Source organism: Pituophis catenifer, unplaced genomic scaffold (assembly GCF_029215685.1).
Source record: "Pituophis catenifer annectens isolate HBS135680 unplaced genomic scaffold, rPitCat1.0.hap2 SCAF_3, whole genome shotgun sequence".
In the NCBI taxonomy this organism is placed as follows: Eukaryota; Metazoa; Chordata; class Lepidosauria; order Squamata; family Colubridae; genus Pituophis; species Pituophis catenifer.
Window position 1 is genome coordinate 167575889 of NW_027256883.1, and position 245982 is coordinate 167821870.

General features: G+C 37.9%; 1 protein-coding gene across 4 annotated transcripts; it reads left to right on the forward strand.

Annotated features, from left to right (window-relative positions):
* The first annotated feature begins 40643 nt into the window (after window positions 1–40643).
* On the forward strand, window positions 40644–211423 carry FOXP4 (forkhead box P4). 4 transcript variants are annotated; one of them, XM_070941510.1, is made up of 17 exons: window positions 40644–40708; window positions 96960–97173; window positions 136289–136378; window positions 157062–157184; window positions 163212–163298; window positions 169165–169312; window positions 172737–172941; window positions 176091–176195; window positions 178547–178634; window positions 181599–181682; window positions 184815–185016; window positions 185121–185197; window positions 188396–188497; window positions 204777–204898; window positions 207350–207416; window positions 209237–209403; window positions 210899–211423. In XM_070941510.1, exons 2-17 carry the CDS (start codon window positions 96976–96978, stop codon window positions 211041–211043), a joined length of 2010 nt encoding a protein of 669 aa, XP_070797611.1. In that variant the 5' UTR covers window positions 40644–40708; window positions 96960–96975; the 3' UTR covers window positions 211044–211423. The 4 variants fall into 4 exon arrangements, with proteins under 4 accessions (XP_070797611.1, XP_070797610.1, XP_070797612.1 ...); XM_070941509.1 differs by lacking the exon at window positions 40644–40708 and adding an exon at window positions 40908–40977 and having other exon boundaries at window positions 169162–169312; XM_070941511.1 differs by lacking the exons at window positions 40644–40708; window positions 96960–97173; window positions 136289–136378 and adding an exon at window positions 150812–150872 and having other exon boundaries at window positions 169162–169312.
* Window positions 211424–245982: the final 34559 nt, after the last annotated feature.

Here is a 245982-nt window from a genome sequence, read left to right on the forward strand (position 1 = left end):
GCGTGCCATAGGTTCGCCATCACGATTCTATGGTGTGTGTCCTTCCTAGCCTGATGCACATAAAAGTGATGGAAAATCATTTGCTCATGCAAGTCCCATTAAAATGTATAGACTTCTGGACTTAACTTGGTACCTCTGTATTTTGTAATTAGTATTCTTATTTTCATCAACACAGGATAGGAAGTGGATATATCTTCAGGATTAGTATGAAAGAAAAGAATTGGTTAACTTAATGCCTATAATTAGAATTTATCTCACTACTTGGTTTGCCTGTGAATAGCATATTGGTTGAACTGCCCGAGGCAGCATGACTTTTGTGATCCTTCTTAAGTGATTAGAGGGGTTCTTGGATATATTGCAAGAGCACTAGGCTAGAGAAAAATGAACTAAGTATTCGTATAGTTAGGTTATGTTCCCAGGCAGCATGGTTTTTTATGTTATATAAGTTTTCTTATATGTTCTGGAAAGGCCAGCAAACTCCATCACAGGAGCAAGTGTGGGAAAACTCCAAGCAGCTATCTATTAAGATGTTCCATTCAGCAGTAGAATAGTGTTCGTAGATGCCAGCAGGTGGTGAGGATTTGCTCCCTGAGATGTAGAATCTTGAAAGGTTTTCTCTGAAGCAGAACTTTGCAGAGAGTGCAATCAAAACTCTTTACTAGTAGTTATTATCAGACATTCTCTTGTTTGACTCCAAATGTGGTGCCTTCTCTTGATCTATGACAAGGGTCCAGTGAGCTCCCCATATCTCAGTCCACTAAAACTTCTTTTTATTCTTTTTTTTAAAAATATGGATATAAAGTCTCAAAGACACCAGCAGACACATCACTGAGCTTTTTACTTCTAACATGTTTCACATATTTCAGCCAAAGGGCAAACTTCATCCTAATCTAATGTAATGATGGTGTCATTTCTCCCGAGTCCAGGAAGTTGGTCCTTAAAAAAGGTTTATGAGCATGTGTGATTAGGGGAGGGCTAGTTCAATGCTTTAATAATGGACTAGTGAAGCTTTGCATTTTCCAAATCACTGGTTCAGATCCAACAAGGTACCAATTGACATTCATCAATCCTTTAATTAAACATCAATCTTCATTGAGAACTACATATATCATTTCAGGAGCACAGAAGTATCATTTGGTATATGAATGAAAGTACTTTGAATAACGCTTCCCTGCAGAATGTAATGACAAAATTTAAAAAAAAATACAGCCCATTTTTCAAAACTATTTTGCATATTTCCTTTACACTTTTTAGCTAAATGGTGGAAAACAGATCAAACCACAGCTAACTGTAAAACCTAACCATTCCAACCTAAGCAAGTGTTCCAGTTCACATCTACTAGTAAATGGGATTATGCAGTCTATTAACTGAGACAAACCAAACAGAGCTTTCTTTTTGTATTAACAAACAAAATGTCCACTGAAATAGGTTGGTGAGTAGAATTCTCTCTTTCTTGTTCAGTTCTTTCTCCTTTCAATATCCTAGTGATTCTATTCCTTTCTCAATTAATTTCCTGGACCCAGTTTTCTGTTTAGTATGATAGCATTTCTCCTGTTGAGTCTACCATTGTAGAAAGAAAGGGTGCATGCCCAGATATTCAACCAGAGGAATCAAAGGAAAAAAAGATTCTTCTCAATCACATGTAGTATGAGTTCCAGTGCTATGCAATGTCTAGAAACATGCATTCTTATCATGAAATGATATTGGTGCAGTATGCAGCACAGAGTTTCCTGAAATTGGAACATGGAATGCTAGAGGCATGTCCCTTGGAAAGCTCAAAATTGTAAAAAGAGAAATGATGAGAGCTAGCATAGACATCCTTGGCATCAGTGAGTTACATTGGACAGATAGTGGTCAATTCAAATCAGATGATTTTATTTTTCTGGAAATCGTATCATCAGATGAAAAAGAATTGCATTCTGCATAAACAAACAAATGGCTATGTTGAGCATACAGCAATCTCAGAATATCTATCTATAATTCAAGGCAAGTCACTCAACATCACCATACTACAAACATACACCCCAACTGTAGACTCAAATGATGATGAAATTAAACTTTTTTACAGTGAGCGTCAATGTGCTCCCAAGCAAATATCAGAAAAGGATCTTGTATATATTATGGGTGATGTCACTGCAATGGTAGGCCAAGGAGAAGTTGCAAGAATAGTAGACTAGTTTGGCTAGGTAAATGGAATTAAGCTGGAAATCGCCTAGTGTAATTTTGCCAGGAAAATCAACTCAGCATAATGTATACGTGGTTTATACACACGAGCAATGTTTATACACATGAACTGTACCAAATGGACAACATCAAAATCAGATAGACTTTATTTTATGCCAACAACACTGGAAAGGTTCAGTTACATCTGTTAAGACACTTCCTGGTGCTGATTGTAGCTCAGACAATCAGCTGTTAGTGGCTAAACTAAAGCTCAAACTGTGCAAAGTAAAAAAAAAGATAATACCCTCCAAAATTGAATGTGAACAACATTTCACATTCTATGTATGCCATAGAAGTTAACAATATGTTTGAACCACTGAATTTAGAAGGGAAAAAACCAAATGAACAGATGCAAGAGATCCAAGGTAACATCATGGAAATTGCTGGAAAGTATGTGTCATGCCAAAAACCAAAGAGAACAAACAAGTGGCTATCTGATGATACCATCAAAATAGCTGATTAGCGAAGTGTGGCCAAAGCCAAAGGTAATAAGGATGAAGTTAAAAAGCTGAATGCAATTTTATAATGTGAAGCCAGAAAAGACAAGATAGATAATGGGAGAAGCAGTGTCAACATCTGGAAGAAGCTAATATGAAGGGACATACTAAGGTCATATTTGCCATAGGGAAAAAGATGCACTCCAGCTTTTCAGCATGGCAAGGAATTATTAAAGACCACAATGGGAATGTACTAAATGACCAGCAGAAGATCAAGAACAGATGCAAAGAATATATAGAAGTCTATAGCAGTTTGACTTAGCATCAAAATGACAATGATGACAATGCAATTAAAAAAGAACCAAACATCTTGAAAGAAAAAGTAGAATGGGCTATGGAAAAATTGACGAACTTGAAAGCCCCAGGTATTGATGGAATACCTGTGGAATTACTAAAACCAGTGCCAGTTAACATTTCTCATGCAAGCAAGATTCTGTTAAAAATTATTAAACAGAGACTACAAAATATTATCGATCAAGAGTTACCTGATGTACAAGCTGGCTTTAAAAAGAGGTGCAGCACTTGAGATCATATTATCAATATTAGATGGGTTATGGAAAAGGCATGTGAACAGCCAAAGAATTTTTATATGTGTTTTATTGATTACAGAAAAGCTTTTGACTGTGCAGAACACAATAAGCTATGAACAGTTTTGCATGATCTTGGTGTCCCAACCCACTGATTAGACTCTTTGAGTCACTCTACAGGAGGCAATGGTGAGAACTCTTTATGAAAACACAGACTGGTTTAGGATCAGTAAGGGAGTTAAACAGGGATGCATTTATCACCTTTTTTGTTCAGTATGTATGGTGAAGTAATTATGTGGAAATTAGATCTGGAACTGCCTGATGTTGAAGTGAAGATTGGGGGAAGAACCATAAATAATTTGCGGTATGCAGATGATATTGCACACTTGACTGTAAAGAAGGAAGACCTGGAAAACATGATTTGGAAAATCAAGGATGAAAATGAAAAAGTAGGATTGAGTCTTAACATCAGGAAAACAAAGATAATGACAACAGCTGTAGATGGACATGTGACATTTAAAGTCAACAAGAAGGAAATTGAATTAGTTCAAGAATTTATCTTCTTGGATGCAAAATTATTCATGATGGCAGTTCTATTCTTGAATTCAAACGCAGGATAACCTTAGACTGCACTGCAATGGTTAATACAAATAAGATCTGGAAAAGGAGAAATATTGATAAAAATACAAAAAGCAGGGTAATTAGAGCAAAAGTTTTCTCTATAGTGATGTATGGCTGTAAGAGCTGGACACTAAGAATGGCTGATCAAAGAATTGATGCCTTTGAACTGTGGTTCTGGCAGACATTATTGCATATACCACGGACAACAGAGAGGTACTAAATTGTATAAAATCAGATGCATCATTAGAACCTAAAATCATAAGACTACATTTGATTCACTTTGGCCATATCATTGGAGAAGGCAATGATACTAGGAATGGTTACTGGAACAAGAAGAACAAGAAGAAGAACAAGAAGAAGGGAAGCAAAGAACACGCTGGCTTGATAATATCAAATCTGATACAAAGTTGAACACCCAACAACTGAAATAAATTGTTTTTGACAGGGTAGCATGGAGAGCACTTGCCTATGAAGTCACCAAGAGTCGGGCCTGATTAAATAGTTAAAACAACAACAATTCTCTTATTTATTCAACCTATACATTGAACACATATTGAGGAAGGATGGGTTGAAAGAAGATGAGCATGCTTTTAAAATTGGAGGAAAAAATGTAAATATCATGTCTGACCAACAGTAAAGGAACCAGCAGTCAAGAAATATGCTACAAACAAACACTTGATAGAATAGCGATTAAGGCTTTGTAAAAGGTATTCAGATGCTTTGATGTGTCCATATCTATAAAGATAAGAATTCTGCTGATTTCCCTGTGATATTCTATGGAGGCAAAAGTTGGACTTTAGAGAAGATGAAAAGAGTATTGACCTCTGAGGTTTCTTCTAGCCCTCTGATTCTATGTTCTATGCTCTATGTTCTAGAGACCCAACTACAGTAGTGGAATATTCATTGTTGAAGCACCTGACAGGCCAGGTTGAGAATGGGTCATCATGGAGAAAGTTTCTATTGTTTCTAACTGACACCAACCTAATAGCACATAATCTATCTATCCATGATTAACAATATTGCTAAAACTCTGGGAGATGCCCTAAAATTCCTTGGCTATGCACAGTGCGTGCTAATGTGATAGAAAAAAACAAGATTAACAAATTAAATATGCTCCTTATTGTTCAAACTGTATTCAAAATCTAGTTTGACCTCATGTTTGAATTGTTTTAATTTTTGCTTTAATTTATTTGTTTTAGTCAGGCAATTCTCCCTTACCCTGCCAAAACTATAATTGTTGTTTGGGCCATTTGTTTCATTCTTAAATCTGTTTATAACATTTTAAGATTTGTTTGTTGTTTTTTTGGACCAAATATTGCTTTTAAAAATCTATTTGTGGGTATTTGAGCCAAAAATAGTTTTAAAAATATGTTTATGAATGTCTGGGCCAAGTCTAATGAAGAAAATTAGAGCACACGGATAAACAGTGTTCAACTGGAGACTTGGAATAGCTGTAAATGGAAGAAGCAGCTACACACCTTTTTCCCATCATAAAAAACAACTTTTGGTTCTCCTTTAAATTTTGCTTCAAGCAGCCATTGAATATGAGCCTTTCTGTAGCCCCACAGATGCGGCATACAATAGTATGCCAAAATCTAATTTCCTGAATGTTTTTTTTTTTCTCATGTGAGAAATTTCTATACCTCATTTCTGGGCTGCTGTTAAATTTCTTTTGAATTTTTTTAGTTTTAAGCACATTACCTTATTGCTGTGAATGACAGAGAATGACAAAAGTGCTGATACTCTCTTCACTCTCTTTTAGTTACGCATTCTTCCACTGCTGGGCAGTCTCCTTGGCTACCCATATTTTGTGTGTATAAGACTTTTGCAGAAGATCCCTGTGAATCTTTTCTTGAAATAAACTTGAAATATGGAAAGTCAGAACATTGATAGAGATACATGATGAAAGGCAAGATAAGCTTCTAGGTATCTCACAATTAAAATAAATGCAGGAACCTAGCACCAATTATGACACTTTCAGGGTTCCAAGTCATAGACCCATACTAAGCAAAACCAGGCAGATGAATTCTCAAAGAATAGCTTTATTGGATATATCATATTGGCACAAATCTAGTGAAAACTGACTCTGAAGGGTTTTCACCTAATTAAAAGCAACCCCAAAGAATCAGTCACATGGTCTAATCAAGGCACTGTCAGGTGACATCACTCCTCCTTCTTCCGGCCAGGTGTCCTTGGTTCCCAAAAGAAAGTATTTTTATTTTGACTAATAACCCCAGCTATTTCTAATCCCACCTCCCTATCCCTCAGCTCCAGTGTGGCACCACTGAAGCTCCAAGATGGCTTCGACCACGGTTGACAGACTTTCACCAAATGTTACTTTCCTTTGGGAAAAAAATCAAAAGCAATTTCTCTTGCATCAAATGTTTCATACAATGTTAGAATTTATCAGGGGTGAAATCTACTTACCTTCCTTACCAGTTCGGAAGTGCACATGCCGCGCGTGCACACTTGTGCATACACCATCACATGCCCGCGCAGACCCTCTGCACATGCACAAAACCTTCTACGCATGTGCAGAGGGTAAAAAACACATTACTTCCTGGTTAAAACCAGGAAGTAATGATACCTAGGTGGGTGGGCAGAGCATCGCGCCGCCATTGCTACCAGTTCTCTGAACCATCTGCCACAATCGCTACTAAATTGTCCGATCCGGTCCGAACAGGGAGAATTCACCCCTGGAATTTATGCAAATGAAGAATGTTTGAAACTTATATTTTGTTCTGGTCAGTAATAAGACCAGTTTCAGTTCTGGGGAGTCACTTCTGTAGTTGTAGAGCTCTCACAGTGCATTTTAATGTTTTTAAGCGTAGTTGTAAAGGGCTATATACCTGCTTTGAAAGAGTGCTATAGATTTACAAGGAAGACTGTTGATACGTTAGTGGATTGATAATTAGTTAGAGGCAAAAGGTGGCCTAGTCTTCTGTAGTTACTATATGTTTTCTATTGGTTAAAGGAAAAGGGGCAGTGAGGTATGATGATGTAGGGATGGGTAAAATCCAGCAGGTTCTGGAGAACTGGTAGCGACAATTTTGAGTAGTTTGGAGAATCAGCAAATACCACCTCTGGCTGGCCCCAGAGTGGGGTGGGAATGGAGATTTTGCAATATCCTTCCCCCAGGAGTGGGAAGGGAATGGGGATTTTGCAGTATCCTTCCCCTGGAGTGGAGTGGGAATGGAGATTTTGCAATATCCTTCCCCCAGGAGTGGGAAGGGAATGGGGATTTTGCAGTATCCTTCCCCTGGAGTGGAGTGGGAATGGAGATTTTGCAGTATCCTTCCCCTGGAATGGGGTGGGAATGGAGATTTTGCAGTATCCTTCCCCTGGAATGGGGTGGGAATGGAGATTTTGCAGTATCCTTCCCCTGGAATAGGGTGGGAATGGAAATTTAGCAGTATCCCTGCCATGCCCACCAAGCCACACCCACCAAGCCATACCACGGCCACCAAGCCACGCCCACAGAACCGGTAGTAAAAAATTTGGATTTCACCACTGGGTAGGGAATAAACAAAATTATTCCTTGACCACTTCAAGGACACCTTCAGCCCCACAATAAAAGGTATTATAGAAACCCAACAAAACAAATAGGGAAGAGAAACATATTCTGCTTTTCTGATAATACTGGAATTTAGAATGAAGCAGAATGCTAACGTTTGGATAAATTACTTCTTTGTATAGGACACTGTTGAGCTATGGAATTCTCTGTCATCAACAGGAGTAGTGACCATTCAACGGGAATTAGACAAATACATTAAAAAAAGCAATTGCAATATATCTGTGTTACTTCTGATTGATGAAACCATATGCCTAGAACAAGTAGTTGCTGGGAATAGGGAGTAGAAAAAGGTTCTTATATTTGTTATGGCTATCCAGTTCTATTCTGGAAACAGCCTTTGGTCTGATCTAGCAGGGCTGCTGTGTTGTTACAATTGTGTGCCAATATTATTGATGTAAACAACAGCAATGAAAATTCATGATCCACATCACTTTCCTGACTTTCAGTCCCATTTATTAGAGGTATCTACCCTAACTGTGAGTATCTGAGGAGTTGCAAAACCTTTATTTTTGGACTTTATGATGATAGAGACAGGATTTGGGACAATTTCATTCTGGGTTGAACAAACTAATTCTCACAAAGTCATACATTCCAAATATTGCTTTAATTGCAGTGGATTTATTATCCTTTACTCTACTTGATCAGAAATGAGTAAAGGGAATGAAGAAGGCTTATCAGGACAATCATATAAAACTTAACTCCATCTTGACCCTATTTGACTTTCATGTTGAATTTCTTTAGTACTGATCAAACATTGGATCTGCCCCTGGCTTTATGTGGTACTGATAATTTTATGCCTTTAAAATAAAGGGCATCTTTACCTTGAAATATGGGAAATTTATGAGCACAGCGAGTATTATAAATGTGAAACTATCAGAATCAGTGAAATACTAGATGTGGTTATATTTGCTTGTGCTAGTGACTTTGTGGATAATATGCTGTTCAGACATGCCTGCAGTAATATTCATAAAACTCTAGGGAGATTTTTTTTTCATACATTTTAAAATTTGATCAACTCTATGAGGAAGTGTGTTTGCTAAACTTAATGGATGTAATTCAAATACAGTGCAGGCTTCTGATTTGTACTTACACAAATTAGGTGTCATATTCAGCACCATACACAAAACATGATTGTATATTAAGCAATTGGAACTGCAGCTTTATATATATGGTAAACCTCACTTGGCTCCACAAATCTGATTAAAGGATTCATGGGCATAAAGACACAAAACTGTTTGAGAACACTTTAAACAGAAGGAGTGATTTTGCCAAGGAATCTGCCACCATGAAGTATGGTATCATCAGCATGATATACATCTGTATCCCAGGGCAAGCAGGTGATATTGTTCAGGTCCTCACTCAATACATAGAGTTATAAGGGCCAAGATGAGAAGAAACCAGGTAACTCAACCCTAGGAAGATGAAGTGGATGTGGATTTTCTGCCCCCAGGGAATTGATTCTGGAAGGTAAAACTCTCTCACACAGATCTGGTGCACAATTTGGGGGTGGGGGGTTCTTCTTAAACTCGTGGCTCCTTCTGGAAGAGCAGGTGACAGTGATGGCTGGGGGTGGGGGGCTTTGCATAAATTCATCTTATGCATCAGTTACACCCATTCCTGGACTGGGATGCCTTGCTCACAGTTAAACTTTGTTACTTTCTGTGTGGATTACTGCAATGTGCTCTACAAGGTACTGCCTTTGAAGACTATCCAGAAGCTGAAACTGGTCCAGAACATAGCATCATACACAATTTTGGGTGCCCTGTGATTCACCCTAGTAGTAGTAACACTGCTGCATGAGCTGTATTGGCTTCTAGTTGCTTTCCGGGTGCAATTCAAGATGCTGGTTATCACCTTTAAAGCTTTACATGATACAGGCCAGACTACTTGCAGGATCATCTTCCCTCGAGGTATCTGCCCTTCCTACCAGTTTATACAAAGGTGGGCATGCTTTAGGTCCTCTCCCTTAAGTGTGCTATCTGAGGGGACTTTGGAGGCACACCTTCTCAGTGGCAACCCCAATCCTTTGGAACAGCCTTCCACCTGAGATATGAGGGAATCTCTATTCTTGTAGCCTTCCAGAAGAAGACGTGGCTCTTCCACCAAGTATTGGCTAGGAAGGGGTTGGGCTATGAGAATGATTGATCTGGCACCAGGGGGAAAGATCACTTTGTTTTTAACTATGTTTTTTTATGGATTGCTGTGAGTGGCTTAGAGTCATCATGAGATAGATAGCCCTATAAGTGCTGTAAATAAATACCTTAAAGCTGTCTGTCGTGGGAAGATTGGGGGACAAACAGACACATACACTCCCAATTTTTAATGTATTATTCCGATAGCTTTTTTTTATGGCAGGTTACTCTGTTTTTAACAGCTGCCCAATGAGCAAGAAACAATTTATCTGCTAAATTTCTGGCTGTCAGGTAGCTGCTTAAAGCAAAGAAGCAAACCTATTTCCCACTGGTATTAATTTGAAATAGCTCTGTACTGTTATACTTTTGCTAGTGAAGTAATCGCCTTATCATATAATTAGAATTGTCACCACTTTTTTAGAGAAAAAATCTGTGCTTCTAATGGTTGCATGATTGAGGAAGTTCAACGGGCATAACCTTCCTTCCGTCGTTGCTGCCCCCTTCATAATGAAGAGAGCAGTTCCTGTTGAAGGCATAGCTCCATAAATTGGGAAAAGAGAAGTAGTGCTGCTTAAAGATGCCTGTCACATTAGGGTTATCGGATCTGAACTGAAAAAATCCATGTGATTGCTAGACAGGAGCAAGAAGTTAAGTGTTGCTTTTTTTAAAAAAATACCTCGTTCTGCCATCTTGCAGCCCAGATATGGTAGGCCCATATAAAAGTAAATAGTATTTAAGTATTTTTCAACTACATCACTATAACCAGATTAGGTCATACACTTCAGCCTCTGGCATTTGGGAGTACAAACTCTGCCATGCTACCCAGTCTTCCATCATCATCCCAAAGTACTTTCAATTGAATAGGTGTTCTTTCCCCACCTTGGTCCGCTGATAGAAAACACTTTTAGCATGCGGGTGTCTGCATGCTTGCAAATAAAGAGGTCACAGCTGGCACCTTCAACCTATCGTTGCTCAATCTAATGTGATCAGAGGAAATGCAACTCAATCAATGCTTCCTCTTTCATTTCAGATTTGTCAATAGTTGTGTTCATTGCCATTCACTTCTTGTATTACATGAAATAACAGGCAGCTACCCTTTCTTTTTCCATTATATATATAAAAAATAAGTTTATAATATGTGTCCATAAAACACATACATTTTCCCAAGGCTCTGCAAAAGCATTTCTCCTTATTGGTTGCTCTGAGATCACAGGAAGGAAACTGCAACCGCATGCAGAAGATTCTCAAAAGCCTTACTTTCAACACAATGCCAGTTGACAAAATGTATAAAATGTGCCCACAGACTCTGCCCACAGTCTGGAGTTAAATCCTGACGAGCTCTAGATTGGTTCAGCCTTCCATCCTTCAGAGGTCAGTAAAATGAGGAACCAGATACTAACACTGTAAACTACTCAAAGACTGCTGTAAAGCACTATGGAGCAGTATATAAGTCTAAGTGCTATTGCTATTATTTATCAAATGCAAAGAAGCCTCAAAAGCCTTCTTTTCAATATGGTACCAGATAAGCCAATCCAGTGAAGTGTGAGACTTCAAATCCTGAATTATGCAGCAATCTATGCATATAAAAGCGAAAACCACTCACCTATTAATCACGAAATCTCCAGAACCGAAAAGCCTACAAACTTGAAATTTGCCACGTATGTTCCTCTTGGCTTCTAAGTGCTCATTAAGAAAGGATTTTTCGAAATGACTATCAGAGCATTAGTATTTCCTATAGTATTATTAATACACTCTGATGCTAAGGAGTTGTACTCCCCCTCCCTACCTGAAAAGAAATCTGTTCCAAATGCAAAACACAAGCAGAGGAGCTTCACTTTCAGTTTTACTTTCACAGCAGCAAGCAGCTTTACTACAGAACAGTTGAGCTAAGCCACGCCCAGCCTCCTTCCCATCTCCTTCTTGCTCACACAGCAAATACTGTTTGAGTTTTCAAACAGCCCTCAACTCTCTCACACATTGACAGGATGCTAGCCAGATGAATACTGATGGATACTGCGGGCTGGGACATTCTACTTCCCCTCCCCCTCTGTTCCAACTGCCAGTTGCATTATATTAACACACTCTGATGCTATGGAGTTACATATTCTACATTAAATTTCAGGCTGCAAGTGTCAACTTATCAAACCCGAGCACATGGTTTCATAGCGAAGCACGGGCATCCAGCTAGTATTGCAAATAACTAGAAGTTCATTTTAGTATTTATCCCTGGCCTAGGGTAAATGAGTTATTTATTTATTTATTTATTTATTTATTTATTTATTTATTTATTTATTTATTTATTAGATTTTTATACCGCCCCCTCTCCCGAAGGACTCGGGGCGGTGAACAGCCAAAATTAAAAACACACAATATAAACAATTAAATACGTTTAAAACAGAATTAAATCTAAAATGGCTCCCCAATTTAAAACGCCTTACCCATACCCCTATAAATAAGACGAATTTAAAATTTAAAAATTTAAAATTTCCACATTTAAAAAGGGGGAAGATTTAGGCCAGGCCAGCTTGATAAAATAGAAAAGTCTTAAGCGCGCGGTGGAAGGTGCGCAGATCCGGGATCCTACGTATCTCCGGGGGGAGCTCGTTCCAAATCGTAGGTGCCCCCACAGAGAAGGCTCTCCCCCTAGGGGCCGACAGCCGACATTGTTTGGCCGACGGCACCCGGAGGAGCCCCTCTCTATGGGAGCGTACTGGCCGGTGGGAGGCTATTGGTGGTAGCAGGCGGTCCCGTAAATAACCAGGTCCTAAGCCATGGAGCGCTTTAAAGGTGATAACCAGAACCTTGAAGCGCACTCGGAAGACCACCGGGAGCCAGTGCAGCTCGCGCAGGAGAGGTGTCACATGGGAACTCCATGTCGCTCCCATCACCACCCGCGCGGCCGCACTCTGTGCCAGTTGGAGCCTCCGAGTGCACCTCAAGGGGAGCCCCATGTAGAGAGCGTTGCAGTAGTCCAGACGAGAAGTAACGAGGGCATGAGTGACTGTGTGTAGGGAGTCCCGATCTAGATAGGGACGCAACTGGTGGATCAGGCGAACCTGATAAAAAATCCTCCCGGACACAGCCGTCACATGCTCTTCTAATGACAGCCGTGAATCCAGGAGGACACCCAGGTTGCGGGCCCTATCCGTGGGGGCCAATGATTCGCCCCCGATAGTCAGCGATGGCACTAGCTGACTATATCGGGACGTTGGAAACCACAGCCACTCGGTCTTGGATGGGTTGAGCCTGAGCCTGTTCCTCCCCATCCAGATCCGTACGGCCTCCAGGCACTGGGACATCACTTCAAGGGCATCGTTGGGGTGGTCCGGGGTGGAGATGTACAGCTGGGTGTCATCCGCGTACTAATGGTACTTCACCCCAAAACCACGGATGATCTCGCCCAGCGGCTTTACATAAATGTTGAACAAAAGGGGCGAGAGGACCGATCCCTGCGGCACCCCACATATGAGGGGCCTCAGGGTCGACCTCTGCCCCCCTGTCAACACAGACTGCGACCGGTCGGAGAGAAAGGAGGAGAACCACCTTAGTACGGTGCCTCCCACCCCCAACTCTTCCAACCGGTGCAGCATGATACCATGGTCAATGGTATCAAAAGCCGCTGAGAGGTCTAACAGGACCAGGACAGAGGAACAGCCCCTGTCCCGAGCCCTCCAGAGATCATCAACCAACGCGACCAATGCCGTTTCCGTGCTGTATCCAGGCCTGAAACCCGACTGGAACGGATCCAGATACGACGCTTCATCCAGGTACTGGGGAAGCTGTCCCGCAACCACACTCTCAACAACCTTCGCCACAAAACGAAGGTTGGAGACTGGACGATAATTAGCCAATATTGCCGGGTCCAGGGAAGGCTTCTTGAGGAGGGGCCTCACCACCGCCTCCTTAAGGGCGGCGGGGAAGACACCCTCACCCAATGAAGCATTTATAATCCCCTGGAGCCAGCCTCGCGTCACCTCCCGGGAAGCCAGCACTAACCAGGAGGGACACGGGTCCAACAAACATGTGGTCGCGTTCAATCTACCCAGAGTCCTGTCCACGTCATCTGGGGTCACAGGATCAAACTCATCCCAGATAACAGTCTCAAGACCTGCCTCCGTCACTCTCGCTGGATCTACCCAGTCAGAGTCCAGACCTTCCCGAATCTGAGTGATTTTGTCATACAGATACTGAACAAAGTCCTCGGCTCTTCCCTCCAAGGGGTCCTCCCACGCTTCCTGGTGGAGCAGGGAGTGGGTCACCCTAAACAGGGCGGCCGGGCGATTATCTGATGACGCAATAAGAGCAGCAAAATGCATACATTTTGCTGCTTTTATCGCCACTAGGTAAGTCCTAATATGGGATCTAACCAGTGTCCGGTCTGATTCAGAAAGACTAGCTCTCCAACTACTCTCTAGGCGTCTTTTCTGGCGCTTCATCTCCCTCAGTTCCTCGGTAAACCAAGGAGCCAGGCGAGATCCGCGCCGGGTCAGAGGCCGCAAAGGCACGACTCGATCCAGGGCCCCAGTGGCCGCCCTATCCCAGGCGGCCACTAGGTCTCCAGTCGAGGCGTGAGCCAGAACCTCAGGAATTGGCCCAAGCTCCGTCTGGAACCTATCGGGTTCCATCAGGCGCCTGGGGCGGTACCATCTTATCGGTTCCGCCTCCCTGCAGCGGGGTGCCGCGGTACGAAGGTCAAGGCGAAGGAGAGAGTGATCCGACCATGACAAGGGCTCGATGACTACATCCCCTATCTCAAGATCACTCAACCACTGTCCAGAGACAAAAAGCAAGTCCAGTGTGTTTCCCCCAGTGTGCGTAGGGCCATGAATTAGTTGGGTCAGATCCATGGCCGTCATGGAAGCCATGAACTCCCGAGCCACCTCAGACGTCTCACCCACGGACGGCAGGTTGAAATCCCCCATGACCATAAGTCTGGGGGTATCAACCGCCACCGCAGCGATAACGTTGAGTAGCTCAGGCAGGGTTGCTGCCACGCGGCAGGGAGCCAGGTACGTGATCAGCAAGCCCATCTGAACCCCATGGCCCCACTTCACAAGGAGGGACTCACAACCAGCTGTCTGAGGTACAGTGGTCTCCCTGGGCCTAAGGCCTTCTCTAATAATAACCGCTACTCCCCCGCCCCTCCCTTGTGACCTCGGCTGATGGAATGCGTGGAAGCCTGGTGGGCACATTTCTACCAGAGGGACCCCTCCCTCCGGGCCCAACCAGGTCTCCGTAATACCCGCCAGGTCCGCTCCCCCCTCCTGAACAAGATCACAGATGAGGGGGGCTTTATTTACTACGGACCTGGCGTTGCACAACATCAGACGAAGGCCCGGGCCGTGAGGATCTGTGCAACCTGGCAAACGGGTGAAGCCTTGGGGGCCGGAGCACCCTACTGCTTGGAGACAGCGGATGCGTGCTCCCTTAACATGATATGGCCCCCTGCTCCCGCCATATCTACCCCTCCCACTCACAGTACTGATGGTAACAGTTGAAACATGAACTGGAGTGCAGAATACATGGGAATGGAAGGAAAACACAACTACAGAAAACCTTAATCAACCTTAATCAGAATAGAGCTGGAAGGGACCTTGGAGGTCTTCTAGTCCAACCCCCTGCTCAAACAGGAGATTCTCTACAATTCAGACAAGTGACTGTCCAGCCTTTTCTTAAAAACCTGCGGTGATGAAGCACCTACAACTTTTGAAGACAAACTTTTTCCACTGGTTAATTGTCCTGTTAGGAAGTTTCTCCTCAATTCCAGGTTGCTTCTCTCCTTGATTAGTTTCCATCCATTGTTTCTTGTCTTGCCTTCTGGCGCTTTGGAAAATAAGTTAACGCCCCTCTACTTGGTGGCAGTGCCTCAAATACTGGAATACCGCTATCACGTCAGCCCCTAGTCTTTCTTTTCTCTAGACTGGCCATACCAATTCTTGTAACAGTTCTTCATGTTTTTGTCTCCAAGCCATTAATCATCTTAGTTGCTCTTCTTTGCACTTTTTACAAAGTCTCAACATTATTATTTTTTTTTGTAACATGGTGACCAAAACTGGATGCAGTATTCCAGGTGTGGTCTTGCTAAGGATTTATAAAGCAGTACAATACTTCACATGATTTTAATCCTATGCCTCTGTTTATATAACCAAGGATTGTATTTGCTTTTTTGGCTGCTGCCACACATTGCTGGCTCATGTTTAAGTGATCATCTACTAGGACTCCAAGGACCCTCTCACAATTACTGGTTTTTGAGCCAGGTTTTGCCTAATAATCTGTACTTGAAGGGGAAGTGGGTTTTCCAAAGGTGACCAGGAGGTACAGATTTTAGCTGTATAAAATTGCGGGTTAGCTGGTATGCTGTTGACATTCTGTAATGGGCAGAGGTCTGTAAAAGTAGCAAAGGCAGAAGCTCAGATCATTAGGTGTAGACTTGTATAGAATCAGAGATGTGGGGTAACTTGTTCAGATACTTTTCAGTTCTTCTCTTTGCAGAAGGTTCTGAATATTGTAGTCCATATATACTGTGGTATTTTGTCCTTTGGATTGGAAGTAATGAGCATTCTCCTACAATTCAGTATTTTTAGCTAAGTGATGAAGTCCCTGCTATGATTGACATTAGAGAAGTACTGCCAGCAACTGAGATAATAAGCATATAAAGAAATATCCCATAGTTTCCTAATTAATTTTGGATTTTTTTTCTCTTCTCATGTGGAAAACTGAATGGTGGTCTGAGAAAAATCTAAATTTTAGTTTGATGAAGCTAATAGGTAGAATATTCATTCCTCAACAGTGACTTCAATCTTATCTCATGAACACCCATTCATTTGTTTTTAAACATTAAAAATTATTTGCTATTCCAAATAAAATATCCTATTGTACTACCGAATGAAAGCATAACATCAATGCAGCAAAATAGCTACATATATACATACATACACACACATATATCAATCATGCTACTCTTTTGTGGCATAGTTGTTGTTATGCTGAGCACAGAAAAGATGTGCTAAGCCAAAGAAAGCAAATGCATGAGAGAAGAAAAAAGAAGAAATAAAGCTAAAAATATGTTGCAAAAATATGTTACAACTTTCACATTCTCCATATTTTCTTTTAAAAAACATGGACCAAATACTATCTCTGTTATCATAACTGGATTCCTCTTTGATAAATAATGTTCAATTTTGAGTCTATTGCATTATTCAATCTATCTAACTTTCATTGCAAAACATGAAGCTTCTCAATCAACACAACATCATCTAAATACAGAAGCACCATATCCTAACCAATGCACATCTGATGTCATCACAAGCATTCATTATACTTTTGCATGGCAAGATAGGTGGCAAATACATTTAATAAACAAATAAAATATATTAAACAACCACAGGGATATCATCATCCTATCTTATTACATGCTCAATATTAAATGATTCATTAAGCACTCCATTCTTTCTATGTTCTAGTTCCATTGTACACTCATAGCATTCAACAACCAACCTTCAACTCTATGTTCATGAACAACCTTCCATAATTTTTGCTTCTTAATTTTATCACACATTTTTCTATAAGTTAACAGACATGCAATAACCTTTTCTCTTTCATACATCTTCCAGTGACCTGCTAAAGAGCAAAAATCTGGTCCATGTACCTTTGCCTGGCATAAAGCCACACAATACATGTTGAATGTTATTCATTGTCACATCTTACATCTTGCAATCAGAATGTTGCCAAACATCTTCTCAGGTATGCTTAACAAATCAGTTCTTTACAGTTTTTGCATTCATTCTTGATATCTCTCCCTTTTTACAGGAGAAGAATGTAACATTATTCTAACTATAAGGCCCAAATACAATCTTCATAAACATACTAAACAAACTGCACAGCCACTCTCTAAGCAAGCTATGTCCACATTTTCATGTTTCTCCAGTTACATCAACTACACCCACAGCAAAGGTGGGTTTCAGCAGGTTCTGACCAGTTCTGGAGAACCAGTAGCGGAAATTTTAAGTAGTTTGGAGAACTGGTAAAAACCACCTCTGACTGGCCCCACCCCCATCTATTCTCTGCCACCCGAGGCCCAGCTGATTGAGAGGAAATGGGGATTTTGCAGTAACTTTCCCCTGGAGTGGGGAGGGAATGGAGATTTTACAGTATCCTTCCCCTGCCATGCCCACCAAGACATGCCATGCCCACCATGCTACGCCCACAGAACCGGTAGTTAAAATATTTGAATCCCACCACTGGCCCGCAGCCTTTCTATTTTGCTAATATTCTCATAACATTTAGGACTTCCATTTCACCAATTCTTTTTGTGGACACTGACATTTATAGAATTTGTTTTAATACCATTCTTCAATATAACACCCCATTTAAAGCTCTAAAGTATTCCTCTCAGAATATTTTCTCTTCAATTTTAAATCTGCATGTACTTTCTGATTGTGAATTGTGAGTATGTTGATTTTCAATGTAGTTTCTTAAATGAGCAATCCAAGCTTTATGGAATACTGCAAGGCTTTTTATGGTAAAATTGTAGCTAGGTTATATCTGTAGAGTATTGGCCAAACTTTGCCAAAGATGATTGGTAATCTACATAGCATTAACAGGGAATGCTGAATGGTAGCACAGGTGCAACTGATACTGGTAAATTAGTCTACATTTTCTTCATCTTGCTAAAATTATGGCTTTAAGGGAATGCTTTAATTGGTCAAAGCCAGGATGGGCATGGCAGGTCAATTTCAGGTCAATCTATGGATCATCAGTGACAACCATGAGATATGAAAGATTACAACTTGGAATTTAGGTGGAATAAATGATAAATAGCATGACATAATGGATGAAATGAAAGAAAAATAAATATGCAGAATGATTCTGAGTGGAATAAGAATTGTTTTGGAAGTAGATGAAAAGAACTAAAGTGCATATATTTATGTTCACACTATTCACAGAAATACATTGCATAATCTAGAGAGAGAAATAAAATTTTATTGGACCAAACGAGATGAGCATCTACTCAATCTGTTGTAGACGTGCTCACTTCCAAAAGACATCTTCAAGGCTCCTGCTTTCTGATCTTTTGGACCTTTTCCTTCAAACTGGATTTTGACTGGACAAAAACAAAATCTGGTTTTTGACAGCTCTTCAAAAAGAGGACTGTCTTCTATACTACAGGACCCTCAGAATAAGTTCAGGATCAGGATCACTTGCAGAATCAAAGCTGAGAGTCCATCGTGCTGATGCTGAGCTCCATAGAGTATATCCCTAAAATGAACTCTGAAAATGACACTTAAAAGAAAGGAGTGTACTTATTGAGGATTGTTGTCATTGTGACAAATAAACTCCTGAAGCAGACAGAAGCCTGAGCTTAAGGAAATCCAAACCTTAAAACGCTTGCCACTGAACCAAAAAATGAAAGGGGGTGGGGGGGAAGCCACTGTATGGGAAAAATAAACTGTTTCCTGAAAAAAGAATGCGCAAAAATGCCGACGTATTGAGCTGTGACATATGGTTACACAAGTAGAAACCACAGAGGGGAAAATCATGTTTTCTCTTTCATTATTTATCACTCTCTAACCATCTCCAGCTGGGTGAGTAAACAGCCTCATTGGTCTGTAATGAGAACAGTCTGCTGCCACTGTGCACCCAGCTGCTGGATTCCAAGGGTGTGAGGGCAGTTTGGTATGTATGTGTCTGCCTCACTGTGTGTGCACACAGCTAACCTCACCCAGCCTCCCTCTTGGAAAGTAAACATGGTCCAAATAAGCAATTCTGAATCCATTTTGCTCCCAGTCCATGGCAATTCAGGATCTATTGTTTCCCTTCTTTGCTCTCTCAAAGAGAAGCCCACCGTCATGGTGTGTTCCCTCTTTTCTACTATCTTGTACTCTTAATGTATATGAGAGATGCCAGCTAGAGAATTCTGGGAGGTGTAGTTTCGGGGTATCTGGAACCCATGGGGAAGGCTGAATTAATATATATATATATTTCACAGCCTTTCCATGCCACATCAGGATGAGAAGCTCTCATTCCTGCTGGAATTTCATGTATTGCTGATAAATCACAGGCAAAATATCTAATATACTCTTTTTCCTCTCATTGCAACTCAGATAGACGGGATGTTTCCTGGTCCCAAGTCTGGATACAAACATAAGGGTTGCCTCTCAATTAGGGAACCTGCTTTCTTGTAGTTCAGAGGAATATGCTTGCTGCCTTGTTCTCTGATGGAGTGCAAACTGGCTACAGGCTTTGAGTTAAATTAACCACGCAGCTCCCTGTTATTGTTCAGGGGGAATTAGGTGCCCAATTTTCCCCCACTGCTGCATTGCAAATTGAGTCCTAAGTGTCCCATGAAATAGCTGCATAATTTGTGCATTTAGGAACTGGTGGCATAAATGTGTTCAGAGCTGGAAGGCAACTGAGATCCAGATGGTTTTCCCTTTCCCCTACCTTCTTTTCTTGTCTTGTTAATTTAAATATGCCGCTCTCTTCCATAAATTCATCATTATTATGGTCAATTTAGATGAAGAAAATTGAATGCAAATATCTCTAATATTCATCATATCTGACCTGCAGATCTTTAAACTCTGCACCGTCCCCTCTGCATGTATATGTGAGATTTAAACCCCCTTTACAAAGGCTACATGGGAAAAAATCATTCACAGTCACTTTTCAGTTCACCTTTTTTCATATATTGCAAACATGGCTTTCATCTCAATCTTTCTTTATTACAAAGGGACCCAACTTGAATATTGCCTTGAATAGGCTGGGTGTAGGGTGGATGAATATACTAAAATGCATCCTGAAATGCATCAATTCCCCCTCAGCCATTCCGTGTTAATTTTGTTTGCTTCTCATGGTGATACAATAGTCCCAGGAAGTAAAACTGATGTTGAACTCCCCAGGAGAAATGAACCCAGTTGGCAGCTTATTTATATCTAGCCAGAAATAAGCTCCACTATGTTAAATGGACCTTACTCCAAGAAATGTCTTTATGGAGATGCAGACTCAATGTTATTGCCAAGTCAACAGGAAAAAAAATGGTCTGACTTTCTGATGATTCTTCTAATCTACAATGTGACATTTTTCATGGTTTTGAGATAAAGATGGCTAGTAGTGTAGACAAGTGTTTCTCAACCTTGGCAACTTTAAGACATGTTGCTATGTTGGCTGGGGAATTCTGGGAGTTAAAGTCCACATGGTGTAGACCAATCTAGTACTATACTCAGAGGAGCAAAAGCTGATAAAGATAATGTCCATTGAGAATTCAATTCTAGCATGGAAAGATTATTTTCTGAGACATCATAGTATTCCTTCCAGGGGTGGGTTCTAAAATTTTTTTACTACCAGTTCTGTGGATGTGGCTTATTTTGTGGGCATGGCTTGATGGCCATGTGACAACTCTTTAGGATTTAGCGGAGGTACTAGTCTACCAGGCTTTTAACTGCTTGCAGAGTTGTACTGGTCTACTCATTTGTTTTTGGAGGCACTGGTCTACCCACTTATTTTTGCAGGCACCGATCTATTCATTTGTTTTTGGAGGCACCGGTCTACCACCACACTGCCTTTTAACACTGATCAGCTGTAGGGCGGCCCTTTGAAGCCCCGCTGCAAGAACTTAAACAGTTTTTTTCATTCTAGCCGATCAGCTGGGACTCAGGAGGCAGCAATAGATTGGGTAAGAATAATGCAGGGAGGTGGGGAGGTGGGGGGGGGGCAGAACCGGTTCGGTGATGTCATATCGTCACCGCTACCGGCTCGGCGGAACCAGGTGGAACCAGAAGGAACCCACCACTGATTCCTTCCTATTATTAATTGCAATATTGCTTACTATTGCAAGATTTATTTGCACAGTTATTTTCTATCTTTTGTTTAACGTGCCCAGGAATAGTTAATAATTCACCTTAACAGACTGTAGTTTTTCAGGCAAACATCAATAGGTTAAGCATGCTTTGTTGCAAAACTTCAAGGATAAACACTTAGGGCAAGGAAACGAGAAGTGAGAGAGAGAGAAAGAAAAAGAACAATGCACAAGAACCCACATAAGTCTCTTTGAATATAATTTTGCACTTTTTCCAAATCACTATTTTTGTTTGAACTCTGAGAGGAGTTAGTTTATGAATGATATTAGATCTATATGTAAATAAATTGCAAAATGAAATCAATAGACAAATACAATTCGCAGGAATGTTGCAAACAAAATTTACTTTCTGAATTCATTTGTGGAACTATGTCTTGAAATCTTCAGGTGAAAAAGAAAAAACAGAACTCTTACAGAATCTGAAAGAACTCTCTTGCATTTGCCTAACTGTCTCCATAAAACAGTTGATCTAGGTGCATCTGACAGTTCTTAAGATGCTACATTTTTTTAGACAGCAGCCTTTTGATTCTTAACAGTGGCACATCTGGGAGAAATGAGCCAGAAAAATTTCTTCCTTGTTAATGCCTTTTGATGCCAGGGTAATCTTTACCTGTTGGCTGTCATACAAGCTCTGCCCATTAAAAAAAATATTTGCAAAACCCATGGCTTTTTGGCAAGGTTGACCCAATTATAGGAGGCAAAATCATGGAACAGGCAGTAAATTTAAAGATACAATACAGGCTGGATTTTTATTTCTTGTTTTTAAGAAATATGAGATCATTATATGCCTGAGAGAATAACACCATCAGGTAGAGCAATCACATAGAATGTCTGTGATTATGTGGCAGAAAATCTGCCTTATTCCAGCCCTTTTGGTTTGCTGATGCAAGGCTAGAAGGCACAGTGGGCATTTTTTTGCTGATTTTAAACCCAGTGACCTTTTATTTTTTGCTTTTACTTTTCCTTCCCATTGAATCCAATTGGAAGAGAGATCAACTATGTCTCTTAAAACATTTTACCATTTAGGCAAATTGATTTAGGATGCAGCAATCACTTAATTCATTGGAGCTTACACTAGTTATAAAATTAGAATCATTTTTGGTCTAAACTACCCTTCATACAGACATGACTTTCCATTTTCTTGAAACTTAATACTTTATTAAAAGCTGATAGTAAAAATGGCAATTATTCCAGTGGTAGTAATACACCCACGCTGCTTTCAGGTGAGGAATAAACAGCTTAGTCAATTGCTGTTTATAGGAGTGAACTTGCTGAAATACTTGGAGAACATCCTATCTTCCACTAGGTTAAAACTCACCAGGCTCAAGGTTGACTCAGCCTTCCATCCTTTCAAGGTAGGTAAAATGAGGACCCGGTTTGTGGGTGTAATAAGCTGACTTTGTATAAAAAAGAACACCACTTGGGGGGGGCAAAAAAGCCCTAATAAGCAGGTATATACAATAGTATGAAGGCTATTGCTTAATGCATTGTAAGCCGCCCTGAGTCTCTGGAGAAGGGGGGCATATAAATCAAACTAATAAAATAAATAAAATAAAATAAAACAGATGTTTGTTTAGCAACAACTAGGCCCATGGAAGAAGTTTTTGACTGGCGTAAACATCTGACACAAGCTGCAATTGTGAAAAAATGACAACCGCTCTCCCTTGTCCTGTTTGCAAGCATCTACATTGGCAGTGGTACACATCTTGAACAACTTGGCAAACTTCATGGAATTGCTTTCTTTCTGTCACTTTTAATGTCAATATGTCTGAGCATATTCCTCCCAAACAATAGCATTATAATCCATATACTGTGGGATTACATAAATGGAAATTAACCTCCACATTTTCAAGCATCCTTAATTATACTATATTAGAGATAGGAAAACAATTAGGAACATGGAAACTCCCTTATCTAGCCCAGGAGTATGAATGATGGTGGTGGTGTTAAAAAGGGTAAGATGGTGTATAAAGGTACGTCAAATGAATGTTGGAAGTGTAAAAGAAAAGAAGGGACTTTTTATCATCTATGGTGGACATGTGATAAAGCAAAAAATTTTTGGAGTATAATTCATATTTTAATACAGAAAATTTTAAAAATGGAGATAAAGATGAAATCAGATTTTTTTTCCTTTTGGGCCTAATGGGAAAAAATTGGAACTTTCTTACTATATATATATTGATAGTAGCAAGACTATCATATGCACAAAAATGGAAGGACATTTTGATTCCTACCATGGACGAGTGGTTGTAGAAGTTAATGGAATTGGCTGAAATGGTAAAATTGACTATTTTGATTAAAGAAAAGAATATAAGTACTTTTGTTTCGACATGGAGACCACTTTTGAACTTTGTACTTAAAGTGGAAAAGAATGAAACTTTGATTTTGGGTTTTTCCGATTACATTTGATAGATCTTTATAGAAATGGCTTGTTTATATTATTATGAAAAAACAAAAAGTTCTGATTTGATGTTAATGTCTTATTTTACTGCAACAGAGAGAGTCAGAAATCAATGTTTCGTTTTCTTTTTTTTCCTACCCTTTCTCACTTCTCTTCCCCTTCTTCCTCCCCACTGTTTTTCTATTTACTTTTGTATTTTGTATTTTATTTTATCTTATAACTCAATAAAAATTTTACATGAGAAAAAAGAGTAAGATGGTGTCCATGTCCTCATAATTAAAGACTGGCCCCCTTTTTTATGGATGTTGCATGTAAAAAGGGGCAAGTTTTAATTGCATGGTAATGGATGCTGTTTTGACCATTTTTATTCCCCAGCCACAAATTCCCCAATCTGACCCCAAGTAACACCACTGGCCAATCTAGACATGTTCTTAAGTATATAAGACCTTTATACCATCATCACCTGGTGATCATAGAAGCACTATAAAGCCTGTGCTCATTACTGTTGCACTAGGACAAGAATGATTGAATGATGCTTAAAAAGCACTATAAATCACTACTGAAGAAATATCATACTAAATTGTCATTTTTTAAGCTCAAATATAATTTCCCATATGCCCTTAAATTATTTAGCTTTCCCTCCCAAACCTACTATTTGGTGGGCATCTTGATACCATTAGATATTAGGATTCCTTTGGTTTTCATGGATGCTACATTTTCAGATCAGTGGGAGTTAATGCCATGCTAGCTAGCCTTCCTGCAGCCACCTTTTAATGATCTGTTAACAGTTTTCATCTTGGGCATTTTAATTAATTGTGATCACAGAAAAGTAATCACCAATCATCACCTTTAATTTTATCTTTAAAAAAAACCAAAGGAGGTTTAATTTTAACTGATGGAAAATGGGTTATTTCTTGACAAGTTAAAGTTCATTTCCTGGTCTGTAATGACTCGTGCTTCCTACCAATCAGAGCACAAATCGGAGGTCATATAAAATACTTGTAGGCTTCCCTTGCCATGGAACTGCATGCTACATAACCTCCTCTAAAGTCTCTTTCTCAGTTCATTGTGAACCCTTAGAGTATCTACTATGAATCCTGAGACTAGCAGGAAACATTTATCTAAAATATCCTTCTTGACTTTGCAGCTCATATTGCAAAATGTGCACGTGCAAACAAGTAATAAAAAGAAAACTCATGTCTAGGAAACTTTTAAAATCTTTCCTTTGCCCTCCAAATGCTGTTAATTCTTGCCATGTCTGCAAAGACATATGAAGCTTCCATGCAAAACTCTGCTTGGGTGAATAAAAGCTATAGACCAGTATGTTTAGTGGACTATATCCACAATAATAAGAGCAATTTCTAATCAGAGAGAAAAAGGAAAAGGGGGGTAAATTTTGCCTTTCTTAAAAATACAATGGTATTTTGAAATATATGGTACTTCATGTTCATGTTCTTATTTAGAGAGTGAAATAAACATACCCGTCTTTCTGTACTGAGACTTTTGGAAAAACAACACTGAATCCACAACTGTCTCACATGTTCTTCATTACTGTTTTATGTATTTTGAAATACATACAGGATAAAACTTAAAGGATTCAGTTCCATTCAGAATTTAGCTGTGCTAAATCCGAGGTAGGCAATTGCTGGTTTTTTGTAACTCCACCAATTTTTGGTTTGGTTCCACCTATTGCTTGATTAAAATTCACCCGCATTGACATGCAGCCCTCAGCAGATTATTTTTAAATGGAGTGAGGCTCTTGGCTGATAAAAAGTTGCTTACCTTTAACCTATGTAAATATGTGTCCATTTAGACATCTTATAGAATCATACAGGAGAATTCTCTAAAAGGAAAAAAGTACGTAAGTATTATTTTTCCATGTCATTCCCAGTTTCCATTACAAGCTGTTCTCAAAAAGTGCATATTCTACACAGGCTATTACGGTAATTTGATAAGCTAGTTCTTCGTGATATGAATCTTTGCCTTTGTTAAGGGGAGGGGGTGGTGGAGAACCATTGCATTTGATGGCTCACAGGGACAGTTCATTAAGCAATCAACCCTTTTAATGAAATAGTTCTTTGTTAAAATATTCATTGATCTGCTGCAGTTTTGCATGGAAAAAGGAATGGGCTGTATCCCAAATGCTTTTCTGTCGAGTCTTCCCAAGCATGCATTTAAAAAAGATTGTGCCCCAGCATTCCAAACATGATAATTCATGCATTAGACCTTGTCAGACAACTTCACAGAGTCAGACTAAGACCTCTGAGTGACACAAAGATTTCCCCCCCTCCTTCATTGCATCAGTATGCTTAATGATTACCGAGGTTTCACCTCCTAGAGTAGATCTTCTGAGAGAAGTAAATGTCAGCTTCTCTTCAAGTGGGGAAGAAACACATATGAGCAACAGAAAGGAAATGGAGTAGAAAGCTGGCATATTTTGTATGAGAATTATGTTGGAGCTATAGATGGATAGAACTCACTCAACTCAACTCAGCTCAATATCCTATTTTGTAGTGTTGAGTAAAAACCAATTAGCATCATTCCAGGATTTAATGGAATAATAGAGCTGAAAGAGATCTTGAAGACTTCTAGTCCAACCCCCTGCTCAAGCAGGAAACCCTATACCATTTCAGACAAATGGCTGTCCAATCTATTCTTAAAAACCTCCAGTGTTAGAGCACCCACAACTTCTGGAGGCAACTCATTCCACTGATTAATTGTTCCAACCGTCAGAAAATTCCTCCTTAGTTCTAGGTTGCTTCTCTCCTTGATTAGTTTCCATCCATTGCTTCTTGTCTTGCTTTGGAGAATTGACCCCCCTCTTCTCTAAAGCAATTTAAAGAAAAGGTATGTATCAATGCTTTGGCTACCATTATACAAAAGATGTGAATACATCAGAGAGTTGCCTGGAATAAATGAAGATTTTTCAGTTGGTATTCCAAAGTAGATTAAATGATGGGTGGTAAGAGGAAAAATAAAAGTGACAAGAGAAACTTTCAAAGTTTCAAGTAAGAAATATTCTAATGCTAAATGTTCTACTTAGTCTCAGTGTTGTCCTGTCCATTTGAAAAGGATTACTCACAGCTGACTCTAAAGAAGTAAGTGGAGAAGAATTTAAATCTAAGGAAACAATGCAGACAAGCTCCGTGAGTGGTGTGTACAGACAGCCTGATCAGTATGAGTAACATTATTTAAAAAACAGATAAATGAAAAATGAACCCCTGATCTGCTTTGTGTAAAGTAGTGAGTGATAAAATGTCCATGGGTGGAAGTGGTTGGTTCTACTCATTGGTCTTTTTCTACCTGGCATGAAGCAAAGAATAAGCACAGGTCAGCTCCTCAGTGATCTGGAATTATGTTATTCTCTTGTGCTCAAACACAACCTCCAAGCTCATCATTTTTCTTCTATAGGGCTGAAGTTCAGGAAAAGTGAGGCAGATTAATTGATTGATGGATGGATGCCATTTATATGGCTGCCCAACTCACTCATGGTGACTCAGGGTGGCTTACAGATATAAAACCCAATATACTCCCACTTCCCTGGCAACATTTAAACCAGGGTCTCCAAACTTGGGAACTTTAAGACTTGTGGACTTCAACTCCCAGAATTCTGGGAGTTGAAGTCCACAAGTCTTAAAGTTCCCAAGTTTGGAGTACACTGGTTTAAACAAACCAGATCCCTCTTGAGTAAACCCTAACTATAATGAAGCTTCCCAGTTGAAGGAGAGAGGGTTGTCAGCAGAGGTGGGTTTCAACAGGTTCTGACCAGTTCTGGAGAACTGGTAGTGGAAATTTTGAGTAGTTCGGAGAACCGATAATAAAAATTCTGACTGGTTCTGCCCCCATCTATTTTCTGCCTCCTGAGTCCCAGCTGATCAGGAGGAAATGGGGATTTTGCAGTATCCTTCCCCTGGAGTGGGGTGGGAATGGAGATTTTACAGTTTCCTTACCCTGCCACGCCCACCAAGCCACACCCACCAAGCAATGCCACGCCCACCAAGCCACACCCACAGAACTGGTAGTAAAATTTTTTGAAACCCACCACTGGTTATCAGGAGATGGCACGGGGCATCTGAGGGAAGTGGTGTTGATATTTTAACATCCTTCCAAAATTAGTTTCCTCATGGGAATATCATACAACAGACCAGAAATCCTTTGAAAAATAATGGGCAGCAGAGAACAGAAACCTGTTTTTTGTAAATCGTAAACATGACAAAACAAAGCAAAACCAGATGTTACTCTTATCTAAAATAAACCCAGCTTATTCTCTTGGTTGTTGTTGAAGCTCACACCCACAACAACCAAGAAAATAAGTTTCAGGAGAGGATGTAGAATATTTTTGTGACATATTCATTAGCTGTATTGCTTTCCCAGTCCTCATTGTTTTTAATTATTGTGGTTTTCCAGAAAAAGTCAGGAAACGATTTAGGATACTCCCAAGTAAAATTTTCATTGTATAATAGTGGTGTTTTACTTCCAGAATTCTATGAGAAATTCAATTTATCATACTCCATTTATAAATCTCTCCCTTATTTTATACCATTATTTCTGCTCTTTGTTTTCTAAAGGGGAAAGAAAAAAAGAAAGAAGAGATGGAATAGCTCAGAGGTGTCAAACTCATCTCGTCACAGCGGCGTCACATGACGTATGGGGACTTTTCCCCCTTAGCTAAACTGGGTGTGGGCATGGCCAGCACTTGACACATCTGGCCTGCTGGCTGGGGGTTTGACAGCCCTGAAATAGTTGCTTATAGCTCTTAGAAGCTTCTTCTATGAGACTGCTTTTACATTTAAAAGTTAGGAGAGCTTCAGTTATTAATTGAAATGCAAAGGAAGGGTAAACGTTATTGCTTGTAAAAAAATTGTTAGCAAGTAAAGATTTTATTTTAGATGAGGTGGGAAAACCTTGCTTTTGAAAATAGGAAGAAAATATTTTTTATAGTATTCGCTTTTTTTTTAAAATTTTTTTTGTTTTTGTTTTTTAATTTGATTTATATGCCGCCCTTCTCCGGAGACTCAGGGCAGCTTACAATGCGTTAAGCAATAGCCTTCATTCTTTTGTATATTTTTTATACAAAGTCAGCTTATTGCCCCCACAAACTGGGTCCTCATTTCACCTACCTTAGAAAGGATGGAAGGCTGAGTCAACCTTGAGCCTTGGAGAGATTCGAACCAGCAGAAATTGCAGGCAGCTGTGTTAATAACAGGGTGCACTAAACCCCTGTACTATCAAGGCTCTGAACCTCTATCAAGGTTTTGGACAGAGACAATTAATAGCACAAGAAGTTGGCTGTTCTTGCTAATTTTGAAGTCATTTACAGCTTCTGTTTGTACCAAGGTTCTGTCTGCATCTGATTTTTTTGAAAATCAGAATGAAAGTTCCCCAAGTGAATCTACACACTCGCTTTTCTTTGGCACTAGAGCCAGTAAGGAGGGCCACATTCCCTTGCGGATATTTGTTTGGGAAAACATATGCAGTCTCTTGTTGACTAAGTCTAGTGGGTTGGCTTTTCACCCAGTGCTGAGAGGAGTATGTTGTTTTTAAATGTAGAGCCAGGAGATTTCTCATCATTTACAGTAAATGAATCACATCATTTCATTGCCTTATGCAACTGGAATGTGGTAGCCAAATGAGAAATCTATGGCCACCCACCTAACTGTTCTGTCTTAAGCAGGAGGCAAGATTTCACAGCCATTTAGGGAAGGCAGGTGATGGTAATACCCATGCACTGGGGAAAGAGCCAACTGGAAAGATATGTATCACTTTCTCTGGTTAGAAGGCACACAAAAAAAATAATCTCCCTTTTTTAGTATTCTACAGAGCACATAATCAAGAAAATCACTACTTACAGCCCACAGTTAATATAAACCTGAGTTCTGCTTTTACTTTTTCACTGATGCTAAATTGCTTTAACTTTTCTTGCTCTCATGACTTCCCCAGACTCTTCAAGTCTGCTGATCATGCTATTCTGAATCCAAGATTAGATCCAAATGGGGTAGAAAGTTTAGTATTGGACCAAAGGGTAAAAAATAATAATAATAATAATAATAGTAACAAGATGACTGGATTTCACCAGACTGAAATGAATTTGTCAATGTGTTATGCTAACAAATCAGCTTATTTTCTCCATATATTACTGCAAACAAGAGAAATAATTTCGTGTGTGCGTGTGCGTGTGTGGATAGCTAGATAGATAGATGGATAGATAGATAGATAGATAGATAGATAGACAGACAGACAGACAGACAGACAGACAGACAGACAGACAGACAGACAGATAGATAGATAGATAGATAGATGTGCCGTCTGTTGATATTGAGGGGAAAATTCTAGAATCAAAATGCAGATTTGTATTTAAAGTTTGAACTTTTACATTTAAAAACACAACAAAAAGGATTTAATTCAAACCCTTTGCTAATTGAACTACACCCACATCCATTCTCCCAAGCAAAAGATTAATGTGACTCAGGACAAGACGGGCCTTGAATAATATGCAATGCTTTTAATAACAGAGAATAATACTTCCATGATGGAAGATTCAATCTTTTACTTGAATTTCTTGTTTCTGGGCAATTATTAAGTATTCTGAAAAAAAAAATACTGTCAGAGTTAACACCATAATTGAAAGTTATTAAAAAAACATGAAATATATTATGGGGACATTTTAGAAAATAACTGCTGAAATTTACAAACACATTCCTCATTGCTTAAAAAGTATTTATTTGGTATAACGCACACATGCACATAGCATACTGCAATTCCTTATTCCAACAGACAGTAGCCAATATTTCCATATCCTAGAAAATAATTCAAAAATGTCAACAGAATGAGTAGGAAATGGAGGTAAATAGGGGACATATTTAGATTTGTTACCATAGAATAGTGATACTTGTGAATTGTACGAAGGACAATGAACAACTTTAAAGAGGACTTTAAAGGAAACATTCTGGGAGGCAGAAATGACAGCCAAGGAGAAAAGGTGGAGCAATTTGTGGCTGGAGGAAAGCTTCACTGTGAATGGACTATGCAAACAAAGATCATAGTAGCCATATAAATAGTAAAAGTTTGGGCAAGGGTGGCAAAATTATGGGTAGTTTTGAAAACAATGAGAAGGTTCTGTAGGATTTAGAAACAGAAATAAATTATACTAAGTTCAATATGAAACTTAGGTAAATATTGAAAAAAAAATCAGGTGGAACCTCATGACAAGTCATAATGACTGAGACTTAGCTGTACTTAATTTCTGTTGGACTTTGCCTTAAAGATTTAGTTTTCAAAATGGCTCTGTTATCCAAGAACATAGTACTGAAGGAAAACCATTTGATAGAAACTTTAATTTATAAAACACCGGAGCAAAACAGAACATTAACAAATAGTTTGTGCAGACTGTTAGATGAGCCATTGTACTTCCCCTTTATTCTGGAGGAAGTGTCTTTGGGGGCCTCAAAACAGCTGTGCCTTTGGATTGCAGTGGATGTTCAGTATCCTCCTTCATTGGACAGATGCACAAGTCTATTAAAACAAGCATTATTTGAGACATGGTCAGTTGCTGATATGGTGATATAACATTTAAACCTTAACCTAAGCCTTGAGCTTTAAATTTCTCTCTGTGCATATGTCTATTCCATAATCATTCAGTTGCTTCTTCAAGAGAATAAGAGGAAGGCCTAAACGCAGGGAGCAAAACCAAGCTGAAGACAATTTTCCCTTGTCATGTGGGCTTGCTTTAGCTTACTGCCGTTTAACAGCTGGCTTGCCACCTCAGTCATTGTTTTTTCTTCAAGCAAAACAAAAATGGTAGAATACAGAATTTTCACCAGACCTGCTATGAGTTCATGAATGGCAACATTGCCCTCTGCCCTGCTCCCATCCTCTCCATTTCCAAATCTTTCCTAACACCCTGGAAGTCTAGTCCGCCTTCTCTCTCTTAAAACCTCACATTGAAGTGTTTCCAGTATGGTATTATCCATAAGCTCTGTTTCTTGAGCCCACATTCATTACTCAACCCAAATTAGCCAACAGCTAAGTCAGGGGTTGTGATCTCCTAGGGGAGTAGGGATACACGTTACTTAGAGAAGGATCACAATTTTTTTGGGGAAAAAAACCCTCCTGATCAGCTTTGTGCAAGCAGAATTGAAGTGCTGTCAGAACCTGCTCCAAGCTTTGCTCCTCACTTTGTCTCTGCAAGCCCTGGTGAACAGTTGCAGGACTGAAACATTTAAGAATCCTGGTGAACCTATAGCAATAAACTGAGTTATTGAAAGTAGGAAGAAGCCAGTGTAGTATAGAGGTTGAAATACTGGACTGTCATAAGAACCAACCAGGTTAAGTCTGCTGTCAGCTATAAAAACTCAACAGGTGACTTTGGGCCAGTCATTTTCCCTCAGTTCAGCTGACCTCACAAAGTTGCTGTGGTTAGAAAAAAAACGGGAGGAGGAGCAGTACAAATATCACTTTGAACTTCTCTCTATAGAAATCAGATGAACAAATAAATACAAGAGTTATATATATTTCCTGTCCAACCCTAATTGAAATGAAATAATTATATTCACAGAAGCAAGAGGGGTCAAATAATTCATTTATCATTTTGGCTGTTCTCTGAACAATTAAATCTGAAGAACCCTACACTAAGGACATAGAACACAAGACATGAGGGCTCACCATTCTCAATTTCCCAACTCTTTCATTTACAGCTTCACAGTTTATAATGCTCTATATAAAGCTTCCTAGTTGCTGAATTCACTGGTCTGTTCCCCTTTCCTCATACAAGCAAAAAAAAAAAAAGTTTCCAATATGCTTCCCCCCCCATAAGAAAGCAAGCATTTACTTGATCACCTATTTGTGTTCAATTGTCTGCTCATGTACAAAAGCATGCTTTCGAACCAGCCTGAGTCATTTGGTTCTAGAAAAATCTGTATACATATAATCCTAGACCTCAGACATTTTTTTTGTCCATTGTTTGCACAGCTTGTCCTAGCATGTCTGTTTGGGAAACTGACAATAATGATATTTTAATCACTGAAATGATTTCTACAGTCATGTTCCTTAAAGTACTGATGTACTGCTGGACTAGAGGTAGTAAGATTTACTTCCCAATTAATCAATATCCAAAGGATGGGGGTGGGAGGGGGATGAATGCAAACAAGTCATTTGTAAACCCTAAATTACACTTTATGTATCTTAGCAACTTTAAGATGTAAGGATTCAACTCTCCAGCTGAAGTCCATACATATTAAAGTTGCTGGAATTGAGGAATACTGTTCTAGCTTCTAGTCCACAGGTGTCAAACTCGCGGCAGCACATTTCTGTCATGTGACATTTCGCGATGTTTTTTCCCTTTGTGGAGATGGGATGGGGGTCGCCTGTGAATGACGCATCTGGCCCGTGGGCTGCCAGTTTGACACCTCTGTTCTAGTTTGTATCCTTACTCTATAGTTTTAGTGTTAATATCCAAAGGTCTTCATGGCTTCAAACTCAAAGAAAGCCTCCTCTTTTTTTTTTGCTAATAACTTGCCCAGCTATATGAATATCTTCCAAAACCTATTTCCAAACAGCCATGTTAAATGAATTGAGGAAAATGGCCACAAGGAAAAGGCCTTCTCAGCAAGGACAGTTACGGGGGAAGAGAGTCAATCGAATAAAAATGGTGGACGCAACTGGGTGTTTGAAGCTCAGTCGCCTTTTGTATGTGTGTAATTTGTATACTACTAAAACTCTTGTATCTATAACCTTTAACTTAGTGAAACAGTGCATCATAGGACAATTTTTGTACCTCCAATATACATCCAAAATCTGGGACCCATTACTTCATTACTTAAGGAGAAATTTCCTGACAGTGAGAACAATTAACCAGTGGAACAGTTTGCCTTCAGAAGATGTAGTTGATCCATCACTGGAGGTTTTTAAGAAGAGATTGGACAGCCATTTTCCTGAAATGGTATAGGGTTTCCTGCTTGAGCAGAGGGTTGGCTAGAAGACCTCTGGTCCCTTCCATCTCTGTTATTCTATTGTATTCTATTCTATCCTGTAGGATTGAAATTTGGCAAATTTGTGGTCACTTCAGTGTTACCCTGTTACCATGCCTGGAGGTTCAGTAGGCAATTCCAAGCTTAGCCCACTGGAGGTTAGATAGACCGGCCCCTCCTTTGGCCAATGGAAATTAAGTAGACTGGTTGGCCCTACAGAGGTCCAATAGACCAATTGTACCATGAGCTGCCAGAGGACAGTCAATTTCAGTCAAGCTGGCAGGAAGTTGTTCCTGCTTCTATTGCTTTTTGTTTTTGGTCATTCTGTTTCTCTATATAGATAAGGAAATATCTCTGAAATGACTAGTGCATATTAAAAAGGATCTTTCAGGGCTGCTTCCATTTTGATTGTGTTGATACTTCCCTGCCAACTTCTGCTTCTCAATATGGGGCTTCATTTTAAAAATGCCCACCCTAGAGATACTTGGTGTCTGCATTGCTATCCTTTTTTTTATCCTTTGTTTATTTTAGATTTTATTCCAGACTGAAAGCAATAGCAATAGCACTTAGATTTATATACCACTCCACAGTACTTTACAGTACTCTCTGAGTGGTTTATAGAGTCAGCATATTGCCCCCAATAATTTCAGTCCTTGTTTTACCAATCTCAGAAGGATGGAAACTGAGTCAACCTTGAGCCGGTCAGGATCAAACTCCTGATGTATGGGCAGAGTTGGCCTGCAATACCGCATTCTAACCACTGTACCACCATGGCTTTCAAAGAGTGTATTTTACATTATTTTTTTCCTATGATCTTTATTATTTGTACTTTTGTTGTAGTATTTTTAGTATTTGTTACTTTAATAATAATTTATTTATAGTATTAAAATAATTTAATAATATTATTAAAAATTAATAATAATTTTTAAAAATTGTAGGGATTTTGTAATACATCCAGGATTAGGCAGATTAGAAATATAATAAAGGAATCAATGAATGTTTACCTCATTATGCAATATTAAGAATTCTGTACACTGGTGTGAAGGGCAGTGATTATTCTTTCATATCTAGTTTACAATTCCTTGGTAGAGGGCAGGTGTTATATATCTCAAATTCTTCAGTTCGAGCTTAGTGTTACTACTATCATCACAACTATTGACTATCCAAGCTTTGAGTATAGGAACTTTTGATCAAATGTAAAAGGCAAGATTTTTGTTTACTTGTTTATAGTAACAAAAACCTTCATAAAGAGTAACTTGCTTGCTGACCTACTCCTTATCTGTCTATTCAATTTCATTTGCATAGCACACTTTTTACCAACAATTCCATGTTGGTGTACGATTTCATTTATTTTAAACCATAATTCAAAGCAGATCTATTTAAAAAATTGGACTAGAATCAATATTTACTGCTGAGTAAATATACTTGGGATAGCATTATTACAATTCAATAATTGTACTTGATGTATGTTTCTTTTATGTGTGCAGCGTAGCCAACAGGTACTGAAGGGTTTACAGTGCCATTGTGCAAAAACAGAAGATTTCTATAAAACGGTACATGATAGATTAGATTACAAATTATTTTCATGATTAGCCAAAATCAAAATCTTTGTTGCCCAGTGTTATCAAACAGCATTTCTGTGAACATTTAGACAGGCATTCATTAAATAATAGGCACCAGCATGGATTAATGGTAAATAAATCATGCCAGACTAACTTGATCTCCTTTTATGACAGTTACTAGCCTGGTCAATTGGGGAAATGCCCTGGATATAGTATATCTTGATTCAGCAAAGCTTCTGACAGCCTCTCATGGCATCCTTATTAACAAAATAGCCAAATATGGCATTGATAACTCAATCCTTAGAGGGGTCCACAGTTGGCTCAATGATTATACTCAGAGGGTGGTTGTACAAGATGTCAAACCTGCCTGGAGAGACATATTGAGTGGGGTGCTACAGAGCTCTATCCGGGGCCTGGTGCTGTTCAATGTTTTTATAAATGATAAAATGATGAGGGAGTCAAGAGAATGCTTGCCAAATTTTCAGATGATACGAAGTTAAGAGGGCTGGCTAACACCTGGAAAGAAAGGGGAGGGTGCAAAAAAGGGTAGAAGAGTAGGCAGAAACAAACAATGAAATTTAATAAGGAGAAATATAAACATGCATCTAGATAATAAAAATTCAAGAAACATACACAGGGTAGGAAAAATCTAGCTCAAGAGTAGCACATGTTAAAAGGACTTGCGTGTATTAGTAGATCACAAACTCAACATATCCCAATAGTGTAATGCAGCTGCAAGGAAGGCCAGCGGCATCCACAAGAGCATCAAATGGAGCACAGAGTCCAGTTTATAAGAAGTAATTATTTCTCCTCGGTTAGCCTGACTTGGAGTATTGTGCTCAATTCTGCCTGCTCCACTCCAATTTAAAAAAGGGGCCTAGAGAAAGTCTACCAAGATGGTGAAAGAACTGGAAATCAACTCCTGCATGGAACAGTTAAAAGACCTAGGTCTTTAGCTTATAGAACTAAAGGTAAAAAGGAGGCATGGTAGTTGTTTTCAAATATCTGAAGGGCTGGTATGCTGGATAGGGTGCAGATGTATTATCACTTACGTCAGACTAGAACTGGAAGATTAGAAATAACAGGATAACACTTCAAGGATATAGATTTAGATTACTCATTAGAAAGAACCTCTTGACAGTAGTCATCGAGCAAGTCACATCATGGAATAGTTTCTTCCATTTCACTAGAGGTTTAAAAAAAAAAAAGCCTGGATAATTGAGAATGGTAGTATGCAGAGGTTGGACAAGATGATCTCTTAAGTTCCTTCTAATTCTATAATTCTATGATCAAATCAGCTCCAAGGCAAGGTTTGCTTTGTATACAATGCCCAATCAAAGATACCCATCTACTTATCTACTTGAGTATCTGTAATGTGCTGGAGGAAAGCTTATTTGAACTTCTGGTAGTATTTAACTATGGATGTTTTTTTAGTACTGCTACTTTGTTGATTTTTGTTGCAGGTGCTTTTTCATTACTAACCACATATGGCATTAAAATGCATTTTCAAAAAGCATTCTTAGCATGGTAACCTTTCAGTTGGTTAGGAGCCAACTGGTTAGGCGAGACAAACAATAAACAATAAGAGCAATGTCTTGCCCAATTCTTCCTGTAAAGAGGGGAAAAAACTACTGAGTGAAGGTCTGGAGGCAGCAGTTGTTTCTCTTCATTTCCTCAAACTATTTTTGTTTTGGAGAATGCAAACTTTTAGATGTTGTCATCAAAGCAACAACTGCTCTAGCCTTTCCCTTCACTGAATTTCTTAACTAAGCAACCCAATAGTGAAAACGATGCTGTGAACCTCATAGTTTCTATTCTTTTATAGGGAGACAGCTAGGAATGGTAACACCAGATGTTCTGGACTGCAACCCCCTCTGATCATTGACTGTATGGTCCAGGGTTGACAGTTGAAGTCCAAAGTATCCAGAAGACACAGGATGCTTTCCTCTAAAAAGGGAGATGAACGAGAGGAGAATTTTATTGCTGGTGCTTCACATTGGATAAACATTTATCTGTTTCTTATTGCAGCCACTTGCATGTATATCCTATTTCTTTGGGCAATGCAGATGAAAGAATTGGGATTAGTTGGACTATTCACCAAAAGTAGGTAAAATTCTCTTCTTCATTGGGGTTATGATGGACAACTTGGCTGGATCTTCCACTGTTACCATGCTTCATAAAGGGAGAGTCCAGGAAGAGAACTCTTTCAGTAACTACCTTTTTTTCAAGCAAAGGCATTAGCTTGTGCTCCCAATTTTCCTGTTGTGGGGCCTTGAGGTGTTCTAAGAAGAGAGCAGGACTGGGGAATATCCTCTTTCTTCTTCTCCTAAAAGTGGTACAGTTCAGGAGGAAAGTGTTGAAGAAGATTAAATGCTATGTGGCAGGGGAATCTCTCCTTTTCTGATTGTTTCTAGGGTCTCCCAGATAGAATTTGCTATTTACAATTTGATAGTTTTTCCTTACCCTTTTACTGTAGCTGCTTTTCATTCAAAATACGAGTAGAGAAGAAGTAATCCTGTCATAGTGCTGTCATCTTGATCTGAATTAACTTCTGTCCTAAGGCTGTCTGATCTGTAAGCAAATATTGCATAAAACCCACAGAAGATCATGGACTTTCTGTATCCTGTCTAGCTTAGATTATTTTATTTCTGGATCTTTGTTTGGGCTTTACATCCTTAATAAAATCATGAAGTAGAAAGGAAAATACCAATTTTTTAAAGTGATAAAATAGCTATGCATAATATGTACCATATACTCTAAACATTTTAATTCACTAAAGGAGTGAATCTCGAAAATGAATGTATTTGTATGTATGTAGTATCTAGAAAAGAAACTGCTGTAATAAACATAATATATAATCTAAGACATGTCTACTCAGAAGTAAGTGCCTTCCTTTAGCATAAAATTACAACCAGGTTAAATCCAGTTGAATGTTAATGGATTTAATGTTGAATAAGCACTGAAAATAAAGGCAGGGTGATTTAAATCAAATTTTAGATAGAACTTCATATATTTCCTAAAGTATCAGCAAACCAAATTATATTATAACTTTAGTGTTTTACTTACAGTTTCATTCTTTCAACTACATCTATTTGTCACAAGTCGCACACTAGTTTTAACTTATAGAGCGATAATCAGTAATTCTTTTTTTAAAAAAAGTGTTGAATTAGGTGTGCTTTTTCTTAGGTTTTAAACTCTGTGTTTCAAAACAAAGTATTTGTGCAAGGATCAAACCAGGATAGTTTGTGATTCAGATATAGCAATCTTGCACGACAGGAGAAGCAAAATGCTTCAGGAGGATGAACTGCTATGTCTAAAATTCTCCAGGAGTTGCTTAGCAAGGTAGAAAGGATGTGAAGTTTTCTTTTCCCTCAAACTTCTCTTTCCCTTTATTTTTATATTTGTTTACAGTTTGCATATATATCCTGATGGAAGAAAAACTAAGCACTCAGAGCTGGTATAATCCTTCCCACTCTAGGTACATTTGGGTTTGATGTGCTTCCTTTTTGCCTTCTCTATCATCCAAGCACTGTGGCAGAGATTAAACATCTATAGACCAGCACGATAGAGAGGCTTTCCCCCTAACTGCAGTGAGCAACATTTTGTGACCCCAGCACCTCTCCCAGGTACCCTGTGAGGGCTCCCTTCATATGAAATTATGGTAACTTTCACTGTATTATTTTGTGCACTCCCATTCTTACCAGTGTTGCTTTTTTCAGATTCATAACGCCTTGATGCCAGCCCAGCCTCAGAAAAAGAAAATAGCGAGAAAAAGTGATGCTGTAATTTACAGATTACATTTTTTTCAGTCTGAAAAAAATAGCAAAATGCTGAAAACTGTTTTATATTCCTTTAATTCAATGTAATTGGAAGAAGGTACTTGTTAAATACAGAGCGAGCATGCTCATTCAGACTATTTAATACTGACAAATCATTTAAAAGGAATTTATTATCTGTACTTTTAAGTATCTGATTTTAAATTAAAATAATACCGATGAAAATACATTGTTTGCAATATATTCATGTTTAGTATTGTGAGTAAATAACCCTGATTTTTTTTTTTTTTACAAACTAATCCCCAGCATACCTATTGAACTGGATTCAATCAGACCAAAATTTTAGAAAAATTTGGAGACACCTAAATATCCTTTACAGTGTGAACTGTACTCCAAAGTAATTCATTTCATTTACTCCTGCGTACATTTAGATAATAACCATTTTTAGGAAGTTAAAAGGGGTGTATAAAATGAACAAATAAAAATGGCAAAGCTTTTCACACCTTTCTCATCTTACTACATTTTTCTTTCACGTAGTTTGATTTTAGGGTACAATCAATGCTCATCTATTTCAGTCTTGAGTTTTGAACATTTTCATGCATCAACATGAAACATAAAACTGAGCTTCCCACTGTGTCTATGCAGTCATCCGAATCTTTTTGTAGAAGGCGAAGTGCAGGAAAGTCGTAAAGTGTTGATATTGGCATTACGGATGTGAGATGTGCAATGACGGAGTTAAGCTTCACATGTGAAAATCCTTTATTCACTCTGTCGTCTTTGTATGAACTTTGCACTTCACACACCAGATCTCCAATGTGCATCACTGCCTGTACATCTGAAGAAAATCCTTCCACTTGCATCTGTATTATGCATGCAGATTTGTTGAATAGATTGTACACAGTTGAAGTGCTTAGTTAAAATTGATCGGCTAGGACACAATCACGCCGTAGGCCACTTTAAAAACTACAAACTCAATATCTGCATTCTTTTAGGGATTAATTTATCACACTGGCCATTCTTAAGTATAGAGGAGCAAAACAAGGAGAAAGGCAAAAGAGAGTTAAGTAGGGATCGCCTTCGCTTATATTCGGCAGCATGGAGAAATAGCAGCCCGCTCAGGTACTAAAAGGCCCCAAAGTGACTTGACAGATCGCGCAAGAGAGGCCTCGTTTCCTTTAACTCCTCTTGCTTCAATAGCGTCCCTTCCCCTCTCATTCCCCTCTTTTATCTCCCCCTCGCCGTGGCTTCCTCTTCCATTCTGGACCCGTGGGCTTGAAAACGAGCTGCACCTGCTTTAGATGAATTATGGTAAAACTGGAAGTAACTCGCTCTCCCACCCCTCCCTTCCAAGCTCTCAAGTCACATCTCCAGTACAGACACAACCCCTGTGATTAGACGCTGATCTCCCCGTCTGAATGGGACAGAGAGAGAGGAGGGACCCACGGCATAGAGATTGACTCCCCCCCCTGAGACTTCCATTCAGGAAAACGGAAGAGAAGAAGGAAGAAGCAGGCAACCCCCCCCTCCCCACTACGATACGAGAGAAGGCAACAGCAAAAGCTTGAGCAGGAGAAAAGTATGACCATGCCCGAACTGTGTTAGAGCTTTCTTTTCTCTCTCTCGGCCTCTCTCTCTCTCTTTCTCTCCTTCTCTCCCCTCTCTTCTCTCCCCCCCTCTCTTTGTCTCCGAGGTGTTTAACTTTGGGGGATCTCGGGCATTTCTGCACCGCAAGGGACGAAGCTGGCGGCGGCGGCGGCAAGACAGCAAGAAAGAGGCAGCCACATGCGCCGAGTGGGGGGTGTTAAAAGTTGAGTCTTGATTCCGGGCGCCGTAAGATCAAAACAGGTTGGTGGGATTTCTTAGCAACCCCAGCGGCCTCCCACCCCTCCCCTTCTCCCCAATTCTCTGAAACTTTCATTGTTGATTTACTTTTGAATCCAGGCAAAGGGACCTTTTGTAGTTCCTTCCTCTTTTCTTTTCTTTTCTTCCTCCCCTTTGCTGAAAAGGACTGTTCTGCTTGAAGTCTCAAGAAATTACCCAGAATATTTGCGCCCGGGAAACCCGTAAAGTTGCTCAACTGGCCGAGCTGGTGTTTCCCCCCCCCCCACTTCTCCCTCCCCAGGTGTTTTGGAAAACAGGTGTCAGGGGAGGCTGAGATTTCTGCTTTGTTGGTTCCTTCTCTCCCCCCCTCCCCTTCTTCCACCGACCCTCGTCCCTTCTTCGCAGTGTCCAAAGGAGAGCGAGGAAAACCCCTTAAGAATGTCGCGTGGAGGGGGGGGGGGAGAGAAGCGGCGTCGTGAACGTATGTAGAGAAGCCACTTGGAAGGCGGCAGCTGCCCGCCGCTCCGAGTGTTTGCTTTGGATTTCTCTCTGGCTGTTTTTTTCGCCAAGGAGGCGCGTGAAAGTTCGGGGCACCCGGGACCTGAAGCGGGCGCGAGACAAAGAGAAAGGTTTTGACGGAGGCAACTTTTCGGCCGGGATTTTGCTGAGCCGAGGGTAGAGGGGTGCGGAGCCAGCCCCCACCCCCCTCCCAGGATGGATGGGGCATCGGCCGGCGACGAAAGTGGCACGTTGGAAGGCTTCCTCTTTGTTCGGGGGCGGGGGCGGCGGCGACGGCGGCGAGGAGGGGAGAGGAGGCAGAGATAGGAGGATCTTGCCTGTGGGGGGGGGGGGAATGAAGGAAGAAGCGGTGAGCGTGTGTGTGTGTGAGAGAGAGAGAAAGAGAGAGAGAGAGAGTGAGTGAGTGAGTGAGTGTATTTGGCTGTTCTGTTTTTTGTGAATGCGACGAGGGGTGGGGAGAAGATGTTGCAAAACCGCTTTGGGGTTTCTCCAGATCAATCAGTTCGGTAAGTGTGTCTGTGAATTACAATTTATTGTGATTGACAGGACGGGTTGACTCCAAGGTTTTCGCGTTTATGGCCGTCTTGAGTACACACCAGGGTGGGGGAGGGGAGCGAGAGGGAAAGCTTCGGATCGGGACGGCTGATTCCTGCTCTCTTCCCCCCCCCCCACACCTCTTCTCTCACCCCCCCCCCTCAACTTCACTTCGTGAACTAACTTTTCTGGCAGTAACTTGGTTCAAATTCTTGCCTAGCAAAAACAAAAACAAAGCAAAACCAGCTTTTGAACCAGCGTTCTCTTCTTCGAGATTGTAAAACGTTGGGATGGTCGAAAAATATTAAATAGTTAGAAAATGCCTCAGTTGGACTAAATTTTAAATGATTTTATTATAAACAACTTTTTTTTAGTTAATAGGTCTGTTTTTTGAAAGGGTAGGTGGAATAAAAGTTACAAAAGAACATTTCCTTTTACTGTGACTTTAAAGGAGGCTTTGTTTTACATATATTTTTATTGCGCAGAATATAACACTGTCAAAGAAGCTCCATCAGTCAGCGTGGCATCATTTTCTTGTTGGCTTTGCTTCTTTTTAATGTCACCTATGACTAGAAATGTTAGTTTAGGCTAAAAGTATCAGGGAAACTACTGGATATGTTATTAGCCCTAATATAGTATGCTAGTTCTAATTCTTTCTTAAATGGAAAAAGTGACTTCTAAAAATGAATAGAAGCACAAAACGATACAAATATCTATAAAAGTATAATGTTGATTAAAATGTAAATAGTAGATGGAGTGGCACTTGAAATAACATTGCATCAGCTGAGATTTTTAATTTTTTAAAAAATTGAAAATCAAAATTTCATTTAGGTGAATCTTAAATGGACAATTTTACAATTGTTTCAGATTGGATGTTTAGTTCCCTGACTATAGCTTAGTGAACCTCAGCCAGACTATAGCCCTATTTTCACATTTCTTTGGGCAACTGAAGTTTCAAGCAAGCTATTGAAAGAATTACAGTTTGCATAGATTTGTGAAATGTATTAATCCATTTTTATAATATTCATTTTCCCACAATAGGGGCAAATAGTAGATCTATTTCCTGCCCATATTACTAAAGTTCTGAGTTTTTTCCCTAGTTCTTCTACACATATGTTTACGCCACCCCTATACAAAGTTTTGTAAGGCAGATCAGTTTAAATACAGTAAGTGCAAATTTTTTTTCTTTGATAAGAATTAGTTAATGTTGGCATCTTCCATTTTTTGTATGTACCTGGAACACACATTTTATTTTGAATTTCATATTTTGTTTAAAGCTGTTTAAGTACATTTTTCTCAAATTCATAATACATGTTGCATAAATAGGAATAGCCATTATATTCTTTTTAAGTGCAGTATTAAGGTAAATGTGTTGGACACCCTCATGGTAGCTGTAAGCCCTTTATTTATAGATCTCTTTCCAGAGTTCATTGACGACTTCAAATATATGCTCCAGCCAAAAACTGCATTTGTCTTTTGAAGGTAAAGTTTATAAGGCAGTCTTCTACTCTAGACAATTCCACTTTTTAGCTCTAGATTAGAACTTTAATATTTTTAGATATTGGGTGTGGGGACAAGAAATAGAAGTATTGCTTGATATAATAATGTAGAATATTATCCAGATGTACTATTACAAGAAAGGGACTTGTTCCGCTAATAGGCCATTTTGTATGAAATTTACATAGTATATGATATTAACCTTCAGCCAATAGAACTCATAAATTGTATATGTTATCTGGTAACAGTATTGAGCACTCTATTGAGAAAGTTCATACAAAATTAACTATTTAATCCTATATATATACAGAAGTAAAATCTTCTGAATACTTCTAAATGGTATAAAATATTCCAGTGCTGCAATGAAGCAGTAGTCTTAATTTTTATTGTGTTTTAAAGTAAAAGTAAGTGATGCTCAGATAATTTGATTTTAAAATATTTAATCTTTTCCATTCTAAATTAGTAAAAAAAAATCAGGCAGATTCTATGAAACTGGGCAGAAAACAATCTGGATCAGATATATTTATTGTGCAAACCAAATTAGAACAGAAAGGTGATTAAGAAGATTTTTTTTTCATTTGGGAATGAATGTATTAAAAGTCATTCATTCTATATTTTGGAGATTTCTTAGAAAGTTATTCAAAGTTCAACTGAGTCCTTGAATGAATATTTGGTGTGTATGTCTGTGTATAATTTATATGTAAATCTGAAATGTGCAGAGTATAGGTTTGTAAAAATAATTTCCTAAAAGTACAACAGTTTTAATGTATGTACTGTTTCATGTAATTAATTTGGGAACATCTTTGCAGTGCAAATTATAATCAAAATCCTGGGTAATCTATTCATTTATGCATTATATGTCAGACCAAAAAAAAGTTCATTGAGCATTGAGATAGGAAAGAACTTCAGAATATGAAACATATAGTAAGGATAAGGATGTCTTATCACAGCTCCATTGCACAATATTGTAAGAAAACTAGGAAATTGGCATTGAATTCCATTCTTCTCCGACTGATAACTTTTTAGACCATAAAGGTGCTGAGCACCCTGTTATCCTAATGCCACACAGTTTAAAATTATAATAAAAAAAGACTGCATTTAGGACTAAAGGATATCAACGAGAAAATAGTTTAGAAGAGTAGTTTAGGTCTAAACATATCCATTTAGATTTAATAATTAACATTTCCGTTTATTGTTCCTTTATTAGAGGAGATTAAAATCAAGAACAGAGAAGAATTTTGGTGTGTTCCTAACTCAGCTTTCCCGTATAAGAAAGAAGGATTTCTTAAGACGAAAAAAAAAATCTATAAAGCAAAGAGCAAATAAAATAAGCACTTGAGGCGCTTTCTCTTTTTCGTTTCTAATAACCAAGCCGGGAACTATGTGCAGTCAGTTGTGAAGTTTTTGCCCAAAGAAGCCTAGGAGCATTTCTTTTCTCATGGCACAGGGGATGCTTTTGAATCTGATAATGTTTGTGTGTGTCTTGCTGTGGGGTTGGAATAGGGGAAGGGGGGGGGAGGTAAGCTGAAAATATATTTCTGTTATATGTGGAGAAGAAGATTGGAAAAAGAAAAGATTCTGTTGCATTTTACTTTAAAGGGAAATTAAGGTCCAATCCTATGCATACATACTCAGAAATTAATCTCATTATGTTTAATGGAGCTTACTTCCAGGCAAGTCTGTATACGATAGTTTTAATCAAATCTTTGTTTATATTTCAGAAGTAGGGTAGTGGAAATTTTTTAACCTATATGTTACAGAAGATTGAATGTGGGAAAGGGGCACACATAGATTACCCATGTATGCTATTTATTTATTATCCTGCGAGTCTCTTTAGAAAGAATGGAATTGTGTACATTTTTACCTGACCTCTACCACAGCAGGCAAGTTTTTCTTTTTCTCAAAAAGTTGAAGAGGAGTAAGAAAGGGGGGGGGGAAGAGGAGGAATTTCCTTCTTCAAATCTTCCTTCCCTGCTAGCACGTGTGTTTCTTACTAAGGAAGGCATTTTCTCTCCCTAAGATTGCACATCTGTGCTTTAAAGGGGCAACTTAATGTTACAAAGATACTTGTTTTGAAGTTCTGCAAGACATTGGTTGCAGGCTCTTAATAATCAAACTTTCAGGTAGAAATAGGTTACTTTATTAATTCTTTATGGAGAAGGTCGCTTTTGACTACAAAAGTACATTGTTTCATCTGAGGTATCTTAAATTGGGTAGCAAACATTTTTAACATTATCAGTAACTTCAAATCCCAGTGTTGCCCATTTTGATTTAATTATTTTCCATTCGGCATTGTTGTACTCTTGGATAGAACAGGATGCCACCTTTCAAACTTGGCTACTTCACTTGCCTCCAGGGCTGAGTGATTTCCTCCTTATTCTGTGAGTAATTGCTGAACGGCAGGTTAAAGCACACCTCCCAAATGCTTGATAGGAAGGAGTGATGATTTAAAGTTAAGTGAGAACTAAAAATCTGCTGGGGAATATGAGTAATATGTAAGTGTATTCTAAAATAAACTTATTTTAAAGGTTTATTTTAAATTTTGTTGAAATTTGCTAATTTCACATTTCATGGCTATGCTTCAAACTTGCCAGCTACTCTTAGCCATACTTTCTGATTTGTGTTAGTTATATTTTCTGATTCTTGGTCCGTAGAAGTTATGTCCTTTGTTAGTTATAAACAGTCTTTTATAGTAATCAAAAGCTTTTGAAATGTTTGTTTTGTTTTTAAATTACAAATGTTATTTTCCTTATTTGACTTTGTTTTTCCCATGGAACAGTTTTAGTCCTGGGATATATAGTTTGCACATGAAATTTAAAATAGTGTATCTTTTTTTTTTTTGCTTTTAAAAAGATCTTATATACAAAAGATTTTCAAGAAATTTAATCAAGAATGTAGTAGAGACATACTGAGCTGATTTTTTCTTAACATGTATTATGTATGAATATAACTATTATTGAATTTCCATCTATTTAAAGTATCTTTTCTTAAAATTGGGATATCCATGGAACAATTTAACTACCCAAAATAAGGAAGAAGAAAACATTTAAAAGTGTAATTGTGCATGTGAAAATATATTTGTGTAGGGTGAACTAAAGTTCATAGAGCTGTGATTCATAGCACAAACCTGATTTCTCATTTTGTTTATTCTATATGGAAGAATGATTATTGAAGATAAAATGCAAGTACATCAGATCAGTGGGATTGTTGGATTGAGCTGTGAGCACTAATACCAGATTTTTTAAAAAATTGTATTCCATAACATGCTCTGCTGAATTGCCTTTACAGCATTATCAGTATTTATCACCAAATGGTCTGCACTTGTTTCATATCCTTTGTGTCTTTGGAAGGAGACAGGATCAAAACCTTTTATTCCCATTTTGTTTGAGCCTCCTTGTTATCCCTCAGTGAGAAAACTTGCAGTAAATAAATGGAAAAATATCAGAATTTCTGCTTTCCTTCTGGAATTGTTACAAATCTTCTAGCTGTATTTTAACTATGTTAAAACTTAGATTCATTTAAGAACCATAGGCATTTACAGAAACATAAACTTCTAAGGATTTGAGCAAAAGGAGAAAAGCCACTTTCTTTTGATGTATTTGGTAAGCTTTTTATTCTAACTTACTGACATGACTGTACATCTAACATCACACAGTTAAGATGGGGGCTGGCAGCAAACAGGAAGAATTCATTCCAAAGTGATTTAGTAAGAAATACATGAAATACATAAGTAGTAAGCAAGAATCATACAAATTATGAAGAATGGGAACTGTAATATGCACTGTTTACATATTGATTAGGTCTGCATATCCAAAGACTCAAATGTTATTTTTCAAGTGTGCAGATTGCAGTATCTTGGCTATAGCAGTTTGGTGAAATTTAAAAGAAACTGCTACTTACTTACCTGCATAAAAAGATGGAACTGAAGTGTAGCTGTATAGGGGAATGCATGCAGCATTATACATTAAAAAGATAAAATGACCTATGTGCATATGTGGTGTTAGACTCAGAGCATGTGTATAGTGTGTTCCTTGAGGGCAGGATAGGAGCTAACATGTTTCTGGATTTATCTGGCGGTATTTGATCCTTTCAAACGGAAACTGTTTGTGTAATGACTCACACATGCAGGAGTGAACAAAGCAGTTTTAGGGAATTTATCCATCTGTGCAGATGGAGGTAGGCACTGCCTATACTCTTTTAGAAGTCCAGAATGAGCACCCAGGAATTTAGGACTCTGCTTCAATCCCCCATGGCCCCATTCAAAAAAAGTTTTTAAAAAAGCAAAGGCAGAAAAATAAGAGTGTGGCTGAATTACTTCCATATTTCCAGGCAGCGCTGGAATAATAAAGAGTTGATTTTCACAAGCATTGTTGAAGGAGATTTGGCATGCACGATGACTCTGTTTTTAGCTTGGGTTGAAATTTGAATTTGGCTAAGTAGTAATATAAATACTCCATTACATGCCAAGCTGCAACTTTGTTGGATGGTACAAACTATTTTTGAGGCTGATAAGAAAGCTAATTTTGGTGAAAAATTAAGTCCAAATATGAATCTATAATCTGATCCCATGAGCACATCTTATGTTGTATTCCTTAAGGAATTATGGGATTTGTTTAAAATAAAATTGAAAATAGCAGACTATGTACCTTTTAACATTGTAAGTTTTTCTATGTACTTTTTAAAAATATCTGATTTAAAAGCTCAGTCCATCTTAAAAGTAGTGATTCCCTAATAGTGACTAAATTCCAGGTATATTTAATTCAAACATGTATTTAATTTGCTAACCGTAATCTGTGTTCCTAATCCTACATTAAAGGAATTGTCTAGTTTCAGTAAAAGAAAAGGGTAAGCCAGTTTATGGTCAGAATGGCAAGGAAATCCCTGAAGATGGAATAGATCTTTTAGAAGAATTGTTGTAAAATGTGCAATTCCCTGAATACACTAAAGGAAAAGCTTGAAGTTGTTGAGGTGTGTGAAGGGAAGGTATGTCTCTGATTCTAATATAGAAATAACTAAAAAGGGGAATGGAAAATAGTATTGTAGATTCTTTAGTTCTACAAAATGAAATTATAGAATTTCAGTTGTTGGCATGGGATAGGAATAACTAGGTTTTTTTTTAATGTAGGAAATACGTCTTTAGGGATGTGATGAAAGGAAAGCTTCTGTATCTTTACAAACAGTTGATATTTAGCATCCCTTCCAATATAGTACTTTATATCAAGGTAGGTAAATATCATATTTATTGCAAAACTGCTTGAAATGTCAAGACATATCCACTAGATTCTGGTATAATATATACTTAAAACTAAAAAAAATGTCTCTCAGTATATTCTGAATTTTGGATTTATTGCAGTACCAAAAGCAAACTGAACACTTAGTCATTTTATGGAAGTCCACTCTTGGTGACCTCAAACCATTTTAAATTTCACATGCTATTTGTAGATTTAAAAAAATGGCCTTAGGGGGCTAAATAGAGTTAGAAGCCTGATTTGTGGCAGATAAACTGGCATTCTAAGTCTTCTAATAGTCTAAACTTGTTTCAAGTATGTCTATTCCTAAGGTTGAATGCCTCTTATGTACTTGTTCCAATATTATTGCTGATTGCAAATTCTTAAAGTTGGCCTGAATATATCTGAGAGTGATGAATTGGTGAAGGCTGCTTTGTAACATCTACACAAATCTTTTCTTGCAGCTCAGTTGTATCAAACTGATTTAAGATATGAAACACTGTGTTTTACATGGGAAAAGGTTGACTGCATTTGCGAAGCAGTTTAAGTCCTTATTTGTAAGATATAGATTGGAAAATGGTGGTGCTAAATATCAAGTGAGTGAAACTGAACATTTAGCAGTTATTTGTAGCATTTATTCTGCATTCTGACCAGGACATCAATCCCTTACCAACTTTAATTGATTGGATTTAAGAAATAATCTTATTTCAACTCAGGCTGAAGTTGCTTGTTCTTTGACTAGTCAGGGCAATAGAAATAGTATCATTAAGAAATACCCAATGATTGGTTCTAATTCCAGCGTTGTCTCTAGGGTGGTACAATATTTGACATAAATTGCTTCTAATTAAAATAGGGAAACTTAATCTAACTAGCTACAAAATATAGTTTGTGGAACTAATTTCAGTACTCAGTACTGAGTAATAAAATTACTCAGAAGAGCACTAATATGGGTTTCCTGGCTTACCCTGATCTTAAAACTTTGGTTGTTCTTTGGTTTTTTCATTTTTAGTCTTTTCCTAATTCTGTATCATGTGCCGATAGAGGATACAGTTTATATAGAGATATGGTATTACTCCCCTGCCATCTTGTTACAATTACTGGAAGTGTCCAAATCTACCACCACATCACTGCTGTTTTAAAGAGTATTTTCCTTTGTATCTTGTAATTGCTTCATATTTGTTTGTCAAGGTTCCTTAAGTTTCTCAATAGTGGTCCTTGGCAGCCAGTGGAAGACAAATTGTTGCCAGTACCAAATATTTACAGCAATAATAAATATTTAATTGTGCAAGTCCCTTTCTCCTTCCCCAAAGTCAGCTCTATTGGCTCAAGACTCTGGCTACAGGATCTGGCAGGTTGGGTCTGCTCAGTAATGAACAGTGCCCTGGTTTTCCTCTCTGCCTTTGTTTATTACAAGGGTGGATATATTAATCAGAAGGGGTATGGCAGTTCATAATGCCAAGATATTTTTTTAGCGAGCCGAATTTAACAGACTCTTTCCTCTTCCCTCAAGAAAAAAAGAAAAAATCTGGCTGACTTCTTCAGTAAATAGAAGGGAAAGTTGGCACTGCATGATGGAGAACTATGAGGAAAAATAACAAAAATATGTAGTCACTTGAAAGCAAAGCAAAACACCTAGAAAAAAGTTTTCTGTAAAATGTATCTAAAGTGGTACATTTAGATCATATCTGTACTTTAGACCAAGTGACATAGTGACTGATAAGTCTGTTTGAACCTTATAATGTTCAGTTTTATAAAGGGATTTTTAAGAAGTCAGAAGAGCCAGGACTCTTCTTTTTAAAGTTATGTTTTTAAGATTCTTTAATAAATTACATCCATGACTTACTTTTCACCTATTTTTGTTTCCTATGTTACATAATATCATTTTTAATGGACAAAAGCTTCTTTTTTTTTGTGGTGAACTGAAACTGCAAGATTTTACTCAGCGAAATAGCATTCTTACCTACCTACCTTGTTTATTTTGATAAAATTATGATTTGGTAATAAAATATGTATTTGCTTTGAAAGCACCCCACATAACTTCATGTCATATAAATCCTCCCAGGTTATCCTTGGCAGAATGAATAATTTCTGTCCCTCCCGAACTCTCAATTAAAAATGAAAAAAAAAAACCCACAAATTTCTGTTTGCCTTCTTGATTTCAAATGGATCCATATCCCCTTCTATTTATTTTGCATATCTAGAACAACTTGATTGTTTTATGTTATAAATGAAGTACTTACATTTTTGAATTTGTATTTTCATTGATCTTACCACTTTTTAATATGGTATTTTTTGTTTCGTTTTACTGATATCCTCTTTATAGCAGATTATTTCCCCAATATATGAATGTAGAATTGAGATGGATGCTACGTTCATCCATTATGATAGGTGAAATATTTGTTTTCACTGCTGTTCTCTGGACAACTCACAGTCATCCAGAAGAGCAAAATAATCATAATTGGCTTTTTCATCATTCATAGGCTGTTTGTCCAATTCCCAGTCTGTTTTCCATCTATGTCTTTTCCCAATATCATTAGACTATGATATCCCAAACATCCTAATAATAATGGAGGAGTTTCCCTCTATGCTTGCTCGAAAGAAAGATTTGTTTGTGGGGCAAATATATTTTGCTTATGTATTTATTGTGCTACTTTATGAGTGCAGGTTTTTTTAATGTATATGAATCTGGGCTCTTGGATTTTTCTTTTTGCGAAGTATGTGTTTGTGCCATTTAAAAACAACATTGGATGATTCTTGTTACTTTTGTTTTTGTGCAGTATATCTTCCTATGTTTTCTTTGGGTGGAGCGTTGGTATGAATTTTTTTCCTTGGGAAATGTGAAGTTTACATCTTGTTTGTTTATATTGTTCCTTTTGTTATTTTTTGTTTGTGTGAGTTTGGTGGTACAGCTATGAATTTTTATATAATGTATGTCTTTTGCCCATGTGTATTTTTCTGAGCTTTGCAAGTTTTCCATCTGTGACATGGATATTTTTTGTAGTTTGGGGAAGCAGATACATGATTTGCATTTAGTGATCAGTTCTTCTCTTCTGCTTTCGACTCAGATAAAACAGATACAGACACAGTTGTTATCAGAGAGGAGTTGGAAAGAAAATGCAAGAAAGTAAAATTTAAACTGACAAATAGTACCTTTTAACTCTGCTCCTGGCTTGCACTTTTGGACTGATAGAGCGCTGACTCACTTAAAAATAAGCCAAGAGTAACATAGGATTCAGAGTTTCAGATGTGAAAAACTAAACTAAGGTTTTAGGATTTAATCTAGATTAGGATTTGTTCCCAAATCAAATTCTGATTTGTTACTTTAGATAGATTCAGATATTAAAATGAGTTATGAAGGAAACTATTTGTGGAATAACATCATGTATGAACATATTAAAGATATACTCAAAGTTACTCAGAGAATTTATCTCAGAGTGTCACTGGTAAATGCTATTCAATATCAGGTCCAGTTTCAATGATTGATGCAGAATTCTTTTGAAACAATTCCAATCTCTGTTTCTTTACTATGCAAAATATATACATCCCTTTGAAAGGAAAATTACTTTAGCATTCTATCCCCTCATTTCATATCTAGAAAAGAGGATGATTATTTTACTTGCTCTCAACTTTGACTTACTGTTGGATGTTCATAGCTACTGTAAAATCTTAAAAGTAACCATACTGTGGGAATTAGTATCCTTCTATCATTAGCCCAGAATATATCATCAAATAACATTTCCTGGGCTATATTCTCTAAATATTTGCAGAAAAAAGCTCATTCTGATGGACAAGAGGGCTCAATGTCTGGTAAGTTTTTTAAGTAGAAAACTTAGTAGCATAATGCCTTCAACAATGTTATAAATTGCTCAAAGTAAATAGTCTGATTTTATTTCTATGATTAGCAATATAAATTCAAAATTTGCAGTAATACTATCCTTTATGGCAAATGATTGTGCACCTTGGTGATATTGGAAGCATTATTAATAGCCAGCCACTATTTATATCTAGAGCAGAGCTAGTGCAAAGTCATCCTATATCATTTAATTTTGGCTTTTTAGTGATACGTTTATCTTGTAGTCTTTTCTCCTTTATCAAGTTTATAGAAAAAGTAAACCAAGATTTCCATCAGTTTCTCACTCCTTTTTTCAAGCTTGACTTACTTAGTATCCTTGGCAGTGTCATGATGTTAAAGCCTTGGTGGTACAATTTCTTTGGAAGCTGCAGAAGACCTTTATATAGGTAGTCCTTGGTTTATGACCACAATTTAGGTAAAAAAATCAATTGTAAAGCAAGGTGGTTAGGTGAGTCATGCCAATTTTATAAACTTTTTGCCATAGCTGTTAAGTGAATCTCTGTAAGTTGTTAATTGAATCAGCTTGGTTGTTAAGCGACTCTGGCTCCTCCCATTGACCTTATCAGAAGCTGGCTGGAAGGTTGCAAATGATCTTGAGACTGGCAACCATTTACATGCATGCCAGTTGGCAAGTGTCCAAATTTTGATCACATGACCTTTGGGATGCAGCAACTGTTGTAAGGACTGATTGTAAATCACTTTTTAGTGCCATCACTAAATGAGTGATTGTAAATCTGGTGTATTACACAATCCCTTTTGGAGCAACTTTCCAAATTAAGTACCTCTAGTATTGCTTTCTGAGGACAAGAGTTAGTCGAGATGTTCTAGATCAGGGGTGTCAAACTCAATTTCATTGAGGGCTGCATCAGGGTTGTGTTTGATCTTGGGGGATGGGGACAGGGTGTGCATGACCAGGATGGGCATGGCCAGCTCGATGTCACTTGTGTTGGGAGTACCTGTGGTGGCTTGAGCGTTCTGCCAGTGAAAACAGGCTCCCGAGCTCCGTTTTCATCTGTGACAGCTTCCTGCAATCCTCTGCCAGCGTAAATGGAGCTTGTGAGGGCCGCACACGGCCCTCACAAGCTCTGTTTTCATTGGCCAAGGCATCTAGGGCCAGTCCTTTGCTGCTTTCAGAGTGGTCCCGTGGACCAGATCTGGGCCCCGGGCCTTGAGTTTGACATCCCTGTTCTAGACTGTCTACTATTTTAATCTGCATCTAGCAGCGAATAGTTAGACTGCACATGCTCAGGGAGAGCTTTCCCAGTGGAAAACAGGAAGCTTATTTATATCAATTTTGAAAGATCATGAAGCAGGAATAAAATACAACTGATGAAAGTCTTTTCAACATGCTTACATTACACTTGGATATACCGGTAAATTCTAAGTCCCTTGTGCACACTTTCTTTCACTGAAAATTGCAAAATGTAATATTCAGAAAGAAAAGCTGTTTATTATCTATACATATGTAAGGATGTCTGAATACAGAGATGTGTATGTTTTGATAGTACGATATCAAGATTGCATCTAACCCCTATGTGGAAAGAAATGGGGGGGGAAGGATGCCATGGTTATTCTCCCTATTCTAATTATCATTTGTAGTGTGTGTATGTGTGTGATGTTCTGTGAACATTTTTCTTGACAATGGGTCATCAGAAATAAAGGCCTTTGCCTTTTTGATATCAGCAGAAGTTTTTAGGCTTTTCTGTCATGTTTTTAGAGGTCAGGTCTAATGAACTTTCCATTTTTACTACCACCCTGATTCTTGTTCTGATGGAGTAATTGTATCCATGGGGGTTGTAGAGCTATTCCTTGGTGGGGTGCTGGAAGGAAACATATCTATGAAAACTTTGAGAGATTTTGTCCACAAAAGAAATTGGAGAGGAGAATTGTGAAGGAACAAAACATTTATGGAAAATATATACCCAATATATGTTTGGTATTTACAACTAAAAGTTGGGGCTATGGTGATTGGTAAATTGGTGATGTCTTGGGGTTTTCTTGCAGTACTTTGTCAATACATTTAATCGATAATTATTCAATACTGGTTCTGGCTATTCTAATGCCATGGTAAGATGATGACTTTGTATTTATGATACTTTGAAAGCCTTAACAAACAATTATGTATATGCATATGTTTTGGGCAAAAGCCTGATTTTTAGTTAGAGCAACAGTAAAGATCTTGAGTTCCATAGTTCATAGAGTTATGTAGTAAACATTCTTCCTAGGACTGTAAATTTCAAACTGTAGATAGCTAAATTACATACATAAATATTCCTTTTTGGTACCTGTTTAGTCTAGATTAAACTATTTTCCCTGATGTGCTGGACTTTTGTCTCTATGCAGGCAGTATATTATTTATTACTTAAGTAATTACTTATCATAAGCCATTACTTATCATTCTATAACTCTTTGTTTTTACTGACAATAAATTGTTGTAATGTGATTTTTTCCCCCTGGCTCTGCTTCACAGTGCATTCAGTGCACCAGTTTCTAAAGAGGTTGACTTAGCATTATACTGCACATGAATCTGTGAGGTAACACAGTAAGGCGATCAGTTTGTCTCATAGAAATTTTTGTAACGTTAATTTTTGTGTGATTAGGGAAAGTGTCTTTCAATCCCCCCCCAAAAAATCTTGTAAACTCAGAGCGGCAAGTATCCCCTCTACAATTTGTCATATTTGATACTGGTTCTTTGGTCTTGTTGCCCAGGAACTGACATTTCTTAAGTACTTGCTTGATTTTGATGTTTGGATCTACATTGGAATAGTTCTCTCTTCTACTGCTTCTATATTAGTTTTATTGGTAGTTAATTTATATATTCTTAAACATTGATATTTTACAGCATTCTGCTGTTTTAATATTTGTATTGCATTTTACTCTGAAGAACAGCATATGAATACTCAAGAAGAGACCCTGGCTCTATGTCTGAACAGAACTCTCTGCATTCTTAATTTTTGGCTCTGATGGCTAGAGGTTCTAAAGTTGTACCTCAGAAAAATCTAGCAGGAAAGAGCTCCAATAATGGCTTTGCTATAAATTGTCTTGTCTAGATGTGTTTATATCACATTTTTTGAGTACTGATTAAAAGTAAAAAAAAAATTCCACATAGTTGAGAATGATCTTTATTAACCATGGGAGTATTAAGTAATGAGAATTATGCTTATGTTTTCTTCCTCCTTCTATTATATGATAGGAAAAAATCTGGACTGTTAAACCACATCTTCTTGTTATATTAAAGTAGGAACTGCAGCTTGATTTCTGATTATAAATAGAGTCAAAAACCAGAAAGATCTGGTTTCTCAGTACATATATAATGGGAAATTAAGGTTTAATAAAATCTTGCTGTTTCTAATCCTGGTACATAAGAGAAATGTACAATGATATTTTCCGCTATTAAATCCTAACTGTATTTTTGTCTAAGAATATGTTCAAAGTTTTAGTATATTTTTACTGTATTATCAATTTAATAGATAGGTATACTGTATGCAAGGTAAGCTTTAATGGGATTTTTTTTTAGTATAGATGGAATCCTGAACTGTTCTTGTCCCACTTAGGCACTCCCATGTTGTCAACTCTGGAGATGTATGTGCATTTTGTATGATTCATTGTTATATAAAACAATGTAAACTTAAAAAGTACCCACCTATTATTATTTCTCTTCTCTCAAATGTTGGATAATGCATAGATACGTATAGAGCTACTCATTACAAAATCCAGCTGTCCAGTAGTCTATGCTATTAAGTTTACAGTTCCATACTCCGATATCACCGTTGCTTTATTCCCCACATGAAATGGATTGTATCAGGGTGAAAATGAAGTTATACGCTTTTGAACTTCAGATTGATATAGTGTTCACTGAGGTAGGATCTGTTGCCATTATGTGCTTGGTATGGTTAAGTTGCAACATTTTTTTTAAAATTACTAATATGCTAATTTGAAAATGAAAGTCCACATTGATGCTTGTAGAACTTGCCAGAAGAGAAGAGATTCCTATATGATTCATAGGCATAGAGGGGAACAACAATCTCATTTTTCCAGTGTGTATTGTGCTGGATTGTGAATATCCTCTCAGTTCTCAATGGAACTGAAGGCCCCATCATAAAAGCTGCCAATGTAACTGATATTTAACTTGCTGCCATGTGGCATTCTTATTGCAGGTTAGAAATTAAATGGATAGGGAGATTCATTTTGTGTATGGAGACGGAGGTGTTCCCCAATATATGTGAGAAACTGTTTTTTTACACATTGATGCTTACTACCCTATGGTTATGTATGTTCTAAATCCTTCAGAATTATGAGTCTAATTTGTTTATTCTATAAAATTGTGGTAAAAATCTTCAGAAAAAGTAATAACTCTTAGAACTGGGCTGCGCTATGTGATATATATGTTGTGTTTTGGAGTTCTTGAGGACAACTTCGTACAGTGCCTGTATAAGAAGACAAGAATGCATAGGGATAGCTGGAAAGTGTCCATTTAATTATTGTTTTTAGATTGTCTCCATTTGTTGTCTTAATCCACTCAGAAAAAGTATTTTCAGATTTTCAAAGCAATATGGAAATGCTTTCAGCAGAAACTGTTGTAGTTATATTTGCGGCCTCTGAATTTTATAGTAGTTGAAACTCTGGCACAATTGGATTTGCAGAATTACAACTATTTTTAAATGAAAAAAAAATAGTTTTAGTTACTCCTAACATGTGTATACATGTAATATTTCATGATATAAACAGTTAGCTTTTGCTTAATAGCTTGTGGTGGAACTAATAAACTAATTTACCATGTTGTTTCTTGCATGACTGAAGTCGCTGATTCAGTTTCTTTTAAAGCTGAGGAGAAAATAGATAATGTGGCCAGAGTTCCACTAATAAAGTGTTAGTGTTTTGCATTGTATGGACCGCAGAAACTGTCATTAAAAACACTGTGGCTTATTAGAATGAGTGAACTGCCATCATCTATGGACCGCATCTTCTGCACCAGAATGCTTTATGTGAAAAATAGGATCAGACTGAAATTATAAAGCATATCCTGCAAAAAACAGTTTAAAAGATTGTCTTTGTGGACAAACAATAAATGATACAAACCCAGGGTAGTGGTTGCTTGACTTTATGCAATTTCAATTGGCTTGGCTAATACTTAGTCCCTTAACTACGTTTACTCATGGCAATGGAGAGTTTGATCCTATTAGAATAGACCTTTTACCCGTGAACTGGAGATCTGTAACTTAAAGTCAGGAAACAAACTATAAATTAACATTAAAGCAGAGTTCCGTGGTTCTGTTGTCTTACATATTTGTACCCATCTATTTATTTTAGTTTCCTATTATTATGTGACATTAATGTTGCTAATTAAGAAGAAAATCTTTTTTTCCAAGTAAGGAACAACTTTCCCTCTCTTTCTCCATTTATCACCTATCTCATATTAGAAGATGACCTTGGAATTTGGATAGGAGTGCAAAGGAGAAGACGCTTATCCAGATACCATGGCACCAGATAAAGCTGTACATTGCTTTAAAGCTATAATACCAGTTTGATTTTGAAATAGTTCATTGAAAACCAATGACAAAGTATTCATGACTGTTAATCAAGACCTGCAAAAATAATCATAAAATCCTTTGGGGGCCCAATTTAAATTTACAGTTCTGTTCTTAAATTAGCCCATGTAAAATGTATTGCAATAATCTAAAATTATGGAAATGTGGGCAAGAGCCAAATTATATTTATTCAGATATGACCACATGTGTGTTATCAGTTTCCAAAGAGAAAGCCAAACTAGGAATCTTTAGAGGCAAATTCTTTCGTACTAGATTGGATGTAACTCATTTGGTAGCCATTATTTGTACATCTTATCTGAAGTGATTATTTTGTTTATTGGTTTGTGTGCAACCAATTATTGTTAGATGGAAATTGTAGAATAATAGATTCGGATAGGTGTCTTTAGGTTATCAGATCCATGTTTAAATGGAGGACAACAGAGATAGGTAAATTAAGAGTTGAGTCTTGCCTATATCAGTGATATCTCAAGCCATATCTCAGATAATCTCTTCCTGTGATTTTATATAAAACTTAAACATTAAAGAAGATAAAAGATGCTTTCTAAAACTCATTGTTTAGCTATGTAGAGGCATAGCAAAACTCTTCATTTATCACTTTCTTAAGCCAATCATCCAAGTGTTACAGTGATTATGTTTCTGTGATACCATCAAGTTGTAACCTAGATGAACTGCCTAGAAACATACTAAGGTTGATGGTGTTGAAAGTCTTATCAGTAGTGCAGATCCTTGTTCTTTCCATTCAAATAATCTTGCCAGGTGATCAGTCCAGTTCAGTTTCGAAACCTGATTAAAATGAGGCTAGAAAAGTAATTTCATCCAAGGTTGTATGTAGTTCCCTGGTGACTTCTTTTTACAAGCACCTTGCCCATTCATTAGCCCATATATGAGCTCTTGAATGTAAGAGGATTATGCTGGATCAGACTAGAATCTTGTCAGATCCATTGTTGATATACATAACTTCTGATACTGGAAGGAATATTATATAACCAAGTGACTGGTAGGTATGAATTGTATTATTCTCCTTGAATTTATATAATCCAATCTGAAAACTCTTCTCATTTATATATGCTTGCTACACATCAGATAATCTTTTTGTAGAAATAATTCCTCTGATCAGTAGTAGGAATCTGTAGATACAGGAAATGTGAGAATAGAATTTAATTTACTTCTTGCAATAGACTTAAATTTTTCTAGTTGGAATAGCATTGGTTTATTTTGGAATTATATAAAGAGGGTTATAGATTGGGTAGATTTTTAACATTTGAAGATTTCAGCAATTTACTGCTCAGTTACAACTTTGTATATTTTGACAGTTTATCAGTAAAGGGTGAAAGTTTAATAATTTTGGGAGCAATTCTCTGAGGCTTATTTCATTCCCACAACACAAGGAAGAATTTGAATTGAGGAAACTCATTTGTAACTACAAGTAGTTGTACAGTAGATCTTCCTCTTCTTAAATTCTGTGATTCTTACGTTCATAATACTTATCATTAGATTTATACCCCATTTGCCTGTTTATGTAAGCATTATGTAAGGCATAGAATAATTAAAAATCTAATTAGAATTTAAGATATGATACCTGGATTTCTCACTTCAAAAAATTATAAATCTAAAAAATAACCATCAATAAAATACATCCTTAGGGTTAGAAACAAGAAGCCCAATTTAAGGGCTATTAAAACTTGAAGCAATATTAAAGACTGAATCTTATCCCCTGAAGAAATTATGGCTATAGTAGTAGGATTCTTAATCACTGGTTGCATCTGCAAGCTTGTTATTTCAACTGCCTGGTGTGGTTCATTGCTATGTCTTCTCTCATCTGATATTTGAGGGTGTTGGACAACAGCCACTCTGTAGGGATTGGGCCTTTATTCGGTTTAGAAAACGTTACAAAGAATACACTGTTCTATTAATATGCCTCCCCTTTCCTCATCTGAAAATAATTTCAGATTTTTGTAGTGGTTCAGTACTGGCAGTGTTTTGGTACTTGGGTATTTTTCCAGGCACTCATCTAATTGTAACCCTAAATATATGGTATAAAATTATATTTTATATACAAAATTGTATTATATATTAAATGTAGGGAACTTGGTTATGACTTGGATCTGTGCTAAACAAAGACAGCAGAAATCTCTTTGTCTGTGAGTGATTAAGCCATTAGCTGTAGCTAATATTTGAGATGATGACTTAAAAATAAATGAATATACTTGACTGTCTCTCTGAATGGTTGAGCAATATGTTTTAATTTGCCAATGAACTCTTTCACTCAATGTGACCATATGTGAAGACACTTAGGGAGGGAAACATAGTTGCTGGCTCTGAACTGAATATCCCATGGAGTAATTTATCCAAGTGCTGGCAGTATCTTGTAGAAGCTATGAGTAAAGGAAGTTAGATAAAATATGTACAAACTGACTGCCTTTGCCATCTTTCACTATTGAATTAAGGTTATTGTAAATGAACATTCCTGTTTGATTAGCTGAGAAGTTATTTAGAATGTTTGTCTCTCTCTGCAAATGTAAACATATATATTAAGATGGGAAGCAAAGCAATCTCCTGTACTTTGTTTCTGGGGGGTTTTCAATTCAGCTAGAATTTCCTGAGTGTTATTGGGTATTTCTCTAAGTTTACAAGGTTTCAGTGGTAGGTTTCAACAGCAGGAAGCACTAGAAACAATATCTGTAAGGGGTTTTATTTCATTGATTTTCTACCCCTCATAAATTAATTTTTACTGTGATATATTCTCTTTTCTGATTAATTAGGTTGTGAAGAGAAATTATCTCTATTCAATGGTAAAACTCTGGTCCAAGCTGAAAGCTTGTATAGTGCATGAGGACATAATGTCAGGAGAAATATTATTTTAAAAATAATTCTCTTTACAAAAGCTTCTTAAAAGAAACTGTTTTCCTTTTCTGATGCCACCGTCTCCCCACCCCCCCTAATTAAACGGTTTGAATTTGCACGTTAACCGCTTGGCGTTTCCTCCGTGTCTCAGATGATTAGAAAGGGATATTCATTTATGCCTTTTAAACGCCACCCCCGATTAAAATCAGAGAGATTTTTTTTTCCTTCATCAAAATCTAACATCCTTGAAAAATTAATTTGATGCCTCTTGTTATCAATTAATTGAATCTCGTTGGGAAGGAAGCTTGTTCAGCGGGTGGTTAGAGCTGGTCCTTCTGTTCTTAGCTGGTTTTTTTTTTAACATACTCTTTTTTTCTCTTTTCTACCACTTCTTCCAAACAGTGTGGCATTGTACAACTTCATTATTATTTTACTCTTCTTATACAATGAAGGAATAAAATTTGGGTCTCTGCCACTCCCTCCCTTTTCTGGAGTTTCTTCATATAAAAGGAAAATATTACCTCTATATCCAAAGGAAAAAAACATTAATTTTTAGCACTTTCTTGCTACTAAAGGTGGGTCTTCATTTGCTTTCAAAAGGTGAAATTAGATATTTCATCTGAATCTCTATTCATTTAAAAATGTACTGTACCTTGCCTTAAACTTATGCCTTTTCTTTACCAAAGTAGTTTTTAAAACATGGATTCTTCCCACAATATGAATAGACTTTCAGCTTGAAGCATAAATAACTCTTTGTCATTTTCATTTTCTTAGACAAAAAGCTTAAATACAAAACACAAGTTTGTATTTAAGCTTTTTATCTAAGTTTTAGACAATTTTAAAATATTTTTAAAGAAGTAATATATAATACATCTTAAAGTTTTGACCTCTCTTCCCATATTACAGCAAAAGCATGACTTAGTTATTTATCCAAATGTATGCACACTATGCTTAATAATATGTAATCCAGAGTAGGAAGTTTTATTTATTTATATTCCACCTTTATCATTATTTTAAATAACTCAAAGTGATGAGAAAATTTTGCCTCAAACAGAAAGGCAGGAGTAGTAAATGATCTATACTCCATCTATTTCCTCCTCCTCCACTTTCAAATTCCTGATCCTTAAATATATAGTATCTGTTATCCTGAAACATTAAAATCATGTATGTTCTATTTAAAATTAATATTTTTATTTTATGTTTTATTACCTGGTTCCTTGGGGTAACTTGATTAAAAGCATCTACAAATTACAACCTGTTTTTAACTGCATCTACACACATGTACGTACATATGTACGTACGTACGTGTGTGTGTGTGTGTGTGTGTGTGTGTGTGTGTGTGTGTATTCTCACACCTGGATGAAAATGAATGCTGATGGTAGAACATTACGTAAAGCAGTTGTGGAATGACAGCCTGAACTGTTGCAGGGATAAATTGACCAGCAATTCTACATAAGAAAAATATCACTGTTTACCTTGGTTAGTTTTTGCTGTTACTTAATTTATTTTTGAAAAGTGGATCTTTTTTCTAATTCTCAATAATGCTAATAAAAAGTAGAGCTTCAGGAGTTTTTCTAGCAAAACCATGTACAAAATGTAGAGAATAAGAGTATAAGAGAAACTTTACTATTTTCAATGGAGGAGGGAGTATCTAGATAGACTTCATGAACAACAGTATCCACATACTTAGGAAATTGGCGCTAGCTATTTTGAAATAGCTTTTCTTAAGGGCAAGTTGCATATTATTTCATCCAACCCCGTACTTTATAGATTAAATCCCATGCATGTGAATTTGAATGGGACTATTTTGTATTAAGTGCTCTCAAGTTAACATGAAGCTGGCATAATACTTACATACTGTAATTTGTGTAGTAGTAGATGCAAAGCCTCTTTCAGAATGGGGATGGGAGACTATTGTTGGTCAATGAATGTCTTTCATTATAGGCAGAAGTAATATTGTTAATATTTGCAAGGACAGAAGGGCGTGGAGAGCTACAGTGAATGGTGCTGATTTAAACTGGATAAAGCTATTTCTCTTTCTTAAAATCCATCCCCTTTTCTTTTCTTTTCTTTCTTTTCTTTCTTTTCTTTCTTTCTTTCTTTCTTTCTTTCTTTCTTTCTTTCTTTCTTTCTTTCTTTCTTTCTTTCCTTCTTTCTCTCTCTCTCTCTCTCTCTCTCTCTCTCTCTCTCTCTCTCTCTCTCTCTCTCTCCCCCCCCCCCCCGTAAAAAAGAATACCTAGATACATACTGCGTATGTGTGTTTATGTATGGATACACTGGAGGCGTATGAGTGGTTCAACATATATTGTACATAGTTTTCACCAATATCTCCAAATTTGTATGTGTGTGTGTATGTAGGTTAGGAACTTTTTTTTTTTTCATTAAATCAAACGATTTGTTTTGTACTACTTGCTGCAGTGGCTCTCCAAAATTCAGGCAAAATTTTGTTTCCTCATCCTATTTCGAGATATTGGTGGATGCTTTGCACGATATGTGTTGAGTTACTTATGTACCTCCAGTTTTGAAGCAATGGTGTATTGTGTTTTTTGTCATTGAGATTCATTATGTAAGTTCTGTGTTGCTCCATGCCTAGACAGAACCTTCAATAAATGGCTGTGGGGATATCAACATAGAATAGTTTTTGAGTTAAGGTCATGTTGCAGCAAACTATATATTGGAATATTGTTTTACAAAAAATGTGTTATCTTAGATGCTTCTGCATGTGTATATGGAGCAACTATATTGTTAATCTTGCCATGAAAATGTTGTACTATGACTGGAAAAGATTTTTGCAATAAAATTATATAATGGAAATATGGTATGCGTATGTGTGTGTATGTATGTATGTATGTATGTACACACACAGACACAAACTATTAGTATGAGGCTTTATCTCAGGAACATTAAGGGCAGTGATTGTAAAGGTTTCTATATTCTAATGCATTTTGTTGTAGAATGAATTAAGATATTGGTTAATAACATACATCCAAAAATATCTTTTGCTGGAGCTAGCTTAAATAGTTGTGCTGTATAATCATATAATGTATGGATTGGAAGGAATGTAATATTTCATCTACTCCAACCCTCTGTTCTGTGCAGCTATTCACTAAACCAACTTTGTCAAATGGGCCATCCAGCTATTCAGTTATATTATTGAGTGTTTACTATTTTAAAATCTATAAGTAGTGTTGTTAGAATGGACTAGATAACATTGATTCAAATATATTTAATAAAACAAGAGATCCTATTCAGATGATAGCTTTTGTATATAGATTTCAATAGTATCAGTGAGTTTCTTATATTGTATTGTGAAATAGTGAATAGTTGGTTGTCTAAGGATTGGCATTGATTGTCTGCATCAGAGATTTTTTGCTTACCATGAGGTAAAACCTTGCACTATTAAAATACTAGCTCACATGGAAGTTTTTGTATGTACAACAGGGAAACAAGAAAAGAGTTGCAACAAGAATAAGGGGGCTGGCTAGCTCCCTAAAAGCCCCCCCCCATCCCTTTTATTTTAATATTTTTAACTTTTATACATACTATTTTATATTTTTATATTTTACTGTACACTGCTTAGGGTCCCTCTTTGAGATGGGCAGTTCAGCCAGGTGAAAAACAAATAAAAATAATAAAAAATAACCACCTGCTTGAATTCCTGTGTTTTCCCTCTAGCAAATTAGCTAGAATGATGGAAAGAGAAAAATGGTCTTTTTCCATCACTACTATTGGCTTAACTATCTCTAGAAGTAGCCTATTTCATAGTATGGCTAGTATAGGTAGAAGATTTGCCTTCTAGCACATACCTCTGTGACTTCTTATGAGAAAGATCTTAATCAAACTCTCTTTAGAGGCTCCCTGTAGCTTCTAGATAGGCAGGACAATTTTGAACAATATGTTCCCTAAGGTAACACGATACCATGCTATATGAGGAACTGTTTATTTATTTATTAAAGAGTAATTGATTTGTATCTTTCCAAGTACATAATAAAGTATCAGTACTTTTAAGTTGCATACTTTTTATTTCACATAAAATTGCCTGACTATATTTTTCTTAAAACATATTTACTGATTCATGTCTGTACTTTCTAATATGAAATTTAAATTTAGCATTTGTTTATTTTATCCTGTTAATGATTTCATTTGTATTTGCCTCAATATTGAATGTGGGATAAGAAAGAAAAGATAGTTTAAATTTATATATTCTAGCTAGTATACATTTGGCATTTCCATTACGGAATGTGAAATATTAAGATTCGGGACGTATACATTATTATTAGTAAACAAATTGAAAACAATAGCCATGTGCACAGAATGAGTTGGCATAAAAGTAGTTTTATATGCTGTATTTAAAAGTGTTATGTGGGGAATATTACAGTCTTGCTACTGTACATACAATATTGTACAATTTATATATTCATACAGTGTATTAAGACTGAATTACAAAAGTAGTTTAACAAATTCAGTTAGAAAATCCAGCTAAAATCCATGTATTTTGTAGTGGATACTGACTTAAAATGAGCCATAAATATTTTAATTACTACTTTCTCAGCTAGTTTGCTCTTATTTTGATGGTCAAAAATACATATTTGAGGAAGTTGTTAGATAGATTAAGAGAAAGAACAAATTATATAAACACGTAAACTAAAATTCCATAAGATAAAATGTTTTTTTGTATAGAAAATAAATTTATTTCCCAAAGAACAGCAATAATATCCTCAAAACAAGCAGATAATCCAAACCTAAGCAGGCAGTTGAATGAAGCAAATTTAGCAACCTTTTTAGAGCTTTAACCGGGAAGTGTCTACTAGAAAGAAATGACATATCTTGGGCTCAACCTTTACACCTAAATATACCAGTCTAAATTGCAGAAATAAGGAGAAATTTCCTGACAGGCAGATCAATTAATCAATGGAATGGCTTCCCTTCAAAAGTTGTGGATGCTCTATTACTGAAGGTTTTTAAGAAGAGATTGGGCAACCATTTATCTGAAATGCTGTAGGATCTCCTGCTTGAGCAGGAGGGTTGAACCAGAAGACCTCCAAGGTTCCTTCCCACTCTGTTATTCTTTTTAATGTGCTGTGCAACAATATGTAAGTTATTGATTAAGTGGCAACTTTCAATCACATGAAGTGGCATTTTAAATAGGAAATGTTATAAAATCATAGAATTATGGAGTTGGATGAGACTACAGGTATCATCTAGTTCAACCCACTGCAAGGTACTTGAAAACCATTAAACCATGAATGGGTGATTGTCCAGCTTCTTCTTAAAACCTCTAGTTGAAGAATTCATGCTTTCTAGGAGTAGATTGTTCCACAATTGAACAGATCTTACTGTTGGGAAATGTTCTCTCATATTTAAGCAAAACATAAGTAGTTGCTGTTTGTCTCCATTATTTCTGATCATAGTTTCTGAATAATAGTTCCTGCTATCTTCCTTATGGCACCTTTTTATATAACTGAACATATTATATCACACACACACACACACACACACACACACACAATCTTCTTTTCTCCATACTTTGCTTATGTGCACCTCTGAACCACTCTGGTAGCTACAAGGACATCAGGGGTGGGTTTCACTTACCTCTACTGGTTTGCTTGTGCATGATGAGTGATGAGGTTGGTGTGGGTCAAGTGCCTGAACTGGTAGTGACAATGTCACCATGGACCAATGCAATATAATTGTAGTAATAATATAATGTAAAACAAACAAGACAAAACAATAATAAAATGTATGTGACGCTGCCATAGCAATGTCCTCAACTTTGTCCCTATTTGTAGGGCTTTATATGTGAGAGATGAAACACCAACCCTATTTTTTTAGAGGGTTTGAAACATGCTCTTTCTAATGAGAATGATTTAAAAGAGTTTCCAGAAGGTCTTTTTTTGTGAAAGCGGGCTGAAAATACCCTATTTTTGGCATTTTTACAAAAACCATCACCTTTACACTCAATTTGTGAACTATTGGAAAGCAGCAGGAGAATGAAATTTTATATTCAAAAATCTTGTGTTGCTAAGTTATTACGTACAAAGTTTCACGTTTTTCATACCTTTCCTTCCAGAGATATAAAAAGCCAAACTTTACCCCTTTTTTGTGCCGCAGTCATTTTTGGCCAACTTTGCTCCAAATTATCTAGATGGAGATCACTCATGAGAATGTTTCTATTATTTTGTTTAATAGAGCACAAGAAGTTGTATAAGATGGCCAAGTTTTGTTTCTCTCAACAAAATATTGCCGGAGATATTATGACTCAAAGTTGCTGAAATCGCAGAGTCATACTGTCGAAGGCTGTGGAATGAGGTCACACAAATGACTGTATCTCCGCAAGTATTGCATCGGCAAACGTAACACTTTACCAATGTTCACTGGGGATGTGTGTGCATGTTCACACCAAATTTCATCAAAATCCGTGAGGGTTGAGCTGGGAGCCCCAGACCACTTGACATAGAATGACCGCTTTGTATCATCCTTCTATTCTCATTTAATCTGTCCATATTCTTCTGGAAGTGTGGTGCCTAGAATTGTATATAAAATTGTAGAGTAGAAGGACAGAAGGACTTCACAATCTTTGATTCAGTGCAGTAGCCATTCTAGGAATTGTCTCACATGTCTCATCTTTAGCTTGTTTTCACTGAGCAGACACAAGTCTTTGTCCAATTTAGTGCTTCCAAGGCAGGAACCTTGCATCTTAAGTATACAATCTATATTTTTCTCCCTAAATGTGATACCTTACATTTCTGCCTACTGAAGGATTTCTTGTTCATCTCAGCCCAATCTTTCAGCTTGTCCATATTAGATTTCTATTTTATTTTATCATCCTGAGTGTTGACAAGACCTCTCACATTTGTCAAGCAGCAGGTCAACCCTTTTATTCAGATCATTAATAATGTTGCTTAATATTGAATACAAGTCAAATCCTTGTAGAACCCGATTGACAGACTGTCTTAAATGTGGTTAGTCAACCAGTTTTGGACTCACTTTGCTGTAGTACCATCCAAACCACATTTCTATTGGTGGTCAGTGGGAACAACCTATGGCCTTGCTTTGCTGATTTTTGGGTAGATTATATCCATAGCATTCCTCTCATGTGCTTCATGACATTGAGCTTATCTTGCTTGGAATCCATATTTTCTGCATGAGTGTAAAAACATTTAAGATAAGAGTTGGATTCCATGTAGTTATTCTTCCCTTTTTTATGCCCAAAATTCTTTCATTGTCCATTACATGTAAATTCATTAATCACCAATGGTTTTATGACTCCTGTTCCCAGTCTCTGCTCTCTGGTTGGTACCATTGTTGAAAATCCACAACCTCTTTTGCTTGCACCAATCTTGCAATAAGGAGTTTACTTGAAATATTTTTATTTTTCTTGTGAAATTTTGCCTTCAATAGGAAGTATTAATTAGAATAAGAAGTGGGTCCCATTTATTTATTTATTTATTTAAATTTATATACCGCCCTTCTCCCAAAGACCTCAGGGCAGTGAACAGCCAAAGGTAACACATAGAATACAAAAATTTAAGAACAGTTTAAAAAACATATTAAACAATTTTGGCCCAACAATTAAAATACCCCTTTTAAAATTAAAATTAAAATTAAGCAATTGGAGAAGTTAGGCCAGTCCAGCTTGTTGAAATAAAAAAATCTTGAGGGCCCAGCGGAAAGTACGTAAATCCGGGGGAGCTCATTCCAGAGGGCAGGTGCTCCCACAGAGAAAGCGCTCCCCCTGGGGGCTGCCAGTTGACATTGTTTGACTGACGGCAGCCTGAGGAGCCCCTCTCTGTGGGAGCATACTGGCCGGTGGGAGGCTCTCGGTGGCAGAAGGCGGTCTCATAGGTATCTAGGTCCTAAGCCATGGAGTGCTCTAAAGGTGGTCACCAACACTTTGAATCACACCCGGAGGACCACCAGGAGCCAGTGCAGCTCGCGCAGGAGAGGTGTTACATGGGAGCGCCATGATGCTCCCACAATCACCCACGCGGCCGCATTCTGGACCAGTTGGAGCCTCCAAGTGCTCTTCAAGGGGAGCCCCATGTAGAGAGCATTACAGTAGTCCAGGCAGGAAGTGACGAGGGCATGAGTGACCGTGCGCAAGGAGAAAGGGACGCAACTGGCTAATCAGGCGAACCTGATAGAACCTGATAGAAGGCCCCCCTGGCCATGACCATCACATGTTGTTCTAAGGACAGCCGTGCATCTAGGAGGACACCCAAGTTGCGAGCCCTCTCCGTGGGGGCCAACAACTCACCCCCAATAGTCAGAGATGGCGCCAGCTGACTATATCGGGACGCCAGGAGCCACAGCCACTCGGTCTTGGAAGGGTTGAGCTTGAGCCTGTTCCTCCCCATCCAGATCTGCACGGCCTCCAGACACCGGGACATCACGTCAAGGGCATCATTGGGGTGGTCCGGGGTGGAAATGTACAGCTGAGTGTCATCAGCGTACTGATGGAACTTCACCCTGAAACCACAGATGATCTCACCCAGCGGCTTCACATAAATGTTGAACAGAAGGGGTGAGAGGACCGACCCTTGTGGCACCCCACACACAAGGTGCCTCGAGGTCAACCTCTGGCCCCCTGTCAACACAAACTGCGACTGGTCAGAGAGAAAGGAGGAGAACCACCACAACATGGTGCCCCCCACCCCTAAACCCTCCAACCGGTGAAGCATGATACCGTGGTCGATGGTATCAAAAGCCGCTGAGAGATCTAATAGGACCAGGACCAAGGAACAACCCCTGTCCTGAGCCCTCCAGAGATCATCAACCAATGCTACCAATGTCATTTCTGTGCTGTACCTAGGTCTGAAACCCGACTGGAACGGATCAAGATAGACCGCTTCATCCAGGTACTGGGGGAACTGTCGCGCCACCACACTCTCAACAACCTTCGCCACAAAGCGGAGGTTGGAGACTGGATGGTAATTTGCTAAAACAGCCGGGTCCAGGGAGGGCTTCTTGAGGAGGGGCCTCACCACCATCTCTTTCAAGGTGGCGGGAAAGCAACCCTCTCTCAAAGAAGCGTTGATAATCCTCTGGAGCCAGCCTCATGTAACCTCCAGGGAAGCCAGCACCAGCCAGGAGGGACATGGATCCAATAAACATGTGGCCACTCTGAGTCTACCCAGAATTCTGTCCATGTCTTCGGGGGTCACCGGGTCAAACTCCTCCCAGAAAACACTCTCAAGACATGCCTCCATCACCCCACCTGCATTTACCCAGTCAGAGTCCAAGCCTTCCTGAATTTGAGCGATTTTGTCATGCAGATACTGCACAAAATCCTCAGCCCTACCCTCCAAGGGGTCTTCCCATGCTCCCAGATGGAGCAGGGAGCGGGTCACCCTAAACGGCGGCCGGGCAGTTATCTGCAGACGCGATAAGAGTGGAAAAATAATTAAATTTTGCCGTTTTTATCACCACTAGGTAGGTCTTAATATGAGACCTCACCAGTGTTTGGTCAGATTCGGAAAGGCTAGCCCTCTAACCTCTCTCCAGGTGTCTTTTCCAGCGCTTCATCTCCCTCAGCTCCTCGGAAAACCATGATCCTTCACCTCCTCGCAAAGCCATAAAATGTTATATGCTGCCTATCATATGTCCCCATATGAATGAGTAGAAAAGATCTGGAAACAATTCCAGTGAATTTTCTCATCTACAATGACAAGCTTCCTTTTCTTCCTATTGATTGGTCCAGGTGACCGAGTTTCAGCTATGGGTTTGGAGTAGCTTTCTCATGTTTGTAGAAGCTTTCTGGAGGATAGAGTTTGAAATTGGTTGTCGAGGTCTAGGGGAATGGCCTACTTTGTGCTAATTTTGCTTCTGATGATAATGTGTTCCTAATTACTGTCATTCTCATCCTTTGATGAAATTGTAATCTTCTGTAATGGTATATGAAAAAGACCTTGAGAAACTGGGCAAAAAGATGCTGCCAAGGGAATGGTTAAATAAGAGATAGCATAACTTGCAACTAGATACAGCATAGCCTGCAGTTAGAGAATAGGCAGATCAAGAGGCTCAGAAAAAACCCTCCCTAGTTTCTCAGGCTGTAAAAGAGAGGGAGGGGAAAATGATACTTTCAATGTAGTTTTGCAATAAAGTAGAAATAGCTCATCTGTTTAAGGTTCCTATCAGGTTATGAAAGTTCTTTTTAGTAGTTAAGGGTAACACATCCATTATCCAATGAAAGTAACTGAGGTCCATAAACTATTAAACACATAATTAGTATTTAAAGTCCTTCAAGTCTTTTATTTTTAAGAATGCTTTGGTATATTTAAGTAAAATGTGGATATTTGTTCATACTATGGTCTGTACATTATTGTAAGTTAGGTAGTTTAAATTGTTATTAAATACAATTTGGTGTACATTAAAAAAGTTTTCAAACCTGATGGAAATAAGATAAAGATTTGTCTAAACTTTATTAAAGATTCTCCAGCCTTTTCCATTCTATGCTTATATAGGAAATTTTCCTATTCATATAGGAACAAGTGGTCTGATTTACTATATCTCCTTGTTGAATACTTTTCATTGAAAACTGGGTTGTCTTTTCTTTTATAACTCTGTGCTGATGCACGATAGCAAGTATAACTGAAGTATCAGAAAATATGAGAATCTAGAAGCAGTTTACATACAAGTAAAACTCTTGGAATTTCTCCATTTACGGTACACGTTCAAAGGTGCTGTATCTGCACCATCCTAGCTAGGAGATTACATTAAGAATCAGTAGCTTTTCTTCTCTTTCTTATATCCTTGCAGATGGACACAGTGAGGAGACTTGACCATTTTTGTCTCGGGCTGCTTCCTAGCAGCAAATATGTATGGTTTCCTGTTTCTGCTAAACAGTGAGGCAAGAGCCCTATGTGTGCAACGTCACTATTTAATTAGTCATCCCTGATTAACAAAACTTGGCGTTCAGCTTCCTTCTGCCCTCATCTTTCCTGGCTTCGAATCAATGGCTTTGATATGCTAATTAGGGAGTAATTTAATTTCAAAAGGCCGCAATTAACAAGGGTGTTGTGGACATGCTGTAGTTAAGCGGCGTAATCTAATTTGCATTAGTAACAAGCAGGGACTAATTAGAAGCTTAATTAGACACTTAGATGGCTCTTGTGTTTACTTTCTTAATGAGATGGAGTGGGGCTCTTTTTTAATCTTTTCAAGAGCTCAGCAGAAAGCAAGCAGTGGGTGAAACCAGAATGCCAACCCCTGGCACCTTTTCAGTTGCTGTAGGCAGCAAAAACAGGCCAGTTGCCTTACCCAGCCACTTTGCTTTTCTGTAGGGAAAAAGATTTCCTAATCTAACCTGTAGGTTTTCATATACCAGATTTCTAAAAATATCATATCTTTACTTGATGCTGGATTTAGGAAAGGGTTTGTGGTTTGTTTGTTTTTTTATCTTGACATTATAGAATTCTCCTAGCTGCTCACTTCTGAATTGGCTGAATGAAGCTGCTGGGAGTTGTAGTTCAAGATCTGAAAGGCTATAGGTTCCCTATGTTTCTAGTTGTTTTGAACACTGAATGACTTTTTACTCTTACTAGAGAAAGCTACGTGGGAGCCATTTACCTATCCAGCTCAACATCATCTTCTGTTTTCTCTAACATACTTTTATTTAAAATAAAAATAAAATAATTTCAGCATATTTGGAAAATGCACGATTATGAAAGACTAGTTTATCAGAAAGGGATTTTTCCACTTTAGATATATCAGGCTGAGCATGAAATGGAGGGCCTTGACTACAAATAATTCCCAAGGAAAGCGTCCTTGAAAGACATATGTTTTAGAGGGACTAATTGTTGATAATTGCTAGCTGGACAGAGCTGCTACTGATGTGACATACTTTTAATTCAAATGGTTGGAGATGCAGGGAAAATACTTCTGAGTTAAATTAAAGAGAGTCTGTTTCTTCTCTCTCTTCAGATACAATAGCCAAATATTTTCTTTGTTTTTTATTTTCTGTTAATGTATATACTCTACTATGTAAATCTAATTTTAACTAGCCAATTCTTTTATCTCTGTGAACAGACTTTCAACTTATATAGATTGTACAATGCAGACCACTTCATAATTGTACAATGCAGACCACTTCATAATTCTTATTCTTTAATATAAAAGGAACAGGGGGTTGGACTAGAAGACCTTCAGCATCCCTTCCATCTCTGTTATTCTGCATTCTGTATTCTGTATGAAGTCTAAGTCCATGTAATTACTCTGTTACCTCTAGCTTCTATCATTAGCTGTACAATTTTACCATTGTGTAATCATACAGCTTATATTCAGATTTAAGGATTTTGACAGACAAGCAAATTTAGAAATGGATGAATTCTCCTACACAGTGGGAACGGCAGTCAGGTATGGGTTAACCCTGTCTGTCAACCATTAGGACCGAGTCTGCTGATTTCCTAAGTCCACCTCTTCCTGTAGCTCTCCAGTTTTTTGACTCGGTCTGGCCTGGACAGACGTGTCTCTCTTAGCTCCAGCATTTGTTTTAAAACTTGTTGAATTTGATTTGATTTTAAGTTCCCTAACATTGGAGGAGCCTTTTTTCTCTGCCAGCGAGAAGGGCGTTTGCCTGATTCCGCTGTGGGCCATGTGGCGGCAGCAGACTGCTGGCTGGCAGTTCCGCTGGGCAGCGCTTATGGGCTTGCCCCGATGCACTGGCCCAGAGGATCCCGCTTGCAGGACATTGACAGCAGGCGAGGTGTTGCTGCATTTTAGAGCATTTGCTCAGCAGCGAGTTGGTGCGAAGCCTCATTCCGCACCTGGATTAATCGTGCTTACGCCAGAGGGCTAGCAATCGGTGCTTTGGTTAGTGGCTCATATTTCTCCTCCCACGTTTCACCTGAAATTGGCTGAGGCTTTTGGAAGTCTGCGGTACAGAGCAGTGCAGTGAGTAGCGGGTTGGGGATCCACCTGCAGAGACCACACAGTTGGGAGTTTTCTTTTTCTGACCTAGCTGCTAGCGCACGTGGGCGCTCAAAATGGCGGATGCCATTCCTTCTAAATGATTCTGCGTGGGTGCTTTCAAAAGGAAGAAGCGCCATGACAGTAATCCAGGGGAGGGCACTTCAGGTTCTCAGCACCACAGTAAAAGAGCAAAGGTGCACAAAACCACTCCTCATACTAGAGCCTCTAAGGCGTCCAAGGACGAAGAGAGATGTCATAAGGCCATCGAACAGGCCATACAAAAGGCACAACTGGTGGCTGATAAGAAAGCTCGGTCTTCCCCTCCAGGGCTGCCTCCAGCCATTCAGGGTCAGTCTACACCTTCTTTGTCTCCTGATGTAACTGATCAGAGAGGAACTTCTCTGCCCACTGATGCGGCTTTGTTATTTGAGTCTAGGCCCAGTGTGAAACCCTCTGATTTGCCAGCCGGTCAATCCTACTTTTACGCCCACGGCCACTGGGCTCAGCCAGGCTGAGCAGCAGGATCAACAAATCCCTCCTGCCATGGCAAATTTGATATCAGAAGCCGTCCGACAGGGCATTGCCCAAGGCCTTTAGCAGAGGGCATCTTCGGAGGTGTCAGAGTATGTCAACCACCTCAGTCAGTCTCAGAGATCTCACCATCTAGAGGAGTCAACTGGGGAGCATGGGCTGGCTGATTCCCCAGGTTCTGCCAGTCAAGCTTCTCTATCTGACGAGGAGATTCCCCTTGATCTGGACCTTTCCGAGGATGAGGGCTTTGAGTCTGACCAATCTTCATTTGTCTGCCTTTTTAGACCTCAGTTGTTCCATTCCTTGTTATTCAAGGCTCAAACTACTACACGGTTGGGATGCTCTTCTTCAGTGTCAGATTCGGTCTCAACGGCTGTTGATCCCACTTTCTCCTTATTTGTGGAATCTATGGCACAGACAGAAACCGTTCCCGCTCCTAAATTATTTTCAGATGTAGTTCAGAGACAATGGGCCTTTCCCAGCTCCGGTTCCCTCCCTAACGGCCAAGACAAGCGCCTTTATAATATGGCTTTGGATTTCTCTAAACTTTTACAGGTTCCCACAGTGGACGCACCAGTTGTTGCACTTTCTTCTTACTCACATCTGACTGGGCCTCTGGCGAAATCCTTACATCCGGAGGACAAGAGAGCAGAGAGAGCTCTCATCAAAAGACACCAGGTGACCACCTGGTCAGTTTGGGCTGCCTCTGCGGCCTCATTTTTCAATAGAGCATCCATCCTCTGGCTGAAGCAATTACAAGAAAGAATTCCTTCCACTGATTTGAGATCCCATCAAGATATCAACAAAATACTGGCAGCAGTGGAATTCTCGGCGGACGCTACACTCAACGCTGCCAGGTTTGCTGCTAAATCCATCGGTCACCTCAAGAAGTCTTCTATGGCTCCGACATTGGCAGGCCGACGCCAGAAACAAATGGCAACTCACTTCATCTCCCTACTCAGGAGACAAATTGTTTGGGGCCCCACTGGAACCACTCCTGGTGGAAACCAAGGATCGCCGTAAGATCTTACCATCTCTTTCCAGACGGGCCAAATTTAGACAGCAGGGTTATTTTCGGCCTCAGTCCTTTTGGGGCTCAGACAGTGGGTATTACCAGCAATGCTCTCAACATTCCTTTCCATCCAGAGGTGGTCAGCATCAGGATACCCAGGTTAGATAAGGTTCCAGATTCCCTTCCAAGAGGCCCTTTCGGGGCGGGAGAAGCCGTCCCTTCTGGAGGTCTCGATGACCCGCCTCCCATCTCCCACATTGGGGGACGTTTGGCATTCTATGCCAGTCAATGGGACTTTACCATCTCAGATGCTTGGGTCAGGGAAACAATCAGATCCGGTCACTCTCTTGAATTTTGCTCCACTCCCCCGAGGTTGTTTGTTCGCTGCCCTATCTCCCAGTACAGGACCAAACATGTACAGTTGGAATCAGCCATACAATACCTTTTGAAAATCAAGGCCATACAGCTGGTTCCATGGGAACAACATGGGCAGGGGTTCTATTCCCACTTATTTCTAGTATAGAAGGCCTCAGGGGGCTGGAGGGCAATTCTTGATCTGAAATTCTTAAACCGGTACATCATTTATCGCCGGTTCAAAATGCAATCCCTTCAGTCTATCCTGTGGACTTACGCAGCCCTTGGCCTCCTGGTCTTTTGCTTTACGCCTTCCCTCCCCTGCCATTGATCTCCAGAGTCATCAGGAAGCTCCTAGAGGAGAGAGCGGAACTCATTCTCCTAGCTCCTCATTGGCCTCGGTGGCCTTGGTTTGTGGCCTTGGTGTCTCTTTCGGTGGCTCGGCCTTGGCAGATTCCCGACAACAGGATTTCCCTTTTTCAGGGGCCACTGGTCCACCTGGAACCACAGTGGTACCAGCTAACCACCTGGAGATTGAGCGGCATCTCTTGATCAGTGCCCAGGTCTCTCCCAGGGTCATTCCCACCATTCAGGCTTCCCGCCGGGCATCCACTATCCGCATTTATGAGGCAATGTGGAAGTCCTTCTCCTCCTAGTGCAAGAGACACAAGCTAAATCCTACATCAGTTTCCATAACACAAATTTTAGATTTTTTACAGGATGGCTTTGAGTGGGGCCTTGCCCCCAACACACTTAGACAGCAAGTAGCAGCCATTTCTTCTGTATTGACGTGTGGTTCATCGGATTCCATTTCCAAGGATCCACTAATTCGGAATTTTTTGAGGGGTACTACTAATCTTCGTCCACCGGTGGTCCACCGGTTTCCGACATGGGATCTTAACAAGGTATTGTCTGCCCTGACTAAGGCTCCCTTTGAGCCCTTGCATGATGTCAATCTCAGGTTTCTCTCTTTTAAAGTGGCCTTCCTTGTCGCCGTCACTTCCACCCGCTGTATCTCGGAGATGGCTGCATTATCTGTTCATTACAACCTCTGCATCTTCCACACCAACAGAGTCATATTATGGTTAGATCCTAGGTCAACTCCACCTTTCACAGGTCACGAGCTCATGCTACCCAATTTCTGCCCCTCTCATACTCATCGGCTAGAGAGAGTCTGGCATATACTGGACGTTTGCAGGGCTCTAAAAATATATATTTCCCGTACATCCTCCTTCCGACGGACGGAAGCCCTGTTCGTTTCATTTCAACCAGCGTCCATGGGTTCCAAACTAATGGCTACAGCCTTGGGGCAGTGGATCAGGGCCACCATCTCCACTGCCTATGAGGTTCAGGCCTTGCCTGTTCCTTGGAACAGCATGGCTCACTCTACCAGGAGTGCGGCCACTTCTGCGGCCTGATCCATGCAGGCCTCCTTGGAGGAAGTTTGCCGAGCGGTCACTTGGGCCTCCCTAACACTGTTTATCCAACATTATTGTTTGGACTCCTACGCTTTGGCGGATGCTGCCTTCAGCAGGAGAGTGCTGCAAGGAGTCCATTTGGAAGGAGATTCATGGATCTGGCCTTCTCCCTCCCTATAGGATAACAGGCTTTGGTATGTCCCATGCCTGACTGCCGTTCCCACCAAGTAGGAGAATAGGCTTTGTTCTTACCTGATATGCCCTTTCTCTGAACAGGGTGGTCAGCCCTACCCTGTTCTGGCTGGTCTGGGGAGCTATCGGGGCAGGAGGCTTCTAATTTTCTTTGCTTCTTATAGATACATCAGTCTGCATCACCGTCCTCGCTGAAAAACTGAAGAGCTACAGGAAGAGGTGGGACTTAGGAAATCAACAGACTTGGTCCTAATGGTTGACAGACAGGGTTAACCCATGCCTGACTGCCATTCCCCTCTATCAGAGAAAGGGCGTATCAGGTAAGAACAATGCCCATTCTAAATACTGCATCATATACCATACTGAGGACTTAAAATCAGTGCTCTAAATAAAAGTCCAGGGAGGGAAGAAGCATAGGAGCATTTGTCATGTACTGGAAGAGTGTGTGTATGTGCACGCGAACACGCACATCCATGGGCACGCTTCACTGCCATATTATTATATGGGGAAGCTCAAGGGTGACTGTTGTCCAAAATGTGAGAAATAAAAATTAGTACTAGATGAAAGCATACCTAGTGGTGATCCCATTAAAAGGGAGCCTTGACTAAGCCAATCCTTCTTCCTTAAATCTTTTCTAATTTACTGTAATGCTTTAAATTCATTTTAGCTCTTGCAGATTTTATTTTCTAATCCCCTTCTACATTTTCTGTGTTTGTGTGTTAATTAAAGGGTAAAAAGCCATATGGAACAATCTCAGGTTCTTCTTCTCCAAATCATTTTATGATTAAAGAACTGCTTTTTAAAGTCATTTTGGTGCTTATACCTGTGAACAAAATGGTTAATTTCTCTTCATTTAAAAGCTAGGACTGTAGAAATAAAGATACCTGAATGTCATTTCCAGGAGATTTTTATCATTTATATGTCTGGAAAATATATTCTTGAAAACTGTTGGTTATTTTAGACACCAAGTAGAAATAGTCTGAGGTGTTTCCATGAAGGTAATAAAGTCATAAGATCTTTTTTCTCCTGCATGAAGTATGAGTTTTTGTTAGCCTTGAAATCAGTATCAAGTGAGACATTATTTCAAAGGTGTCTGTAGAATAGGAATGAACATTATGCTACACATACATTGCATTTTGTGTTTGGGCATGGATGACTATGGCCTTGAATTTTACTATAGCAGCATACACATTTATCCTTGCCTATTGTACAGAGAGAAAGTATACAGTTCTATTTGCTTAAAATTTTTATTAACTTATCTTTAGTATTTTCAGTATCTTCATACCCAAAGGTATAAAGAAAATTTACAGTTGCTTTATCTAAATTTCTGTGACGAATTAGTATTACTCAGTGTAATATTAGATATTAGAAAAAATAAACTATTTAAAATAAATATGTGAAAAATGGGTTTCCTAAAGGTGTTATTTGTGAACATAGTATTTTGTGGTGTTCTTATACCCAACTAAAGACAACTGTGTCTGATATATAGTATTTCTTAATTTTGCTGTGGCTGTTTTAAGAATGTTAAGTGTTATTTTCTGTAAACGATTGAGTCTCTTGCTGAATATGCTGGGATATAAATGGAATGAATGAACAGATGCATAAATATATTTATTGTAAAAGTCTTTCTCTTAGCATACAAGTAGGCAATCAGGAATTTTTTGAATATCATGTGATGCAACTTCTATAAACCCTATCCAGTGCCATTGGGTTTGATTTGACAACATCTGGAAACATCTCTACCGTTTGACAACATCTGGAGATACCATCCATACCATTTGAGCACTGGAAGAACACTTTCTTGTACTTGGAGGAATAAACACAATTTTGTATCTAGCGTCAATTGCAAACACTGTTTTCTACCTGGAGCCTAAAAGTATTGGACAAATGAATTAAAATATACAGAACAGCCTGATGCTGCAGAGTTGGAGACTAAATGTTAATTTAAGATGATAGGTTAAAATAAGACAGCACTCTAAATTCACATAGACAAGATAATTTTTCTGCTTCTAACCAGGACCAAACACTTGCCCAGTTTATCGCCAGTAGTTAAAGAGTTTATTTACCCTCATCTTTCAGTTAAGATGGTACAAAAGTGTAGGAGATGCACCAGTGGTGAAATCTAAAATTTGTTACTACCAATTCTGTGGGCGTGGCTTGGTGGGGGGGATAATGTGACTGGGTTGGCATGGCCATTTTTTTTACTTTTAAAACCATTTTTTTACATGTAAAACCATGTAAAAAATGCTTTCAAAAAGCTCTGACAATTCCAGCTGAGTTGCCTGATTTTAAAAAACCCTCTGCCGATCAGCTGGGATGGTCAGAGCTTGGATCGTCAGAGCCATTTAAAAGAGAAAAAAAAGCCTCTGATGATCGCACGGCTCAGCTGGGCATGGGGGGCGGGGGCAGGGATTTTTGCTACCGGTTCTCTGAACTGCCCGCCGCCATCACTACCTATTTGCCCGAGCCAATCCGAACCGGGAGCATTTCACCCCTGAGATGCACATCTAGAAATTTGGATATGTATATCACTTACCCAGATAGATTCTTTCCCAGATTCTTCCCTATATTGTAGAAAAATAATATGTAAAGAATACTTGACATATCCTATGTCAAGAAAAACATATTTTAGGCAAAATATGTTTTTAAAGTTTTATTTTATTAAGATAAAGTGCTTACGTTAAATTTAATATTCAATTGCATAACATAGGATAGAGAGTAGTAGTAATTTTTATAATTATTAAATTTTCACAGTAGTGCTATGAGTACTTTTCCAGTAAAATGATACACACTGTTTGACGGAGCTTGCTTTCATGTAAGTGCATATAGGGTGGCAATTTTGCTATTATGAATAGTTTAGGTTGTGTCAAACTAATACAATCCTGTAATATATTGATTGCTTTATATTTCAATTTTCATGCAAAATATTTAGCATAAAACTATCTTATTTTATTCTTTCTAAAAGAAAATGTGTGGAGGAGAGGAAGGATCTCCTAAAGTACCCAATTTTTCTGCTACAAAAAACCCCTAAAATTATCTTTAGGGATTAAAATGGGACGGGAAAATTCATACCCTTGTTCAGTTCAATTCATAGCCTTAAAATTTGTTAGATCTAAATAGGATGCTATTGAGATAGCTTATCTACCCCACAATTAATTTCCAGAGTGATCTCCTTATTTTTACTATTTTGATATATCTATCTTTTCAGCTCAAATTGATTAAAACCTCTGAAATAGGTAGGAGGGGGGAATGTTCTGTATTTTGAATTCCATGTTAATGGAGACATGGGGCAGAAGGTTAGTGAGTGGATTGACTTGCCTTGAATATGAGTATTTTTTTTATTACTTGTCACTGACCAGAATTGCAAACAAAAACACATTAAAAATAAAAGCAAAACTAGATAAAATATTATAATTGGTGGTGGGTTTGTTAGGGTCAAAAGTCTGCCTTATTTTACAGGCAATAAAAAAAATGGCCATATGAAGGAAATGGGATTATATGTTCTGATAATTCTACATAAAAAACCCCATAAATTTCTAAGCATTTTACAGATAAAGAATTATAAGGCATGTCCCTGAGTCCTTATAGAAGGTACAGTATAATGGGACATGAAGTATAGTTTCAACAACTCCTTGTTCACAGGTGCAGAGTCTCAGCTCCTGTACGACTTAGTTGTATCTGTCCTCCAAAACTGCTGTGGGGGAAGTGTTTAAAGTTAGTGTTTTGGGATATTTAGAACAGTTATGTTGTCTAAGTATCTTGCTGATTTGTAAAATGCAACTTGACTGCTAAGAAAAACATTCATAGGTAAAGCAGACTGGTCCTGTTGTGCTTCTAGGCCTTTGCTATATTGTTTACCTTTGTTGAGTACATGCTTGTAACCAGTGGTGGGATTCAGCTGGTTTGGGAGAACTGGTAGTTACACTGCTGGCTGGCCCTGTCCCGCCCCACCTCGCCCCTTCCAGGAGTCCCCCCGAGCCCCGTTTTTGCTCTCAGGAGGCTGCAGGGAGGCCTCCTAGGCCCAAAACAGGGTGTGCGGGGGGGGGGTGCAGTGCGGCCCCCCCATGGCCCATTTTCACCCCCAGGAGGCTGCAGGGAGATTCATAATTGTCTTCAAAATTCGTAATTATCTTCAATAAAGAAAGAACTCAAACCTGTGAGAAAGAACAGTAACTTCATCTAAAGTGCTTTGATACAGGTCCGTGCACCTGTTTTGTCTTTAGATAGCCCGGACTCCCTCCTTCATATAATAATAGAAACACAAGTTGTTTCCTTGAGTATGGCCCTTAGGAATTTAGATTGGATCCTTTCAAGAGGAGTAAAGAAGTATAAAGTCCTACCTGGGACTAAAAAGTAGTTGTGTTTGAACTTTCAGCATTGCTAGGATAGGCTATTCATCTGATGAAGTAAAAAGATTAAATTGTGGCTACTCTTTTTTGAGCATTTGATATGACATAATTCTGGTGTTCACTGTGTTTGTTGAGCTATGGAAAATAATGCCCAAATATTTAAAAGATTTCTCTTGTTCAGATGACCATTTATCCCCCAGGTGTGTGTGTGGGTCTCTTTGCAAAGATCAGAATTTTAGTTTTACTTTTGTTGATTTTAGGTGCTTCCTCAGATCAGTAATTGGCCAGAGCATTCAGAACTCATTTAAGTCCAATTAACATTTGTGACAGAAATTGTGGGTCATCTGCATACAACAAAGTTGCAATATGTCTGTTTGTTAGTTTTTTTGTGGGGGAGGGAGGAGGTTCTAATTTATTTTGTTCATAAATATACAGATTAAACAAGGGAGATAAAATATATCCATCCCTGCCTCACTTCTCTATGGTTGTAATATCTTTATTGTGGTTGCCTCGCATACAGCATTAAACTTTGATTCTAGAAATTTTATTAAGATTTGCAACAGTAACTGCCTATCAGTGGTAGTATTTTGGGTTAGTCTGTAGCCTTGCTCTGGGAACTCTACTATAGATCGAATTTAAACCTAAAATCAATAAATGCAGTATACAATATTGAACCTGTTTTAGATGTGTATTTTTCGGCCAAGTGTTGAATATTGACTTATCTTTTGGACATTCTGGTTTAGATTTAGTGGATAATTGCTTCTAATTAACCCCTACTTCATTGTTTCTGATAGAGATAAGTGCCTTCCCCCCCTTAAAACCCTTGAAAGAAAAACCCATTCTGATGGATACCTCAATTAGATTTTCTCTTCTCCTGAAGCAGCATTCATTCTGTAGTCTCTTTGATATCTCTGTAAGAAAGATTATTCATTTTACATCTATTTTCCATGTAAATTAAGATTTCTGCAGATGTTTTGGAACATTTGAAACATTTGCTTAATATTTTATTATTTTGCTATTATATCAATAAATCCTCTTAGTACTACATCTGAAATTCCATGGTTGTGATAGATGGCACGAAGACAGATTATGTGTTTGGTTCTACCTCTTCTGTGATTACTTTAAGAGTCAAATGTGTAGACATGGTGAAGGCAGAACTTTTCATGACCGAAGGTTCTGTGGCAGTTGGAAGTGGACATTGGGAAAGACCAGAAGACATGGAGATTCTGGTTGCTCCTTGTAACAAGTATATACTTGGCAAGATAATTATTTACTTGACATTTAGAAGAGGAGAAGCCCAGGGATATGAGGTGATAAATTTTTGCTGGCATAAGAAAACTGGGACAAATATACGTAGAGCTGTATTGGCAGTTGTAGCCATCATTTAACTTAATTTGGGTAAGGTATCATTGCACATCTCAACCAAATCAGGAAAAGTACTGCAGCAAGACTGTAATAGAGAACTTGAGATATCACCCTGGTATAGGAAATAATGTTCAGAAAAGAGAACTAGTATTTCAAAAGGACATTTTTAGTTGACTATAACAGTTTTGATAAACAAAAGGAAGTCTTTACTCATAGATTAAGGGGACAAGAAACAAAAGGGAAATGTGGCACATGTATTTATTCTTGCTGCTTCAAGAGCTCCATGAGAAGAATATATGCAATGTATTTGAGTATATAATTATAATAGATTTTTCTATGAAAAACAGTAATTCATGACAACTTAAAGTTCTGTAAATTTAAATACACTGATGCTAGTAAAGAGATGGCATAATTATTGGTGACTACACTAATGTGTCTTCATATATTTCGGATGAAATGTGTGTGAAATAGATGAAAATTATGGAATAGGCATATATGCAGACCTGTAGTTGCTCCCATTTAAAACTCTAGAGGATAATTTGGGTCCTCAGCTATGTATGCTTGCTCTCAGTGGGAGATCTGTCCACATAGCAAAACCAACTGATCTCTGCTCTCCCTTCTGGGAAACTCCAGGCATCCATCAGTCTGTTAATTGCACTAATTAGAGAGTGCTGAGGTGTTAATTGGAAAACCCTGGTATTGTGCCTGTTTAGGGGAAGAAAATGTCAATAAAAATTAATTGATGACTTGGCATGGCATGTGCACTTCACAGGTTAGCAGAGAGTCAAAAGATGTCAAGGCAAATGTTACTGCTCAGATTAAGCAATTGTTAATTAAAAAGTAGCAGTAATTAATATGCCTATTTGCCATATGGTATTGGGTCTCTACTCTAGTAGCCTTTTTTTCTTTTTTTCTTCTCTCTCCTGGCTCCTTTTTCATAGCCAAATAAAAATGTGTTTGAAATAAACAAATAAGGATAGTAAAATGGAATGGCAGTTATTGAATAAATTTATTTTGATTCTACCTAAAAAGAACAGTAATTAGATATTCAGCTGCAGTACTTCAATTAATCATTGTAGGATGAGTGTTTGCTCCTTTCGTGCAAACACTTTTTATTCGCTTATGTAGTTACCTTTTCCAAAGAGCCTGCAAACTACTAGTGTTAATTTAACATTGTCATTTTACATTGTATTTTTTACATGCCTAGCACCAGTTAGACTTTTTTTACAACAAATAAATAATATTAGCATCTTTTAAATCTACCGTGTTTTCTCAAAAATAAGCCCTCCCTGAAAATAAGCTCTCCCCAAAAATAAGCCCTCCCCTGAAAATAAGCCCTTCCCAAAATATTTAAGTGCATGCGCAGCCGATCCCCACCATTTCCTATGGTTAGGGTTAGGGAGACACAGCTAGAAATCAGGTAAGACGGCAAGAGGAGCCCCGTCTTGCTCCACGCACCCCAAAATAATAAGACCTCCCTGAAAATGAGGCCAAGCGCTTATTTTGGGATGCAAAAAATATAAGACAGGGTCTTATTTTCGGGGAAACATGGTAGCAGTTCTCATTACTGGTCATATTGATACACCATTCAAACAGATCCAAAGTTACAAGAACAAGATATATTTTTGTGACCATGAATACTATACTTCGATCACAGATCTTGGCTTAATCATTGGTCATATAATTAAGACAAAAGGGGTCCTTGTAGCTATATTCTGTATCTTCATGGTGCTTCCTTGCAAATGAAACAAAATGGAGCTGCTGTGGATTAGTTGCTAAGGAGCATTTTGCAGAACATATAACTGAGGGGGTAAATTATTAAATAATTTGATTTATAATAATTTATATCCTATTGGGGTACTTAAACATTAAGGAATCTTTACTCCTTACAATCCAACCTACTGCTCAAGCAGGAGACCGTAAACCATTTCAGACAAATGGCTGTCCAATATCTTCTTAAAAACCTACAGTGATCAAGCACCCCAATTTCTGAAGGCAAGCTGTTCCACAGAGTAATTGTTCTGCCAGGAAATTTCTCCTTATTTCTGCATGGGTTCTTGTGATCTAGGCTTACTGAGTCATTACAATACACAGTTAGTCCCAAACAAACCTATTTTATTGTAACAGCTGAAAATTACATTCATTCCCAGCTGAGTCCCAATTAGTTGCAAAACAAATCCTTTGGAAGAAGTCCTTCGGGATAATCACCAACCTTTATCTTCTTTGATACCCTGCCAGAAGCCTTACTTGGCAAAGCCCCACGACGTTCAGAAACAAACGAGATGCCGACTGGAAACAGAGTTAACATTGCTTTCCTGCAAAAGGCCCAAGTGTCTTTGTTTCTCTTTTAAACCTTATGGGAGGGGCCAATCATCTCCTGGCCTTACTCCTGAGTCATCCCTTTTGCTTTAGCTGCTCTTGCCTTCTGGCAACTCTGCTCATGCGTGCACTAGGAACAGGTTCCTCCTGTTCCTCTGCCTCTCTGCTGTCTGACTCTGGGGGCTCCAGAGTCCGCGCGTCACTTCTAGATGGCCCTGGCCCCATCTCTGCCTCTGACGCAGAGCCCTCGTCGGGACCTTCCCCAGACTCCAGGACTGGCCCATGTTCTTCCCCAGCCTCCTGACTGTCAGACTCCACTGCCAGCTCCGCAGGCTGCTGGTGGACCACAACAATTCTGTCTGTGATTCATTTCCATCCATTGCTTCTTGTCCTGCCCTCAGATGCTTTGGAGAATAGTTTGACTCCCTCTTCTTTGTGGCAGTCCTTCAAATATTGGAACATTGCTACCATGTCACCCCTAGTCCTTCTTTTCATTAAACTAGACATATCCGGTTCTTTCAACCATTCTTCATATGTTTTAGCCTCCAGTCCCCTAATCATCGTGTTGCTCTTCTCTGCAGTCTTTCTAGAGTCTCAACATCTTTTTTATATTGTGGCAACCAAAACTAGATGCAATATTCCAAGTATGGTCTTATCAAGGCATTTTAAAGTGCTACTAACATCAGAAAGGAAAGTTCTCTTTTTCTTTTCTTAGTGAAATATTTGTATCCTTCTGCCCATATACTATGAATTAGTACAGTGCCCCCCCAAAAAAACCTTTTGGGCACCAGGTACTGGTTCCATGGAAGGAGGTTTTTCCTTGGACCAGAGGGGGCGTAGTTTCATGTACTGCCTGCACTCTTTTGCTAGTTTGTGCGACCAGGTTTCTGGCATGCGGTGGATCAGTGCCGATCCACAGACTGGGGATTGGGGACCCTTGAACTAGTATATAGTGCATAAATAAGGAATTGAAGCAAACAATTAAAGCCCGTGCTTATAAAACTTCATATCTTATATCTTCAGAAATACACCATGGTATGTAAAATGAACCTTTGATTTCTTAAGACATGGCATACATTATATATTATAATTATAAATATACTTACAAAAACTGTTATAAGCTGCTCAGAATTGCCTAGAACCATGAGATGAGTGGCAAACAAATTTGGCAAATAAAATCAAAACACATTATTGAAAAATAGCTTCTGGTAAACTGATTCCTCCCAGTCATTATATGTTACATAATAGTACTGGGAATGTGACTTTTTTAGTTATAATTTCCAGCCTTTTGCTAATATGGCCTCTTTAAAAAGCAACTTCGTTACAGTTGTTTTATGATTGTTCTGGGTCTAGATCTACTTCCATGGTTGTGTGATAAATGGTTCTTAACAAACTAGAAAAACAAGAATAAACCTGTTCTTTCCTCCTCTTTTTCCAGCTGTATTTTTTTCCCCTGGTGTTCCTGGTGTTTGTCAGTAGAGGGTTAACTATCTGACATATGTTTCTAAATCTGTAAACAGCTTTTTTTTTTCTTAAATGCTTTGTAGTATATGGTCTCACTTGCTTCAGTACTTTTTCTCTTTACTTGAAAATTGGTTTTCTCACAAAATACATATGCTTGACAAAAATGGTCAAATGCACAGATATTTGACAATTGAAAGTAATAAATGGAAAAAAGTCTAGAAAGGAAGAGAAAAAAAGCAAATGTGCATGAATAAAAAAAGATGAAATGTGTAGGGTTAGCTGTTAGCTTTGCAAACAAAGGGTAAAACCCGATTTCAATAAAACTCTACAACTTACATACCAATTCTGCAAGGTATAGGCAAATGGAGCAGGCTAAGCTGAGTCTGGAATGTTCTTGGCAAAACTAGTTGTTCTTCAGGCCAAGGAATGTTTAGCTACCATCTAAGTCCAAAATAATGGTTAATAGTGACTGCTGGTGCTCAAATTAATTTCCACATTGGCTGAAAACGCATTGTTTTCATGCAAGTACCTATGTCTTGGGATCATAGATATATCATGCAGTTTTCTTTTTAATACATAGTAATTTAAAGTAACTGAAAACCTATTTTTGGTGCATGAGGTGCTGTACTTTAGAGCACTTTTCTTTTAATGGACATCTTCTATATTATGGTTATTGTTTCATGCTAATTTCACACCAGAGAGAAGTGGTTACCATGTTGAAAGTATTCTCCTCCCCGATAGTGGAAAGTCTTTCTTTATATTTTAATCAAAATTGTACTGTTTATCGATTTCATTCTGTATTTCCCATTATTGGCTATACCAGCAGACATCTTTCAGTTGAATTGCTACTTATCCTCTTTTATCATTAAAAAAAAATGAGATGCCAGATATTGAATCAGGGATCTTCTACATGTTGACCATGTGCTGTTCCTTTCAGAGTTTATAGAAAAAATGCATGGCGCAATGACATTTGTCGTATGATTTTTCAACCTTATATTTTCCTTCTGGGTCTGCCATGATTGTAATCTTCAGCCAGGCATAAGCAGAATTAATAAGCAGCTAGAGAAGAAAATTTGATGCATTACCCATACCCATATACCCATAACCATGTCTGTGTATTTACATCCAGCTTGGTTCCCGTTAACTTCATGGAAATGTTGATATTGTTTTCTTGGCCAAAATATAGAAATGGGTTGCCTCTGCCTTATTTCAACTCTTTTCATCTTTACTTGCTTTCCTATCCATGTATTAACTAAGCCTAAGCCTGCTTAGCTTCAAAATCCAGGCACAGGCAGTTATGTGGTGCCATCTTTGTGGGCATAACAAGGCTCCAGCTCCCCCCTCCCATTTTGTTTTTAAAACATAAGTTTAGCTAATGCCTACATTGGATGTATTAAGAAAATGCCATCCCCATCTCATAACAATCTTTGTAATTCTCTCAATTATATCCATTTTTGTATGTAAAAGATGCTTAGAATGATCTATGCTCATACACAAGTCATGTCGATATTTTGCATAGAGAGTGAAAGACAATAATTTTTAATTGAATTTATTTTGTAGATTTCCTTGGATTTATTATTATATTGTAAATGAAAGAAATGCATTAAAAGAACAAGACTTGATATAATTGATGATTCTACGGCTTTCCTTTCCCTTCCTCGAATCCTAGGCTAAACCAATAATGAATGGCTAACAGAACTGATAACTTGATTGTCTTTCATGTGGATCTGTCCGTTACATATATCCTCATTCAAGTATAGCCTTAAATCTAGTCATGGGAAATGTAAACAACAGTGCATTTTGTTGTAAAATATATCTGAATTGCAACAAGTCATCCCTTGGAAGATATACTCTTCCTTGTATGAGAGATAATAGAATTCTATGAATATTCATGTAGTAATGAATGTTATAAAAAAAGAGAAGTATTTCAAATACTTGCCATCATGGGGGACTTTAACCTGCCATCCATCGGTGAAACATCTGAGGTGGCTCGAGAGTTCATGGCTTCCATGACGGCCATGGACCTTACTCAGTTAATTCATGACCCCACTCACACAGGGGGACACACTCTGGACTTAGTTTTTGTCTCTGGTCAGTGGTTGAGTGGCCTCGATATAGGGGATATAGTCATCGAACCCTTGTCATGGTCTGACCACTCGCTCCTTCGACTGGACTTTCTAACCGCTGCACCCTGCCGCAGGGAGGCGGGACCGACAAGGTGGTTCCGCCCCAGGCGCCTGATGGACCCAGACAGGTTCCAGATGGAGCTTGGGCCATTTCCTGAGATTCTGGCTCATGACTCGGCGGAAGACCTGGTGGCCGCCTGGGACAGTGCGGCTGCCGGGGCCTTGGACCGAGTCGTGCCTTTGCGGCCTCTGACCCGGCACCGAACTCACCTAGCTCCTTGGTTCTCCGAGGAGCTTAGAGAGATGAAGCGCCGGAAAAGACGCCTGGAGAGTAGCTGGAGGACCAGCCGCTCCGAATCTGACCGAACACGGGTGAGGTCCCATATTAAGACCTACCTAGTGGCGATAAAAGCGGCGAAAACTAGCTATTTTGCCGCTCTTATCGCGTCATCAGATAATCGCCCAGCCGCCCTGTTTAGGGTGACCCGCTCCCTCCTCCATCTGGAAGTGCGGGATGACCCCTTGCAGGGTCGAGCTGAGGATTTTGTGCAATATCTGTATGACAAAATCGCTCAGATTCGAGAAGGGCTGGCCTCTGACTGGGTATGTCCGGACGGGATGACTGAGGCAGGTCTTGAGAGTGTTATCTGGGGGGAGTTCGATCCTGTGACTCCCGAGGACATGGACAGGATCCTGGGACGGCTGAACGCGACCACATGTTTATTGGACCCGTGTCCCTCCTGGTTGGTACTGGCCTCCCGGGAGGTGACGCGAGGCTGGCTCCAGATGATTGTTAACGCTTCTTTGGGTGAGGGGGTCCTGCCGGCCGCTTTGAAAGAAGCGGTGGTGAGGCCCCTCCTCAAGAAGCCCTCTCTGGATCCGGCTGTTTTGGCTAACTATCGTCCAGTCTCCAACCTTCGCTTCGTTGCGAAGGTTGTTGAGAGTGTGGTGGCGCAACAGCTTCCCCGGTACCTGGATGAAGCTGTCTATCTAGACCCGCTCCAGTCCGGCTTCCGGCCTGGGCACAGCACGGAAACGGCATTGGTCGCATTGGTGGATGATCTCTGGAGGGCCCGGGATAGGGGTCATTCCTCTATCCTGGTCCTGTTAGACCTCTCAGCGGCTTTTGATACCATCGACCATGGTATCATGTTGCACCGGTTGGCGGGGTTGGGGGTGGGAGGCACCGTTTTGCGGTGGTTCTCCTCCTACCTCTCCGACCGGTCGCAATCTGTGTTGACAGGGGGGCAGCGGTCGACCCCGAGGCACCTTGCTTGTGGGGTGCCACAAGGGTCGGTACTCTCGCCCCTTCTGTTCAACATTTATGTAAAGCCGCTGGGTGAGATCATCCGTGGCTTCGGGGTGGAGTTCCATCAATACGCTGATGACACCCAGCTGTATATCTCCACCCCAGGCCACCCCAATGATGCCCTTGAAGTGTTGTCCCAGTGCCTGGAGGCCGTGCGGGCCTGGATGGGGAGAAACAGGCTCCAACTCAACCCCTCCAAGACCGAGTGGCTGTGGCTTCCGGCGTCCCGATATAGCCAGCTGACGCCATCGCTGACTATTGGGGGTGAATCACTCGCCCCCACGGAGAGGGCTCGCAACTTGGGCGTCCTCCTGGACGCACGGCTGTCCTTGGAAGATCATTTGACGGCCGTGGCCAGGGGGGCTTTTTATCAGGTTCGCCTGATACGCCAGTTGCGTCCCTTTCTAGATCGGGACTCCCTACGCACAGTCACTCAGGCACTCGTCACCTCCCGCCTGGACTACTGCAACGCTCTCTACATGGGGCTCCCCCTGGGGTGCACCCGGAGGCTCCAGCTGGTCCAGAACGCGGCCGCGCGGGGGATCATGGGGGCGACGAGGCGCTCCCACGTGACACCTCTCCTGCGCGAGCTGCACTGGCTCCCGGTGGTCTTCCGGGTGCGCTTCAAGGTGTTGGTGACCACCTTTAAAGCGCTCCATGGCTTAGGGCCGGGGTACTTACGAGACCGCCTTCTGCCACCAATAGCCTCCCACCGGCCAGTACGCTCACACAGAGTGGGCCTCCTCAGGGTGCCGTCCGCCAGGCAATGTCGGCTGGCGACCCCCAGGGGGAGAGCCTTCTCTGTGGTGGCGCCTACCCTCTGGAACACCCTCCCCCCAGAATTACGCATAATAACAGACCTCCGGATTTTTCGTCGGGCCCTAAAAACCTATTTATTCCAACAAGCTGGGCTGGCTTGACCAAATTTTTTAATTTTTAAATTGATTTTAAATTGGAAATGGTTTTAATTCGGCCAAAACATTTAATTATTTTAAATAGTTTTTTAGATTCACCATGTTTGTATATATGTCTTGTTTTTACCTTGGCTGTGCACCGCCCTGAGTCCTATTTTGGAGAAGGGCGGTATAAAAATTTAATTAAATAAATAAATAAATAAATAAATAAATAAAATGTCTATTTAAAAAAAACTGAGGGAAAGGAACAAAAAGGCTTAGTAGAAATATATAAATGTATATAAATCTTAAAACAATATTTGTCATGTTTACTGCTAGGTAAAGGGAAATGATAGAACAAGTTTTCTTTCTGACAGTTGGATTTACACCATGGAGGGTAGTTTCTTCTGAATTCAGTATATGATTATGCAACATGTTGAGTTAACATATGATGCTAAAATTCAAGTTTGGTTTGCATTTTGTTTTCAAAATGTTTGCTATCTTTTTTGATAACTTTGTAACTTCTGTGTTCCAAGATTTTTTTATTTGATTTCATCTTATTCTTTATCCAGCATAATATTGTTAACTAGAAATGTATATTTTCCCCTAAAACCAAGTCAGGGTAACGTTTTGTCCTTGAATTCCCTGGTACAAGTATGTCATTCTGTGTCACTTTGTGTGTACTTGATAGTGTGAGGGGCTACAGGAGGGAATCGACAACTCCACATGGGAATTAATGTCATTCTCACATCCTGTGGAAATGACTTTTGAAATGCATATAATCTCAAATATGCAAATGAGAAGCTTGCTTCACCCTGTTTAATATGAATGATCACTTCTGAATAGCTATTATTACATGCCACATTTCAGCAATTATGTTGTTCCCAGTTTGTCAGTCTATCGTGCCAAAAAAGCAAAAGCAAAATCCACACGCAGTAAAGAAAAAGGTAGTAAAAAAACAAAACACCCCTCTTCTGTCCCTTTTGCTTTCAAACTTGCTGACTACTTGTCTGATCAGTTCCAAGTGTGTGCTTTGTGCTTCATTTGATCTAGAAAGCAGCAGTCTTGAAGGAAGAATGAGTAGTGTTTTCTTTATAGAGGAAGAAAGTGAAAAATCCCAGTGTGTCTGTTTGTTTGTTTTTCATTACCATTAGTTTGATTCTAGACTTCGGGAATGTAATTACAATAGCAGAAATTACTCCTTGATTATCACTCAAAATTGGTGATAATCAATTTAAAGCAGTTGGCATTTCCTCCTCAGAAGATATTACCTAGCTGAGTAATGAAATGTTTGCAAGAAAACAAGGAAGCTCAGAGAGCACTGAGGACCCCACAGTTCAGCCCTGAGCTACAAATTTTCTCTTCTCTTTAAATTTCAATTTGCTAGATTACTGAAACACTTTGAATACATATTTGAATCTGCTTTTACTTTGTAGATGAACAATTCATTTTAGTAGTGGCAGAGGAAATACTGATCATGATTACAATACACCTTCAAGAGTTTCAACTTCGAAACATAAACAGCAGCCCAGCAGTACCTTGGAAGGACTTCTTTGAAGCTCTCTACTCTTCCAGCCTTCAGATATTAAAGGCATACTGATACCAGCTGCTGGGACTATCCAGAGACAGTTCTTATGATAGACAAGTGTTGCTGGCAATTTACTCAGCAAGTAACCATTTTAGATTCTTGTTCATCTCATGATACTGACTGTGGTTTGAGCTGAGGGAAAAACTCCATGCAAATTACTTTCAAAATTATTAGTCTGAATATCCGGGAGAAATAAAAGTAAAATTTCCAAAATCTTCTGCACTGTGTTTTGCATTTGAGGATCTGGGTATTTTTGCTTTGCTGAGAGGAGAGTGGAAAAAATGTTAAACTGTTATTATCCAGCCATCTAGGAAAGCTTTATCTTTATCTTTCCTAAGACCATGCATTCAAACTAAGCAGTGTGTATTGCCGCATCCCAAGCAGTGGAGAACAGGAAAACTTTATGCGTCTTTCAATAATGAAGATTGTTGTCTGTGTACAGAGCTAAGTGAGACAAGGAATGGATGATTGGGAATTGATATTATTCTAATTTTGCCATGGGGTGCTGGCAGCATGAGGGCAAGTATGTTTGCTTTTTGTTTCTCTTCATTCTAACTCCTAATGTATTGAGAGGAAGGACTGACAGATAGAAGTAGGAATGCCTCCATTCCTCCCACTCCTTCCTAGTTTTTAAAAGTTGTAATGGAGATTATCCTTTTACAGTTTAAAAAGTTTTTAATGGGAAAATACATAAAACCTTATTGGCATTATTTAATGTTGAAAATTAAAATTGGAGGCTATTCTGTACCTTTCTATAAACGGTGGGAGTAGAATTACTCTCTGTTACTATATTGGAGAATTCAAGTATGACTGTCTTTCCTAATAATGAACTCACATGGTGCTAATGGTTTTGAAGAAGTGAGCAATCTTTCCCACTGTTGACCTCTTTACCCTATTTATGTAGTCTTGCAATTTTTGAGAGCCATTGTGGTATAATGGTCAAATGTTGGACCGTGACTGGGAAGATCCAGACTCAAGTTTGCTTTCAGCCATGGAAACTCTTTGGTGAGTTTGGACATGTCACAATTCTCTCAGCCCAGTTCACTGAATAGAATTGATCCTTGAGGACAGAGGAATTGGAACAGAGAATGCTGAGTAAGCAGCTTTGAGTTCATTGAGGAAAAGTGAGATACATATTTAAGAAATAAATGAATAACTTTATGTCCTGTGTCTGGAAGATTCATGTATCTTTGCTCATAATTGTGTGTGTGTATGTTTTTTTTCTCTCTCTTGATTCTTTGTCTTCACAAAGATTTTGTCTAGAAATTGTAAACCCTCAGCTTTCCTAACTATTCTGTTCTTCAACTGTGTTGACATGCAGTTCTTGTCTTCACTAGCACAGTGATAGTTACATATAACTATTGGAACAGTTTCTCACAGCTTTTAACCTAACATTTTTAATATAGCATTGCTTGTCTCTAATGAAAACTTTGAATTAGATAGCTGTAGCAACATTTTTATGATAGATTATGTTCCAGCTTTATTCATTTACTTTCACTGTCTATGCCCAGCATCTTTCCTGCAGTGTCAGTAATATGAGAGAGTGAGTTTGGTTCTAGAGATCCTTTTATAATAGTTTCCTAACTACCTGATAGTGTCTATGAAGACATTATGTGTGCTTTCAGATATGTGTGTATATTCTTTCAAATCAGTGTTTTGCAGTGTTTCTGGATACTGTCCAGAAGTGTTCCTGTACAAAGAATGAAGGCAAATATTCCCAGGATAATGTTGCAGAATCAAATCTGGGTCAGTCACTGGGACTAGAGGTTTAGTTTTCTGAGGTTTCAGACTCACGCTGGAGCCCATCATCAAGGAACTTCTCTTTCACCAGAATGCATACTTTGGGATATTCTATGAGTAGTATTTAGGTGGTGCCTGGTTGTGTGTGACTTTTTAGTTGTTGATTGGGTTGTTGATGGCTGGTTATTAAGTTGTTGGCTCTTGTTTCCTTGTGCTGCCAAGGCTATTAAATACCTGATAACTGGTGGTTAATCAACACTCCTGTTGACTGACAAAGGGCATATTTCCCAGGCTTCAACCATTTTCCTGGTTATTTTTGTACCCGCTCAGCCAACAATCTTAGTCGCTGTGAAATTGAATGTATACCCTTGTTCATTGCAATGTTCCTGTACAATTTGCACATATCAAACAATAGTTGTGCATTAGTGCCTGTTCTTGTTAACAATCCTTGAACATAATACAAATGAACAACACTCTGTCTCTGTATTAATTTGCATTGAGAAGTTGGGTTTTATTCTGTAAATTTTCATGAGGTGGTGGTTGTCATTGTACTATACTACTGCTATATAAAATACCCAGTTTTTCTCTTTGTTTTAAATAATTCAAGAGCAGATTAGTACCCAATGTATATAATTTAGTATGCTGAAGTGGGGATATTGGTGTGTGTACTTGACTGAAATATTTTATGATCCCCTTGTTAATTATAATAAATGTTATATTGTCTATTTTCCCTTTGGTATGGAACAGGGTGGATTTGATTTAAATCGAGTTGATTTATATCACAATTTAAATCATGATTTAAATCACTAGTAAAAAGAATTTAAATCAACTCGATTTAAATCATAATTTTTAAAGAGCAACTGTCATCTCTGCTACTCCTTTGACCACTGTTGACTCACCGATAGTCCCAGTGTTGCAGAATATACAGCCTCATGCTACATAACTAAACTCCATTTCATGCTGAATAAACTAAATTATTTATGTATTTTAAATAGAAAACTATCTTATGATAGATTTTTACCTCAAAAGTTTTTTATTAAAATAAATCCGATTTAAATAAAAAAAATCCGATTTAAATCAAAAAAATCTGATTTTTTTTATTTTTTTTAAAAAAATCATTGATTTTTATCCACCCTGGTATGGAATGAAATTCTTCTGAAAAATTGTGCAGGATTTGCACTTAATATTGTATTTCCTTATAAATGGATATTGGCTTGTTTTATCATTTTTTTTGAGGGGAAAAACATAAAAATATGAAATTAAAAAATAAAATAAAATAATAAATTTATTAATCAAATTTATATAGCCACCTATTTCAGCAAAAGCGACTCTGGGTGGTGCATGACAATAATATAATAATAATAGCTTCTTGCTGACATAGGATTATACAAGTTAAAGAAAAGAAAAGATAGGAATAAAATTCATGTTTACCAATGCACATGATATTTGCTTGGGTATTTATTAACTAGCACTACATAAAAGGGACAGAATTTTTCCAAAGATAACGTTTTTGAAGCATCTTCTTGATTTCTGGTGAAATTGTCATTTCTTCAGAAAATTTTTGTGATGAATGGAGAGCTAGATAAAAGACTCCACAATATTATGATTAAACTGATAGCATCATCAATTCACACCTACATGTTTGTTGTACAATTTGCTGTACCTCTGTCAAAGAACTTTATACGAGAAGTTTCTTGACATCAGAATGGGACAACTTGCCATGGCCAACTTGCCACAGCCAACTCTCTGCAGCCAATTTACTGTGAGACGACTTGCCACAGTCATAGGACAACTTCCTGTGGGACAATTCCACAATTTAATTAAATTATTTAAAATTATTTAAAAAGTATTTTAATTTTTGTCCCATCTTTTGCATCCTTTAACAATCCTATTCCATTATTTCTTTGATATTACTGTAACTCTCATCCCATGGAGAGTTGTCCTGCTCAGGTGAGTTGGCCATGGTAAGTTGTCCCACAGCAAGTTGGCCATGGTGAATTGGCTGTGGCAGGTTGGATACAGTGAATTGGCCATGATGAATTGGTCATAGTGAGTTAGCCATGGTGAGTTGGCTATGATGAGTTGTCCTAGACCTCTTGACATCACTGTCTTCCATCTGTAACAGTCCTGATTTTTTCTTTCCCATAGGAACACTATTAAGAAAGGGAATAATAGCTAAGTGATGTATTTGATTGGTAATGGTTTTATTAGCAAATGGTTCAAAAAAAACTATATTTTAAACCCCAAAATAGTCAGTGTATAAATCTTATTCTCTGAAATACAACTGCAAATGTCCTTTGCAAAGAAGACAAAGGAATGAAACATCACTTATTATAATGTTATCCTCAAGCATAATTTAGATCCTGCAGCTCATATCATTGTTGAGATATCTTGTTATTCTTTCTTTATAAAGGTGCTGCTAGCAAGTCATGATGGTTGAATCAGCCTCAGAGACAATACGTTCTACTCCCTCCGGTCAAAATGGTGTCAGCAGCCTAAACAATCAAACTGATGGAGGAGGAGGAGGCGGTGGCGGTGGAGGAGGATGTGGAAGAGAGGGAGGAGCCAGTGGAGAAACCAATGGAGAAATGAGCCCAGTGGAACTCCTCCATTTTCAGCAGCAGCAGGTACTGTGGACGTGGTTCTTTCATTTTCTTTCTTATTTCCCTTCTTTTCAGTTAAGTAGGTCTTAACTTTAGGAATATTGCAGATAATGGAAATGAAAATAAAAAAGTTATAAATCAAGTGAATAACCTGAAGATGGTAGGTCCCACATTATATTTGTTTTCTTACATTCATAAACACGTTACTCCTAAATCCTGAGTGAGAAGAATCATTCTCATGGCACTTCTTTGTTGGTGTGTATGATGTTTTTAACAGAAACATTCATCCATGGGGGCTATTTGACTGCATCTGCTTACTAATAAACCTTGCTAAAATTTTAGGATTTAAGGTACAATCCTGGTGCATGATTGATCCTTAAGTTGTTCCCCTACATAGTTCAGAAGCAACATGTTGGCATCCTTAGAAATACTGCTTTGGTGACAAAATAAAAACATTCAAAATGGTCACAAACACTCTAGAAATACGCCAGTACGTCCCTCATTTTTTATTTATAAAAGCAGTTGTCAGTTTAGTTATACGTTTATGCTCTGTATCTCTCTGCTTGGTTTCATTAAAACTATTGTTCAACTGTTAACTGTTGTTCTTCTTCACTTTTGTTTTATAAATAGCATTTGAACAATGGCTTCAAACAAATTTTGCAAAATTTTTTGTAAATCCTAAAGTTCCTTTCATTTCAGCTACTATAGTCAAAAACTTAATAAGCATTCATTAGTACATATTTGAATAATTGTTTTATAGGTGAAGATATGAGCAAACCTTAATCTGAAATGATGCTTCATGTTTCAAAAGGCAGTGATAATAAATACATTAGTAATAGCCTATCCTAACAGATCTAATATAATGTTAACACATCAAAAAAACATGCATATAAAAATATTGTACATCTAAATCCTGTTCACTGTCATAATCTGATATTTGTGTTTCCTCCATCATCCAACTGTTATATTTCTTCACTTACCTTTAGATAACTCTATAAATGGAGAGGCAGTTATAAAGTTTATGAACATCTAATTGCCTTATTTTGAACACTTATTAACTATAGAGTTGATTGCACTTCACTTGTAAATGCTATATTGTCTATCCTTAAACTGCTTTTTAGAATGAAATGCCTGGATTAGCAAAGTTGTCATTTTATTTTAATTTTATATATTACACACACACACACACACACACACACACACACACACACTAACATAACATAACATAACATAACATAACATAACATAACATAACATAACATAACATAACATAACATAACATAACATAACATAACAACATAACATAACATAACATAACATAACATAACATAACATAACATAACATAACATAACATAACATAACATAACATAACATAACATAACATAACATAACATAACATAAATCTTGACCACCCATCTCCCTCCCATTTCCCCAATTACTTACTTGCTCAATTTACCATTTGTATAAAAATGAAAGCGAAGGCTGTCCCAAAAGAAGATTGTCAAATAAGTGAAGATTCCACCAATAGAAAATGCTACCTGTCATCCAGAGGTGGTATTCAGCAGGCTCTGACCAGTTCTGTAGAACCTGTAATGGAAATTTTGAGTAATTTGGAGAACTGGTAAATACTACCTCTGACAGGCCCCGCCTCCATCTATTCTCTGCCTCCTGAGTTGCAGCTGATCTGGAGGAAATGGGGATTTTGCAGTAACCTTCCCCTGGAGTGGGGTGGGAATGGACATTTTACAGTATCCTTCCCCTGCCATGCCCACCAAACCATGCCACACCCACCAAGCCACACCTACAGAACCAGTAGTAAAAATTTGAATCCTACCACTGCTTTCATCTCAACCATTCAGAGCAATACAGTAAGCAACTTCTGCTTGCAGCGAAAATGTTGTAATGCAACAGTTGTGCCATTTGGTGTAGTTGCAGCCAGACAAGGTCCAAGCCAAATCCTTCAAAAGTATTTAAAAATAATTTGAATAAATTGCAATTAGAAAACTTCTGTTCATTAGCAGTCACTAGTGACATCACAAACAATAAACATATTAAAAAATATTCATGTGTTTTCCTAGGATATCATGGTATAATAAAGAAGAAATTGCTGTTTCCAATGGCTAATTTTAGCAGTGTGGGATATTTTTAAGCACAGTTGGGGAGGTATTATTAAAGTTCTGTTATACTGCAGCTATATCAAGTACATAAAGATGGACCAAGTATCATTTGCATTCATTGTTTCTTATTGGAATTCTTAAGGACAGCTTGCTGTTTGTCCATACATCTATCCATCCATATTTACCCCCTTCTCTCCAAAGGACTCTAATAGCACTTGACACTGAATGCCTGCTAGAGTAGTTCTGCATTACACAACTGTATGTGGTTATATTGCTGTGTATCAGTTGTTTTGTATGCTGACTCTTCTGTTAATTTTGCTTTGCCTGCACATTTGAAAATGACAGTCCCAATGATTCTAGAATTGTTTGTGAAGTAGTATGTACTTGCTACATTGTTTATTAGGCATTCAATATGAGTAAGGTTCCCAAGCAAAGTGTTCTACCTACCAAGCACAACTTCATCTTATCTATCATAGTAAGAATATAATCAATCAGGAAAATAGTTGTCAAAAGTTTCAAAAATATAGATAACGTAGCTTAGTGAAATAATTTGTGTCAACATATAGAAATGCACTTAAACATGTCATCCAGTTGATTCTTCTATTAGCTGACTCTGCAGTTGGCTTGGAAACGGTACTTAAAGAATACTCATCATGATTTCTCAATAAATTGGACTGAGGTTATAGAGTTCAGTTCTTGGGACTGATTCACTTTAGCATTCTTATTAATAAATTGGATAAAGAAGGAGAGGGATTGGTTATCAAATTTGCAGGTAATACAGAACTGGATAAGTAGTTTAAAACAGCTGTCCCAACCCCTGGGCTGCAGCCCACTACTGGGCCTTGAACCTTTCAGAACTTGGCCGTGGAACTGGCTGATGCATGCGTGTGCAGATGCACGCGAGCATCCCCACTCTTGTGAGCAGCGGGTGAGTGCATGCATGCGTGTTCCATTTGCATGGAACCATCCATCCTCCCCTCCACACACAGGTCTGCAAAGCTGAAAAGATTGGGGAACTCTGGTTTAAAAGACAAATGACTCAAAATCTTGTTTTTTTCAATGTATTGAACCCCCTGTTGCCCAAGAGGAATAGAAAGTTTTTCACATTAAAAAATCTGCAGTTATAGGATGTAAAAGAACTGATTTGTTAGTAATGTATATGAAACGTATATTGGAATTATTTATTTTGAGAAAGGTGACAAAGGGAGGCTATGATAGCATTCTTTCATATACTTGAAGGGTTGTCACATACAAGAACATTTTTTTTTATTCTGTCTGTATTCAAGATGTAAAATAATGGTCATATGATTAAAGGAAGCAGCTTCTGACTGAATACTAGGAAAAACTTTCCAATAACAATAACAATTTTATAGTAGAACCAATTATTAAAGGTGATAAGATATATTTGCTGGAAAGGGCAATGATCAGGCAAGGATGTAATTTGGATTTTTCTTCCGTGCAGGGGTTGATTGTCTAAATGGTTCCAATTCTCTGCTGCTATTTTAGCAGTAATACCATTTCATCAAGGATTATTACCTGCATATGGTGTAGTACTTGTATATTAGCATCAGCTGCTTCTTTCATGGCATTCAAGACTTAGGCGGTCACTTAGCATTAGGAGAATATCTTGAACAGTGAATGATATGCCTGGAACTATGTCATAAACATAATTGTTAATACAGTCGGCCAATCAACAGCGACCTCTCAGGCTAGGGTCTAGGTTCAATCAGCCAAGTAGCCCGCTCTTCAATTTTCATAGAATGGGCAAATTGTCCATTGCTAATTGAAATATCCCATCTCTGGGAGCCAGTTAAAGATGGAAGACAAAGCACAAACTGTTTTGTACTCAAGGTAACTATAATACTACCAATTCTACAAGCTATTTTACAGAATATGAAGTATTCATATATAAAAAAGCAGTGCGTACCAAAGGTTTGTAAATGCTGTCCCAAAGGGTTGGCTTCTACACGTGTACTTGGATGAAAATGAATGCTTTGTTAGAGCTACAAGACTTAGATGGTGGAAGGTAGGTACTGTAGATGGCAGATACAATTGATTCACATGATATTCTATGCACCTCTTCTGTTTTTTTGGAACTCCTTGCCCTCGAGCTGCAGCCCACTCCTGGGCTATGGCCTGTTTGGAACAGGGCCATGCAAGTGGCTGGCCAGTTCACATGCGTGCACACAGTTCAGCTTGTGTGAGTGGCGGACTGGTGCGCATGCGTGTAGCTTGACTTGCATGAGCAGTGGGCCGGTGCGCATGTGCACAGCTTGACTTACACAAGTGGTGGGCCAGCGCGCACATGAGTCCACCAGGCCACCACTCACACAGGCTGGTTCCCCTCTGCCTCCCTATCAGGCCACCAAGCCATAAAGGTTGGGGACTGCTACCTTAAGGAGGCCTCACAAATGAGGCAAAATAATGTGGCCCCTTTGCCTTTAGAAGCAAAAGGCCATGTTGCTTTAAAAAGCAGCATTGAAGAAGTGCTTCACACAGATTTCTGTCAAAGCAGCTCAGCCATTTGAAACCTTTCACAGACATTGTATGTACTTTATCAAATAATCAAGTAATTATGCATTTGCTGTATCTACAATCTTGCTCTTCAATTACATAAGCATGTAATAAATCAGTTTACAGTTCCATCTTGTAGTTACTGGTTTTTTTAGATCAGCTTTATGGGCTATGTCATAAATCCCTACAATCCCTGTTTAAAAGATTGACTACAACATGCTTCTGTAGGTTCCATTTGCTCACAAGAGATCCAAATAATAGTCTTATAGGAATAAATCATTATGCTACTTTTGATTCCTTCCATGTTCTTTGCCCTACACAAACATGATATTTTTTTAAAAAAGCATGTGTTTTCTAATGGATTATACCTTTGACCCAAATTTTAGGCAGATCTTGTCAGGATATTTTTTGTGTGAATTCAAAAATCCACAAAGGGAGTTTATCTCTCACAAAATGTGCCTTTACCCATGTTTTTAAATGATGTGCATGTGCACGTATTTGTGTATATTTCTCTATAGCTGTATCTCTGTCTCTATTTCTATCTCTATCCCAGGAATGACATCAGAGCTCTCTTTCCAGAAGAGTGCAGTGTTAGGAGTAGCCTTAAGATACTGAACAGAACCTTCAAAATCCCAGGCCTCTGGTAGAAGACCTGAGATTGAGAAAGCACATACTCCCCATAGGGGTGAGAAGGAATTTTTTAAAAATGCAATATGCTTGGATTTCAGCCTATGTTATTTTTTCATATGTTCTTTTAAATAAAGAAGTGTGTACAGATGTGCTAAGTTTGTTGTGTATAAAAGAACAGTGTAGGAACTACAAGGATTTTTCTGCATGCATTTTTTTTGACATTTAAGTATTTGTTTAAGGATACATGTGGAAATAGTATTTACACAGTAACTGCATAGATGTCTCTGAATATGTATTCATATATAAATACATGCTGGTTAGCTCTAAAATAAGTAAAGGGTCCTTGGTGCTTTCTGAACTTGGCTGTTTTCTTGTAGACGTTTCATTACCCAAACTAGGTAACATCATCAGGGCTAGTCATTTCTAAAATGAGTTTTAGAAAACATAATATGTTCCTCCTCATTTACTAAATATGGCAATGAGTCCAACCATATTGGAGATTGCCTCCCTAAGCCATAAATGTTAGTGTCAGAGCTATAAAAAAATTTCTATGATGCTTTTAATAGCTAACACTGTAAATCCATTACCTTTACATTAGATTACAATGCAATGTACAATGTAATCTACGTTACATTACAACTGTTTCTTATTCAGTCAAGCCTCTGTTTTCCTGATCTGAAAGGAAATTGCGTCCTGCTTTTTGGAATCGTCCTGCAGAATGATAGAGATGAACCATCTCCTGTCACAGATGTGTTTGTGCTTGTGGCCTTAGTAAAGTCTGTCTTCATAATGCCTACAATCTCGGCAGTGTAATTCAATTAATTACTTTGTAGGCTCTATTTCACTAGGGGTCTAAATACTGCAGGGCTCAATGAGCAGAAAGTCCTTTACTGAGACGGGTGCTGATTGGTTGGGCCATTAAAATTCACAGAAAAAAAATTGTCATGTTTACTCAATGCCTCTCCCAATCAATGTGGAAATTGCTAGATATTTCTAAACAAGAGCTTATAATATGATATGGTTTTACTTGATGTTGTACACTAGGTATCACTCAGAGGCAACAAATATTATGTTTATATATTTATTACACTCACTTGTATAGGGTTACACAAACATCTGTGGGGCAATTATTTTGAAGAAGTGCTTATGAAACATTCAATTAGTTAGACATTGGATTCTTGAATTCCATATGAACTAGCCAAGTGGATGACAGTTTTCTCCAAATTTCTTTTCATTTATGAATTATGTATTTTTGCAAATATAAGCAATTGTATTAACTTTAAATGCCCGTTCTATTTATAAGATGACTTGTCTCCCTTTTCAAAGTCAGCACAGAAATATGTTTGCTTCCCTTCCTTTTCTCTGCAGCATACTTAGCATCATTCACTGTATCTTATTAGGCAGACATTTCTTTATTTAATTTATATACCACCCATCTCACTATCCAAAGCAACTCTAGGCGGCTTACAGTGCCATAAAATCATAAATATAAAAGTATTGAAATTAACCAATAAAGACTAAAAATTAAGAGCATGAACAGTACAGTAGTAGCCTCTTGTTTTATCACTCCACCAACCACCTCCAGCATAATGCTCCCCCATCGAGGCTCCAAATTAACCATCAGAGCCAAGGTTTTAAGGCTCTTCCAGATGGCCAAAATGGTTGTGATAGATCTCACCTCTGGTGGCAAGATGTTCCAGAAGGCAGGGCCATAGCAGAAAAGGCTCTTCTCCTAGACCCCACAGTCTGAAGTTCCTTGACTTGACGAGTTCTGTAGAAAGCCTATCTTATGTCCTTCAGAAAGTGCTCTAAAGGTGAGGAAGGTGAAAATTGGTTTAAAATGCAACTCCTGTAGATACACTATTATGATAGGAACAGACTGAACAAGATACATTTTACAGGATTGTTGCAATTTATGTAATGTTCCCTACCCCTTTCTAGTATTGGAAATATTGTATTTATTGTTGCTATCACTATGGGCAATATTAACTGCAGTTTAATTTTTTTCCCTTAGCCTGCAAAGATCATAATATTGTTTCCATTGTGTAGGGAAAAAAATGCTCAGCCTATATATTCCCTTTGGAGAAAGGATTAAGATATGAAATAGGTGTGCTAAACAATATGGAGGTTTGATACATTTTCAATGTGAAAAATTGGCCTGTTGAAAATTTGTATGTTTTTTTTTAAAATGTTATGTGATTTGTAGCATTCTGAGGGTTATAAAACTATACGGGGGTATAAATTATCCATGCCTCCAATATAGTTGATTGAAGTGATAGAAGAAAGAAGAAATAAACATTCTTTAATGTCCTTTACTTTTATCAGAAAAGGCAAATCTAGCAAAGATAGCCTCTTAAATCTATCCTTCCATTTATGTATCTTAACTGTAAAAGGAGGCTATAGGCATGTGTGTGTGTGCACCCACACATGCACACTTGGAATCATTATCCCAAATAATGTTTGCCTTCACTTAAATGCATTCCCTGATGCTGTATATAATTAACCTGTGGAACTCACCAGTGCGAGACAGTACTTAAAGGCAGAGGAAGTTTTGAACACAGATGGCATCTGCAGTGACAATAGCTCAGATGAGAATCATTGGTGCCATCAATCTTCATGCTTCAGGAAACAAGCTGAGCAGCAGCTGGGGTCAGTAATAAATGTCCCCATCTATAGAGTTTTGCACAATTAGGTACTTCATGAAGGATTTACACCTTCTCGAGAAGTATCCCATGTCTGCCCCTGCTTAAAAGGGTAACCTAGCCATCAGCTTGTTTCTGTCTGACAGCTTCTGTCTCTTCCTTGTGCTTTAGACCCCAATACATGTTAACCTCAATGCTTTTTCCTGTTGAGCCCTAATTCTCAAGAGGAGAAAGGAGAGAAAGAAAATATGGACTGTAAAGAAGACTGTAAGGGAAATATTAGTTTTCCTTCAGGTATCAGGCCAATGCAAAATGCAGTGTCTAATAACCTTCATGCCATAAGATGGTCCAGGGTGCTACAAGATGAAAGAAATTTTGTTCTGAATAATTTCTCTCTGAGGACAAATAACTAATACCGTGTTTTCCCAAAAATAAGACCCTGTCTTATATTTTTTTGAACCCTGAAATAAATGCTTGACCTTATTGCCGTGTGCTCAAAAGCCCGATTGGTCTTATTATCAGGGGATGTTTTATTTTGGGGGAAACAGGGTACCATCAAATGAGGAAAGTTTAAAGTGTTCTGGTGTAGGACTAAATGTAATTTAAATTGGCTTCATTTGGAAAGATACAATGTCAATGCATCATGAGTTGTGTATATGAAACTCATTATCACATTCACTAATGACAGTTTCTTTTAACTTGGTCTTTGCCAACCTGGTACATTTGATAAGTGGGAACTTCACTTCTAGAATAATCTAGCCAGCATGGCTAAGCATGGCTTAAGAATTCTGGGAGATGAATTCCGTTAAGGTGGATAAGGTACCCAAGTTGTGACTATGTTTTCTAATACTTGATGGGTATTCATTTAGAACCATAAGCTTAAATGTATCGATTTCTTGGAAGGTGGGCTGCACAAGTAATAGGTGTCCCCCCAAAAAAAATCATATACCCGATGAAAATGCAAAACAATAGAAATGGTGTTTCAGAAAAGTTTCATATTGCATGAAGGATGGCAGGAGACAACATCTGAATGAAACTTAAAGCTCACAACTATACTGTGTGTATTATGTTGGACTGATGCTCTTGAAGTGAAAGTGTTGCTATGACTCCTCAAGAGGGCAACAAATAGTAATACCTTGACAAGCTATATATCAATGTGATGATAGATGGTCACCAATGCTAGCTTCACTCATTTGCTTCCATCTGCCTTCTCAAATTAGAAAAAAGTATTTATTCCATCTTAATTTGCTGTTACAGCATGGATAGCTGCATGTGCAAGTTAAAATGCTGATGGCTATGAAAATATTCTAATCCTTTTTTCAATTGAAGAAGATAGTCTGAACAAAGATTTCACAGGCATCCCAAACTCTTGAAGTATCTGGAAGAGAAACATCCACCTGATTGCTCAGCGGAGTATGCTATAACAGTCTTAGCCATTTGAAATTACAGTGGACCCACTCATTCAGATGACATGATAATTTGCATACACAACATTCAGAGGTGGGTTTCAGCAGGTTCTGACCAGTTCTGGAGAACTGGTAGCGGAAATTTTGAGTAGTTCGGAGAACCAGTAAATATCACCTCTGACTGGCCCCGCCTCCATCTATTCTCTGCCTCCCAAGTCCCAGCTGATCGGGAGGAAATGGGGATTTTGAAGTAACCTTCCCCTGGAGTGAGGAGGGAATGGACATTTTACAGTATCCTTTCCCTGCCATGCCCACAAAGCCATGCCCACAAAGCCATGCCATGCCCACAAAGCCACACCCACAGAACCGGTAGTAAAAAATTTTGAAACCCACCACTGACAACATTGTGTGTTTCTGGCTTCATAATCTATCCAACTGTCTAATCAATGGGGAGACTCCTTCCTTAGTCACATATTTAGTTGAGCAATGTGTAGACAACCCCCTCCCCCCGGTACTAAAAGTACTGATATATGTTTGTACTTCGGTAACAATCAAAACCACAGTCCTTGGAGTTCAAATCAGTCCTGTGTCCACTCTCATATTTTCTTTCTTTTTCTAGTGACAGAAAGGTGGATTTTCCCTAAACTTAGGTGTACCACTCCAGTGCCTTCACCAGACTGATCACTGGATAATCCTTGTTTCCAATATCAAATACATACATATATGTATGTATGTATGTATGTATGTATGTATGTACGTTTGTATGTATGTATATATATTAGTCTGCAGTATCCAACATAAGGCAATCATAACTTTATCATATAGCATGTTAGTTGAAACAATGCTTCTTGTCCCAGTGTATAGCCTTATTTTATTGAACTAAATTGGTTTTGCAGATGAGCATTCAGTAATGCATTCTATCATTTTGTTAGAGAAATTCTCAAATTCCTTGCAAGTGGTAATATATTTTCACAAAACAATTGAACATCTGGGACAAAACAATTACACAACCTTTGAGAGATGTACACTAACTATCTTCCTGTAAAGAGACAAAGTGATTTGCTCAAGACACTGTAAGAGCATTTCTGCATGACAGCTTTAAGCCGCTTGTTTGTGCTAAAGCCAACTGGAAATTAAGCCAGTTTAAGAAATTGCTGTCTGGAATTCAGACTCTTCATCAGCTTTAGCAATGATGCTGGCTAGGTGTCTTGTCCAGATGGTGGTTGCCATGGCCCCTGATTGGTGGATTCCCCTGTTTCTTTACCCCTCTCACCTGGTCTGGAAAATCAAGCACCATTCACCATGTGGATAAGTCTTTAAATATGTGATTTCCACTGACAGGTGTTTTGTTTAAGACCCCCTTCATTAACTCCCTGCACATTTGTGGCATCTTCCTTTTTATACACTATTGAACTAGTCTTTTTTTAAAAAGGAAAGAAACAATCACAATTTTACTATTCTTCACTTGGGCTGAAAGGATTCAGCCATCCTCTGTTGAGATTGTGTGTTTAGAAAAGGGCATGCAGGCTGGCAGCCCAGGACAGATGCCAGGGCCTGAAGGCATTTGCTCCACAATGCATAGGAGCCAAACAGAGTGGAGACATTTTCTGCTAATAAAATGAAGGGCAGTGGGTGGATCACTCAGCACTACTTGTGAAAGCAGAAGTCAAAAAATACCACTTTTGATGCAGACAAGAAAAAGCAAGTGTAGGTTGCTTCAGCAGTGGGCTGTGGTGAGGAAGAGGGCAAGTTAAGGATGACAATATGCGTTACTGCTCTTATCCTCATGTTTGAGGAAGCAGTGTGGAGGAGCCCTGAATGCTGAGGCAATGAATAAAGTTAATTACTCTCTGGCTTTTAGATTGCTGCTTGGTCTGAAAGATGATTTCTTGATCTTTTGGTAATTTGTACTTTTTGTATCAATAAATAAATAATCTGCAGGCTGAAATCACTTGATAAAGATATTGTGAAGATGCCTATTCCAAACATGAAGTTTAAAAGAACCTTTTAGATAATATAGAAAAGAATTTTGTTGTGATTATTCCAGCTGTTGTACAGGTATAACATGTTCTCTCCACCTCTTCCCAGGCAGACAGAGTGCCCAACTCCTGAGCTTATGGTAAACAAGGTCTGGAAACGTGAGCTGGGCTGTGGAGTAATGAGGTGACAGAAAGAGAGAGAGATAAACAGAGAGAGTCAGAAGTCAGGCATCTGACAGGAGTTTAGACTGAAACAAACAGCATTGGCAAGAGAGCACACGTCACTTTTGAACAAGACAGAGTGTCTGTTTCCATGCAACGGGCAGAACTGAAGAGCTTGTTTAAACAGAGATGAAAGGAGCAAGGAGACAGAGTGACCTGTAGCCAGTGTATGGTCCTGATGTTAGAAAAAAGGAAGAGAGGTGTAAGGTAAAGAAGAAGGGAGTTGCTGAATCCTAATTCAGTGTTTCTTTAAAAAAATCTGGGATGGGTAAGTAAAGACCTTGAGAATTCCATGCAAAGATATCAGTAAATTTGGGGTGTTACATTTATGAATTAAACAAGAACTCAATTTAACAAACAGGAAAGCAGAACCAGTAGTATATGATTTAACCACCTCTGTTGCTAAATCTGTGGCCTCAGACTGACAAAGCACGGCTACTTGGTATTTAGGGGAAGAGTATTTGAACCCAAAATCAGAACTTTTTAAAAAAAAATTTTGCTAATGGTGGTTAGCAAAAGTGGTTCCCACTTCTGGACTTCTGCCTCATAAGTCTTGTTAGTTTTCTGTATCTTCTGAAAACTTTTCATTTTATCAGACTTTTCAACCTTATATTCCTGCTGCTTATGCCATGTCTCTCATCTTTTTTTCTACTGCCTTTCTCTATCCACTTTGCCCTTTCCCATTTAATGCAGGATGGTCTCTAAGAAAACATTAAATATTGTGTGCAGCTGTTAAAAAAAAACAGAAACAGTCATTTTATGTTCTGCATTTTACTAGGAGTCTATAGTCAGGACCTGTGTTTGTGCAACTCATAATTGAAAGTACTTTTATAAGTAATAGTACATTTGTATAATAACAGGTACAGTTGTATAATAATTTGTATAATAACAATGTTCTTATGTAGATATGCCTTGTTGCTAGAATAGATTAGGCTCTGAATACCTTTGAAAGAGATTGAAACACATGGGAGCATGAATACAGTTGTTATCTGTGACTCATTAAAACAGTTGTGTCTGTTTCCAGGGTTGTGTGGTTTCAGCAAATATCTCCCCTGCTTTCCCTTTGCAGACAGTTAAAAAAAGATGTGTTTGCTTTAATGACTCATATATAGATGCCAAAGCATCTTTCTAGATATTATCACTTGCCCAGATAAGCTACCAAGATATATGCAGTTGTGCTAAGGAATGTTTTAAAATGCTTCTTCCCACATCCAGGTACCTATAGATCATACAGACGGATATTTGAATCTGAAGTAGTAGTGCTGTATGAACAAGTTTCTTATGCAATAAAAAGTGTTATATATAAAGCTTCTACAAGTAATCCTGGTACACAGTAAAACTTTTCAACAATATGCACCAGCAAATAGATCTAAATTGATCCTTCACGAATTGCTTGTGGAAGCTAAAACTAAAGTACTGAATTCTCAAATCTCAGTAGAGATTTAGTTGGGCTCCTAAGCGCATTGTTAAAGAAATAAGTATATGTGTTTTGCAACTGCAACCTTTAATCAAGGGTTCTGCTTTTGTTGGAGAACTCTGGGCCCATTTGTGCTCCTTACACTGGCTCATTTAAGTGTTGTTTTTTTAAAAAATGGAAAATATGTTTTAGGACTTCTTCCTTGCATTCTGAAAGACCAGAGGTCAAGAGCCCTTGATTGTAAGCAACTCAGGTCTGGAAATATAGCTCCAACAATATGCTCTGGCGTGTCTTGTTCATCTGAATTGTGTTCACTTTCAAAGTAATTGTGGAATAATGTCTATTTATAGCCACACTTAGTTTGTAAGGGTCAGTATACCTGCAATCTAAAAGCCGGTTTAGCATACTGTACACATACAGTTCTGTTGTAATTCTGCTCTGAAATGTCTTCAGTAAATGGGGAGAACAACACTCATCTCTTTCCAAGGATGAAAGTATTAAATGCAATTTCCAGAAAGGCTTCTACAGATCTTGTCTGAGAATGGGAAGAACAGAGGAATCACTTCCCAGCTTTCTCTAGCAAATTTGATGCTGTTAGGAGAAAAAGCTTAAGTTTCAATGGTGGGGCCCAGTTGAAAAATGTCCTGAGATTCAATAGCATGCACTTACTTTGTGGCAAAGGTCATGGGAGGTTAAAGGTCGGTCAGGGTCATGGGAGGGTTGCCTAGCATCTGGGAACTCCCACAGTGGTTGCTGTGGGAACACCGAGAGACCTCCAGTGTGCTAACATCCTGTAACGAGATTCAGAAGAGCTCCAATCTTTATACAATAATGAGTTTTTAACTTGGGCTAAGTCCACCCCTCCAGAATCATGTCCTCAAATGCAGATCCCTTTAATCTGTAGGAAAGGGGTGGGGGGTGGAGGCGGATACTGCAGAGACTGCAAAGTGAAAAACAAGGCAACATGGTGAAAAATAACCCTCTCCGTTGCTCAATACAATGAGGGTAAGAATATAACCCTGAGTAGTAGGCTTAGGACAGAATTATGGTGCTCTTGACTTCCCTCGGAGCCTTTGATAAGAACATCTGGAGAAAGATTAACTCTTCAGAAACCTATTGTTTTTCTCCTGTATTTGCTTGACAGTATGATCAATCTGGTAACTAGAATTCTGACACAAATGTCCCTCTCTGCTGGAGTGGCCAGACTAACCATGCTGTAAAGCCAATGTTTATCATCTGGCTTTGAACTAAGTTTTGTTTCAGCGTGTCTGGGATATTTGTAACTGTTACTATGATCCTTTTTCTCTCAAAGAAAGGATCTTTGCCAGATGTCTGCAGGCACAAGTAAGCCTATATCTTGGGCAGTTAAGTAATGCTGTGAAGACTATTCTTTATAGTGAATTATATTTGACAATTGCTTTCTGTCTGTACTCTGCTCAAAAACACTTGACAAAATGCAGAATGAATTGTGAGAAAGAGGCTGCATCTTGTTTACATATCCTGACTTTGAAGGTGGGCTAATAATTTTCCTCTATGCAGTATTCCCCTCTCTCCACATATCTTTTAAAGCAGAAATCTGCCAGTGTGTTTGGCCTTCTGATGGGCTAACTACATTAGTAGGTATTCAGTTTTTAAATTCTGCAGAACCATCATTTGTTCCATTAATCTTTTTTAAAAAAAACTAAGTGCCAGCTCAGGTGTTGCTAATTTCAAAACAACCATTACAGTGATCTAATATATTGAAATGTCTCAATTGTATATTTAATATAGTTTCATAAAATTTCCGATGGTTTTGAAGGATTAGGGACATATATTGTCACACACATCTGATTTCTAATTTAATGAATCCATACTACACATTTGTTGGAAAAGTACTGTGGCTATTTAGCAGGACAGTTCCAAAGTGAGTATCTTTTACTTTTCTACCTTTAAACCTTTGATGTAGTAGTAGTAGCAGAATAGAGATGGAAAGTAGGACTCCAGGTGATCTTTTCTATATTCTGTACCATGGAAAAAAAAAGTTGATGGAATGGGAATGATATATTCAGCAACATTCAGAAGGTGTAGAATAAATCAGAGAATGGATAGTGAAATAGTCATTCAAAGACAGCTAGTAAGTGCATGCTATTGAATCTCAGGACATTTTTCAAAGGGTCAGAATGATGAGAACATTTCACCATTCCAACGCAAGATTGAAAATAGGAAATGTTATGAAAACCATGTTAAATATACAATTTATGTATATTTAGAGCCATCTACAATTATGGTATGTATAGTTCTTATGCTTAGGCTTGTTTATGGAATGCCACTGAAGCTGAATTCTTGTTTGGAAGGCTTCTTCCAGTATTATAGTTAGTTCAGAAACAATAAAATCTGAGGATGAGTAGAGGAATACACAGGAAGTTAGCTCTTGATTTTCCAAACAAATAATGTTGATTTTTTTTTTTTAAGAAGCCAATGTTTGAAAAAGTCATCATCAGTATGATTGGTAATCTAATACATTTATTTTTAGCTTTTAATCTGAAACATAAAATTGCAGTTAAAATAAAAACAGAAATGAGAAGATATTTTATTATGGACATAGACATTTCTTTCTCAAACTAGGCAACAATAAAGCATTCTAGGACATACTTTTTCATTAAATAGGAAACAAACTAGTTACTTTGATAGTGCACTTACCACCATGGCATAACGAAACATTTGAAAATGTTGAAATACATGGTTAGCTGACAATAATTGACAGTGATCTGCCAATCCTACAAAAATTATAGAAAGTACTCGTTCAAAGAAAAGTTTCTAAAAGAAATCAGTATTTTTAAAAGAAGTAAAAACAGAATAACGACAAAATAACAAGAGTTGGAAGGGGGCTTGGAGTCTTCAAGTCTAACCCCCTGCCTAAGCAGAAAACCCTATACTGTGTCTGACAAATGGTTGCCAATCAATGGTCACAAATGTACAGGCATCATGGGAGTACAGAAAGGTCTCTCATAATTGGTAATGTCATAGATATTACCCATTAAGTGCCCTGGCAACTGCACCACCTATTACACTTAGCAAGTGCACAGCAATGGCAGTGCTAACTGGTAGGGGAGAATGTCATTTATTCTGCAATCCTAAAACAAGAATATAGTATTTAAAATAGAGTCTTAATCTAGGTGTGATGTTTTAACATAAAGAAATGAAGCTCAAGAACCTAGAGAGTTAGGACAGACTTATCCTTAAGATTTTTTTTTTATTCTGGCTGGCAGGCAGGCAAGAGAAGTAGCAGTTCCTTGCTAAACCTTACTTTCGTGGCCACTTATCTAGAAAATTCAAGAAGAAGCAGGTAATCAACTAATTACTTCAGAGGAATTGGATGCTGGTTAACTGATTAGTGGAAAAGAATACTAAGAGCCATTGATTGATTGCTTAAAAAGAAGCATAATAGGAAACTTAAAAATACTTTCTTTTTGCAATTTTGAAAAAGAAGGAAACTTTCTAAAGTGTAATCTTTGCTCTTAATCTATATTTTTTAATGACATCTTATATTTGATGATGTAAGTTTTTCACTACAGCAAACTGGATAGAATAAGAGTGTGTGAACCTCTCTCCCTCCCTCCCTCCCTCCTTCCCTCCCTCCCTCTCTTTCTACAGTACAATACAGTATACTGTATGAGTTTTAAGTTTGAGTTTAATTTTACTTCCTAAAAATTTACTTACTTTTTACTTACAAAAAAATTGACAGTGCTATTGACAGTGATATTTAGTGCTACTGAAATACAGCTTAAAGACTAAAAAAACGTTTAAAGCCCCTAAGGGAAGGGTTTGATATATTCTTCCCCTACCTATCATCCACAACAGTGTTTCCACACATGTGATTCATGTGCTTTCAAATTTTTGAACTCGGGGGCTGGGAAAAGTGGATTTCATAAACCCTCTCCTTTTTATTGTAATAGCTGTAAATTTTCAAGTGACTTTTCTATTGCTCAAATCCCCATTGGATATAGGTTGGGCACCCTATTGCTTCAAGCACCAAAAGAAAATATCAGATTATTTCATCCCATTTAGAAACAAGCTATTCTCTCCTAAGATAATTCTGTTGATTCTGAGTAACTGCTTTTTAAAAATATAATGAAATAATACTGGCCCATCTGGAAAAACCATTTCATTGACAAGGTATAGTATTTATTTTGTCTCTTTGGAACCAGTTTTATGACAGACATATGTTATACTAATGTTAAGTGAAAATAAGCTTTTAAAACGGAGTCGTTCATATTAAACAGAGTGAAGGTGTATCTACATAGATTGGAGAATAACTTGACCACATAAAACTCTGTTCAATGGATCTGATCACATTTCAAATATACGTTTGTAAAACATTATTAGAGTATTTTAAGATAAAAATGAAAGGTTGGAGCACTTAAATGATCATCAGCTTTCTATTACTTCGCCTGATTTATAGTTCCTAAATGAATATAAAACTGATTTTTTTTTAAAAAAATGAGAGAACCTGTTTCTTCTCTCCTTTGTTAGTGATGTTTTTGACCAAGGAGGGTGATAGATAAAAATTTAAGTCCTACATGGACTTTGTAAGGAGTTGGTAACATGTGGCTATAAAAAAATAATGAGCTTGGAAGTTAGAGACATTTCTTTCAACAAATTGGAACAATCTGACCACATGTTGCTGCTTTTTTATACCATTTAGTTCTGATCATATAAAAATAAGCAGATGTAAGTATGTATTTCAGGGTGATAACATTTCTTGATAATAGCTATCCAAAATATGTGATCAAATGTTTTAAAACTGCTGAACTTGGAATATGTTACTTTTTATGAGGTTAGTATAACAAAACATGAAATATGTATGGCTTTTTCATACTTTTCTGATTAAGTATTTTTTTAGTAGTTGACACGTGTATACATAGATATTTAGCCATCACATTGTTACCTTTCTGGGTATGTAACAATATCCAGAGTGAATTAAAAGAAATATAGCAGTAGACCTTAGAAATTGAAGGTTTGATTATACTAAAAACAGAAATAATGTTAAAATAATTTACATCAATACAATTCACTGCATTTCTCTATATTTTTCTAATCTTGGAAACTGTTCTTACTTCCATCATGTCCACATATGGCTTCAAATTTTGCTGTTTATCCTTTAAGCTTCTCACTTCTCTTTTTTGAGGAATTCATCTACTCCATTCATCCATGACTTGCTCAGTCTTTCCCTTTCTCTCAATTCATTCACTCTTCCTTTATATATTTGTTTTGCTATTTGATCCTGCTCCATTTTCATTATATGACCAGATCACCTCAATGTACTTTCATACCAGCAGTCTTTTTTGCATTCAAGTCACAGTCATTCATGACCCATTCACCCTGACCCATTTTTCACCATAACATTTCTTAAATGCCCTATTCCCACTGCATTAAATTTTTGTGTTTCTTCTAACAAACCTAGCTCCCTCTTCTATATTAAAAGTGGTAAAACCACCATAGCCACTTTCATATCTTTCAATATTCATTCCTTAAAATAGGCCACAGACTATTCATTACTTTTTGATCAACATTTGCATACATTACATTTCCACCTCTATTATTTACCATTTTAATAATCCTATTATTCCAAACCACATACATTTATTTACTTGCTGTGGTTTACAGCAGTATCTTGTATTTATTCATTCCATTTTTCCCTGTCAAATACAGCTTTACTGATGTGCGATAAATTGATAGATCATTCTTGTTGCATTATATACTGTACCCGATCATTTAGGCAATATCTGTATGTATTTCTATCCCCAACTAACCTATCTCTGCTGTCACTAAGTTTTTCATAAATTATCCATTAATATATTAAGCCATCAAGAGGACATTAGACATCCTTATTCCATGCTCAGTTTAAAGCATTCATTAAGCCTTCTATTTATTCTCATGCATACAGTTTATTTCCGTAATATCTTGCTCTTATCTTTTCAGCAGTCCAAGCCTCCATTTTCAATTTAACCAAAATAGTCCATAATTCAGGAATAGTGACTTTAACAATTTTTCCTCTAAATTAACAGATTTTCTTTCAGAAAACATACAGAATTTGCATCATCCTTATATAGCTCACTAATTCTCGCAGTCTTTCATCATAGGCCATTAAGTCGACCATGCTTTCAGATTTATATTATTTCCTTTCTTATGTGAACATATGAATAAACTTATAGCTGCATGCAGAAGTTTAGGCACTTTTGGTCAAAGTTTAGGCACTTTTGGTCAAACTATATGTTTAAATAAACCCATAAGTAAATGTAAAGTGACAGAATGTCAATAGGGTATAAAGTTAAAAACATCTATTTGCAAATTTGAAAGCATGCTTATTATGTATTTGTTATTGTTTATATGTAATTTATAAATTAAAAATAAAACAGTGAATACGTGAAGTAGAGAAGTTTGGATGCTCTCATTGATTCAATTCTTTAATTTGAAGTTGTTAATGAGTGCATGTCTGCACACACACGTACACACAACAAGAGACACCATTGTCTTAGGTCTACAATTGACTATGTGATGATAATTTCACAGGTGAACAAATACTCTGACCTACCTCAGATTAGGTATTATTTTTCTGTCTGCTTTAAATGGGTTCTTCTAAGCAGTTTCTTCATTAGGTGAAAATACAGCTTACCAACTCTTACAAAGCAGGGGAAGAATTATTTTAAATGGTCCTTAAAATTTTGTGGTGGTTTTGAATTTTCTTTTTTTCTACATAAATATCACTTAAAACATGAACTTTTATTGCCACCATGGAGGAGACAGCAGCATACCAGTTATTGGAAGCAAAGCTTCACATGTTTCTGCCACACACAAATACTGTGTAATTTCCCATCATTTTCCTCAATAAATAAATAAACAAGTATAATGTTTTTGACTCATTTGTTTAATTGGGCACTGTTTATCTAGTTTTAGGATTTGTGTGGAGAAGAGATCATGGTTTTGGTCACATTTATGCAAAAGTATGAAAAACATAGAAGGTTCACAAACCTTTAAACACCACCATATATAAAAAAACATTTTTGGACATTTTTAATTGTGATAAATGGAAATTACATAGAACTTGTGGAAGTCAAAACAAGTTCTGGAAGAATAAGAAAAATCTCTGTTAGAATCAACTCAGAATTGTTTAGAGTGGCAAAACAGAAGCCATAGATCACCATAGATGACCTGATAAAAAGTTAAGCTGACACAAGAGTAGTTGTTAATAGGACTACAGTAGAATATTGCATATATAACAGTAATCGTGCCAGAAGACTTTCTCTGTTATCACAAAAGTCATTATCTACAGTATGTGAAAGAAAATTTTGATATACATTTTGGAACAAAAGTGCTTTTGACTGATGAAATAAAACGTGACATATTTGGCAACAATCACACAAGAAAGTTCTGGACAAAAGAACAAACGTCATATTTAATAGAAAATAACACCTTGCCAACCATTAAGCGTAATTGATGGCTGCACTTTATTTTGGGTTTTATTCTAGCCAGTGGCATAGGAAATAATGTACAAAAAGAAGAAAGGATTCAAATATCAGCATATACTAGAAGCCAATGTCTCATTGTTCTTAAATGAAGAAATTAAAGACATTGGACATTTCAGCAAGGCAAAAATCCGAAATATACGTATAGTATCTCTCAATCAATCATGAAATAAAGAAAAAATGGTTTGGAACAGACAGTGCTGAGAGTTGAATATTCTTAAAAATCTGTGGGAACGTTGCATGCATGCATAGAAACCTAATTTTTTTTTCTGAAATAGAGATGTTCTGTATGAAAAAGTTTTTTTTTAAAAAAACTCAAAAGCAAAAATAAAAAGATTCTTAGTTAATTACAGGAAGTGATTGTACGTTGTTAATTTCATTAAAGAAGGTATAATGATGTTCAAACTTTAGTACCTGCTGTATTCCTTCATTCATATATGTTTTTTAAAATGTTCAGTTTTAGTGTACATGAACATTTTATTTGTTACTTAATGCTTAGCATTCTGGCTGGTTTTATTCCAAGTAGTTCTTGAGTTACAACTACTGTAATGGAGCTGCCTATCACAGTCATAACTCATATAACTTGTATAACCAACTTGATATTGCAATCTTTTTTGTGGTGCTCATTAAGCAAATGCTGTGGTCATTAAATGAGCCAGTGGTTTGCTATGGCGTTCTTTTGCCAAAAATTGAAAGTTAATTTTGACAACACCATCATAAAATGTGTGATTGTGACTATGGGATGCTGCAAACGGATGTAAATGTGGTCCGTTTGCCAAGCATCTGAAGTGCAATTATGTGATTGTGGAAGGGTGTGTTTGACTGATGGAACTTCCAATCTGGATTGTAAATACTGTCCAGGTAGGTCCATCAGAACTTTAGTCACTAAGTGACTGGTTATAAGTCAAGGACTAGCTGTGCTCTGGATATTTGTAGTTACGCCATAAAACAGCAGTTGAAAGTCAGATTTACAAACTTGAGTGCATTTACTACACTGGTTTACAGACCAGAGTGTATTGAAAGTTAGTATCACTTTTGGGCTGGTGGGGGAGAGAGACGGCTTGGTTCAGTGGTGAAATCTAAAATTTGTTACTACCAGTTCTGTGGGCGTGGCTTGGTGGGGGGGTTGTAATGTGACTGGGTGGGTGTGGCCTTTTTTTTTTTTTTACTTTTAAAACCTTTTTTTCTACAACCTCTTCGGCGAAGAGGTTGTAAAAAAATGCTTTCAAAAGGCTCTGATGATCCCTGCTGAGTTGCCTGATTGGCAGAGGCTTTTTTTCTTTTAAATGCCTCTGAGGATCCCAGCTGAATTGCCTGATCAGCAGAGGCTTTTTTTCTTTTAAATGCCTCTGATCATCCACGCTGAGTTGCCTGATCGGCAGAGGCTTTTTTAAAAGAGCCTTTAAAAGCCTCTGAGGATCCCAGCTGAGCTGCGCGATCATCAGAGGCTTATATTTTTTTACTTTTAAAAGCATTTTTTCAGCCAAAGAGGTTGTAGAAAAAAATCTTTTAAAAGTAAAAAAAAAAAGCCTCTGATGATTGTGCGGCTCAGCTGGGTATGGGGAGGGGGGCAGGGATTTTTCTACCGGTTCTCCGAACCACCCGCCTCCATCGCTACTGGATCGGGCGATCCGGTCTGAACCGGGAGTATTTCACCCCTGGGTTGGTTCCGTGTGAGCAGTGCATGCTGTTCCATTTGTGCAAGCAGCTGGCATGCACATCTGCACAAATGGAGCAGAGCACATGCGCCTGCCTACTGCTCGTGCAAGTGGGGATGCACGCATGCTCACCCACCACGGTGAGTGGTTCTGGTTCTGAATTGCTCACGGCCTGGTAGTGGGCCGTGGCCCAGGGGTTGAGGATCCCTGATATAGAACATCAGATGTGCTTTTATTAGATGGAAAAGCATTTTAAATATGATATTTGAAGTATTTTTTAAATGTCAAAGTCTTTCAATATCTTACTGTCTTCGAAATGTCTACCTTGCTTTTACTTTAGATTAGGTTAGATAAGAACACAACTGGCATTAAGACCTGTAGTTGGGTCTCTTTTCCCTTTTAATTTTCGAATTCAGACTTTATATGTTTACATAAAGAATATCTGAAGAATGAAAGAACATCTAGCCAGAATTATGACAGCAATTGCTCATGTAGTGAAATGGAATTATTTAACTGTATTAGATTACTGTAGCGTGGTCTCTACTTTGCCCTCTGGTGATGAACAAGGTATGGTTAGATTAGAATATACAATGTTTACTTCCCATGATGGGTTGCACAGATAATCCATTCCTTTCCCATAACCTTCTACAGTAGGCTTTATTGCTGGTATCAAACTATAAATAATTACTAAAGGGATGCTAAGTCATGCATTCACTTAAAGTTGTTTTTTTTTCCTTATTTTGTTTTGTTTTGTTTTGTTCGTTTTAGGAGAAGGCAGAGAAAAGACAATGCCACATGTCTGCTTTGGCATCTCTCCCAGACTGCTCAGTCAGGGCATCAGTTTGTAACCAGTAGCTCAAGTGATTTGTGGCCAAGTTCATTGAAATTTTTTAAAAAATGTTTTTATTTTACTCTCTTGATTTTAATCTCTTTTGTTTATTATTTTTTAATTTACAAATAATATATTTTGGCATGTTGCTTAAAGGATAAGCATGTTTCAGTATTACCAATCAACGTAAGCACCAAAAGATGCAAAGTAAAATATATAAACCAATCCATTTTTTAAATAATGGACATTAACATTCTAAAAAGAAGGCTATCTAGGCCTGTCACAAAGAAATTAATGTGGGCATTAGGCAGGTGTCCTTTGGGCATCATAGATGGGCTGTCACTGCGGTGAATATCCAGTCTTGTTTGGTTGAAATGCTCATTATAAAACTAAACATGAAAAGTGAAATATCTGCATTCATTGTAAATATTAAGATGGCAAAGATAGTGTCATGTTTACTTCATGAACATTGTTGGTGGCAAACAAGTAAAATAAACAGATAATTATGTTTAGTTGGTCATAAAAGAAAAAAGAATAAGGACAGTGTGCTAAATAAAATAAAGAGGAGAAAGGCAAAGGTATTTCAGTAGAATTAAAGATCAGAAAACTGATTTTCAGGGGAATATATGATTGTGAAAGCTGCACATTGAGAAAGCACAAGAGAAGGAAACAGACCTTTTGAACTCTAGGCTGGAAGTTGATAACTAAGAGTATCATGGACTTCAAGAAGACCCAGTCCATCAGTTCTGGGCCAAAAAAAGGCTGATGATTTGAAAAAATGATCAGCAAGCAGAAATCCCATTGGGGATGGAATTTGGGGGTGAGATTAAACAAAAGATTGTCTAAAATAATGATTAAGCTTGTGAAGATTTAAAGTAATAGAAAAAAGGGAAAGCAATTGTTTTGGTGGATAGATATTCTGACCCAAGTTTGTTTTCTTTTTTTTAGAAAGCATTTTACTAAAATCCTGAATTTTACAGTTGAGTGAAAACTATTGATATTCAAAATGGACAGTATTGCTGTTACTTGAAAATATCAGCCAATTTCAAGTATTCTAGCAGCTGACTTTGAACAATGTGTGCTATTTGAAAAGTGCACAAATAGTTAACCAGACTTATTCAAAGGTCTTATTGGCATCTTCAGATCTCAATTGTAACTCATCTGAATTAACTAAATCAAATGGTATGAATATTTTGATTAATGAAATTAACTCCATTAATTGTGGAATCATATCAATTCTATCTTTTAAGTGTCATGTAAATTTGTCACAGCAAGACACTGATAGTGTGACCGGTTCCTTTTTAGAGGTAGTTCATCGTAATTCTTTCCCTGGGAATGTGCTGAATTATTCTATAAAGGCATAGCAAAAGTGAAAAAATAAGATGCTTTTTTTGCTACTTATACTACTATATCATAAGCTTACTAATGAATTGTGATAAGTTGTTCAGCTGGATTTAGCAAAGGTTCTTCTCTACCTGCACATTAGCTGCTCTCCCACTTGCTTCACTGTGTTGAGCTTTGAAGTTTCTTCCTCCTCCTCCTCGTCCTCCTCCCCCCCTCCTTCTTCCTCCTTAGTTTCCCACAGGTGCAGGGTCTGCTTTTTAGATCAGGAACACCATTTCATGCAATATCATGTCCACATTAATTGTATCCTACCTTTGTTTTGGTCTTCTGAATGGGCACTTGCCATCAATGATAAATGGTAACTGGTGTAAATAAGGGTATGTGGTGGTTCTTGTAGAACATGGCCATCGCACTGTAGATATTTTTCCTTCCTTTTCTCTGTTATTAGTGCAACACCCATTTGTTGCTTGACTGTATCATTGTTAAAAAGGGAAACACCTAAAGACAAATGGAGCAAGTGCATCTCCATGGCATGTAAAGGATTCTCAGCACTTTTGGTTGTTGGCCAGTACTCATATAATTTCCAATATATATTGAGGTGTTGCTAAATTGAGCAGTTCTATAGGGGGGGGGGCGGTTTGTAACCTTTTGTGAGATCTACATATTGAATAACTTTTCTGTGACAGTTCAGTTCCCATAGGACAATCAGTTTGAGAGTAGGCAGTATAACATCTTGATTTTATGTCACTTTCTTGATCCTATGCCTAGAAAAAAATGCATTTTTTCTAAGACTATCAAAACATAGCTTTGAGGCTAGGGGAAGATGATTTTAAGGATAGAAGGAGAGTTCTTTCCCACTCTCATCTGACATAGGTAGGATGAACAGAAAAGAATGATCAATTTTATGCTGGCAAGAGTTTGGAAGAGCATGTGTCTATAAAGATTTTAATTCACAGTGTGTGTATCAGGTTCTCAATTTGTCTATATTATGTCATCATTTTTGTTAGATATTGACAGGATAGATTTTCCTCTGGTCCACTGTTTGAGCGGGAAGAGGGCTTGAATATGATTGGCTGGGTTCCCTGACAGCCCTCTATAAAAGGTCTGGATGTCTGAGAGGCTAGCTGCTGGATTGTAAATAGTTGCTGAATAAAGAGCTGTTGTCTGAACCCTGTCTCCAGTCTCTTCAATCCACTTATCTAACTCTAAACGTGACGAAGGTGGGATTCTGAAGAAGCACTGAGACCAAAAAGAGCTGACAACGAGATAATCTAGCCCGCCGGCGAAGAGCAAACGGCGGCCATCTTGTGCGCCAAATTGAAACACTCAGAATTGCAGCAAGCATCTCTGCATTCCACCCACCTGCACTGTTCAACCCAGCAAAGGAGAAATGGGGCACTTATATGATGAGGATTGAATGCTTCATGGAAGCGAATGACCTTCTTGGGTTGTCGGACAACCGGAAAAGAGTGCTGTTCCTCAACCACTGTGGACACGACATATTCAACACCACTGAATCCTTGTCCGAACCAACTCCGGTACAATCCGTATCATGGTAAGTGCTGCAAATTGCACTAAAGACCCACTACGCTCCTGCACCATCCAAAACAGTGAGGCATTATGAATTTAGGCACCGGATGCAGCAGGACGGAGAATGTATCAATCAATATGTCACTGCACTATGAAAAGCCGCTGCCCAATGTGAGTTCAGAGACTTGGACGATATTTTAATTGACTAAATAATTTGGGGCATCCCAAGACCTCCGATTTCAGCAGAGGCTCTTGGCCAAGACCAATCTGACTTTACAGGCTGCATTGGGCAAAGCAAGGGCAACCAAGTCATCAAACAGAGCGGCTGAGTCCCTTCAGAAACTTGCTACCGCTCTGGCGGTCAAGAGTAATGGCTCTGTGAGCATCTGTGCTGATTATAAGTGCATGTTGAACAAGGCACTTCAGCAGAGCACATACCCAGTACCCATAGTTCAGCACCTTCTGCATTCCCTGGGCCCCGGAAGGACTTTCGCAAAATTGGATCTCACCCAGGCGTGTCAGCAGCTGCCTGTAGATGGTGCTACTGCCGAGGCCCAAACCATTGCAATGCACAGAAAGGTGTTCAAATGTCACCGTTTACAATTTGGCGTTAGCGTTGCCCCAGGACTTTTCCAGAGTATGATGGAAAGACTATTGCAGAAAATTCCCGGGGTAGTGCCATACTTTGACGATGTTCTAATTACTGCTGGTGATGAGCAGCAACTTAGCTCCCGTCTGAGGGAGGTGCTGTCAAAAGTTAGGGCTGCGGGGCTCCAAGTAAAGGGCAGCAAATGCCAGATCGGAGTCCCCGAAGTAGAGTTCATGGGGTACAGAATAAATGGGGAAGGCATACATCCTACCCAAAGCAAGATCAGGGCAATTCAGGAAGCCCCAGCTCCACGGAACGAGACTGAATTGCAGGCTTTCCTGGGCTTGCTCAATTTCTATAGCGTTTTCTTAAAAAATAAGGCCACCATTGCTGAACCGCTCCACAAACTACTAGCCAAGAAGAGCCTTTGGGTCTAGGGGCATAAAGAAGCTGCCACTTTTGCTGCGGTAAAATGCCTCCTTTCTGCTGACAGTTTTTTAATTTAGTACAATGACACTCTGCTGTTGGTACTAGTTTGTGATGCCTCTCCTTTCAGTGTGGGGGCTGTGCTTAGCTACCGTCTCTCTAATGGGACTAAGGCCCCAGTTGCCTATTTTTCCAGGACGCTCTCCAGCGCAGAGAAAACTATAGTCAGCTGGACAGGGAAGCGCTGGCTGTGGTGGCCAGGGTCAAGTGGGTTTCACGAATACTTGTTTGGGAGGGATTGTGGTTATGGACCACAAACCTCTTTTGGGGCTCTTGGCGGGTGACCACCCCACACCGGTGGCCTTGTCACCCTGTTTTACAAGGTGGGGCATCTTCTTGTCGGCGTACTGCTATAAACTGGTTCACCGGGTCGGAAAGACCTTGGAACATGCTGATGGTCTCAGCAGATTCCCCCTGCCTGACTTATTGGATGATCCGACCCTTGGCATTCCTATTTTCCTCATTGACTGCCTGGACTCTGGCCTCGTGACTTCTGCCGATGTGGCAAAGCACTTAGCTAAAAATGCAACGTTCAAAAAACTTTTGAACTGGGTTTGGAGGGGATGGCCAAAGGGGCTGTTTGGCACAGAGTTTAAGCCATTTAACACGAGATATCAGCGCAAGGGGGGTGTTTATTATAGGGAGACCGGGTTATTATACCACCAAGTCTAAGGTATTCTATACTAAATGCGTTGCATGAGGGACATCCAGGGATTGTCCGGATGAAAGCCCTGGCCCGAAGTTTTGTGTGATGGCCCAACATGGACCAGGAAATACAGGAATGGGTAGCAAGGTGCCAACCTTGTCAGGAATCATGGCCCGTTCCCTCTAAAGCAACCATCCAAGAATGAGATCACCCTAGAGCCCCCTGGTCTAGGATCCACTTCAATTTTGCTGGCCCCTTTCATGGCCAAACCTTTTTAGTGGTCATGGATGCCTACTTCAAGTGGATGGAGATCATCTTAATGGGCACCACTACAGCTGAAGCAGTAATCAGAGTGCTCCGCAAACTATTCGCCACTCACGGCCTGCCCCATGTCCTTGTATTGGACAATGGCCCGCAATTTACGGCCACCCAGTTTGAGGGTTTCCTGGCAGAATTCAGATGCCATGCCCTCATAGCACCCTTTCATCCAGCCAATAACGGATTGGTTGAAAGGTCAGTTAGGTCTGCCAAGGAGGCATTAGGCAGATTGGCATCAGGAGACTGGCAGGAGCAGGTAGACAAATTCATCCTGTACCAACACATAACACCCAGTGTGGTCACAGGAAGAAGCCTGGCGGAGCTCTTGACGGGTCGCTGGCGTCGATTAGTCTTAGACTGTCTACACCCAAATTATGCCCTCCAAACAACAACAAAAATGCAAACCCGCACCAGGTCCTTTAGCATCGGGGATCTGGTTCACTCACAAAACTTTGCCGAAGAACCCCTATGGCTACCTGGCAAGATAGAAAAAATCACAGGGTCCAAGTCGTATATAGTTAGGCTTAATGACGGGCACCAATGGAGGCGGCACATAGACCAACTATGTAGCCGCCTCAGTCACAACAACGAGAGTCTAGAAATTGAACAACAAGAATGTAATTCTAATCCCTTTCTAGCAGACTCAAGCCCGATGGAACTGGAGAACGCACCTGAAGAACCGGGAATCCAGCGACGCTCCTCCAGAGACCCAGTTCCCGTAGAGTCCAAGGCCCAAAACTTTCCATGGGCGGAGCAAGAGACAGCAGCAGGTTCAACCTCTCAGCCTGCCACCGCCACGCCGACTGAGCCATGCAGGTCAAGTAGGGCTGGCAAACACCCACCTTCCTGCGCGACTACATATGCAAAATGGATTGCTCCAACTAAGAGGGGAGGGGTGTTAGATATTGACAGGATAGTTTTCCCTCTGGTCTGCTGTTTGAGTGGGAAGAGGGCTTGAATGTGATTGGCTGGATTCCCTGACAACCCTCTATAAAAGGGCTCGCTGTCAGAGAGGCTAGCTGCTGGATTGTAAATAGCTGCTGAATAAAGAACTGTTGTCTGAAGCCTGTCTCCAGTCTCTTCAATCCACCTATCTAACAATTTTGAGAACTGCACAAGGTACTAGATGGTTTCTAGGTGCAAACCAGGGTGTGGTGTCCAGTTTAAAGCTTTTAAGGCTCAGGATTTCAGTAACTATGTCTAGTCTTATTCAAAAATCAGTTAGAAATGTTCATAATCATTAATCTCCCCCCTAGTTATCTTCTATTTCATCTTGTCGTCGTTTTTCCATCTTCTCATAATTAAATGTTTTACAGTATTCTTTCAGCTCTGAATTCTTTGTTCTCATTATCCTTCCTCCAATTTGCAATGGCCTTTTTTTATTTAACAGTCTCTCTTGTACTTAATATATGGAATGCCTGTGGTTAGGTTCAGACTGTACACTGTTGCATTAATTGTTTTAAAATGCTTAATTTTTTCCTTTGTAAACTTTGATATTTTAGAATTTATTTCTCCTTTCTCTTTTTACTTTAACTACTGTAGCTAACTCTTAATCCTTTTTTAGTCTTTTTCATAATGGATACAATTTTTTTCTTATATTAAACAACCTTTGACTCACTGTGTCAGCAGAAAACAATAAACATTAAGTTTTCCTGAATCATAGTGCTATTGCTTTGATTTCCCTCGCTCTTTCCACATGGCACGATTAGACTGACCATATTTTTTGGCCCTACACAGTACAGTCCCATCATCATCTCAGATGCAACTCAGAACAAAAAATTGTTGTGCTACGATATACTATTTGGACTAATTGGAAAGTACAAACAGACAGGACAATTTTAATAGCATATAGATTCTTAATATCTATCTGTCTTGGCTTTGTAACACTTGACTCTTGTCTTTTTTAATTTTGTTTTTAATCTCTGTTATCTGGATTTTTTCTGTTTTTCACTTGTATAGGCATAATTCGATTTGATTAATTCCATCAAGTAATTCATCTTTCACTTGTTAATATGCACCAATTTGACTCCCTAATCAGTAATCAATTAGTGTTTTCTTTCTGGACCAATCTAACAATTAGCAACAATGCTCATTTAATAACAGTAACGACAAAGAAAGAATTAAAAATGTCATTAAAGATACTTTGGGATCAGCAGAAATGATGGACTACATGGATCTACATCCCTTGTTATTTGATATTCCTACCCTGCATTCACCTTTATAAATAGCACTTTTACATTCTGTTTTTTTTTTTCATTTCAGGAACATCTCCATTGTTTGTAAACTTCATAAAATGTTCCCCTCCAAATATTCTTGGTAAGAGTAAAATAATTTCCAGAAATGAAATATGATTAAACATATTTTCCCCAAGTATATTCACGGAAGCTATGAAGGATGTGTTGTAGGAGAAGATCTAAGATTTCCCTTAGGCTACTAACAGTGGTCGGATTCAGCTGGTTTGGGCCGGTTCGGGAAAACCGGTAGTTAAATTGCTGGCTGGCCATGCCCCTCCCCTCCCCAGAGTCCCCATGCACCCCATTTTGGCTCCCAGGTAAGTGCAGGGAGGCCTACTAGGCCCAAAACAGGGCGCAGGGGGGCTGGCAGCCCCCCGTGGCCTGTTTTCTCTCCCAGGAGGCTTCAGTGAATCCTAGGCCCAAAATGGGGTGCGTGTGTGTGTGTCCATGTCCCCGTGGCCTGTTTTCGTTCCCAGGAGGCTGCAGGGAGGCCTCCTAGGCCCAAAACGGGGCACGGAGGTGTGGCGCAGCCCCCCCCCCCACAGCCCATATTTGCTCCAAGGAGGGTACAGAGAGGCCTTCTAGGCCCAAAATGGGACACGGGGGGGTGCGCCCCCCCCGCGGCCCAATTTTGTTCCCAGGGGGGTGCAGAAGGCCATGCCCACCATGGCCACGCCCACCCAGCCAGTCATTAGGGCAGAGAAGCAGTTGTTAAATTATTTGAATCCCACCACTGGGATTCAAAACCTATGAAACTCCTCTTTTATCACTCTCCCTCCCTCCCTTTTTCTTGTTTGCATGCAGATACATTTGATACCAGCATCAGGATTGCAGGATCATTGTTTTAAAATTTGATAATCCTCAAATGATGCCAACTCTTCTCCTAGTGTCAGTTTAACTTCACTATTCTGGCACAGATAGAGACTATAGCCCCTTTCTTACAATGCTCACTATTTGTAAATTCTATCCTCAGTTCAACAATTGCAGAACAAAAGCTCAAATGATCACTTTCATATTTAAAACTTCCACTTGCATTTCCTCTTACATATTAGCCTGACTTGTTCCAAGTGTCTGAAAATCTAAATATCTCTTCACCAATAATTTGTATGTTGTAACGCTTGATCTTTGTTTAATTGTGCACTGCTAAAGTAAGTATTTCAGAGCAAGGCATCTTGGGGGTCCTGCTATCAAGAAATCTAAATTTCTCTTTCTTTTGTTCTTTAATTATCCTAGCATTATTATTGTATTGCTCTTAATTTCTCTCCCATTAAACTCATTAAACCTATGTTCCTCTTAAAAATATATAAATTAGATACAGGTACTGTATGTTCTGCAAGGAAGGAGCAAATGGACACATAGATTTCAAAGTTTAAAATAGAAAAATCGAAGAATTGGCAAGTTTGTTTTTTGTAAATTAATTACTGATAATATAAATTTACCTCAATATAATTCATGCTAAATATAATTAATTTTTAAATAATATTGATTGGAAATTTATTTATTTTCATGTTTTCTGTATTGCTTGTTAATATGCTGTCACTGATTGCTCAAAAGGACCCTGCATTTTAATGCTCAACATTTTTTGCTGCTGTTTTAACATTATTAAATTATTGCTATATAACAATTTAAAACATCAGCTATAAAACAGCATAGACATTAATAATTTTATGTTTAAAAATTGGATCATGTGAATCTAGTCTGCTAATCACATGCTGGTTTAAAATTTATTTATTTATTTATTTATTTATTACATTTCTATGCTGCCAATCCTACAAGATAACACTGATTGGCTTACAAATTATCGAAACAGGTGAAAATAATTAAAAAATTAGAGAAAAGTACTAAACTTGAAACAAATTTTGACAGGTCTTGAAACCTCATATATTAGTTTGAAAGAAGACTGTGGCTAATCCTTAGTCACCAGCAGTTTCTCTAGCCATTAATTGAATAGGATGTCTAGTACCGTAGTTTACTGATATATTTCATTCTCCCTTGAGAGTGGAGACAATGTATATTTGTGGCATTTGAACCTACCACCATTTCTAGATTTGTTATGAAGCTGCTCGTAATAGTGAAATTGCATTTTTTTTATGACTATCAAAACATAACTTTGAGGCTAGGGGAAGATGATTTTAAGGATAGAAGGAGAGTTCTTTCCAGGGGTGAAATCCAGCAGGTTCTAAGAGGTTCTGGAGAACCGGTAGCGGAAATTTTGAGTAGTTCAGAGAACCAGCAAATACCACTGATATATTTCATTCTCCCTTGAGAGTGGAGACAATGTATATTTGTGGCATTTGAACCTACCACCATTTCTAGATTTGTTATGAAGCTGCTCGTAATAGTGAAATTGCATTTTTTTTATGACTATCAAAACATAACTTTGAGGCTAGGGGAAGATGATTTTAAGGATAGAAGGAGAGTTCTTTCCAGGGGTGAAATCCAGCAGGTTCTAAGAGGTTCTGGAGAACCGGTAGCGGAAATTTTGACTAGTTCAGAGAACCAGCAAATACCACCTCTGGCTGGCCCCAGAGTGAGGTGGGAATGGAGATTTTGCAATATCCTTCCCCCAGGAGGGGAGAGAATGGAGATTTTGCAGTATCCTTCCCCTGGAATGGGGAGGGAATAGAGATTTTGCAATATCCTTCCCCTGCCACGCCCACAGAACCGGTAGGGAAAAATTTTGGATTTCACCCTGGTTCTTTCCCACTCTCATCTGACATAGGCAGGATGAACAGAAAAGAATGATCAACTTTATGCTGGCAAGAGTTTGGAAGAGCATGTGTCTATAAAGATTTTAATTCACCATGTGTGTATCTGGTTCTCAATTTGTCTATATTATGTCATCATTTTGAGAATTGCACAAGGTACTAGATGGTTTCTAGGTGCAAAGCAGGGTGTGGTGTCCAGTTTAAAGCTTCTAAGGCTCAGGATTTCAGTAACTTTGGGACCATCCATTCCCAATTATATCTGCCCATCCAATAAGGGTATTATTGTCTCTCCCTGTATCCCTTTCTCTCGGAAGCAACAGTGATTACAAAAGTGAGCTTTTATCCGTTGGTGCTCCAGCATTCTCCTGGAAATCCAAATTGCTTCTCCCCCCTTGGATTTTAAGAAGATGATTAAAACATGACAGTCCAGCAGGCCTTGGGTGCTGGAATCTTTTAATAGTGTTCCAACTTTGGAGTACACATCTTATGTTCCCAATAGTCATATTTTGTTATTATGCTTCCTTTTTTACAATAATTATGATTATGCATTATGAATAGTGTATATATGTGCGTATATGCTGCTCAAAATTCTGTGATAGGAGCGAGATATAAGCCAATGTGTAAATAAAATCAATAATGCGCCCATTAATTATATATTTGTGTGTATTAGATGCATATGTGCTTTGTGACATAATTACAGATGTTTGTCAACTGTTGTGATGGAATTCATTCAAGATTAGCATATTTTGGAAAAACAATTCTAACCCCAACCTTTCTGGAACCTGGAGCTACCTATGCATCTGATTCTATCACTGAATGCTCTATTTTTTCTTCTTCTCCCTTTGTTGATTGTAGCTGAGGGAGGGGAGGAAGTATATCTGTGGGTGAGGTGCATAATTGTCACAAGGAGACCCTGATGTGAGACTGTAAAGCCATGTCATTTTTTTCCTGTAAATCTTGTAATTTCGTGCTTCAGAGCACAACAAAGTGAGAGAGTCAGCAGGGAGTGAATTAAATTCCCCCCTGAGAGCTCCTATGGGGTGGGCCTCTCCATTCTGTTCACAGTTCTCTTGGCTCTTGTGCACCATGCTGTGCATCCCCACAATCAAGCACCAGGCCTTATGCTGCCTCCTGTGTACCAGCCTGGCTTGGTGCCCTCTTGACATGTTCTGGCACTCATCACAAGTTGTATTCTTCTTGCACAAGCCACGACCAACTTAATAAACTCACACTGTCTTTACAGGGTTCCCAAAGCCCATAAAACAGGGGGCAGTCCTTGCTGTCCTCTTGGGAACAATGCTCCTATTGGGTGGCTAATGCAATTAAAATGGGGTCTTTTGGAGACTTTATACAGCTGATTGCAACATCACAATTTCTGCTGGCAAGCCATCTTTCGAATCAGTATGGCATTTGTGCTATGACATATCCCTTTTCTCCTAGACTTGCTCAGAATTTGTTTTAAACTTTGGTAAATTAATTCAGGAAGTGAAAAGCAGACATGGGAAGTATTGAAGATTGAGTTCTTTCTATGGAAGAGTTTGACAAATAAGAGTACAGTTTGTTTGGTCCATGATCATTACTCCTCTTAAGAAGTAAAGTTATATCCTTTTTGCAGAATTTTTTTTCTTTGGCAGAGTGTCTGATGTACTTTATAGTGACCCTTGAAGTTATTGCATTGAGCAATAATATTTTAAGAGGTTCTGGTTTAGTCAACAGTGTGACAGAGCTGTATGAATCCAAGGCAGGTCACTACAACCTATCATGAATGAAATCCGACTGTTTTGAATTGACTTGCCTTCCTTAAGCAAAGGAAAACAAGCATTTGGCAAAAGTTACTTCAACATGCTGTTAAAAGAAAAATAAGCTGTTTAGGATACAGTTATAGTGCACAAAAATACTCTATGAACAATTGCCACAGTTGTTTGAAAGCCAGGTGGTACAACTGAAACTTCAAACTGTTGAATTTTGAAGGGGGGATTTCTTTTTTAATGTTCTTATTTTGTCTTACGCCTATTTAAGAGTAGAATTTTTTTAAAAAAATAAATTTTATACCATAAAATGGCAATTTTAGTCTTCCTAATTTATTGAGGCATTTACACTTGTTCCCAGGAATTGACTGTTGAAATTTTCTTTTCTGTTTATCATTATTTTCTTTCTTCTAACATTTATAAATAACAGCAGCTAACAATATAGTGGAGATTTTAGTATTAAGCTCACAGATCAAAACCTTTCTCATATTGTAAAATAATTCATTGCATTTTGCAGCTGTTATACAGTTAATCGAACTTAAGTTCATTATATTTTAGAAATCGTGGTTAACTTTGTTGTAAAGTTTTCTTATTTTTAAAGGTTTTATCTAAATCATCACAATATTAATAATTTTTAATTGCTATTGTATAAATACCACCATATCCAGTTACTATCTATTCTATAAAGTATTACCTGCATTTTATAATATAATGAAACTATTATTATAAAACTAACTTGGCAGGAAAAGAAAAGAAAAACAGTGAATATAGATTTAGGAGCTTAAATGTATAGTCTATGATATTTTTCATACTTGTTGAAAGCCTCAAACTGGATATGATCTTTGGCTTTACTGGTTCTGTATATTTTATAAATATGATTTTAAAGTTACTTTAACTGACAGTTATATTCTAGATTTTTATACAGCATCTACAATTACTGTATGTAGTGAATTGGGTCAGAGATTGATTGCTATGGGCACCTTTTAGAGGCTTTTGTGCAAATAAGGGAAATATCCGTAAACTTACTGTAGTCATTCAACTGTTTTAAAGGTATAAAAGCAACATTAACCTATTTAGTACTTAGCATAGTTTTAATGAAACACCTGATTTTCCCAAGAAACCGTTCTAAGAATAATAAAATTCCATAACTTGTAATTTTAAGGGTATTTTGTGAAATATTTGCTTTTCAGTAAATTTGCATAAAATATGAATGTCCACTTAACATCAATAATAAATATTAATTTATGTGTGGTGTGCTTATATAGCATATTTAAATCAAAATCCATATATGCATTTTATATATGTGTAAATCCTGAATTTTAACACCCTTAATTGGTAAACTTTTTAAATTATATTCCTATAGAATCCTGAAATTAATTTTAAAAATGTTAAGCTGCTGTGTTCATAGATGGAATATATATATATTATTATTATTTTAAAAAACTCCAAAGCGTGCTCTGTATGAAACTTTATGTATGTAGATATATTTCTGCGGTATGTTTCTAAAATGATATATTTCCTATTTCTGTATCTTCATTGCAAATCAGACGGTTTTATTTTTCGATAATACAGTGCAATATCTCTCTTGTATGTATGCGCAGTTAAACTGTGTAAGTGATAATTGGTGTAGAAAATCAGCTGTTCCTGCAAACAGAGAAAGTACGGTACTGTATGAAGGATTTTAAATGCTTGGCGGAAAGTAACTTTGTTCTTTATGGCTGGAAATGTGGAAAATTAACAAGCGCCTCTTTCTCTGGGACACACCCTGCAAGTGCCTCTATTGAGCGGGGAGAGCACAGCCGGCCTTTGGAAGCCAGAGCCTTGATTTACGGCTGCAGTGTTGACAGCTCAGTGGAACCCACATGCTGTTTGCAGCACCGCCAAGCTGGGCTATGACCCGCCGACCTCTACCCTGTGCTCCCCCCTCTTGTCTCTGTGCTGTAATAAAAACCTGTCTTGCAGGCAGGGCTACAATGACTTTGTTGTTCAGAAATGTACCAAAAATTTTTTCATGAAATTCTTTTCAAAGCAAAAATAAGGAACGTATGAGGAAATGGGGCTTTGGGAGCAGGCTTGTTTGTGCTAGAATTTATTCTCTGCTTGCAGTCCTCCACTGCTGGCTCCTGAATGGAACTCCTCTTCTCGGTATGCTTTCCTCCACCACCACCCCCTTCTGGGGACAGCCCCTCTAGTCTGAAACACCAGGGCACACTTTTAAATGCTTGCATTCTTTCACAAGTTCCCTGCTTTATGCGCACCTTTTCCCACTCTTTTTTCCTTCTGAGTGGCTATCAGGATTACGCTAAAAACTGAGAACCAGCCATACTGCCTTTCTGAACATCTTGTGTCTCTGAGGCTCCAGAATATAGTTGTGTTCCATTTGGAAACCGAACATTTAATAGGGCACAAGTTGATTCATGTATATAAAATGAGAATTTAAGAGAATTAATGGCTCATTTCATTCACCCATTCTCACACTTTGGTCTAACAAAGGTGATCCTCTGTTAGGCCAAGGAGTATATAAGGTAAATTGAACTTTTTGCTGACTACATAGAAACATCCTGTTATTATTATTTTTTTTATAATGACAGAGGAGTGCTTTACCATTGTTTTCTTAATATAATAGATAATAATCTCCATTTTCCTTAACTAGCATGGTCTTTCATACTGTCTGGAGGATATTAACCTTATCCAGGCCCACCCTAAGAAAAGGCAACATTTCTTGTAATTATTTTATGAGTGTGTGTGTGTGTGTGTGTGTGTGTGAGAGAGAGAGAGAGAGAGAGAGAGAGAGAGAGAGAGGGAGGGAGAGAGAGAGAGAGAGAGAGAGAGAGAGAGAGAGAGAGAGAGAGTTTAGCTTCAATTTCCTTGAATTTTAGAACTGGACAGATTATTATTATTCTATTGGTTAATCTTTAGTGAGATTCACAGCCTTTGAGGCTGGTTAATAGCTCAGCAGCTCGAGTCATTATTATTATTATTATTATTATTATTATTATTATTATTATTATTATTATTATTAAAAAAGGTGCAGAATATCTTATTTGAGAGCTCAGTGGTTTGCCAAACCACATAAAAATTGAGATGGGATAAGAATTAGGATTTAAACTGAGTAACTTTTTTTGTGTGAGTCTGTTAATAGTTGTGAGTATCTGCCCAATAAATAACCACAAGAAATGGAGACTTTTCTTGAAAGTGCTCTCTCATCAGATAGAGGGCCACAGTTGGTTTTCTTTGCTTTAATGAGAACTTGCTAAGTTAAAAGCTGCTTTCATGTTGGTAATCAACATGTTTCTTCTAGTTGCGTGCTATCAATTTACAGTAGAAAATTATTTTCAGATAGCTTTAAGCCCTTTATACATATCAGGGATAAAGAGAAATGTATATAGATACTAAGTTACACTGAACTAAGCTACATTTGAGGTTCAATATGTGTCTAAAATATAATACAGCCCCTCCTAGCATGCTGTTGCACATTTCTGATTTTTTCTGCATTTTTAGCAATTCCCTTTTTACTGAAACAGTTTTAGAAGTAACAATGAGGAAACCTGTGGCCAAATTCACATGATCTTCAATCCTATGTTATATCCATATGCAGAATATATATTAACATGAAGCTTAAGTATTCTTCTGAGATATTAATGGTCTGAAGAAAGGATTTATTATATTTATTTTATTTTATTAAATTTCTATACCGCCCTTCTCCCGAAGGACTCAGGGCGGTGTACAGCCAGAAATAAAACCATGACAATATAAAAATTAAAAGCAATTTAAAACAATTAAATAAATTGGCCAATTGGATTGATGCATTGCATGCCATTCTATCCACAATTATGTATCATTTCAAGAAATAAATCCATAATTATAATTTTAACTTTTATCCTAATATAATACATATTTTGTAGATAAAATGAACTGTTCTAAGCAATGCATTGCATTGGGAAAGGTATGGAAGTAGTAGGTAAATGGTGTGAAAGAGAGTAGTGCATAAGTGAAAAGAAAGCCATTTTAGGATCTTTCCTTGAGAAGTATAAATTAATGGTTCATTTAAGAATGCCTATTCTTAATCTGATTGCATTGCCTTTTTACTTTGAGGCTAGCAGTAATCATAGACATTTATGCTGTATTTATCTTGAATGGGCTTTGAATAGAAAGAAAGAAAGCATCAATGGAGTTCAATCTGTCAGATAATCTATTGAGGTCCCCCCCTCAAATTTAACATCTTGTATGTACATTTGGTTTGTCGATTTGTTTGTTGGGTGTTCCAGAGTATTCCCACTGAATTTGCCAATCCAGTCTATTTCCATTCAGCTTTATTATGCAGCATTTGAAATTGCCAGATTATTCAGTGAGCTCTAGGATACTTCAGGGTTGAAGATGTATTCTTCTTACATAACAGAATACTTAACAAAATTACATCACTATGTAGGAATCATGCTGTTTGAATTAAGTCTATACTTTTATCGATCATACAGATTTGTAGGGACCCTTCCCTGCCCTGATAGCTTAAACATGTACATAGTTATTGTAGTTCAGAGTTTATTGCTTTTGAAGAAAACTGGAAAGAGAGTGTAACTTTTTCCCCTTTATTCTGTCCTATATTTGTTTCTATCAAGGCTCTTCAGGTGGCAAGGCAATTCCTTCTGCAGCAAGCAACAGGACTGACTTCTCCTACCAGCAATGAAAATAAGCAGCCGGCTGTTCAGGTAAGGGACAGCAAAAATGTGGGTACTTGCTATTAAACCTACCGTGTTTCCCCGAAAATAAAGACATGTCCGGATAATAAGTCCAATTGGGCTTTTCAGCACATGCGATAATATAAGACAACCACCCAAGATAAGTCCCCCCCCCAACTACTTACACGCATGTACAGCTGGTCCCATCATTTCCTCTGGTTGCTTGCTGCGCAACCAAAATGAGTTGAGGAGGCGAGGCCGGAGGTGGGAAATGGGGGGACATTGTTCTTCACGCCGACCAAGTGGCCCAACACGTCCCACCCCACACCCCAATGGCAACAGCAGCCTGGCTGCTTCCCTTCCCTGCCGTCTCTTTATCAAGAGGGGTGGCAGGTGGGGTGGGGGAGAAGCAAGATGCATGGAATGAGATGTGGCTCCCCTTGCCATCTCTTCTCCTCCCCCCCTTACCGGGCATGGCAGGGTTCCTGCCCCTTGCTTAGCTCTCTGCCCCCTTTAGGGATGCAATTTGGAGGTGGCAGATGGGGCGGGTGAGAAGCGGGACGCAGGTCTTACCTTTCAACTCTGTCACTTTCCTCGTCGTTGTGTCCAGGGAAACACGCTGTAAAAGAAAACCTTCTCGCGAGTTCAATTAAACTTCTTGAATTCGCGATAAGCTTTTTTTTTTTACAGCCTGTTTCCCTGGACACAACAGCGAGGAATGTGACGGAGCTGGAAAGCTAAGACGCGTGTCCTGCTTCTCGCCCACCCCACCTGCCACCCCCAAATTGCATCCCTAAAGGGGGCAGGTGGCTAAGCAAGGGGCAGGAGCCCTGCCATGCCCGGCGAGGGGGTGGGAAGAAGAGACGGCAAGGGGAGCCATGTCTTGCTTCATGTGTCTCACTTCTCCCCCGTCCCACCTGCCACCCCTCTCGATAAAGAGATGGCGGGGAAGGGAAGCAGCTGTTGCCATTGGGGTGGCGTGGGATGTGTTGGTCCACTCAGCCGGTGTGAAGAACAAGGAAGGGAGGTGATGGCAGCGACAGGACATCCAGTCCCATACTTGCTGCCTCCTGCACCCCCAAAATAATAAGACCCCCCGATAATAAGGCCAAGCCCTTATTTGGGGGGGTCAAAAGAAAATAAGACCCTGTCTTATTTTGGGGGAAACACAGTAATAGGATATGAGAATGTTTAAAATTCTACTTCAAATGTATATCTGAAAATCTGAGCTTTATTAGTATAGCTTTTAAAAAGCATTAATTCTGTAAATCTTTTAGTAATTGAAAGGTATTTTTGCCATGTTAATATTATAGGCATGCTTTTCATTGCCATGATTTCATGGTATACTATAGGGCAGTGATGGCCCAGTAGGCTCGTTTTTCTCTCTTACTTGGCTCCAGAGCTTTTCTAGCAGTCTGGGGAGGGCGAAAATGGCCTTCCCTACCCACCCGGAGGTCCTCCAGAGGCCAGAAACGGCCTGTTTGCCAACTTCCGGTGGGACCAGAAGGCCCGTTTTTTTGCTGTCCCCAGCCTCCAGAGGCTCTCTAGGAATCTGGGGAGGGTGAAAACGGCCTTCCCCACACACCCCTAGAGGTCCTCCAGAGGCCAAAAATGGCCTGTTTGCCAACCTCCGGGAGGGTGGGGAAGGCCGTTTTCACCCTCCCCAGACTCCTAGAGAGCCTCTGGTGGCTGGGGATAGCAAAGAATGGACCTTCCCCACCACCCTCTGAAGCCCTCCAGAGGCAGGAAATAGCCTGTTTCCCTACTTCTGGTGGGCCCAGAAGGCCTGAAAATAAGCTGGCGGAGCTGAGCTCGTGTGCCCACTGATATGGCTATGCGTGCCACCTGTGGCACATGTGCCATAGGTTCACCATCACAGCTATAGGGCGTTATTATTGTTTTCATTATACTCATTATAGAGGTGAGGAAAACGTGGAAGTTTTGTAGCTACTAAGAATTTGTCTTTCATGTTCTAAGCCAGCACTTATTCAGTATTGTCACTCGTTGATAATGTGTGCAGTTTTGACTGTCTGTCTTGGTGGCCTGTAAAAATAATTGTAATACCTGTTATTAGAATCTCTTTGTCTATAGAACAGTTTTTCAACCATTGGGGATAGAATGGCATTTTCTAGATTACTGTACTTTTTAAACATTTCTGCACCATTATACTGCAGTGGAAAAAAAGAATAAAAAGAAAAAAAAAACTGTTCCGATTTTTTCCAGGAGGTAATTCAAGCAACTTCTGGTTCTAGTATTTTGGGAATGAGAAAATAGCTTTTCTTTGTCTACTTTAACTATACAGTGCAAAAGTCTATACACTTCAATCATATCCTTTCTCATTTGTTTCCATTCTAGATTTAATAGTTCTGAATTTTACAACTTTTCCTCATGGAAAAGCAATCCCTTGATCATCTTAGTTCATCTTCTCTGAACCTTCTCCAGCTTCATTATATACTTTTAATGTGCAGCAAACAGAACTAAACATAATATTGCAGGAGTGGTTACACAATTGATTTACAAAAGGGCATAATAATATTGGATCTCTGTTTTCAATATATTATTCCTAAAATGTTGTTGACTTTTTTTTACAACAGATGTGTGCTGTGTTAATTTTTTTAAAAAATAACTTTATTGTCATTGTATGTATATACACAGTATACCCATACAACGAAATTCACTTAGCACCCAAAGACCAGGTCCAAGACACATAATAATCCCCAAACACACTCCCACCCACCATAATTCCCCACCCCTAAACCACCCAAACATCCACACAACAGACCAAGTAATATTGTCCAACAGCTCACTGATGATGGCCCTTTAGTTCATTGTTGAGTGCAATTATAGCTCTTAACATCTTCATTGAACTATTTACCATTGCTTCAAGATCTCTTTCTCATCACTGACTGCTAACTCTGATCCCCTTAGTCTATATAAGTAATTAGGATGTTTGGCACCAACGTACATCACTTTACATTTACTCATATTGAAATACATCTGCTATTTTGATGCCCACTGCCCTAATGTGCAGTCATCCCGTTGGAGCTCTTTTACAGTCCCTTATTATTTTTACTAGTCTGAACAATTTAATGTCACCAGGAAACTTGGCTATTTCACTAGTCACATCCCATTCCAGATTATTTATAAATATATTAAAAAGCACTGGTCCTAGGACAGAAACCTGTGGGATTCCATTAGTTACATTCTTCCATTGTAAGAAATTGATTTGGTTTTCTCCTACTCTTTTCCATTTTTAGCTACTTTCCTGTTCAAGCCTGCTGGGAAAACTTTGATGATGAATTTTATCAGAGACTTTGAAAATCTAAGTAGATGATATCTACTTGCTTACTCTTATCTGCATCTTTATTAATAAATTCTAATTTGTTAACAAATTCTAATAGTGAAGCCATATTGGATATCCTTGAGCAAGACAGGTGTCTCCAGATGCTTGGTAATTTTATCTTTAATAGTAGTGTCAAATATGTTCCCTGGAACAGATATTAAACCGACAGGCCTACAATTTCCTGGGTCTCTTATGAGCCATTCTTAACAATTTGAATTATGCTGGCCACCTTCCAGTCTTCAGTGACCCAGGCCCAGACTCAGGCTGTATATTTCACTTAGGAGGATCACAATCTCAACTTTTAAGTTCACCAGAATGTATTGTTCTGTTTTGAGTTTCACAATAGATTTAGACAAAAGGCAATAAAGACCTAGAAGACCCTAAATGTACAGGCAGTGAATCCTCACTGGGCTTGTAAAACTCAGCATCATTAGCTGTTAGTTAAGGTTTTCCAGTATTGAGATTTAATTTATCCTAGGTTTTATACATGAAATTGTTCCACATAAAATTCTGCCATGCCTATCTAGGATGTTGTATTAATTTGCCCATGACATTGTAGAAAATGTAAACTAAAAACTAAATTTTTACTAACCAACTGAAATGCTTTACATTGAAACAAAAGCTTCTGAAAGTATTTTTTTTTTCCTTTCAGAAAAGCTCATCCTTCTTCAAATAGTCCAAACTTTGGCTAAATAGCGTTGTTGGTTCTGTGTGATTCAGAAAGTATTGACGCTCCCTTCTCTACCCATTATGTGACTTTGGAACTAGAATATTATCACAGTCACAGAGCTGTTGCTGTTCTGGCATCTAAGATTGTGTGGAATATCATGTTGTCATGTTCTGCACTGCCCTTCCCCCAAAAGTGATATCTAGCGATTGCAGTGGGAATAGAGAAATATATAGCATGATGTCATCACATCACACTTTTGTAGACATTACAAGGAAGAGTGTGAAAGAGACAGAGAAAGAGGTAGCAGCTTTATGCCTTTTGTAACATCTAATTACACCCTGAATCAGTTACACCTCAAGCATCAAGCCTGCTCTTTAACTTTAAAATGGTAAAACTGTCCTCTTTTCAGCTTCAAATGTCCCCAGAGACATTGCCAAAGTGGAGGTCATTGTACATACCAGCCAGGGTAGTGGACTTGGGTTATGCAAAGGGTTGCCAAATGAGCATAAATTAAGGTCTAAAGGAGGAACAGAAAAAAGAAGGGGAAGCCCAAGTGAGTGGAAAGTGACAATTTTAAATAGCTGTGTGGAGGGACTCTCCCTTTAGGCTAATTAAATTTATTGGCAAACAGCAGGATACTTTATTAGAACCATGCAGGTTTAATTAACAAAAGAAAGTAATTAGTGTGTGCTATCCTGAAACTGAAGGTCCTATCTATATATCAGTCTGAATTCCTTCTCAAATTTGCTAGAAATCGCAGAAATCCCATAGAAGACGATATGGAGAAAGAGAGCCTGTTTTCTGATTATCTAGAATGCTCCAGGTGGCTAAGACCCTGTGATAATCTTGATATTTTTTTGATCTCATGTTTTGTTTTTTAAGTGCATCTCAAATAAAACAAGGGATTATCTTGTCTGTGGTTTCTCATTCTGTTTTGTATGTGCACACCCTGTCCTCAAGTGAATATGCCCCATTTCCTTCTTAACCAGATTCTATTCATTTCTCACAGAGGCTGTCTGCCTCTGAAACTGTACAGCAGAAACTGTGTTATGTTTGAGAGCAGGAGAAATTCTCATTTCTTGATGCCCAGCATTATTCATCTCATGATCAGATAAGAACATGATTAGACTAAAGTTCATTGTGCCAAGATTCACTTTTCAGAGAAGGCTAGTCTCTGGTCCCCCCCCCCCCACATCTCAGTAAAGCCAAGCCAGATCAGAATCCATTCTGGAAAAATAGTTTTAACTATTTAGTTAGTTAGGAGCCTGGATAGCTCAACAGACTAAAAGCCTGTTATTAACATTCAGCTGTCTGCAATTATTGCATGTTCGAATCTCCCCAGGCTCAAGGTTGACTCAGCCTTCCATCCTTCCTAAGGTAGGTAAATTGAGGACCCAGTTGTGGGGGCAGTAAGCTGACTTTGTATAAAATATACAAAAGTATGAAGGCTATTGCTTAACGCATTGTAAGCCGCCCTGAGTCTCCGGAGAAGGGCGACATATAAATCTAATTAAAAACAAACAAACAAAAAAAACCCCTCACATCTTCTACTCTCGCTTCACTTGTATGGTGACTTTGCTTATTCCAATAATTTTCAAATGAAGTCCTACTGTGAGTTATCTGCTAACTGTCTTGTTTTTCTCTTGGAGTCTTGAAAACACCATAAAAATGACATTAACTTATGAAAGTTTGTGAAATATGACAGAATCCAGATCCACCTAGAAACATTTTTTTTCTGCATGTCTCTCTTCCTTCTTCCTTCTCTTCATCACACCTGACCTGAAAAGAGGAGCTGTTCGATAGAGGGAGCAGACAAGCCACCAGTTTCATTAATGAGTTTAACTGAAAGTGAAGAAGGCAAAATCATTGTTGATATTAACAGCAATAATTCATCAGAGGTTCTCCTGAGCCAACAGTCAGCTTTTTCCAATAGCTTTTTCAGGAAGGAAATGCAGTTACTAAGTGGAAAACATATTTAAAGAACAAAGGCAGTAAGGGTGAAGTCAGATTCCTGTAATCTGTGAGTCTCTCTCCTTTTTATTTTTGTGTGAATACACATGCCCATATTTCCTATATTTTTCCTATTGTTTTTCTCCCCTTCTATTTTCTTTTCTTTTCTTTTCTTTCTTTTCTTTCTTTTTGTGATTATTAAGTGTGTGAATCTGGATTCTATCTAGCCGTCTTTCTAAACTAGTCTCATTCTGTCATTATGTGTTTACCTTCCCTTTTACCTTCCCTTGTTCCTGGTCTGTTTTCTCTCTCCCTCTTTATTTTTTATGGTCCTTTGGCTTTGTCTCTTTACATTATCACCACTCTTGGTCCACCCTTTCCCAGTCTCTTTTCTGTCTGTTTTGATAACTTTCTCAATGTTAACAAAGCCTAATATTCTCTCTCTGTCTCCCCCCACTTCCTTCCCCCCTTCCCCCCTCCTTCCCCATCTTTTTGTGTTGCAAAAGCATTTGTGAAAATTATAGGCGTGAGTCAGGCATAACTCAAAACTCAGCAGCCTCCCTCTCCTCCGTATTCTCCAGCAGTGTTACTGGAGGAGGATCCAAATGAAGAGATGGGATTAGCCAGGCTTTTTTTTTAAAAAAAAAATAAATTATCATAACAGTGGAATGGTGTGGATGAGATTGTCCAGGAGTTTTCTTCAGGTGGGAGAACTGATAGAAAGTGTGTTTGTGTGAATGAAGAATGTATTGAATAAGACTGAATTGTGGGCTTGTTGATAGAATGTATAAAAAATGACTGTAGAATATCAAAGTATTTTGAATTTGAACTTTTATATAAATTCTGCAGCCAAAGACAAGTCCAAATGAAGCAGGTATGCTTCCATGACTGTTAAGAGAAACAAAACCAGATTTTACTCCTGCCCCCCACCCTGCTTGCCAGGCTTCAATTGTTGATTTCCACTCTTGGCCAAAGAGCGAAAAGAAAGGTGAACTCTTTCTTTCTCCAGTCCAGTAGCCTCTGAACACCACCATAAAGTTTTCCTTTACAAAGAGGACAGGAAGTATTAAAAACAAGCTGCAGGACTAGAAAGGAAAGAAGAGCTTTCTAATATTGAAATCAGAGTTAGTACAAGTGTAAACACATTATTTGGATATGGTGTGGCAGAAGAAGGAAAGCAAAGCTAATGTAGCACTTTTAAACTTTTCCATTCAGGTTTGGTAGCATGAATACTGTACAGTGTATGCATGAATATTGAGAAAAGCCAAAACTATATTGTTGATTTTACTGAATAATAATATCAGATACCAAAATTTGCCCACTACAAAAAATGAAGTTGTGTGAAAATATGTTATTTTCATATCTCTTTAATTATGTCTTGTAGTGGTATTTTAATAAATTGAATAACATTGACTACCTGCTACTCCAATCTTTTTGAATTTTGGGCTGGATAAGACTCTGATCCATTAATCTGGTTTTGGAGTCATATATGGAGGAAAGCTACCTTCTATGTGTAGATTGACTCTTAGTCCAAAGTTTGAAGTTGAGAAATTTCTTACATAACAACTTACCCAGTTTAAATTGTCTCATTTTAACACTCTTTAACACTCATTGACACTCTTGTCTTGTCAATTGTATTTTTGGGGGTGGGGGGGTGGGAGCGCACATGCCAAGACTAAACCTCCCTATCAGGCTTGTATAGGCAAAAAGTATTAAAGCATTGAATCTATTTCAGTTTGATAGTTGTATATATAATGTGGCTTAGTGAGATAAGTGAAGAGCCTATTTTATTTAGAATTCACAAAATTTCTCTAAAGAAAATCCAGAATTTTTTTAACTTTAGGCAATTTTTTGTTGTGTTTGAAAAAGGTTACTCAGATTAGAGTAATTTGTGGAACTTTAATGTAGAGGAAATTCAGTGTATATGAACTTCGTGAACTCTGATGCATATCATCCAAATTAATGTGTGAAAAAGAATTATAATGTTTTGTCAGCTTTTTTTTCAAAGTTCACAGTGCTGTTTTTAGCTCATGAAAATTTCGTTTCAAACCTGTCTTAGGGTAAAAAACTTCTAAAATATCACTTTGAACATTATGTGTGTGTAATATAAATTACATATTTAGGTACAAATTGTGTGTATTTTAACAAGAAAGAAAAAGGAAGGAAGGAAGGAAGGAAGGAAGGAAGGAAGGAAGGAAGGAAGGAAGGAAATAAATTAATTCAAGGGAAACCAGCCATTTGCTAACCTTTGGTTCAAGAGGAACATTTCACATCCACTAGATTTATATCATTTGCATTATATTGTGAGCTGTGAGCAAGCATGTGATATTAGGAAAAGTATCTTTAATGTTTTATGAATTTTTAAATTGTTTTAAAAGTGATTAACGGCTATGCAGAAACACTGTAACTGTGATTTTATCCAGGATTTCTGAAACTTGACATTAAAATGAGTTACAAGCTCTTCCTTCCTTCATTTCTTCCTTCTTTCCTCCTTCCCTCTCTTCCCCTTTCCTTCCTAAAAGTTCTACTTGGCATTCTTAGCTGTCTGCTATTTCATTTCTCCCTTGATTTGTTGTATTTGTTATTATTTTTAGTTGTTTTCCTTTTTGTCTACACCTATCACATGTACATACGCACAGGTGCATTGGCACTGTTTCTGCTGTTTCCAGTTCAGTAATTACACTTTTGAATATTTTATTAATGATTCCATTTTAAAGTCAATATTTTTTTTAAAAAAATTCTCCTAATCCAAAATTTCAGGTGGAGGCCTCCATGAATTAATTTTTCTTTTCTTATCTCAGATTATAAATTTGCAGAAAAGTGTCAGTATCTATTTGGCCTTTGAATTACTTTGAATCACCTGGCAGGTTCCAGGTAAAGTGATAATGCCTATTTGAAGTAGACATAAAAAGTTTTGAAATTCAACTGAGATGAAACAATCAGATTTCAATGATCATGAATCTGCTATATTTATTTTGATAATCTGAGGTAATTTCATGTTCTAATTTATTATTAATTCTATCTTAGATGATTTATTGTTTAAAAGAAAGAGCAGAATTTATTCCAGGAGTAACACTGAAATTCAACTCTCCATTCTGACCTATGGCATATTATGAATTTTATGTATATGAGAGCATAATGCTAATGTAATTCACTCTACATCCCTAAATCAGTATTTTACACTTGGAAGTTCAATTATGCAGTGATGAAAAATTATGAAAACCAAGTTCTTTCTGTATAAGATTACTTAATTTTAATAGTCTATATAGTTGCACATTTGTAGTCACTCTACTTTTTTTCTGTTTGTTTGTTTAGAAAGATGTTACAGGTACAAACTAAAATATAAGATATTTATTTCATGCAATCTCTGCAACATGAAAATTCCCCAGTCCCTATTTTAAAAAGCGAACTTCTAGTTTTTCTGTAACTCTACTGATCATGGTTACCTCCCTCAACAAAAGATACTTTTCATGCAAAATTATCTATTTTATGTATAATCTGTCATTTTGATTGCAACTTTTATGTGTTAATGCTTTTACTTTACCTTATACACAATATGACTTCCATTTCTTGATCTTGAGATACCCCCTCCCCCAAAAAAATGTTAAATATGATTCTTATCCATAAAAAGGTGGCTCAAGCCTGATTTACAATGGTGCAATACATTTCACTAATGAATGGGAATTTAAACTGCATCACCAATTTATTTTGGCAGTTGTACTCTGGTAGAATTTGATACTTTCCCCCCAACCATTTGGGCTATAGAAGTTGATGGACTATGAGCCAATGATGTGGTTTCAAAAGAACATTCCAAATTCTACTTGGGAGAATGAATTGGTTGCAAGATTATGGCCATTTTAAAAAGTTCTGGCAATGAGAAACACTCTTTTGTTCTTGAGATTTTGTCCATTTCTGAAAGAAAACCAAGGGGTAAATGTGCCATTTCAATGCATTTTTGTAACCAAAGAAGAACAGTACAGGGAAAGAGCAGCAAGTTTGGAGCAACTGCAGGAAATTGCTTTTCTTTTATTTGCGTGGCAAGAGAGCAGTGGTGTGGAAAAGTGTATTTTGTTGATCTGAACTGGAGTGAAATGGGTAATGAAGACAGATCAATATTAGCCCTTCTACGTTCACTCACTTGAGAAAAAACAGGACTTCCTCTATATGTGTTGTGCAGTTGATTTTTTCTTTTAGTTGGTCATACTAAAGCTGATTCTCTTATTCTCTCCCATGCCTTGATCATCCTCCTTTTTTATTCGTTCTGTCTTCTTGTTACAGCTCTTACTTTTGCTTGGTATCCAGAACATTGGTAATGTAGGCAAAGAGACACCATGAAACAAAACTATATTGTATTGGTCATTCAGTGGTAATAAACTATTGGTTTAAGTCTGATAAACCTGAACAGTGTCACAGGACATTGTCAGGTTTCCTGAAACTTTACCATGAAAAGCACATAAAAACACACTGTGCCTTTTTGTCCAGGAATGCTAATGTATCTCCCACAATGTTGTTCATATTCTGTTCTTAGAATCCCCAGAGTTCAGTGGTCCTTCGCTTCATTTGGATTAACAGTATGATGTCCATCTCAGGGCATCTGTTTAGGAATATTTTAGTTCAATTTGTATCAATTAAAAATCAATACACATAGGACTTAGCTAAAGTACTCAAGCAAAGTGAAGCAGTTGGAATGCTTTCTTAAAATATAAATGGAGTTAGCAACTAGATCTTAGGTGCATTTTTATAATAATTAGAGAATACAGTAAGACTCAAATTTGTATAAATACCTAGTCGGCATTTATATATGTGTACTAAGGTACAATAATTTAAAATACTGTGATTCCTCGACAAAGCCAAAGAAAGTTTTCCACAGCACTTACCCCTTCTCATGATATTATATTCCGATGACAGACTTTTCTTAAAGTATGGCCCATCTCTATGAAAGATGTGCCAGCCCCTGGAATAAGATTTAGCTTAGAATGAGTACCTGGATATGTTATATTCAATATTGCAATTATTTCCTTGAATCACTTGATTTCTTCATCCCCATTCCTCAAGACAAATGTATCCTAGGTATTTATACAACTTTGGGGGAAGGTACCAAAAGAAGTTATAGAAATATGCCTACCCATATGCAATCTTCCCTATTAGTATTTTTGGCTGGCTGAATAAGATAGAAGTCTCTAACTTTTTGAAAGTCAGGCTTCTACTCTCTTTCAACCAAATGCAAATATAGAAATCCCCTTCAGAACCTCTGAGGAAGTTTGCAGTCGAACAGGTGAGTTTGGCACATGATATGCTAATCTGGCTGTATTGTACATGATTTTATACCCTTACATGTGCTTGCAAATCCTGATTGGTATAAATTTGAATAGAGCTATCATTTCTTCCTTAATATGATACTTGCTTTCTACCCACAAACAGGCTATTTTTTTGTTATTTAGTCTTTAATGGGCTTCCTGCTGAAGCATCTTGAAAAGGCATCTCCATTCTGATGCCTTATCAGAGCTTTGTTGTAAGTCTAGAACTGTTAGTAAGCAGTTTTGTAGAATGGCAACAGGCCAACAAGTGAGTCATTGCCTGTCCTAGCTCACGGTCTGCCAAATGCCAGCTAGGACACACCCATACCGACAAACCATTATTGAAGAGAGAAATTCAGCATCTCTATCCGCAGGCATAATGCTTCTGTTGTTGCTGAGAGTGTTAATTTTTTAGAGGGGAGAAGAGCCTAAGATTGTAAAACTTAAAAAGTAGGCTTGGGGCTAGTCAGTAGAAAGTTCCATGTTAACTTAATTACTCTTGAATTTATGTTAGTAGTGCAGAAACTAGCTGAAATTACAATCCTCCTTAGAGTTTGGACTTGTGTGTAATGCTTACTGGGAGCTTAATTAATAAATAGTGGTTTGAAAGTTAAGTCAAAATTGAAGATACTTTTAAGTAGTTATCCTGAAAAAAATGATGTGCGTATGGCTTGCTTGTTTGCTTGCAAATTAAAACTAACTAGAGCAGGGGTGTCAAACTCGTGGCCTGTGGGCTGGATGCGTCATGTGCTGGCTCCGCCTCCGCCTGGTTTAGTGAAAGGGAAAAAAGTCCCAACACGTCACATGACTCCACCGTGACGACGTGAGTTTGACACCCCTGAACTAGAGATTAGCAAAAGTGAATTCTAAAAATTTGTTTGGATCTTAATGTAAAGAAAACTGGAAATCCTTTATGGACTTTTTGCTGAAAGTGGATATAAATGACTTGATGATTTCTGGATTTGAAAAGAGTTGGATATATGGAAGAAGTTAGCTATGTGATATAACCTTGATGAGGGGAAGAGTGACAATAAATATGATTGTAACTGTTGTATGGAAGATCAAAAGTTGCTTGTTTAAATATTTCTTTTTCTTTTATCTACTGCACTTTATCTTTTTTTCTTTTTCTTAATTTCATTTTCTTTATTTTTTCACTGTTTATCTTTTATTTGTTTAAAAATATTCTAATAAATAATTATGATTTTAAAAAGAGAAGGCTTAATATATGTGGATTTTTTATTGGATTCTACATTTGGGATAAAGTATTTCATCTCTAGCTATTCAGCTAGCCAAATGTCTTGCTTTTGGCCCAAGAAGATTTATTCATTTATATTCTGCTTTTCTATTCATTTTAAATACTCAAGTTACTTATCAACAAATAACACTTAAAAGTTAAAAAAGCCAATGGAAGGGATGTGCCTTCAGAATGCACGGCTAAAACAAATGACTGAAGATCAGTTGTTGCGCCATAAAATGGTACATTTCATAGCTTGACAATAATGTAAAAGAAGGGCCTCTTTTGCATGTCTGATGCACAGCCTCAGAAATAAAGGGAGTATGGCCTCTACTGTATAATTGTATACCACTCAGAGTCACTTCGTGTGAGACAGACAGCTATATAAATGTGTTAGATAAATAAATTCATAATAGAAGAGGGCATCCTTCAGATATTCATGTTTCAAGGCATTTAGAGTTGTACAGTTAATCTGTCTATTCAGATACTTGGTAGGGACAGACTCTTTCTGTAAATGAAGTGTTCAGAAAGACATTGTTATGTCAACAATTTATATAATCTAATTGAGAACAGCCACGTCCAACCTGGAGCCCTCCAGATTTGTTGGTTTACAACTCTTGTATTCAGCCTGCATGGCAACTACTACTGTAGGCTGGGATTGTGAAAATTACAGTCCAGCACACTGGAGGGGTCCCCATACTGGGGAAGGATAAAGAAGGTAGGTGAAAGAAAGAATCTAATCATGATAGAGCAGTGATTAGTGACTTTTTCCATCAACTCTTTGTAAACTAGGAAGCAGGAATGTGAGAATCATAGCTCATGTATATCTTCCTTCATGACCCTCCTCTAAGAAGCCCCCACCATTCATGGTGTCAGCATAGCATTTTAAGAGAAAAGGGGAAGCTATTTGATGTAGACAAAGGTTTGTATGAAAATATAATTCTGCTTTGTTAGCAGCCATCACACTCTAAAAGGCGCCGCTTTTGTTTTCTTGTAACGTTGTGAAAACCTCATGTCGGATCGAGAGCTGCGGCCCTCACGACTAATCGCCTCTCCTTTGTGTTTTTAGATTATAGGGGCAATTAGTGTTGTCAAAACCTCTGGCAAGTCTCTTTGCTCTTGACAGGGTGTCAGTCCGACGGGCGCGAAATGGAAGGTGTTATAACTCTCCGGTAATTAGAATGCCTCCGATTTTGAAAATGCCAGCCAACGTGTATCAAGCTGGATGTACGGTGTGGTGGTGGTGGGGGTTGGTGGGGGGGAGAGTTCAGATGGGGGATGCAGATGAGCAATTAATTACAGACTCTCATTCAGAGCACATTGCAAGCTGATGAGCAGCAAAAGGAAATTATCCTGATGCTTGTCTCCTAAAAGAGTGGGCATCAACTGCATTCTTTCTTGTTCTCCTATTGCTATTACCCAAATTTCTCTACTAATTTTCATTGCTTCTTGCTTGTTGGAACAGCCATTATGATAGATAAAGCATGAACTACTAGCAACTTGATATACTAGCCAAATACAGATTGTGGAGGTTACAATAACAAGTCTTTATGTTAATCACTCCACTACAATTCATTAAGTCTCTTCACTGTTGCTGTCCTTGTGATAAATTTGGTCTTCTATGAGCTCTCTTCAGGTAAAAGCTGGAGGAATGGTACAATTATCACAAGCATTGTTAGAGTCTCTTTCTAATATTAGGAAGTTTAAGCAGTCTGGATTTTGTCCGGATGGACCAAGGTCCTATTGCCTTGATTCATTGACTGATTCTGGTTGTCAGTGCCTCTTCAGCAGTCTTGGAGCAAGTCCAAAGGCAGTTAATAAATAACTTCATAAGTTAACTTGGAGTGACTTCTAGAATGACAAATGAAATTTGGGGCACCTCCCTCAAGCCAGCAACCTGAGTAAACAGATAAGCTTTGTAACATGCCCCAAAGGTCAGCAAGCTCCTGCTTGCTTGAACTGACAGGACAGAAGGGTGTAGAAATTCCCTGGTGCAATTCTGTCTGCTTCAAGAACTATTAAATCTAAAGGTAAGAATGTCTTCCAGGTTTTTTTTTTTTTTACTTGCTAGTCTGATGACAGAGTTGATCTGCTTCATGTGCCAAGCTGCAGTGTTTCTCTTTCTGAATAGATTGAGAGAAGAGAAGGAGGCAACATGCATTGCATGGTCTTCAATGAAAGGAAAACAAGCTGGGGCATCCTTAATAACAAGCAATGCTGGATGAGATGGAAAATATGTGCTACTGTATACATCATGTGGGAAAGCAACAGATAATGTTTCCTTGAATGTACTGCAAATATGAGACCTGTTCCTTGTAGTGTTCATTTGACATTTCCTGCTTGGAGAAAGGCATGGATGAAATAAAGTAATTTACATTCCTTGTTCAAGTAATTTATATGCCATTTTTCGTGCTCAGAGTGACTTCAAAGCATCTATTCCAAAAGCACTGAGATGCTTGAAACTTACAGCTAATTACCATCAGGAATAGATTTTCCTTACACAAGATGTGGAAGGAGGAATGCTACCTAGCTTAACCAGGAAATCTTTCCACCATTTCATGACACCTGGGTTAAAAATCTTGTCTTTTGGTTGAAGGCACATAGAGAAGAGCTCATCTGACATGTTTGGAGATGTTACCTTTTCTAGGGCATCTTCTAGCATTAGACGAAGCAATAAATTAATTTTATCCTAAAAAGTAAGATCTTCAAACTTCCATTTTCTTTGTATTCCTAGCCAGGATCTACTATAAGAAGAAATGTGAAAGAAGGATCATGACATTGATTGGAGAAAAAAGTGTGCTAAGTGCATTAGATTTAAGGTATATTTATGTGCTGTGAGTTGGTTGAGAAGATGCAAAAAGGCCAGGTATAAATACTTAACTATTTTTAACACCAATTTGAAATGTAATAACTGGCATCTACACTGAACTGGTCCAAAGCAATTACAATATCTGAAATAGAATTTTACAGAGCTTTGTGTGGAAAACGCTACTGTCAGTTCCACAGTCCTAGACCAGTCCAGGAAATGAACTCCATAAGAAATCAAGAATCAAGAATTAACACGTGAAGTGTTAATACCACTTTATAATGCCTTGGTAAGGCCACACTTGGAATACTGCATTCAGTTTTGGTCGCCACGATATAAAAAAAGATGTTGAGACTCTAGAAAGAGTGCAGAGAAGAGCAACAAAGATGGTTAGGGGACTGAAGGCTAAAACATATGAAGAACGGTTGCAGGAACTGGGTATGTCTAGTTTAATGAAAAGAAGGACTAGGGGAGACATGGTAGCAATGTTCCAATATCTCAGGGGCTGCCACAAAGAAGAGAGAGTCAAGCTATTCTCCAAAGCACCTGAGGGTAGGACAAGAAGCAACAGATGGAAACTAATCAAGGAGAGAAACAACTTAGAACTAAGGAGAAATTTCCTGACAGTTAGAACAATTAATCAGTGGAACAACTTGCCTCCAGAAGTTGTGAATGCTCCAACACTGGAAGTTTTTAAGAAGATGTTGGATAACCATTTGTCTGAAGTGGTGTAGGGTTTCCTGCTTAAGCAGGGGGTTGGACTAGAAGACCTCCAAGGTACCTTCCAACTCTGTTATTCTATTCTAAAGCTAAAACTACTTTATTGAGATTGATTTTACCAACAGAATCTTGAAAATCTGATTATGGCATAACTCCTCCCCTTTTTATATACCAATGAATCACGGAAGAGTCTGCCTGTGTCACTATGAATATTATCTCATTTCTCTGGACTTCAGCTCCTTTGCCTTCATAACAGTTCTTGCATATTTCTGCCAAGATCATCTTCCTCATTTTCTACAGCCGATGTGCTAACTTCTTCTGTTATCTGCTGTTAGTTTTTCTTTTTTAAAGATATATATATATATATATATCTTTAAAATATATATATATATATATATATTTCATATATATATATGAAAATTGATACTGTGCCTTTACAGGGAGGATATGGGTGTGGCCTACTGATGACAGCTAACAAGCTAGAAATGGATCTATTTAGGTCTCCCACCTAGCAGTGAGAGCTTGCTAGGTGTTAGAAAAGAAAAAAGCCCAGAACCGAGTAGATGAGATTCTACTGAGCTGGAGCTACAAAAAAACCTTGGCTACGTAGGGAAAACCTGGCTAGAAGAAAAACACACATAAACCCTACGAAGAAGTAAGAAAATTGATACTGTGCCTTTACAGGGAGGAGATGGGTGTGGCCTACTGATGACAGCTAACGAGCTAGAAATGGATCTATTTAGGTCTCCCACCTAGCAGTGAGAGCTTGCTAGGTGTTAGAAAAGAAAAAAGCCCAGAACCGAGTAGATGAGATTCTACTGAGCTGGAGCTACAAAAAAACCTTGGCTACGTAGGGAAAACCTGGCTAGAAGAAAAACACACATAAACCCTACGAAGAAGTAAGAAAATTGATACTGTGCCTTTACAGGGAGGATATGGGTGTGGCCTACTGATGACAGCTAACGAGCTAGAAATGGATCTATTTAGGTCTCCCACCTAGCAGTGAGAGCTTGCTAGGTGTTAGAAAAGAAAAAAGCCCAGAACCGAGTAGATGAGATTCTACTGAGCTGGAGCTACAAAAAAACCTTGGCTACGTAGGGAAAACCTGGCTAGAAGAAAAACACACATAAACCCTACGAAGAAGTAAGAAAATTGATACTGTGCCTTTACAGGGAGGAGATGGGTGTAGCCTACTGATGACAGCTAACGAGCTAGAAATGGATCTATTTAGGTCTCCCACCTAGCAGTGAGAGCTTGCTAGGTGTTAGAAAAGAAAAAAGCCCAGAACCGAGTAGATGAGATTCTACTGAGCTGGAGCTACAAAAAAACCTTGGCTACGTAGGGAAAACATTTATATTTATATATTTATATTTAAATCTCCAGGATTTAAAGTTTACAATTGGTAACTAAGTTATCATTGGAAGCCACATGTCTCTTTAGCATCTTCATAAAGCTATGGTTCAAGAATTCCTTATTGGGTAATTAAGGTGGGAGTTATGCAATATGAGCTACATAGAACGTATTTCAGATGAGTTCAGGGAGGAAGGAGAAATTAGGTTACACAGGCAAATGTTTGCTCTGATAACAATGGAGGTAGGCTATATTCCAAGAGTGTTCAATGATCTTTTAAGGATATTTTAATAGAATTTTAGTTTATTATTGTTAGCTTTCTTGAAACACAATGTGTTAATTGTGTGTGTGCATGTGTAGGGTGTTTTAGAAATACAGATTGACTTGGAAATCAGTTGTATTATTTCTGGAGCAGAAAGGCATCCAAAACAACCTTTTCCCCTTAAATGCTGTTTGGAGTAGAAGTAAGAACTGCCAGGGTGAAGATACATTTTTTCTTGTCTATGGAGATTCTCAGACATCCAGGTCCTGATTGTCCCAAAGATGCTTTTTCAAGAGGCAACTGGACTTTCTTGTTTTTCTTTGAAGATGTTTCACTTCTCATCCAAGAAGCTTCTTCAGCTTTTTTATGTTCTTATTCCTCCCAACTGTATCTTCTGGGCTAGCATACAGCATAATCTCCATTAAAAATGGAACTCTTTTTGGGCTATTCCATCAGTAACATTGGATAAAAAAAACTCATTTCCACCACATAGTAAATGGCTTTAATTAAAATACCCAATTAGGCAAATGGAATGGATACAATCCTAATCAAATCTAAGTTTTTATTTTTCTTCAGATAGTTATTGCTGAGAAACAGACATTTTTTAATTGCATGTGAAGATAATCAAGGATTTTATTTCTGTCTGATATGATACTATGTAACATCAATGTTTTAAAATACCTGCAAGAATTTCAAGGAAAATAATTAGAAGATAAAAAGTTAGAATTTTGTTTGGGATATAGTAATTTAATCACCCAAGTGGATGAAATTTTTCTTCCTAATGAAATATTTCAGTTCAAGTAGTTCTGATTACAGGAGAGAAAATCAAATGTGGATGCAGCATGAAAAATATTCTGTGCTTTTCTTAGTTTTCTAATTGTTGATAATAATTATAATAATTGATAATCAGTAGGTTGTTGATAAGCATGAAAAATCTGATTCCATTAATTCAGGGAAACAAGCCTTCATGAAACTTTTCTGAATAATTTTTTTCTGTTTCTGTAATGGCATACTCAATGCTTTAAGCATGCCATGTTTCCCTCTCCCCATTTTATTTAATGAAAAGCACTTTTTCTTGCAACAAATGCATCTCAACCTGAAGACTGTATTTAGGTCACAGTCGGCATTTTCTCAATCAGAATAGAGCAGGAAGGGACCTTGGAGGTCTTCTAGTCCAACCGCCTACTCAAGCAGGAGACCCTATATCATTTCAGACAAGTGACTGTCCAGTCTCTTCTTAAAAGTCTCCAGTGATGAAGCACCCACAACTTCTGAAGGCAGGCTGTTCCACTGGTTAATTGTCCTCACCGTTAGGAGGTTTCTCCTTAATTCCAGGTTGCTTCTCTCCTTGATTCATTTCCATCCATTGTTTCTTGTCCTGCCCTCTGGTGCTTTGGAAAATAAGTTGACCCCCTCTTTATGGCAACCTCTCAAACACTGGAATACTGATATTATGTGTCCCCCCCAGTCCTTCTTTTCTCTAGGCTAGCCAACCCCAAATCCTGTAACCGTTCTTCATATGTTTTAGTCTCCTTACCTTGCACCATCTTGTGATAAACATGTTACCTAATTTTGTTATGAACAGCAGTACAATTTTCATGCCACAACAACATAACAAACTTAGAATAAATGTTTTCAGTACTGATGGATTTGTTGTCACAAATGGCTTGTTGACTGGAAGTGTTATTCACAAATGAACAAAGAGGAAATAGTGGTCAACCACGAAGTAGTTATGTGACTTGTTCTTGATCTCCCTTCTCCAGTAAGGATGAACACTCATTGAAGTTTTTGTTTAACAGGGCATCATGAATTATAGTGACCTAATTCTGACTTGTCTGTTTTGATAGTAATGTAGGGTATAAGAATAATAACCTTTGGGAACTTAAAGAAAGCAGTACTATTTCCTGCCCTTAACGAGGCATGTTAGGACAGGTAGTTTATAGCCCACAGACTAGAGTTTTTTCAAAGGCTGGGAAACAGTATTATGCAGCAATTAGTGAATATTAAATGCATGCTTGGGTGTAAGGACGGTATCAAATCTCAATATGAATCTCTGTTCAAAATATTTTGTAACTTTATGTAATATTTCGCTGCAACAGAAAAGCTGAATTTTATTCTCAGGAATTCAGCTAGTGCAGCTATATTACATGTGTGAACAGTCACTGTGGGCATCTGTTCAATCGTGTTAAATAGTCAACTTGCCACCCTGAAGTTATTCTAATTGTGCTGCTAGATTTTCATGGCCCAATTGCTAAGAACCATTTTAAAATGGGAAACCATTCTAGACTCAATCTTGAAACAAAGTATTTTTTAAAAATGAAATTCCCATTAAAACAAAAACAAAAGGATTGACAATTTGTCCCCATTTATGAGTGTGATGTAACTGACTAACTTTGCCTGCTCTAGTCTACCTTAGTCTGCTACCAGCTACAAACAAATAAGTGCAACTTAAAAAAGGTTTCCCATCTACAGCAATTGGTAAAAAGGAAGTCCCACAGAACTTTTCAAAACAACGTATGGCTTCATCTTGCAAATAAGAAAATAGCATTTTCTCTTGTTTTCATTTTTCTCTGTGTGTGCGCATGCATGTGTGTGTGTGTGTACACAACTCTCTGAATAATGTTCATTCACTACAGTACTGATTTGGGGAGGTGGAATAAAAAAAAATCTGCTAATTGAATTACCTGTGAAATATGAAGTGGAATTTTGTATTTCTGTCTACAGCTTTCCATCTGTAGTGTTAACATCAACTTTTGTCCCAGGCTTGCTTCACCGTGTGCATTCGGACTTGGATAGAATTTTAGGATTTGACAGAAAAGTCTACCTCAAAACAGATCATGTCCTCAGGATTTTTTTTTTTTAACACTAAGCAACAATTCTTGTTCTTCTGATTCTGAGCACTTAAACACTTTAGCTTTACTGCACCTGAAGAAAATACATGTATTTTCTTCTCATCCACATATCTGGAGAATAAAGAATATGTATATGAGTTTTATCTGTGCAAGTATCCCCCCCCCCCCCGCCGAAACTCTCTCTTAACCCTCTACTTGACATCGCTGTAACCCATCTTTCTCTCTTTAGGTTCCAGTGTCGGTGGCTATGATGTCTCCTCAGATGATCACACCCCAGCAGATGCAACAGATTCTGTCTCCACCCCAACTTCAAGCCCTGCTGCAGCAGCAACAAGCAATTATGCTGCAACAGGTAAAGCAGCTTGCATTTGAGCAAACCTTTCGTGTGAGAGTCACAGAGGCTGACGTCTATGTCTGAATTTCTCTCCTGCAAGTGCAATGTGTTTCCTGTTTGTAAATTTTCAGGATGGGCTGAAAACTACTGACTTGCCCAAAATTGTTGGATGTAATAGTTGAATAAAAACATGAATCCTTGACAGTAAAATCCAACTCTTTTCAGTTTAAAAGAATTTTTTTTTTGTCATGGTCATGGACTAAATGTGTGGATTGGAATATTTTGGATAATTCAAATGTTTATAAAACGATAGGATGTATATGAGGGTAGATTGAGGAGTTTATTTGCAATTGAAGTTTTTGCTTGTGAATTTAATTTTTGTTTTGTTTATTTACCGAGATATATTACAGTGGACAGATAGGGATTCCAATGCCCCAACTTTGTTTTGTTTTACTTTGTGTTTCTCTTAATGGTGATCTGGAATTGCTCTAGTCATGCACAAATTGGAAAGTCTAACTTTGTTAAATAAGGTTGGAAGTTAAGTAAAATTGTTCAGAAGTTATACTATAGTTGGATAAAATGTGGCTGAATTATTTTCCCCGCATAACAAAATTACTTGGTTCTTAATCCGGGCAAATACAGTTCCCTTCCCATAGCAGGTTCCTTAGCACTACCTTTAGGATAAATGGATAGTTATAAAAAGTTCCTTATTTCTTGTCCTCCTGCATTGATAAAACTTTAAGAAAGAATAACTGGAGGAAAACTGAAAATGAGAAGCGTAATACAGGTAGTCCTTGATTTATAACAGTTTGTTTGGTGACTGTTCAAAATTACAATGGCACTGAAAAAAGTGACTTATGGTTATTTTTCACACTTATGACTGTTGCAGCATCCCCATGGTCATGTGATCAAAATTCAGATGCTTGGCAACATATTTATGACGGTCGCAGTGTCCCGGGAGCATGTGATCACCTTTTGCAAACTTCTCACAAGAAAAGTCAATGGGAAAACCAGATTCACTTAGCCATGTTACTAATTTAACAACCGCATTGATTCACTTAGCAACTATGGAAAAAAAGGTTGTAAAATGGGACAAAACTCACCTGTAGACTACCTGTACATCTTTCAATTAAAGATTTGTACTAAACAAATGAGGAATAAATGAATACCCTATTTAACACTATTGACTATATAATACATGGTATATTTTACATTGAAACTTCATTCCAGATATTCTATTTCAAAGGTGTTTTTTTTAAAAAAAAATTCCATATAATGACAATCAGCTTAAGAGCTACAAATAAAGCAGTTAGGTATAATTTTCATTTTGGTGACCAAGCATATTCTGTACTTTGGAACTTTTCAAGTTCTGGCTTCTTCTGAATTGCAGCAGCATGTTTATCATATTAGCTTATGGCTCTAAAATATGCTTAATCCAAAAAGCTTTACTTTAAAGCAAAGAGTTCTCTTAGGAAATATTTTCATCAACCACTATATAGAATTGGGAGTCAGATGGGCATTATTTAAAAACTAAATATAAGTGAAAATAATTATTAAAATGAGGGAGGAGATAAAAATCCCCAAGAAAACACAACTGTTTGGACAAACATTTACACCAGGGAAGGGAGAGCAAACATAAAAACCGCAGCATCCTCCACACCCTTCCTCCTGCCTTAAGTACCTGTTTATTTCAAACATGCTGATAAGGAGTCAAGGTTAGCCCCAGGGGAAGAACAAAAGGTAAACACTAACCTGGGTGGGGTCCTTCCCTTTCAGAGCCTTTTTGGAGCCAGATAGAGAAACACGTCTGACTGCAAATTAAACAGCCTGGACCGGAATAGCTGGCATTCTCTGTGAGAAGAAAACCAAACATCACACCTCTCACCTCTTGACCCAATGTTCTCAGAATCCCATATAGAGACCTGGTTTTGATTGGCTTTTGGGTAAACAAGGGAGGCTTTCCAAACCTGTTCAGCAGAGTTAAAGAGAAAGGTTTCTGCTGTCAGTACTGTCAAACACAAGCTGATAAGGACTCTCCCAGAATCCCCAGGGACATTCCTTAGAAATCAGCTTTCCCCTGCTTCGCTCCCCCCCCAATTGAGGAAACCTGTGGTGGTTGTCGTCCCCCCAGAAAATAAATTACATCTGTAAATCATGTATTTTAATATAATGAAACTAAAACAGGCAGGTCTAAGAAAAGTTCAGAGTAATGCCATTTACCGTACAGTAAGCAAAATTGCACTGAAGAGGTGAAATCCTTCATTGTGCTAAATATTAACATTTTGTAGATAAAATAATTAAGGAACTAAAACTGAAGTAATTTGAAATTTCACGTTCTGAATCTAGTAAAAGGAACTAGTTAAAAGTTATTTTAATTTTAATTTTGATTTGTAAGTTTATTTTGGAAAGAAAAAGCATAAAAATACATAATTTTAGTTTTTATTGAGGTAATATATAGATTAAGTAAATTGAATCCTATTCCCAAATAATCTAACCAAAATTGCACCTGAAAATAAGCATTATTAACCTAGAAATAGCTCTCTGTCCAAAATATTAAGCCTTGTATTTAGGCAAGATAAGTACAAAATCACATTGCCAGTGTTTCGCAACTTTGGCAACTTTAAGATGTGTGCATTTTAACTCCCAGAATTCCCCAGCCAGCATACCTAATGACATAGAATAGTTTAAATAATTAGTTTCATGCAGTATTTATTAAGTTTGCTAAACAATAATAGGTTTACATTTTTAGTCTGGCCACTAAAACTCATTATTTGAAAACTAAGTACTTGTAAAAACAGATTCATGTATTGGTTTATCTATATAGATCAGGTAGTATTCCAAAGCTTCTTTTAATTGAAGTTCACAAGTTGCACAGAATTTTCCAGAAACAAAAACTAATAATTCAAAGCAGAATATTTGGCTTTCTTAAGTCCAGAAAGAAATACCTGTCTATTTGACTTGTGAGTGATTGCTAAATTCACATGATTTAGAACCAAGTTTACTATCTATGGCCCAGGTAAAGCCATAGCTTCTAAACCAGCCAGATCTGAAAATAAGTCTTCCTAATGACTTCAGGAACCTGGATTTCCAGAGACAAGACCTCGAACACCATATTATATAAAAATGTTATAAAAATAATTCCAGGAACACCTACAGGCAAGAATCAAATGCTAGAACAATATGATAGATGTATAGATATATAGAATATATTAGATAGATAGATAGCAGTGATGGATTTCAAATTTTTTACTACAGGTTCTGTGGCATGCCTTGGTGGGCGTGGCTTGGTGGGCGTGGCAGGGGAAGGATACTGTAAAATCTCCATTCCCACTCCACTCCAGGGGAAGGTTACTGCAAAATCCCCATTTCCTCCCGATTAGGTGGGATTTGGGAGGCAGAGAATAGATGGGGGTGGGGCCAGTCAGAATTTTTACTACCAGTTCTCCGAACTACTCAAAATTTCTGCTACCAGTTCTCCAGAACTGGTCAGAACCTGCTGAAACCCACCTCTGGGTAGATAGGTAGACAGGTAGATAGGTAGATGTTTGTTTTCTGATGCAGATTCTCTTTCCTAAAGAGGAAGGGAGCAGAACATGGAACCTGTCATTTGCCCCTAAAACCTTTTGACATAATTTTTAATTCTCATCCCCAATGATAGCCAAAGCTTTTTTATAAGCAATTAAATTATGTCTTCCTTTTTCATTTAAACTTTCAACTCCTTTAAGGGAGAAATCTGTTTCTTTTCCAATAAAGCATTGCATATAGTATAAATTATTCTTCGTGGTCTTTAATGATTTTTGGGACTCCTCTGCCTGTGTCACAAGGCTTCTACAGCTGTTCTATACCTGATCTTTATTTCTTTTTTGAGAAAGAGGACATGGAAATTATTTCCCCAAAAGTACAGAACTTGAAATGAAAGCAGATAGCCAACTGCAATATTTTTTTAGAGGGTGTAGAAAATACATGTCAACAGACTAGAAGAGTCAATCAAAAGAAGCGTTCCCAGAACTGAAGGAATATGACTCACTAACATTTTATTGAATTACATGAGACCTAGGCTGTAACCTTCTCTTGCCAATCATTATTTGGGGCAAGAGAAACAGACTGAAGAGGAAAGAGAGCAGGAGAAGATATAGAATCCTGTTTACTTTTATGTCTTTTTTGACCAGAAATGAATTGACATGGAACTGCATTATGCCATATTTCAGAGATATTGAACTTTGGAGGAACTACCACATGTAGCACATGGCATCCCAATTGCTGCACACCAAATTAGAAAAAGCAGGAGGAAAAAATGGAGGGCCCATGACAGAAAGTATATTTGTTTTAATTTAACTTATTCAATGAGTCATTTTCTCATTTTTTCTCTTTTTGATAAATTAAAATGATAGCATTTTTAATATTTTATTTATTTATTTATTAGATTTTTATACCGCCCCCTCTCCCGAAGGACTCGGGGCGGTGAACAGCCAAAATTAAAAAACATACAATATAAACATTAAAATACGTTTAAAACAGAATTAAATCCAAAATGGCTCCCCAATTTAAAACGCCTTACCCATGCCCCTATAAATAAGACGAATTTAAAATTTAAAAATTTAAAATTTCCACATTTAAAAAGGGGGAAGATTTAGGCCAATAGAAACGTTTGGAGGGGCTTTTGACCCAAAAAAGGTTTGTTGGATATAATTAGTTCTCAGGGCTTATCTGGCACTATTGTGGACAAATATTGTTTTAACAGGATGAAGTCACAGAAGAAAAATCATTCTTGCCTAAATAATGTTTATATTCACATTAGAGCAAATGTTATTTATTTTGCTTATTAAAACATTTATACTTGCCTTTAAGTTACAGGTCTATACAAGTTATAACACTTTAAAACCCATAATGTAAAAGGTCAATCATATTTGAGATAAACACATAATAAACCACTGAGTACAATAGGAATGTAATAAATTCAACAGACTGACCTATATGGTCTCTGGGTCTATCTGATAATAGAAATGTTAGTGACCTCTTTTTAATAATTATTGTGACTTTCAGTAATTATATGCTGAAAGAGCAAAAAGAAGTAAACGTATTTGTCTGACTGACTTCTTTTATGATTCTATTCATTATGATCCTATAGGCCCGTGATGGCGAACCTATGGCACGCATGCCACAGGTGGCACACGGAGCCATATCGGTGGGCACACGAGCTCAGCTCCGGCGTGCATGCACACACAGGCCAGCTGATTTTTGGACCTTCTGGGCTCACTGGAAGTCAGGAAACAGGCTGTTTTTGGCCTCCGGAGGGCCTCCAGAGGGGTGGGGAAGGCCGTTTTTGCCCTCCCCAGACTCCTAGAAAGGCTCTGGAGCCTGGGAGAGAGAAAAATGGGCTTACTGGGCCCACCCTGCCATCATGTGCCAAAAGCGGGGGGAGCAGGGAGGGGGGTGGCACACGCATGCACAGGGGGTTGGGGCACATAGAATTATGGGTGTGGGCATGCACGCACGTGACACCCCCCTGCACTCACCCCGCTTTTGGCACACGATGGCAAAAAGGTTAGCCATCACTGCTATAGGCCAAGGGTGTCAAACTCGATTTCATTGAGGGCCACATCAGGGTTCTGTTTGACCTCGGGGAGCCAGGGTGGGCATGGCCAGCTTGATGTAACTTGTGTCGAGAGTGCCTGTGGAGGCCTGAGCACTCTGCCATAGAAAATGGGCTCCCTATCTCCATTTTCGGCTGGGACAGTCTCCTGCAACCCTTTGCCAGTGAAAATGGAGCTTGGGAGGGCCGCATGTGAAAACGGAGCTCCTTTTTCGCTGGCAGAGGCACCCCAGGCTGGTCCTTCTTTGTTTCCAGGATGGCTCTGCAGACCAGATCTAAGCACCCCATGGGCCAGATCCAGCACATGGGCCTTGAGTTTGACACCCCTGATAGCACCATAATATCTTTATGGTATGCTTGCATCTTATTAGATAGTTGCAGAGCATTAAAATACTGCAACACCAACTTTATCATAATTTTTTCCTATTCTTTTTGTCTTATCTTTTCTTCAGCTTCAGGAATACTACAAGAAGCAGCAGGAACAGCTTCACCTACAGCTTCTGACTCAGCAACAAGCTGGAAAGCAGCAAGCCAAAGAGGTGAGGTTTTCTTTGCATTTAGGAAGACACTATACTTTGGGGGGCGGGGGGGGGGCGGGAACCAAATCTGCAGAAAAGAAAAAATAATTGAGGGGAAAACAGACTTGCTAAAAAAATTGCATTGCTCTGCATGCAAAATAACAGATGTGCTTCTTGTCCTTTTGAGAGAATAAGATGGACTATCTTTGGTTATTCAGTATAGATTTAATTTCAGAAAATTTCTCAAGTTATTGCCTCTGTTGTAACCTATGTTTTGCAATAAGCAAGTTTAACTGTGACTAATTCACTGTTTAGGTAAATGTTTTGCAGGGATTCTCAATAATCGGCTCTCGTTTAAGACGTTTATCTGCCTTGAGTACATGATTTTTGCTGAAGAATTCTAAAATAAAAGATACTTGTACTACTCCTGCTATTGGTACTTTTGCCAGAAGCATCATCAAAATGCAGATTGTTGTGAAAGTATTTCTGGCAGTTGTGGTGTTATCTGAGAAACATGAATTGAGACTCTATGATAATCTGGAAAATCTACTATATTCATTTTAATAGTCCAAGGAAAACTTAAAGGGTTACCTATTAGACCCAGGAAACAATAACTTTTCAGAATTCATATATCCATGTTATGTTGCTATTGTTTATGATTAACTTGACAATAGGTACTTTTATGTTAGTTCCAAGATCAAAAGGTGGCATACAGGGCAAAATCTCCTTCCATTTTCCTCTCAGCATGGTTAAGCGAGCTTGAAAGAGAATGTCTGGCCCAAACTCAACCCATGATTTTATGTGGCCTTGAACCCAGATTTCCAAGATCCTTTGCAATACTGTAATCATTACAATATATTGACATAAAGTTAAAATGATGTATGTTGCAAGTAATTTTAGTACCTCCCACAAACTTTCTGTATGGCACTACTTCTCAGTCTATGATTGGGGGGGGGGGTCTATTGATAGTAGAGGTTACTTCAAGTGATCCCTAATACAAGTACCAAAATGGCCAAAATCCCACATTGTTGTATTTTCTGAAATTTTGTTGTCCTGCTCTGAAACTTTGTGAAATTTGATTTTGACCAGCTATATTTGTTTAAAAACATAATTTCCTATATATGCCGTGATACCTGCAAATGCATGCTTAGCCTTCAGTTTATGTGGCTTCTTGGATGAGAAGTGAAACATCTTCAAAGACCAGTTGCCTCTTGAAAAAACACCTTTGGGATAACTTTAGAGATGTTGCTTTCTTTGAATTAAAGGGAAAAAATGTTGGCAGGTATAAATTCAGTCCTGTCATCACATATTGTGCCTAGGCTATGCTTACCTTGTTGCTTTGTACTGATGCATTTGAAATGCTAAGATAGATTCTGTAACTCCAGAAAGCTTGAGAGTGAGAATTTTCAGAAAGAATCTTGTTCCCGAAACTTGTCCCAGAATACCACCTGATTCAGCATGGTTAATCTAGGAGGGGAGCAGCACATGAGGATTGGCCAGCAAGTAACCTGGGCATCAAATTAATGAAGTGCTCCTGTCAGTCCACAGTGTCACGCTGAAACTCCTCTTGATGTGCTCATAAATCAAAGTGACGGCGCCTGTTACCCCAGTAACTGCACCCACTCAGCTGCATCTAATGTAAACAGAGCAGACAAAATGCTTTAAGAAATTCAAACCCCATCACCAGGGAAAAGATCAGGGATCAAAGAATATAGAATTGGTGCAACAAGAAGTGAAGGTAAAAATCTGGGGTTTAATCCTAAATAAACGTGTTCTATAGATACCTTCTGCAAGTATTACAGGAAGAAAGGATTGTAAACAGTATGATCAGTACATCAGTAATTGCTAGTGACTGGCAGAGTAAGCTTCAATAATTATTTTCTTGTGTTTAAGATTTTTATCAGTGTGCAGATAAGCTTCTTACTTCATTGGTTCTATTAAAAGTACATGGAGGATGATCTCCAATAGTGAAAATGCCCACAAATTCTGACAACAGAAAATATTGGTAAATGCTTCTAAGGCAATACCAGATTAGCTCTTTAGTTCTAGTGATCAGGGAGAAATCTTGGAGTAATGTGGGTTAATAAAAATAATATAGAAGAACAAGTGAAATGTACCTAATGGGCTGCATTTTCATGTATATAACACTCTGCTGGGCTTAGAAAAATTACCAATATTTCAAATTTCTAATAAATTTCCAAGAACTCCTCAGGAAAAAAGTACAGTAGTTTAAATTATCTGACTTACTTTGCCTTGCATTCATTTTTTTGTCCAAAGGATTTAACATATGGACTGTTTTTTTTTTTTTGAAATTTGGTACACTGTAGGTTAGTTTGGTTGTACAATCTTTGGGAAGTAGGGAGAATTTGGGTTCAATAAAATTAACTATTCAAAAAAATTCATCCACCATAAGTAATCCTATATTCTACCTATATGCTCATGACAGTCTCTCGTTTAGAAGGAAACTCACATTTGGAATATTATACTTTGGAAAAAAATAAATATTAAAGATACTTCCAAATGAATTTTTTATTGTACAACCGTCTGCTTCACTCATGAAGCTTCATATCAAAGGAAGGAATCCAAGTATCACAACCTCCCCATAGTTTTCCATTGCTTTTATTTTTCTTAATATATAATATATAAAATCCCATGTATAATCCATGTAGGAGGATAAACCAGAATAGCTTGGCCTCTTGACTGGTGAGTGCTGAAAGCTATTCTTCTATTGTTCTGGAAACTTCTGAATAGGAGGCTTCTTCTCAAACATAAAGAAGGTATATAAGAAAAGCACAATAAAAAAAATATTAAAAATTAATCATTCATATCCACTTTCTCATTTTCCCTAAGTTAATTCAAGGCCTAAAAACCAAGGTACAACTAGTCCTTGACTTACAGCGGTTCATTTAGTGACCATTCAAAGTTACAACAGCACTGAAAAAAAGTGACTTACGACTGTTGCCGCATCCCCATGGTCACATGATCAAAATTCTGATGCTTGGCAACTGACGCATATTTGACCCAATGTCATGTGATCACCTTTTGCAACCTTCTGACAAGCAAAGTCATTGGGGAAGCCAGATTCACTTAATAACCATGTTACAAACTTAACAACTGCAGTGATTCACTTAACAACTGTAGCAAGAAAAGTCGTAAAATGGGGCAAAATTCATTTAACAAATGTCTCACTTAGCAACAGGAATTTTGGGCTGAATTGTGGTCTTAAGCTGAGGACTACTTGTATTTATAACTTGATTATAAAATGAATAGGCTTGGGTTTCAATGAATTTGTAGTGAGAGGAAAGTTTATAATTGTGGGGAATCATCAAGAATGATGATTTGTATAATCCTGTTTCTTGAATTTGAACCATACATACTACAAACACAAGATCATCTTTGGCTGATGCCAGGATTTATTCTCATAAAAAAATGATACTCAATAAATCTTGTAAGCGTTCTGGGGGAAAAAGAAACATAGAGAAGAGACGGGCAAATGTTCTCACCCTGCTTATACTCTTATTCTACTTGTGTTGATTGGGAAGGCCTGCAGAGAGGCTGAAATTCTATTCAGTTTATGTAGTTTCAATTTTCTCTGCATTTGAGAACTAAAGCAAATGAAGCAAATTGCTGGCCGTGTAATCATAAAGGAGAGGGCTGGAGTTCCCTCTTTTTTCTCCAGGCCACTTAGTGCAACTGTCTCACCCATAAAAATGGCTTAATGTGAATGCCTAACCTTTTCTTGGTGTACAGTAGTGGTTAAGGTATGAGCCTAGAAACCAGAAGACTGGGAGTTCTAGTCTCACTGTAATCATGAAAACCAGTTGGCCCAGTCACTTTCTCTCAGCCCAACTGACCTCACAGATTGTTGTGGGGAAAATAGGAGGAGGAAGAAGAATTAGTATGTTTGCTGCCCTGAGTTTGCTGCCTTTAGTTATTTATTTAAAAAGTAATGTTTTTTTTAAAGACCTTTTTTGCTTTCCTGCCTGCAGTACAATCCCTGCAGGGGCTGCCCCTTCCCATTTTGATACCTTTTTGCTAAAAGTCCTGATGATTCATTGGAAAGGAATTCAGCCCAAGTGAAAGGAATTCATCAAAAATGAATGAACTTGTTTTGATATAGGCACAATCCGTAATGATGTATTATATTTTGTTCTTCAGAAAACTACTAGTCAAATGCTTTCAAAATGAAATGATAGACAAATTTAATGTTTGGGGCTTTGAGTATGTCACGTGTTAATACTACCAGTTCTTGATTCTCTGAGGCCCTCTTCAGACTCAGATTCTCTGAGGCCCTCTTCAAGCTGCTGCGGGTCTCTTTGGCTTCTTAAGCACTCTTAGCTGCTCTGCTCATTAGAGTATACATAATCCTTGACAAGAGGATAGGAAGAAAAGAATTGTGACAGAAGAGCTACATTGGAGGGTGTGTGATTTTGTTTTTGTCAAAAAATTATTGTCTGTTACAGTGTTGCTTATAAAATAAATATTAAAAACTTGTTTCTGATGGTGCTTATAAAATAAACCCTGCTAATGTAGACTTGTGAATATTTTGGCAGTGGCTATTACTACAGAGGGCCAGATTTCAGGGATAAAGCTTAAATGAAGAAGCTGTGCCATTGGAAACAACAGCAAAGGCTACCCATGCTTCAGGGATGAATTAATTATAGCAAAAAAGAGACGGAATAGTAGTGTTACAATCCTTGTTTTTTATAACATAACTAACTATATAGGCTTAGTGTATGCATCACGGCATCATGGCACATTACTAACAAGAAAATGGGCCACAATGGAAAAGTAAATACCTGCAATTATCTTTGCAGAAGCATTTTTATGCTTACATATATATTGTATTAGCCCTATAACAATATGGACAATTTGATTAAAAAGACAGTTATGAAATGGCTACAAAACAAAAATACATATATAATGTATAGATTACACTCAAAGATTGTTCGAATGGTTTATAATATTTTGTATGCTACCCACCCCTTTAATGGCTCAAGACAATTTACAGGACTCAAATATTCAGTGCCAGTGGCAAGTGCACTTTGCTTTCCGTATGCTTTCACCTGATTGCAACACTCCAATGTATACTGTATGTTGTAACAACTTTAAAGCAATTAAATAATAAGGGTAGATAAAAATGGGAAAAATTGTTTGGAATCTTTAATTAAAACTTCATTATTCCTGCATCATTAATATCTAGCACATCTATATACTTGATTGCTTCCATATGTGATTCAAGATGGCATAACTAGGATTCTCATGTATGAAAGTGATATAGTGCATCAAATCAATTAACATTGAATGTTCCCTTTTATTTTGAAACCTTTGGATCTCATGTATTCTCATTTCCAGAATATGTGCGGCCCAGGCAGTGCTGAATTTCTGCACAAAAAAGGAGCTTTCTTGCCTGTAAAAGCCTCGTGGGAGACTGCTTGTATGCACAAGCTTTTGGCATTCATAGGAGTTTAATCTATATATGTTTAAGGTAGATAGCTTCTGCTGACATATAAGATGTTTTGTCTCTTATAACAATTCAAATAACAGATTTAATGGAAAGGCTCATTTGAGAGAGAGAAAGAGAGAGAGAGAGAGAGAGAGAGAGAGAGAGAGAGAGTGTCAGCATTTTCAGTGCTCTGCCAAGCAAGCTCGCTGTCTTCTCTTCCGCCACCCTCCCTTCGTTTCTGCCGCTCTGATAGATCAAAGGCTTTCAGTCTTGGTTATATGCTGTGTAGCCACGGAGGATAAGAGATCAGAACTGTGAGCTGTGCTAGCTATAGCTAAAGCTGAGATCGGGCTGCTTATGCAAGACCTGAGGAAAAAAATAGAAGGCCTGTGCTTTGGGAGTGAAAATGTGTTTTAATTTCTTTCTTTTGTTTTCCAGCAGCCATTAGGGAATAAGCAGCTGGCATTCCAACAACAGCTCCTGCAGATGCAGCAGCTGCAGCAGCAGCACCTGTTAAACCTCCAGCGACAAGGGTTGGTCAGTTTACAGCCAGGACAAGGCACCGTTCCTCTGCAGACCCTGCCACAAGGTAATGCACATAAGCCTCCTTGTTCTTTAATTGCTGTAGAGAGAACCCACCCAGCCATTGCGGCAATTATCTTTGCCAGTTGGTTTTCAGCTAATTTTAAAAGCTGCCTGTTGTCCATGTTTTTGAGGCCTGATGCTTGCTACACGTTTTGCTGTCAAACAGCCGTTGATAAAAGCATTATTAGATTGCAGTGCAGCGGGCCTCTAATTCAGGAACAGTTCAAGGACTATCTGAAGATGTGCTGCTGATAGTAATGGGAGAGAACTGGGCCTAATGCACCTTTCATGAAAAACAGTCACTGGCAAGTAGTAGCAGCTCCTCCTGGGTGCTGCTACTACTACTACTACTTTTTCTATAGAAAAAGAGAATGTGTATGTAATAATATTGCTTTATTCCATAGACCTTATGGAATACGATTTCTTCTCTATCAGAAATACTGTTTTTAAGGGAAGCAGCAGAATCCGGGCTGAAATCATGCTAAATATCAGAGTTCCAAGGATAATACTATGTAATGGGGAGGGATGGACAAGATGGGAGTGAAAGCACTGTTTAGATTTTCTGATAAATGGTTATTGTTAGCAGCATGTACTTGAAAGCTATTTTCTTACGCCTTTCTCCAACCTACGTACATGCACCACCTATCAACTTCTGTCAAATTCATGATTAAGGAAATTTGAGATGGAAAGTCAGTAAAGTCCATGTAAACCATTGAAATTACAATCTGACATTCTGAAGCCATCCTAGTTACAGGAAGGAAAGTAGTAGCAACAGCATGTCAATATGGAATGAACAATTAATTCTTAATTTATCCCTTAAAGTTAATATATCTACTAAGAACACACGTTTCATCTATCAACCTGAAAGGCATTTAGATACTGCTGGACAACAGATAACTGAACTAATGTTCAGTGGCCATGTTTCTTCTATTAAAACTCCAAGGCTAGCTACCAATAAATTTCATAAATAGATTGACTCAATTTGGACATCAATCTCTGTAATCCAAAATCACCCAAATGAACTGCAACAAGTCTTAAGATGTTTAACAATTCCAGTCCATTCTCCTTCTGTGGCATGTTCATGTTTGCAATCAGCTTTCTCTTATGGTTTTGTTTAATGCAGTTTAGGCATTTCTCTAAATTCTAAATTGTTGGGTAAATTGATAAATAACAGTTTGTGGGTTTGATAAAATGACAAAAGAGTCAATTTAACTTGAAAAAAAAGTTTTTGAATACTTCTTTTCATCCATATGAATAGATCAGAGAAGGAAGCAGGCAACCTCCCCACCCAACCTGCACTATCTCCATTTCATAACTTTAAACTATGCTTCATTGTGACCTAGGACTTAACTTTTTCTATCAAGGTATAACCTTACAGCATAAAGAGGTTTTCTCCAATATCTATAAAGCTAGCATCCCTGTAAATATTCTCAATTTATCCTAGTAGACAAGAAACAAAATGCCTTTAATTAGGTATATCAATTATATTTGTATATATGGGTTTTGAAGTTAGTCAAAAACCTTCAGATTAAAAATCGGAAAATCAATTTTAATATACAAGCTTGGTCCTAATTAGAAGTAAGAAAATCATAAATATAATCCAATATAATCGATGGTGTAGAATAAGTGTTAAACTTTTGGAAATTAACTCTACAAAAGTGGGAGAAGTTGCATGTCAAAGATATTGAAGTGTGACCTATTATACTAACTTTGAATCAGTTTGATAAATAGCATGAATATCTATAATTACTTCTCCATCAGCTAATTTAGAGTAAAAAAAAAAAAAACAGGCTTGTCAATTAAACTAACAGAGGAAATGTTTAATCCTGTGGAGTTTTCCCCGATTTAAAATTTTCCTAAAACTTTGCTCTGTTTTACAAAAAATAAAAAATGAAAAAATCATAGAGCTACTTATGTATTTTCTTCCTTAAGGGCAAATGCAAAGTAAATTATGGTGGATCAGAGGAATGCCCCCCCTCAAATTCCTCAGTAGAAAAGAGCTACGTTTAGTTCCTGAAAAATATATACTAATATATTATCATAATTCTTCTATGGTCTTGTCATGCCAGAAAAAAAGTTTTCTACCTCAAGGGTCCTAAAATTTTAGTACAGGTTATGCTTGGTATTTTATTTTATGCAAGGCCTTAGGCATGATTCTAAGTGCAGTACAAGTGCACAGATACATTTATGTCCCTAGATGTTATCTATTTAAAAAATAAAGATGGCCATAAACAGACAAGAAAACCCAACTTTATGAGATCTGTATTATCATATATGATTCCATGAGAGTTCCACATATTTAATTATTTTTCTTTTTTTTTCTTTTTTTCTTTTTTTGTTATTCTTGGCACCTGTGAATCACATGAAATCCCCATACTTGATCTTTGCCAAAAGGCTGAGAAGCAATCACATGAAATCTTATGGTTATGTTCTGTACCTAAAAATCTAATAACCTCTGATGGAGCAGAAAACCAAAGATTCTAGTTCAGCCCAGATACCAGCACTAGGCAAATTAAAACAACAATTTTACAAAACAAACAAATAAATAAATAATTAGATTCAGAAATGTAAAGTTTATTCTGAATATTAGACTTGTATTTTCCTCTGGCATAATATACATAAAAGTAGTAGGTTAGATCAGGGGTCTCCAACCTTGGCAACTTTAAGCCTGGTGGACTTCAACTCCCAGAATTCCCCAGCCAGCAAAGCTGGCTGTGGAATTCTGGGAGTTGAAGTCCACCAGGGTTAAAGTTGCCAAGGTTGGAGAGCCCTGGATTAGATGGAATTCATATTTCTTGATTTTACCCAGCATTGCTTAAAATCAAGAAATATGAATTCCGTCTCATCTACCACTTTTAGGTAAATTACTTGGCACTGATTATCTCTTAATATTTAAGTAATTTATAGTTTGGATTTGTTTTTTCAGGATGATTTATCTTAAATGTTGAGATTCTTGTGGTACTTTCTTAAAGCAAATGTCAGAGGATTGAAATATCTGCAGTATTGCTCTGAAATATGTTTAAGTATTTAAAAGGCTCAGATGCTACAATTTAATAACAGTGTGGAGAGTTTATATGTAAGGAATCCTTGGTGCTCTCTGGGCTTGGTTATTTTCTTGCAAACGTTTCATTACCCAAACTAGGTAACATCATCAGTGCTAGCATGATGATGTTACCTAGTTTGGATAATGAAATATTTGCAAGAAAACAACTAAGCTCAAGGACCCTTCATGTCAACTCTGAGCTACAAATATTCTCCTTTATTAAGAGAATAATATCTATGTATTAGGATGATATAAATTAATTCCTTTTTTGTCACTTAATTAAAATGGGGAGACCTTCACAGTTGTAAAGTTGTTCTGAAGTTCTTATAAATAAATCTCTCTCTGTGTCCTCTCTCCCCTTCTTCTCCCTACAACACTTATGAAGCTGTATGTCCCTCAGACCTTCAGCAGCTGTGGAAAGAGGTTACTGCTACTCAACCTGTAGAAGAAAGCATCAAGCAAGAGGGACTTGACCTCAGCACCAACACCTCGAATTCTACCTCGTTTTCGGCTGCCAAGGTCTCTCCTCCAATTTCCCATCACCCTCTCCCCAATGGACAGAACGCCATGCTCGCACAAAGGAGGGACAGGTGAAGCTAATGGACCTTTATGTGAAAAGAATATAGATTTTATAAAAAGCAGATTTAATCTCACTATAGAACTTCTGTATGTTAAAGTCTGCATGTATAATAGGACAAATCCTAAAATCTATTTTTGTCTCCTGCATTCAGATCTAAGGCACTAATGCTATTTGTCAGGGTTCCAAGTAATAGCCCCATAGAAAGCAGAACTCCGAGGCAGATAGATTCCTCAAAGAACAGTTTTACCAGAGATATCATATTGGCACAAACTGGTGAAAACCAACTCTGAAAGTTCCAGCGGTTTTCACCTGATTAAAACGTGAAAGTTTCGGGAACATCCTTGCCAGTCTGGCTGGTGGGAGGTGCCACCTGTAGAACATTTTGTACATGTTTTCTTTATAGGTACAGACATTGTTAGTTTATAATTTATTGTCCATAGTTTTTCCCATTTTTCCAATTCAATGTTATATCCGAAATTTTTCGCCCAAATTATCATATTTTCTTTAACCAATTCTTCTTCTAATTTGTATCTTAGTAGGTAATTGTAAGTTTTTTTTATCAATTTGTCATCTGTCCCTTGTAACATTTTATCTAATTCGTATTGACCTTTTTGAAATCCAAATTGTGCCGAATCTGTCTTATATCTAGATTTTATTTGCAAGTAAAATTTATTCACCCCTCCTTCTCCAGCCACCTGTTGAAATGTCCTTGGTTCCCACAGGAAACTATTTTGTTTTGGCTCCAAAACTCTCAGATCTAACTATGTGCCCCCTCCCTATCCCTTCTTCGCATTGTGGCAACCCTGAAGCCTTCAAAATGGCCCCAGCCAGGTTCGCTTCAGAGTTGACACTATTTGCATTCCAACTTGGTATAGTATCAGCAAATGGGCTTAGAATCAAATTCTGATTTTAACAGTTTAAGGTAGTAACCTATGGCTAAAGAGTAGGACCTCCTGAAATCAGTTGGGATACTGATTCTATCCCATCAGTTGCCAAACAGGCCCTATAGCAGTGTCTAGAAAGTAATATTTTGAATTTTTTTTAAAAAAAAATCTGAAGGTGGCTGGCTAAGTATATATATAGTTACAGAAGCTCATTTTATTTTTTTTCTTTTGAATTATATTTGTTTATTCAAGAAAAATGGTATAGGTTCCCAAATAAACATGTGCAGCATCAGAACAGCAGAGGAGAAGTCAAACTAAGTCATGATAGTGCTATGATTTGAATTTTCCGTACAAAATGGTATATAATCAGAAGCCTTTTTTTTCTTTTGTAGAAATAAATATAATGCATAGAATGATAATAGATGGGACAAAAGAAACAAGCTGTCAAGATACAAAGCAAAAACAGTCCAAAAGGAAACAAAATAAGCCAAAAACTGACAAAACAAGTCGTGATTATTTTGCTTATCTGCAAAGCTTATTCTGTCTTGTTCAGCAAACCATGGTATAAAAAGTTGTTACTGTGCAATGTATGAACCTAGTCATGGTCAAATAAGGAAAGTTCTCCTTAAGGTCACTGAATGCAAAATGTAAAATTAATTAGCTACAGAGCTGTGGAGATAATTCTTTCCTTGCTAGCTCAAATGCTCTTTTGATTCATTAGTACGAATATGGGCTGAATGTTTCAGTTTACAAGTAATCCTCATTCAGTGACCACAATTGAGTCTGGCAGCTCTGTCATTAAGTAAAGTGGTTGCTACGTGGACAGTTAAATCACTATGACTGTTTCCCTACCCTTTGGAAGGTTTACCCTTGAGCTGGGATAATTAGTAAAAAGGGAATTAATACTTGTATTTACATTCATTGCAGAGGAAGGGATTATAAGAGAGTAAGCAGGCACACAATGGGGAATATACCAGTTGGGGCTGGAAGCTGCAAGAATGCTCAGAGCTCCTTGTGCCACTGCATTTCTGTTGATGTGTATTCCCCATTGCTTACTCTCTTCCTTTCCAATCTCTCCACTCTGCAAAGGGAGAACAAAAATACATCAGGACAGGGCAGGCATAGGACAGTGCATACTGATTGTAATAGCAATCAGTTACTGAGGAACATTGTGAAGGTCATAAATGTGGGCATTGATCATAAAGTTATTTTTTCAATACCATTGTAACTTTGAATGGTTACTAAATGAGGCAGTTAAGTGAGGTCTTCTTTATTATACAAGATTGCCCATCCTCCCTACTAATCATCTTGTTTGCTGATGTCAGGGAAATGGTCAGAAGTGAAACTGTTACAGGTCTAGAATTTCCTATAGTCCTATATTTTGTGCACTCTAGCAGACAGCTAGGAATGTAATGGCTTGAAATTATTTTTTGGGATTAGACTCATGGCAATGAGAGGAAGGCTGGTAGTCAGTAAATCTATCAACATCACATAGATTCAAAGTACATTATGATGATGTTTTATATCAGTGCCTCCAGTCTAGGATGCAAGAGCCATCTGGTAGTCCATTTAAGGTGAATGCACAAAAGAATGACTATTTCTGTCTTTGGCGTCTTGGTATGTATACACATGGATGTGCCAAACAGATTCCTGTTTTTTGTTTTTGTTTTGCTGGAAAATATGGAATTCTATTGCACTGAACTCTGCACCATGGTTATATTCCATATCAGAATACATAATTGCAACGTTAGTGTTAAAACCATTGCTTTAAAATTTGCACAGTCAACCCGGTGATAGTTTCTGAATGTATATAACTTGCATGCAATAAAATATGAGCTGGATTGCATTTCCTCCAGAAGACTCACATTTGCCATACCATCTATAGGATAAATCTAAGATGAAGCAAGATGAACAAGTTCATTCTGCTAGCATAAATCTGCTGATTATGTCTGAGCTACTTAAACAATAACTTGTCTTTACTCCTGTTTTGATCATGCAGATGAATGACTGCAGATCGTAGCTGCTCAACATAGGGATTGCACCTTCTGCCAATTTGGAGAGCATATCAAATTCCTCTAAAATTCCCATGTAGATGTTTCTTTTGTTGACCAGTACAGATGCATTATATAATATATGCTTTGTCCAAAATTCAGAGATATGAAAGGCTGGGAAAAATATCCCCTTATCAACTTTATAGTTCCTAGTAGACAGAACAGAGAAGTCTTTAATGCTCAGCAGTAATGTTTATTTTCTTTTTCTTTGTCCCCATTTGCAGCTCTTCTCATGAGGAGACTCCTGGCTCACATCCCCTGTATGGACATGGGGAGTGCAAATGGCCTGGATGTGAAACCCTCTGTGAGGACTTGGGACAGTTTATCAAGTAAGTGACCCGCTTCAGCTGCTATGCTCATTAGCTAAACTTATACTTTGTTTTCATTCATCTGTATCCCAGTATACAGCTAAATGTATAAACAAGAAACACCAGTAATTATTGTTCTTGGATCATGAGGATGGTTTCCTCTGTGCTGGACTTAGTTTACATTGGCATGTCAGAAGATAAAGGGCCCTTGGTGCTCTCTGAGCTTGCTTGTTCTCCATTGTAGAACAATGTAATACAATATAATAGAATATCCTGTATATTCCTATATTCTATTCTAAAATATAAACTGACAGCAAACTGCACTCCCTACTAGCACTGATGATGCTACCTAGTTTGGATAATGAAACGTCTGCAAGAAAACAAGCAAGCTCAGAGATTATTACCAAGGACCCCTCATTTCAACCCTGAGCTACAAATATTCTCCTTTATTGATATCAGAAGATAGTTTTGCTATCTTTAAAGAAGTAGTCGCCTAGCAAGGTTTGACAATTAACCCCTTTTTGGAACTTGAAGCAGACCTATCTGTCATGGTTATATGTAGAAAAATTGATCACAAATTTTTCTCAATGTGTTCTCAAAATTCCCTGAAATGGAGGTAAGTCACTCTGCTCCTCATTTATGATATATAGTTAGGTTCCCGTTATATACTTAATAGGGAGAATGTAGAAAGCTATGAGGCACCATGGCTGTACAGTAAGTAGTACAAAAGGGGTGTAGACAGGAAGAAAAAAAGCTGAGGGGATCTACAGAATTGAGACCAGCAAAGTTTATAACTTGTCCATGTTAGGCAAAGGAAGGCAGGAAGGTGGGGGTGGAGGAAAGAGCTAGAGAGAAACAGATGGCAGCACGGCAGCCTGCTGACACCGCTTGTGGGCTCTGTCACTGACTGATTAACTCTGCTGTCTAAGAGCCCTCTGCTAGCGTCAGGGTCAAACAAATTGTTTTCACGCTTCGTCAGAGGTTTACTTAATTAGTTCATTTGCAATTAGATCTCTTTGTAGCCAAGATTTTTAGCAAAGACATCAGATGAAACTGACGGGTTTTCTTTTCCTTGCCTCTTTGGGATTTTCCCCTCCCCGTCTTTGCTTTGTGACTACACATGCTCCCCCTCCCACATGCACAATATACCTCTGCTTGTTTTCACCCCCCCCTTCCCACTCTACTGCCTTTTGAACAGAATGTTGGGGAGGGGGGTGGAAATGATGTTAAGAAGGCAGGAGATATTGGGAAGCACAGCCTGTGTGCCTAATCAGACAGTGTGTAATGTTATTCTGCAAACTGAGCATTTCAACAAATCTTCCTTTTACTAATGGAAGATCACTACAATAGTCAACAAGTGTCAACTGTAACAGATTTGGGCACTCCTTCCAAACTCCTCCCAGCATTTTGTATTTCAAAATGAGAAGGGCAAATGGAGAACTGTTTTCATATATATGTGTGTATTTTTACTCGGCCCCTCCAAAGTCTTCCCAAGATTAGAGAATGCTTCTCTTCATCTCAATCCTCACAAAAAGGATGTTTTGACATTGCTGTGATTCTCTAATACTGCACAGAATGTTGTTTAGTAACTAAACCAAAAATCTTGGAATGAGATATAGCGTATTTCATTGGCTGACATTAGGACAATTTCACGTAGAGCTTAATTTCCATTTCAAGGCTTGCATCTTTAAGTTCAGGTTTGTTCTGGCTTTATTAATTTAGTATAGCAATAGATTATGATACTTCAATCATTGATCTGAACTTCACAGCAGTTTTCTTCACCCAGAGAAGTTTGTTTAGGAGTCTACAGCAAAGAGATTGCTGCTAAGAAATAGAAGAAAAGTGCCTCTTTTTAAATCCATCTCACCAAGATGAAGACATTTTTAAAACTAGAGAATGTTATTCTGTTTAATGGGTTTGTAAACATGACATTGTGATTCTGTGATTCAGGATCTCCATCTATTCCTTTGATTGTCTTACCCCTTCAAACTATAAAAATCTGGGCTTGATTGTATTGTGTATATATATATAATGCCATTAGAGAATTAGCTTTGAAAGAGGAAGTTCTGGAGACAAATCTCTGCTCAGTTTACTGGGCTACTGAATCAAAGTTACTAATAGACTAGTTAAGAGTTATTTCCCCGTAGGACATCTTTCACAGTTATCATCATGATAAAGTAGAAAAACCTAATGTTATCAGCAATTCAGAAGAAAAACAGAATGAAAATCTGATAAATAGGAAAATGTATAACAGAGGCTGGATTGCAAGTCTTAAACATAAAACATTAAAAAAAAATGCACAAATGTGTTCTGTTAATTAAGCAGTGCACATTTCAAATCCTTGGAGAAAAATGGGTATTTTCTATTTTTAGACACCTCAACACAGAACATGCACTTGATGACCGGAGTACGGCTCAGTGTCGAGTTCAAATGCAAGTGGTACAGCAGCTGGAAATACAGGTCAGTATAAATGTATGCAATAAGATATATTTAATTCTATAAAACTTCCTAGAAGATGGAGCCTTGAGTATTCTCTTACCTGATTTAAAGTTTACTTAAAAGCTATTTCCCAGATGGTTTTTACTCCTTTATTTGACTACTGTAATTTTTGAATTGCATTCTTGAACATGGAAGGTACAAATTTGTACATGGAAGGTACAAATTGGATTCAGTGGGCACAGTTGCCACATTCACCATAGAACATGTGTCATTGTTACAAGAATGGCAGTTGCTATACCTTTTTTGAATACCACCTGCTTCACACCTCGTTTTTCCACTCCACAATGCATATACCTCATGATGTGTTAGAGAACTGCTCACGTGGAGTGAAAAAGTCCCTTAGTGAAAAGCAGCTTGAGGTTTCATGACTTGCTCTGCTGTAGCATGTTTGACATGTTTGTCAAATCAAGGTAGACTACTGTGGCTTTCAGAAGTTAATATAAAAGGAAGCAAAAACATAGTGGACTATTTGCTTGATATGTTGTATTTCTAACATAGAAATATTGCAATTTACAGAGCAGAGGAAACTGATTTAATAGCCTGATTATTTGCATACCTCATATGTAGAAAAACTCTGAGATGCGTGAACCAATCACAAATAAAATCCAGCAGCGCTAGCTGAAATGTGCTTCTATGGCACTGAACTGATTTTCCACAATGTTCCATCACCTGAGTTTTATTTTATGGTTCCAGAACTGAACATATTTTATGATATGTCATATGAGTTTATAGATTCTTAATATGGGTAATGGATTTATCAAAACTAGGTACTACTGTATGTTCAGAAATCAGCAGCAGCAAAATTTTCTTTCTTTTTGACTTGGGACTATCTAGTAATGTAAAATTATGCTGATTTCCACATTCTCCCAAAAGTAATTGCCAATGAAAGGGAAAGAATTAAAAAAAGAAAGCAGACAACACAATATCTTTATGTCACACATTTCATCTTTTGAATGTTGCCACTGCACAAGTAAGGACAAGTGGTACCCTGCTACTGATCTGTATGGCAGTCATGTAACAACTATAACATTTATTTGAGGGCCATAAATTGTAAACAGTGACAGAAGGCTGTAACATTAACAGATTGAAAGTTAGCATCGCAAAGGGTGATGAGAGAAAGTGTCCATGTGGAGATAACTATAAATGGTTGTTAAATGTATGGGATGTGATGAAACGGCATGTAATCTATGATATGTAACAGGGAATGCCCTTCGTTTTTAAACTTCTTTGCAGGCTCTGCCAGCACTGATACTTGCTTGATGAACTCCAGAGAGATGGAGCAGGAGTTCCTTTTTATCCATGTTGTTGCATGAATTATATATGAGCAAAATGGGGATGGGGATGAAAGCAGGAGCATTTCATGGGACATGACTCTGCAGCAACAGGATTAGTGACAGAGGAAAGAGACTGCCAGGGAGATAGCCAATTATAACGTAGTGGAGGCAGTCTCTGTTGAAAGTTAAATTAAATCAGTGGGTGCAAATGGGGTTGACTAGAAGAATGCATCATTTACGCCAAGTAAAACAGACAAAGAGCATTTAAAGAGCAGAGTTACATTTTTATAGCCTTCAGTCAGCTATGTGAATTTGCCCTGTTCTCAAACAGACTCTCAAGCAATTACTGATCGTTACGTGGGAGACAATCCTTTTAAGAGAGCAGAAAGTTGTATGTGTGAAAGAAAAACCTGCCATTGCTCCCTATTATAAAGTTTTCACTGCAGAGATCCTACAGTGTATCACAAGAATGGATCTGTCAGCTGTAATGAAAGCCACAATACTGTCAGGTCATCCTTATATCAGAACTTCTCAAGCCTTCAGCAAACTCAACACTGCATTTAATTCATGCCTTTTTAGCCCTCATCTTTTCTTCTGGGAAGGGATGCTGGACCTCATAAGGAGAAAACTTTCCCTTTCTTTATAAACCATGCAGTCTGCCTCAGGACCCATCAGGTCTGGGTGGAACCAAAGAAAAGTTTGAGCATTTAGAAAATGAAGATGGCAGTAAGATCCTACAGGTTCCACTGTTTTTATAGCATCCAGTCTCTCCAGTGCCATAGCACGTATTTCACCCTTCCCCGCACCCTGAAAAATAAAGTCTCTCACACAACATAAAGCATGCTGCTTAAATAATATTGCACAGGTGATAGGCAGGTGATTGGATAAGCTGAGAAAAACAAAAGCAAAGTGAACAGAAACAAGATAATAGAAACATGGACAAATGACAAATTAAGAGAGAGCAAGCAAAAGAAAGCAAGAGCAGATATTTGAGAGGAAAGGATATTAGAAAGATGATTGATCTAATCTAGTGGCATTCTTTATGGGACAGGGTGCTAATACCAAATACACGTAGAGAAAATAACCCAAGTTCTGTTGGATGTGAAAAAGAAAAGCTGAGTGAAAAGTTATTTGTGGATGTTGAATTCTGTATATGGATATAGTTTTATTTGCTTGTAATAGCCTGTCTCTGTACAGCCAAAACTAATTTCCTTACAGCAAATGCATCAGAGCTGAAAACCACACTTCCTGGTCCTGACATCCAGTTGTGAAAGACAATAATTTAGTGGCCTGGGAAATGTAACGCTCTTTCCAGAATCATGATATTAAGGAATCAGAAAAGTTAACAGTTTTTCTTTTTCAGGTATGTTCTAAAAGGCAGCAAGGCAAGAGTTAAAGGAACAGCTTTGTAATGCCACATTACAGCATGTAAGAACAATTAGTCAAAATGAGAGAAAAACATACATACTCTGAAGCTGAACAGGGCAAGCTAAAGTAGCTGGTTTTGGCTCTTGCTGATGGAAAGGGAGCCATTCTAGGGAATGGTTATCAAATGAACTTTTATCTTGCCCCTTTTTCTAAATAAATGAATTGACTATTGTAAGGGATGTTTCCTCCAAACAAATAACTTCCTGTTTGGTTCTCTCCACAGCTAGCTAAAGAAAGTGAACGTCTCCAGGCAATGATGGCCCATCTGCATATGAGACCTTCAGAGCCAAAACCCTTCAGTCAGCCTGTAAGTCTGGTCATTCCTGACACATATGCCCCAACTTCTCTTTATAATAGGATTTATTCTAAAAGATGATGTCATCATCTTGGGGGACTGATTCAGGGCTGAAAGCCAGTGCTGACTATGACATTATTATTAAGCTCAAAGTGGAGGTACTGTTTCCAAGGAGCATGAAGATACTGTGGAAGACAAATGATTTTTGTTCCTACTGAAGATACTAAATAAGATGTTACTGTTTTCTCAAGCAACTTGTTTGAATGCTTGGAGATTGCTCTCCTCAGATGAAATCATAGAGGTCAGATGAGATTATAATAACTGACAGACCAATTAGCAACAGTAGTCGTGTTTTATCATAGTGATGCTCTTGTTCTAATGGTTGCCTCCAAATCCTCTTAAGGATTCAGGCTTCAGGGTTTCCTACAAGGTTGATCCAAAGGTTAGGTAAGCTCTTCCATGCAATAATTTGTCTCCATGTGACTCCATAAAGCATTGTAATGCTGCTGGCAGACTGTATAAATAAAAATAATAAGTCCTTTGCTAGGTCTACTTTAGGAGTGTTAATCTGTTCTTTCTATATACAGACAGAGTGAAGTTGTTTTGATACAGCATAGCTTACAAGTTGTGCCTAGTTAGCCAAAATCACTGATATACGCCATTAATAGAAAAGAAAATGTCATTCTTGAACTTAGAAAACCAAACAATAGAAAAAGTGCACTGCTGCTTAAGTGAGGGACTACCAGCAAGAGCTGAAAAGCTCTGTTATTTGGAAATGTAGAGACAGCAGACACAATCCTGATGTCATGACGGATACTAACAAGACCTAGGAAGTTACATGTAGGGTGTGTCACTGCTCCTTCCTGATCTGTTGCCCATTTAAGTGTTTATCAGCCATTCCATATGGCTACTAAGGAAAAGCCAGCTTGTGACACTGATGCCCTAGACAACATCAGTCAGAAACCCTGCTAGAATAATTTGCATTGTTAACCCAAATATTTAATATTTTCTTTTTGCCATCTTGTTCTGCATTTTGCCCATATGGCATTTGGACCTTGTTACCACAGTCCATGAGAAGGAAGGCAACTGTAATCATAACTTGAGGAAGGAGTAAAGAAATATATTGCTACCACTGCCTTCCTTATTGGAAGATATTTGTGTCCTATCTCTCTTGCCAAAAGCATCAAACAATATGGTTTATATCATGTAAAAATTGCAAAACAAATTGTAAAAAATAGTATAAATCAATCAGTCAAGGAGCTGGATCAAAATGTAACAATATCTGCCATACACAAATAAAACTTTGTATAGTTGTCTTAGCATATAGTGAAGACCAACAAAGAAAGATGCAGCTGTCCAGGGCAAAACATTTTTTAGTCTGGGTGCAGCCATTGCGAAGACTTGTTTTTCCCCTTCAAACATGTTTTTATGATAAACAGGAAGTAGAACCCCCTGTCCCTTCTGTTTTTAGCAAGCAAAATGTAGGAAGGAGAAACATGCTAAGTTGTTCTGTATCTCAGAAACCAGCATTTTGAATTAGAAGCTGAAAGCTGTTTGATAACCAGTGTAGCTCTTACAGGATTGGTATAATGTGATGATTGATTGATTGATTGATTGATTGATTGATTGATTGATTGATTTTAGGAAATTATCTACTGTTTTTTATTTCAAAAGCACCAGAGTGATTCATGTTAAAAGTCCGAAAGGAGAAGGGCGGTATAGAAATTTGAATAAATAAATAAAATAAATAAATAAATAAATATGTATAGAAAGATATGTATAGAAAGATATGTATAGAAAGTGCATAACAATCAAAATCATAAAATCACTTTGTTATTAATGTAAAGAAAAGTTTTGCAATCCTATTGGTAGCTGTTATATGCTGCAAAGGCCATCTGGACCAGGGTGAGCTGCTTTAGCTTTTTCAGAGATATGCCATATAAATTAAATTCTACATGTCCAGTATGAATATGACTGAAGCATGTGTAACTATATCAAAGCCTGATCTCCAGAAAAATGATCAAGACTAGTTTCAAATGGCCAAGACCCTTCACACTAATCTGCTAACGATCGTTCATGTGTAGCCATAGCTACACATGAATGCCACAGATTTGTCTGTAGGATGCAGGCAGTCTATAGAGGTGGGTAGCATAAATCTTCCTTCAAGATTGTTAGCACAAAAGCCTCTTTCAAAAAAGCATTATTATCTTTCAAATTCAGTTCCTATTACTGCCTTGTTTGCTCAAATAACTTAGAAGGCCAGTGATCCAACCTACAGCAGCTGATATCATGCTCGAAAGATTCCAATCCACATCCTTAGATTCAGTTCTATATCGCCCACTAATGTGTCCTCCAGCCATTTCTCCTGAGCTGAGTCATGTCGATATTCCCACCTATAAGAAACAAGTTGTGTCTGCCTTTTCTGATCTCTTTTATATAAAAAAAACTTTTCTAAGTTGCAACATTTCTAATATTAAAGTAAGATTCAGATCCCTATTCAGTTGGTTGGTTGGTCCAGTACTGCAGTGTGTGATTCGGTGTTGATATGAAGCTATCAAATCAGGTTACAATATTAGGGAATTTGGGTACATTGTCCCCAATATACATCACACCACTTTTTTCTCTGCAGAGTGGAATTTAAACTTTTGCAAGCCTAATTCTTTAACTTTAGCACCAGTTGTGATACAGATTTAATAATGATGAACTTTGAGGTGATAGAGTTGGATAATCATCACTGAAAATTATTCCTCTTAAAATCTGTCTATACCCCACCCCCCCCAAAAAAATACTAAGGATTCGTTTTTGTTTTAATTTTTTGTTTTAAGTATATTTTTAGGTGGTAATATTTTTTTCCTATACCAAACAACAGGCTTTGTTATAACTAAAGTTGGTAAAGGGTTTCAAAAATCAACTTGTCATGACTTGGTCCAATATACTTTGAAATACAGTGGTTCTGATATCATGAATCTGTCTCCACCAACTGTCAATGAATGAGGTCTCATTGAAATATATTTACTTTCACTGTTATAGTTATCTTTATTGATAAATAATGCTCACCACCTGCTTCATCTTAACAAATATTGTTTGCTCACTTACTTCTGCACTAGTTCTAATCATGGTCTTCTTTTAATCCTCCTTGAGCAGCTGAATCTGGTTTCCAGCGCTACAATGTCCAAAAGCACTTCTGATACCTTTCCTGATGGATTACCTCATCCCCCCACCTCTGCAACTGCACCCATTACTCCATTGCGACAGGGTCCTTCTGTTATCAGCTCCTCCACTTTACACAATGTAGGGCCTATTCGCAGGAGAAACTCAGAGAAGTTCTGCACACCAATTTCCTCAGGTGAGATCGTTGAGGAGAAGTTCCAGTTACATCAGATATTGTGCTGAAATTGATCATTTGGAATGCCTTTTGCTGTTCTTTATAACTTACTTTCTTCTGCCTAGAACTTGCACAGAATCATGAATTTTACAAAAATGCAGATGTCCGCCCTCCCTTCACATATGCCTCACTTATCAGACAGGTAAAAAAAACCTCTTTATTTTGTAAGAATGCATATAAATATAATGCTATCTGAAAAAGGCAGCAATCCTTCTTACAAAGTGCTCACACTTATACTCAATTGTTAATTGTGGCAAGTGTTTCTAATGTGCCCGGAACATACTCTAAGATTGTTGCTTTCTGTCCTAACTCTGGGGAATGCAGTTTGGTTAAGCTGCAAATTTAACTGCCGATTTACATCTTGAGAGCAAAATTATCTGTGGTCTTAAGCCTTCGTTTGTGCCTTTCACTAAGCATTCTAGTACTGCTGGTAAATGAATCAAATACATATTCTTTTTTTCTTTTGTCTATTTTGTGTGAAGAGAGACCTAGAGACAAAGACATGAGGGTTGTATTTCTAGTTTTTATTGCTCTTTAATTATTTATAATTATAGTTGTATCCTGCTCGAATCAGACAGCTCTTGGCAGTTGTGACCTTAGTGCTTCTTAATGCACCGCTTTATATAGTCAGGTTAATAGCTCCCTGAATAAGGGTAGGGAAGGAACTTTTTATTTAAAAAAAAAATGACAGTGGTATGCTCAATTCTCATTAGTAAAAAATCTGCCCTTCAGTGTCTTCCAGGGTTTTCAGAAATACAGCAATGTAAAGTTAAAGTTATTTCTTTCAGAATTGCTAACCTTGTACTGAATAACAAAAGTCTCCCTTTAAAATAACTTTTATTGATTAATGCTGTTTTCTGATAAATTTTGTTGAGAGAAATATTTTTATTAATACTCATTAGTAGGTTAATTTAACTAGTCATATTAAAACATTTAATATTTGTATATATTGTTCTCTCATACACAAAGAAGAGATCAGTGTTTACTGTAGATTCATTTGTACCAAATGTTTCTGATTTTTAGAAGCGGTATAACCACATGGTTCATTTATGTAAGACTATAGAGTTCCTATATATTCATGTTAGTGGTTTGAAACTACTGATGTCTCCTTCCAGTCTTAATTGTCTGGCAGAGCAGATATACTGTAGTTTTCTTTGGGTCATAATGTCCTGTATGAACAGCAACCTTCTATAGCACATCTTCAAAAAAGTTCAATTCTCATTTCTTTCTCTATTCTATCTTCTTTCTTGACTATTCATTTTCTGTTAGGTTTTTTTTACTTTTACTTAAAAAAACTTAATAAAGCTATATACCAAAAAAAAAAAGCTAAATTCACTGAATTCACTAAATTCAAATTCATTTTCATTGAAAATGGCTACTATTGCTCCCTGATAATACTATATTGGGCCAGCATTTCCATTTTACAGTGAATAGAAACAAGCTGGGTAGCGTAAAAGTATAGGCTACAGTATTTTCCTGGGGCTCTGACCTTATAGCCCTATTTCCTTCTGGCTGAATAAATGCCTTTATAAACTCTATATTTGCATTTAAAATATGCTTAGAAGGACAAGCTAAGATCATTACTTCTATTACCTCTGTTTTAGAATTAGTCTTTTAAAGCCTATGCAAAAAAGTCTAAATTAGATCATTTCCTGGGAATTTATTCCTGTTATTTTCAGGTCTTTCAGATTAACCACTTTGGGATATCTATGATTTGACAAACTTTTCCAAGAGATACTTGGAAAGTTTACACAAATATTCTCATTTAGCAGCTCCCCCAAATAGTTTTCCCCTTGGTGCAGGTAGGGACATATGTAAAAATATTAGGTTAGATCAAATTACTCTTTCAAACATCCCAACCCTGCTGAGTTAACAGCTGATAGAAATTTACTGTCTCCATCCTAGTCTTGCAAATTTTGATTATGTTCCATTTTTAACTGCACCACCACCTAAAACTGATTGTGCCAAGTGCCTGAAGTATTGTCTGATCTGAGTTAGTAAATGTGAAAGCCAACCTGTTATCTGAAAAAAGAAGGAACCATTTTAGGGTGCTCTTCTTTTGCTATATAATTAGAAGCAAGGGCATAAGAATCATAACCAGTTTTTGAAGAACGCTTGAGTACATATCGATAACCTGTCTTTGTCTGTATAGTACAATTCTCAGCTTGGAGACATGATTACTGTACCTGCCTTGCTTAGTCTGCTCCATTTTTGTACTTTGGGAATAATAATTAGCAGCAATTTTGTACTTACTATTTAGCAGATCTTGTTCTCAGCAGTTAAGCCTACAGTACTGTATGTAGAACAGAATATTATTGTATTTGCATAAGAGAATCTTCTGCTACATACAACTATCTAAAACCTGTATACCCTGAGCACTGCTACTCCTGATCTACATAGATTAGATCTACTTCCTTATGTGAGATGGATAACCTTATTAGATTTACTGGCTTATGTGAGAGATAGCCATATAAATTGAAATTAAAATTTTAAAAAATTAAGAGTAATTTTTAATTTAACTAAAAATTAAATGAAAAAAATGAGAAATACTTATTTTTTAAAAAATAAAAATTACTTTAGACATCATTAAGCCTACAAAATGGTGTTCTACATTCAGACAAAGAAAATAAATGGTTAGGCTGGATGGTCTGGTTACTTTTTAAAATAAAATATTGAAAGAACCAATTTCATTGTATTTGGGGATTTTGAATATCACTTCCTGGAATCCATAATAACCTGGTATTAGCAAATATTGAATTTCTCTGAAGATACAAATACAACTTAATAAAAAGACTGTATGGTCTTTACATTTTCTTTTGCTACCCAGCTGCATGGTGACACATTGTTGTGTCCATAATACATACCTTTACTGGCTTCTACTGCTTTGTCTTGGAATAAGTAATGATAAGTAATGATGTTACAGTATGTCGTTCCTAGATACTTCTACATTTTTAATGTCAACTGGTTGGTTCACAAATGTGTATGTTACTCTTAACGCTTTGTCATATAGCTTTTGCTGAGTCATAAATTCAATTCACTAAAAACCTGTGGTTTCTGGGTAACATCATTCCATGGGAAAACTCAATAATATTGGATCTATATGGCTACTTTGCTCACACTAATTCCCACTTCATTTTCTAATCATTAAGTGAAGAAAAAATCAATATGTATTAATTTTGTCCTAGGTTCAGCATTTTTAACAAGTGGTTGAAAGTTTTGTAAACATACCCTAGTAATGTCAGTCCCTTTTGACATTTTTAATAGTAGTTGACTCAGGAATGGTGATGAGAAATGCTGAGTCTTATATCTGAGAGTGACTTTTTATCATGTCTAAATATAGGCTATCCTTGAGACACCTGACAGGCAGCTAACATTGAATGAAATCTACAATTGGTTCACACGGATGTTTGCCTACTTCAGGAGAAATACAGCTACATGGAAGGTAAAATTTAACCTAGGATTTAAATATAGCCTTGCTATATTTAATATATAAAATATTCTTCACAACAGTATCAGTTTTTAAAGAAATATGGAACTCTATTAAGCAATGATTAATAAATATGGAGAAATGGATGGAGTCAGAAAAAAATTAAGAAATACTAATGGTATACATGTGGGTAGTATATAGTGTGTGATGAAAAAATATGTTTATGGAAAGAAATGAAAACTATAGGTAAGTGTTTTTCTACCTACTTGTATTGATTGTATTTTATGGTATTAAGAGATAAACATGTTACGTGATACTCAAGTCGAACACATTGAGAATAGATTTATTTAAGAAGTGCATGTGGTTAAAACCAGAAGAGATGGAAAGTAGGAAGAAATGGATGAATAGAAGTACAAAACTAAGTGACCAGTATGTAAAAGAGATATTGAGGTGATTTGATCATATGGAACGAATGAATGAGAAGTACATTGCAATACAAATATATGAAGGAAAAGTGGAAAGATTTAGAAGTTTAGATATTGCTGGGTGATGTTGATCAATTCCTCAACTTTAACTTGTAAACAGAGATTACAAGTTAAATGAAGAAAAGGCAATACAGGTAGTCTTCAATTTACAACAGTTCATTTAGTGACCGAAGTTTCAACAGCACTGAAAAAAGGGACTTATGACCATTTTTCAGAATTACAACCATTGCACCATCCCAATGTTCAGGTGATCAAAATTCAAATGCTTGGCAGGTGACTCATATTTGCAGTGTCCTGGGGTCAATGGGGAAATCAGATTCACTTAACAACTGTGTTACTAACTTAACAACTGCAGTGATTCACTTAACAAGTGTGGCAAGAAAGGTCGTAAAGTGGGGCAAAACTCACTTAACGAATGTCCCACTTAGCAACAGAAATTTTGGGCTCAATTGTGGTTGTAAGTTGAGAACTCTCTGTACGTGAAGCACTATATTGCCATAGTGAAGATAAGGTTTGCAAAGAGAGTATGAAGAAGTACAGTATCCAGAGTCACTTTGGATAATGAGATGGTGGCATATACATTTAATAAATAAATAGTGATGATATTAGTGTATATTAAATTTAATTGGATATCTTTGTTTTTCCACTTTAATTTCTTTGTCTTATATTTCTGACTCCTTTTCTGTGCTCTGTCTAATGTTGCTAACCACAAAGTGGAATTGTGTGTTGGTTGTAAGTGTGTGTCTGTGCACGCATGTGCATGTGCACGTGTACATGTTCTAAATGTAGAAGACATACAGGACTGAATTCGAAATTATCCTTAGAAAAACAATAATGTGTTTATGGCTGAACTGGGTTATATTTTATTTGTATTCTGAATGTGGGCATGATATGAAGAATTTTATATACAATTGCATGTCAATACATTCACTCTATGATTTAGTAGTAGCATGGTTGAGTTTCCTTATTTCATTCCATGTTCCACAAAATCTGCATTGAAGATCTTAATATGTGACGGTAAAGAGGAAGATTGTAAAGAATATATTGTGCTATATAATGTACTTGGGTATTTGAGGTGACTTAACATGATCTAGTGAAATAGGTAAAGTGATATTTGAGTGACTTGTGAATCCTTGTCTTTTCTTTTTTTGCTTCTACTGTAATATGTGTGGAAGACAAAATTCTTATCTCTCCTTCAGTAAAATATATGGCGTATTCCATATCTTCCACAAGTAAGGTGATCCATTCTTTAGCCATTACCCAGAGTGGAGAAAAGAGATATCTGAGTCATTTTGTATCCATTATTATGTTGCTTCCAGTTAGGATGAAGGGGCTGTGAGACTGTCGGGACTGATGAATTCCACCTTCTTGAGCACAAGATATTCCTCTGCCTCTGTGGCTTTCTTTCTGAGCTGTGGGCTATAGTTTCTCTTGATGAGAATGTATAGTTCCTCAGCACAATAAACAGATAATTTAACATAAAATGTGTCAAAATGCATGGATGATTAAACAAGATTAGAGTATTAGATTCCATCCTTCAGAACAATGTGTTTTAGCTTCTGAGGTGGGGATAACGATGTGTGGGTTGGTGACAACAGCATGTGACCGGTCTGTTCCATTATAAGCCTGCAGAAATAGGTCTGCAGCTGCATGCATGTGGCTTCAGTACAAGAAAAGCAGAAGGGAAGTTCAAGATGCTGGAAATAGAAAATAAGGTTAATGATAACCTGGGGGTTGGTATCTCACTGCATGTGGCAAATAGATGTTTCAGTCAATCTAGCTATCATTCAGGTTAGTTTCCCAGATAACAAGGAATACTTGCCATAATACAGATGGCGTCCTAATAGGATAGTCATGTGTGTATGTGTTCACAAGAGAGAAACATGCAATACTCAACTCAAATTTAGCTTTCAATTCTGGGAGAGAAGTTAAACTTTACAATGCAAGTTAGTCTTATAATAGTTTCCAGTATCCAGGCTTTTATCCTGAACACACTGTTGAGGTTCTATTAAGATCTGATCACTTGGTATAGCTTGTCCTCCAATTGTAAAATAAAAAAGAGGAAGTTACTGTTACAGTACTTACATACTTATATCACCATAAATCTTTGATGACAGCAGAGGGTTTGATTCTGGCTATAATTATGTTTATGCATGTCTCGATTTCATCTTTGTAGTACCTCTTGGGAATTAAAAATTTATCAGAACAAAGGCAGAATCTGCAAATTTTGTGTGGAGAGCAATGGAAGATGTCCATAGCTCAATCATAGAGAACAAGAATTCACATAGAAGAGCTGCGGTCCATCATGGTAGATTATAGGGAATAGTACACTAAGTGGACCAAGTAATGTGTATATGTGTGTGTTTGCCCTAAATCAAGCCAATTTTATCTAGTGTCTAGAAAAGTAGCAGTCTAAAAATATTAGGTGCCAAGGCTTGTTTATATTACAAAATCCAAAATGCCCTCTTTGTGGGTTTGTTTTTTCTGATTAATATTTTAGCAAAACCGTACTATATATCCTTAAAATATGAAGTTCGTGTGCAGTGTCTGTGTGTGTGTGTATTTTTCTTCATGTGAAATAGTACTCAATTTCCATTTTTAATTTGTATTTTGACCTGTTAATAACCTCTGTCTCTGAATCTATTTGCCCTTCCTTGCTTCAGTGATATCTGGAAATAGAAGAGACTAGTTCTTTTTGGGATGCAAAAATGAGGAGGGAGGGGAGAAAAGCAGAGGGTTGTCTCCAGAGCAGAGGAGGGGTGTCATGTTCCTGCAGCTGGGCATCTTTGCCTTTCAGACAAAGCCCCGATAAGATTCCATCCTCCAGACATGACATAATTCTGCCAGTGTCACACTCAGGCCCTGATACAATCATTCCCTTAGACGGGAAGCCAGAGTTATTGTGTAGCCGTCAGACTTTGATAACGGCCAAGCAGAACTTGCTGCTTGTTAAGCAAACACAAGTCTGAGAGCAGCAAATTACTCTGAGAATGAAAAGGAGGTCATGGCATTAGGCTCTTGTGGGAAGTGAGTTGATTTGGATCAATCCAAGAGGGACCATGGAAATTTGAACTTGCCAGTGAAGTTTGTTGGAGAAGGCAGCTGCCCTCTAGTCCAACTTATGCTTTGAGAGGATCCATGAAATAACCCATTATGAGATTTCAGAGGGCGGGCAGAGGATAACTTCTTCTTAAGATACTTCTTGTTTCCAGGGAAAAGCAATTTTGTTTGTACTAGTTAAAAATTACTGGTCAAACTTGCTTCTTGAAGCATTCTTTTTGTTTATGGTGTGGAATGTTTGTGAATAGTTTTTTTTTCAGAAGATGAATTGTAAGGTTTCAGAAAAGAAAGGAAGAAGTCATTTCCTACCTTCTTTCCTTCTTATAAATGTATGTACGATTATAAGATTTATGCATGATTATTTTTAAGATTAAATATGAAACTGCCAAATGTAGGACTGCAACTAACACAAAATCTTTACATAAACTTCTAAACCTAAACATAGCGGTGTGCATTTTGAGTCATTTTATTCCAGGAGCACATATAATATTCAAATTGCTAATTCCTCACTGTGTAGAACATGTTTTAGACAAGTTACATAATCACTATAATAGATTTTCTATATAGATAGTCTTTACAACCACAATTGAGCCCAAAATTTGTTATGAATAGAGACTATTGTTAAGTGAGATCTGCTCCAATTTATAACCTTTGTTGCCACAGTTGTTAAATGAAGCAGTGCAGTTGTTAAATTAGTAACAGAGTTAAGTGAATCTGGCTTCCCTATTTACTTGCTTTTTAGAAAGTTGTAAAAGGTGACCCAGCACTCTGTAACCATTATAAATACACGCCAGATGCCAAGTATCTGAATTTTGATCACATGATTGTGGGGATGCTGAAACAGTTGTGTGAAAAACAGTCATACATCACTTTTTTCAGTGTCATTGTAACTTTGGTCACTAAAGTTGCAAATTGTAAGTCAAGGACTACCTGTAAAATGGGTCTATCACAACTTGCCATGACCAATTCACCATGGCCAATTCGCTGCAGGACAACTCGCCACAGGGCAAGAGTTACACTACTATCAAAGAAATGGTGGAATAAAATCATTAAAGAATGTATGCAAAAGGAGCAACAAAATGAAATGTGAATAATAAAAATTAAAATAATGTTTAAATTATTGTAAATAATTAATTTGAATTGTTGAATTGTCTGATGAGTTGACCAAGCAAATTGGCCATGGCAAATTGGCTGTGTTGAGCTGGCCGCAGAAAGGTGGCCATGGCAAGTTGTCATGCAAAACATGTCTGCATATAAAAGAACAGTCTTTCACCTTTGCAATCCTATTTCCTCATGGTTTTTTTTTTGTGACATGAAGATACCAAATCAAAAGCATGGCAAATTCCTCTATCCAAGTCTTCTATTATTTTCATGTATCTTTATTCAATTACACAGTTTTAACTGTGCCTTCAAGTTCAGTAGCCCATTTTTCTATTTCTACACCATAACACATACCCAAACCATGCATTAAACATATGAGGTCTGTAACATACAGATTGAACTGCCTCGAGTCTGGACAGTTCAATTTGTAGCTCATTTTTCTTGTTTCCCTTCACAACAACAGACCCTTCTTTCTCTCTTCAATCCCCATGTACAGTGTCTCTTTGTCCTCCTGCACCTCAATGAATACAGGTAAAGCTTCCCCTTTAGAGCAGTTCAGCAAAGGCCTTTGGTAACCAACTTAGGTTTTCAGATGAGCAGATGGCAGCATCTCATCTGGGCAGAGAAACTAAGCAAGGTGGGAATTAATACTCAAAACAGTAGACCACCAGAAAAAACACCAGGGCTCTGAGCCAGGCTGAGAAGTTCAAAGCTATCTCAGAGGTAAGCAATAGCAAATCACTTCCATGCTGTGGCAAAAAAACCTGCACAGTTATATCCATCCATGTAATCAAAGTCCAGCTTGGCTCAAGAGTTTTAATAACTTTATTAAACCTCATATGTCATTGGAATGTAAAGCTCAGTTTACCTTGTAGGCATATTAAAATTTCTGATACACATTTACATTTTAAGGTAAAGGTAAAAGTTCCCCTCGTACATATGTGCTAGTTGTTCCCGACTCTAGGGGGTGGCGCGCCTCTCTGTTTCAAAGCCAAAGAGCCAGTGCTGTCCGAAGACATCTTTGTGATCATGTGGCCGGCATGACTAAATGCCAAAAGTGCACGGAACGCTGTTACCTTCGCACTAAAGGTGTTCCCTCTATTTTTTCTACTTGCATTTTTTACGTGCTTTCAAACTGCTAGGTTGGCAGAAGCTGGGACAACGGGAGCTCAGCCCATTACACAGCACTAGGGATTCAAACCTCTGAACTGCCGACCTTTCGATCAACAAGTTCAGCGTCTTAGCCACTGAGCCACCGGGTCCCTTTTAAAATTTACATTTTATAGCATGCCAAATTATTTGCTATATGCCATCTTAAGAATACAAAGCATATATCTGAAAAATGTGTAGAAAAGCTGCAAATTTTCTGTCGGCAGAGTGTTGGGGAAATACTGCTGTCAATATTCTGATGTTCTGATTTGGGATGGGGGAATTTGTGGCATGTTAGAGAAAGGAGTTACACTTACTGTTGCAATTGGCTGGCTGACTTTAGTTTTTGCAAGCCTGTCCTAATAGAAAGACTTCTGATTTAATTACACAGGGAGTTCAACTTCTCTGAAAGCCCTGGATCTTGCTAGTCATCTGCATCTATACTTTCTCGTCCTTTTTCTTTATTTGAGAAAAGGAACCCTTCCTGTGGTTAATGTAAGCATTGTACAATATTGGGCTCATATAACAAATTGCTGAAAGCTCTAATATTGGGACTGACCACATCACAGAGCTTTACCCATAGATGGTGGCAGATGGTTAACCTATTCAAGTATAATATAGAGGCCTTAAAGAATTTTCATTTCTGCTTGTTCAAGAATTATATATTCTTGGTTGTTGGAGTCTAGAAAACAATTATTAGCTGACACCTAGTCAATTCACCTGCCAGAGGAAGAATTTTTCCTACTATGTAATTATTTACAATACAACAAATTTTAGCTGTAATAGCTTATGTTATGCTATAATCATGTTCTGAAAACACCAGATATGAAAGTGCTTCAGGGAATACAACCGCTGTGAAATTCACAAGCAGCATGTGATGTCTTTAGCAATGATATCAGCTGTGTATAGTCTTGTGCTTTTATGTTTTCCTTATAGTTTCTGTTAACAAGAATTAAGAGTATTCTTACTGGCATTCCTATATGCTATATAGGCAGATGCAACAGTGTAGTACTATTTCTGATGTTATTGCCATTTATTTTTTATGTTATATGTAAGTATGGTATTAAAACAAATTTAAAATCCATTTTGTAGAATGAAATAATTTCAAATTATTGTAGGAATGAAAGAACAATTGTTGTTCCAAGTGATGTTGATTTAAAAATGGGAACTTAAGCCTCTGTTTCACTTACATGCAATATTATTTAATAACTATATGGGAAATATTATTTACTATACCTACAGTTCATCTGAATTTCAAACTAGCTTTTGAGGTCCCAAAGGTGCTTTTCCATAGACATTTAGCTTTTGAAGTGAATCAGCCCAAGGTAAAAAGCCAAAAATAAGCAAGCTGCCCTATTGTTGGGGGGGGGTCTTCTCTTTCATACAGATCCGTAAAATGTCTTGTGCAATATATCCTCCTTCATGAATGAATTGCATGAAAAAGATTCTACTTGATCACTTCACTTGATTCATTTCAGTACTATCCAACTTTCCTAGTCATCCCATCCAAATATCCATATAAAAGATGTATACATCTACTTGCAGGGCAGCCTTTGAACACTGACCTACAGACTTTAATCTTTCAGGGAAGTCTCAATGAGTAGAAGCCTAACTACATAGACCTTTGCATGTTTGAAATTGTTGTTGTTGTGTGAATTAAAGATTGCAGTAACAGAATTCTTGACAAATGAATTTAAACAACCTTGTTGCATACTGAATATGTTTGAATTATTAATTTATGAAAAAGACGTATTCAGGAGTAGGGAACTTATGGAACTCAAGATGATGCTTAACAACAGTTCTCAGTAGCTCAGCCAATTTTGAGTAATCTTGGGAATTGTGAATCAGAACATTTGAGGAACACACGTTGTCCATTCCCATATTAGATAAGTATAGACATTCAGTTAGAAGAGAATGTATGTAGCTCAGGGTTGAACTACGGAGTTCTTAGTATTCTCTCACCTTGGTTTACTTGCCGACATTTAATTACCCAACTTAATAACATCAGTGCACATAATATAGAATATAGAAATAATAATACTCACCAAACATATATATCTCTTAGATCCTTTCCATCCTTTAATGAATAAATGAATAAATTGTTTTTTTCCTCTTATCCATAACCTACAAAAGAAGATACTGATGCTTCAGTTGTCAGATAAGCTGTCAAACTTAAAAGGTGTAGAGTTATTGTGCCATCCAGATTGACCTATCTGGATTTTATGTTATAATACATATGACTTAAGATTTATGTTATATGATTTAAGAATTAGGTTATAGAAAATAAATACTTTTCGAAAAGCATGAACAAAATTCTTAAAATATGTGGTAGCTAATTGTTCCACAAAAATATTCATCACGTCAGGGGTATCAAACTCACGTCATCATGGCATCATCATGTGATGTATCGTGACTTTTTCCCCTTCGGTAAACCAGGCATGGGTGTGGCCAGCACATGACGCATCAGGCCCACGGGCCATGAGTTTGACAGCCCTGATCCAAATGATTTACCATATCCTGTCTGCTAGTCATCTATAAGCTTCGATAGATTTTTAAAAATCTAATTGTTGGTCCTAACTGTATACAAATTATCACTTCATTTTTTTAATTTGAATGTGAGCGTGACTTACAGAGAAAAAGAGGTAATTTAAACTCTTCATTTTTCTCCTTGGTCTTAAAAATGAATAAACTCCCTGCCATACTTGGTAGTTAAAAAGGATGGTTCATATCTAGAATCAGTTAAGGATGATAAAGGCTAAAATACACATAAACGGGGGGATTCCCTACCCCCACACATTTACAAAGGCATATATATGAGATTTTATGTTCCAAAGAAGAAATTTGCACACAGACAAGACAAATGTCCTTTGCCTATTTTTTGAAAATGGAAATTTTGGTGGGTTCTTAAGGGTCACAGTGATTATAGCATCTACTTTCATCTTCATTTTAATCACAAAACTAGTACAGTTCATGCCACTGAAAATTTTATTGTGAAATTTGCCAATGCAACCTAATTATGAGGCCCCAAAAATGAAGGCTGAAGACCATATGTAACCTATGAGTAGAGAGTATTGTAGAGATGCACAAAGGAAAGGGTAAGGTCACAGATATGAAAATTAGAAGCAAGGCTGGTGATAGAGATGCAGACTTTAAAAAGTGCTGCTGGATGGGTTAACAAAAGATTGCTGGGTTGGTGGGTGAGGGGAATAAAAAGTCTTGAATTAGAATAATCTAGAGTAAGTAGGCAAGCAGAAGACTGTTGGGTAATGGGACAAAATGTGCAGCTGGCTGATATATTGTTCAGAAATAAACATCAAACTGATGAAGAAGCAAATGTCTGTGAATAATATAGTTAAGCATTCCTCTAAGTTAATAAAAATAAAAAAGTGGCTCTCTGTAATTTTGAGTTGCAAAGAGGGATCTGCATTTCCTTCTCGTCATTTCTACAGTTACCTTTCCTTTTCTTACTGAAAGGAGAGAGAAGCTCCAGAGTGGCTGCTCATGTTTCTCGTCTCATTTAAGGTTCTCTGTGCCCCAATCTTGTACAATTTGCCTCATTGTCTATCACTCGGATGATATGCAGCAGAATCTGAGGCATTTTTTGGGTTGCCTTTTAAAAAGACACATTCACATTCAGGTGAAAAAGGTAATGGGTACTCTATATTGCTCTCCTGTTGCTTGACTTTGAGTGGATCATATCTTTGGCCTGTTTTGAGTGGGTGGGTATTGGTTCCCATTTCAGGAATGTTTGAAGAAGAAAGCATCAACTTGTTAATTTTAGCACAAACAAATTCATGAATTTTTTGTCTTTCAGTATCTGACTCACAGTGGGCTATCAACTATTTCTGATGAAATACTTAGTCTTTTTGTGTGGTGCATTTTCCATTGTTCATAGTTTTCATTTCTTTGGTATATCAATTTTTGCTGCATAAGTGACTACTTACTATTCTTAATTAGCTTTTGGTCTATGAATGGTTAGCAGTTCTTACTGCTAACCATTCTTACTGCTAACCATTCATAGATGTTTAAAATGCAAACCGATCACTGAACTTGCCACCAAGATTACAAATCATTCTGTTACTAATGAGGAAATAGGTGATTCTATATTAATTAAATTGAATCCCAGCTGAAAATGAGGTGTGCTGCATTTTATGAGGAAAACTTGGTACACCTTTGTACCTTTGCATCTTCCTTCCAAGTTAGTTGATTTGATAGTGACATGTTATCCCTTTGTTTGAAAGATGATGTCAAAGAAAGGGAACTGTCATTAAGTTCCATTATCCTAACCTGCCATTTCCTAACTTTTTAAAACTAGTTTTTCTTAAACAATCTCTCCTCTCCCCAACAAGGAACATAAAAAACTGTAATATATTCATTTCATTCCCTGTCTAGAATATTTGTAGATATGAATTTTCATATTTATTACTTGCATCTCAGGTAAATAATTTTTAAAAAGTGAATGCCTGTGCATAGGTTGTTATTGGGGGGGAGTTTGGCACACACACACACACACACACACACACACACACACACACACACAAACACACACACACACTCTCTCATGGAGTTGTGGTGTGAAAACAGCACTGGTGATAGATCACCAGTGACTATCTACTCAATAGCCTCTTGACTTTTTATTTATTTGTGAGTATTCATAGTGAGACTATATTCTGGGACTTAGAACAATCATGACTAATTCACCAAGTCTGCTTTGGATTTTATGGATACAGTCAGTAATATGTTTGCTTAAGACTGGCATCACACATCATACTCAACTATGAATTTCTAAACAGGACGGTACCACTATTAACTAAATTTATGTGTTGGGTTAAGCTATATCAGTGATGGGTTTCAAAAAATTTTACTACCAGTTCTGTGGATGTGGCTTGGTGGGCGTGACATTGCTTGGTGGGCGTATTATCAAGTGAGAGCAACATCAGGCCTGAAGAAGGAATTAGAGAGGATGTGGAAAATAAAGACCAAAGTTGTCTCAGTGGTGATAGGAGCACTCAGTGCTGTGACTTCTAAGTGGCTCCAACAGATTCCAGGAACAACATCAGATCTTCCTGTCCAGAAGAGTGCAGTGTTAGGAACAACGAAGGTACTTTCAAACTCTCAGGCTTCTAGTAGAGGGCCTGAGGGTGGAGGAAGACCCATACCACCTACAGCAGGAGTGTCAAACTGAAGGCCCGCGGGCCAGATCCGGCTCGTGGAGTGCTTAGATCTGGCCAGCAGGGCCGGCCTGGAAACAGTAAAGGACCGGCCTGAGGTTACTCTGCCAGCGAAAATGGAGTGCAGAGAGGGGCATGTGCAGCACCCCAGGCTCCGTTTTCACTGGCAGAGCGCTATCAAAACAAACTCAAAACAAAAGGAGAATGTTCCCCCTTTTCCATCTGAGCACGCAAGAAGGGGCAGGAAAGGAGAAAGGGAAAGAGGAAAGACAAAGAAAAAGAAGGAAAAATAGGAAGAGAACAAGGAAGGAAAAATAAGGAAAGGGGAAGGAAGAAGAAAGGAGAATGAAGAGGGAAGGAAAAAGAAGAAAAGGAAGGGAAGGGAAGGAAGAAAGATTATAATGAAAGTGAGGGAGAGTCTCAGAGAAGTCCAGCCTTACCACTTGACCACCACAGGTGCCCCTGACACGAGTTCCGTTTCACACCCACCATGGTGCCAGCCCCCCCCCCCCGAGGTCAAACATAATCCCTATGCAGCCCTCACTGAAATCAAGTTTAACACCTCTGACCTATAGTGTTTTAAGTTTTACCCATGTTCTGACAAGGAAATTGTGTTCTGTAAGTTTTAAAATTCATACAAAAAATAATTAATAAATAATATGTACTAATATAATGAATGCTACTGCTGCTTTTCTTTGAGTATAGACATGTAAAAATTACATTTAGACTGTTGTACTAAGGTCAAGTGCATCACCCTTTTAGCAAGTGCTATTGGGATATTTGTTTTTTATGATAGGGACAGATCTGAGTCAAGATGTGGTTAGATGACACTTTTATTTTCATTCCTTACTTTGAAGCAAAAACCACATTGTTAATCAGAATAGGTATCTGTGAACTGAAAGTTGAAACAAACTAGTGTAAAGATTGACCAATCATCAACTCCCTCTAATGGTTTGGTTCAAAAACTACAAGTACAAACACTTTGGTTGTACCTACTAAACTAAACTAAACAGATCATATACTATGCATATTGCAAGTGGAGCTCCATTGGAGAAAATGGGGTGAGGAGGGGAGTGCTGGAAAAATGTCAGACAGACTCCCGTTTAGAACTAGTGAGGTGAGGATAGAAAATGGACATCCAAATGTTTGTGTTTATACCTTTGCAGGAAGTGGGGTGGATAAAAAGTTGTCCATCTTTTTTGTGTTCTCTATTGATACAAACATTTAAGCCATCCTGTCTATATTAGAAAAAAAATGTTATTGCAAATTGAAGAATGATACTTTAAAGCCCCTGCCTGTGAAAAACACCTTTTAAATTATTTTTATGAGTTGTCTTCCAACATGGCTGTTTAGTTATCACAGGAAGTTCTAGATATGCTTTTCTTTTTCATTGGAAGAATTAAAACAAAGTGTCTTTTTTTTCTTTCCAAGGAATAATGAGTAGAACAGAGATTTTAACACCAGGACATGCTTTTTTTCCTGCAAGTATATATTTCGTGTGACACAAAGAAAGTGTTTCAATGTTTTAATGATGATAACATTTAGATATCCTTCTATAGCACTTTGAAGTATTCTTTTAATAGAAGCTGGGCAAATGCGAAGTAAACAGGTGCCAAGAGGTAAAGTGCCCAGTGCCTATAAAGAGACAGGTGTGAGGAGGCTTTCAATGATATGACAACAGCAGCACACATGGTAAGGAGCTGAGGGAGATACTAAATGGCTGGGATTTGAGCTGGAGAGACCGGCTGGGCCAGAGGCATAAAGCAAACATCATTAGAAAAGGCAAAGATAAGAAACAAACAGAGCAGCCAAGGCTGATATTAGACAAATACTCTGTAAAAATACAAAAGCTGCATAAAATCAGGCAAGAAGGCCTCCCTAGAGCAGAGAGTCACAGAATTGAAGCAAAAAAAAAAAAAAAACCCAAGATGTGCTTGACAGAACCCTGCTACCACCCACTGGTGGGAAGATAAACAGGAATAAAAGATGGTAAGTTCCAAAATGCTAAAAAGTTGAGGATCCTTCAGAAATCAAGTTGTGTCAGCCATCAGATTGGCATTGTGATACAAAATTATGCTTCTAAATTTGAACAGAACATTCTTGTAAAAAAAAAAAAATTCCAGAAAGATGTGAAAATAGCATAGAACAAAAGGGGACCAATAATAAATCACAGTCACTATGTTACTATTACATTTCTTACTAGTATACAAAATAAGATAATGTCACCCTTCTGTTTACAGGAGGTGGGCAAAAGCAATAAAATAGCACACTGATGCTAAATCAAATCTAGGTTTGGATTTAGACCTCTGATTCCCAGAAGAACAAGACTCACTTTTAAATCATAGTATTTGGTCAGTTGTCTAGTCGGGAAACAAATGTGCGCAGGGTACTGTCCCAATAAGAAAATCACAACCCTACCTTGAGAAGTGGGAAGTATATTTCCAAATGCATTGTCATTCTTGTGAGCCATAGGAAAAATCCATCATTTGTTTTCCAGCTATGTATTCCAACCAGATATCAAATATGGCAACAGAATTTTTACAGAGCGCGCCTAACATATCTTTGATTTCAGTGTTGGAATTGTGTAGAGATACAGATTCAATTCTTATCTGAAATGGAATTCCTAAGTTTTATCATTTTCATTATTCTTTTCCTGCCCTCTTCAACTCACTTCTTGCTTTCTTACACACAGATGCATCCTGTCCCACTATTTGTGAGATATATATTACAGGTAATCTTCAGTGAGGCTATTCTGGTTACAGATAATCCACCAAACTGTATTTAGTATTTATCTGAACCTCACACTATAGCCATGCACCATCAATGCCACAGAAAGTGAAGTGAAAATGTCGTTGAAAAATATGCAGGAGAACAAATACCATTTGGGTTTCTGTATTAACACCAGCAAAGCAATTAGGAAAACCATTTTATTAGGTTGCAACTTGTTTTACTATTTTCAAACCAATATACCTTGCAGATTCTCTGAAGCTATTGCGGAAGTTCCGCACAGCTGCCCCAAGGAAACACGGAGTCCCCACAATTTGGAAGTGTTCAGTGGCGATGATTGAAGCTATTGACAAATTCTTTAGCTGCCTGAAATTTTGGTCACCTGGTCCAAGAAATAGCAAAGCAAAGTCAAGTGCAAGCTTTTTCTTTTTCTTTCTTTCTTTTAAATAATTTTATTGATTTTTAAAAACAAAAAATTAAAAAAGATAAACAGACAAGAAAAAAGGTTTTAAAAAGAGAAAAAAGTCAAGAAAGAATATTGAAGTGCAAAAGGAAAAAATAAAACTAAAAAAAAAGAATGATTTCTGATTTTCTTTGATATATAGATGAATTAAAAAATACATCATAGTCTTAGTCTATGTTAAACCTTTGTCTGCATTATTTCTATAATCTCATATATATATATATATATATTAAATTTGTCATAGGCATGCCAGTATGAGAACTTGCTCTTACCCTTTTGTCAGTCAGTGTGGTCTTTTTCAGCCCCAAGAAAGAAGTTTTCCCTAATGCTAAATTCCTTTGCTGATCAAGTGATGTGTCAGCAATATCAAACGTTAATGTGGTTACAGACATTTATGACAAAAATGCCCTTTATAACAAAAATAAAAAGGCCTTCCTTTCTAAATTTGGGGAACAGAGGCATTGAGGAGGAACAACTGCATAATTACAATTGGATAACTAAGTGGAGAGAGGACCTTGAAAAATAAACAGTGTCCAAAATTGAAGGAAAAACTCTAATTCATTGAGTTTCCAAGAACTGTAACATTTCTAAGGTGGGGGGATTGTTTCCCATCTCTCGCTTTTGCCTTGTTGTCTTGGCCAGCTCTTTTGTTTATACGGCCCCCATTCGACCTTTTAAATTGCTGTTAATGTTTTAGCGTAACGAATTAGTCTCTCATCACGAATCAGGGCTCGAAATAAAAAAAAAAATCCTCTGAGGCCAACATCCTGAAATTGGGGTCATTCTCATTTGCAAGGCAGAGAATCTGAGAACCTTAATGCAAGGAAATTTATTCAAAGGCAGAGCCCCAACGTGATTAGGCCCTTTGTAATTATAGCTCGGAGAGATTCCACTCCAGCCTCCTGCCTCCCTCATGGATTAGCAAGTGAGTCGGAAAAATACACAGGATTTAATTAGAGGCAAATTAAAATTGGTAATGAAATAGGGGCAGTAGCAAATGGCAGGGAGCGACGGGGGGGGGGGGGAGAAGGAGCTAGTAGCTCTCAGGGCAACACTGCCTGTGTACGTGCATTTTCTTTATTTTTACATTTAGAAATGTAAAGATGGGAGAATAAAGAGGAGGGACGTGCTGTGAAAAAGGAAGGAGAACTCGGGGTTTCAGAAAGATGACAATAGAAATTCATTGCAATATCTGAGCTTACTTTTCCTCTCCTTCTTTTTCCCCTAATTTAGCCGATAGTAAAGAAATATGTAGGATGGTTTGTGGAAACCCAGTGAATATTGTTGATTGTTAAGGAAAGAAAAACAATAACAATAATTTAAAAAATCCATTAAAAATTAGATTGCAACACATGATTTTTCTATGGAAGTTTTATTACTAGATGTTTTAGAGTTTAAGAAAGAGTGGTTGGCCAGTTGATGAAGTCCACTGACTTTCAGGAAACCTGGATTGAAGTTGTCATTCAGTAATCCCTTCCTTTTGTATCTCTAAGTAATAGTCTTTTTCAAGTGGCTGTAGGTACTTGATCTCATTGCAGTGGTGTCTCATGTAACTAGTGATCATATTTTTTTTTTCCTGTTACTGACGTTCTATTTCATGCAGTTCAGATCTCATAACTCTTGAATTTCTTCAGGATAGTCCATGAGTATGTCTGTGTTATGACATGTATTAACTGGGATTGTTAATGTTTAGGAGCAAAGATTTCATACAGATCAAGAGGTATAAATGAGTAATATTATAGGACATTTGAATAAAGAGAATTCAACGAAATCCCATCTGCTACAATAATTACTATATGTTGTTTTCAGTATATCATTTTGTAAGCCGCCTTGAGTCCCTAGGGAGAAAGGCGGCATATAAATCGCAATAATAAATAAATAAATAAATAAATAAATAAATAAATAAATAAATAAATAAATAAATAAATAAATGATAAACTGGAACCAGTCCTTCCTTAGAAATATTCTATATGGAGTTGTTAAGAATATAGATATAATTTTGCTGATGACAGCTCTGTAGGAGGCCATGTTTAGTAACAGAAAAATTGATTGGAAATTTTCATTGGAGAGGAACTGTTAAATGGAAGATCTTCCTCTACTTTGGCAATATTCTGTTTTTCTCTCTACCCTGCTTGTAGAATGCTGTACGCCACAACTTGAGCCTGCATAAGTGCTTTGTGCGAGTGGAAAATGTCAAGGGAGCAGTGTGGACAGTAGATGAACATGAGTACCAAAAGAGAAGGCCACCAAAGATGACCGGGTATGTCTGATAGCTTGTCGGGTAGCTTCTTTGGGAAGAGGAGTGTTATGGTTCAATCTGAGAACAATTTTGAAAAAGTAAAGGTGGCCTTGAGTATGACACTTGGTGAGTAAATAAACACAACACACAAAACACAAATAGTTTGCTGTAATATTGTTTTCTAGCATTTAGTCCTGAAACTGGCCCATACTTATGTTATTTTCTGGTGATTTCAAATTTACTCTGCTTAGTTTCTGAACACAGACAAGCCAATGATGCCATCTGCTGAGATATGAGAATAGTTGGGAATATGCAAAGTCCAGAGTACATGCGGATGGGAAGTGCATGTTAACTCTGGAATAGGAGCATTGGATCTCACACCAATATATATCTGTCATAACTATTAGTCATTCGTAGCCTTCTTGAATGCTTCTAAAAAGTATCTAGGCCACCACTGATATATTATGAGCTGTATATTCGTAAGCTAGTAGTATATTTTTGAAATAGGTATTTAACCCCAATATAACTCCCACCAAATGACCCAGGAAAAGAGGTGACTGAGAGGCTTGTATGATTATTGCATCCTTGATGACTTCATTATGCATTTAGGCTTTTTTAGAATATGTTTTAACTTTTGCTTTAATAACTAATGCTCATGTTGACATGTCAGCTTCTTTGAGTGAACTGAAGCACAGCACACTATTCAATGATTTTATAATCATTTGGCTGTCTGTTCACTTTCATACTCCATGTGTATATAAATGTGTGAAAATGTAAATATCCCCTATTGACATCAGACCCTTCTCACTAAATGTTTCAGAGATTGTCTTGCCTCGGTTTATGACAGTTCCCTTGGGAATGTCATAAAGATACTTTATACAAGTATCGAAGAAGAGGAGTTTAGTCAAATAAAAAACAGTCAAAAGAAGACAGGGTGGAAATAAAAAAGAGAGACTGTATCTGGTACATTCAATATGCATTGACTGTATATAGCATGGCTATAGCAAATGTTATTGCTATAGCCATGCTATTAATCTCTGTAAGTTTACATGATCAAAAGAATTGTATACTTCCCTTCTTGAATACATAGAATTGTGCTGCAAACATCACCTCAGCATGTAGTAGCACTGATAAAAATACATAGAAGCATTTCGGCAGAATGAACAGATACAAAGGGCAGATACCAGATAATAACTGAAAGGTGCTAATGGTATTCCATAAATAAGAAGGAACCACTTGTAGCATTTCAATAGTGCTATAACTTCCCATTATTGTGGACAAAATGTTGTTAAATAATGATAAACCATTTTTTGTTTTGCCCTTAGCTGTGTTTAGAAGTATATTTATACATAAAAACTGAGCTAATATAAATAATAGAGATAAGAGAAATATTTTAATTTTATATTAAATCACTTTGAAAATCTCTAATAATTAAAAAAATAAGCTAAATATCTAAGATTCAGGAAAAAAAGTAACATTAGTCTTTCAATGGTAGCTTTCTGCTTAATTATTATATGATTACTATTTTTATATCACAGCTAACAGCTAAATCTACACCAATTTATACCACTACCATTCACTATATTTCATATGTATGTTTGTGTATGTGTGTAATTTTTATTAGAGTTTTACATATACAGTATAAAAGATAAATGCAAAAACATTCTGCATTTCAACAGTCTTTCAATTTCCTATATGCCATGGTCAACAACAGATGGACTCTCACATATTGATCTCCAGTGTCTATCATGGCTTTGATTAATCAAGACTCAATGGGGTTGGGGTTTTTTTTGGGGGGGGATAGAGAAGATTATTAGCCATAGTCACAGTTTTACCACATACAAAATTCCCTGATAATGGTAAGTGTCAGCCAACTTTTACATTTTGGCCAGTATGACATAATTTCAATAAGAGTTCAATTTTACCCCAAACATGCTAACATTATTCTGTGAAAGACTGCAAGCCTATGTAACTGTTATCTGCCTTCTACCACAAAGGTGTTGTATATACAGTAGTACGAGACATCCTTAGGTGTTACAAGTAGCTGAGAAACATCAACCATAACACAGGGTGAATAGTTTTTTTTAAAAAAGTAATAAAAATGTCCAGAATTATTCCCATAATGATAATGTCTATGTTGCAAGGAGTAGGGAGAAATTACCTTCACCTACTTATTCCCCTCTCTTCCCAAGAGTTCTTCCTGAATGGTCTGGCAACATGTAAAATAAAACAAGACACACACTAGCAGGACTTAGAATATATTGAGAGTAAATAGCTGCATTATAAGGCTAGGCTAGGAATATCCTAATACTCCTTAAAATGCTGGCTTTGTATTATGGGAGTTGTAAATTATGGGAACTGGGAAGGGCTAAACAATGAGGGAGATGAACAATGTGTTCTTTCCAAGACATCTCTGTTACCTTACTCTTGTTTTTTAACAGGAATGTTAAAAGCTGCATCTTTTGTTTACAGGAGTCCAACTTTAGTGAAAAACATGATTTCTGGCCTTAGTTATGGAGCACTTAATGCCAGCTACCAGGTAAGACTTGTGGAGAAGCACAGTTGTTTCCATTACAGCAAGCCATCTTTGTTAGGGGAATATTTGGTTGGTTGTTCCAAGCCATCAGAGTAAACTGCTGCTCTATTGGAATCTTGTACTACATTGTAGAAAATCTTCAAAACTCTTTCAATGATCATTGAAGTCATTATTCCGTTTATTTTATATTCTAGTACAGAATATTCAATGTGGTATTTTCCCTCAAGATAATCAGAGGAACCAGATTACTATAACTCACACCACTTCACCACCCCTGGCACTCCAATATCCACCTTCTTGCTGTTTCCGTTACATTGCAATGTTTGCTTATTTTTAATGTTCTGCTTCACAATATACCATATTTTTCACATTGCAAGACACACACATAAGACGCACATTAGCTTTAGAGGAGGAAAACAAGAAAAAAAATCTGCCTCTGCCTCCCAGCATCCATCCGGTATTCATCTGGCTAGCGTCCTTGCAGCAAACAGCAAACAACCTGGTCAGCTTCAGCAGGTTATCGCAGCCCCAACAAGTGGCTTGTCAGGGCTCCACTCTGTTGCACCTACCACCGGTCAACTGAACTGAGCTGCTGCTGCTGGGGAATGCTAGAGTCTTCGCTGCCAAACAGCTGATTGGCAGTTGGATCAGCCTTCTGGAATACTGCTGATCAGCTGTTCTAGGCGGCAGAATCTCTGCTGCCTATGACCGCCACTGCCATTCACCATCGATTGCTGCCGTTTGGCGGCAGCGATTGGTGGCAGCAGTGGTAATGACGGCAGCAGTGACAAGCGGTGCCAAACCGTTGCCACATCAACACCCCTCTCCCCCACTGCAATATTTGCTCTATAAGATGCACAGACATTTCCACTCACTTTTTTGGGGGGGAGGGAAATACGTCTTATAGTGCGAAAAATATGGTAAGTGCTAACTTTTAACAAGGTGAGAAGAAATCAATGACAGAAAATGGCAGAATAGATCTGTGGTCTGCTACCTTTCTCTTCTGATGGAGAATAACAGATTGGAATAAAAGATAGCATTGGGTCCTGACATTGGCTAGCTGTGTAGATGTTTTAGACATAATTTCTATTAGGCAAAGATATAACTATTTAATGAATCATATAACTATTTAATCATATAACATATAACTATTTAATGAATCCCATTAAATTAAGCTTCAGACCAAAAACCTATCAGCAGACATACCGGTAGAAAGCTTATATTTCTGATATCTGCTTGAAACAGACCAAAGTTTTTGCCTCAATATTTTTAAAGGGATAAAACCATAAAGGAATAAAACCATTGAGGTTAACCAATGGGGCTTTCAAATCAAGGAGAGAAGCAACGTGTAATTAAGGAGAAACTTCCTAAAAGTGAGAACAATTAACCAGTGGAACAGCTTGCTGTCAGAAGGTGCAGGTGCTTCATCACTGGATGTTTTTAAGAAGAGACTGGACAAACACTTGTCTGAAATGGTATAGGGTCATCTGATTGAGCAGGGGGTTGGACTAGAAGACATCTAAGATCTCTTCCAGCTCTATTCTATTCTAATTATATTTTACTTATCTATGTTGAACTATTTTTTCTTGTAAGCCATCCTATTTGATATTACTGAATGAGAAGGTAAAAAATAAACATTCTTAATAAAGTAATAAATTTTTATTTGTCTAAACTATTGTTTTTTTTCTGAAAAATAAAGGTACTGTTAGTATAAGGGTTTAACCATTTTCTCAGTAAATAAATATCTGGGGTTGTTTTCCAAACATGTCATATTTGATTTCTTTAAGAATTTGGGACTTATACCAGTTGCTGTTTATGTTTAGGCAGCTCTGGCTGAAAGCAACTTTCCTCTTCTGAATAGTCCCACCATGATCAACACAAGCTCAACTAGTGGCATGCTGCACATAGGCCATGATGATGTGAGCAGCACTGTAGAACAAGTCAACAGCAATGGCAGCAATAGCCCACGGCTTTCACCACAGCAGTACAAGTAAGCCCAGAAACATTGTTTTATATTATTATTATTATTATTATCATTATTATTATTATTATTATTATTATTATTATTATTATTATCATCATCATCATCATCATCATCATCATCATCATCATCATCTTTATTCATTAAATATGAAACTCAGTCAACTGAACATTCAAAAATGCATCACAAATACCATTGACTGGTGCTAATGGTTGATACGGGTTGCTGCCAGCGTCCTAGGTATCAACCAAGTACCTTCTTAAGATGTACAATGTTCCATGTAGTGCAGTTTTTTGCAGTTCTGCTGGTGTTATTGCAGGAAGCTGCAATTTGCTGATGTATCTTATAAAATTCTTGGACATGGTACCAAGTGCCCCAATGACAATGGGTATCACTGTTGCATGTTTCATCCATAGCCATGTAGTTTCGATGGCCAGGTCACGATATTTCATGATTTTTTCCAGTTCTTTTTCTTCGACTCTGGCATCCCCTGGTACCACGATGTCAATAAATTGTACGTTTCGGTTTTCAACAACTGATGATGATTAAGATTTCATACTGATGAAAATTAATGAAGTTTCTTGGAAGTGCTAATACAAAGCTATTTCAGAAGCAGGATTACTAGATCCAGAAATCTTTAAATCTCTCTACAGTTTAGTAGAGAATCGGTTTAGGATTTTTCAAGAGTTTATGCAAACTGGAAATAGATCTAGAACTTCTGTTGTTAATGATTTCCAAAAAATAATCATATTAGTCTTTTACAACAAAAAGAAAAAAAAGTATTTAGACAGTGTAAAGACTAAGACATTCATTATCATGTGAGCTTTCATGAATTACAATCCACTTATTTTTGTCAATAAGTAGGGATGGCCCTGGACTTTCATACAAGGTTCTTAGTAATACTGAGATAAGTTTTGCAATTCAAAATAGTTATATATTTTTTCATTACAGAGCTGTCCCTCAGCCTACAGTGGCAAGTTATAGGTTTGTTTGTTATTTATCTTGTGTCAACAACACTATTAACAGCTCAAGTGAATATTACCCTATTTATTATTATTAACAGGTAGATATTTTCACTTATGGTCCAGCCATCAAAAGACAGCTTGGAAAATGTATTTGGATTACTTGTACTGACAAAAAGGTCTAATTTACAATGTTTAAAAAATATGGAGAAAAGGAATATATTTCTTAATGTCAAAAATTTAACCATTGGAAAAGACTGCTAGAAGACCGTAGATTAAAATTGCAATGAAGTACTCTATAGTTGACTTAGCTGAACTAAATGCTACAAATATTTCTGTTTTGTTAAAAATATATAGAGACCTGGATATTTAGGATCTGGATGAGAGTCAGAAGAGTATTGCTATCCAGCTAAGCAAATACTCCCTTTAACCTCTGATCCTCTATTATATAGTTCCATCTGAAACCTCTCTTGCCAATCTCTTGAAGACTCTTACTGTATTTGTTCTAATTCTACCTGATTCTCCAAAATTTTGTTCTCCAGCCATCAAGTGCATGTGAAGGAAGAACCAGCTGAGACAGAAGATGACAGCAGACCTGTTTCTCTTATGGCAACTACCAATCAGAATGTGACGATTCCTGATGACAGAGACCTAGAGGAGGAACTGCCAGTGGAAGACTTGTCTTAAGGGTCCTTCATCTTCATATAGGGCCCATCATTTCCCAGAGACAAAGCAATGGCTCCCACCTCCTCAAGGTGACCTTCAGCATTACTTAGTTAAGGCACTTCTACAAAGAAAAAGGCTTTCCATGAGCCTACCCACTGCTGAAGGCACATACTTTTCCCCCCCTTTTTACATCCCAATGACTCTTAAAAGACATTCACAGAGGGGATGTGAAAACAAAAACAAAAAACGGAGTTGAGCTTTTTCCTTTTCTTATTTTTTTTTAAAATTTTGTAATTGGTAAACGAGGATGGTAGGTTGTTTCTGTCCGAAGACTTCTTTGCTGCCTCCCCTCCCCATACCCCCATCTCATGGGGATAAAAAACAAGCTGTCTTGTATTGTCTGCTCTGTGTTTTGTCATTTTCAACCCATATGCCTGGTTTCCACAAATCAAGATTTTGGAAGCATCCAGTACATTAAGGGGCAATATCAAAGCCAAAGGCTTCAGTGAATGTCCCTTATTTTCCCATGGAAATTTTCATTAGTTTGCCAGTAATCCCACTGAGAACTTTGCACTAGGAGGAATCTATTCTCACTTTTTCTTACTTTCACACATGCACTGTCTCCATTTCTCACACACATACATCCTTGCCACTGTAACACCACTTCAGAGTACTGAAATAGCAATGGAAGCAAGACCTCTGCCAAGGTCCTAATGTTGCAATTTATGTTCATTTTCTGACTGGGCAAAAAATGAAAAACTGACTTTACTTTATTAAATACATTATAGGATAGCAAGGGGTTACTGCCACACATAAAACCACTTGGTTATTCTTTTTTCCAACCTGTGTTTGCGTCTTTCAAAATTCAAGAAGCATTCTTCTATCACCAGTCATGATTGACAGCCAGTCTTCAACTCACAAAGCTTTATTCTGCACAAAATCCAGGAATGAATGTCCATTCCCTGCCATCACATAATTTTAAATAACTTTCAGAAGCCTATACTGTATATGGGCAGCCAGCCGTCAAGATAATGGGGCCCAGCTTGAGACAGAATCAGGGAGAGACTTCTGCAAGAAGAATCTTTTGCTTGCTTCTATCAGCTGCCATCCTGTTTTTTTCCATTCCAGCAAATACTGAAGCCAGAAAGCATGACTCCTTGATCATTTATGTGAGCAATGGGAAGGTTTAACAGATGTAAATACAGCTGATTTGGCAAAGCCACCAACATCTCAAGCACTTGGGATAGGAAAGTGGGGGTTAAGCTGAAATGTATGGCTGTGGAGAACAGACCAAAACTGGGTTGACCAAACAGAATTCAAAGCAATATACCTGTATAAATGTAAGATAAGTAATTCTCCACCTTTGTGACCAACCAGAACAAAGCAACAAAGAAGTACAGAGTTTCCTCGAACATTCTCTAGTAGAAAAATATTGTATCCCGCAACTCTTGTGCTACTCATTAGTTCTTAGCTATAAACCAATGTGGGGAAAAAAGATGCTTCAAAACTAATAACAAGAATTAAATGTGTCAGTTGAATAGCGTTGACCCAGACTTGTCCCCATACTTGATTTTATCAACTCATTGTCTGTTGCCTCACATCAGAATATTTTTTTAAAATCTAAAGAGCATTTGGCGTGACAGAAAACATCAGGTTTCCTACTTTGCTATTGCCCCCATGAAAGGACAACCCAAATGCTCCTCCTTGATTACTGAGATTTTGACAGTTGCTGATTGAGAAACTGGTTTGCTTTCTGTATGATCAGGAATCCAATATCTCAGGGAAGATGGATACTAATGTTTCTAAGGAAGCCTTTCTACAACAGACCAACACATGCTTCCCTTTCCCATCAGTAAATCCCTGAAATTTATTTTCAGGCCAAATTGGGATATAGGAGTTCCTCCCATTATTTGGAGACAAGCTGATCCAGGCAATTTGATGTTTTCTGAAATGACAGCTGTTCCCCTTCTATATTCTGTAGCCCATGAAGAAAATAAATCATCACAGCTATGTTTGAATAGTCACATTCAACATTGATAATTATGTTAAATGACCTCTCCAAACTAAGATGCTCAAGAATACTTTGTCAGCAAATTTCTGATTAATTTAGGATTCCTTTCTACTCTTCTGATTTTCATCGTTAAATAATGTTTTTTCATTGCGCCAAACACTATGCAGCTCATGGCAGTTGGTAATATGTAACATAAATGTTTTTGACTTAGGAGGGGAAGGGAGAAGAGGGGTATTGCATTTTCCTTATATGCAGAATTGCTCCATTTGTCTCAAATACAGTACATTCTTAGTGCCCTTTTCAGCAGCTGGCCAACTGTGGTAACAGTCTGTCTTTTTTAAAAAAAAAATGCTCTTATTTCACAAGATTATAATAAATCAAGTAGCACTTGAGCCTTTTTACCTATCACAAAAAGGGACATTATTCCTGAACTGCCACAAATTTCTGTTTGTACACGATTGGTGTCAAATTTCGTAGCCCAAATCAAATTCTCTCTCTTTAAAAAAAAAAGATGGAGGATTATTCTGAGGATTATTCTTTCCAATAACTCTAAAGCACTGGGTAATCTCTATTTGCTCAGTTTTTCAAATAGATCTATTTCCTGGATAGGGCTATGGCGGGTCATACTAGCATTAAAAAAAGGAAAGAAATGGTAGCTGGCTGATCTTGGCCAGTCTCCATCTTTTTTTCCATGGATGGAAGCAAAGCCTTGACTTCAAATCTCAGACTTGGTAAAATTTGAAAATGTTTTATCTAACTCTTGGCATTGTCCATCTAACAAACAAGTTTATACTTCCTTTCTAAAATTCCCTTTCTCTAAGAGTCTCAATTTACTAAATAACGTGTCAAAATAATCCAAACTGATTTTGAATCTAGGTAAAATCAAGAACACCAAAAATGAAAAAAAAACAAAAACCTCCATTTCTGAATTATGACTGCAAGAAATTACACAATCCTTACTTCAGAAAACTTGTTAGGACTTGATTCCTGGAGCCTACAGTAGAGGGCTCTACTGAACATGCATTTTCTCCTACTTTGTTTCCTACTGTTTCTAACAGGCAAGCAAAATTGTAAAGTTTGTCATTTAGATAAAATGAGCTAATTGCTCTAATTTGAAAGGGGCTGTACACTTAAGGGGACCAAGAGGAACAGTGTCTAAGCTGCAGAAAACTGGAGATGATCATGTTTATGGGGTGTGAATCAAAGTACAATAGCTTGTTTTAGCCTCCTTAGAAAACCATCAACAAGTGGCTTGCTCTTCAAGGACCACAAGGACAGGCAATATAGGATTGCAGGCACTAAGAATACCTCAACACTTTTATTATCCATCTCTCGGGTCCCAGCTTTACTCCAGAAGCAGCTCGAGAAAATGTATCTATCCTCCTTTTATTAAGAACACACCACACCTCATTTTCTTCTTGGGACCATATTTAAATGTCTCCCTGGTGTCCTCTATAGAATGCTTTGCAATTGGCTTAACCATTTACCAAAGACCTTGCTTAGACAAGAAGCATAAACCAAAACACTTAATATTTTTGTTTGTGTGGTGCTTTTATTCTGACTTACCCTAACTTTTGGCATCAGCCAAAAAGGGGGAAAAAATCACAAAGATCCTGCATCCCCTTAGCCCTTTTGTCACTTTCTTTTGATTTTAAGTTATTATTTAAATCAAAGTTTACAGGTGCTGTTTTGTACATTTCTAATGAAGTTGTATTGGGAGCATGGATTGCTGCTTTGTGTTTGAAGTTTCTTGAACCAAGGGTACGCTGTGAAGCCTAGGGTGGTTTGGCATTCCATGGGTCTCTTCTGAACCTACTTCCATCTTGCTGCTGGTGGTTTTTTTTTTTTTTTTTTTCTTTTTACAGGTCGGAACTGTCTTTATTTCATGTTAACTTTTCAGCTGTTTTTTATACACATTGGAATTTTTCTCTCTTGTTTTTAGCATTTTTTCTTCTTAATTTTCAAAGGTTAATTGCCCTAATCCCTTCTCCTTCTCTTCCCAAAACTCTTTGAAGCACTGTTGGGTAACTTATATTTTTGAAATACAGCAGATTCATTGTAACGTCTCAAACTTTGGGCTGTTGATCTACAAATTGCACTGTGTGAATTAGAGAATTCTGAACATAAAATAATGTTGCAGGGGTTGCTGAAGTTACATCCTGTAATTGTTTCCCATAAATAAAACCTCCTAGTTTATAGTAAAGTCACACATCAGAAAAACAAATTATGCATAGTTTATTCCTAAATGTGTGCAAGTTTTCTTTTCATTGATTTTTTTTAAAACTTTGGGTTGCATTTAAAAAAGAGATTCTTGCAACCTAAAATGGTAACTTCTGGAATGTGTAATGTTTAGACCCAACTCTCTGTGCGTGCACTGAGGTGCTTTTTTGAACTTTGTCTGATTGCATCACAATTTGTAGTGCTCCGTTGTGTCAAATTGCTTTGCAAACAGTTTTAGAACTAAATGGCTATATCACGGTGCTGTTGTATTTTGTCTTTGGCTCTCTTTTCTGTCAATCCTAGTATTACAGCTGCATTATTATAAGTTTGATCTTCTCAAAGTTGCTACCATCCTGATTCACTGATCTCGGTTTTTTGTCTTGCCTGGTCCTGGTACAATATCAACCGTTTGTTGGACATCTGCAGCTGGACCTGAGATGCCCAGGATATATGTTTTCTGCCAGTATTAAAGTAATGTTTCCTGGTACTGTATAGTCAAGAGCTAAACTGTAACCATCCTAACATTCTCGTTAGAAATATAATTGTCTCTGTTCAAACTAAATTTTTTGCCTTGCTGTTTGGGTTTGTTCATCCTTACCCATTTAAAGAGAGAGGCACAAGAAAAAGAAAGCATGATACACTGGGGTTAATAAATGAATTACTCATTGTAACCTGAGAGCTAAGTAGTACTCAATTATAGATCTAGGGAGCGCTTCAGATTTCAAAGGGAAAAGGTGCTTTGGTGCATATAGGGGAGCTAATGTAGCATCTTGTTAATATGGCAACAGTAAGAAAATATTTTGAATTTAAGACATTCCAGACAGGCTACATCTCCACCCTTGCTAGCTCCAAAGCATATTTTTACCTTCAAATCCAAAGCCCAACTTGGCTGTTGTTGCAGTGTTGCGCAATATGTATTTAGCAGATTCCAAAATTAAAAATTTTCCAATACTATCTCATTTGGGGTAACAGAATGAAGAAAGGTCATATGTGGCTACAGAATTGAGGAAAAATTATTGCCAGACAGAAAGTTAATCTTTAAGCCTTTTCCACCATATACTAGACAGTCATTGGGCAGAGTTTTCCCCCAATGCATAGTCAAGCAATATGCTACTATTGCTGTTCTAAAGAAACAGTCCAAGAAACAATTGGACAATTCTTTGGTGGATATCTGTAATTTAGGTTGACTTTCTGAACCTGGAGGCTGCTCTAGAATATCCCTAACCAAGGTTGTTACTATACTGGTAGCCTTCCATATTTTTTTCTTGAGAATCTTGACAAAATTGGGGATGTTTCCCTTTCATCCTATCCATAATTCATTAGGCATTTACTATCTCTCAGGGGAAATAATTTCAGCCCTTCACTGCTGCATAAAGGCAAACAATGCAGCCTCTAGAATTCAGTTTTGCCCAAAATTGAGCAGCTCCAGAATGTATTTTGTGGCTAAAAAATCCTGCCAGTTTCAGCTCTTTCCTGCCTTCGTGTGACAGTATTATGTCTCCTCAGAGGATAGCTTTAAACCTAGCCCTCACAGGATCTGTCTGTGCTTAACTATGTCAGATCAGTCTACAAGAGGAAAGGAAGTCATGTGACTAAACTGTCATCTCACAGCAACTTTCTTCCATGCAGAATTTTAAAAAAATAAATAAATGGAAAATTTAGCCACATGATCTGCTACTTGAAGCCTGAAGTGGTACAACTCAGACAGGTTTGTTCATTGAGAAATCATTGTTTAGTGATCATTGAAGGAAAGTGTTTTAGGTCTTGGATCCTGTGACAATATGAAATTCCTCAAACAAGTCCTTTCCTTCCGTTGCTTTTCCCATCTGCTTTTGTAGTGGATGAGCTTTAAAATATTGGGTGTGCTTTCTTCAAATGTCTGCCTTATGTGCTGAAGCTAGGCTTCTGTAACCAACTTGTTAATATGAGAGGTGGATAGATAACTCTTACTGTTAGATTGACTTCAAATCTAGGCCTGACCTTGAAGGGAAACAGCACATATCTAAGAATTGGAAAGTAAGAAATGAGGCTTTGGAATCATGGATTTTTCTTCAAACTTGTGCCTGTGACTTAAAGCAAAATTATCGTATCACCATAATTTTTGTTTTATTTGGTGATCCTGGAATTCCCTACAAAGATTATTTAGGACTGTAATTTCATTTATTCAATGTTGTCAAACTGTCCCAATAGGGGGGGAAAATTCCAAAACATTTTTTTTACAAGCTGACAATGAAATAAATTGAGAAGCAGATCCTAAATCTATTCAGTTTCAATTAAAGTCTGTCTGCTGATTACACTTGCAATTAATGAGGACTTGCATTATATTTATTTCTCTTGAGAGCTTTGAGAAACCTACAGGTGTTTGTGTAGTTTGTAGGACTTTAAATGTATTTTTCTAATCCTGATATATCTCTTAAAGGTATACTGAAGAAAGAATGTAATTCAGTATCACTGAATAAATATGCTGTTCCCTAAAGATCTTCAGTTTGGGGTGATTTTGTCCCCCAACATCTTGGAAATTTGAAGTTTCTTCCAAATTGAACTGCTAAAGCTTTAGTTCCTAACATCTGACATCGGTGATGCTGTTTTGTTTAAATGTACCACATTTGACCCCTTTTTTTTCTAATTATGACTTTGAGCATTTGTGTCCTGAATTTGATTGCATATCACCTATAAAGTGGGTTGATTTATAAAAACCCTTAAATAGAGTGAGCAAATCACAATCAAATGATGACCAGTTGGTTCTGCCCTGGTTCTTTGGTTAGTATTTGTTCTGTTATAATAGCATAAATTCAGATAAACATAAAAAATAGTAAATGGCACCTAAGGAATCCAGGGCAAGGGTGGGCGAGGAAGAATGTTTATTCTGTATTAAAAGCCTATTTAAATTTTAGCAATAAAATCTGTCCTCCTGGCTTCCTTCCTAGCAAAATCAAACAGTTAAATGAGAAGGATATGCCTATTTGAGTAAGCACATTGAGTAGGTACTAAAGCCATGATTTCATCTGCAAGAGTCTCTTCTAACATTTACAAACTCATTGGTCCTTTACTTAGATTACATTTCTCCTATAAGGATTTAATGAATTATTTCTAATTCTATCTTTTGGGGGGGGGTGTTAATCAGCAAATTCACCTCACTTTTTCACTTGAATGATGTATAAACAAATATACATGGACCCAGTAAGAAATAAACAATGGCATTTATGTAACTGCTTCTACTTTGTCAAATATGCCCATGTATTATTATTCGCATATTCCAATACTATTCTTCTATTCATCCTATGGAAGAATAGTATTTAAATTTTTGTGTTGGTGGCCTCAAGCTCTTGGGATTTTATTTTCCTCACCTCTAATTCCTGATTGCTGAAGCAACCCGCTGGTGTGAGCCTTGAGGAGCATCCTTTCTTTGGCTACTGCTACCAGTGCCATTTTTCCCAGACTCTTGACTACATTAGGTACATATATTTTTGCACATTTATGTCCACCAAATTATTTCATTCAAAACTGCATATAGTACTTATTTGGGGGAATTTCTTTTTTGTCTTTAAAAAAATATTTTATTTTTTGTTGTTACCTCAAAATGGCTTTTAAAGGGGTAGTATGGGAAAGACCAAACACAATTTTTGGCAGGATAGTATATGTATATATTGATATATATGCTGGTTGAAAACCTACTAAAATTAGATTATTGTCTGTTTAACTATCCTGTGATGAGACTAATGCAGGGAATACTTAGGAAGGTTTTTTTGTTTTCCTTGTTCTGGAATTTAGGAAGCCATTCTTGTATTTCTCTTTGACTTGACTTGGATGCAGTTCCAGTTCCTTATGTTGTTTTTGGCTTGTTTTCTCTCTTAAATTAGTCAGTAGAAATAGTGGGAGGAATAGATGGTTGCTGAAAAGAAACTGGGATAATGATATAACTTCCTTTCCCTCATTGGTTCCTGAAGTTAGAAAAATAGGAACAGAATAAAAAAACATTGTATTAAACCAAAGGTGTGCGTATTTCAGTTTTGTATGTTTACATAATTTTAATAGAGTTATTTTTCAGGGTGAATGACAGAAATCCTACTCTGAAAAACCCCTAGGATTTTGCCCTGTATTATCCATACTCTGAATTCCTGATTGCCCTGATCCACATAAATGTGGAAATACTCCATAATTTGCAGGAGAACGGTTTGTTTGTTTTTCCAGATTTAGATATATTCCAAAGTGCTGAAGGTTTGTCAGTTTGGAGTCCTCTTGTTTTTTTTTTTTTTTTTTAATAACCATGTTGTTCTACTATAGAAGTAAGATTTGAAGACCCATTTCTCTGCCCTTCATTCTGACGGGATGCTCTATGAAACAATGTTTCTCTGGGCCCTCCCAAAGAGTTGAGGCTCTGCTTCACTTGGCGTTCTTGTCTTCCAAATCTCTCAACTGAATCTCAGGTGGCAGGAAAACACCCAAGAACCAATGACTGGTGACTCTCGAATTGTATCAGCGTAAGCAGTTCAGCATGAGCCAGCGGGTCTCTGATCTCACTGAATGAAAATGGGAGGTTAACATGTCTCCTGCAATGATCTGATTTTCTCATTTGTAATATTTTATGTTGGCCCCAAGGGGCTTCTTCTAATTAAATCTTCTCTGTTGCGAATAGGTATCTTCTCTCTCATACTAGTACCCAATGTGTGGTGGGAAGGTGGGGAACACTGACATGTCAGCACTCTGCTGTCATTTCCTTTTCCTGGCACTCAGGAAGATATAAGGAAAGAGGCGAGACATGCAGTGACCTTTAATATTGTGGGTTTTTTCTTCCTCACATTTGTTGGTTTGATGTGATCATCCTTTTAGCAGGTGGCAAGTCAGTGTGAAGTGAAAGATTACTGGGAAGGATGTCTGTAATCCTTTGATCCATCCTCCTCTTACTGCTTCACACTGCCATATTTCCATGCTGTATAAAGGAAATAGCATTGCTGTGTATTTGTATTCTGGACTTCTGTGTGTCTGCTCTGGCAGACGGTAAACCCTTGTACAGTAGATCTAGCTGCATGTAATCTGTATGGACAATGGCATTATAAAATGCAATAAAATTAAATTACCTATGAGGTGGCTGTGACTTCTTAAGAATATAATTCCTCCAGTTTCTCTATACCATTGTTCCTTCTGGATACAGTTCTCATGCTTCTTTCACCTTAGAAAAATGGCTTCACTCAATATTTTAATACTCTGTGTTTATTAGCAGCAGACACATTTTTCCACATACAGTATTTTCATGTTGCTTTGTTCTATAAATTGAGTTCTTATTAACTGCTTTGTGGGAGCAATTTAACTTTGTTTCCCCTTCTCCCTCCTACCCAATATGTAAAAAAAGAGACAAATGATACTGATGATACAGTCATGAAATCACAGATGGAACTATTAAATGACTCATTGCTTTTTAAATGAGTTATATTTTCTGGCAACATCTTGATTCATTTAAGCTAACATTGGTCCAGTTATTAAATTCTTACTCTTCTTATACTCAAATCCTACTCATCAGCAACCCAAAGGAACATCTGTCTCCTGTAAAGAACATCTCCCCCCTTTTTAACATGTCTTAAGACATCCAACACCAGTCTGGTTATCCTTAATGTAATAATATTTTAAAATAATCTCTGAGAACCCATGATCTGTACAGCTCCAGGCATCACTTCCAGGTGCAGAACACTTATACAGTAATGCATTTCTAATAATCGATTATGTTATACACTGACTGCCAGGAATCTACAGGACATCAGAACATCTAGAGCCAGGAATCTGGAGTAGATCAGAACATCTTGGGGTAATTTTTAATTTACTTTGGGTGACATAAACAACTTAAACCGTTCTATCTCTAATTCAAAGAGCTCCATAGAGCCATGGTGCCTTGTGTGGTGGTGATGCAGTGATTAGTATAATTGACCACTGCCAGCAGTTCGATCCTGATCGGCTCAAGGTTGACTCAGCCTTCCATCCTTCCAAGGTCAGTGAAATGAGGACCCAGAATGTTGGGAGCAATATGCCGACTCTATAAACTGCTTAGAGAGGGCTGTAAAGCACTGTGCAGCGGTATATAAGTCTTAAGTGTTATTGCTAGTGCTATATCCTGATTTTTTCAGGAATGTTGTGCTTAGTCTTCTGCAATGCCTTGAGAAGAGGAGAGTGTTAGATTCAGTAATTCACATATGGACCCTCAAATCAGACTGATTGTCATAACATTACCATCTTTTTGTCTATTCCCACCATCTTGAAGACTAGATAGAGAAAAGGTATTGGAGAATAATTTAACTATTTTGTCTCCTGTGTCTGTCTTCCCATCTACAGAAGCAAAACTTTTATAATGGTTAACAACCTGACTGATTTAGATATTATGTTAAGCTTATATTCTCCCTACTTTTAATACTTGACAATCAGTTCACTTCATTCATAAAAGAATACAGTTATTCCTTACCCCTGCCACCTCTTATCATTTGTTTGTATTTTTAACACACACACACACACACACACACACACACACACACACACACACACACACACACATATATATATATATATATATATATATATATATATATATATATATATATATATATACCTTGCATCTTCACTCAATAGAAAAGTATTAGTACTTTATAAAATATAAAATTAGAATTTAAAGGAATACAGTTTGAAAAAGATGCACAGGTTTCTATAAAACTGACATGCTTTATTTATTCATAGAAATCTAACTTTCCTTCATTTTGTTGTGTTCTGGTAAAAAGTCAATTAACAAAATAAATATTCAGCATTTTAGAAACTGATCATAAAGATAATTCCTTTTGTGCTAATATTTATGATGAGCATTAGTGAGCATCCTCTATTTTCAATGCTTTTCCTGCATGCTTCATCCAATTCTGTTTTTTTGGAGGAATGGGAGGGGGTTTGGGGGGGAGCACAAAGTAACAGCTGTTTGGTTTTCTATGCTAGATAATAAAAGATTGGGGATTTTCCTCCCAATTCAGACGAGTTGGACTGTACCTCCCCCCCCCAAGTTTGACATAGTATGGATTGGTTTTACATGGCCAAATACATAACTACACAAATGGAGCATACTGAGACCAAACAGCTATCTTCTGCAGGCAGGAAAACAAGCACTAACTGTTTCAGTTTCTCAAGGCAAAGGCAGTAATTTTTTTTTTCAGATTCCTAGTTATTTAAAGTGCTAAACTCATACTAAAACTCTTATTGATATTCATTTAGTCCAATTTGAAAAAGGTAGCAGTTTCTCTACCCTTTCCACAGGACGAAAAGAGCTGTTTTTGTAAGATCGAGGGGAGTCCCAACTTTTCAAAAAGAACCTATGTTTTTCAGGCAAGATCTTGAGATAGTCTGAAAGAGAAGATTCAAACAAAATGTTATCCTTGCTTGCTTGATGATGCATATCTTTTTGAGCATCTTTGTATATATTGAGGAATCGTGTGTGCATTTTTGAGTGCTTTATTCATTAATGAATACACTCCATGTTGAAAACCATAGCCTCAACCTGTGACTTAGAATCATAATGAGTACCCATCATAAAAGTTAATGGAAAAAATCTTTCCTTAATAGGGTCTTGTTCCCAATAAGTTCTTTCCCAAACAGATAAGTACTTTGAATTTTACAGTCTAGCATATATGAATCTACAGCCTTTCTCCACCACTTCCTCCTTAGTGACCAATTTTGTACCAACAGTCAAATCATATTTTCTCAATGACAGGGAAACCTAGTCTATGCTATCACAGATAACATGGCCAGGTTATTTCTGCATCGCATTAATGCCACATTCCATCTCTTGTATTCCCTTCCAAAATAGTGAGAAGGAACTAATAAGAACACAAAAATACTGTGCAACTGGCAATGTTCACACTGATGTTGCATGCTAAAATCCAGTCTTACCAGCCAGGCACCAGGAGAGCCAATATGTAGCAACACTGACATGCTTCTATAACATTGTGATATTTCTATTCATTTCTTATTAAATTTGAATCCTTCACTTCTACATATGTAAGCATTGAAAGTGTTTTATTCTGCATCATTTAGAATAAAAATGGTTTGAAGAAAGGGCTGGAATAACTGCTTAAACATTATGCAAATGTAGCCTTGTCACACACCTTTCCCAGCTGATGCTCAGACATTGTGTCATGGAGTTCTCAGGTCTGGGAATAAAACAAGTGTGGCATAGATATAAGGGCACTGAAGTGGGGATTATTTGGAGATTCCTACATGCTTGGATTTGCACCCCTGAGTTTTATAAATACATGTAATAAATAATCATGGTTTTGATTAACAGATTCACAGGAAAGGAACAGACAATAACGTGCTAAAATGTTCAGTAAAAGTGCTTCAAAGGAGACTTGCATAACAGTGAAATTGGTTTTGCTTAAGCAAGTCCTGCTTAAGAAGGTTTTGTTGTACAGTTTTCTGTTTTGTTTTGTTTTGTTTTGTTTTGTTTTGTTTTGTTTTGTTTTGTTTTGTTTTGTTTTGTTTTGTTTTGTTTTGTTTTGTTTTGTTTTGTTTTGGAGAGAAAAGTAAGAACCAGAACAAAATAATGATTAGAACTTTGACCAATTTTTTATAGGAATGAATACTAATATACTGTTTAGAATCTTCTCATTTGTCCATTTCAAATATATGCCAAATATATTCAGATATATGCTTTGAACTTCCAGAATATTTAGTAGTGGTAAGCCATACTGCTTACTCCACAGGATAGCTAAAATCTACTCATTTGGAGGTACTCGGGGTGAGGAAGACTGACCTGGAGCACTGGGTAGGAAGCACATGGTATAAAATATAAATTCAAACCAGAGAGTTGAAGAATTGAGGCTAAATCATCTTTTCCCATCCCCAGCTAGCAATATCTATAGTAGAACAGAAGCAGAAGATAGGGAACAGGAAATGGAATGGAGCCCAGGCATTGTCCACTTCATAGCCTAGCTCTTTACATATAGATATATTTTCTTAACTATAACAGCATAAAAGGGACAAAACATGCCATGTGCACACAGGTTTGTAAAGGATGGAGTTTATGACACATGTTGTCATATCCTTCCCTTTGCAGACACTTAAGTTTCTAACCATTTTGCCACATATATAAAAAAGATGCATCATGAGATTTAGATAATTCTCTCATCAACAGTTTCAGTCCCATATACTAAGACTAAACAGAAAAAGAGGTATAAAGAGGACGTGCAGAAACTCTTAGGTTTAACTTTCGGATCTCCTATTGGAAAAGAGTGAGAGCAGTTTACCAACAGCACACCTGAGAAGGTGCCTATCAGTGGGCTTTACCTGTTACACAACTGCATTGCTTTTTCCTTGAGCCCCTACTATTAATCTAAATCCAGGACAGCAAAGCATAACCAGATCTCCTTCTTGTCCATTCATTCACATATGCTTAATTATCTGGGCTACCTAATTATTTCCATTGCAAGGGGCGGGGGGGGGGGGGAGAAATCAAAAGAGTTGGGATGAGGCAGGATTTCTATCAAATGAGAAAAGACTACTCCTCCAGAGGAACTACTTCAGAAACAAAGCAGAAGCTGAGTCAACAGGCTCAGTTTTCAAAGACCTACTGTAGGTAAGATGCATGACTGGGGGTGGGGGGGCAGAGGCAGGTAGCTCTTGTTTATGGAAGGCATATTTTATTTTATTTTCTTGAAGGGTGGACTCATATATACTGTACTGCTGCCTTGATTAATAATGTTCATTTGTTTGCCCCATGCATTTATGAAGATGACATGGCAGTCTCAAATTCTCTTACTGAGGTAGCCCCATGTCATGATATGGGATGCCTTACCATCCTCCCAGTAGGCCTGTCAGAGTAGAATACAAATTGGTTCAGTAAAGGGTCTACTTCAGTGGTGGGTTGCCCCCGGTTCGCACCGGTTCTATAGAACCGGTAGTAAAACCAGCAGGATGCACCGCCCATTGACCCTGACGTCATCAAAATGCGCTTGCGCAGAAGAGCGCATGCTTGTGCGAGCGAAGTGGCCCCATTGCGAACCAGTAGTAAAGGTAAATAGAACCCACCCCTGGTCTGCTTGCCTTGATTCCATTACTATCTGACATCTACTTCTGTTTATGCTGCTTGGGCTTATGCAGAGATCTCTTCCATTGGACCAGGCCAGCAATCATGAATTTCTTCTTTCTGTCCATCACTCCACATCACTCATAAGGAGTGGTGCTGGAATTCCTACCCTGAAGTATACTAGTTCGTTTTTATTTAATTCATGGGCTTTTGATTACTTTCACAGTGGGGTAATTTACAAGGAGTAACAATAAAGTGTTTAATTCTACTCCTTTAAGGCCATCCTAAGGAAAAAGAAAAAAGAAAAAGAAAGGAGTCCCTGCAGATTTTACTCTGCTAGTCATTTTGGATTATAGGGGGCAGCGCTCATCTCCGTTTCAAGGCTGTTGAGCCAGCACTGTCCAAAGATATTTCCACCATCATGTGGCCAGGATGATGTCATGGAGTGATGTTTCCTCTCTACTAAAGTGGTATCTATTTATCTATTCTCATTTGCGTGTTTTCAAACTACTAAGTGGCAGGAGCTAGGTAAAAAATACCATTGCTCACCCCATTTTGCGATGCTTGGGTCTTGAACCTGGGCTGTCAGCTTTCCAGCCAAAAAGCCCAGCATCTTAACCACCGAGCTATCATGCCATAGGGGGACATGGGATAATACACTCCAAGAATTTCTTTTTTCCTCCTCTGTCCAGAACTACAATTTTTCTTCTTCCAAGCCACTATTTCATAGTAGCATCAATGACTGATCAACTAAAGTTCCTAACTTGTTTATAATGGTTAATTCCTGAACAGATTTATTTATTTTTTTTAATTTGATTTATATGCCACCCTTCTCCGGAGACTCAGGGCGGCTTACAATGTGCTCAGCAATAGCCTTCATCCTTTTGTATATTTATACAAAGTCAGCTTATTGCCCCCACAATCTGGGTCCTCAATTTACCTACCTTAGAAAGGATGGAAGGCTGAATCAACCTTGAGCCTTGGCGAGATTCGAACCTGCAGTAATTGCAGGCAGCTGGTCTTAATAACCAGCTTAATAACAGGGTGCCTTAGACCACTGTATTACCAAGGCTCTTTTGACTTGCAATATTTAACTACTGTGCTCTGCAATCCAACCTTGCCAGCCATCATTATCCTCTATAGCAGGGGTGTCAAACTCAAGGCCTGGGGGCCGGATCCGGCTCACGGGGTGCTTAGATCTGGCCTGCAGGACCACCCTCGAAACAGCAAAGGACTGGCCCGCAGTACCTCTGCCAACGAAAATGGAGCTCGGGAGGGCTGCTCTGTTTTTTACTGGCAGAGGGTTGCAGGAGGCCGTTGCAGCCAAAAATTATTATTATTATTATTTATTGAATTTGTATACCGCCCTACTCCCGAAGGACTCAGGGCGGTGAACAGCCAAATAAAATACATTTAATACAAATGTTAAAAAACCATTTAAAATACAATTAAATAATTGGCCCGGAAAACGAAATTTAAAACACCCCAAATTCAAAATGGAGCTCAGGAGCTCGGGAGCCCGTTTTCACTGGCAGAGCGCATGGGCCAGCACAGGCACCCCCAAAAGGAGTAACATTGAACTGGCCACACCCACCCTGGCCACACCCACCCTGGCCACGCCCACCCTAGTCCCCCAAGTTCAAACACAATCCTGATGCGGCCCTCAATGAAATCAAGTTTGACACCCCTGCTCTATAGCAAGGATGTCCAACCTTGGCAATTTTGAGGCTTTAACTCCCAGAATTCCCGAGCCAGCATCTTGACAAGGTTGGACTCCCTGCTCTATAACTTCAAAAGTCCTTTCCTTTGCATCTACTCCTATTCTGACTAGTTCTAAGGCAAAACAAATTCCAGCAAGGGTGATTAGTATATTAACTGAGCTCGTCCAATTTTTACATTTTTACTATTAGTAAATAATCAGGAAGGCAGAGAATCTATCATTACACGATTGTAACCTTTCTGCCAATCAATTTGTCCCAAAATTTAGACATTTCACAATCATTGACCACCAGAGGGAGATATTGGATTTGAACTAGGGGCCTCTTATGAGCAAGAACTGCTTCTAGGAGTCAGAATGGGGAATCAGGAATAAGGTGGGTCATAACTTGTTCTGTCAAGATAAGTTATTTTATAATTATGCTCTACAATCTAGACAACTCTGAAAGAAGTCTTGATATTGTAGCCTGACTTTGAGAAATGGAAAGGAAGGAATATATGTGGTGGTGACATTTTGGTTTACCAAAGATCATGGTACTTTTCATTGTCCAGCAGGTTTCCTGCCACTGCCGGACTCCCCTGCATCTAATCTCATTCAAATTATATAGACACATTATATAACTAATGACTAGCTAATAAATATTCCTGTGCCGGTGAAAGTTGTGTACGCAGCTGGCCAATTGTACAGTGACTACACAAGATCCCTAAGCATGGATTAATTTACAGTTTAATGCAGCTGTCTGTCCTATTCATCATTCTTTCTTCACCCCCATTGTAAAGCAAATAAAATACATGGTGGGGTTCTTTACTTATTTTCATGCATATTAATATATGAAGTGTGCAGTGCCTGCACCAATAGAGCCTAGCTATTCTTGATTGAGGAATATCAAGAACGTCTGAACTAATGTGTGCAAAATGTTACTGGGTGAAGGAATGGATTTTTTCCCCAATTAAACATACGCTTTTGTGTGCTCTCTGGGGGAGGGGGATGATTTAAATTGCAGTTATTTAAATAAATTGGAATAGGCAAAACTGAAGCTACACTTTGGTACTGAGCACCAAATTAGAGTCCTAGCTTATTCAGCTGTCACTCCAAACTGTCTCTAAGGTTTTCCCATTTGACAAAGTACCAGTGAGAGGTATTTTGCATTCAGAAATAGCTCAGATTCAGGTAGCCACCTCTGTCATCCTACCCAACTTTTATAAAAAAATTCTGGGATGCAAATGTTAGGGAGTAACCCAGCTATTACTGAGCTTCAGCAATGTCCAGAACAAGCTATAAAGGGAACATAAGTAGCTTATTTTGTGCTGGAGTGTGATGAATTTCCTGACAGTGAGACCAATTAATCAGTGGAAAGGCTTGCCTCCATCACTAGAGGTTTTCAAGAAGAGATTGGACAACCATTTGTCTGGAATGGTATAAGGTCTTCTTGCTCAAGCAAGAAGGGGTTCGACTAGAAGACCTTTAAGATCCCTTCCAACCCTATGATTCTCTTGAGGTGAAGTTGAAACTATATGGGAACATATTTTCTAAATTCATTGTCTATATAAAAAGAAACTAATTAATTTATTACTAATTCATATTATTCATATATGTGTGTGTGTGTGTGTGTGTGTGTGTGTGTGTGTGTGTCTTCTTAAGTTTTCGCGGGTGTGTGTATGTAAAAAGTTAAAATCTTGGGTGTTTTCCCGCATCATTATAAGTTTGTTAGTTAAAATGTTTAAAATCCTGGCTAAGATCCCAGCTCAGAATCCTCTAAATTCCCAAACAAAAACCCTTTGTAAGGTCTTTCAAAAACTCTGGCTGAAATCCTAACCAACACTTTAAAGGTTAGGCAACGTTTCGACAAGCTCTCTACCTTGTCATTTTTGGGCCTTTATTATCAGTTTAGAAGCTGTGGGTCATGCTTCATTATATTAGCTGCAGCCTGAATGTGTGTTAACGGTCCAGTTTTCTCTGGTTCCCTATTACCAACTGTCAACTGCAAAGAGGTAAGAATTCTAGTAGGCGTCACAGCACCACTGGTTGCCTGTTGAGATCTTAGAATTTAGAGGATTCTGAGCTGGGATCTTAGCCAGGATTTTAAACATTTTAACTAACAAACTTATAATGATGTGGGGAAACACCCGAGATTTTAACTTTTTACACACACACACACACACACACACACACACACACACACACACACACATATATATATAGGTCTTTGGTTATTCGGGTCTTCTCCCACGTAAAATTGGAAGTGTCTTGGCGACGTTTCGACGAAGTCTCATTCGTCATCTTCAGGCTGGTGTTCTCGGCTTCGTGCTTCCAGGAGCAATGTGAGATCGCAGCTGTCTCTTCCTTTTAACTGCTAGTGGGGGTGTGAGCTGATTGGGTGGGAACATCTACTAACATCCAATGGATTCCAAAGAAATAAGATCACCAACCTAATCCAAAAAGAAACCCCCACTAAAATCCAAGACAGAGAACAAGAAAACGGCAAAGCCCTCCTCCCATACATAAAAGGCACCACAGACAGAATAAGCAAAATCCTCCACAAACATAACATCAAGACAGCATTCTGCACAAACCGAAAAATATCCACCATCCTAAGGAACCCCAAAGACAAAATTGAGTTAGAAAATCAAGGAGTATATGAAATCCCATGCACCGCCTGCCCCACCACATACATCAGACAAACCAACAGACGAACAAGTGCACGCATAGAAGAACACAAGAACTCAGTCAGAAAAGAGGAACCAACTTCTTCCCTGGTCCAACACCTTAAAGCCACAGGACATGATATTGACTTTAAAAAGACCAGAACTATCGCCAAAACTGAACACTTTAACAACAGAATAATCAGAGAAGCCATCGAGATAGAAAAACGCCCACACAGCATGAACAAACGAGACGATACCTCCTGCCTACCAGCCATTTGGAAACCTGCCCTTATTGACAAATGAGTCCCTAACACGACGAATGACACCAGACCCACACTCACGAGAGCCACACAGGATGTCACCACCACACATCCACGCAGAAAGCAGACTCAAACCGACACTGATAATGAGCCACGACCAAGGACCAGAAGCCAGACCGCAGCTGCATCATTAGCCACTTTAAACCCCTCCAATCCATACATGAAGCAGACTGACACCCACCATGAAGAGCTCGCACGGCCACAAACACGAAGCCAAACAACAACAACGCAGCTCACCAGCTCAAATCCCCCTGCAACTCAGACTAAGCTGAGCACAACCAAGCCCCCACCCAAACAGAACACACCCCCAGCCAATCAGAGCACAACCAACCCCCCCATCCAATCAGAGCACAGCCAAGCCCCTAACCAATCAGAACACACCTCCACCCAATCAGAACACAGCCAAGTTCCCACCCAATCAGCTCACACCCCCACTAGCAGTTAAAAGGAAGAGACAGCTGCGATCTCACATTGCTCCTGGAAGCACGAAGCCGAGAACACCAGCCTGAAGATGACGAATGAGACTTCGTCGAAACGTTGCCAAGACACTTCCAATTTTACGTGGGAGAAGACCCGAATAACCAAAAACCTACATATATATATATATATATATATATATATATATATATATATATATATATATATGTGTGTGTGTGTGTGTGTGTGTGTGTGTGTGTGTGTGTGTGTGTGTGTGTGTGTGTGTGTGTAGTTAATATTTCGGGTTTCTTCCCGTGTAATTGTGGATATATCCCTAAAAGGGTAGAAGCGACGTTTCGACAGAATCTCATCTGCCATCATCAGGCTTATGTGAGGAGTCTTTTGCAGTAACTTTTGCAGTTACTGCAAAAGACTCCTCACATAAGCCTGATGATGGCAGATGAGCCAGGTTCTACCTACGTAAACCAAGATATTATGCAGCCCTAGTTCAGTGAAATCACAATTCACTAGTTTCTGGGCTTTTTTTCTTCTGGCAGCCAGCAGACCCTTTGCTGCCCATTGGGAGACTAAGATAGATTTATTTCGGCCTTATAAGGCCGAAAACAAATATTTTACCTTTACAGGGAGGATACATGAGATGAGGGTGTGGCTAACTGATGAGGCCACATTTTTGAATGTGTCTTCTCTCTCTCAAACAAATGAATTTTTAGGGATTTGACTCAGTGGCTGAGATGCTGAGCTTGTCGATCGAAAAGTCAGCAGTTCAGCGGTTCGAATCCCTAGTGCCGCGTAATGAAGTGAGCTCCCGTTACTTGTCCCAGCTTCTGCCAACCTAGCAGCTTGAAAGCACGTAAAAAATGCAAGTAGAAAAATAGGGACCACCTTTGGTGGGAAGGTAACAGCGTTCCGTGCACCTTTGGTGTTTAGTCATGCCGGCCACATGACCATGGAGACATCTTCAGACAGCACTGGCTCTTCAGCTTTGAAATGGAGATGAGCACCACCCCCTAGAGTCAGGAACGACTAGTACATATGTGCGAGGGGAACCTTTACCTTTTTTATTTTGCTTTTCATCATGAGCTTCATACATTGTAGCCATCGGGGGAATGATAACAAGGTCCAATATCTATATATTAATTTAATCTGATAGAGGTCAATTCATGTTGGAATTTCAGAAATGTTCCTCCTTGAACATGTTTTCCGCTTGACATACCCTAGAACGGTTCAAGAACCATTTGGAAAGGCAGCAGTTTTATTTTTGTGCTGCTCAGCATTGTAATTTCTGCTGTCAACATACTGGAACTAAATAAGACAACTGTTTGTGCCTGTAACCACAGTTTATATTCCTTCCCTACAGACCAATTGTCACAGAGCAGCAATCATCACATTTAATGGATGAAGGCAAAAGGATTCAGGTTCAGTCTCTGAAACTTTGCCAAGCTGTCATTTGTGCAGGGGCAATGCTGAGCTTGGTGGGCCAGTGGCTTGACTCAGATAGGGGACCATCTTATGATCCCAAGGCAATAAAACAATAGGTAGTACTTTAGACGCACATATTTATGCACTTAAAAACAGGAGAACATAACATAACATTCTGGGAACCTGAGATGCATGCCAAGAACCACAATACTAGGTTGGAAAGGACAAAAACTTATTGATTTTATTTATTCTCTTTAAATTGGTTAAAATACAGGTAGTCCTCAACTTACAGCAGTTCATTTAGCGACCATTCAAAGTTACAATGGCACTGAAGAAAGTGACTTATAACCGTTTTTCACACTTACGACCATTGCAGCTTCCCATGATCACATGATCAAATTTCAGTTGCTTGGCAACTGACTCATATTTATGTCTGCTGCTATGTCCCGGGGTCATGTGATCCCCTTTCACAACCTTCTGATAAGCAAAATTAATGGGGATTCCAGATTCACTTAACAACCGTGTTATTAACTTAACAAATGCAATAACTCACTTAACAACCATAGCAACATAAACAACATTGTTTCACTTAGCAACATAAATTTTGGGCTCAGTTGTGGTTGTAACTCAAGGAATAACTGTAAAGCCTCTGTAATGCAAGAGTTTGATGTAGTGGTTAAGGCATCAGGCTAGAGATTGGAATGCACTCCAATTCCACCTTAGGCACAAAGATAGCTGGATGACCTTGGACCAGCTACTCTTCTCAACCCTAAGAAGCAGGCAATGGCAAACCACTTCTGGAATCTTACCAAGAAAACTGCAGGGACTTATCTAGGCAGTCAGCAGGCACTGCCATGAAGGCACAAAAATCAACCAACCAATGATTTCCCCCTCTGATACAGCAGCAATTAATAACAAGAATTTTGCAATTATTTTTCAAGGGTTCTCAGACTATGCTCAAGGGTTTTGGACATAAGGTTTCATGTGGTCTTGAGGTTGAAGGCTATCCATCTTTGTTTAAAACACCAAGGTTGAAAAAGCCTTGAAGGGTGAACTCAGTTTCACTTACTTAAGAGCCATAGTGGCGCAGTGGTTGGAATGCAGTACTGCAGGCTACTTCTCCTGACTGCTGGCTGCCTGCAATTTGGCACCAGGCTCAAGGTTGACTCAGCCTTCCATCCTTCTGAGGTCAGTAAAAATGAGGACCCAGATTGCTGGGGGCAATGTGCTGACTCTGTAAACCGCTTAGAGAGGGCTGTAAAGCACTGCGAAGCAATATATATAAGTCTAAGGGCTATTGCTATTGCTACTTATGGGCAGACTGGTTCTGTTAGATTTATTTATTTATTTATTTAGCAACCTATCTCACAAAAATGTGGCTCTGGACAGTATACAATAGATGAATACAATAAAGCCATAAAACACTCAAAGTTAAATAAAACAGAAAAACTGAAAATATAAAAACCCCAAATAGGGAAAGAATAGGATTATTTGCCCCCCATGTAATCACTTTACAGGCTCTCTTAAGGTCTCTGGGGTTGATAGAAAAACAAACGCAAAAGCTTTCTGGAAGGCAAGCAGGAATGGGGCCAATATCACCTCAGGGGGATGGTGCTCCAAAGGGTGGAGACCATAGCAGAAAATGAATGCCATCTAGGTCTCTTTGATGGAACTCCTTAATACACGGGACCTGTAGCATACCTCTCCTACTTGACCTGATGGGATAGGATCTAACTGGGAAGAGGTGGTCCATCAAATAACCTGGTCCCATGCCATGTAAAGCTTTAAGGGTCAAAAACTACCACCTTGAATTCCACCTGGAAACAAACTGACAGCCAGTGCAACTCACAGAAAAGAACTGTAATATGTGCCATCCTAGGAGCGCACATAAGTGTCCTCCCATCCACATTTGGAAACAGTTTCCTTAATAATCCCTATGAACATGTATTTTCAGAACTAAGCACAATGTTTAGACTGTATCTTTTCAGTGTGCCATCCCTATTTCAACAACGACTATTGACCATACAATGTACAGAATTGGGTAGTAATTGATGACATGCAGGGCTGGCTCTAGGTTGAGTAGGCACTGGATTAAGGCATCCAAATTTTAGAGAGCGCCAAAATTTAAAACTTCTGAAAAACACAATAAAAAAAGCAAATAACACATTCTGTGTGCCAGGGTACCTAGGCAACGGTTAAATATAATTTCATGATGTAAATAGGGTGAAAATGTCTGAGAAAAGAAAAAATGTCCAGGGCTGAAAATTATAAGTGTACAATTCAAAAACCTGAAGAAAAAAATTAAGAGAGTGCTTTTTTGAAATTCCTAACAAAATTGGAAGAAAAATCAACCATAGGATTCACCAGAACGTGACTTTGCCTAGGGAGCCAAAATGTCTAGAGCTGGCCCTGATGACAATGGTGACACATTCAGTAGCATATGGAATCGGAAATTATTTATCCTGAAAAACATACACTCAGGAGTGGAAAGGAGAAGCTTAGGGAGCTCAGGGGGCATGCTTTTAAATGTTGTAACTGACCCTTTTACCATGCAGGGCACTTTTTAAAAGAATATTAAAGCACCTGAAAAATAATGAAGAAAATCCATATAGGATTAATTGTTTAAAAAGTAAATGGGCACATGAAGCCCAGGGGTGGGGGATCTAAAGTACTTTGCAAATAGCACAACAGTGAGCTTTCAGACACTGCAGTTTCCTGATAACTTTTGGGCAAGGAGCTAAAAGTTTTGGTTGATGGGTTGTTATGAAAAGAATATAGTTCTGAACATTTTAACACTTGTTGAAGAGGCTTTTTAATTGCTTAAAGAAGCCATCATGACCATTTTTGCATATAAAAGGTTTCTACCTTTTTTCATTCAACCACCAAGCTTGCACTAATGTCTGGTAAAAGATAAAGGTTCCCCTTGCACATATCTGCTAGTCATTCCTGACTCTAGGGGGCAGTGCTCATCTCCATTTCTAAGCCGAAGAGCCAGCGCTGTCCAAAGACATCTCCATGGTCATGTGGCCGGCATGACTAAATGCCAAAGGCTCACGGAACGTTGTTACCTTCCCACCAAAGGTGGTCCCTATTTTTCTACTTGCATTTTTTATGTGCTTTCAAACTGTTAAATTGACAGAAGCTGGGACAAGTAACAGGAACTCACCCCGTTATGCGGCACTAGGGATTCGAAATGCTGAACTGCCGACCTTTCAATCGACAAGCTCAGCATCTTAGCCACTGAGCCACCACGTCCCTTTTGTCTGGTACTAAAAGTAAGTCAGACAGGATCCTATGGAAAAGGAGCACCTAGATTATTTCCTCCTTTCACTCTTTTTTAAATTATAGAATGAGATCACACATTTTAAATAACGCTTTCCATTTTTATACACATTTTTTTTAATTTAAGAACTTCTATGTTTTTAAATTAAGAGCATAGTACTATGTTAGATAGTGTTATCAATGCAACGAACATGAATTTGGGCAAACTCCAGGAGATGTTGGAGGGAGGGGGGCAGCTGGTGTGCTATAGTCCATGGGGTTGTGAAGAGTCAGAAATGACAGTTACTGAACAACGAAAAACATAATATAATCACCTAGTTTGTATAGTAATATAATAACCTAGTTCATCATTCTTTATTAGCCACTGAAATGGAGTGTGGTGGCTCACATGGTTAAGTTGCTAGATCCAGGTGTTGCTGCCGGATGGGGTGAGCTCCCATCACTCACTCCAGCTCCTGCAGACCCAACAGTTTGAAAGTGGGTAGATAAATGGGTACCACTTTGGTGGGCAATCTAACGGGGACATGAAAGGAATCCCCAACTGGTATCCCCCAAACAACTGGAAGCACTTTGGCACTCCAGACACGACTGTAGTTGTAGCCACTGAAGAAAGTAAAACATTCCTTGTGTTGTCTGATTTTTTATCTTCTCTCCACACAAGGAGAAGGGCAAAAAGAAACATCCCAGTTGATCCCAGCCGTGGTACTTCTCCAAATACAGTTCAGCTTTGCATGATACATGCCTTGCCCCTCTAGTCCAGCTTTCTTAAACTGATGCTTTCCAAGTCTTTTGAGACCATGAATACTAAAAATGATAAATACAGGATACCAGAATCAGAAAGACTTTTTTAATACTCAGTGGTGGGATTCAAGTAATTTAACAACCGGTTCTCTGCCCTAATGATTTCTTCCAACAACCAGTTTGCCAAACTGCTCAGAAAGTTAACAATCGGTTCTCCCGAAGTGGTGTGAACTGGCTGAATCCCACTACTGTTTAATACTGTATGTATGCATGTAGATGTACTGTATTCTTTCACTGATAATGGAAATGAGACACGAATGCAGTTAGATCCAGCCAATGTTTCATATGGCATTGTAAATAAGATCTGAATATACCATGATAAATCTTGGCTAAAATTAAATCTATCATTATATTTTCTTTTTCCCAACAATAGACACTTTGATTTATATCAAAAGTAAATAGAAATAGTAATGTCTTCAGCCTTTTGCTTTTAATAATTAGCAAAACTAGGGTTGAGTAGTAGACAGGTATCTAACTTCTGGTTAGATACCTGTCCTTTACTTACTATTACAAGCTAATAGATTTGATCTGTTTTGATTCAGATACTGTCTGATCCGATTATTTAGGTGAATCAGGAAAACTAATTTTATTTTTAAAAGAAGACTCTTATATATAGGCAAGTAATAATTTAGCTCAACTTATTTTTTTGTAGCACACATTTGCTGCCCTCAGGTGGTTGCATGTTTGTGATTTCTCTACACTGTAAGTCTAGCAGATATGGAAGTTAATCTGCAAGTGTTTATGTACATTATATGTGTGTGGCAGCATGAATTTCACATTTCAGAACCCCAATTACAAAGTCAGCTTCAGTGTTTGTCTACAAGTACTTTGTACTATGAAACATTTCTAATTTATAGCCCAAAAACAATGTTTATGTATGAATAGTGTAAGATTGTTCAGGTCTGCACATATTAAAGATGAAAGAACCACTATAAGCAAAGATGGATGTTATAACTTTAAGATTTTTATGCCCAGTTTTGAAAACAGATTACATGGATATGGTTACTATAAAAGAAAAAAAAAACCTGAAGCTGTTATAGTTTTATTGCTTCTCCAATATTGTCAACTCCACTAGACCAGAGCAGAAAGTCAACTCCAAAGAGGAACTATACTTTATTGAGATAGCCCATATAGTAACAGAAGCTTGCAAGACTGGTTGTGTTTCATTTCACCTCCTTCTTATATCCCAATGAATCAGGGGAGAGGCTGCCTGTCTTGCTTCCCAGGATTTAAAGAATTTTTCAGCTTTCTTTGCTTATGTAATTGTTCATGCATACTTTTCCCTTGAGGGGATGTGGTGGCTCAGTGATTAAGACACTGGGCTTGTCTGCTAGAAAGCCAACAGTCCAGGTTTGAGACCTGAGCACCACATGACTGGGTGAGCTCCTGTCGTCTCCTCAGCTCCTGCCAATCTAGCAGTTCAAAAGCATGCAAATATGAATAGATAAATATGTACCACTTCAGTGAGAAAGTAACAGCACTCCATGATGTCATGCTGGCCACATGACTACGGAGATGTCTTCCGAAAGCACTGGTTCAATGGCCTTCAAATGGAGATAAGCATCACCTTCTATAGTCGGCAGTGACAAGTGGGGTAAAGTCCAAAGGGATTCCTTTTTTTTTTTTTTTTTTACATTTCCCTTACTCTCTACTAATATTGTTAAAGATCAGTGGTGGGTTTCAAATTTTTTTACTACCGGTTCTGTGGGTGTGGCTTGGTGGACATGGCAGGGGAAGAACTGTAAAATCTCCATTTCCTCCCCACTCCAGGGGAAGGATACTGCAAAATCTCCATTTCCTCCCCACTCCAGGGGAAGGATACTGCAAAATCCCCATTTCCTCCCGATCAGGTGGGACTTGGAGGCAGAGAATAGATGAGTGAGGCCAGTCAGAATTTTTACTACCAGTTCTCCAAACTACTCAAAATTTCCACTACCAGTTCTCCAGAACTGATCAGAACCTGCTGAAACCCACCTCTGCTAAAGATGTATATTATATGCCTAAATAATTTTATGACGGTAATTGATGACAGAGGTCATCAACTACCGTGATCGATGGCCTAAACCAGGGCTGAAACAGGTTTAAATATTTATTTTCTCCAGGATCCTCTGGAGTTGCAACCCAATTTTACTTTTATTATGAAAGGAAGGAACCCTGCAGGATATTTGTTTAGTTCACAGCAATCCCAACACTTTTTTGTTTTTTGAAAAAGAAATAGGATACGTCTGTACAATATAAGGCCCTACCCACTGTACAAATGTATAAAGCCATCTTAACACATTGCTTCAAAAATGAAAGATTTCTTTTTATTTTTCTCATTTGGCAAACAGACCGAAGAAAGAAGGAACGAAGACTCAAACATTTCAGACTCAAATTATTTCATCAGTTGGGTCTTTGGACTGATTTAGCAGGGCATGAGTTTTTGTTTTTTGTTTTTAAATTCTTTGATGTTAATTGTACAAAGACTCATTCAAAATAGTTTGGTTAATTGCGGCTGTAATGATAATTGAGTGTCAATGCTTTTTAATAAAGCAGAATCCAGCTTCAAAAAGATCCCTGAAAGGAATCCTTGGTTTTAGTTGATTTAAGTATATACATACATGTAAATGCTCGTATACAAATTTAATAGGAAGAATACATTACATGGCTCAAGCTACCTCAAACACATAAAGATAAGAAAAGGAAAAGAAAGGAAAACTACACAAAGATATTACCAACAACCTGATTCGTGGTTCAGCATTGGAGAACAGTTTCTTGTCCTCTGCAAGTACACCCAGATTAAATTAAAATCATCTACCTGTAAGCATCACCAATAAGGAGATCAATGGTTTAAATAAAAACCAGTCCTCCAAGCAGCCTTAACTGGTTTAAAAGAAATTAACTGCAATAGGGAGGCTGGTTGAATGGTCTGCTTGGGGGTCAAGGGTGATGGTAGAGGATCAGGCATGATTGTTTCGGGCTTGCCTACACATTGAAAGAGAAGTGTCTGTTGTCATTCTACAACTCAAATCATTCTCTTCTTCTCCTTGGAGTGGAGCTAAATTTTAGGAAGCTCCCACCATTGTTGGACTCTGTCCCAGCTTTCTTCCAATCTACCTTTCACTGTGAAAATATTTCCTCAGTCAAATATTTGTTTGCTTAATTCCTTCCATTTCACTATTAACCTCATTTCTCTTCAAAGGCTCTTGACTAAGGACCAAAAAAAGCATCTATCAGCTCCCTGTAGCCAACACATCTGCTTAATTCAGGATCCCCCCACAGATGGTTTATACATGACTTATACTTCCAACAGATTCTACTGCCTTCTCTTGGGTTGGGGGGAATGAGGGAGAGGCTTATTCTTCTAAACATATTCTTCTAGTTTTAATTGGAAACAAAAGAACAAAGAGCTGTTCCAACTAATTGCTAAACTTAATTCTCCATGGAGGCACTTTTTAACAAGCCTGAGACATGAAGAATGATGAGTAGATTTCTCCATTCTCATTCCAGCTACAAATAGCAGTAGCCACAAGAGGTAGCAGCCAACAAGAAATGTAAGAAATTTGCCACTGATATAGGTGTAAGAGTTTCTTTTCCGTCACATTTTCCATTTCTCCCGTTGCACCTCTTTCTTAGACATTCCATCCATATATTTTTTTTGCTATCATTTCCAGTCTATACCAAAGTAATGCTTGGGAACTTTCCAATCATTACAATACTGTAATATGTAGAATGTTTGCCTTAATTCAACTATAGATTACACATTTCCATTTTATATACTGAAACCTACAATTCTTAAAAAAATGTAGGCTTTGAGAATATAACTTTATATATATGAGAAATGGACCAATTATTCCCTGCTAACTTCCAAGTCAACTTGTTAGGATATGGTTTGAGCCTAACAGTTGTCCAGGCAATATAAGTGTACTGTAACTTTAATCTGAAACTGTATTATGTGGCTTTAATGCTGAGTCATGCTGTAATCACATAATTACTGGTTGTGAGAATATTTAAGCAAAGCTTCTGTAACGTGTTCAGTTGCTGCTATGATGTGCTGTTGAGAAGAAGCTGCAATGCTATGCTGCTGTTGATGATGAAGCTGTGATGATAAGCTACCATTGAGAGGAGGTGCTCTCTGTAATCATCGTTTGATGGATCTGCAACCATCGTGGTTTGTGAACCAGAGTGAGTTTGTTATTCTAACCAACTACTGTTTGTTGAGTAAGAAGATTCTGTAACTACTGGACCGATTTACTGGCAAAGACTTGGAATTTGTTTAAAGACTATGAGACTGTTTTTCTACTATAAAGTAAGCTTTTGATAAACCAGTTTGCTTATCTCTTATTCATTGCTCTCAGCAACATTTCTCTTGTGCAATCTACTCTGCTGGTTGGTAACACAACAACAATAACCTTAACATTGGTTATGGGCCCAGAGCCAACCATAACTAACAAGGATTGTTAAAAGATAAACTGAGAGTTAATGTGAATAGAACAAACTGTGTTTGTGATAAACAATCCAAGTGAAGATGGCACTTGAACAAGCAGCAAATTTTTCCATGATAACCCGGCTGGATGGAACAAACTATGTATCCTGGTCTGCAAAATGTACTCTACTTCTGTATAGAGAAGGACTGTGGGATATAGTTAATAATCCACCGGATGAAACAGCATGGGATCCTGCTAATGAGGAAGATGAGAAGAAATTAACCAAGTTTAACAGAAACAATGAACGAGCTCTTTGCATTATTGGACTAACACTGGGTGACTGGCAGCTTGTCCATATTCGTGGTGAAGGGTCTGCTGCTAGGTGTTGGACCAAGTTGAAGAGAGTATATGTTCGTGACTCTGTGGGTGCTCATATTTATCTCACAAGCAGATTATTTAAACAACATCTTCTTAAAGGTGGAGATATGATGGCTCATTTGGAATCCCTGACCAGAATTTTCCAGGAGCTGCATGAAAAGGAACTTGTTTTCTCAGAACTACAACAAGTTTATATAATTCTTTCTTCATTGAACGATAGTTATGATGACTATGTTTCTTCACTAGAGGTTTTGTCCAGAGATGAACTGACATTGGCTGGCATAACCGGTAGGTTATTGGAAGAATCCAAAAGAAGACAAGAAAGGGATCAGTTGAGAGTGCAACAGCCAAAAAAAGAAGAAAAAATGTATTCAACTGCCTATTTTGTAAAACGTTGTTTTGCTTGTGGGGCTAAAGGGCATATAGCTAAGTATTGTAAGAATAAGAAAATGCCTGTTAGGAACAATACTAGACCCAAGAAGGGTTGTAATTTAGCTATATCCAGTTCAACTACTGATGTTAACCAGGATTGTTGGGTTGTTGACAGTGGTGCTTCTCAATCAATTTCTAGAAATAGAAATTTTTTTGTAAAAATGGAGAATAGTAACCAGCATGTTAAACTAGCAAATGGCTGGAAGGTTAAGGTAGCTGGAGAGGGTGTTGCTCGTTGGTCATTTAATAATGAACCATTGCCTATGTTATATATTCCTGAGTTAAAATTCAGTTTATTGTCTGTTAAATCATTATTGAATTTTGGGTTTACAGTAACATTTAAAAATGAGAAATGCTTTATTGAGAAAGATGGCAAAATTGTTACTGCAAGTTTAGAAAATGATTTATTTATTTTAAGGGATAACCCAGTATTGGTGGCTAAGTCTAAGTCTGTTTTAAGAATGTTAAACCACATGATGAATGTATTCATCTGTTACACCGAAGACTTGGGCATTTAAATTTCAGAATGTTAAAGAAAACAGTTCAGTTATCTGAAGGGATAAAACTACAAGCATGTAGTAAATATCTAAATTGCAATGCCTGTAGTCAGCAGAAAAGTAGGGTTACACCAGCAAACAGTGTTAATGGTTTTAAAACCACAAATCCATTAGAGGTAGTGTTTATAGACCTACTTGGACCCAAGAAACCTAGCATAGGAGGTGCCTGCTATATTCTGAGCATAGTAGACCGTTACTCAAGATATGGATTCTGTTATTTTATGAAAACAAAAAGTGAAACATTCCAGCATATTAACAACTGGCTACGTTTTGTGGAAAGGAAACAGAAATTTAAAGTTAAATGCTTAGTGACTGATAATGGTACAGAATTTACTAACCAAAGATTGGAAAAGTTTTTGCAGGATGCAGGGATCCAGCATAAACGGTCAGCTCCGTACAGACCAGAACACAATTCGTTTATTGAAAGACGAGGTCAGACATTACAAGCCATGACTAGAACAATGTTGGCAGATTCTGGTTTGCCCGAAAATTTATGGGGTGAGGCTGTTATGTGTGCTAACCATGTGTTAAACAACGTGGTTCATTCCTCTATAGGAGAAATACCATTCACCTTATGGCATGGGAGGAAACCAAATCTTAGTTACTTACACACTTTTGGAACTCCAGCTTGGGTACATATTCCATCTAGTTTAAGGAGAAAGGATCAACAGAGAGCCAGAAAAATGTTTTTCGTTGGCTATGAATCAAATCATAGATCTTTTAGATTTTGGGCACAAGGAACTACTAGTGTTTACTGTAGTGCAAATGCTAAATTTCTAGAGCACGAAGGATGGGATAAACTAGAGCGTGCAGATTATAGACATGATAAGAATACTGTTAGTATAGAGCATCATATTCCTGATGATATTCCTGAGGATTTAGATAATGTAGAATTCTCTATCAAGGAAGAAGAACAGGAAGTAGGTTTAGAGGATGCAGTTTTAGGGGAGGAGTCAGATGTACCATCTGCTGTAAGTCCTGTATTACCTAGGAGATCAACTAGGGAAAGGCATCCACCTGATCGATATAAAGCAACCGTAGTTTGCCAAGTGAATATTGAACCTTCAAGTTATGAGGATATCAAGCTTTATCCTGAAAAGGAGCAGAATGCTTGGAAGGAGGCAATGAGTAAGGAAATTAATTCTTTAACTGAGTTAGGTGTTTATGAAACTGTGAAATTGCCACCTGGTAAAAAATTAATAGGTTGTAGGTGGGTTTACAAAATTAAGAAAGGCATAGATGGGACAGTAACTCATAAAGCTCGCTTTGTAGCTCAAGGTTTTTCTCAGACCGAAAAGGATTTTGATGAGGTTTTTGCTCCTAGTTTACGAGCTAGTACTTTATGAACAATGCTAGTGTGGGCAGCTAAGCATAAATATAGCATTAACCATATAGATGTAGAGACAGCATACTTGCATGCTCCATTGAGACACACTATCTATATGAAGAAGTCTTTAGGAGTTGAAACACAAAACCACACTGATTGTTGGAAGTTAAATAAAAGCCTTTATGGTTTGGGACAATTAGGGTTTGAATGGAACCAATGTATAGTGAAAGAGCTAAATAAGATAGGTTTTCATGAAGGTGTAGCGGATAAGTGTCTCTTTAAAAGAGAAAATAATGGTGTAGTATCATTTTTGTTATTGTTTACAGATGATATAGCCATAATAACTAAAACTGACAATGAAGCCATAGATATTGTTAAACAGTTAGAAACCAAATTTAAAATCAGAAATTTGGGAAATATTAGGCATTATTTAGGTTTAGATATCAATCAAACAGCTAGAGGTTATAAAATATCTCAATCTAGCAAAATAAGCCAAATGTTGAAACGTTATGGCATGGAGCTATGTAAACCAGCTAAAACGCCTATGGCACAGGATTTTCAACAAGGTGAAATCCAAAGTCCTAAATTTAGTAAGGAGATCTACCAGTCCCTTATAGGTAGTCTATCTTATATAAGCAATTGGTCGAGACCCAATATTTCATTTGGAGTAAACCAATTAGCGAGATATAATGCAGAGCCAACTGAAAGGCATTGGCAGGCCGCAAAGCGTATATTAAGATATCTGAAAATGACGATGCATTATGCATTGTATCTAGAACCTAACAATGATTTAGTATTGAGTGCATATGCTGATGCCAGTTTTGCTACTGATGTGACCACCAGAAAGTCCACATCGGGTATAGCTATCATGTTAGACAATTGTTTGATTGGCTGGAAATAAATTCGTCAAAAACATATTAGTTTTTCGACTATGGAGGCGGAGTTCTCATGTTTGTCGCTAGTTTGTACTGATTTAATTTACTACAAGCAACTAATGATGGATATTGGTTTAAATATGGATTATCCAATTGTAATACATGAGGACAACAAAGCTCCTATAAAAATGGCAACAAATTTAGCAGTTAAAACTAGATCTAAGTATACTGACATTAGGTATCTGAATGTTCGTCAGTGTATTCAAAGCAACATGGTTAAGTTGGAATATTGTATGTCAGAAGACAATATAGCTGATAATTTTACCAAAGCGCAAGGTGCTATAAAACATAGAACGTGTTGTGAAAGCTATGGATTAAGAATCTAAACTGTATATATTGACCTGTCCAAAGGGGAGCATGTTAGGATATGGTTTGAGCCTAACAGTTGTCCAGGCAATATAAGTGTACTGTAACTTTAATCTGAAACTGTATTATGTGGCTTTAATGCTGAGTCATGCTGTAATCACATAATTACTGGTTGTGAGAATATTTAAGCAAAGCTTCTGTAACGTGTTCAGTTGCTGCTATGATGTGCTGTTGAGAAGAAGCTGCAATGCTATGCTGCTGTTGATGATGAAGCTGTGATGATAAGCTACCATTGAGAGGAGGTGCTATCTGTAATCATCGTTTGATGGATCTGCAACCATCGTGGTTTGTGAACCAGAGTGAGTTTGTTATTCTAACCAACTACTGTTTGTTGAGTAAGAAGATTCTGTAACTACTGGACCGATTTACTGGCAAAGACTTGGAATTTGTTTAAAGACTATGAGACTGTTTTTCTACTATAAAGTAAGCTTTTGATAAACCAGTTTGCTTATCTCTTATTCATTGCTCTCAGCAACGTTTCTCTTGGGCAATCTACTCTGCTGGTTGGTAACACAACAACAATAACCTTAACACAACTATGTTCACATCTGTAGGACATCTTCTCCCAAAAGTTTCTGCCCATCCAATAAGAAGGGAAGGAACTATCTGAGTCCTGTCTTTGAGGGATTGTTATCCTTAAAGACCTTAAAGATGTGCCTTTTCTGATGTTGCCCATCTTCTTTAGAACAGGGATCCAGGTGAGGTCAGGTCAGCACCAACCCGGTCAATATTCAGGGAATCTACCAAGAAAAAAACTTGTTGTTTTGGAAAGCCTTGGGGGAGTGCTGGAAGTAAGCAATTATTCTTATGAATGTTTTTCCTCAGTGGATTAATAGGCAGGAAGACTTGCTGCTGTTATAGTGTTTGGAGTTTTGTTCTGCTTTCTTTGTTACCCTATTTGATTTTTGTTTTATTCATAAGCCACTTGAAAGTGATTTGTATGGTTACTAGGAGTCAAAAATGACTTGGCGACATATAATCAATCAATCCCAGATTTCCCAAAAGCATAAATATTTTTTTTTCTCATGGTGTTACTGTTTGATTCTTTGGTATGTATTTGAAGACTGAGTGCATGTGACACTATCAAAATAGGCAACACCCTCATTTTCAGGTTGGTCCATAACTCTGTTAAAGCTCAGCTGAGTTACTTCAGAATTTGTAAGAAGCTGAATCAACCAACTTCCTCTGCATTATTCCAGTTAGAAACATTTTTTTTTAAAAAAAAAGATCAGCCAGGGAGGCATTTTTGAAATTCATGTAGCAGTTTGAAGTGTTTTGTGTGTGCCTGGGAACAGGTATCTGATCTAAAGCAAGAATGAATAACTTAACAGAAAGACAATTTATTTACAAAAATGCATGATAGCAAGGAGAGTCAAAGAGCATCTTGGGAAGAAAGACTGGGCCTTGGCCTAGCATCTCTTAGACAGAACAAGTAGAATAAAAAAGAAAAAGGGAACATAGAGTAAATCTTTTACTCTGTACCTACACCCTACCGTCTTCTTCTGGTCAGCAGTTCATGAGAAGCTGAAGAGTTAGCGCCATTGAATTAGTAACAGGGGGGAGGACTCAGAAGGAGACCTTCTCAGTGTCAGCTCCTATATTTTGCAGTAGCTGATCCACTGATGTTTGTTCAGCCTTCTCCCAATTCCATATAAACACCC

What these genes read in the sequence shown, in the direction of transcription:
- FOXP4 (XM_070941509.1), top strand. Translation starts at nt 96,976, where the DNA reads ATGATGGTTGAATCAGCCTCAGAGACAATACGTTCTACTCCCTCCGGT. An exon ending in CACTTAATGCCAGCTACCAG is followed by an intron (nt 207,417 to 209,236) that starts GTAAGACTTGTG and finishes GTTTATGTTTAG; the next exon opens with GCAGCTCTGGCTGAAAGCAA. An exon ending in CTTTCACCACAGCAGTACAA is followed by an intron (nt 209,404 to 210,898) that starts GTAAGCCCAGAA and finishes TTTGTTCTCCAG; the next exon opens with CCATCAAGTGCATGTGAAGG.